Genomic DNA, 288358 nt, shown 5'->3' with positions numbered 1-288358 from the left:
TTTCAGAGAATCTACACAGTCAGGGATGAACAGGCTTCCTGCTGAACAGTGAACCACCTCTGTCTGTATTGCACATCCACAAAGGCAGTCGAGGGAAAGGTTTGGCACAAGAACCAAACAGTGTGTCTCTCAAGAGTAGTGTTACACACCCCCAAATTCCTGGAGACGTGGCTGTCATCTGCAGGCTAGTTCATGTGTCATGTGAGTAGTCCTGGTTGTTCTGCCCCATCATTAGCTCCTGTCGTACAGAGAACTCGGCAAGTTCTCCGAAGTAGGGGAGGGCTTCATTGCTATGTGAGGTAGCACATTTCCTGTCACCCATCACTAAAACCAATCAGTGGTGGGAGGGGGCGGGGTAAAATTATTGAGGAATCCCTGTCCCCAGGCAGATGGACCTACAGCTTTGAACTGACCTTCACCACTTCTGCCACAGGGCAGTAACTCTTCCCCAAAGTCAGCCAGCACTCAGGTAATTTCAGAGAGGGCAAAGGAGCAGAATTATAGGTTGTCTGGGAAGGGTTGAAAGATTAGAGCTCTGGAGAGAAAAAGTCAAATAAATCATGTCAAGGAGTAACTACCTCTTAAGGTCAAAGTGTAAATGTCTGTAACCAGTGTTTTTCTTTGACTTGCTGCTGGGATAATTAATGCTTTTGGGCCTTGGATTAATTGATAATAAAGAACAGCATACATAACAGATGAAATCATTTCAAGAAACAAAAAGACATTCATTAAAAACTCCACCTATCAGTGACTGAAAAGATCCATAAACCACACATGAGCTAACTTTCCTTTCATAAAATACCTTCTTTTGTATTTTTTCATCTAACAGAGAGGATGGATTTGTTTGAGGACAAGAGTGGTGCACTGAGTTATGGAAATAAATTTGTACCCAGCAAAAGGGACAGGACCAGGACAGTGGAGTTATGCTGTGGCAGAGCTGTGGCTTCTGTGTCTTCTCTGCTGGCAGCTTCATCTGTATACTCTAATGCTTTCATCTGAGGTCCTCTGAGAGATTCAGGAGAAACAAGATACTTCTGATCCCACTGTCCAAGACAGTGGCTGTAGTTGCCCTGGAGGCCACTGGGTAGAAACAAATGTCTGGAGCTATATTTTGCACACACGGACAATTTGGGGTGGGAGTTAAGATCATTTTCTTTTTTAGTAGCGAAAATATTCTGGCTGTGTTCTTAACAGTCCACTTGGACCTGATATTAAATCTGTCAGTTTTTCTAGAAACATTAAAACAAAGTCTGATGATAAGGCTATAAATATTTCGTCAGATCAGAAAAGAGAATATTTTCTTCATTCCCCCATCCATTTGGGTTTTTAGATCTTTATAATCTGATTGAAAAGATAGAAGTTAACACTGATACTTGGTAACAGGAAACTAAAATCTCAAATCTTGTTGATATTACATGAAGAATTATGAAAATATCAGTTTGAGCCTGTATAAATAAAGAGCACAATCCAGAAATGAATTTGAAATCCATGACATAAAAAGTTGGTGAGCCCTTGAGCAACCCAAGCACTGTTCATTATTTTGAAGAGCTTACTATATATCAATTTAGCTGAAAACCAGTGAATTGTTGGTATGTGTCTAGTTTCAGGCTGGTTTACCAACCGGATCTTCCTCTTCACATAATAGCCACGATGACCTCATCAGTTTCACTAGATGTAGATAATGAATTCTTTAACTGATTTAGAGTCTGCATTGAGGATCTTCTCATAGTGGTTTTGCTGTTTAGTGGCATGTGGAAAAATGCGGTGGGACTGAGTCTTCTGTTAACATGACTCTCTCTGCTGCTGCTTTGGCTGTTTTGTTTGTTTATTTTAAGCACAAATGGAGCAATGTATGACTTGGCCATGGTCAGGCAAACTGATGCTTCACCAGTCTTGGGTTCTAAAGCTATCCCTCTGGGGTTTGGGAGGGGTCTGGTGGCTCTTCTACTATAACCAACAGCAGACAGATGGAGCTGAAAGAAATTATTCAGATAAAACTAAAGGAACACCACAGCAAAACTAATAAACTCCCTAGACCAAAATACTGACTGTAAGTAAAAGAACACAACCCGCCCCGCCCCCCAAACAAGCAGCATAAACCATACCCTTTCTCCACAAATAATGTCATCAGATATTTTGAGGGAAAATAGCTTACATTTTTAATTTCTACATTTTGAAATATATTTTATTTTATTTATTACTTTTTACTTATTCTCTTTATATCCCACTCACTGCCTTTCCCAGTCAGCCCTTCCAACAATACTTATCCCACATCCCCCTCCACTTCTCCTCTGAGAAAGTGGGGACTCCCTAGGTATCCTCCCAACTCTGGTCTCTGTGAGGCTAGGCACATCCTCTCTCACTGAGGGTCACACAAGGCAGCCCAGCTAGAAGAACATATCCCACATAAAGGCCACAACTTTTGGAATAGTCCCTGTTCCAGTTGTTTGGATCCATGTGAAGACCAAACTGCTCACCTGCTGCATATGTCTGGGGGGGCCTAGGTGCAGCTCATGTATGTTCTTTGGTTGGTGGTTCAGTCTTTGAGAGCCCCAAGGGTGCAGGTTATTTGACTCTGTTGGTCTTCGGGTAGAGTTCCTATCCCCTTAGGGGCCCTTCAATCCTTCCTTCTATTCTTCCATAAGAGTCCCCAAGCTCCATCTACTGCTTGGCTGTAGGTCTGTGTATCTGTTTCAGCTACTGGGTGGAGCCTCTCAGAGGTCAGTCATGCTAGACTCCTGTCTACAAGCATAACTAGAGTATTACTAATAGTGTCAGGGATTGGTGCTTGCCCATGGGATGGGTCTCAAGTTGGGCTGGTTATTTGGTTGGCCATTCCCCCACTCTCTGCACCATCCTCAATCCCTGCATTTCTTGTAGACAGGCAGTTCTTTGCATTCCTCATACCCATAGTCCAATAAACCTGGCCTCTCAGTATCTTCATATTAAGGGCTGGTGGCCAAAGCAGTATTTACTGGAAGCTGAGTAGTAGAGCCCCTATCTTCTTGTGAGAAGGTCCTCTCTGGGGAAAAATGCTGCACAGCCATCCCACCCAGCTAGAGTGAAGCAGCCAGATGATTACAGTGGTCTCAGTCCACCTCGGGTTCAAATCATGTGTGCATTTGTTCATTTGGCAGAAGCTGGGAGCATAGTTGTCTATTAGGCTCCACATGAGTTTGTCGTTTTGTTCCAAACTTTGTTTCATCTTCTAATCATCTTCCGTGAATCTAGCACATCTCTGGCTCTGGGAGAGTTGATGAACTCACAAGTTAGCAACTCACAAGTTGGAAGCTCCAAGAGTTAAGCTCTCTATGCTTATTAGAGTCGAGTGCCCACGGATACCTTCAGTGTGTGCTGCCTGAAGCCTCGTGCCAGGCAGAGTGGTGTTTAAATAAATCATTCGATAACATGATTATTAAAGATTAAAAAGTAATTAAAATGACTGCCATGACAATCACTGCATTAACAACAGGGGACAAAGCCTGCTTCTTAAAGGCATAGAATTGTGGGCAAGGACTTGCAACCACCTGGTGTTTTGAGGTTCGGGAGAGTGGGTAAGCCCTCACTCCTCCCAGGGTGGGGGATAATCTCATTTGGCTGCATGTGGGTCTTTAATTACAGCGAGGCCGTTCGATATACTCAACAGCCTCACCCCCTGCTCATTCCCATTAATTTTGAAGTTGTAACCCAAGTCTGGAGCTGTTTCAATGCAACCCTGGGGTGACTTGAGTTTCCCATTTGTGTTTCAGTAAATAATTGTGATTAGTAATTTCCCTCTGGAACCCTTAGAGTATGGCAATTACATGAAGTTGGCTCTTTCAGGCTTGCTCAAAGTTAGAAATAAGCACACACGGTATCAAGAGTGACTATTTCCAAGACATGTCTGTGCCCATCAACAGCTCGGTGCTCTCTCTGTGCCTTGTCAATATTCCCAATGCACACACTTGGAGGGTATTAGTGCACACTTCTCAGCTCCAGAGGAGAGATTCTTTTAGGGTGTCCTACTAAGATGGAGACAGGCATGTTTCTATGAGTATAAAAGCTGATGCCTAATATAATAGTTTATTGTTTGCCTTTTTTTGATTAAAAAATATGTTGTTTCTGAGGGGAGCTATGCTGCATTTGCTAAGAGACAAGCTACATTTTGGGAATAAGTTAAATAAAGTGTTTTGTCCAAGTACCCATTTGGAAGAGTATTCACATTCACAACAGCTTTCGGGAAGGGCAATCATAATCGATAATGATGTACTGTTTGGTTCTCCTAAAACCAAGCCCTCTGTGAGAGGAAAACACAGTTTTCTGAGAAATCAATGGACATTAATTTTACAGAAAAGACAAGTCAAACATTACAAGTGGAAAGAAATAAAAATCTTCATATATCATCCTCACAGAAGCAGGGTAAGTGTTTAATTATGTAGCCTATTTTACTACCACAGAAAAATTCTAGAAGGTTCTGTGTGTTTTTTTTTTAAAATACAAATAGCAGTATAGAGACTTGTGATGACTACACCATAAAGTGGTGTTATAAACACTGATATTTTAAGAAATAGCAAAACATGATAGAGTGGATTAAATAGGCAATAAAGGAAGAAGGGGCTAAATTTGCTAATAAAAAAAAACCCTGTCAAATCTTCATTGTAGAAGTTAATAAACGTGAGACCCTGAGCAAGTCTTTTAATAGCCATGAACTTCAATTTCCTGATTTATCAAATAGAGTTCCTCACATTTTACCAAGGTCACGAGGTTCCTGTTAGGAAGATGAAATATTTACGGTCGTGCATACAGCTCTGACAACAAATATAGCTTCTTCTTTCACACGTTACGTCCCATCACCCATTTTCTGTGAATATTAGTTATTCTGACCAACTGTCTGAGGCTGGCAGAGTGAATGCTATCACCTACAACTAGGAATCATGGGTTATCATTAATTATGTAAATCTCATTTCAAAATACACACTAACCATCAGAGGACAGCTAAGGGGTTTTGTTTGTTTGACTGATCGGTTGGTTGGTTTTTGTTGTTGTTGTTGTTGTTGTTATTAGTATCTTTTCCCCCCATCTCTTACACCCTAAAAGTTGCCCAGAGTTGAAGCTCTCTGAAACTAAGTTGCTTATATTGAGACACTCTGACTAGTTTACTCCTCTCTGAGAGCCACACTGCAGCCCTTTGTTTCGGGCTTTTGTTTTCTGCCCATGGTCTGTCCTCCATTTATTTATACATACTGTGAGTGAAGTGTCTGCCCTGCTCACTATGGAGCCCCAGTGTTTGGCCTAGGGCTTCATTCATCACAGCCTTCCAGGACTGTTATTGAGAAGAAAAAAGTATTGTAAATATAGTACAGCTTTGAAAATTTCTGGGATAATGAGACCTATTTAATGTGCTAGTTCAGTGTTTCTTAAGTGAATTTAAACAAAGGGAACTTGCCCCTCGTTGCCACATCATGTAGTCCCCATCTGGAATACATCATGGGAAATGCTATAGTAGCCAAGAAAAGACCGAGAAGCATAAGTTAGGATTTTTATCTTGATGTGGGTGGTGGCTGCAAGGGTCATTAACTGGCTAGCTTCCCCAGGCTCTCTTCTCCTCTCCTCCAACCTGAGTGCTGTAGGTGCCTTTATACTGGTTTCCGGTTGCATTTGGAGAAGGTGAGGTAATGCCTTTGCTTCTCCCTCTGCTTTGGCACCTACAGTCCTCTAGCTTGGCTGTATGATTCCATGCTGACTGTTTTTCTCTTATAACACATCTCCACTCATCTAGTGCTCTCAACAGCATGGCCTTTCCCTCCGCCCTATCCGATCTTAGGGTGATAATCACTCCCTCTGACATGGTCCTGGGAACTCAACTTTTTCTGAATGTTTCTTTGGCCATACCAAAGCCTCTACAAAGCCGCCTTCTATTTCACCCTCTCCAGACCCCCATGGAAACAGGCCTTCTGTAAGCGAGTGTTCTGACTGCCTTATGCACGAACTTCTCAACACTGGACGAGATGTGCACTCATCAGGAAGTGCCGTCAGAGCCTCACATTGGGGTTTTATTCTTCCATTAAAGTTTTATGATTTCCTCGAATTTCAGCCACATCTACGCCTGTTAGTAAGCAAAAGTCGACCTTTAACACCATGCAAACATTCTTGTGGGCATGCACTTTTCTGGTTCACAATTGAGAAGCAATCTGTGTACTAGATAGTTTTAATTTGTGTCTCATACAAGATATAGGGAGTCAAAGAAATAGGGATTTATCCCCCAGAGCCATCAATCCACATCTTAATGTAGTTCTGGACATCGTGAACACTCATTGCACATTAATTCAATTCCTGTATTCATTTAGGTGATGGCCACAGCTGCCGAGGGAAGATGAAGTAGAGGCACCCAGCCATTAGCGGCTGGCTAAAGAATACCATTTAGCATCTCTGTGAAGAAATATAATGAAGGATACATTTATGAAGAGAAAGGGCCAATCCCCAGGTGTAATGCTTAGCTTCTTCTTGTGGTCTAAAAATCAGACTAATATATTTAGTATTTACAGTTACAAACCTAGCAACTGTTAGGATCTTTGTAGTGGTGCAAAATAAGGTCTAATATTGCACCACCACACATGTCCTGTGGGGTGACTAAGGTACTGTGTGGGGAAGTAATGTTTTAACCAGCTTTAGTGGTTTCTCTGCCTCAGAAACTAGTGCACACAGAGAAAATTACGTTGTAAAGTAAAATTCTCTAAGATGTATGCATAGAAACATTTTCTGTTTTGATGCAGTTAAAGACATTGACATAGAGGGTCCCAGGAATGTCCTGAGCAATAGAAAGGCAACATCAAGGGGACAAAAATCATAAGCTTGACCTTAAAAGCAAGTCCCCAAGCTGATCAGGCAAATGATGGGGCTAGACTCACCTCAGGGAGCATTCAATCGCATCAATACAAATCCCTGTGTATGGGTTAGGGTTGGTCTTTCCCATCAAAGATTTTGAGGAGGAGAGACAATCTTTCGCTTTGGACTTTTGTTCGTTAATTTATTCCATTTCTCCTTGGCATCGGCTCAGAAAGTATTTTGAGGGATAAATCTGTTGCTTTTTAGTTGGGTGGGTCTTTGCTATGTTCTACCTCTGTGGAACTTGTTCATAGGATTTTAGGCTAAACCTGTTCAGGCAGCTGAACTTGTGATGAAATAATAACAGCCCCAGCTCTCTTGGCCTGTCTTATAATTATTTCTTTTTAATAATCATTTGTTTATGTGATTATCCTCTCACAGTATTGATGCCTTGAAAGCTCTTCTCTAATCTTTTTCTTGTCCTAGGTTTTGATGCTTTTCTTGATGCCTGAGAGTGGACATGACTCAGGGAAAGCCGTGACCTGTTATCTCCCGAGGAAATGAGATTTCGGAGTATGAGTAGCATTTCCAACACCGAAGTGACTCAGCTTAAACACTATCTCTAGGACACAGGTTAAGCTGTACCCAGCCTGGTCCACAGTGCTCACAGGTACATTCTCCCAGCAAGTTTAGGATAGTGGTTAACACCACCCTCACTTTACCCTGTGCACACCCAGTCCCTTTATCTATTCAGCATCCACTGCTTCAGCCTAGGGAACATCTGGGAACGCTGGTCAATTAGAGTCAAAGAATCTGAATGTTCTTATTTCTAGCAATGATATCTGTGCTTTGTGCACGTCAATGGTTAATTTCGCATAGCAGGCTGAGAGGTGGAGGGAGGGAGCTGAAGGTAAACTTGCTTTTCATCTCTATTGTGATCTTAAAGATTCTTTGAATAAGCTTTGAAAACAGTATAGAATCAGGGTACCCTTGTGCTTTCTATACTGGTTTATGTGTTTAACACAGCAACCTTGTTGTTGGGGGGAAAGTGAGGTTTATTGTGGCAAATTACAGTGGACAACCATAAACCCACATAAATATCAGCGTTAATCACAGCAGCTGTGCTGGATACACTGTCTTTATTAGAACATACCAACACAGCTACTTAAATACAGGCTCTAGAATGTGCATATGCCTTTCTGGCTACACCAGAAAGTAGGTTCAAAACCAGTTTCCCTTCACCTGATGGACTGCTGTATCTAATCAAAGTCTTGGCCCCAGTGCTATGTTATTGTGTGGCGCAAGATAATCCTAAGGACTGTTGTTATCGTGGTCTTGTACAGAACATCATATTAAACTACTGCAGCCACATTGTCTCCTCACCCCACTCTTCCCTGTACTGCTGATCTGAGATGAGGCAGCAAGCAGACATCCCAGCCTGGAGCTCCTGATGTGCAAATGGCAGGGAGGCACCCACAGAGTAAACTGCTGGACTATTGAAGGGAAGACTGTTTCAAACACAGAGTCAAATGTATTCTAGGCTTCATGCTTGTTCCTTGAAGTGAGGAACCTATTTCCAGCTGGTGTGGAGAGAGTGGGTAGGAAAACACCAGATGTCAGCTCAGGAATTCTAGTCTCAAAAACGGAAGGAATGAATACTTTCTCCTCGCCGCTCTTTCCTTTTCTATAAACCATCGGAAACAGGTTTCCGAAGCCTAAAACCAATTCAGGTTTTGGATTCCCTGCGGTAGAAAGTGTTGAAGCAAATTCTATGCCTCCGAGCTTTTGTGTCTTATGTTCTGCGTGGATCATAATATTTAATAGGAAGGAGACAATATTCTCTAGTTACCATTCTAGTTTATGTTCTCTTGGGGAATCTTATTTTTATAGCACCAGGGACTGTCGACATTCCAGACCTGGGATTTCCCAGCCCTCATCAGAGTAAGTCATCTTTAATGTTTCTTAAATATAGTGTTGGAGTATTTAATTACATTACACAAAATTGGTAAACAGCCATTTCCAGACATGGGGGTGATTAAGACGGACCCACAAGGTGTGGTGTTTATTAGTGCATTTTCAGAATCAAGTGAGATAGTATGCCAGCTCTTGCATTTGAAGGATGAACAAACAGCACCCAGAAGATGATGACACAGATGATGACTGGTGTTTAAGCCTCAAAGATGGTTTCTTGTGAAATTGACTGGTTCCCCGAGGGACTGGCTGAAAGATAAACCCCTAAAACAAACTGTCTTTTTTCTCTTCCCATCTCTTACCCAATCTCCTGTGTGCTGGGCTCTTTATCTAGGTCAGTGGGTTATGATCCCCCTGCAGGTCGAACGACCCTTACACAGGGGTCGCATATCAGATATCCTCATCTCACATATTTACATTATGATACATAACTATCAAAATTGCAACTATGAAGTAGCAACGGAAATAATTTTATGCTTAGTGGTCACTGCAACATGAGAGAACTGTATTGAAGGGTTGCAGCATTTGGGAAACTGAGAACCACTGATCTAGATGGCTTGCTCTTTCTTTATTATTTTAAAAATGTTAGATGTCTTGTCTGTCAGAAGAGGAGCAGAAAGGAGAGGAACCCAGCACAAGGCAGGTGGTCTAGGACAAGTAGCTGTATTTAAAGGGAAAGCTGAAAGTTAGGCACTGTTCTTCTATGGTGCCACTGTTGTGTGTCAGAAAGAGATTCCTGGCTATTTTGTGCCTTACATAGTTTAATATAAGCTACTATCCTCGGTTGTGTAGGGGTGCCAAAAAATAAAAGCTGCCAGATATCAGGTATTCTAGAATTCTCCTCTCATTCCCTTTTCTGTTTGTGTATTCTTCCTTATCAGTGTGTCCTTACCTATTCTTAAAAAGCTTTGAAAGTGAGGACACCCATATATGCTTGGAGCCAGACAGCTTATGAAATCTGCCCATTACAGATACTTATCTTCAGCAAGAAAGTCATCGATCCAGAGGCTTCTTGGCAGAGACTCAGCTGGAACCAGTTAAACCCATTTGTAGTTCGAGTGTATCTTGAGGTCTTTTTCTCCATGTTTAGCTACTGTGGGTATTGCATTCAAGGCTTCCATATGTTTGATCATATGCATATGATTTCAAGTCATCCCTGGGAAATTTGAAAGTGGATACTGCTGTCTGAGAACTCTAGTGCCATTTCTAAAATGGAATCCTCTACCTAGAAATTTAACTTATAGAAACTATAAGAGGGTAAACATACGTTTAAGTGATTTCTTAGGAATGCTTTTGCCTTTTGTATCTCTTCTGCTAATGTGACTAGCCCTCTTCCTCTTCTTTTTGTTGATGAAAGGGAATGGCGTTGCCTTGGGTTTGATATCCTAAGGTTTTAGTATTCAGAGTCAGAGACTACACACACACACACACACACACACACACACACACTTTGTTCTTCGACAACTTCATACACATGGATAGTTCATTCTGATTTCTGTTCCCTTTGCCTGCTGCATTTCCCTCTTACCCATGATCCTTGCTATAACTAACTTTCCCACATTTGCATCATTGTGTTTGTATGACTCCCTGAGTTTAACTAGGCATGCCTGTGTGACGGTGGGTAGGGAACTGTCTATTGGAGCATGGTGGGTTCATCAGGAGGTATACAACTGAAGAGTATCTGACCTTTCCCCAGAATCCATCAGTAGTCCATAGTTCATCAGGGATGGGTAGGTAATGAGGGCCCCTCCCTAATCTGTATTAACTACTGACAGGCCCAGTCTTGTGCACACCTAATGCATGTAGGCACTACAGCTAAGAGATAATGCTTGCATTAGCTGAGTCATGGAAAGAAGATGGTATTTCATAGCCCGTCTCTCTCTCTCTTCCAGCTCTTACATTCTTGCCACCTCTTCTGCATTGTTATCTAGCCTTAGATGGGATGCTACTAATGTTTTGTTCAGGGATGAGTGAGCATTGGACTGTCTTTTATTCTTAGCATCTAGAACAGTCGTATATGTCTGCTCTCACGACAAGTCATTGCAAAGAAAAATTGCTGAGTTTAAGACTGACAGTCATACTCATTTGTCCATGGGTATAAACATTAAGTATTTGGAAGGCAGTTTGGCATTGTGTTAATTTAGCTAGCCAGTAATATTAGGTTGTCTCTTTTGCATATAAGCCCTTCAATCAGCGTTTTGTAAACAGGTTTAATTTGTAGCAAATTTGTACAAAATCTCCTCTTGTAGAGTGGCCCTCAGAAGGAGTAAGAGAGCCTTTGGTTATTCCCCATAACAGACATGCCAGTATTGTATAGATGGAAGCATATTACCTTGTAGGTTTGTAGTTCACGGGGTTCTCAGCTGAGCAAGAGTGATCCCCCTGCTCTAGCAGACTACACTGAACTTTTCAGCACTATGAAAACTGACCAACATGGAGGACACTTAAAGCTCAGTTCCTGTTTGCTTTCTCTTTATTTTTTACCCTGGTTTGTGGTTTCTTCAGTTAAAGGGGTTTATCTTCTAATTCCAGTAGACAACCAAGAGACTATGTAGTACTTGGAATCCTTGGTACCAAGATACTTGTTTAATAAGCCTTTGGCTATTATTGGGCAAAGCACTATTGAGCCAGGTAAGTTATTATTTTATAACTAAATATTTTTTAGGTGGCTCACCAAGAAGTAGGATTTCCTATGGCTTTTTCATGTGTTCTTCATCTTAGTTAACCCTTCTTCCCCATTCATCTCTTCCATCTCCCTAACCCCATCCCTGACTAAACTACCCCCAGTATTTTTCCTCTCTGTTTCCTACCACTGATAACTGCTGCTCCCCACTCCTTGAAGTATTCCCCCCAATTATCTTTTTCTGGTAAAAGAATCCCTGGGCCTGAGTTACCTCGCTTAGTTTAATATTTTCTGGCTCCATCCATTTACGTTCAAACTTTAAATTTTCACTTTTCCTTACAACTGAATAAAATCTGTTGGTGCCCATCTAGGCTGACTCCACCTCTAGCTTTTGTGAATAAAGTAGCAACGAATATTGCTGAGCAAGTATCTCTGTAGCAGGATATACCACATTGGGGTTAAGCATGGGGACTGTCAATCATCTGCTAACTCTCCTTTTGAGGAGTTCCCACACTGACTTCTTTGGTGGGATTGACTATATTGAATGTACAGGTTAATTTTAGTAGAATAGGTATTTTTTACCACGTCAATTCTATCCACCCATGAACATGGTGGGTCTTTTCATTGTCTTTTTTCTTCAGTATCTTAAAATTTTCATTGTAGAAATCTCTTCTGTGCTTAAAATTTATTCCAAGGTGTCTTTCTTTTCCATTTTTTCCTTTGCTTTTCACTATTATTAACAGGCTTATTTCTTTAATTTCTTTATAACTATGTTTGTCATTTGGCATATAGAAAGGCTTTGTGCACTCATTTTGTATTCTGCCACTTTATAGAAAGCCTTTATCAACTCTTTGAGGTTTTGTGGGCCTATGTGTAGATTTACATCATCTTCAAATATCAATAGTTTACTTCTTTCTTTTCTGTTTGTATTTCTTGTGACCTCTGTTGTCTTAACACCATGAATAATCCTTATCTTGTTCCTGATTTAGTAGAAACTCTTCTATTTTTTGTTCATGTAGGAAGATACTGGCTGTAGATTGGTTATATAGAGAATTTTTAATGTTAAGATAAGTTCCTTGTATTTCTTGTTTCTCCAGGGTTCTATCATGAAGGGCATAGTTGTTTTTTTTTGCTTTGTATTTGTTTTGTTTTGCCACAGGCCTTTTCTGCATCTATTGAGATGAGTCTGTGATTTCTGTCATTGAAGCTATTCATCCCAACTGTCTTGGGTATGCCTATTCATCTTAGGACTAGTAGGACTTTATTTGCTATATCATGAAGTACGACCAGTAACAAAGTCCCCCCCAGATAAATCAGAGGCAGGGAGAGAGGAAACCTGTCACTTTTCCTGGGGAGATACGAACAAAGGTCTATTAACCCCTAAATAGGGCATCATGGAGACCAGAGAAATAACTTTACTTAAGGCTAGTTTGGTGAATCAATGACGTCATTGGGATTACTTTTGGTAGCATTGGCGAGGGGTTACTCACAAGGACATGGGTGTTTCAAAAGCACATGCATTGTTGAAAGTTCCCCTCCAGAATGGGTGACAACTCACTAGAGCTGCATCTTCGAGTTCCATGCCCAACTTGTAGAGAATCCCATCAGAAAGTCTCCCCCTCTTTGCCTCACCTGGCAGGGCTTCCTGCTTTTATGTAACCTTGGGGGATGGCTCTTGAGTTTTGTAGCTTTCTCCTGAGTCTTGTGAACCTTCCTCTTCTGTCCAGTAGGGAATGTTTCAACTTGGAGGTAATAGCTATACAAGAGAATACTGGAGCAAGCATGGGCTTGGGATGAATATTGAGTCCTTGAACTATTGATACCCAAGCTTTTAAAGTATGGGAGCCTTTGCAAGTATGAGAGGGACTGAGTTTTCTTTCTATCTGCTTCAAAATTTGAAAGACCCAAACGCTAACACAGAATGCCAATTATATGCATCATGAATGCTTCCTTAAACACGAACACATCCTACCAACCAGTGAGTTAACGTGTAATGTCACAGATATTAAAGGATTCTATATGAGAGAAACTAGATTCTGGTCATATGGGAGATGGGGACAAGAAAGCAAGATGTCTTCAGCTACCTCTTGTCTGGCAGGATGCTCTCTCATAGCTCCCTAAAGAATTCCCCAGGCAATCTTTGCTCCTGGCCATGAAGGCACACCACTCCTGCCACTTTGTATAGAGTTCTTTTGTTGCTCCAAGACCTGGCACTACTCCCAAGCTGCCTTGTGAGATGGGGCCAGGCTTGCATTGTGCTTTATCATTTCTTCCCTAAATTTAGACACTACAACTGGAATCAAAGTATAATTTAACAGTGTGTTTAGTTGGATATATCCTTAACCTTAAAGACCAGACCCTTCTGGCTTAGCCCCTGACAAGCCTGACCAAGGGGCAGAGGCCAGGCTAACCACCTCAGCTTCTTCAGGCATGTCTGTCCCTCTGAGCCAAGGCCTAGGGAAGAGTTGCAATTTCTACTTTCGATCATTTGATATTCATCTCTTCAAACATTATTTCCTACCCCAAAGCAACTTTTTCTCAAATGAGAAAACAGATGTGTCTTCTTTGTGTGGTGAGATTCTGTGCATGGGAATGTTGGCTTTCTTCTTCACCCAAACAGGATGACTCAACATGGTAGCCAAAAGTGTATCCAGCCCTTCAATAATGCCTCAAGTGAGATATGCCCAGTGCATTCCTGTTGGATTTCTCATGTCAATGCCTCTTCCAGCAAGACTTGAAGATTACGCTTCCTCAATATATCAGGTAGTTAACACACACTTCTGAATCCTACCTAGAAGTCAGTTCAAATTCTGGCTCTGCTCTCTGTTGCTAAGGGGCTGTGTGGCCTTTTGAAATTACCCTTTTCACTTGCAGCTTTGTTCTTTTGTTTTTTTTGTTTTTTGTTTTTTGTTTTTTGTTGTTCCAGTGTAAAACACAGATAGACACACATTCATCTCATGCAGGACAAAAGAGGAAGTGAGACAGAACATGTGAAGTGCTTGGCCCAGCACCTGGCTTTTATGGTTTTCATAATGTTTTCTTCTGCTCTGGGCTTATGCATTTTCGTGGCCACTTTTGTAATAAAAGAATATATCCAGACCTTCTGAAAAACAACCAGTTACATTCAAAATATGGTATACAGCCTGCCTGATAAAACCTAGGGTTCCGAAGCCATAAGAGGGAGAGAGTGCTCATCTCTGTTAGGACAAGTCTCTCATTAGGATCAATGGTCCAGCATTCCTAGAACAGTTAGCATACAGGCTAAAACTTGTGTGTTTAGGTCAAAGAGGGCTTCAGAGTTCACCCAGAGGAACTGTGGTAGGCACTTGCTTTACATGAGAGTAAAGGGTTCTTTTAACAAGGCTTCCAAATCAAGAGGACTACCACCTCCAAAGATTATAGCAATTTTCTACCTCTCTAGAAACCTATTCTTTCTTGCAATTTTAAGGCACTGTTCTTATCTCTGTCCATCTCAGTTTCAAGTTCTGGCTAAGTGTTTATATTGTATCATACTCAAATCCTTGCTAGTGTGAAAGAAACAGGCTTTGTTGTTGTTGTTGTTGTTGGCAGAGTGGAGAGAGCTTTATGGATGAGCACATTTATCTTTGACGGACTCAGTTACCTGTGAGTTGCTAGGCTGGAAGTTCACAGGGACAAAGCAGGTGGCACTTTGCACTCCCAAGGCTTCCAGTCTAGGGAACAGGCAAGTGCTGAGTCTGAGCATAGGAAGTGCTTTGAAAACAAATGTGGATTGCTCACAGAGGAAAGGGTGGGGGTGGGGTGGGGGTGGGGGTGGGGTTGGGATGAAGTCTCAATGTGAAGGTCAAAGGTTCCTTGAGGAGGATGCAGCTCAGTTGATCCCTAAAAGATTAGAAAGAGACAATAAGGTACATTGCCTTCTCAGGTGTGGAGGAGACTCAGTGGTTTTGAGCACCTTGAAAGCACATCAGGTGGAGAGACAGGGAGGGGCAGGGGAGACTGGGAAGAGGGGAGGCCTGGTTGAGTCACCTACCTGTGGATAATGCCACTTTACTCCAAGTGCAGTCAGCCATTTCACATAGTTCTGCTATTCCACCAGAATAAGCTCCAATGACTGCTGTCGATTCTGTATGGAGAAAAGGTTGCAGGAAGAACATCTGTCTTGAAGGGAGAAGAAGGAAGAAGCTTTTATGAAGAGTCAAGTGAAGAAGGCAGGATCTTGGCTGCGGTGAGATACACAGTGTGTGATCTGTCTGGGAGACAAGAGAAACGGATCGTGTGGATGAATATGATGTAGGGACTGGGGGGAGGGGCGAGGAATGGCTCCTAAGTCCCTGACTTAGGCTGCTGGGTGGGTGGTCTTCTTGTCCTGTCCGCTGAGCAGGAAAAGACCTGGCAAGGAGATGTTTCTGGAGAAGGTTGTTAAAATCAGATTTCAGTTTTAAACATAACAACGTTGAGACCCATCCAAGACCTTCCCATACAAATACCACCTAAGTAAGTGAATGTTCCAGAAAGGAATTCAGGGCCTGGAGACATGTGTGGGAAACACCAGCACGTTAGTGAGTGATATTTCACCCTAGACAATTGGATGAAACTACTTAAAGACAAGGCAGAGAAGAAACTTGAGATTAAACTGTGGAAAACCAAAATAATTAGAGAAGCAAAGGACACTGTGGTGAAGAAGGAAAATGTCCAGAAAGACCAGAGAGAGAGAGAGAGAGAGAGAGAGAGAGAGAGAGAGAGAGAGAGAGAGAGAGAGAGTGAGAGAGCACTTGGCTCTGAGGAACCTAGAAGAAAGTCAGAAAAGCAAGCCTTGGGTTTTGCTGCAAATGTTTTCCTCATCTACTTCTTTGTTTATATCTGAGACTCCGATAACAAAATCCAGATTAAACAGTTGAGCACACGATGCCTTGATTCTGTTGTCTACTGCAGGCGTATGTTCTGAGTGCTTACTTCCCACCCCATGGCATGATTTTGAGGCAGAAGAATCGTTAGGAGGTGTAGCCTAAGCTAGTTGCTAGAGATGGGCCTTTCAATGTTGCAGTTGCTGGCTCTGGCCTTGCTCTCTACATCCTTCCTACAATGAAGTGGAGACTCTCTGCCATTCACCCCTCTTCTGTGAACTCTGCTATATCCTACCCCTTGCCACGAGAGACTGAAACTCAGAGCCCAAATAAATCTTTCTCCCTGAGGTTGCTCTGCAAGGCATTATGGTCACAGGGATGGATATGTAAATGATACAGAAACCATGCATATGTAATTTTGTATAACACAAATGCCTTCACAAATAAAGATCCAATGGGAAAAAAAAAAGGAAAATCCTTTGAGTGCTAGGCTCAATGAATGAAGTGTGATGGCCATGCAGAAAGATGGATACCTGGGCAGAAAGAGTCTGATGCAATCAATGGTGATACGCCTGGAGGGAAATCAGAAAGGTGGACTTGTTCTGACCCTTCTTTGTGTTCCTTCCATTAGAGAGAAGGAGTTGGTTAATAAAGGTCTTACAGCTTACTTCAGGGGAGAAGAGAAGGAGAATGTCAGAGCGATCTTGCTTCTGTGGGGCTCTCAGAGTCCTTCAAGTGAAAGTATTCCCTGTGCTAAGGTACCCGATGTTGGGGTACCTTAGCTTGTTCTAAAGCTTGTTCTGAATTGCCTTGTAAGGATGAAAGTGTTTGGTTGGATTCTGAGTGGATGGGAGAGGAGAAGGGAATGCATGTATGGAATTGTTTCATGAACGTGGAAAGGAGAAGTCAGAAAGAGTTCTCATTGGATAGTGGTATGAGCCTTGTCCTGTTTGGCTTTTCTCAGATAGGAAGTACCTGACGGTATTGACTTACTGATAGGACTGAACTGTTGTATCAGTGGGGGAAAATGATAACTCAAGAGAATGAGGAGACAGGAGAGTCTCAAGGAGAAATAGTCAAGAGTATTTTTAGCTTGTGTGTGTATGTGTATGCGCATGCGTGTGTGTGTGTGTGTGTGTGTGTGTGTGTGTGTGTGTGTGTGTGTGCTCGCGAGTGCGCGTCTGTATGTATGTAAGCACGCACCCATGTACATGTACAAGGCTCAGTGGTACAACATTTGCCCTGCATCTGAGAATCCCTGTGTTGGGCCTCCAGCACTACAACAAACAAAAGCAAATCAATTGATAACTACAAGATACACGTAACCCTTACCCTCCCCCACAGCCGGGAGCTTGTGACCTCATGTGACCTCACAGATTCTGATTCTGTGCTTATCGGATGGTCTCTGAGAGTCTCCTTTTCTAGTATTTTCCCCAGGTTCTGCTGGGCCACAGAGCATTTTGAGTAAGGGAGGCTTGCAAACAATATATTTTCCCAGTTTCCAGAGGCTAGGAGACAGAGAATGGGCAGCTGCTGATCAAGACAACTCAAGTACACTGTAGGGGTGGGGTAAGAAGGAATTAAGAAGGGAATTAGAGAAGCACATGTGATGGAGTGGGTTAAAGAAAATTAGATTTGGGGCAGAGCTGAGGACCCACTGGAGATACACAACAGTGTCCCAGCAGGAAATCAGTCTGTAGCAGCCTCGGTGCCCATAGGGGGAAGGGGATGGCTGGATTTCTCTATTACTGAGGTTTCCACAGAAACAGTGAGGCTTAGTGAGGAGAAGCCTGGGTAAGGACTGCAGTGATGACTAAGGTCTCTAAGCTAAGCAGGAATGCAGGTAGACTTATTATTTCTGTTAAATGGATGTCGGTTAGGATAGGAACAATTGTTTCTGTGCAGAGACATGTAAAGGTCACTGTGGAAGAAAAAAAAAACATAGCTTATTATACGAGACATGCTATTATCTTCAAAAAACCTGCGATTCTAATCGAGAAGATGAGACGGGTGGAATGGCTGTGGTTATTCTGTGATCCAGGTGTGTTAAGTAAGAACACATTTTGCTAGAAGAGCAGATTACTCAATAAATATTATTTTAAATGGCAGCTAACATAACCAGAACTCTGGAGATAAAACTATTGCTATCATCCCTTTAACTGCTTATTAATGCCATCTTGGCCACAATCTTTTCCATCCTTTTGGTCCTAATAGTTACTGCCTCCTCCTTACAAGATGCTGCGGCTCCAGTTAGCTTCTTTCGATTAAAGTGAAGATGAAAGGAGCGGAGGGTGATGCTAACCGTGATTGCCACCCCTCCCCACTCCAAAGCCAGAGAAAATCAAAAGGTCTTTCAGAAACCACCAAAAGCATTCTGCTTACATGTCACTAGCTGAAAGCTCATCAGATCTCCACACTGCAAGGGAGGACATGACATGTATTCTTTCCCACTCTCGATGATCCAGATAGACAAGAGAAACCAAGACTGGGAAGGGATATAGGTCAGCTCACTCCTAAGATGTCTTGTCTAGTAGTCCCTCGGGAGCCCAAGCATCCCTTTAAAGCCATCAGTCCACGAGCAATATCTTTTTACAATAAATATACTATAATCCATATTAAGACCTGTCTCCCTTCTTTGCTGATGGGTTCTTCTCTCAGGCAGTGCACAAAGGTCTGAGTTTGAAAGGGCAAATGGAAAAGACTGACATTGAAGTGATTCTCTTACTTGATTCATGCTCCCAGTCCAAGTTAGTCGTTGTTTAAGAGAGAGAGAGAGGATGTGCCATGATACCCACACTTTATTCAGGGAGGGCAGTCAGTTCTCTCCATAGAGTTTTAGAGTTTGGTCAATTAGTCCCTGCAGAGTATCCACACTGAGAGGTGGGAGTTGCTCCCCTCAGCTAAGTCTTCGGCTTTCTCTCTTAAGAATATTACATGGAGATTCTAAGCAAAACGTGGAGAAAGTTCTGATACCTCACAACTAAGCAGTGGAAGCACTGTGTTCCACAATTCAGAGGCAGGAAAAACCTTTAATCAAGGCCACAAATTCTGAAGAAATCACTAGAAAAGCCCCAAACATCACCCAGTGGCATTAGCTATCTTTGGGATAAAGGATAGTCTCTGACACATAGCTATGAGACTCCATGAGACTAGGCTTCTGAGCTCTCTCGGCTGTAGCTATCTGCTCTGATTCTTGGGCTTGGTTGTTTTATATCTGTTTTGCATATATACTATGCCTAGGATGATGTATCATGCAAGGTCTCAGTGGGGAAGCAGATGGAGCACCCAGAAAAATGATTGGACACAGTTACCTGAAGGGACTCCTTCAGGGGTTCGAGTAGGAATAATGAAGCCAAGAAGAGAAGGTCCTCTTCTCTTCTCTTCTCTCCCTCTCCCTCTCCCTCCCCCTCCCCCTCTCCCTCTGTTCTTTGACCTGCTGGTATCTCCACTAAGTAATGCAATACGGTGGAGAACAAAGGAGGAAGTGGTCCATATCAACACAACTGCTTGGATGCACAGGGGAGGCAAGCAGCCTGGAGATGCTGCTGGGCATTTCTGTGGGGCTCTACAGCTCAGGTCCATCACCCAGGGACTGCTCAGGTGCTCAAGGAAACTTGATATCACCACTAAGATTCACGCAGGTTGTTTACTAATAAACCCTCCTCGGCCTCTCTGTCCTTTTCTCTGTATCTATCTATCTGTATCTATCTTCACCTCCGCTGTACTGTGCTTCACTCACCACTGTACTGTGCGGGGTCTGCTCTTTTGAGGTCAGTGCTTCCACTAAGCTGAGAGAGCCCTGAGGCTACCTCCGGTTTGGTTTTGTGAATGCATTTGTTTGTGTGTGTGTGTTTTAACCTTGACTTAGTGCTTCTAACAAGTGCTTGCTGAACTTGGAAAGACAAGAGGAAAAACAAACAAAAGGAAAAGGTCCAGAGACATCTGTTTCAAGCATCGCTCTGTGAGTTCTCTTCGAAATAATAGAATTTTTACATCCATCAGCTCCAATATTATCTGAGTTGTTTGTTAGTTCCAGGCTTTCCACAGTGACATGAGTCATGTGTCATGGTTGTAGCTACAGCTAGAATCTCTATCTCCCAAGGCCTCAGCTAGCCCAAGTGCTTGAAAGCTGGCACTCTCTGTGCCTTTCCTGGACTAAATTTGGTAAAAACAATTTTTAAAGTCAGGCATAGTGGTGAGTGTTTTAATGTCAGCACTGGGGAAACAGACAGTAGGATGCCTAGGACTGGCTGGCCAACTCACATAGCCTACTTGGCAAGTGCCAAAAAATAAAAATGAGAATGCACACAGACACAGACACAGACACAGACACACACACACACACACACACACACACACACACACACACACACACACACAGAGAGAGAGAGAGAGAGAGAGAGAGAAGTAGTATAGTTCAACCTCACACTCTTCTACTACTGACCCCTCACACTCAGCCCAGACAAGATCCTTAGTGGCAGTGGCATCTGGTAGCATTACAGCTTCTAAAGCCCACACATGTAATGGTAAGGATCTTCTCTGTCGGCAGAGTAGGCTACAGCCAGACCTGCCACCTCTGCAGCGATGAATACGTGGGGCTGCAAGCAATTCCTTATATGGTAATAGGATGGCACCTGGACATACATTGGTCCTTTCTCGAGCATGCATATGTCTACAGAGTCTTGGCTCTAGTGGTAACTCATCACTTTGTGTTCCAATCTCATCTGTGCTATTTGCTGCCTTGGTAGAAAATGGAAGTTCAAACCATCTTAGAGACAGAGTTGTCACTCTTACCCATGCTCCAAACTAGCTCAAGTGTCCTGATCCAACTGCCCATGTCCCATTAGCTTCTGTTAAATCATCAAAGCCATGTGCTGCATGTTGATGAATGAAGGAAATGTAAATATTCAATGTCTGGATATTGGCAAGTAGGCAAGAGCTCTGGGTTCTGCAAGAAGCAGGTGAATACCACAGGACTTAGAATGGCTGAGTCCCCAAACTTGTTCTGCACTGTTTTTATGACCCATGGACTAGGCAGGGGGGAATCTTCCCCCTTTCCCCACTTCAGGTCAATAAGGGAAAGGCTATGCTTTGTAAAATTGGGAAACAGGGTGAGAGGAGAAAGTGGAAGAAAGAGAGATGTGCTATTAATAGTGTTAATTAGAGGCATTACTGAGCAAGTGTAGCCACTTTGAAATCTTGGCAGAGACTGACATTACTGGGGAATATTAAAGAAATGGCCATGGCATTGAGATCACTGTGGGTCAGAATCCATGAAGGGAGGAGAATGGCCAGAGAATGGTTCAGTGGTTAAGAGCACTGGCTAATCTCCCTGAGGACATGGGTTTGTTCCCCAGCATCCACATGGCAGCTCACAATTGTCTATAATGCCAGTTTCAGAGGATTCAGTACTATTTTTGGCCTCTGTGGATTCTAAGCACATACACAATGCACATGCCTATATAATGGCAACACACTAATACATATAAAATAATGTCGAATAAAATAACCCATCATAGATACTTCTTCATTAAAGCAAACTAACAAGTTTCTTAAATATTCAGCTTTTTCAATGACAAAAAAAAAATTGTTCACCCCAGAAGATTATTGATGTCATACAATTCCCGACAAAGAACCAGTAATTGGTGAACAATTTTGTAGGGAAAGGCAGAAGCAGCTGCATTTGTCACAAATGTTTGAGCCATAGTCCTTTATGAAGGATGCAGAGCTTAAAAGACACTTCTCTTTGGCATCATAGACAGGAAATGAAAGTACTGACGGGTTCCAAAGACAATGTAGGTGGAGTGGAGGTTGGAGAGTTGTGCTGTCCACATCCAAAGCTCAGCTCGGCTGCTTCTGGGTATAGAACTGTGCGAACCACATCACTCCCCTGCTCCTGTTTCCTCCTCTGCCAATTATGAGTGATGGTCATCCCTTTCCTGGAGTGTGATTAACTTGAGCGAACAGCAAAATCCATGTGTAGTGATTTGAGCAGCATCGGGCACTTAGTAAATGGTATGTAATGGTGTGTCTGGGTTCTCTTCTATTCTCATAGGTACCGCTGTTACTATTATCACATGCATTTAAAGTTAAATTTGTCCCTTGACACCCTCCCCCGGTTTTTGTGCGTGTGCGTGTGTGTGTGTGTGTGTGTGTGTGTGTGTGAGTGTGTGTGTATGTTTCAATTCCAGCTAGTGCCTTGGATATAAGAACTGTTCAATATCCTTCTGTTAAGCTATCCTTTGAAGGAAGAAAGATGAAAAGATCTAGATGGTAGGTGGTAAGACTGGTGGCATTTATTATTTTTGTATGCATCAATCTTCTTTTATTTTTAAAAATTTTTTAAAATTTTGGATATTTTCTTCATTTATATTTCAAATGTTTTCTCCTTTCCAGGTCTCCCTTTGGTAACTCCCTATTCCATCCTTCCTCTCTCTGCCTTTATGAGGGTGCTCCCCACCCACCCACTCCTGTCCTCCCACCCTGGCATTCCCCTACATTGGGGCATCAAACCCCCTCAGGTCCAAGGGCCTCTCCTCGCACTGATGTTCAACAAGGCCATCCTCTGCCACTTATGCGGCCAGCGCCATGGGTCCCTCCATGTGTAGTCTTTGGTTGGTGGTCCAGTCTCTGGGAACTCTGGGAGCTCTGGCCTGTTGACACTGTTGCTCCTTCTATGGGGCTACAAAACCCCTCAGCTCTTCAGTCCCTTCTCCAACTCCTCCATTAGGGACCCTGAGCTCAGTCCAGTGGTTGGCTGCAAGCATCAGTCTCTGTATTTGTGAGGCTCTGGCAGAGACAGATATGTCTCTAACAGGAGGCAGCCATATCAGGCTTCCATCAGCAAGTATTTCCTGTCATTCACAATAGCGTCCAGGGTGGTGGGTGTATATGGGATGGATCCCCAAGTGGGCCAGTCTTTGGATGGCCTTTCCTTCGGTCTCTGCTCCACATTTTGTCTCTATATTTCCTATGAGTAGTTTGTTCACCCTTCTAAGAATGACCGAATTATCCACACTTTGGTCTTCCTTCTTAGGCTTCATATTGGTCTGTGAATTGAATCTTGACTATTCCGAGCTTTTGGGCTAATATCCACTTGTCAGTGAGTACATACCATGTGTGTCCTTTTATGACTGAGTTACCTCACTCAGGATGACATTTTCAAGGTCCATCCATTTGCCTGCGAATTTCATGAAGTCATTGTTTTTAATAGCTGATTAAATTGATTTTAATAGCTAATTCCATTGTGTAAATGTAGCACATTTTCTATATCCATCCTTCTGTTGAGGGATATCTGGGTTGTTTCCAGCTTCTGGCTTGTATAAATATGGCTGCTATGAACATAGTGGAGCATGTGTCCTTATTACATGTTGGAATCTCTTTTGGGTATATATGCCCAGGAGTCATATAGCTGGGTCCGACTGATGGCATTTACTGTAAATAATGTTATCCCCCACCTTTGAGAAACTAGAGTGAATTGGAAGATGGCGTGTCCACACATTGGGAGAGGCTGAGATGTATGCTTGATCTCTAACTTAGGTCATGGCTCTTGGCAATCAGAGAAGTGAAACTCTTGTGTTCATGGAAATCCTCCAGAGGTGCTGTGCTGCCTCTGAGCTGACAGCCCCCTGGAGGCCCTGGTGGGCTGTTCCTGGGGGAAGAAGAGGCCCTATTGTTGAGGTCTGTACCTCAGAAAGTGCAGCACCACTTTCGGCTACTTTTTGTATAATGTTTATGCTGCGTTAAAAGGTTTTTAAAAACCACTGTGCTACACACAACAAAGAGAATAACAACAAGCCTTTTAGGAATTTAGTTCGGCTGACCTGGATTCACCATATCCTGCCATTTGCTAGGAGCAGCAGGTACAGTGATGTGTGAAATGCCCTCGGATGTGAAAACCAAGCAGACAACAGCCTTGTCTAGGAAGCTTTCTTCCATCCCTCTCCCCATTTTCATTTCTTACTGTCCTTTTGTGTACCACTGACGCTATGCATTTTCTTCTTATGCCTTTATGGCTGCCGAAGTTACTTTCTCAGGGATACCATAAGACAGCAGGGAAATTAATGCACCGAGGGACTTCAAGCAGAAAAATCCATCTAACCTGGTGACAGTTGGTAAGCATTAGAGAAAATCTCATTTACTTGAGAACCATAACTTTGGCCATTTCATTTCAGCTTACTTCACCGCCCTTCCCAAAGCTGCCGTTCAATCAGAGACAGGAAGAGAAAGGAACTTCGCTGAATTTGGCCAGAGAGAGGACTTTGAAGTGCCTATAAGGCTGTCCAGAGCAAAAGACCTGTTAAGAAAAATCTCATTGTTGTTGGTCCAGATCTGACTTTCTGACACTCTATTCCACTTTAGTGAAAATGAAGTGCAGACGATGAAATCAGGGTATGCTCTGTAAGACCACACAGATACTACCTCCTCCTCCTCCTCCTCTTCCTTCTCTTCTTCCTCCTCCTTCTCTTCCTCCTCTTCCTCCTCCTCCTTCCCCCCTCTTCTCCCTCCTCCTCCTCTCCTCTTCCTCCTCTTCCTCCTCCTCCTCCTTCTCCCCCTCTTCTCCCTCCTCCTCCTCTCCTCTTCCTCCTCCTCCTTCTCCCCCTCTTCTCCCTCCTCCTCCCCCTCTTCTCCTTCCTCCTCCTCTCCTCTTCCTCCTCCTCCTCCTCCTCCTCTTCCTCCTCCTCCTCCCCCTCCCCCTTCTTCTTTTTAGATGCCTTATCTCAGTCACTTCTGTTTATCATGAATGCTGTCCCCCAGCCCATCCTGAAGTGGAATGTGCTCATTTTAATGGGCAGGCTGAGAAAGAATGTCTGAAGAGAGAAAGAAGTGGTATTGTCAGTGATGCCTACCAGACAGGAAGGGGAAGCTGGACACTCACAAAGAGATAGTCAGCTGGTGAAAGGTGAGCCAGACAGCTTCGCTCAGCAGCTGGGGCCATCAGCCTGCGCTTCCATGATCTTGTCTCTAATCTCAGGGCAGAGTGACCCACATGTGCTTTGAAGATTGTGGTGGACCAATGCTAACAGTTTTATCAGTAGCCATGAAGCCTCTCCCATGGAAGACCTTTGTTCTGGGTCTTGTTCTTTTTTATTTTTAGTCTTCTACAAGCCCCAAATCGAGCTCTTCCAAATAAGCCTGGAAGCATGCTTCTAGCCTTCTTAATGTGATTTAATTTAGGACTCATAGGATTCAAGTTGAAATGAAATCAACTACATGGCTGAAAGGCCACTTCTGCTTCAAACTCTTTGGCATCACCAACACTTTAAGGCATTGCACTTTTCTTATCAGTCTATATTTGCCTGCTTTATGTTATTATAATTAAATTCTGAAGGGTTATAGCACATTATGAAGATTATCTGTTTTAAGAAATCACAATTCAATGCTGAAAGTCCAAGGGCCCACATCTGGGCTGAGCCTCATGTAGTTATTAGTGTGTCGATCAGTTTTTGAGTTACTATGATGAAATACTTGAGGCAGATAACTTTTTAGGAGAAGACATTTATATTTCTCTCACAGTTCTGTTGGCTGAAAGTCCAAATAGATGCTGGTCTAGCTCTGGCAGGGACCTCATGGGAGATGGGAGATGGAGCCCATACTGAGGAAAGATCTCAAGATGGAGAGACAAGGTGGAAAAGAAAGGGACAGTCTTGTTTCTTTTATAATGATATCCATTGTGTCTCCTTTAATAGAACTACCTTCTATTGTCCTTTAATAGAACAATAGAGCTACCTTCTGATAGTATGTCCCTCATGAACTATAGACTTCCCATCAAACCTTATCTCATAGAGTCTTACCATCATGGTGACCAATTCTACTCATCACAGAGAACTCTTAGAGTCAAGTGGATCACATTCAAATTGTAGCACATGGAAAGGCACAGAGAGTACATATGTATGCTTTCTATTTGTGCTTTCTCTCTCATAAAATCATCGTATTCAAACATAAGGGCTCAACTGCAGTGACTTCCTTTAGTCCTAGAGTACCCTTCAAAGCCACACCATACCTCTACACAACAGTGTTGAACCAAGTTTTCATCCTTTTAGAACCTCACAGTGAAGATTCAATTCTAACACCCAAACCACATCAGCTCAAATGCCTTTTAGAAGAAGAAAAAGAAATCAAGATTTTTATAACGAATAATCTAATATTTTGAAGTATCTCTGAGCCAATGTCTAATTTGTATGTGTACATGGGAGGTGAGTGACCGGACATATCTTTGATGTGAGGACATTCCTTTGATGTGAGGCTTAAACCTGTTGGTTACATAGCTCTCCAGTTATTAGGTACTTAGGCTTATTTTAGTTATTATGGTGTGCCAAAGAGTTCTAATACTCTTTGTCCACCAGAAGTATAAAATTGTGTTGGAGAAACAAAATAATCTCAAACAGCAATTAGTGAGAAGACAATGTGATAATTAAGTATGTTTTTACAGTGACAAAATGTGCTGAAGAGTCGAGTGCAGAGAAAAGACTGTGTTGGACTGAGGTGTTAATTGTGTGGGATACACTGGTCAGGAAGGAGCACTTCCAGATCCGCCTCTGACGCATCCGTGTAGGGAAACGACCTGGGAGAGAGTCTTAAATAGCATTAAAACCCTGTGTTTGATTGTGTTACATCCCTCTGGCTGTGGTTGGTGAGTTTTGGTATCGTAGTCTATTCGTTAGCTTAGTATCTGAGGAAAAAAGGATTATAGCAAGAGTGATGGATTTAGGAGTTTAATTCAACTTAGCTAACTTAGGACTAATATAGTGTTCAAAGAGCTAGGTTTCAGAGTAACTAAAGACCTTCCTGACCCCTAGGAAGTTACAAGGAGTTAAGGAACCCCGCATCTGAATCATTGACAAAGACTCAATGTTAATACAAAGGATGCTCTTAGCATCTGTGGTGGTTTGAATATGCATGGATCATGGGAGTGATATTACTAGGTGGTAAGGTCTGGTCGTAGGTGTGGCCTTGTTAAAGGAAGTGTGACACCGAGGGCAGGTGTTTGGACTTCACATGCTCAAGTCAGGCCTAGTATGACTTTCTCTTCCTGCTGCCTGTCAATTCAGATGTAGAACTCTCAGCTGAATTGAACTTCTTCTTCTCCAACACTATGTCTGCCTGTGCACTAGCATTCTTCCTATCATGAATATTATGGACTAAATCTCTGGAATGTGAGACAGCCCCAGTGAGATGTTTTTGTTTATAAGAGTTGTTGTGGAAATAGTGTCTCTTCACAGCAATAGAAACACTAACTGAGACAAGCCAGCATCCCTCAACTATCTGTTAGCCTATCCAGGGTTGCCACAGTGCAACAAACCATCTTCTTAACCCCTGGAAAATTACAAGAATTTAAGGTGCCCAGTGCTAAGAATCATTGTGAAAGATTAAATAATAATACCAAGGATGTTCTAGCATCCTTATCACTTAGAAAACTGAGGTTTTTACAAGCCCCATGTTGGGAACCAAGAGCTTATATTTTCCATTATGTTACTGGGTCTGACGTGCCATTGGTTTTCTTGAAACTAGGTAAAAGAGAGGGGTGTTGACAATACATATTTCAAGAGAGGGTAGAATGTCAGGTAGGAATGATTTTAGTGAGAGGAAGCAAGTAGTGTAGACTCAAGGGTCCTAGGATCCCCTTGGGTATAGAAGATAGCTTGAGGAGCTGTCAGTTTGTAATGGGTGCTTTGTATATACATAAGCATCCACGAAATAAAGAAAAACACCATCCCAGAGGGGTTATTCTCTCTTTCCTTTTATATCAACATTGAGATCGTGTAAGCTCCAAGAGTAATTATGGCATGCCAGTAACTTACCGTTATTCTAGTGAAACTAGGTTGAAAGAAGACGTATTTTCCTTAGAAAATTTAGGGAACGCAATGCTGTAACCTTCTAGACAGTGGGCATTTCTGATTTTTTGAAAATCTTCTGTAGAAGATGACAGAGAGACAGAGGAATGAATATTCCTCCGGTTTGATTACAGAATGTCCTGAACAGGCAATGACAATTTATCAAACAAAAGTACACAACAGACAAGAATTCCAAATAATATTAGGAGAAATAAAGAAAAGAAAAATCTTATCCAGATATCTATCCATTGGAATTTATACTGTTCCTGAACAAAAGGCACTAAGAGGACTCAAAATATGTCTCTGGAGTTTCAGTAACAACATGAGGCATTTTCATGGCCACAGTGACTCTGTGCAGGTGTGTTTGTGAACACTCTTGTCACATCATGTCAACTATATGAAAATGAACTGACAACCCACCCTTAAGTAATCAAATAAATCTAACAATATAAGAGCTAAGTTGCAGTTACAGGCTCCCACATTGTACTTTCAGAAATAAAACTTTTAGGACAGAGAATAGTGGCATATGCCAGGGATCCCAGCACTCAGAAAGCTGAGGAAGGAAAATCATGGGTTCGAAGTCAGCCTGGGCTACACATGGGATTTCAGGGCTGTGTGTGCTATGTAGTAAGATGTTACCTCAAAACATTTTATTTTTAGTTTTTAATGTCTGGATGCAATTAGTTTTTGTTTTCGCTTTTTCACATCTCAAAACATTTTCACAGGTCTTCGGAAATCCTCATGGACAAATCAAGTCCTCAGTCAATTATATCCATGGTGCCCAGTGGATTAAACATGTCCAGTGGAACACTTTCTATGGCAGCCGACTTGTCCTCCTGTTCCTCATAAGTTTAGCAGAGTTTACAGAAGGAGATGACCTCAGGACAGTGTCTGATTCTATCACTGACATGAGGCAAACCTTTTCCTTTCCAGATGAACTGCAAATTAATTTAATTTTAGTGGAAGAAATGCGAGTAATTTTCTCCCTAAAATATCTGTAAAGAGATTGAGTATTTTTATCATGTCACAACCTAATTGAACTGGAGTCTGTTTTTATGCATTCAATGCAAAGACATTATCATTTGATTGAGTGTATCTTATTCCATATTCTTTATCTTATTAAGAGTGTGGAATCCACCTCACACCAGTCAGAATGGCTAAGATCAAAAATTCAGGTGACAGCAGATGCTGGCGAGGATGTGGAGAAAGAGGAACACTCCTCCATTGTTGGTGGGATTGCAAGCTTGTACAACCACTCTGGAAATCAGTCTGGCGGTTCCTCAGAAAATTGGACATAGTACTACCGGAGGATCCAGCAATACCTCTCCTGGGCATATATCCAGAAGATGTCCCAACCAGTAAAAAGGACACATGCTCCACTATGTTCATAGCAGCCCTATTTATAATAGCCAGAAGCTGGAAAGAACCCAGATGTCCCTCAACAGAGGAATGGATACAGAAATTATGGTACATTTACACAATGGAGTACTACTCAGCTATTAAAAAGAATGAATTTATGAAATTCCTAGCCAAATGGATGGACCTGGAGGGCATCATCTTGAGTGAAGTAACACAATCACAAAAGAACTCACACAATATGTATTCACTGATAAGTGGATATTAGCCCAAAACTTAGGATACCCAAGATATAAGATACAATTTGCTAAACGCATGAAACTCAAGAAGAATGAAGACCAAAGTGTGGACACTGTGCACCTTCTTAGAATTGGGAACAAAACACCCAGGGAAGGAGTTACAGAGACAAAGTTTGTAGCTGTGATGAAAGGATGGACCATTTAGAGACTGCCATATCCAGGGATCCATCCCATAATCAGCTTCTAAACGCTGACACCATTGCATACACTAGCAAGATTTTGCTGAAAGGACCCAAATATAGCTGTCTCTTGTGAGACGATGCCGGGGCCTAGCAAACACAGGAGTGGATGTTCACAGTCAGCTATTGGATGTATCACAGGGCTCCCAATGGAGAAGCTAGAGAAAGTACCCAAGGAGCTAAAGGGATCTGCAACCCTATAGTTGGAACAACATGATGAACTAACCGGAACCCCGGAGCTCTTGTCTCTAGCGGCATATGTATCGAAAGATGACCTAGTTGGCCATCACTGGAAAGAGAGGCCCATTGGACTTGCAAACTTTATATGCCCCAATATAGGGGAATGCCAGGGCCAAAAGAATGGGAATGGGTGGGTAGGGAAGTGGGGGGCGCTATGGGGGACTTTTGGGATAGCATTGGAAATGTAATTGAGGAAAATATGTAATAAAAATATTAAAAATTAAAAAAAAATTATAAAAAAAAAGAGTGTGGAATCTGTCCTTTTTAATTGGCAGACCTAAAGTAGTTTAAAAAGAGTGAGATATTGGCGAGCACACTGCTCACAGCGAGAGAAGAGATGACTTTGCTGCAGCCGTTTCACTAAGGAATTGTGTGGGTGTCACTCATCTCTTGTCCTGCTTGAGATTTGGTTTCTTCCCTTGAATAATGAATGACTTTGAATAGTCAGTAAGTTTTAGTTAATGGCCTGTGATATTTGAGAAGAGGCAAGTCTATTTTCAGACAGAGTTTCCAAATGTAACATAGGAAATAAGAATTCCAAAGAGTCTGGGAAGTTCCCAAAGTCGAGAAGGTGGGATTGGTGGTCAGGATGCTAAAGTGTTGGGTACAAAAGAGCTGTCCAATGAAAAACTCAAGATATGAAGAGGATTTTTCTCAGTTTATAGCTGAGTATCACTCGATGTATAAAGACTGCTTGCCACTGGAGTGTATTCTCTAAGAGGTCATGATTTACCAACTGCATCCCCGAATCCATGTACTTTTGGTGCCTGTGGAGTGTCAGAGATATTTTGAGTTATATGAGATCATATCCCTATGTAACATTCATGGATTTATGGAAAGTGAAAGCGAGGTCTAGCCTCACACACGTGCCTTGTCTCATCATGTGATACCTCTTGCTGTGTTGTAATGCAGCAAGAAGGCCTTCCCTAGACACCAGGAAAACATGTGGTTTTGAACATTTTCCTGAACTTTCCAGTCTTCAGAACTGTAAAACAAATTAGTTTTAATAAACTACTTGGGTTTGGGTAATTTGTTACAGACACAGAACATGGCCTAAAATACAACCAAAAGGCTGAGGGGAAAAAAAAAATCACCTGAAAGTATTGGAAGTCTGGGAAAAATGACTATTGCCACCAACTCAACCTCATCACCAATGGTACTCATGATGAGATTATGTTAATAGTAGGGGGAAATTAGCCCCAGACCAAATTCTGCTTTAGTCTTACCGTACAAAAGCTCTACTTGAAAGTAAGACCTAGCAGATCTTAATTTGTTCCAAGAAATTTCACTATATCTCAGGTCAATTGTCTAAAATATTTATTTAAAAGTTCCTAATATCCAGTGCCCCAGCATTCACCTCTATTCCCCTAAACCTGCACCTATAATACTGCAGGATGTCAAGGTCCTCTACTTCCTCCTCTCCAGGCTGTTTGACTGTACCTGGCTTCATCTTATGCTGATTTCACTGCAGGGTAGGGTAGACCCACATACCTCCTACACTAACAAGGACCACTAGGCAGGATTTCTAGGGTGTGCCAGCCTAGAATATTATACCAGAAACCGCCCCCCCCCCACAAACTGAATGGACTCAGCTTTATTCTTGGCTCTACCTCCCCTGTCCTGGAACCTACTCAGTTAGCCTGCTCTTGCAGACTACCCTTGAAAGATAACTGACCTCCTTGGCTCACAGTATTAGGACCCCGCATGACCCCTACTCTCCCAAGACCTCTTGGCCTAGGACCCATACAACTGTTTAAGAGAATAGGATCCCTCAGTTCTATCCATTTAAGACCCCCTTCCCCCCACCTAATGCTTCAGAGCAATGCCCTGCCTAGAAATGCCGGCCTGATAAACTAAAAACCCATATTAAAAACCAGCAACTTAACTCCAGATGCTCAGTTTCTGTCGTAAGAATGTATGCAATAGAAGAAACCAAGATGACGTGTCGTCTTCAAATATCATCAAACACCATAATAATTGTTTCTAATAAGAATGGCTTAGCTGAAACTCAAGACACAGAACTTAAAAATAACAATTATAAACATGCTCACTAGTTCAAGATAGTCAAAGAGGACATGAATAAAGACTGGAATGAATTTAAAGAGGACAAAAATAAACTGAAATCCAAGAGTACAATTTAGGATATTAAAACTGAGTGTGACAAAGAGATAGAAATAATAAAGATGAACCTAAACAGAAGTGAAGCTGGAAATGAAAATTTCAATAAGTCTGATAAAAAGCTCATTGGAGAGCTTCATCAATGGAAGTGGCCACGTAGAAGACAGAATATCAGGACTTGAAGATAAGGTAGAGGTATCAGATCATTCAATCAAAGAAAGTGATAAATTTCAAACAGCTTGTTATAGGATATGTAGAAACTCTGGAATACTATTAAAAAAATCAATCTAAAATTATGGGTACAGAAGAAAGAGAGTTCCAGGTCAAAGGCATACAAGACACCTTCAGTAAAATCACAGAAGAACATTTCCCAATTCTAGGGGGAAAAAAAAGCTGCTCTTCTACATACCAGAGGCACACAGAACATTTAATAGATAGGACCATAAACAAACTCCCCAGGCCAGATTGCAGTTAAAATACCAAATATGCAACAAAGAACAGGTTTTGGAGGCTGCAACAGAGAAGGACGTATAAAAGGCAGTTCCACCAGAGTATTAACTACTTCTCGATGGAGGATCTAACACCAGAGGAGCCTGGAGCAATATCTAACACCAGAGGGGCCTGGAGCAATGGGCTCAATCAAGTCCTGGAAGAGCAGAGACGCTGCAGCTTCACTGCAGACAAAAACGATCCATCATAATTAAAGGAGAAAGGAAACTCTCCATGTTAGAAAAATGAAAAGAGAATTTATGATTACCAGACCAGCCCTTCATAAAAGAATGGAAGGAATCATTAGGACTGAAGAAAAGGATGAGCACAATCAAGAAGTGGTGAGGAAAAATAAGTGATGTCAGGGCACGAGGTATGCAAAGTAGGACTGAGAAGACAAACCACAAAAATCCTCAAAAATGGAAGTGGTTAGGACACACCTGTCAATCACAACTCTCACAATAAGGGCTTTAGTATGTTAGTCAACACACACAGGGTGGCTGCTACCATTGAAAAAATAGGATCCATTGTTTTCTTGTCTAAAAGCAACACACCTCACCTTCAACGATAAACATGGTTTTAGAAGAATGGAAAAAAGTTTTCAAGGAAAATTGGAGCCAGAAAACAAACAGGCATCATTGCTCTACTGTCTATAAAATAGATTATAAGCCAAAATGAATCAGAAGACTAGACAATGGCATGCTATTCTTATCAAGGAATCAACCCACCAGGTAGACATGAAATTCTAAACACATTACCCAGCACCCAAGAAAAGTAAAATTAGAATTTCTGATAATGGGTAAAGAAATCACCAGCTATACCATGAAGAGAAAATTTAATGAGGCAAAGCTGATCCAAAACTGAACAAGCTATGGCATTGACTTGCCAAAAAAGGCATTAATTCAGTTATAACTATATTTTACATCATAAAATGGCAGGGGAAAGAGTGTTAGAAAGATGAGAGGTGAAGAGGGTGGAAATCAAACCTCTAGACACAAAGACACAAACTTGTGCTATAAATACTGCATGCCCCATCAGTGCCATTTCAGACATTACGAGGCAAAAGATAGATGAGCCAAAGACATGAAATAGAAGTTATCTGAAGCAAAACCCAGATGCAAAAGCAATTCAAACAGTGAACAGATTCAGAGAACTGTGGGAAAGTTTCATGCTGCTAAAGGGTCAGGAGAGGACACAAAATGGATTTGAAAGGACAGTGACTATGATATGTTTAAATTACACGAAAACCATAAGGTTGCAGGTATCAGAAGTGGAAAGACTTCAAAGCACGAGACCCAGAAAGGCAACTGGGCCAAGGTACATAATAATCAAAGTGTTTCATGCTAGTGATGAAAGTAAAATTGTAGATTGGCTAGGGAAGGGCCAGAGAAACAGCACAGACAGTAAAGCGCTTGCTTCTTAAGTATGATGGTCTGAGCTTGATCCCCAGGAAGCTGAGAGAAGAAACAAGGCACAGTGACTTTCATCTGTAATCTCAGCATTTAGTAGAGACAAATGGATCTCAGAGGCTCATTGGCCAACCAGTCTGAAAAATGGTAAGTTCTAAGTTCATTGAGAGACTCTCATTTTTTGTTCGTTTGCGTGTTTGTTTGTTTGTTTGTTTTTCGAGACAGGGTTTCTCTGTGTAGTCCTGGCTGTCCTGAAAGTCACTCTGCAGACCAGGCTGGCCTCGAACTCAGAAGAAATCTGCCTACCTCTGCCTCCCAAGTGCTGGGATTAAAGGCATGCGCCACCACTGCCTGACATGAGAGACTCTTTCAAAACAAAAACAAAACCTAAGATGGGGACTGGTAAAGGTAGACAAGCAATATCAATCTCTGGTCATGTATGCACATATGCACATACAAATAGATAAATAAAAAGCAAGGAGGTGATGACTGAGAAACACCACCTGAAGGTGACTTCTTGCCTCTACATATATGTACACAGGTAAGTGGTGAAATCACTAACTCTCTGTAACTCAAACTATGTGTGTAACTATGTAGCTCAGCCATCATTGGAACCAGAGGGGGCTTGGATCCATCCTACAGCATTAAACGAGCCTCCTAGGTTGATTATCCCTCATAGGTATGGGGTAGACTCTGACTGTGACCTTAGTTTGGCTTCCAGAGATTCTAGCAATGTGGGAATGGAGGGTGTGATTCAATTTGCTCATTTGCATTTCATTCTGCCTTTTTCTGTCCAATAATTTATTTCTCTAATGCACAAATGGCTTTATCTGTGCCTTTAAACACCCTAACAAATTTATGTTGGTGTCTTTTCATACTGTTCTCTGAAATAAATTCATTTGAAGTGAATTACTGTAGTAAGTCTTTTGTTTCTTGCTGTCCTTTGAGAGCTTAGAATTTGTTTGTTTTGGAATTTTCGTTTGCAGGCTCATTTTGAGTACAAGAGTCCTAGTTTTCCCCCCACAGACATGAAAGTTTTCCTTTACAGCAACAGCCCTCCTGCTCCTAAGCTAGGAAGAGGCTCATAATTGAACTGGGGATATGTGGCCCCTGGAAGACACTGGAAGCAATGACAAACCCATCATGGACCCCATAGGCTATCTCAGTTCCTGAAAAATCTCTTTTTCTTTTAGTTCTTCACCCATCATGGGCTCCACAGGCTATGTCATTTCCTGAAAATCTCTTTTTCTTTTAGTTCTTTTTCTCTCCACTCTCATTCCTTTCTCTAAAGCCCTAACCAAAATACTGTAGAGGCCCTGACCACCATTGAAAACCTATGGTAACCTATTCATTGGGCTTTATTGCAGGTCTCACCTCATTTAGAATTCCTGGTCACACAGAGCCCAAGTTCTTGGTCACTACTGCCTATCTTCAGAGTTCAAACAACACACAATTTATGTTTTCCTTTTGTCTCTTGTCCACAGAAATGTTTCTCTTATCCAGAAGAGGCTAGCTTGATCTTTCTTCTCTCTCTCTCTCTCTCTCTCTCTCTCTCTCTCTCTCTCTCTGTCTTTCTCTGTCTCTCTCTCTCTGAGTCTCTGTCTCTCTCTCTCATCTATCTATCATCTACCTAGCCTTCTCTCATATATTACATTCCAACCACGGTTTTCCCTCCCACCACCCCTCTTCCTTTTCCCTTCCTAAAAGAGCAGGCTTACCAGGAATATTAACTGAACACAACCTAACAAGCTACAATAAAAGTAGCACAAACCCTTATATCAAGGGTCCTAAAAGCAGGCAAAAGAGTCTGAGACAGCCTCACTCACACTGTTACTAGTCCCACAAGAGCACAAAACTTCATAAACATATCATATCCTTGTTGCTTTGATCTCTGTGAGTCCCTATGAGCCCTGGTTAGTTGATTCTGTGGGTCGTGTTCTTGTGGTGTCCTTGACCTCTCTGGCTTCACAATCCTTCCTCCCCAATTTCCTGGGATTCCCTGAACTTCCCCTGAAGTTTGGCTGTGGGTCTCTCTCTGCATCTGTCCCTATCGGTTGCAGGACAAAGCTTCTCTGATAATTAGGCTAGGCACTGATCTGTGAGTACAGCAGAATATCATTAGGAATTATTTCATTAATGTTTGTTTATTTATGCCACTGATCGTTGGCTTTACCTAGGTCTTTGGGCTATCCAGTTTTGGTTCCTGGCCTGGCAGTTTCAGGTGTGGGTTTCCTCTTATGATGTGGGCCTCAAGTTGGACCAATTGATCTTTGGTTGGCCACTCCCACAAGTTCTGTGCCACCTTTGCCATAGCACATCTTGTAGACAGGAGAAATTGTGGGTCAAAAGTTTTGTGGCTGGGTTGATGCCCGATGTCTACCACTGGAAGGCTTGCCTGGTTACAGAAGATGGCCAACTCAGGCTCTGCATCCCCATTACTACCATTTTCTTGGGTCACTGTCATAGATTCCAAGGAGTTTTTATTGCTCTAGACTTTCATATCACCCCAAATTCCCTCCAATTTCAGGCATCTCTCCCAGTCCTCTCTCACCATTTCTCGATTCTTGCTGCTCGCATTTCCATCTACCACAGTCCACCCAAGAAATTCTATTTCCTCTTCCCAGTGAGAACCATGCATCTCCCTTTGAACCCTCCTTGTTACTTAGCCTTTCTAGGTCTGTGTTTTGTAGGATGGTTATCCTTTACTTTATGCCTAATATCCACTTATGAATACATACCATGTTTGTCTTTCTGGGTCCAGTTAACCTCACTCAGGATGATTCTCTCTAGTTTCATCCATTTGCCTGCAAATTATATGATGTCATTTTTACCAGCTGAGTAATATTCCATTGTATAAACGTACCACATTTTAAAAATGCATTCTTCCACTGAATGACATCTAGGTTGTTTCCAGTTTCTAGCTATTATGAATAAAGCGTCTATGAACATAGTTGAGCAAGTGACCTTGTGCTAGGATGAAGTGTCCTTTGGTTATATGCCTAGGAGTGGTATAGCTGGGTCTTGTGGTAGATCGATATCCAATTTTCTGAGGAACCACTATATTCATTTCCATAGTGGCTGTACAAGCTTGCATTCCCACCAGCAATGGAAGAGCACTCTCCTTTGCTCTACATTCTCACTGGGATGAGCTATCACTTGTGCTTTTTATGACATGTGTAAGACAAAAATTTCAAAGTTGTTTTGATTTGCATTTCCTTAATAGCTAAGGATGTTGAATATTTCTTAAAGTGTTTCTAAGCCATTTGATATTCCTTTATTGAGAATTCTGTACCCCATTTTTAAATTGGGTTATTTGGTTGTTTATGTATAGTTTCTTGAGTTCTTTATATATTTTGGATATTGGCCCTCTGTTGGCTATGAGGTTGGTGAAATCTTTTCTCATTCTGTAGACTGACATTTTGTCCTATTGACAATGTCCTTTGCCTTATAGAAGCTTTTCAGTTGCATGAGGTAACATTTATTAACTGTTGATCTTAGTGCCTGTGCTATTGGTGTTCTGTACAGGAAGTTGTCTCCTGTGTCAATGACTCAAGGCTATTCCCTACTTTCTTTTCTGTCAGTATTAGTGTGTCTGTTTTAATGTTGATTTTTTTTATTTACTTGGACTTGAATTTTGTACAAGGCAATATGGGTTTATTTGAATTCTTCTAGTTAAACCATCACCATTTGTTGAAGATGTTTTCCATTGTATATTTCAGGCTTCTTTATTAAAAAAATCAAGTATGTGGATTTACATCTGGTTCTTTGATTGGATTTCATTGATTAACCTGACTGTTTTTACAGCAATACTATGTTTTTTATTACTATAGCTCTGTAGTATGGCTTGAAACGAGAAATGGTGATACTTCCAGAATCTTTTTATTGTTCAGGATTAGTTTAGTTATCCTGCTTTTGTTTGGTTTTGGTTTGCATTTCCATATGGAGTTGAGTATTATTTTTTCAATGTCTGTAAAGAATTCTTAAGTTTACAAAAAATTTTTTCTATGATTTTTTTGAAGATATTTTCTGGGCCTTTGATCTGGGAATCTTCTTTGATTTGCATCGTTCTTATGTTTGGTCTTTTCATAGTGTCCCATAATTTCTGAATGTATTGTGTCAGGGCTTTTTTTTTTTTTTTTTTTTTTTAGATTTAGCATTGTTTTTGACTGATGTATTTATTTCTCCTATTATATGTTCAACACCTGAGATTCTCTTTTCATCTCTTGCACTCTCTTGGTGATGCTTGCATCTGTAGTTGCTGTTTGCTTACCTAGATTTTCCATTTCCTGAATTCCCTCAGCTTGTGTATTCTTTATTGCTTCAATTTCCATTGTCAGGTCTTGAACAGTTTTATTTGTTTCCTTTAAGTGTTTGTTTGCTTGTTTCTTGGCTTTCTTGATGTTCTTTAAAGGATTTATTGATTTCCTTCAATTTTTGATTGTCCTTTTCTCAATTTCTTTGAGGGATTTGTCCATTTCCTCTTTGAGGACCTCTACTGTCTTTATAAAGTTGGCTTTAAGGTTGTTTTCTGGTGGTTCAGCTGTGTTGGACATTTCAGGGCTTTCTGGATTCCAGTGGAGACATATTGTCCTGACTGTCCCTGATTGTGTTCTTATGCTGTCATCTAGGCATTTGGATTTGGAGTGGTTCTAGGTCTAGGTTAGGGTTTCTGAATTTGTCTTTGTTGGTAGATGTTTTGTTTCTTGGTTTCTGTTTCCTTTCTGGTCTTCTGGTTATTTTGGCCTGGAATTCTGGCAGCCAGTAGTGAGTCTTTTTCTGAGTTGGGGACTTGATTTCTGGTGGCTAGTGTAGCCTTTGGTTCAGCAAGGGATCTTTTCCAGAGTTGGGGGGAGGGGTGTGTGTGAGACATAGTGACGAGGAAGGGAGGGACAGTTGGGGATAGTGGAGGGGCACTGAGAAAGTTGAGCTGAGAAAACCCCTGGGTGGGTCACCTATCTGTAGTTCTGGTGCCTGCATCTGTTCATCTGACAAGCATAGCCTTCTCTGAGAGAGTGGGGATGTTCTGCAAGCAGATGGGCAACCTATCTGTTGTTCTGGCTGGTGTTTCCTGCACCTGCGCAGCACATATCTGCCGGAGGTAAGCACTTAAAAATTATATCTATTTGTCAATGCAAAAAAAAAAATAGCTCTCATCTTAAAGGGAATAAAAGGTAGTTTCTGGAGTCATTCTGTGTGACCATGGCCTGGGAACACAGATTTGGGTCACTCCAAATTCCATGTTCCAAGTGGAAGCAATTACATGAAGCTTTTATAATTTTATAGACAAAGAAAATAAGAAATCAAGGTGAGTTTAAAATGCATTGGTGGCTATGCCAGAGAGGGCCGGTGAGGGGACCTATTCTATAGGCCCCAAATGCTATCTGATGACATTCTTAGATTTTTGGATTGGAGTAAGCTAGTGGTCTTATAAGTTAATAGATTCTAAAAGATGTTTTAGTAGTCACAGGATGCTAATTCTGATACCTAAGTGGACAAGGGCTTGAACTAACCAAAGATAAAGTAGTCTTTTAGACCAGCAACATTTCAATTTCTCCATAGTATGGAAATTCTAATCAGCCAATTGGTCACTATAGACGCAGGCTCCCTGCAGGAGGTTTCACACAAACATCATTTCCACATGTGTAGATCAGTAAGGTAAACTTACTGCCATATGGTCATTCTACAAGTCTTGGAAAAGGAAAATGAATGACACTGCCCAAGATCGATGTGCCCTACAAGGGCATGCAGGCTCCTTTTATAATCCCTACAGTGACTCTTACTTCTCTCTCTTCTCACTGATGCCTGAGCAGGAAAGTCTTCCATTAATACTCATGATGTTTTTCACAGTTTGGTGCCTGTCAGCTCATTCGACTATGTGTGCATGTTCCATTGTGTAAATAGTCTGTTGACTGCTCCAACCCAGGGACCAGAGCTTGTCATTAAAGTGTGACTCAAATGATATATTCTTTAACGGCAGTGAGGCTCATTAAGAATATCAATTATCAGACCAATTTATCCTAGATTTCCTTAACTTCTTTAACTCTATATTTGTAACACCCTGCATTTCCTTAATCATTCAAATACTCTGTACTGATTAATAAAATATTTGAATCTTCAAAGGTAACAAAGTACGAGTGAGCACCTATATACAACATACAGATGTGTACACTTTTAGGGTTTATTTTTCATTTCTTTGTGCTCTGGGAACAAGTACTGAATGCCCTTAAGACATTGTATGGCTGTCTACAGTTCATTTTTCTGTCGATATGCTGAGACAAAAATTCCCCCCTGAAAGGGGCCTCTAGCCCTGCCCATCAGGAAGTCAGTTACCTGTGACCAGAAGGCCTGAGTAAATTCTTGCTAGAAGCAGGTGTTAACTCACCTTAGTTTGTTAAGAGCCTATAGGGCCTCAACCTTTGGGAAATAAAAAGGCAGCCTGTGTGGGGTCCTGTCTCCCTGTCTCCTCCCCCACAAAGCCATTTGTTGCTGGAGATACACCCCCTCCAGGAATCTTTCAACGCTTTTCAAATTGTGGGCATACACAATGCACCTGACCTTGTTCAAAGACTGGGGCTGCACTGCCCCAGGCAAAGAGTAAAGAAATACAGAAGAAAAAAAAAATCGACATCTCTTTCCAGGCCCTTTCACTGTGTTGTATGGAAAGGCTCCCCCGTCTGTCAACCAAAACACTTATTAGTTCTCCTTCTTTTTCCTTTGCTCCAGTAAATTAACTAATGCACACCATCAGTTTTTCCTGACATAGCAATAGGAATCCCGCCTTTGATAAGATGCAAGCGATGGGAAAAATGCAAAACTTTGCAACCCCTACGTTTTAAGTCATTTGTTTACCCTGGAGGAGAAAGTTCTTTGTGTCCTTCATTGAATAAGGCACGGACTTAGTGCAAAGCATGCTTTATTTCATAGTAAGGCTAAAACCCATTGCCGGGTGGCATTTGCTCAAAAGGAACAGATGTCTGTAGGGTGTTCTCATCACGGTGGGGGTTGCTGATGACAAGGTGTGACATTTGCAGAAGAAATACAAGCAAGCATTTAGCCAGACCACTGCTTACTGAAAAAAAAGAAAAAAAAAACAAAAAGAGGAAATCTTGCTTTCTCTGGAAGACATGGGACTCCCCCTACCTGACAATACCTACATTTTAATTATAGAAGGACAAAGGGGAGGCAAACGCACGTGAGATCACCACATACTTACCCTCACGTGCAATTCCCATCTTAGAGTAGCCAAGACTTCTATCAAAGGAACATATGGCATCCATGTGTCTATGTGAGAAAGCAAGGCATACGGAACTAAAACGAACTTTGGGGAGTGATTGAAAGTTATCCCTGTGCTCGGGTTTTCCTTTCAAGTCTCAGCTTAGGCACACAAAAGACAGACTAGGGAGCTTCTTCATTCCATAGCCCTCTGAGATGGACTTAAGCACACAGATTTAGAAGAACATCAGAATCAGGGGTAGAGCATGAGGAAAGGCTTTAATGCCCCTCACAGACCTCAAGTGTGGCCTCAAGAGCAAAGAGCTTTAATGAACGAGGATGAGAGCACTCAGTTTGGTTGAGTATATGTGCTGAAACACTTGATTCTTAAAAATAGGACATTGCGAATGGCAAAGGGCTGGGGACTATGGGAGTTGGGGGTATTTAGTGAAGTCTCTGCTCCTAGGATGGGGGACAGATAAGAGGGGGATATACAGAACAGATTGAATTGTGCTCCCCTCAAACATAAGTTGAAGTCTTAGCTTTTGATATTTCAGAGTGTGATGTCACTTGAAGACAGTTCACCATTGGTTAGGATGAGGCATACTGGTTTAAGCTGGGGCAAATGTGTGTTAGGCTTCTGATAACTAATTTAGAATACAGATTTTTTTTTTCAGTTAGCTAGCTGCCTGTAATTAAATGTTAACCCTTTGGAAAAACTGTATGAGGAGTATCTGGGGCAGAGGGAGGCTGTCATATTAGCACAAGAATGTGGTTTTTACAAAGAGCCACATTTATAAATGTATTTAGACAATCAGGGTAATTGCGTTCAGTTACCCTGACAGGAACAGGGGCCAGGAAATCAGAAGACAAAGGACTCTTAGTAATGAAAACAGGTCAACAGAAACTTTCAAATCGTTTTCATGATTGGAAAATTAATCGAAGAAAGTATGTACAACTGAAAATGCAGAGGTAGATGGAAAATGGAAAAGGCGAGAAAATTAAGGAAAGTATAATCATTCTAAAATTTGAGCAGGCATCCCTGACCGAATGTAGATGACAAGAAAATTTGAAACTAGCCACCAAGCTGAAACGTATTCATTGTTTTAAGAACAAATCATAATGAATGTAAAGAGTAGATAATAAATACCATTTCTGCATGATTTTAAGATGTATTCTCATTTTTTGACATCTCTATGAAAAGATGGGATATAGTAATTTTCCTTGAACGAGTTAGTTCAGGTAGTGGTGACAGTAGGTGACAGGTGTGCTGGATCACAAATGGCAGTGTGCCTGAGGTCTTCTGCCTTCTCCTCCTCCCCTTAGGATGCTCTTCTACTGTACAGGGAGGCTTAACCATGGTAGCGACAGCTTTACTCACCAACCTAAGGACCACGGCTCACACCTTTACACAAATGGTGGACAACAAGAGAAGAGCATGGCACATTTGTTTAATGAAAGTGTTTTTGGCCACAGAGCCCTCAGAATGATGGTTCAAAGACCCAGGGAAACCTGTCTACTTTTATGCTTAGATTTAGTAAAGAACAAACAGCTGCACTTAACTAAAGGGTAGACCCAGAGGGGAGCTGGCCAGGCCTGGCCGGCTGGATTCTGCTTGGCTTCCTGGTGTGAAGCAGGCCCCTTCTAGAGTGAGAGGCGATAGCCAGTCTTCTGACACAGGGGTAGAGAAAGTTATAGTACTGTCTTTCATGGGTTTTATGGCTTGCTTGGGGGGACAGTGCTGGAGTTTATAATGCTTGCCTTACAAAGGAGAATTACAGCTTTGTGGTTTGGTTTGTGAGAAAATGAGGGGCAGGATGAGGTCAGACCAACATTAGTTCTTAGGCCTTCCAGTGCCCTTTAAGACAAGCCTCACAGAGCTCACAGGTTGTAGGTCGCAGCAGACAGCGGTGCCCTCTTATCCTCTGAATGATGACAGTTCATCCTCTAGCCCTCCACTCAGACGCCTTAGCAAAAGCCAACAGAAGCAGAGACAATCCATCACCATTTAGCCTTGTTCAGTCATGTGTTCATTTCTGTATACATTGCCAGGGGAGTAACTCCTAAACAGGTGGGGACTGGGGACAGGAGTTGACCTATAAAGCCTCTTTGCCTGCTACATTGTATTTGTCGTTTGTTCTGAATTTTGTTTCTCTGGCAGGAAGGCCAGATTTTGTCAATACCCCCAATTTTCCCTCACTCACATCTGATCCATAGCCCCTTCCCCAAAACCATCACACAGGTCCTGTGGAGGAACACTCAGTACTCTTAACTGGTGAGCCATCTCTCTAGCCCCATGGCATACATTATTTATATCTCTCTGACAAAATTCTCCCAGTTGACATAGGATCTTTAACCGTGAATACTATTTCAACAGGTCAGCTTGTAGAATTTTGTCATATTCAGTCTCGGCGTCCACATGATGGCTCTGCACTGAAACTCCAGTTTCGGGGAATTGAGATGTCCTCTTCTGGCCTTTGTGGGCACAGGCACACACATGGCACATACACATACATGTAGGCAAGACATCCATACACATAAAATAAAACAACATAAGATAAAAATAAAAGTAAATAAATGATGTGTGGACACTAGGAAATATAGTCATAAGTTTACAGTAGATGGTTTATACTTTATGAGCCAGTTTTATTCCCACCAACCCTATCCTGATGTATTTTTATTATTAAATTGCAGACACCACTGTTGCTCTTACTATTACTCCTTGGGCTATATTAAAAAATATATTGTTTCCTTACTAATGAGTTGAAGAAGACCTTTGACATATATGCATTTTGTGTTTGAAGAAGGTCATGCTTTTCAACCTTTTGAGAATGACAGCCTCCCAAGAACTTTCAGGGACTGAGTCAGTCAGTGATGGAAGGATTCTAGTCATCGGAAGGTCACGTGTTGTAGAAATGGTAATCCCATCCTGGAGTGTCTACTCTGCCTTGACCATTTAGTTCCCAGATAAAGCACACTCACAACTTTACAGTTACAAAAGCCTTAAACAATACAAGAGCTGGGCAGAAACCTACCCTCTATGCTCTGAATCTATTTTCCTATCAATAAACCCGAATTATTACTTAATATGTTTCATCTGGACTGCTTCTAACTTTGGCCAGCCCTCAAGGCCACGCTTTTATGGTTTACCTAACCCATGGCTGTTTCTTTTGCACTTTCTTCTTTCTCTTCATGATTCTACTCAGACCTCAAGGCCAAGAAACCTAAAGCTCACCTATGTCTCTTCTGCCCAGCTATTGGCTGTTGTCATCTTTACTTACCAATCAGAAATAACCTGGGGGCAGGGTCACTTTGCTAGCATCTACCTAAGTCTTGGAGGCCCAATATTAGCATTAGAATACAAGCAGTATCAGGCTAACCCAGTACAGTCAAGATCCTCAAGTTTGTTGGGTGTGCCAAAGGTTTTGTAAACTGAACTTTGTCCTCCTTTGGAAGTCCAGGGAAAAAGTGGTATTAACGGGAGAAAGAAAGAAGACATCTGCAGGGGTGGCTTTACTTTAAAAGGCCCCACCCTAACATACCTACATAAATGAGACAAGAGATCTAGTTCATGCCCTCCTCTTGTTCAAGTGAGTTCTATAGAATTTCTCTCTTTCCCCATATTTGCAGTTTTTGTTTCTCACAGTGAGAAATCCAACAGGAACATTGTTTAATATTTTCTGTCCATCAGAATTATGTCTTTTGAAGTCTGATCTTCAGTGTCTTACAAATATTGTCTGGCTTTTAGTAGGTTTAGTTCAAGGGGTAAATTTGATCCCAGCAACTCCATCTTCTCTGGAAGCAGAGCTCCACTAGGGCCCATCTAATGAATTGCTTAATGGGTTGTTATAAATACCTTTTGCATGAGTGTATTCTATGGTAAAGTAACTTAGGTATTTAATCTCCTGAGCACACCTTCTGAGAACTTCCAAATTCCCCATGTTAACACTCTCATATTTCATGTTTACTTGTTAGAATTTTTGATCAATGATTTTGCCCCTCACTAGGCTGAAAACTTTACAAGGCATGATGATATCAGCTGGGTTTTTCTTTTGCTCATTATTTTTCAAGTGTGTACTATATAAATTTGGTTTGATTTATAGTTAATAAATGAACCTGTGATGTCAGCAAAACTTGCTGCTAGTCACACAGAATTTCAGGAATCTTTATTACTTCCAGATTTGATTATTCTGTTTATTTTCATAGCATCCATCCTCTCTACTGGTCAGAGAAAACAAGGGCAAAGAGACACTTTTGTGTTAGATTGATAGGATTTTGCCTATGGCCAATGACAAAAGAAGAATGACTTGCTGCTGGGGTCCTGGAAGCTGGACTCTAGAAACCTGTGACATCCAAGACCTTTCCAAAGCAGGTGATCGATGCCCTGCATAGAAAGTACCAAGAAGCAACACAGTGCTGGAGAGCTATAGAAGCCTATAGAAGCACCCTGTAATCTCTCAGTGGGAAAAGGAGGAAGAAACAGTTGGTTATGACCAGATAAAGTATTAGATGTGGATAATATATTGTTGTGTACTCTAATGACCACCAGAAAAAATCTATGAACAAGTAAACACCTATTGGTTCTGTCATGTTTAACACGGGAGAGAAAAGCATGACCCTAGAATTGATTAATACAAGGGTATGGAATTATGTCGGCTTCAACTCGTAGCATTGGGATGTATGTTTGGTAGAACCGCGCTCTCTAAAATTCCTCCCCTGAGAAACATCAAGTTCAGCAGACTTGCCTGCACAAGAAACCTATGAACAAGAAATGTTGAACTGAATAGGTGAGCTGCAATGTGAACAACATCTGCTGGACACGATTTCAGCCTCAACATCTTCAAATTGGGAAACTGAAGAAGAATACAAGCAGATGTGCATACAAATAGACAAGGATCAGCCCAACTCAGGGAAACAGTCCTCAGACAACTCCCTTCACCTTTCTCTAGACTTTCCAACTCTGGCTATAACACGGAAAATTAACCATGCCTGCAGACCTAATCATGTAGATATGCCGTCTACTTCTCCTAGCATCTCTATGGCAACAGAATGACTTCATCAGAACACATCCAAAGCCTACCCCACTGGCCATTTTTAAACCATAAAGCTTTACACAAATGTTGGTAGCTGACTTTCCTGTGCTTACAAACACTGAATATATAGCCACTGTTCTCTTTTGGGTTCTTGTCATAGATCTCCACAAAGTACTTATAAGTATTTTAGAACCAAGACTTGGTTGTTTCAAGGCAGGTTTTGTAAAGCAGGAACTGGCTGGAATGGGTAGCTAAGTTGCTTAGGTGTGTTTTTCATTTGTTTGTGTGTTTTGTTTTATTGTTGTTGTTTTGTTTTCTGTCGCCTTGGTATAAGCTATAATCCTCTGAGAAGAGGGAACCTCAATTGAGAAGATGCCTCCATTGGATTGACCCAAGGATAAGTAAGTCTATTCAATTCACAATTGACATAGGAGGACTCAGGCCAGCAGTGGGTGGTGATACCCCTGGACAGGTGGTATGTAAGAAAGAAAACTGAATAAGCTACGGAGAACAAGCCAGTAAGAACATTGCTGCACAGACTCTGGACTCTGCTTCAGTTCCTGCTCCAGGTTCCTGCCAGGACTTCTCTTCCTGATAGACTGCAGGGTGCAAACTGAAATAAACCATTTCATGTCCCAGGTGCTTTTGGTCAGTGTTTTATAACAGCAATAGCAGGTGAACTAGAATGGTAGCTTGTTACATTTCTCATAGATTAGAAAGCACCACAAGATGAAACTTTAAAGCATCCCTGAAAAGCAAGCAGTCTTGTTTCTAGAGGGTGTATTTTATCCAGCAAAGTTCTGGTCACTTGGTTTCCATCATATTTAACCCAGTAGAGAAAAGCACTATTGGTCCCAGAATTACTTTATCCAAGGACGTGGAGTAGTGTGAGTTTCAGCTCTTGGGATGGATGTCTGGTGGGAAAGAGTCCTCTAAAGTCCCTCCCCATAGTAATATCAACTTAAACACAGAATTACTTTCACGAGAGCTAAAGAAACCATGTGAGTGAAGGTGGTACTAGAATGTAGTAAGTCTTAGATTTGATGAGGAGAAAAAAGTTCATTTTGAGTCCATTTTGATTTTTTTCCCCTTTCTTCAACCTACCCAGACATCATAGTCACTTGAATGATTCTGTAATTATCACAGCTTCTGTTTTTAAAAAAATAATTTCATGCCTGAATACAAAATGTGGGTTTTTTTTTAAATTCTGTACATGTATTTAAAGATTTCAGATTCACTCCTCTTTAACTCTCTTGTGTTCCCTTTCATCTCCTGATGAAACCCTTCTTTTATCCAACTAGCCTCCATCCCTACTTTCAAGTCTTTTGTTTTAGGGCCCAGAGTTTAACCAGAGTTGCTGACATAAGCAGAGATACAGGGTTATTTAGTTTGGGCAATGTATTGGTGGCTATCCCACTGAGGAAAATGACTCCCACTCTCCTGGTAATCCATTAACTATCAATAGCACTTCAAGCAGGCGAAGGTTATTATGAGTCTGTCCACCACCCAAGGTGGGCTGATGTAGGCCTGTTCTTGTGTAGGTTTTTTTGTATGTAAACACAGCTGCTGTGAGATCCTAACAGATATATCCTATCTAGAAGATGTCATTGCCCAGTACTGTTTTCCATCCTCTGGGTCTTATATTCTTTCTAGCCTCTCCACCATATCCCACAGATCTTGAAAAGGGTGATATAGATATTTCATTTAAGGCTGAGTAGTCAGGAGTAACTTGTTCTTAGCTCTTTGATCAGACCTGAGTCTCTGTGGTAGCCACTAGCCACTTGCCAAGGCTGAGAGCATTCTAGTCTATCATTATAAACACAAATATTTAGAAGGCATTTTCAAAACATGTCAGTTTAAAGAAACATCTATAGTAGATTCCCTGTGCCTCCACAACAGTGGTCTTTTGGCCAGGCTTATATCCTGAGCATGAGTTCTTCCTGCTGAAACAGGCTTCAACTCTGATCAGAAAGAAACTGGTTGCCCCCATAACAGTTATGCCACTATTGAATCAATGAGCATATTGCATCTGGCTGTCAGTATTACAGCAGGCAGAGTATACAAACCGGTGACATTATTTGGTGACTTTCCCCACAGCAAGTGGTACAGAATCTTTTGGCACTATGAATGCTTAATTTCTGTGATTTAAAAAAATATTCAAAAAATTATTTTACTTATGCTTATGTGTTTGTATCTGTGTGAGTGAATGCTACATATATTTAGGTGCCCATTTAGTCCAGGAGGAATATTGGGTCACCTGGAATAAGTTATAAGCAACTGGGAACCCACTGACAGTTTCTAGAAACTGAACTGAGTCCTATGGAAGACAAGCAAACATCCTTAACCCTTGAGCCATCTTTCCAGCATAAACCCAAACATATATGGGGTTAGAATACAACCCACGGGATCTCTCTCTCTCTCTCTCTCTCTCTCTCTCTCTCTCTCTTTTTCTCCTTCCCTCCCTCCCTCCCTCCCTCCTTCCTTCCCTCCCTCCCCCATTCTGGCTTCTGATAACCCAGGTCATCAGGCTTGGTGGTAAGTGCCTTTATTCACTGGGTCATCTCATTGCTCCAGCTTCTGTCTTATACTCATTCACAGAGTACTAAGCTTGCTATTCCTATAATTTATGCTGAAAATTTATGGTCATTTCTTGTTCTGTTTGTTGGTGGTATTTGAAAAAGTCATATACCAAGAAGGGGCTGAGACCAAGACCTGATTACTTTACAATGTCTACCATGAACACACGTAAAGAGGAGTAAAACTTTATACATAAGTCTCAAAAACAATCTTACTTGAGACTTGAACTCACCTAACCATCTCCATACTGGACGATCCCACCTTGGCATTCTATAGCCAGCAGCGTGTCCCAGTCAATCTTAGCTGATGTCAACAGCTAAGATGAATTGCCAGCCCAGATACTTGGTCTTATGCTGTTTAATGCATTTATAGTAAACTATCTGAGACTAAGTAAAAAGAACAGAGATTTATTTCTTAAAGTTTTAGGGGCTAGGAAGTCCAAGATGGAGAGGTTGGCATCTGGTGGAGGTCTTCATGCTATGCCATCCCTTGCGAGTGTGACAAAGGCAGAAAGGCTAGTAGAGGGAGTAAGAGAGGGGGCAAGATGGTCTCCCTTTATAACAGATTCATTCTATGAGGCTTAGAGCACAGGTGGTCTGGCCACCTTCTGAAGAACCCCGATTCTTAGAAATTAAGAATGAGTTCTGTTTATCACATACTTTGTATGTGAGGGGCATATTCGAGCCACACTCCCATCTCTGTCGTCTGATCAAGGATATCTGTTCTGGTGGAATTGTATGCAACAGTGACGGGATTAATGGCATCTAATGTCATGAAATTGTACCTATCTTATCCTCCTTGGTTTTGAGTAAAAGGGAAAGGGGAAGGGGTAATTCAACCAGTCCTTCATTATCTCAGGTACAGAGAAAACTTGGGAAAAAAAAAAGATAGTCTTGCTTTTAGACTTCTCTGTAGTCTTTCTTTGCAATACCTTGTTTATTTTACATATTTCTGGACAAATCTTTCCACTTTTCCCCCTTCCTCCCAAATATTTTTATTGTCAATGTTGACTAGGAAACATGTATTTATGTGAAGAATTACAATGGAAAGCACTTGTAGGAAGGAATCTATGTGCCCCAGTTTGTTTTCTGTTGCTGTGATAAAACATAGACTAAAAAGCAGCATGGGCATAAAAGGGTTAATTTCAGCTTACAACTTACAGGCCACCTTGGGGGGAAGTCAAGGCAGGAGCTCAAGTCAGGAATATGACAGGAACTGAAAGCAAGACCATGGAGAAATCTTGCTCACTGGCTTGCTTCTCTTAGCTTATTCAATCTGCTTCCTTTAAAACACACACACACACACACACACACACACAGTCTTCAGGCACACCAGAAAGGGCATCAGATCCCATTACAGATGGCTGTGAACCACCATGTGGTTGTTGAGAATTGAACCCAGGACCTCTGGAAGAACAGCCAGTGCTCTTAACCACTGAGCCATCTCTTCATATCCAGGTGTGCAGTGTGCTTTCTAATATAACTGAGGATCATCTGCCCAGGGGTGGCACTGCCCACAGTGGGCTGGGTCCTTTCTTATCAATCATTAATCAAGAAATGCTCTTGTAGACTTCCTTCCTGCCTATCTAATGGAATTATTTCTCAGTTGAGGTCCTGCTTCCAAGATGACTGCACCTTGTGTAAAGTTGACATAAAACTAACCAGCACATTATTCGTATGCAAAAAAAACTGTTCTCTGAGAGAAACAAAATATAAAAATGAGGCCTTAAAGACTCTGAGGTGGGTCCCTGCCTGCAGCCAGGATCACTGTTTCCCAGTAGAAAACTGGTGGAGAAAATTGAGTCTCTGTAATAAATTGCACTGCAGCAGCTTGGCTGTAAATGATTTTTTAAAAGTTACTTGACTGTGCAAACTGGCTAGAGCAGAAATATTTTAATGATATTTCAAGAGCTTAATGTCAACCATCAGTGTCCAATAAAGGAAAATTACTTTTACTGATACATCTGGAAATAAGATGATTTTTTTTTTGGCCGAGCCCAAATCTCTCAAGCTTTGCATAAAATCTGGCGTTTTTCTTCGTACTCTGTTTCTGTCACATAAACTTCTTATATTTGATAGAGATAAAGAAGAGACATTAGACATGACTTGTTGCATAGGAAAGATGAGCAAAATGTTAACACACATGAGATTTATTGTTTGCCTTTTGAGGGAAAAGGGAAAACAAATAATTTATTTAAGGGAAACGACTTCCCTTAAAGAAAGGGCGATATTTTAATAAGCAGAAAGGGACCTGGGGATGTGTTCTTGAGACGGAAGCAGCATCTCTGAGATGAAAGATGTGGCATGCCAACGCAGCTACTTTGAAGGGGACACACTGACTCTGAATGTAACATTTTGTTCTGTTCCTGTAAAATCCTAACTCTTGTCTTCATTTGTATCTGTTTATGCATCTAACTGATATTTATTGCATATCTACTCTGTGAGCCAGTAGCCCAGGAGGCGCTGGTCGTATTTCTGTGAATAAGATAAGCATAGACTGAATGGAATTTCCAAGCAATTAATTCATGCATTCATATATTAGGTAAAATGAAGTTTAACCCTGTGCCAGTGGCATGAAACCCATCACAACAGTTGCCTCGTGTAACCTTAGGTTATCGGCCCCCAGAATGCCTCCATCAGCAGGAGACATTTTGAGACCTCTATTTTGCTTCTCTGCTATTCTCCCTCTCCCACCACTCCCTCCCTCCTTCCCCCTTCTCTCTTTCTCTCTCTGTCTCTCTCTCTCTCAGAGAAAACAATATTTTCATTTACAAGTGACAACTCTTACAAAGGAAAACATTTAATTGGGATGGACTTACAGGCTCTGAGGTTTAGTCCATTATCATCATGGGAAGAAGCAGACAGGCACAGACCTGGAGAAGGAACAAAGAGTTCTACATCTGGATAGTCAGGCATCAGGAAGAATGAGTGAGCCACTGGGCCTGGCTTGACCTTCTAAAACCTCAAAGCTCAGCCCCAGTGACACACTTCCTCCAGCAAGGTCACACCTGCTTCAATAAGGTCATATTGAATATTATTAAAATAATGTCATTCTCTATTAGTCTATGGGGGCTGTTCTCATTCAAACTACCAGACAGAGTTCATGTGTGAGCCAGCCCTATTAGGTCTAGAAGGCCTTGGTTTATTGGTATCCTCCATCCTCTCTGTCTCTTACACTCCTTTCTCCTCTTCTTTTGAAGAGTTCTCTGAACCCTGAGGGGAGGGATTGGATGAAGACTTTTAGGGCCGATTGTGCCAATATCTCTCAATCTCTGCATATTGTCTGGCTGTGGATCTCCGTGTTTCTTCTCCTCTGCTGAAGGAGGAAGCTTCTCTGATGATGACTGAGTAAGGCATTGATGATAGAATGTTGTTAGGAGTCAGTTCATTGCCATGTCCTTTAGCTAGGTTAATTTATTTGGTTTTATCCTACATCCCTAGCATATTTAGTTCTTTGCCACCCAATCAGTGTTGGGTATGGGTTCTATCTCATGAAGCAGGCTTTAACCTAAATCAAATATATTGATTGGTTGCATCTGCAAACTTTGTGTCACTATTGAACCAGTGAGTCTTCCAGGCAGGTCACTCTTGTATATGGAAGGGTTTGTAGATGAGCTGGTGTTTACTTTTATCCTTTGGTATTATACAGAGTACCTTCTAGTACCATGAATACTAAACTGTAGTGCCGACAGGGCTCGGTAGTCTTCTTCATGTTCAATGAGTTGTATAGATGCTTTCTTCAACAATAGGAGCCTACTGTCAGTTTTGGGAGAGACACCAATAGAAATCATGGCATTTTGCAATCATACTAGGACCATGGATGCCGTCACTCATCAACACTTGGCATTGTTGGTTGTTAGGTTTTCCTGTCTTTCTTACATTTATGCTGACAAAGGTGTAGAGTATCTCATGTGGTTTTAGTTAGCATTTCACTAATGATATTGAGACTACTTTGCTGTTCCTCTTAGCATTTGTATATTTCTTGTCCATTTACTATAATTGCTTGCTTAATTTCTTATTGTTGAGTCCTTAGAGCTCTTTGCATATTGGCTACCAATCCAATGTCAGGGGTAACTTGCAAAGAGTTTCTCCCATCTATATTTGCATTTTCATTCTCTTAATGCGGTGATGTTTATACAGAAAAAATGGCTTGAGATGAACAAAGTTCAATTAATTTTTGGATTATGCTTCTTATTTGTTCTTCAAATTTCAGATTTCAAACCTTGGATTTTTATGCTGAAAGTAAAATTTGTTTTGAAAAACAAAAACAAAAGAAAAAAAAGAACAAATTCCTTTAGACTACCTACACATAATATATTAGGTCTGTCTCCTAAATAAGAGTCAAATAGGAAGATATGAGAGAGTTTATGCAGGGAGAGTTAAGAGTGTAGAAACACATGGCAAGGCTCTGATCATAGTAGTCACAACATAGAATGAGGTCCATGGGTGCTAATGTGTTAGCACATGTGATATAGTGCACCTGGGGTATGTATTTAAGCTTTATTTCCCCCACTGATTTATTTTAACATTTTTTCTGACCACCTACTATGAGCCAAGCCCTATTGTCTACATGGATGTACATAGAAGCATATGGCAAAAGACAGAAGTGTCAGTAAATAAAGAAATAGACTAACACAACTAGTTATGCACTGTGATAGACACGTGTCCAGAACAAACTTTCTCTGCAGATGTAGTGAGTGGCTTCATCATCCTTATCTGTGAAATTATTTGTTTGTGTGAATACTTGATTTAAAGTCTGTCTCTCTCTTGGTGTGCTCCAGGAGAATAAATACGATATATGTTTCCTTCATTGTGCCTGGCACATAGCAGGATCTGGATTAACAATCACTGAATAAATAAAGTGCTTGAGCTGAAAGCAGATTGAGGAGGAGGGGGGAGGGGAGGGGAAGGGGAAGGAGGGGGAGGTACTAATTCTGCTCCTGGTCATTTTTTGATTAAGGGGGTGACATTAGAAAGAAATCTTGAAGCAGAGGTAGGAGCTTGCTGTCAGGGAGGAAGAGAAGAGGACACTTCCCATGCTTCCGTGATATCTTAGACATAGGTAGGTGACTGCCCATTCTGCCTCAGGGAATGTGGGCCTGTGGGTGGTCAGCATAAGAGCCTGGCTCACACAGGGCAAGTATGACAGAGGTGGTAAGAGATGGTAGCAGGGTGGCCCACTAGGTTGAATGGGTTAAAGCTGTTGTAGAGTTCTGATCAGACAAGTTAAGGGTATCAGTGGCAGTTGGGGTGTCAAGAAAAGACTGTTCATATAATTATTCTACAAACAGGATTATGGGCCTTGATGGTCAGATATAAAGCATAGAATAGAAGGATTTAGAATGTTTAGCTTCTCTGATGTCTGAGGAGTAATGGATGTTGGTAGTTGGTGTATCAGCTTTTCCCCCCAATGCTATATTTAAATTAAAAATACAATAAAATATAAAGGATGAAACAAAAACCATCCATTATTCCAATACAGAAAAGATAATCTGCTGTTTTACATACATACATGTAAGTCCTTGATATGTTCTAAAATACATTTAAAAATTAGCCAGTGGATTTCATTTCTACCCTTCTGGCTTTATGAACTGCTGCAATATACCTGAACGACAATGGTAACTTCTCCTTTTCCTCTTCCTCTTGCCTTTGTTTGTTTGGTTTAGTTTTGAGATAGCATCTTCTTATGTAGCCTGGCTGGTCTAGAACTCACCAAGTTCATCAAGTTGGCTTTGAACTCATAATGATCTTCCTATCTCTGACTTTTGAATGGTAGGGTTAAGGCATGAGCTACCAGGTCTAGTCTGGACATTATTTAGAAACCAAATATTAAGGTTTTACCTCATGTATACTCTATACTAAATTAATTGATTAATTTTTGTGGTAATGTGGATTAAACCAAGCTTGTTATATGCCAGGGGAGGGTTCTATTATTAACTAAAACCCCAGCCTTGAATAATTTTTTTTCCCAATCAGGTGAACTAGGTTTATAGTAGTGAACGTCCAAAACTGGAAGGTTTTGTTCCAGCAGGTATCGATACCCCGACACACTGACATTAAATGCATATCCTAACCTGCAGGTATAACCTGCCCACATACTAAGAGCAACAGGCAGGTTCACGTTGATTAGTTCATAAAACACACATTCCAAATGCCGAGCCCTGTGGGAAGCCCAAGACAGCAGCATCTCCTTGTCTGCCAAAAGATCACATAAGGGCACACACTATTTCCATGGACTTGAACCCCAAGCTTGTGTAAGTTTGTGCAAGGTTTGCATGAACATAAACTGAGAAAGAAAGAAGCGAGGCCCTAAAGCTGATGATCAAAAACACCAAAAGGTGCTGTTGGGGGCAAGACGGCGAGATGCTAAATAAAAAGTATGTTTTTATGTTGGGAGAAGAACAGAGGAAGGGGAATTCGGAGGAGGACTAAAATAGTTCCAGAAACAGAGAGCTCAAGAGGACAAAGGAAGACAGAGGATGGGCCCAAGCTGTCAGTGTCACACTGCCTTCTTGGAGGCAGCTCTACAGGCCAGGCACAGACAGACCAGGCAGAGGCTAGGTGAGGCTGGCCCAGAGTGGACCCATAGAATCTTTCTTGGTCATCCCATGTTCCCATTGTCTCTTGGAACTGTCCTGATGAGGAGTAGCAATAGTTCCCAGGTTGAGAAATCCAGGAGTTATTAACACAAAACTCAAGGATGAGAAAGGAGGGAGGGAAATGGAGAGAGGGGGAGATAGAGGGAGGGAAGGGTGGGGGAGGAGGGAGGGAGGGAGGGAGGGAAGGGAGGGAGAGAGAGAGAGAGAGAGAGAGAGAGAGAGAGAGAGAGAGAGAGAGAGAGAGAATAGGAATATTGCACAAGCCCAGTTGAGGTGTTTGCCTGGGGAGTTTCTTAGAGAAAGAGTTTGACAAGGTAGCATTTTGCTCGGGGGTTTCCTCAAATCCCCCAACATTTCCCGTGTCCAACGCAAGTCCTGCCGGGGCCCGTTTTCCACCTTCTAGACCGGCCCCAGTGTTCTTGTAAAAGTCAAGTGGCCTCTAGTTTGGAGCCTGGCTTTAACATCCAGTGAGTTTCATCCCAGAGAAGTGCTGGGAATGAGATTTGGTCTGGGCGTTGTCGCTCAGCAGTGCTTGGCGGGCGTGAGCTGCTCTGCTAGTGGTGGGCAGGGGGTCGCTCACAGGAAGGGACCTGCAACCTGAGCAAACAGATCGCCACGGATGCTCCGTGGGAACCGGCTTCCCGTACAGGTCCCGAGTCCCCTCTTTTCCGCCACCTGTGTGCGGTGGACCTCCGCCTGAGTTTTGCAGACTTGGCCTCGAGTCCGGGTCCGGGAGAGTTAGGCGGCGCGGGCCAGGCCAATGAACGCATCCTGCAGAGGGCTCGGCTCCTCCTGCACGCGCTGATTGGCCCTGCGACCCTCGAGGCCGGGCGCGAGTGGGAGTGGCGCGCGCCCCCCACCGCCCCGCGCGTCCCTCCCGCCGCGCTCGCGCCCTCCTCCTCCTACTGCGCTCCCGGCACGGGCCGCGCGCAGGCGGCGCTCCGCATTGCACACGCGGGGGGCGCCGCAGTGTTCGTGGGATGGGGCAGCGGGCTGCCTCTGGCGGCAGGGACACGAGCATCCCGGGTGAGTAGGGGGGCAGCCTGGGATGGGGGGAGATACAAAAGGAGGCTCTGGGTGCGGGCGACCCAGGCGTACCATCCGGGCCAGGACTGTCCTGTCGGGCGGGAGTCGTGGCCACTGCGTTCCATACAAGGCGATTAGCTGAGCGCAGCGGGCGGGTCGGTAGTACGCTCAGAGCGCGCTGTGGAGGAATGGAGATGTCAGGAGCTGCAAGTTCAAGGCTGGCGAAAGCTTCCCTGGCTGCGGGCCGCCCAGCGGGCGAGCACAAGGAACTCCCGCTGGAGTGAGTTCCCAGGCGGCAGAGTGGCCGCGCCCCACGTGTTGCTGCCGGATTTTGCCCACCCGAGGCGGTAGTAGGAGGCGCGGTGTGCTAGGGCACCGCCCTGCTGTTGTACCCTGCGACCACCCACCCCGGCGACCCCGGGCTGGGAACTGCAAACAGAGTGTGGACTTCACTTAAGACTTGATTTTTGCCCTCTTCTCAGGTTACAGTAGTTACAGTCGAGTAGGCATTTAATTTCAACAGAAAGCGCTCTATTTGTTGGTCTGTATGACTCATTTGGAATCCTCCAAGGACTCCCGTTTCTGTCACTTGCCTAGTCCTATGGTTCAAAACTTGATGCTTGGGTATAGTTTTATACACGGTGGTCACAAGTATCTTTAGGATGAAAACTTGCTACCCTTGGGAACAACAAAGTTGTTACCCTTGTTTTAACTTGGGGAAGGTGAAGCTTTTTTTTTGTGTTAGAGATTTGGTGAACAGAGTTGACCTGCCAGAACACAGGACAAAAAGAATAGTATTCTTGGCTCTTTGGTAAGCTACCCAAGGCTTGACTTCCAAAATTCAGTTTTCTTTGTGGGAAGAGGGAGACTTCAGATTCTCCAGCAGAAAGCTCATTTCTTGTTAAATTGACTCATGGTTTGTACTCTGCTCCGGACAGCCATCATAGGTACCAGAGCAACTTACTTAAAGCTATTGCATTTTCTCCCAAGTGCCAGGGACTCCATGTAGCTGTTTAAAAAAATTGAACCTGTGCCGATTTCTGTAGACAACTGTATATGTGCTCACGTGTACCAAGTTTGCGAAAGGTATTTGTGCAGTCATCCATGCAGCCGTTTAATGAACATTGATGTTAAACCTATTTAAATGTAAAACATCTATGCCCTTTCAGTTTTAGTTTGTACCTCATCCAAAGGCAGCTGACTGAAGGAGGACTTAAAAGAGCCTTCCTTGTTTAAACAATGGTTTGTAGTACTCATCCTATGAGCACACAGTAGCTTCCCAAGCTTATAGGCATACCAAGCCTGTTGTGAGTTGTATTGTACGAGGCTACAATATCAAAAAATGTTTCCAGACCCACCCAAAAGGGGCAGACATGGGTCAAACGGGCTATAGTTTGAAGCTGTTGATAAGCTTTGTAAGGTGAATGTTTATAGTGTGAAGTGCATGAATGCAACTGACTCTAGGTTATGACAGATGAAAATGACGTGTATTGTATAGTTTCTGTGATGCAGTGATGTATCTGTGAGGAAGTAATACTTTATCACCCCCATTCTCTGCATGGAACAATTGAGGCTTTCAGATTAATTCCCCCCCCCCCCGCAGTTGAATGATAGTGCTCAAATTAGTTTCTGAATTCTTCCTTTGCCTCATCATGTTTTGTCTTTCCTCCTGTTGAAACATTCCCACCTTCATGATTTATGTTGTTGCTGCTTGCTGATCTATGACTTTTGTACCACATTTGGTTATTTAACCCGCTTCCCGATATGTCGCTGCTGAAAGGCTTTGTTGTCCACTAATGCTTCCACTCAAGTTTGGCTGATATGAGTTGAGGAGAAAGCAAAAGATGGCTTTAAGGAGCCACTGTGTGCACTAGCTGGTGGCTAGAGATACGAGCAGTCCAAGTCTGAGGAGTGGCCTGCTCCCTGCAGTGTGTCAACCCAGGATTACTATAGGGAAAAAACTATCCAGCAGGGAAAAGTCCAGGAGAGCAGAAGCTACTGATGAAAGAGAAGTCACGCGTTTACCTGCATGGCTAGCTGACAGAATTCTGCCTCTGTGATTATTTCTTAAGGACCCGTCATTTATAGATCTTTTCTTGGAAAAATTATGGCTCAGTATATTTACTTGGGGTATGGTTGTATCTATTGAGATTTATGAAGTTAATTTTGTTTGCATGAATGCAAGTGCATATTGACTTTACAAGTGTTAAGTCTTAATTCATTGCGTGAGCTTTGGATTCAAGACTTGGCATCACATACTGTGAGACTTCAGAAAGTGTTCACTCTATCTTTGAATTTTCTTGCAATGTTGAAAAATGAACTTCATGCAGTTTTTCAGTTTGTTCATGAAGTATTTATTGATGTTCTAGTTGTAGCAGCTCCACTCTAGGTGCTGCCAAAGGTTACAGTCTGGCACCTGAGCACAATGTCGAATGTATGTCAAGCCTTCAGCATGTGATGTGGTACCTAGGAACAGCCCCATGGCTGGTAGCTGATGCTACCATCCCTTCATTCGGCAGCTGGTCACTTAGTGGTTAATACAGATTATAGTATGTAATGAAGAGTAGTTTAGTTCAGCCTGGGGGAGAGCACGCCAAAGAAAGAGGTCAAATACACAATCATTTTGTAAAAAGGAATTCAGTGAGTGCCGATACAGTGGGGGAAAATAAAGGAAATACTTGGAAATCAAATGACTCTTAAGAAAATGAGGGATTTTTGTAAATTACTGTATAGGTACCCAAATGTAGTCAGAAAAATAAAGGTCTTAGACCCAAGTGATCTAAAACACTAAGTATGCAGGGGAAAAGTGAAGAAGAGAATGCCTAAATACATTTAATGAAATGGACTATTTGAAGGGCTGACTTATTAAGTTACTATTATAATAGGTCACCACAAAGGGTGATACATTGTATGTACATCAGATGTGAGATATCCAGAGGTGAATTTGAAAAGTCTGAAACAGTTTTGAAACACAGTTGCTGCACAGCGAGGGACTGGTGGACTTTCATATGCCAAACATGTATTCAGTGGCCAAGAGAGAGGAAATAGAATTCTTCGCCTCTGTTTCTGCTGAGTAAGATAGCTGCACTCAGGCTCTCTCAAGCAGTTCCCACAGTGGAGGTAATAGATCATGCAGCAGCACATGCCCAGGAGACTCTAGACCTGACCACTGGACTAGATACAGATAAATCACCAGGGCCAGCTGGCCTTCCTCCAAGTGCATGTGTGAGACGCGGCTCATAAGACAGCTCCTCAGAGTATTAGTGGGGCATTAGCTGGTGCCCTGCAGGGCGCTTGTTAGGACAGGGTCAACAGGAAACAACCTTGGCCCATCACATCAGACCATGTCCTTGGGACAGGGCCATTAGTATTAAGAGCAAGCAGATGATAACAAAAATAATGACTTAGTTTGAAAAAAAAAGGAGTTAGGATTAGAGATTGGGGAAAATAGGTCGTAATAATTCCTGTTATAAGTCCCAGTTTCTTGTCTATTCAGAGTCTTTTGTTAGGAATGGGAAGTGAGCCAAAAAACGAGCATAGCGGAGCTCTATAGACACTTCTGAGTGGACAAATAGGCTCTTCCAGGAAGTAGTTCACACGTGTGGCCACCTTTAACACGGTTGCAGATGTGAACAGATAGGAAGCCATGTTCATAGTAAGGGCACCCTGCTCACGTGACTCTGTGGGAACAGCCTGAATGGGAAGAAAAGAAATAGGATTAAAGTCAGAACCGAAGATTGAAGATAAGTGTACTTGGAGAAGCAGTTCCTAGTATGCTTATGGGGTGTGGTTTTAAAGTCCGTCCCTAGCAGCTGACAGCACAACTGGGTGGGATCACTTAGCTCTCTGTTTTAGTAAATGCTCAAGTCAATGTGAAGAGAAAAGACGCTTATAAAAATGCATTGGTGTGTTACTATTTTTAAGAGTATGTAATTGAATGAGCTTATATAAATTTTCTCTATCTGTTCACTTATCAATGTAGAGAAAAACTTTCGAAATATTAGCAATGACTGTCTCTGAGTATTGCAGATTTTCTAGAATTTTTCCTGTCTTTTAAATTTTCAGTATTATTATCTGTGTGTGCACATGTGTGTCTGCATATTCAAGTGCATGTCCTATGCATGCATGCAGAGGGCAGAGAAGGACGGAGGGTGTCTTCCTCTCTCACTCTTTGCCTTATTGCTTTAAGATAGGGTCTCTCTCTCCCTGAACTGGAAGCTTGCTCTGTAAGCTAAGCATGATCTGCCTGCATTTCCTCTGCAAGTGCTGGGCTTACAGGCATGCACTGTCATTCCTGACTTTTTACAGGAATGCCAGCGAACCAGACTCAGGTTCTTGCAGAGCAGATGTTCTTATCCACTGAGCCAGGTCCCTAACCCTTGATCAAAAATTCCTCCAGTACTTATGATACCTTGCTCTTATGAAGAACCATATTGTGGGGGAAAAGTTACACTGTTGTAACTGTTGCTTGTACGCAGTCTTGTTACAAAGAAAGACTTGTTTGTGTGTATCCTTTCTTTTTCCTCTTCTGAACCTTTGTGGATGGGAGATTGGCTGCCCACCTGCTCTGGATTCTTTCTGTCTAAAGGGCAATATGTTGAAATGAGAGTTTCTTCCTCAGCTTTGATTGGCAGTGGTGCTTCTATAGATAGTCACAGCTGGCCAGAACCTAGTGGGATTCTGTTTGCCATGGCTCTTAGGATACGAAGAACCAAGAATGTAAGCCACATGAAAACAGGAGCTAACCTATTTCTTACTTCCTAAAGGAATTAGCACTTGCCTTAGGACAGGACATAGAGAAATTTCCCAGGAATAAATACTACTGAGTGTTCTGAACTGAACGAAGGGGCTGAAAGACTCAGATTCGTAGCCATGAGAATAAGGAGTTCAGAGGGCTGCTTACCCTCTGGCATAGTGTGAGTCACTGGTCTTGATTTAGTCTCCTGTCTGGTTATTCTCCTGGCTTTTCTTTTATCTTGAAAGTGACAGTTGTTTATCATTATAGACTCTCTACTGTAAAGTTGACTTCTGATCTCTCTCCGGCCATTTGTACCCTTCTCTTCTTTCAAGTTTCCATGACTGAGGACTGGTACTTTCTTTGCTCTGGATTTTGTCTGTTCCCCAGTCCTTGGTTTGTGGTCGCCTCATCCATTTCCACACTGTGGATCCGGTTGTACACCTGTCCAGTTAGCCTTGGCTGTTTGGGTAAACTCAAGCTTTTGTGAAGGAGCACTTTATATTGGAACCATTAACTATTATTGATTTTTGATGGTCTGAATCTTGGTACCCTTCCCGATCCAGGTGTTAGAAGTGGGACCTTTAGTGCCCAGCCCCATGAATTGGTACCTTCACAAAAGAAACTGAAGAGAGTGTCTTGCCCTGCAGCTCTGTGAAGATAAACATCCTAGAAGCAGAGAATGAATCTTCCCCAGGGAGCAAATATGCTGGTTCCTTCACCTTGGATTTCCCAGTCTCTAGACTGCTAAGCAATAAATTCTACTTGTTTGTAAAGTAACTGTCTAAGGCATTTTGTTATGGCAATGTGGGCGGTTTAAGACAAATATTTATAATTAATCCATTCAAGGGGTTCAGGAGTCTTTAGATATTGTTTTCTAGCATCAACTTAATGAGAGATTGTGGTGAAAATAATATTACATATATTGTCAGAAAGATTCTTTGTAGAAGAAATAAATAGCTTCATCTTGTTCTTGTGTATAATCTGTTGTCTAGGCTGTGCCTCTCTTTCTGTCATTTCTGAAAGCTGGGTGACAAAGAGTCAGATAAGAGCAAACAGATGTTGAGTGCCCAGGATTGTGGGTAGGGTTTGGATGAAGTAGTTACTAACTGGTGATGTAATGTGCAGAACCCTGTCTGGAAGGGATAATGCTCTCGGATAGACACTCCTTTTAGGGAGTTCTTGGAATGGTCCACACAGTACAGCTTGGGGGTGAGGTTATAGCTGCCACATTGGATTGGCTTGGGAAAAGATCAGCTGACCTAGGAGCCTCATCCTTCTAGATACCAACATCGCTATAACAGCTCCAGAGAGAAGTCTCCCAGCTTCCCGGCCCCAGTGGGAGTGCCTAGTTTACTCCTGGCTTTCAGAGAATGCCCAATGTGATGCCCCATCAGCACCTTCAGTTTTATCCCAGGCTAGTCTGTCATTTTGACCCTTCATGGGGTTTTATAGAAGATCTAGGTAGATGTCTGAAGTCTAATTCTAACTCAGTATACATAGTTACAAGTAGAATAAATCTGGGTCATTTCTCATGGTGAAAAAAAAAGGTATTAGAACATATCCATTGCTATTTGCAACCAAGGGACTTAGATAAAATGTCAAGCTTAAATGTAATGTAATCCCATGTCTCCTGCCCTGCATCCCCATCTGCTTATCCGTGTTCTCCTTTGATAAGAGAATACAGAGAATAACTTAGGTTGGAAAGCTTTTTAGTGTATTTATCAATAGTTCCCACACAAAATGGGTTGTTAGTCAAATGAATATTGGGTATAAAATCCTGATGTGCTGCAGGCTTTTTGTAAATCTTACAAAGAAGAGTTCTTATCTATAGGATTATCCAGTTACTGTGCTTGGGTTTTGATTTCCTTTTCCCTGCGCTCAGGATGAATCCAAAGCCTCTATGTTATATTCCCATTTCTGCTTCCCTTTTAAAATAACTGTTTTCTGCCGACAGGAGTATCTTCAAATATTCCAAATCATTAAATAACAACTCACTTAATGCATTTGAAGGGGAGGATTTGGGGTGACCATTAGGATATATCTTTTACTATTTTCTACTGTTTTTGAGATTATGACTTAACTACACAATTTCCACTTTTCTTTCCTCCCTCCAAACCTCCCCCCTTCATCCCCCCTTTCTCCTTCATGGCCTCTTTTCACTAATGGTGGTTACATATTATATGCATATATGTATATATTTCTAATATGTTCTGCTCAGTCTATATGATGTTACTTGTATGTTTTCAGAGCTGATCTTTGATATTAGATAGCCAATTGGTGTGGTCTTCCCTGTAGAAGACCAGATCTCATTCAGGGCAGTGGTAGGGTACTTCTCCCCCTCTTTTTTATTGGATATTTTCTTTATTTACATTTCAAATATTTTCCTCTTTCCAGGTCTCCCCTTCAGAAACCCCCATCCTATCTCCCTGCCTCTAGGAGGATGCTCCCCCTCCACCTACTCCCACCTTCCCACCCTGGTATTCCCCTATACTGGGCCATTGAACACCCTCAGGCTCAAGGGCTGCACCTCCCCCTGATGTCCAATAAGGCCATCCTCTGCCACATATGCTGCCGGAGCCATGGGACCCTGCATGTATACATTTTGGTTAGTGGTCCAGTTCCAGGGAGCTCTGGGGGGTCTGGCCAGTTGACACTGTTGCTCTCCCCATGGGGCTGCAAACCCCCTAAGCTCCTTCAGTTCCTTCTCTAACTCTTCTGTTGGGGACCCTGCACTCAGTCCAATGGTTGGCACATCTTTAATTTCAGTATTTGAGAGGCAGAGGCAGGCAGATCTCTTGAGTTTGAGGCCAGCTTGATCTATAGGGCGAGTTTCAGGATGGCCAGGACTACACAGAGAAACAACCCTGTTTTAAAACCACACAATAACAAACAAACACCTCACCCCTTAGAGAGAGAGAGAGAGAGAGAGAGAGAGAGAGAGAGAGAGAGAGAGAGAGAGAGAGAGAGAGAGAACCAAGCGCCCCCACTCTCAGCTTTCTTCAATTGTCTATAGCTCTTTCAATAGGGTTGAGGCTCCGTGGGCTTTTGCTCATCTGTTAGATGTCTTTGTTCAGCTCATGATTAGGCAGTCAGATTGGTGGGACTTTATGGTTGTAGGTTGTGACATTACTAGGACACAGTACCACAGCAAACTCCCTCATCTTCTGACTGTTAAAATCTTTTCTTCTCTTCTGCAGTCTTCCCTAAAGCTTAGAGGTGGGAGTTGTTTTTAGATGTATTCCTTGGGACTAAGCTCCACAGGTCTACATTTTGGTTGGTTGTGGTTTTCTATACTGGCCTTCAGCCATTGCAAAGAGACCTTTCCTTGAAGAGGGTGAAAACAATGTTTAATTTGTGCATGTAACAACAAAGTGTGTTTGGAGCCAATCAGAGAGCAGTTGGGTGCTATCAAGGCACGGGCACCACTGTTACATCCCCGGGGCTGTTGTGCTATGCTGGGTTCTGTGGCTCAGAAGCACCCTAGCTGGGTAGAACTATAGGTTAACTCCCTCCTTTGGAAGCTTGAATAGCACTTCCTGGTACTGTGCAAGCTAGTCCTCAGGGAAGGGGTCCTATAATTACCTTCATCCCAGGGACCTCTGGGCCTTGCACCTGAAGTACATAGTGTCCTCAGTTTTCTTAACACTTTTTAATGCTCTAAGAAGCAGAAGAAAAGATTACAACCTTCTTCTTCTTCTTCTTCTTCTTCTTCTTCTTCTTCTTCTTCTTCTTCTTCTTCTTCTTCCTCCTCTTCCTCCTCTTCCTCCTCTTCCTCCTCTTCCTCCTCTTCCTCCTCTTCCTCCTCTTCCTCTTCTTCTTCCTTTGCTTTTTCCATCCCAAGTATCTAACATTAGCAGTTGTACATGATATTTAAATTTTTTCTCAGGACATCTAGAAATTCCCGTTCCTGTGTACAGAGAGTCAGATAATGTGTCCGCTTCCTTCACTTTCCAGTGCTTATGAACCCTTCACTTTCTGTCTCTGAAATTCTCCATCTGCAGCATTGTACCTTGTAAGCACCAGTGTTAATCTCCCATGGCAAATGGACTGTGTGCAGGTTTGGGGGTCAGTGCTTGCTTGTGCTCGTGGCTCATGGCTCATTGGCCCTAGCAGTCACCTTCTTCTGTCGCCTGCAACAAGTCCTTTCCCTTCAGTTTTACTGGCTGGCTGACATTTAGTGAGTTGGTCACCCACTGTCTGGACTTCATTGCCTCAAACAGAAAGTCAAGGGGCTCTGCAGTTAAACTTTAAAGTCCCACACGAGCAGGAAACAACACACTGTCTTATGACATTTAAAACTTCCCATTTCTGCTGATCTAATGACATAGTTCTGATGGACTGGAAGTGAATTGGGTATACAGTCCAAATGGAGTTCTGTGTACAGGAATTCCTGACTTACAAGAGCATAGATCTACAATAAATAATTGAAGGTCTTGTACATATTTTTGGAATTTTTATCTTGACTTGATTATCCATATGGAATACATTGAATTTCTTAGGATGTTTCTATCTTGGAGATTTAAAAAAATCTACTTTCAATTATTCTGAAATATTGCCATCTAAAATACTGACTTGAATAGAAGTAATATTTGGCATTTATGTAGTGACTTTCTGTAGACCAAAGGACTGTATTAGAAATACATGCTTTTTCTTTCATGTAGAACTTCACAGAAACATTTTCTTTTTATCAAATTCTTTTAATGCAGAATTCCAATCACCCAACTGGGGAATTCACAGCCCTGTTTTGCAGCATTTCTGATTTGTTCGTTCAGGTGTACTGCTTGGTCCGGACTGGCTTTCCATCATTTCCCGGTAGAGAAGCCTTTCTATCCTTTAAGGCCCAGCCCAGTGCATCCCCAAAGAAGCCTTTTGTCCTGATTCCCCCAATAGTGAAGGTTTAAACTCTTCCACAGGTCACCATGTTTTACATCACTGTAACTTGTTTGCATCCTATCTAATGATTTACATGGTGACTTATTTCTCTTGGATGCCAGCTTGAGCATATTGTCGAGCACAGACAAAGCTCTGCTGAAGTCACCGACCTGGATGATAACTCTCACAGAGGATAACCATAAAGGTCCAGGAGGCATCAGACAGGATGGGAAAGGTAGGTAGGTTTTGTATAGTATGATAACTGTCATCTAACTTTGGCTTCTGGATGTCCAGGGCAACAGATGGATGTCACAAACTCTGCAGATCTTCCACAGGACCTTCTCTGCCTCTGTGTCCTAGGGATACCCTCCAGGTATACAGGATGCATGGAAATAGACTTAAAGTTTCGAGTCTCCTGCAGTCAGGGCTTTGGAAAATCACAGCTGACATCTTCACAGATAAAAATAAAACTGGGCTGGATTGTACTCTTTACCAAAGCACGCTAAGCTGGGTAAGCAGTTTCTATTAAAAGTTCAAGGAAGACAATAATGACCCTCTTTTCTATCCACTTTATTCTTCTTGTGTAATTTCTTTACTGCTTCTTCACTGTTACCTGTTAACACACAGGCTTCTGTGTTATAAATACAGAGTGTGTCAGATATTTGATCCTAGATAAAATAGAGGGCGCTAAAGCAAGGTTGATCTATATAGAGGTACAATTGTTCTATGCTTTTGAATACCTCGTCTAAGAACCAGCTCTCATGAAGCTCCCCCGCACCACCCCCATGTCAGAGGGAATAACACACATGGCAAAGGTGCTTCTCTTCCCTTCCCTTCCCTTCCCTTCCCTTCCCTTCCCTTCCCTTCCCTTCCCTTCCCTTCCCTTCCCTTCCCTTCCCTTCCCTTCCCTTCCCTTCCCTTCCCTTCCCTTCCCTTCCCTTCCCTCCCCTCCCCTCCCCTCCCCTCCCCTCCCCTCCCCTCCCCTCCCCTCCCCTCCCCTCCCCTCCCCTTCCCTTTTCTTTCTTCCCTCCCTCCCTCCCTTTGTTCGTTCGTTCGTTCTTTTTGGCTTTTCGAGACAGGGTTTCTCTGTGTAGCCCTGGCTGTCCTGGAACTCACTCTGTAGACCAGGCTGACCTCGAACTCAGAAATCCTCCTGCCTTTGCCTCCCGAGTGCTAGGATTAAAGGTGTGTGCTACCCATTGCCCAGTGACAAAGGTGCTTCTTAAAACAGAGGCCTAGACAGGACTAGATCTGTTTAATCTCTCTCGGCCAGACTTCTTCATGCCCGCTGACATAGACTGGAACTGCGGTCAACTGAAGTGTTTTAGGAAGCATCTCGTGGCACGTGGCTGATCAGTTCTGAGGAATGATGCAGAATTCAGTCCCTCTCTTTGTTAGCTCTCTTAGTTTTCAATGTAGGTGAGATGAGTGAACACATCATGATGTGTGATTGAACTCCCCAGACGTAGGGGGACCCATCTCATAAAGTGGAATAGCATTTTAAAAGGCTGTCAAAGTGGAGTGCTTCTTTTTTGGTTTCGGAGCTGAGCTAGAGAGACCTTTGCTAGAGGGGACAATTTTCAGCTAGGCCATGCACATTCAACGAATGTAGTATACTACAGCATCTGTAAGGCAATTGTAGGCAAAGTCGTTTTCTGTAGCTTGTGGGCTGTTCTGACATTGCATGTGGGTTTGGATCTGTCCTGGACTGGCAGAGAACCCAGTATGATTTGACACAAAGTGGAAAGGAGATACTGTAGAGAGGGAGCTGATAGACAGGTGATGGTGACAAGTGTCACCTGCTTTATAGTCAGTTTAATGACACTTTCTGTTCTGATGATATCAAGGGAAGTCCTAGAAACAAACAAATAAGCCAGAGGAGAACTCCCCAAACCAATCCGTCTTAAATAATTCATCTCTCTGATCTTCTGCTCCCATAGTAAAACCACCCTCAACTCCTGAGTCTGGATTAGTGGGAAAGGCTTCCCTGAGGGAGGAACATGCTCACTAGTGGATGGATCTAAGCTGGAAAACAGGGATCTAGCATGAAAGCGAAGGTCGAGGTACTTCGAGTCCAAGCAAGAGAAATGAGAAGGACACAGGAGGCCACCCTTTTCTGTGAGAGGCCGTGGAAAGGGAGGATATTGAGATTTTCACTCATTTCTTACTCCCACGCTGATTGGTCACTACTGAGCAGGTGAAGGAGTGTGGCTAAGCCTACTAACTTCCTGGAACTTCAGTTTCTTGTTTGTAAAATGGACAAGATCGGTGTTTCCAGAGCCGGCCCTGCACGCATGTCTCCAGGTTTTGTGTTGTGTTGCAGGAAGTAGGAAAGTCTGGTGGCTCTGCTCCCTTAGCATGACCAATGATCTAGCAGCCATCAAAGACAAGCATAGCTGGGAAAGAGTAAGTTAAAACACCCCCATGTGCGGGGGGGGGGAAGCTTTTTGGTTTGTTTATTTTTAGTTGCAGGACGTTTAGTAACTGGATGCAGCTATTAAATATCATTAAATATCTGCAAGCGGCATGCTGTGGCACAGAGACAACCCCCACCCCTCAGTGGTCCTCATTATGTGTGCTTGTCCTTGTGGTCAGTGATTTGTGCAACACAAAATATAAAACTCTCTCATGTCCGTGGTCTTTCTTGTTTCAAAATTCTGTGAATCCACAGCAAGATAATTCATTTCTTCCCATTTCTTTTGCAGCTAGACCTTTTGCCTAGAAGAGTGTGTTGTCTGTGAACCTTTTGATCAGAAATTCAGTTAGAAAAATCCCTATTACTACTTTAAAATAAACCCAGATTGAGGAGAGAAAACCACTGCAAGCTGTGTATTTCCCTTATTTTTACACTGTAGACTGAATTAAGTCACAGACAGTTGAAGTACAAATAATGAGTTATCCACGTGCACGCGCGCGCGCACACACACACACCCTTAACAAAACATTGAAACATTTATGTTAATAGGATACTCCAGAAAAAAGGCAATGAATAGAAGACTTGAGTTTTATTCTGACAGCATTTCTTAGCAAAGCAGCACAGTTGATCATAGAGCTGTAGCATGAAGATGCAAAGATGAATACTGAGTATGTACAGAGCTCGCACCATCCTTCCCTGTGGCATCCTGATTATGGAACATATTTAGCTTCCCGCTCTATCACCCTTGGACTTTGTATTGACTTTTGTAAAATGTGCTCTTTAAAAAAAAACCAGATTTTAAAATCTATCCCTTGACAATGTCATACATGTATGCAGTGTATCTATATCATGTTCAACACAAATCCCTATCCTGTTACCCACCAGGTGTCCTCAGGACTTACCTTTCACCTTTAGGCCTTCTTTTTTTTTTTTTTTTTTTTTTAATATTTTTATTACATAATTTCCTCAATTACATTTCCAATACTATCCCAAAAGTCCCCCATAGCGCCCCCCACTTCCCTACCCACCCATTCCCATTCTTTTGGCCCTGGCATTCCCCTATATTGGGGCATATAAAGTTTGCAAGTCCAATGGGCCTCTCTTTCCATTGATGGCCGACTAGGCCATCTTTCGATACATATGCAGCTAGAGACAAGAGCTCCAGGGTTCCGGTTAGTACATCATGTTGTTCCAACAATAGGGTTGCAGATCCCTTTAGCTCCTTGGGTACTTTCTCTAGCTTCTCCATTGGGAGCCCTGTGATACATCCAATAGCTGACTGTGAACATCCACTCCTGTGTTTGCTAGGCCCCGGCATCGTCTCACAAGAGACAGCTATATTTGGGTCCTTTCAGCAAGATCTTGCTAGTGTATGCAATGGTGTCAGCGTTTAGAAGCTGATTATGGGACGGATCCCTGGATACAGCAGTCTCTAAATGGTCCATCCTTTCATCACAGCTACGAACTTTGTCTCTGTAGCTCCTTCCCTGGGTGTTTTGTTCCCAATTCTAAGAAGGTGCACAGTGTCCACACTTTGGTCTTCATTCTTCTTGAGTTTCATGCGTTTATCAAATTGTATCTTATATCTTGGGTATCCTAAGTTTTGGGCTAATATCCACTTATCAATGAATACATATTGTGTGAGTTCTTTTGTGATTGTGTTACTTCACTCAAGATGATGCCCTCCAGGTCCATCCATTTGGCTAGGAATTTCATAAATTCATTCTTTTTAATAGCTGAGTAGTACTCCATTGTGTAAATGTACCATAATTTCTGTATCCATTCCTCTGTTGAGGGACATCTGGGTTCTTTCCAGCTTCTGGCTATTATAAATAGGGCTGCTATGAACATAGTGGAGCATGTGTCCTTTTTACCGGTTGGGACATCTTCTGGATATATGCCCAGGAGAGGTATTGCTGGATCCTCCGGTAGTACTATGTCCAATTTTCTGAGGAACCGCCAGACTGATTTCCAGAGTGGTTGTACAAGCTTGCAATCCCACCAACAATGGAGGAGTGTTCCTCTTTCTCCACATCCTCGCCAGCATCTGCTGTCACCTGAATTTTTGATCTTAGCCATTCTGACTGGTGTGAGGTGGAATCTCAGGGTTGTTTTGATTTGCATTTCCCTGATGATTAAGGATGTTGAACATTTTTTCAGGTGCTTCTCTGCCATTCGGTATTCCTCAGGTGAGAATTCTTTGTTCAGTTCTGAGCCCCATTTTTTAATGGGGTTATTTGACTTTCTGGAGTCCACCTTCTTGAGTTCTTTATATATATTGGATATTAGTCCCTTATCTGATTTAGGATAGGTGAAGATCCTTTCCCAATCTGTTGGTGGTTTTTTTGTCTTATTGATGGTGTCTTTAGCCTTGCAGAAGCTTTGTAGTTTCATGAGGTCCCACTTGTCAATTCTCGATCTTACAGCACAAGCCATTACTGTTCTATTCAGGAATTTTTCCCCTGTGCCCATATCTTCAAGGCTTTTCCCCACTTTCTCCTCTATAAGTTTCAGTGTCTCTGGTTTTATGTGAAGTTCCTTGATCCACTTAGACTTGACCTTAGTACAAGGAGATAGGAATGGATCGATTCCCATTCTTCTACATGTTAACAACCAGTTGTGCCAGCACCATTTGTTGAAAATGCTGTCTTTCTTCCACTGGATGTTTTTAGCTCCCTTGTCGAAGATCAAGTGACCATAGGTGTGTGGGTTCATTTCTGGGTCTTCAATTCTGTTCCATTGGTCTATTTGTCTGTCACTATACCAGTACCATGCAGTTTTTATCACAATTGCTCTGTAGTAGAGCTTTAGGTCCGGCATGGTGATTCCACCAGAGGTTCTTTTATCCTTGAGAAGAGTTTTTGCTATCCTAGGTTTTTTGTTATTCCAGATGAATTTGCAGATTGCACTTTCTAATTCGTTGAAGAATTGATTTGGAATTTTGATGGGGATTGCATTGAATCTGTAGATTGCTTTTGGCAAGATAGCCATTTTTACAATGTTGATCCTGCCAATCCATGAGCATGGGAGATCTTTCCATCTTCTGAGATCTTCTATAATTTCTTTCTTCAGAGACTTGAAGTTTTTATTATACAGATCTTTCACTTCCTTAGTTAGAGTCACGCCAAGATATTTTATATTATTTGTGACTATTGAGAAGGGTGTTGTTTCCCTAATTTCTTTCTCAGCCTGTTTATTCTTTGTGTAGAGAAAGGCCATTGATTTGTTTGAGTTAATTTTATATCCAGCTACTTCACCGAAGCTGTTTATCAGGCTTAGGAGTTCTCTGGTGGAATTTTTAGGGTCACTTATATATACTATCATATCATCTGCAAAAAGTGATATTTTGACTTCATCTTTTCCAATTTGTATCCCTTTGATCTCCTTTTGTTGTCGAATTGCTCTGGCTAGGACTTCAAGTACAATGTTGAATAGGTATGGAGAAAGTGGACAGCCTTGTCTAGTCCCTGATTTTAGAGGGATTGCTTCAAGCTTCTCACCATTTACTTTGATGTTGGCTACTGGTTTGCTGTAGATTGCTTTTATCATGTTTAGGTATGGGCCTTGAATTCCTGATCTTTCCAAGACTTTTATCATGAATGGGTGTTGGATCTTGTCAAATGCTTTTTCCGCATCTAACGAGATGACCATGTGGTTTTTGTCTTTGAGTTTGTTTATATACTGGATTACGTTGATGGATTTCCGTATATTGAACCATCCCTGCATCCCTGGGATGAAACCTACTTGGTCAGGATGGATGATTGTTTTGATGTGTTCTTGGATTCAGTTAGCAAGAACTTTATTGAGGATTTTTGCATCAATATTCATAAGGGATATCGGTCTGAAGTTTTCTATCTTTGTTGGGTCTTTTTGTGGTTTAGGTATCAGAGTAATTGTGGCTTCATAGAATGAGTTGGGTAGAGTACCTTCTGTTTCTATTTTGTGGAATAGTTTGTGAAGAACTGGGATTAGATCTTCTTTGAAGGTCTGATAGAACTCTGCACTAAACCCATCTGGTCCTGGGCTTTTTTTAGTTGGGAGACTATTAATGACTGCTTCTATTTCTTTGGGGGATATAGGGCTGTTTAGATCATTAACCTGATCTTGATTCAACTTTGGTACCTGGTATCTGTCTAGGAACTTCTCCATTTCATCCAGGTTCTCCAGTTTTGTTGAGTATAGCCTTTGGTAGAAGGATCTGATGGTGTTTTGGATGTCTTCAGGATCTGTTGTTATGTCTCCTTTTTCATTTCTGATTTTGTTAATTAGGATGCTTTCCCTGTGCCCTCTAGTGAGTCTGGCTAAGGGTTTATCTATCTTGTTGATTTTCTCAAAGAACCAGCTCCTTGATTGGTTGATTCTTTGAATAGTTTTTCTTGTTTCCACTTGGTTGATTTCACCCCTGAGTTTGATTATTTCCTGCCGTCTACTCCTCTTGGGTGAATTTGCTTCCTTTTGTTCTAGTGCTTTTAGGTGTGCTGTCAAGCTGCTAATGTGTGCTCTCTCTAGTTTCCTTTTGGAGGCACTCAGAGCTATGAGTTTTCCTCTTAAAAATGCTTTCATTGCGTCCCATAAGTTTGGGTATGTTGTGGCTTCATTTTCATTGAACTCTAAAAAGTCCTTAATTTCTTTCTTTATTCCTTCCTTGACCAAGGTATCATTGAGAAGAGTGTTGTTCAGTTTCCACGTGAAGGTTGGCTTTCTATTATTTATTTTGTTATTGAAGATCAGCCTTAGTCCATGGTGATCTGATAGGATGCATGGGACAATTTCAATATTTTTATATCTGTTGAGGCCTGTTTTGTGACCAATTATGTGGTCAATTTTGGAGAAGGTACCATGAGGTGCTGAGAAGAAGGTATATCCTTTTGTTTTAGGATAGAATGTTCTGTAGATATCTGCCAGATCCATTTGATTCATAATTTCTCTTAGTTTCACTGTGTCCCTGTTTAGTTTCTGTTTCCATGATCTGTCCATTGGTGAAAGTGGTGTGTTGAAGTCTCCCACTATTATTGTATGAGGTGCAATGTGTGTTTTGAGATTTACTAAAGTTTCTTTAATGAATGTGGCTGCCTTTGTATTTGGAGCATAGATATTCAGGATTGATAGTTCCTCTTGGAGGATTTTACCTTTGATGAGTATGAAGTGTCCCTCCCTGTCTTTTTTAATGACTTTGGGTTGGAAGTCAATCTTATCAGATATTAGAATGGCTACTCCAGCTTGTTTCTTCATGCCATTTGCTTGGAGAATTGTTTTCCAGCCTTTCATTCTGAGGTAGTGTCTATCCTTTTCTCTGAGATGAGTTTCCTGTAAGCAGCAAAATGTTGGGTCTTGTTTGTGTAGCCAGTTTGTTAGTCTATGTCTTTTTATCGGGGAGTTGAGTCCATTGATATTAAGAGATATTAAGGAAAAGAAATTGGTGTTTCCTGTTATTTTTGATGTTAAAGTTGGCATTTTGTTCTTGTGGCTGTCTTCTTTTAGGTTTGTTGAGGGATTACCTTCTTGTTGTTTCTAGGGCGTGGTTCCTGTCCTTGTATTGGTTTTTTTCTGTTATTATCCTTTGAAGGGCTGGATTCGTGGAGAGATAATGTGTGAATTTGGTTTTGTCATGGAATACTTTGGTTTCTCCATCTATGTTAATTGAGAGTTTGGCTGGGTATAGTAGCCTGGGCTGGAATTTGTGTTCTTTTAGTGTCTGTATAACATCTGTCCAGGATCTTCTGGCTTTCATAGTCTCTGGTGAAAAATCTGGTGTAATTCTGATAGGCTTGCCTTTATATGTTACTTGGCCTTTTTCTCTTACTGCTTTTAGTATTCTATCTTTATTTAGAGCATTTGTTGCTCTGATTATTATGTGTCGGGAGGTATTTCTTTTCTGATCCAGTCTATTTGGAGTTCTGTAGGCTTCTTGTATGTTCATGGGCATCTCTTTCTTTAGATTTGGGAAGTTTTCTTCTATAATTTTGTTGAAGATGTTTGCTGGTCCTTTGAGTTGAAAATCTTCATTCTCATCCACTCCTATTATCCGTAGGTTTGGTCTTCTCATTATGTCCTGTATTTCTTGGATGTTTTGAGTTAGGATCTTTTTGCATTTTACATTTTCCTTGATTGTTGTGCCGATGTTCTCTATGGAATCTTCTGCACCTGAGATTCTCTCTTCCATCTCTTGTATTCTGTTGCTGATGCTGGTATCTATGGTTCCAGATTTCTTTCCTAGGGTTTCTATCTCCAGTGTTGCCTCATTTTGGGTTTTCTTTATTGTGTCTACTTCCCTTTTTAGGTCTAGTATGGTTTTGTTCATTTCCATCATCTGTTTGGATGTGTTTTCCTGTTTTTCTGTAAGGACTTCTACCTGTTTGATTATGTTATCATGTTTTTCTTTAAGGATTTGTAACTCTTTAGCAGTGTTCTCCTGCAATTCTTTAAGGGATTTTTGTGCTTCCTCTTTATTGTCTTCTTCCTTTTTAGCAGTGTTCTCCTGCATTTCTTTAAGTGTGTTATTAACGTCCTTCTTGAAGTCCTCTATCATCATCAGGAGATATGCTTTTAAATCCGTGTCTAGCTTTTCCGGTGTGTTGGGGTGCCCTGGACTGGGTGTAGTGGGGGTGCTGGGTTCTGATGATGGTGAGTGGTCTTGGTTTCTGTTAGTAAGATTATTACGTTTACCTTTCGCCATCTGGTAATCTCTGGGGTTAGTTGTTATCGTTGTCACTATTTAAAGATTGGAGCAGAAGCTGTGTTCCACTCACCAGCAGTCTCTAAATCCTGCGGCGGGGGTCGTGGGTAGCTGATGGTACCCCGGTGCTGGTCCAGCCGGAAGAGGCCTGTGGTCCTACTCAGGCCGTTTTTCTGCTTCCCTAACTAATGCAGTCTCAGGTCCCGCGCAATTGGATTGGAGCAGAAGCTGTGCTCCACTCACCAGAAGTCTTAAGATCCTGTGGCGGGTGTTGTGGGCAGTTGGCGAGTGTCAGCAGACCCTGCGCCCCAGCTGCTCAGGTGCTTTTCTGACCGGAAGAGGGTTGTGGCCCTATGTAGGCCGGATTTCTCTCTCCCCAACCAGAGCAGTCTCAGGTCCCGCGTGATTGGACTGGAGCAGAAGCTGTGTTCCACTCACCAGCAGTCCCAAAATCCTGCGGCGGGGGTCGTGGGTAGCTGGCGGGTGTCAGGCAACCCTGCGCTCCCGCTACCCTGGCGCTGATCCGGCCGGGTGAGGCCTGTGGCCCTACTCAGGCCAGTTTCTGCTTCCCTAACTAATGCAGTCTCAGGTCCCGCGCAATTGGATTGGAGCAGAAGCTGTGTTCCACTCAACAGCAGTCCCAAAATCCTGCGGCGGGGGTCGTGGGTAGCTGGCGGGTGTCAGGCAACCCTGCGCTCCCGCTACCCCGGCGCTGATCCAGCCGGATGAGGCCTGTGGTCCTACTCAGGCCTGTTTCTGCTTCCCTAACTAATGCAGTCTCAGGTCCCGCGCAATTGGATTGGAGCAGAAGCTGTGCTCCACTCACCAGAAGTCTTAAGATCCTGTGGCGGGTGTTGTGGGCAGTTGGCGAGTGTCAGCAGACCCTGCGCCCCAGCTGCTCAGGTGCTTTTCTGACCGGAAGAGGGTTGTGGCCCTATGTAGGCCGGATTTCTCTCTCCCCAACCAGAGCAGTCTCAGGTCCCGCGTGATTGGACTGGAGCAGAAGCTGTGTTCCACTCACCAGCAGTCCCAAAATCCTGCGGCGGGGGTCGTGGGTAGCTGGCGGGTGTCAGGCAACCCTGCGCTCCCGCTACCCTGGCGCTGATCCGGCCGGGTGAGGCCTGTGGCCCTACTCAGGCCGGTTTCTGCTTCCCTAACTAATGCAGTCTCAGGTCCCGCGCAATTGGATTGGAGCAGAAGCTGTGCTCCACTCACCAGAAGTCTTAAGATCCTGTGGCGGGTGTTGTGGGCAGTTGGCGAGTGTCAGCAGACCCTGCGCCCCAGCTGCTCAGGTGCTTTTCTGACCGGAAGAGGGTTGTGGCCCTATGTAGGCCGGATTTCTCTCTCCCCAACCAGAGCAGTCTCAGGTCCCGCGTGATTGGACTGGAGCAGAAGCTGTGTTCCACTCACCAGCAGTCCCAAAATCCTGCGGCGGGGGTCGTGGGTAGCTGGCGGGTGTCAGGCAACCCTGCGCTCCCGCTACCCTGGCGCTGATCCGGCCGGGTGAGGCCTGTGGCCCTACTCAGGCCAGTTTCTGCTTCCCTAACTAATGCAGTCTCAGGTCCCGCGCAATTGGATTGGAGCAGAAGCTGTGTTCCACTCAACAGCAGTCCCAAAATCCTGCGGCGGGGGTCGTGGGTAGCTGGCGGGTGTCAGGCAACCCTGCGCTCCCGCTACCCCGGCGCTGATCCAGCCGGATGAGGCCTGTGGTCCTACTCAGGCCTGTTTCTGCTTCCCTAACTAATGCAGTCTCAGGTCCCGCGCAATTGGATTGGAGCAGAAGCTGTGTTCCACTCTCCAGAAGTCTTAAGATCCTGTGGCGGGTGTTGTGGGCAGTTGGCGAGTGTCAGCAGACCCTGCGCCCCAGCTGCTCAGGTGCTTTTCTGACCGGAAGAGGGTTGTGGCCCTATGTAGGCCGGATTTCTCTCTCCCCAACCAGAGCAGTCTCAGGTCCCGCGTGATTGGACTGGAGCAGAAGCTGTGTTCCACTCACCAGCAGTCCCAAAATCCTGCGGCGGGGGTCGTGGGTAGCTGGCGGGTGTCAGGCAACCCTGCGCTCCCGCTACCCTGGCGCTGATCCGGCCGGGTGAGGCCTGTGGCCCTACTCAGGCCGGTTTCTGCTTCCCTAACTAATGCAGTCTCAGGTCCCGCGCAATTGGATTGGAGCAGAAGCTGTGTTCCACTCACCAGCAGTCCCAAAATCCTGCGGCGGGGGTCGTGGGTAGCTGGCGGGTGTCAGGCAACCCTGCGCTCCCGCTACCCTGGCGCTGATCCGGCCGGGTGAGGCCTGTGGCCCTACTCAGGCAGGTTTCTGCTTCCCTAACTAATGCAGTCTCAGGTCCCGCGCAATTGGATTGGAGCAGAAGCTGTGCTCCACTCACCAGAAGTCTTAAGATCCTGTGGCGGGTGTTGTGGGCAGTTGGCGAGTGTCAGCAGACCCTGCGCCCCAGCTGCTCAGGTGCTTTTCTGACCGGAAGAGGGTTGTCCCTTTAGGCCTTCTTTTCTGTATTATCATAGCACACTGTTCAGTGCCGCCAGCCTACACTCAAGTATAGGGTAGTCCTCTGGAGCTCATCACCACTGTCACCTGATAAGTCTGACTATATCTCCCTCAGCATTCACCAATCACCAATAGCAACTTATATAGCAGTGAAACCTCATGAGACCTTCTCCCATCCATTATAGAATGTTGACTGGCTTGCTTTTGTGTAGCTAGCTATAGTAGTACATCAGCCACATCATGTACAGTAGATAGGATTTCATAACACTCTTCCTTTACTGTCTCTTACATTTCTTCTACCCTCCCATCTGCAGTGGTCTCTGAGCTTTGCGTGGGGGTATTTATATGAAGGTCTAAGGTAGAGCTGAACACTCACTTTGAGCACCTTGACCAGTTAGGAGCCTCTTCTGACTACTGCAAAATAAAATAAGATAAAAATGCCTTTGAACAAGATCGAGAGCAAGACCAATATATGGATATAAGCAAAACCAGTCAGAAAGCAGCCGAACAGCATGTCCGTTTAGCAAAGCAACAGGGGCAAGTTCTCACCAAGGAGGTGAGACCCCTTTAGCTATGGACTGTGACCTGCTTTCCAGTAACAGGTATGAATTCCATCCTGTGGAGCAGGTCTTAAGTCCTATCAGAAAGCAGCTGGTTACTCCTGTGCATGTCACTGCCACTCTGCACCAGTGAATACGGCTTACCTGGCAGGCCAGTATTGTAGTGTGCTTGGTCTATGGCTAGCTAAGGCTAGTCATGACCATTCTTCCCCCAGCAGCCTGCATAGCATCTTCAAATACTTGCAAATGACTATGTCAGTTCCAGCGTGATTTCTCTATCAGACTCTGTGGTGTGGTGAAGAGCTGGTGAAAGATAAGAGATTGTGAGATGTGCGTGGAGAGGAGAATCAGGTAGGCAGCAGAAGGGGACTGTGTTCCAGACTGGGCATAGCTTGAGCATAGGAGACATCAAAGCCCATGGTGACACACTTCCTACAAGGTCCCTCCTCCTCTAACAAAGCCATATCTAATAGTGCCCCTCCCTACAGGCCAAACATTGAAATGCATGAGTCTGTGGGGGCCATTGCTATTCAAACCACCACACAGCCTTTCCTATCTTCCAAAACACTGGTAATTGTTAGTCACTCATCAGTAGCTTCATGCAAGTAGCAGATGCTAGGTAGGTATCCGATGAGAGACTCTCCCTTGGTGCTTGCTGAGTAAATGAACAGATTACTTAATGAGCATCACTTACTTTAATTTATTTTAATTGTCCCCACTTTCATGCCAGTACTGCAGCTATTACCTGGCATCCAACACTATTTTACTGAACAATTAAAAGTATATATTTTTTATAACTCACAAGCGTGATACTAATTAGTGTGCCGTGTTTATTTTCATGTTTTCTAAGATGCAGAGATAAGGTCAAAAGAACTGTACATAGAAACTTTGGCACAGGCCCCTCAAAGCTGAACCCTTGTGTCTGTGTGAACCACAGCAGCTCTTAAGCATTGGAAGAGACCCGAGTCTCCTCACACAGGACTCAGATGCCCCTCATGGGACTGAACATATGTGTCATAAAGCCACTTGGTAGGGTTTGGTTTGGTGTGTTTCAGCATTTGCCCTCTGGAGTTCTTAGCTGTTTTATGGATGATGGGTTTCCATAAAGTCTTCTAGAGAGTCTTCAAGTCATCTATGAAAAGGAGCCGAGTTTGCATTTGGCTGCATGTAATCTCTAAAATGTTATAGACAGCACTCAATGTGCGGATAACTTGGGGCTCCCCAGCTATTTGTCAGGTTTATGGATTTAGAAGGCTCCCTTACTAAAGACCAATTGTTGAGACAGGACACTGTATCTTAGGGTGGACATGTAGAAAAACTGTCACGGACTTAGTGCCTTAAATTACAGACATTCACCACTTACCACTCTGAAGGCTGAGGAGTCCAAATCTGGTGTGTGGTGAGGATGTCTCTTTGGGCTAAACATGGCCATCTCTTTATTGAACCATCATATGGCAGGACTAGAGAGAATAAGGAAAGAAGCAAATTCTTGATGTCTCTTCTAAAAAGACGAATCTGACCAGAGATAGCCCTATCCTGTGACCTAACTACAACAAAAAAGCCAACTCCAAATGCCATCACATGGAGATTTGGAGTTTTACTATATTGGCAGGGGCAATCAGTCTTTAGGGGAGATACACACTGTTCCTACTGTTCTTTTTGAAAAGGGGGTGAGGAGAAGAAAAGGTAATTTGTCTTTCTAATGCGTTTTTGTGATTTCCACAATTTGTTACTAATTTCACCATGTCCTCAGGAGCGTCGTTGCTTGGTAAAAGGGAGATGACTTGTAAAAGCACCTGTTGTTTTTTATTAATCAACCTAATGACTAAGCAACTGAAATTTCTTGTTTTGGGACATCAAAGTATTTTATTTGCTATAATATAACCCCACAAAGTGACAAGATTGGATTTTTTTTGACATCTGTTTTTGAGAAGGTATTGTGTCATTTTTGCTAGGACTTAAGAATTTTCTCTCTCTTTTTGATCAATACTTATTTTTATTTCATGTGAATGAGTGTTTGCCTGTATGTATGTGTGTGTATGTATGTATGTATGTATGTGCACTATATGCATGCTTGGTACCTGAGGACAGAAGAGGGTGTCAGATCCTTTGGAAAGATTGTGAGTTGCTGTGTGGATCCTCTACAAGAGACGCAAGTGCTCTTAACTGCTGAGCCATCTCTGCTGTCCCAAGAAATTTTCTTGTACTTGTGATTTGGGGAATTTTCACATGTAAATTGAGATTAAACTTTAATTTAAAAACCTTTGATTTCTTTTTCTTTTTTAATTTTGAGGAAGAGTCTCATGAGTCTAGACTGTCCTTGAACTTGCTGTATAGCTAAGAATGACATTGAACCCCTGGCCAGTTTTCTGTGGTGCTTGAAGTTGGAGTCAGAACTTCTTGCATGCTAGGCGAGCATTTTACCAACTGAGCTACATTCCAGCCTTTGAAATCTTTCAAAGATGATTACATCCTTTAATGCTTACAGTTTAGAAAGCAAAGAACAAGGAGACAGGAGACTGACTAGCAGATGGGGAGGAGTGCTGTGGGGAGTCAGGGGGAGGAAGAGGGCACGGAAGTGTTGGGCAGACATCAGGAAGCTAGAATCATTAAATATGATGGCTGTGAAAAGCTACTGGAAAAGTGTTGCCTGAGAACCTGGAACAGCTAAGAGTGGCCTGTAGACCCCGTGGGAGGAGCCAGAAATGTCTTCTGGTTTACTTTGGATCCAGAGCACTGCCTCCCACCAAGTGGGTCACGACCCCACTGGGGGTTGAGTGACTCTTTCACAGGGATCAATTAAAACCATCTGAAAACACAAATATTTACATTACTATTCATAGTAGCAAAATTATAGTTATGAAGTCGTCACGAAAATGATTGGGGAGGGGGGTCACCACTAGGAAGTTGAGAACCACTGGGCCAGAGTGTTCTCCAAGACCCACTAAACTCAAAACGCCTCACCCTCAGACTGACACTGTTGAGAGTTGGTGGAACCTTTAGCCGATGAAACCTGAAGGGAAGACTTAAGTTATTGAGAATGTGCCTCTGAGGAGCTCACAGTCTCTTTCTGCACCGGGCCTTGAGGTGCACAAACTTCTACCATGTGTTCTCACTATGATATGTGTCACCATGGGTCTAAAGCATGGGCTTAGGTGCTTGTTGACTGAAATCATATAAACTATGAGCACAATTAACCTTTCATGTTCAATTCTATTGTCTTAGATATTGGTTATGCACATCATCTAGATAGAAATATATAGGGACAGCATACCTAGCTTGCTGTCTGAGTAGAACAGGGTGGAAGTCAGATGAGCCAGAGGGAAAGATCTCAAAACTCTAAGACATATTGAGTAGGCTGCAGACCCTGGAGGTGATCATGTTACACATTAGGATTTGTACAGAGGAATGACCCGATTAAACACACGATTTAAGAAATCCCAAGTTTCTGTGAGAATCAATGAGAGGTGTGGGAGTTTGCAAGGAGCGAGCCTGAGGCTACCGAAATAATTCAGGCCATGTGGCTTAGCTGTGGGTGGTTTTGGAGCAGTTGGTGAACAAGCATTCACTGGCTCTTTGGAAGGTGTGGAATAAGATTTCCTGGTGACTAAGACATGGGGTATGAATGAATAAGTAGAATCAAGAAAGGTCCAAGGTTTGGGGTCTGATCCCAGGAAAGGTGAGCTGTAAAGAGAACGGGATTGGAGGGGATTCAGATGGCCCTTGACACCATAGACTTGTGGTGTCTGTTAACTTCCCAACAGAGATTTGGAGTGGATGGCTGGGAAAGTAGATTGAGTTTGGGAGAGATATGTGAGCTGCAGACACAATTTTTTGGACTATTTCAGTCTGTAAAAGCCACAAAATGGAGGTAAATCCACAAGAGCAGAGAATCCAGATCTTTCTGTCACAAACACAGTGGGGACAGCAAAGTTATATGGTTCCTTCTTAGGTACAGAGAGAAATAGGAGCCAGTAGACACAGAGTAGACAAAAAGATCTCCTTGTAAAGTGTGAGTTTTACAAGGTTCTTGCTGATGGCTAGGATCTGGAGGGTTACACATAATTAGAGAGGAAGGCATTTTGGTTAAAGGATACCAGAATTAAACACACAACAGTGCTTCGTGGAAGAGTGGCCGGGAAAGCTTGCCTAGGTGACAGTGTATGCCATGGAATCCCTGCTTGGCCTGCATCCTGGATCATGGTTTGTAAACAGGAGGGGGACTGGGGCTCAGTCAAGTCTTCAGTCTCGCCCGACGGAACACCCTGGGAACAGCTTTCCTTCTTATCTTTGCAGCTGGTATGCCTTGCCTTGTAGTGACTTGAAACTGACGCACGGGGAGTTTTAAGCACATATTTAACAGAACAGATGTTTCACAGGCTTTATAGAGCATTTATTGGGAGGTCATCTTATCTCTCAGAAAGTAGCCTGGAATCTGAATTTAGTGTCTCTCAATAGTTTCACATTCTCCAAAGTAACTGTCTAAAAACTTTACTAGCAACGTTCTCTTTTGGTCTTAGGTTTTAGAGGCATGACAATTTAACTATAACTTTAAAAAATTCTGTGCTCTGATACCCAGGGGCAGATTTGCTTGTGTGGTGATTAACCCAAAGCTTCCAAGCATTTTGGCATTTTTTTCTGGAACTTTGGAGTCATATTTCTTTTTACTGATAAAAATACTCTGCATTTTTTTTGATGCAACATGATAATTAAAGCTAGGATGAGCCTCATAAAACACTACAAAAGATTCCAACCCCAGAACAAATGGTTGGAGAAAGTTTCCCTCTGCCCGCCCCCCCCCTTTGATGTTTATTTTTGTTAAAGGGGGAAAAAGTGGACATGACAATCATGACAATCCAGTCTTGTTGCCTTCTGTGTGACAGTCCCTTGTGACCGTGTGAAAACAGGGGACCTTGGCAGGGAACCCTGACTGATGACGGAACAAACTAGAGGTTTCATCACCCATTTTTCCTGATAGATACTTCAAAAATGAAGCAGAGCCACAATAAAACAACAAACCAGACACGCCAGTGTGGTGGTGTTTTGAATGACCAGGGTATCATTTCACATCCCTGTCTGCCCTCTGGGGAGATACAGAGTGTAATACCAGCAGGACCTGTTGAAAAGCGTTTGCATCAGTTGAGTACTGTAAGGGGCTGGCTGGAGGGTATGAAGATGGATGAAGAACCCATGGACTGACCCACTAACCCTATCCAAAAGAACTTCCCATTCTGTTCTATGGTAACATGTTCTACATATGTACCAGCCAGTGTGACAGGCTAGCTGTCTGTGGCCACTGAGCATCGGATTATGGCTAGTGGAGAAACTGGACTGTAAATTGACTTCACTTTAAGTGATGTAATTTAAGTAGCTACACATGGCTGGTGTGTGCTCTCTGGACATGCTAGTTCACATGACAGTGTGGCCTAACTTGAGAACTCAACTTAGGCTGGTGGGTGGCTGCCCACCTCGCCTCTATCTTACTGAGTCCCGCAGCTGAGCTTCTGGTTACTTTCAGTGAGTGTTTATCATGCACGAGGTTCCATCCTTCTGAAATACACCTGCTTCATCTCAACCCAGTGAGTCTTGGAGGTGTTGCCTGGACCATGCCAACCAGTGATCAAGTGATGGGGAAACAACAGGAAAAAGCAGGATGATACAAAAGGAGATTATGTCATTCTGACAGTCTTAAGGACCCTCTTTCTAGTGCAGATATTACAAACTAGCCTACTTCAGTGCTTTCCTACTGTTTGAGCAAGAGAATAAAATTCCAGCAAGTAGATCTTAGAATAACAAGAGCTGCCATTTTGCTAGTGTTCTGAATACAAAACTTCTGTGAAAGACTTAGGTCCATAACATGAGGACATTTGCAGGTTCTTAAGCATATTCTTGAGGTGCTTGTTAGTTTTTAAAACATAAAGGTAAATAATTGAAGCTCTTCCATGTGCCTTTACAGAAATACAGTTCTTGTATGTATTGAGATGGGGCTATGGAAGAGAATGATAAATAACACAAGATATTAAAATGGCCAGGATTGGGTTCCAGCAATTCAACCAAGAGTCAAGTAGGTGACCAAAATACACAAGGCCCAACCTCAGAATCCCTGCATGGAACGTTGAAATGTGTGTGTAACAATAAACACTGTATTCCGAGGTCACCTCGGATGGCAAAGGATGGAAGAGGTTGGCCTCTGTGCCAGGTCTTACCACTTTTTACCTCCCCTGTCTGAGCATCACAATAGAATTTGCTGAATTAAGTGTTTAAAGGTATTTTTGATGTATATTCTGTGGTCTTTCTCTTATACTCATTCATAAGACTAAATAGACCCAATGTGCCCGGAGCTATGCGTGCCCCATGCGCCTCACTTTGGACAGTATGTGTCAGCCAAATCCATCTGGCTGCTGACACGTGTCAGCAAAGTTTTATTAGAATGCAGCCAGGCCCATTCCTTTCAAGGTCACACATGGTAGCTATTGCCCTACCGTAGCTGAGGTCAGTAGCCATGACAGACATTGCATCACAAAGCCTAAAATATTTATTGATTTGCCTTTATAGAAAGAGTCCTATAAAGGATTGGGACCTACCATATGTGGAATCCTTTCAACTTCTTTGAAAGGTATTGAGAGGTAAAGGAAGTCTATACGTATGTGGAAATGTCTGGATAAGGCTTCTTGTGGGGTTGGGCTTCCATTTCCATTCAATCTTGAAGGAAACATACGGGTTCTAACCAAGGAGGCCATTCTACAGGGATGCTTGGGCACCCCGCTCTTCAGTAGGATTAAGCCACTGTCCTTGCATGCCATGGAGAGGCTGATCCCAACTGTCAATCATGCATGCATTTATTGTGCTTCCAGGACATTTCCAAACCATTTCTCTGCCTGCTTTTGATAAAGAAAGCACAAGCTTTGCCACTAGCTGTTGGCATTTTGGTGATAGCTGTGTACTGTGGAGGTGCTCGTTAGGTTGAATGTTTATAATTGGGCTTTATGGAGTTATTTTAAGTATAATCATCTCACCTAGACACAACTCGAATTTATTCACGTGTTCTGCTTAATTGTAGGATAGAAGAAATTATTGTTCCAGAATGGAAACCTCACTGTATTTCAGGAGATGTCACTTGCAGAGTGCAGGATAGGGTGCCCATTACTATTCATGCTTTTTTAATTGATTAGCCTTTAAGGCTTCTGAAAGCCTTTAAAAGTTGTTTTGTCAACATTAGACCAGCTGCTGTGTAATTATGGGAGCTCTTCTTGCAGTTAAATTCTTTTAATAACACGTTCAATCTGCCGGTGCCAAAGTGCTTTGAACCTGTGATATATACTAGAGCTAGCCAGTGTTTTTACTTACAGATGGTTGGTGCCATTTTCTGGGCAGCTCTGTAGGATTTTCACAGAGATTTTAAAGATGAATTACTTCAAAATGAGAGGCAAATGCATTTGAACATCCGGCTACTCCTCCCTCTGTGAAAATTGCTCATATGTGACTAGAATTTTGAACTCGACTCCCACAATGTAAATATACCCATTTAAAAATTACATTTAAAGGCTCCTTTCTCTGGCTCTTCAGCATGGAAATCTAAAACTGGGGATCTCCACAGATGGTGGTCACAGTGTTAGGGCTTGAGACTAGATTTGCTGCTATGATGAAAAGCCATATGGGGTATCTCCCCCTTCTACAGAGAAGCTTACCTGAGAAAAGCTCATTTGAATTTTGTGCTGTATTTTGTTTCCTTTTAAAAAACATTTATTTTCTTTTATGTATATAAATGTGTGGCCTGCATGTGCTTCCTTTGTACATTTGTTGCCTGTGAAGTTCAGAGGAATGGATCAGATCTTCCCTAGAACTGAAGTTACAGATGGTTATGAACCACTGTGTGGGTGATGGGAACTGAACCCAGGTCTTCTGCAAGAGCAACAAGTGCCCTTAACCTTGGAGCCATTCTCCAGCCCTTTTGGTTTCTTTTAAGTGAGTTCTATTCTAAAGTCAGGCATGAAAGAGTATAACTAGGAAAAAGGACTCAGTTAGTTAAAGAGATATAAACAAAGGCCCATGTGTCTCTTGTCCAGATAACCCTACACAACCATGTTGAAGTATCTATTACCTGATGTAATTGTTATCTCAGAGGCTTACTGCCTCCATCTGCTAACCTATGCCTAGTCCTGGAAGCTTCTAACCCCCTTACAATCTTATCTAGGCCTAGAAAGTTTTCAGTGTTTGAGATTTGCTATTGAATAAATTCACACTTTGTTGTTCTTTCTGGGAGCTGGCTGTCTGGCTGGTTCAACTTAGCTGTTCTGGCTCAAACTCCTCTCCAAGATGATTGATTCAATCTTGCTTCCTTCTTGGTTTCCAGTTATTTGACTTCCAACTAACTCTGGCAATCTGTTCTATTCTTTTGGTACCTTCTCATTCTCTGGCTCATTCTGTCTTCACCTGTGTCAGCTTGTTCTCTCTTCAACCTGTCTCTGTACAACTTTCCTGGTAAGTCTGCCTCTTTTCACTTCTGTCTCTGCCCTGCACCTCAAATAGCTTCCCTTTCTTCTCTCTTCTTGTGAGAGTTGGGCATATCTTTCTCTCATTTGTCAGTTTGTCTGCCACTCAATTAGACATTCCTTTCAAACATGGCTGCTTCCTCCTACAAGCTAACTTTACCTTCATTGTTGGGGTTTAAGGTGTACTAAGGGTGTGTCTATATTCCAGCCAGAAGGATTAAATGTATGTGCTAAGGGCTGAGCAGCCTCACAACCAGAAACAAATTCCAACACGATCTCGGAGGTCACAGTGTGATCAAATGCCCCGCAATACCACCAGCGCTCACTTCATGAACATTGCACTAGTGTCCAAAGCAGGCAAACAGGGGCGTGTAATGATGGTGGCTGAGACAGTTTCCACTGATAGTTCACACCAAATCTGTGGCTTCATTGTAGCATTTGAAGAAGCAAACTATTTGATGCTGAGGATCAGAGAGCCCATGATAGTGAAACAAGAGACTAGGACTAGAGTGATGTCCTATGGTACAGTAATCGAATTTGCCTGATGGAGTGTGTCTGTGTTGATTGAAACACCCCAAGGTCAGGCCGATCCCCTCCACTACCCACGCTCACCCTGTCCCTCTTTGCAGTGTAAGGGGTTTGAGAATACAGATGACCTAGTGCTTTTTGAAAATGGCAATCTCCTTCAAGCTTGAAGTTCAAGAGTATTAATGGCCCGCAAACCTGGTGATGCTAACCTCAGAGGGATTGCTTATATAATGGTAGGACAAGCTGGAAATTGATCTTCCTGTACCCACTCAATGGTACATAGCTGTGTTTGCCTTGGCCCTGCAAATTGGAGCATACAGGGGGTTTGAGGAACCACACACGTGTGAGTCCAAAGTACTTAGGTGTTCTGAAGTACTTGTTGAGGCATTGTTATCAAGAACATTAGAATTTATTTAATTAAAACTTTCCTGTTATCTACATTTTCATCCTGTGGGACAAAATTTGCTTCTGGTAAATGGCTTAATCTTTTCAAAGATATGTTTAATGTTAATTCAGAGTGTTCTAAATATTCTAGGCCAGTAGAACAATCGACTATCAGTCTATTACCAGGAAAGCTTCTATGATTATGACAGTGGTTAATATTGTGATACTTGTTTGGTAACATTGCCTTTTGCTAAAATATATTGTTTACATGGGTGTGGTAGGAATTAAATGTCAGTGTTAATTTCAATTGATTGCATAAGACATAGTCTTCTAATTATTATCAAATAAATCTTAATGCAAGCATTTAATATGGCTTATGAAAGTCTTAATGTAAGCATTCCATAAGTCTTACGTATAGTTTTAGAAGATGACAGACAATTATTTTTGGTGGTGTTACAGTTTCATTTCTGTTGGCATGACAAAGTAATTTGACCAGAGCAAGTTAGTGGAGAGAGAGTTTATTGTATCTCACAGTTCCAGGCTACAGTTTTTCAGTGTGGGGGAGTCACAGTGGCAGGAGCTGGAGACAGGTGGTGACACTGCATCCGCAGTCAAGAGCAGGGAGAGAACGAATGAATGTGTGCACACTTATTTGCTTGCTCTCATTGCCCTGATTTCTCCCCTCCAACACAGTTCAGGATTCTCTGCTTAGGGACTGGTGAATCCCATAATGGACAGGGTCCTCTATATCAGTTAACAAGTTCCACAGATTTGCCAGAGCACTTGCAGGGAGAAACAGATAGCGAAATAGATACAGTTAGTGTTAGAAATAGATACAAAGTTATATCTAGATATAATAGTTAGAAATAGTAATAGTGTTAGAGTGGGGCTATATCTGGGCCTCTCCAGCAGAGACAAGCATCTATAGCTGTCCTATGTTGTCTCTCTGCCTGCTTGTTTCATATATTTAATTGTAGACCATGCAAGCAATGTGGGAATTGTGTGATCAGATGCCCCTGCAATGGGTAACTCTCATGATTTATGCCACTATGGAAGACTAACTTGTGGTCTGACCAACCTCAATCATTGCCACAGTTGGCATCAGGCACTGGTGTGCACCAGTCAGTGTTCCTGTCGTGGGTGGTCCCTTTTCTGTGTATTACAGAGGAATCTCTGTCTATGGAACATGACACCCATGAGTTTCCTTCCCATTCATGCATACTTGCCCCCTTCCCTCCCAGCCGTGACTGCCTGGCCTCTTCGGATCTGTCCTGGATGCCACTTCCCCTGCCATGGTTAGGTGAGCCATGTCCTGTGTGGAAGAAAAGGGGCGGGTTGGTGAGTTAGGGTAACTCTTCCCTGATCTTTTTCCCTCGTCTCCACTGGCCTCACCCTCCTTTTTGTAAAGCTGAGGGAGGTGGCGGCCGAGAAGGAGGCAGAAGAAAAGGCCAAGCAGCATGGTTTGCCATCCGCTTCTGGTCCAGGAGATGATGCGCTAAAATGCTTTCTCAAGATGAATAGCCCAGTCACGAGCCCAAGTTTCCTGACTTCCTTCAGAGATGTTATCTTTTACATAGGTAGAGCATGTAATAGCTGTGCTTGCGAGTTTTGTTTCCTGGTTTGTTTGCTTTAAGTCAGGTTCATTTGCAGAGACTTGAGCCTGAGACAGTTTTCCCAAGCCGTTTAACTTTCAGCTCTTAAACAAGCTAGCCAGATTCTCTGTAGGGTAATCAAGAGCCATTCTCCTCTGTCCTCCTTCTAAATTAAGGGTCTGAAGTCACTTGTGGTCTGCTTCTGACAGCCATTCAGTGATGATGCATTCCTGAAGGATTTGAGTGGATTTCTAAATCTCATGTTCTCAGCTCATGCCTGGTTCTCCTGCCCTGATTGGCATTTAACCCTTGACTTAGAGCACCTCGCTAGAGCGAGCTTTAGGAGAGTTAACTTCAAGAGCCTGTGCCTCTCTCTGTCTGATGTGTTTGCATTGCGATCCACACACAGAGGAAGCACTTTTGCAGAGAAGGCCCATTGTCTTTCAGGCTGGAGAGAGAACTCAGTGCCTACTTATCTGACAGTCTTGCCCAGGTTGCTGTCTAATAGATGCACATGTCAGAGACAGCCTCACCAACACGTAACATGCTTACTTTATTCTTGCCGTCAGTGGGGAGCATGCTAGCTGGGAGTTGCTTCTCTGGCCTTGTTGACTGATATAGCCATTAAATATCCCCAGAGCATAAAACTGCACTTGCTTCAGCACAGATGGAACAGAAAGAAATAATCTATCATCTTAGTGTTCCATGTAGAAATCCCACTACTAAATGAAACTTAAGGTAGGGATAATTCAATTCCTATTCGTCCCTCCACCCCGGTCTTTGTTTTGAAACAATAGCAGAACAAGTAAAGCCAAAAAAAGGTCAATTTTCATAATATTTATTTTTAGTGTGTGTGTGTGTGTGTGTGTGCTGTACAGGCCTGAGTATGTGTATCACATGTGTGCCAAAATAAATCAGTTTTTACTGACATGTTGTATATATGATTTATTCTTTGCTCCCTAAATCATGTATTGTATTTAAAAGGAATCACCATCTTAAAAAGTTCTTAATTATTGATAGCAAGTAAACACAATAGGATTTTGGAAATGTAAATGGATTTGGTGAGACCAAATAATATACTTGTTATTTCATGTAGTATATCATTCATTCATTTAACCAAACCTCAATTATTATTTCTCAGTGTGGGGAGATAAATGTGTAACAAACCTACAATTATAAAGATATGGAAATGGTGGCCTCAAGTAGAGTGTAAGTATCACTTTGATATGGTATCAAAGCAGGGTGTTGACTGGGGAGAAGACACCTGTTTGACTGTGGCTAGGATGGGAGTTGGTAGTTCAAAGCAGGGAATAAAAAAGATAGAAGACAACCCAACTGGAGAAACAGATGCATCAGGCTGGAATATAAATTTTATTCTAAATAGTAATATTTCCTGTTATGTTGCTATATATCCTCAATCTATGATCGCAGATATATAGCCTATGATTGTTAACATGGGGAGGTATAAGAATCTTATAGTGGGTAAAAGAAAAATGATACATTAGTAATCTTCAAAATTTCCAAATGGCTGTGATGAACACCTACCTTTATTCCATTGAGAACCTTTGCCTGTAGTCTATAGAAGCCACTAGAGAATTTTAAGTTGTGGCTGATACAGCCTTCAATGTCACTGACCTCATTAGGGCATTATGTCATGTATAGTTCTTTATCTGAAATAAGTTTAGAATCTACGTATTTGCCTCTTCTATCTCTCTCTAGGCTCCTGTAATGCCCATGCCCCCTGCCTCCCTAACCCCCATAGATTTTCAAAGAAACCTAATTTGTTATTCTGGTAGCATGAACACATCTTAAAGACTAAAGGGAAAGTTGTATTTGAGGACATAAAAATAGAGGACAAAAGTACACGTATTCTTGGAGGCGACCAACAGCGCTTTAATTGGACTTTAAAAGCCCATTCAACAAGGGGGAAAGCATGCCTGGAACTTGAAGCCTAGCCCAGTGCTGGTGGAGTCATGGTTATTGAAAGAGAATCTGCATCCACTAGTTTAGTAAAATAGCACAATCAACAGCCTTATTGCATAAAGTACCTCTGGGTTGATGTGGCCCTTCACAATAAGGCCTTCATGTTCCTCACTAATATTTTCTGGATGTTTGTCTTCTCACTGTTTTCTAGGTCCTAATCCTACGGGCCCATCAGTATTTCTAACGCTTTTGTGCCCTTTCCCAAAATGTCTTTTGCTTTTTGCTTTTTGTTTTCATCATAAATGAAGAACATGCTAGTGGCCAGGGTAGCACAGGGTAGGGGAATAAGGTTCCTTCTGCCTTGTCTAATTCTAAACTGGGATAGCTTCCAGTACTGAAAAGGACAGATTAACAAGGAAAAACCCAACAGAAGTTTGCTATGTGTACGCCTCATACATACATGGGAAAGACCCAAAGAAAGAAGCAGTTCTTAGAAACATAGCTTTGATTCAGGCCTAAGGCACATCTTCAAGTGAGTCACAGAAGGAAGAGCACTGGTGGTGGTATTATGGGCCAAGAAAAACACAACGTAGGGCAAGATTTGCTGTGCTGGTTTAATCCAGAGCCTTCCCCTTTGATGAGAGTTTGTGGTGACTTGGAGACCCCCTTCTCATCCTGGTTGAGAGAACAAAAGGAGGAAGCAAACACAAAAAGCTTTTTATAGCTTCATGTTCTTGACTTCCACTGTCCTAGTCTTCTCTGGAGTCGGTAGGAGAGACTTCCTTTAGAGATATAAAATCTCCTCAGTGAAGAAATTCCTGTTCCAGAGCCTCTCCCAGGCCTGCAGCTTTTCAGGTAATCTATATGTTAAAGAGAAAAAACACTCTTTAAAATGACATGGCTTGGCACTCTAGTTGTATTATTGCGTGGCACTTTGTGAGATTCCTCTTCCTTGCTTAGTTGAGATAAATGTCCCACCTCTGTGACCACCCTCCCCTCAGCACTTTGTCCTCTCTCCAGGCCTCAAGGGACAGGCTAGGATTGCTAATCTTTTTTTTTTTTTAATATTTTTTATTACGTATTTTCCTCAATTACATTTCCAATGCTATCCCAAAAGCCCCCCATACCCTCCCCCCTCCGACTCCCCTACCCACCCATTCCCACTTTTTGTCCCTGGCGTTCCCCTGTACTGGGGCATATAAAGTTTGCATGTCCAATGGGCCTCTCTTTCCAGTGATGGCCGACTAGGCCATCTTTTGATACATATGCAGCCAGAGTCAAGAGCTCTGGGATACGCTAATCTTTTTAAATGTCTGTTTTAGTTCATAGTTTGTGAATTCTTTCTGTACACACCTGGGATACCATAGGCTGTTTGGGGACAAGGATACAAGGTCTGAGGATCAGATCCAAGGTATTCAAATATCTATCCCCCTAAGCTCCTTGCTTCTGTTGTATACTGGTAGATCAATCAGGATTCTCCCAAAGATGTCCACTTCTCAATCTTTGGAATGTGTGTGAGGTTATGTTACCTCAGAAGAAGGTTCAGCAGATAGGATGATAAGGATCCTGAGATGGGGCAGCATATTAATCAGGGTTCTCTAGAGTAACAGAACTTAGAGAATGAATCTCTGTCTACATCTAGAAAGGGGGATTTATTAGAATGATTTATGGTCTGTGTTCTATCTAATCCAATGGTGTCTGCCTTATAAATGGAAGGTCCAATAATTCAGTGGTTGTTCCGTCCACACGGCTGGATATCTTAGCTGGTCTTCAGTAGGATTCTGAAGAAGTGGGTGTTAATGCTAGTGAAGGAATGGACTTTGTAGTGAGGGCAAGAACAAGCAGGCAAAGAGAGAGATTCCATCTTCTGTTTCCTTTATATAGACTTCCAGCAGAAGGTGTGGTCAAGATTAGAGGTGGGTCTTCCCACCTTGAAATATCTCCATTAAAAGTGTGCCCTCCCACCTCACAGAACTCGGTTTGAAATGAATCTTCCCCATTCAAATGATTAAGCAGAAACCCTTCACAGGTGTTCCCAGTGTTTGTTTGTTTGTTTTTTGGTGGGGGTGGTTTAGTGAATTCTAGATGTAATCAAGTTGACAGCCAAGAACAGTCATCACAGGTAGGTATCAGTTTCATCATGTGCTCATTGAAAGAGGGAGGCACTAGGCTCAGGGAGGGGGACTGATGAGGGAAGCAGGAAGAGGAGGGAGCTAAAGAAGCCAAGGTTGGAATGGGTTGCTTCAGGACAGAAGAAGGAGCCAGGAGCCAAGAACAGAGAAGCTTGGAAGTGCGGCCAGAGGACTCTTACAAACTCCAGAAAGAAGGTAATGATGTCAACACTTGATTTCAGCCCAGCTGGACCCTGTTAGACCTCTGATCTTGTGATGGTGTGTATATGCTTGGCTCAGGAAGTGGAACTATTAGGAGGTGTGAACTTGTTGGGGTAGGTTGTAGCCTTATTGGAATAGGTGCATCACTGTGGGTGTTTAAGATTCTGTGACTTTAAGATTCTAGTCCTAGCTGTCTGGAAGTCTGTCTTCTTCTAGCTGCCTTCAGATGAAAATATAGAACTCTCTGCTCCTCCAGCACCATGCCTGTCTGGACACTGTCATGCTCTGCCTTGATGATAATGGACTGAACCTCTGAACCTGTAAGCCAGCCTCAATTAATGTTGTCTTTACAAGAGTTGTCTTGGTGATGGTGTCTGTTCACATCAGTAAAACCCTAAACAAGACAGATCTCTAGAACAGTAAGATGATGTCTGTGCCATTTTGGAGCCTCTAAGCTATGGCGATTTGTTGCAACCACAATAGGAAACTCATGTAGTATAGGGAAGGAAACTTTTCCCCTGTCCACCTGTGGCTGAGGTGCTCCTGACAAGAGACTGATAAGATAAAAATGCCCATATTTTATGTAATAGTTTTTGTAGAAATAAAGACACAAAGCAATACCTAAAACTGTTTTTATGCTAAGCTTGATGAAGAGTGGAAAGTCATGGAGAAAGATGACTAGGGAACTGGAGATTTAATGGTGTTAACTGGAGGGGACTGAGGGAGAACTACCTAACCACTCTATGACCTGCATCTTCAGGGGAATGCCTCCCTTCTTCGTATAGTGAAGGCAGGGCTCACAGAAGGGTCTCACGACCCCCATGAAGGTCAGCGGAATCCTTCTGAAGTGTTTACAGCCATGCTTCAGAGGAGCAGGTGCAGGAGGGGATGGGAGAAAGCAGGAGAGATTACTGCATTTGCGGCATTCTCAAAGTACTTAGGATGCCAAGGAGCTACATTCAGGGGTAGTATGTATGCTCTGATCGTCATATTCAGGGGTAGTATTATGTTCTGAGCATTATATTCAGGGGTAGTATGTATGTTCTGAGTGCCATATTCAGGGGTAGTATGTATTTTCTGAGCATCATATGCAGGGGTAGTTATGTTCAGAGCACCCCTACCATGCACTTGGCACATAGCCAGCAAATTTTATTTGCTTCTCATCTGGAAAAAATCAGAGACATTCTCCTGACCCTCAATCAGTATCCTTCATGGTGACCAGAGCTCACTTTTTGAGCATCTCACTCTGTGCCAGGCACTATGGTCAGAGTCTTATTCCTGATCCTCATGCTAACCCTGTGCCTCGGTTCCATCATCATCCGTATGAGGCAAGTGAAGAAACTGATGCACATTGTAACTTAATAATCTCTACCTCACCTTCCCCAAGAAGAGGTGGAAATGCTCAGAAGTGAGGAGGGTTGGCCTGTGGCTTGTGACCTGTGGCCTGCGACTACAGACTCAGCTTAATCTGTTCCTCACATCAATTGCGTAGAATTAATGTGTTGCCATCCCAGAATGCTATAAGGTGTGAAGAAACTGGAAGAGGCACATTTAAACATCGGTATTTTAAGTAACTTTGTGTAAGTCAGCTGGTCTAGAATTCCATGGCTGTCTTTTTGTCAAGTCTTCCCTTTCCTGTTTGACTTATGGGGTTGGTAGAGGATCAGATGATAAGTCACATGAGAATACACTTCAAGATATTGGCCACTATGTGTGTGCTGGGTACCATTATCTATTTGGTAGCTTGTACATCTCCACAGATCCTTCTATGCGCAATGATTACCTATGATGGCTGACTTACTGGCTAAGCCAAGGCTACTGATACTTGATAAATACATTCGATAAGTGTCTTTTTCCTTCTGGTTATCATTCTTGTAGTTTAAATCAATGATCACTAACAGTGTGGGAGCCCAGAAGTTAGTCTACTGCATAGCGACTCCTTCCTCTCCCTTTTAAAACAAGCACTTCATAGAGCATCCTTGAGAACATTTCTCTTGATGCCCACAGGAAGGCAGGCTTTCAATGATTTTTGGCAGCTTTTCAGTGGGGTCTTAATAGAACAATTAATCTCTTGAGGATTGACATCCTTTGAGGTGGAAAACCCTAGGCCAATGATGAACTGCAAATCCTGGGTGTTCTGACTTGAGGAGATAGAGAGCTTAAAAGAAGGTAGCAGGGTGTGTGTGTGTGTGTGTGTGTGTGTGTGTGTGTGTGTGTGAGAGAGAGAGAGAGAGAGAGAGAGAGAGAGAGAGAGAGAGAGAGAGAGAGAGAGTGTTAGTCTTCTTCCCCCTCCAGGCTGTTCCTCAGCTGTAGTTACTGGTTCCTTCCATACTGTTTCCTGCTGTTTGATTCTGAGATTAGCTGAGATCACCAGGATAAAGGAAGGAGGAGTCTGGCCTGCCTAGTTCTGAGCCATTTGGCAGGGTCTCATTTTTTTTTAAAAAGAAAAACCAAATGATTTTTGGTTGAGAACCCTCCTTTTTTTTGTAGCATCTAGTTTGATTTACTGTTTCTTTTTCTGGTCAGATATTCCACTTGTAGCATAGGTCTGTAGAGTGTAAGTGTCTTAGGAATGCTTGTGTTCAAAGGGGGTCTACTCACCTGAATGGTGTCCCATCTGGTCATAAAGCAAGGCTGGTGGGTATGCATGTCTCTTCCTTTTGTTGACTGTTTCCTTGGGACGGAGTCTCAGATGTGGGATTACCCAACAAGAACCCTGAACACTAAACATTAAACTGAAGGAAACAAAAATTTGGATTCCTATTCATAGACTGTTCCCCCCAAAGACTGTACTAATTCATTCTCCGCCCACGGAACATGAGATTGCACAGCTCGAAGCAGAGAGAGCTGTGTATTCTGTAAACATTGCGGAGTGAGCCAGGGAGTGTGGATTCTGTAAACATTTATGGAGTTTGCACAGTCTTCCAGGCTCAAACCCCAGGTGATTCTGGGTGTAGGCTTAACCAATATGAGAATGTTAGAGAAAAAAGAAAAATTACCCCATAGTGACTCTGTTTCCCTTAAGCATCTCTCTTATTGGGCCACTCCTCTTATATTCTATGCAGGATATGCTGTTTCTGATGAGCAGTCTCTATCTACGGACCTGGAGACTGGAGACTTGGCTCTGAACACCATCTTAAAGCAAATTCTCAGTAGCATCAGTTCCAGGGATGGTAATATGTACACTGGCCCATGTGGAACCCTTAATGATTGCCAGATGATGTACCTTAGGCAGTGTCGGGCACCATCCTTCCCCTCTCCTCCCTCTCTTTTTCCTCTCTCCCTCCACATCTTCTCCTTTTTTCTTCTTCTTTCTCCTTCCTTTTGAAACAGATAGATTCTGATCCTCCTGCCTCTTCCTCTGAAGTTCTGGGATTACAAGTGTGTTCCAGCACACCTGGTAATCTAGACAATGTCTGCTTGTTGGCAAAGTTCCTCATTAATACGACCACTCCTTCAGTAGTACAGTGTCCTTGTGAACCAGACATTTTCATTCTCTTATTACAGGAAGAGAAAGAGATCTATTCATGAGTAGCTATTCTCTGAGGATGTATGGCTACTAGCTGTATGCTAGGGGCTGGCCCATCTATCTCCTGACCTCATGTTCAGAGTTCCCAGTGCTGCCTTTTGGGGTCCCTGCTTCTGCTCCTGTCTTTATACATGAGAGGATTCAACAATTAGCTCTTATAGGGAGATTTTTCTTAGTGCCTGAAGGGTCTCAGTGTGTCCTTCTAGTGCTCACTTTTTTCCACACCGAGGCTCATCCAGAATGCCAAGCATCTAAGGGAGTGTCTCTCAGCTTCTTTTATTTTTTCATTATTGCCTCTTCTTCCCCAGAAAAAATAAATATATTAAATTTAAATTCCTCCTAATATGAGAATTTAAATGCTAGGGATTAAATCTTATAGGAAGAGTTGAGCTTTAGAAGACCACAAAATATTAGCATATCTAAGGTTTTTTTTTACCATTTCCCACCTTGATTTCTCCTATTAGCTAGTGTCCTGTTACTATAACGCAATACCTTAGACTGGTAACTTTATAGAGAGAAAAAGTTCAGGTAGCCCTTAATTCTGGCAGTTAAATTATATGGCATTGGCACTGACTTTCCTTTGCTTAGTTAAAATATCTTTTCTTGGTCAAAATCATAGGATCAGGTTTATAGTAAGAGTAAGAGATCATGTTAATAGATAGAAAGCCAGAACTAAGAGGAGGAGGATGAAGAGGCAGAGGAGGAGGGAGAAAAAGAGACAAAAGAGGAAGAGCAGGGGAAAAGGGAGATGGAGGAGGGGAAAGAGGAAGAGGAGAAGGAGAAGAAGGAGGAAGAAGAAGAGGAGGAGGAGGAGGAAGAGGCGGAAGAGATTGATAAGCCTCAATTTGAATGTAATTGTGGGGTCAAACCTGTTGTTAGTGTGCAGACCAATTTCAATGACCCTCATCCTGTTATCAGGTGAGTTTTTGCCTCACAGATGGTACAGGCATAAGTATGTAGCTGACAGAGCTGCTGTTTGATATATGAAACTGAATTTACTCTTAGCTGAAGGCTGGTAACAGGCTCCACACTAACTGCTTTTACAGAACATGTACTGTACAGTGAGCTGTTCCTTGAGTTGCCTTCTGGGTGACTAACACACAAAGCATCTCACTGGCCTTTCTTTTCTACATTCCATAGGTTACATATGCCCCCACACCTATACCCTCTTTGTGAGCTTTGTGGGCTCTGGCGTCCTCGCTGTCAAAGTTCTTGGTTGAACTCTCAGACTTCATTTTCAATGCTTGAGGTTTGTACAGGAACATGTATTTCTATCTGCAATTTTAGAGAAATGCATGCTGACTTGTTCCAAGGCAGGAAAACGCTGTGCGGGTAGATAAGGCATGCTGTGCTGAGCCTGACCCACTGACACCTGCTCTGACAGCCCTGACCCTTGGCAAGGAGGAATGTAAATGAGGGAACATAAAGAGGCCTCCGGCAGCTTCTGTTTGCTTTCACAAGGAAGCCAGATCTGAACTACATTAGAGGATGCCAGGTCTAATCACCCAGCCAGAGCAGGGAAACCAGCACGGTGGGGAGGGTGTAGGGACTGACTGGGAAGGGCCCTTTTCGGGGTGTGGAGGCTGGCTTTGAAAGCAGACTTCCATTTATTTCTATGGGTAGAGTTTTAAGATTAGCATGCTAATTCCTTTATTGGAGTCAAGCAGGATTTTCAGTCATTTATCAGGGCTCACAGGGCGCTTGCGTGTAGAAGTCAGAATAAAAGTAAATGAACCATGAACGCTAACATGCATCCAGCAAATTCAACAAGATTTAGAAGTTAAATAAAGCAGCAGCGCTTGCTCATTTTCTCCAGGGCCTCTCTAAAGATTCAACTTTCCTTCCCTTTCCCCCTTCTTTTACTGCTATGACTTGTGTGTGTGTGTGTGTGTGTGTGTGTGTGTGTGTGTTTTGCAATAGTTTTAGCATGAGACTGCTCTGCTGTTGGCCAAGCAGTTGAAGATGAGGTCCTGTCAATCTGCTAGCACTAAAACATAGACTTTTTTTTCCTTTTTCTTTTTCTTTTCTCCAGTTGCTAGGCCTCCAGTGGGCTTAAAGGGGAATGGAATTAGTTATTCTTGCTAAGCAAGCTGCTGTAATAAAATGAAATGCTTCTTTTCTGGAGCTCTCTGTCAGGCACACTGTGGCTGGGTCTGCTCTGGGAGTCCAGGAAGGCCCCAATCAGTTGTTCTAAGGCAGAAGTCTTATCCACAGCTCAGCCAGAGAAGGTCTACATCCAGGATTATGTGGCTGCTCCACCGTTCAGTTTCTCATTGGCCCTGGGCTCAAGGGCTTCAGTTCCTGGTTGCTTAGGAGGAGGCCCTCAGAGCCTTGTTACCTGGGCTTCGCAATAGTACAGTTGACCTGGTCAACGCTAGGCAGTCAGCTGGCGGGACACCCCTTCACCTTCACTATATACCCCTGGTCACCAGAACCTCCATTAAAAGCTCAGGAGATAACACAAGAATATTAGTGTCTACCTGGGGATCACCTCAGAATTCCTGAGAAGGAGCTCTAGGATGCCTTGCCATTAACCCTTAACACCATGGGTTTGGTCAGAGCCAATACCTTGTGTTTCTTCTGAGTTACGATACCTATGGAGACTTGACTAGGTGGTAGCCAGCACCTTTCCTAGAATTCTAAAGTTCTGAGTCAGCCCATGCAAATACAGACTCTTAGCGATGAGCCTCCTTGAGAAGACTCATGCAAGAGTAAGAATGGTCACAAAGCTCTAACCACCAATGCCAGAAAATACCTAGCTTCCTATTTTCAGTGTGGTAGCAGAAAAAAAAAAGGTTGTGCTGGTTTGAAAGTTTTTTCAGTGTTTTCTTTCACTAATTCCCTGTAGATGGTTCAGTATGATGCATCCAAAAGCCCTTTTCACCCCACTGGCAGGCATTGGGAATATAAATACAGTCACACAGCACATAGTGACGTCTTAGTCAATGACAAGCAACATCTATAGCAGTGGTCTCATAAAATTTTATTGCCTAGTAGCATCATAGCTGCCTTAGTTTGTGTAAACATACCTGTGGTGCGGTCCCACAAGATCACCTCATAATGGACTTCTCAGAACATAGCCCTGCCACTAAACATTGTATGGTTACACTAGAGAGTTAGCATCCTTTCTCCCTAAGCCTTTGGTCATGCAGAGGAGACACAAGTGAGTAATGACCAACTGCCATCAGAATGCCATAGAAGGGTTATGTGAGAGGAATGTGGAGGCACAGAAACTTAACCCTAATCTTACTTAGGGTTGGTTGATAGATGGCACCTAGCGATGGCTACCTGAAATATGGGCAGCTGAGCTGAGTCAGTTGGAGATGACCTGTGAAGATGGGTGAGTAGGCCTCTAGGGAGGGGCAGTTATGAGATGTGAAGTCAGGGTAAGTTTGGTGCCTCAGGAAAGTTGTTCAGTCTGGACAGATTTCAGCGATTACATAGGAAATGGTAAAATATGACACTGGAAAAAAATCGGTAGGGATGAAGTTATGAAATCAACAGGCGATTGCTCTGAGCAGCTTGATCTGCATCCAGCTAGGTCAGACTGAGGTTTAGGAAGAGAGGATCGAAGTGTTAGGAGATGCAGAAGCCACGTAGGATGCTGATGAAATGAGCAGAGAGGGTGCGATCACGATGCACGCAGAGGTACCATAGAGACGGGTTGTTCTGGCTGTGGCGAGAGGAAGACGGATGGAGAAGTGAAGCTGGGCTCGGACCTCACATGTAGTGACTGGTGGTTTGATTCTACAAAGTATCAATGAACCTATAGCTTTGAGTTCATTGTAGGGTTTAGGAGACACGTGGGTAAAGAACAGCAGTACTTGAAGTTGGGAGCCTGTAGATTAGGTGTGGCCAGGTTCCTTAGTTATGGTCTTCTCTGTCGCACATTGTAGTTAAGAATATAGAGATAACTAATTCTGCAATCCTTGTCCCTAGGGGGAGAAGAGATGGTAGAGCACAGGAGAAGGGAGTGCTGGGGTACTCAAGGACTTTGGGTTTCATGCTATGGGAGCTCAGACAGGCTAGCTCAGGAAAATACTTGGAGGGAAGTTATGGGGGCAAGAGTAATAGGATGGTGAGGTGCCCAGGGTACTAGAACTAGTAACCTAAAATTCTCTAAGTGCACAAGCTCCTCATGTCTTAAGCAAAGAACCGTCCTTTTCCAGTCTAAGCATCCTCTCCCTCTGATATTTTACCTGCAGTAAATGTGTCACTCTCCATTGAGATCACTATCCTGTTAGCTTCCTCTGAGCCCCAAATTTAATTTCTAATTTCTTGTGATTGATAATCCAGTGACTTTTTTTTTTTAATTTTTGGAAGGTAGCTATGGGACCATAGGGTGCAAATATGGCTATTTAAGAGACACTTGGGCTAGAATCAGCTCTAAACAAAGGGGAATATCTTATGATCATGTCTGCTGTGAGCTACTGAAAAGACAGACCCACCTCCCCCTACTCTCTGTGTATGTGTTTGTGTTTGTGTATGTGCGCGTGCATGTGTGTGTGTGTGTGTGTGTGTGTGTGTGTGTGTGTATGGTGTGGGCCAGCTGAAAGAATTTCAAGGTGTAAGAAGTGGCTACTGTGTGAAATGCTGCTGACTCCACAGGAAGGTCCAGGTGGAAGAAGAGGAGGACTCTGTGTTGATGCATTTGAATAGCTGTGAGCATAAGAGGGAAATTACTGCTCTTTACTTAGACAGGAATGATGAGAGTATGTTTCTGTGTGATGGAGGAATTTGAAATGCCTGTAAGCTGGAACTGTAGTTGAAAGGAGGCATGATGGATAAATAAGACTCCTGAGGAGGTGAGATCAACAGGCAGGAAGGGGCCATGGCTCTTGGGAAGGTGCCTGGAGGGGGAAGGGGGCGAGGCCTCTGACTTTGGTGGTGAGGGAAGGGGTGGAGTTAAAGTCCAGGTTCTGTTATCAGTAATTATTTACTTTTTTACAAAACCCAAGGTCCTTCTCTAGCTCCTTAAATATGCTGAGCAAATGTTAAAAGTCGCAGATTGTGTAACTTTTGTAGCACAGGGGTTAGATATGAATTGGTGCGGTTAGTTTCAGGTAGAGGCCTCTTCCTGGGGGCTCCCAGTTGGACCCAGGCTCTTTGTCTGATTAAAAAAACCCTGCATCCACGCTGTGGTCTGAACGCATTCCTCATGAACTTAATCACCAACCCGATAGCAGTAAAGTCGTAAGAACTGGAGCCTTTAAAAGGAGATTAAATCAATGGAGTTAATGACCCTACCAAGTTAGTGCAGGGGAGCTGTCTGTCCTCATGCCTCTTGGTCCCTTTTGTCTCCACAGCCCTTCTACTGTATAAGGATGCAGTGACAAGAAGCCATTGTGGAAGCAGAGATCAGCCCTCTTGCAATACTGAATTTTCTGTTGCCTTGATCCTAGACTTTCCAGTCCCTGGAACTACAAACAATAATTTCCTTTTGTTTAAAAGCAATCTAACCTGTGCTATTTTGTTATAGCTATACAGACAAGTGCAATTCCCCAGCAAGCCTGAGAGCATTCTGTGAGGAGAAATATGAGTTCATGAAAAAGTGGTAGGGGACAGGAAGCAGCTGACAAACTCTTGTCCTGTCTGTCTGCCATCATTTCTCTTCTCTATGAGGCTGCCTCTTGGAGCACATGTATGGTAGAGTTGGGATTCTGAGATGACAGGATCCTCCCAACTTCCATTGTCACTAGGGAAGAGAGAATAGAGGGGAAGCTGTCTCTAATGGCTGGCATTCTAGTTTGCTTCTGTTGCTATGATAAACGCCATGACAAGACGCAACTTGGGGGCGGGGGGGGGGGATGGATTTGTTTCAGCTTAAAATTCCAGCTCACAGTCTACCACTGAGGAAAGTAAGCAAGTGGGCGCTGACATTGAAGCAGAAACCATGGAGGAACTTTGCTTATTGGCTTGTTCCCAGGCTGATGCTCAACTTTCTTTGTTCTACAGCTCCGACCCATCTGCCTAGGGATGGTGCCACCCACAGTGGGCTGGACCCTCCCACATCAGTCATCAATCAAGAAAATCTCACAGACATAGCCACAACGCAATCTAACTTGGGCATTTCCTTACTTTAAGTGATCTCTTTCCAGATGACTCTAGATTATAGCAAGTTGAGAATAAAAACTAACATAGCTGGACTCACTCTCCCCCACCCCCATCAGAGGATCTGGGAGTTTCTTTGTATTATTGACAGGGTAAATGAGATTTACTAGCGTGAGATTTACTAGCAAGAATTTCAAGAGAATTTTAGTTATAGTAAGGAAGAGAAGGCACACTCAGAGGTGGTTAGTTCTTCTGAAGGTATAACATTTTTCCCCCTTCAAGTCATCTGATTTAGTTCATCAAAAAGAATTTGAGATGGTGCTTATTTTCCTCAGATTTCTTATCCCTTCGTTTCTTACAACTTTCCCAACCCCCTCCCACCCCCCCTCATAGCAGAATGAAGAAAAAAAAAAACAGGCATTTTTCTCTCTGCTTGTTCATCAAGCAACATCTGTGATTTGTGGGGATTCCTTCATGATAACAGTTTTCAATTATTTTAGTGCCTGATGAAAGCCAAGCATCATGTCAAAAAGCTAACTCCTGGCTTCAGCAGGTGTGGGGAGGCCAGTGCAGCTGATGTGCTCAGCAGCTGTCTGCTATGGTAACTGGTGAGGACAGGGCACTGCAGTGTTTGCTGTTTCTTTCCGTGTTTCAAGACTAAGACTGAAACATCTAGAATATTCCCAGTCAAATGGAATTTTAGGCCAAGGGTTTCTTTTTCTGTCTTAGGTAGGGTTAATGAGACCCGATGAGCACAAAAGAAGTTCCTGTGGCCTCGGCTGTCTGTCTGCACAAGCTCTAGGAATGCCACATGATGGGGGGAAAGTCTCTTTGGCTGTCAAGTGACAGAATAAGCTCTCAGGAGGGCCAGGCCTTCCAGGGGCATGCCTTCCCTGGGTTGTTCGTTGGAACTGACCCTCATTCTAGTTAGACAAATTATAGGTTATTTTTGGAATGTAGATATGACAGCTGTCCTCCAGGAGTGTCATGGTGCCGAGTCAGTAAAGAGAGGCTTTGGCCAGTTTTCGGCTGCCTTGCCATAATCCATCCTGTTGATCCCTAACCTTTGTAATAACAGTGCTCCTGGTGAGACATACCCAAAGAGGAGACCTTCTCTGCTGGGGCCTTATGCTAGGTGCTTTGCTCAAACTGACTAGATCGCTATAGCAGATGGTTGAAAGCCCTGGAGGAGAGCCTCTATGTCATCTTAATACCAAGGGGCAGGTCAAAGGAATAGCTGAACCTGGAGGGCTGTGTGCATTTCCTTTTCACTAGAACTGAATACCTGGGTTCTGGTGACTTCAGAAGGTTCTCTATCTTAAAGCTGGCCTAATCATCATGAACTTGCAGGAAGATGTGAATAACTTGCTTTAGTTATAATATATTCTTAATCTTTATGAGATAACCCATATGGTGGTCAAGAGCAGGTAAAACTAATCTAAAAGCCACAATAGAATAATCTGTGAAGAGGGTGTGGCAGGTGCAGGAGCTCTATAGAATGCTGGGAATAATTATGTGTTGCTCTAGGTTGGTGTTATACAGGGTGTCTTCATTCCTTTTGTGCTATGACAGAGTATCACAGACTGGCTAATTTGTAATGAATAGAAAAAAAATTACATTTATTTATCTATCCTTTGTGTGTGTGCATGTGTTTGTATATGTGTGTGCATGCATGCACAAACACACATGAATAGGTATGTAACAGAATACGTGTAGAGGTCAGAAGACAACTTGAAGGAGTCTGTTCTCTCACTGTATAGGTTCAATATGAGTGGATTTAGCTATCAGGCTTTGTGGCGAATGCCTTTATCTGCTGATCCGTCTTGCTAGCTCACAAACAAAAATGTATTGATTCATAGCTCTGGAGTGTGAGTAATTCAACCTCAAGGAGCTGGCATCTGGTGAGAGCCTTCAATCATCTCACCACAAAAGGACAGAGAGGGTTAGAGAGACAAACTGCAACTTGAACTTGACTTCTGTGAAGAACCCAGCCCCATGCTAATGAGCCATCTCCCAAAGGACAGATCAGAAGTCTGCTTTCAATACTGTTACATTGTCAGTCAAATTCCAACATAGGTTTGGGAGGTGACAGATATCCAAACCATCCCAAAGAGCATATGGATATATCATTTCATAAGCCGTGCTGTATTCTGAATGAAAATGGCCCACATTGGCTTATAGGGAGTGGCATTATTTTTGAAAGGATTAGGACATGTGGCCTTGTTGGAATAGGTATGGCCTAACTGTAGGAAATATGTGACTGGGGCTGGACTTGGAGATTTCAGAGGCCCAGGACAGGCCCAGTGGCTTACTCTCTCTCTCCTGCTGCCTGCAGATCTGGATGTAAAACTTTTGGCTCCTTCTCCAGTACTTTGTCTGTCTGTTCACTGCCATGCTCCTCGCTGTGATGATGATGGACTAAACCTCTGAACTGTAAGCCAGCCCCACTTAAATGTTTTTCATTGTAAGAGTTGCTGTGGTCATGGTGTCTCTTCCCAGCAATAGAAACCCTAACTAAGACAACACATAAGTGAAAAAGAGCAAGTCGCATTCAGGAGCTTATGCCTTACTTCTTAGACTATGAGCTCTGTTACAGTTCCTCAGTGTAAACTTCTGGGTTTAAAATCTCACAGGGGGCTATACACTCTCACTTGCGCTTTGAGGAATCCTGTCTGGTTGTTGTTGGTGGGGGAGAGATGAAGTGGCTGTGGAGCTGACTCAGTGGTCCACTGAGAGCTAGCAGAGTGGGGACAGACATGGGGGGAGGAATGAGTGGAGGAGTTGGGAAAGGAAGTGTTAAAAGTTAGTCTTTGTGTCTCCCAGCAGTGTAGAGTGGGTGGAAAGACCATCGCCTAGAGATGGAGATTTCAGCTACAGACCCACTTTTTGGGTGCCCGTGAGCCATCCTTAAGGACATAATGCATAATGTTCTTATGCATAATATGACAAGTGGATAATTAAATATATAAATCTGAATTCACAAAATAGGTCTGGGGCTAAACTCATAAAATTGAGTGTTGCTGGCTTGGTTTTTAAAGCCAAGGGAATGCATGAGATTATTTTGAGAGAAAGACTAGGACAGAAAGAAAGGGACTCTGGGGAAAGGCCTTAGGAATTGCTATAGTCAGAGAGGTCAGGCTGGGAAGGAGGCTGACAAGCAGAGGGGTCAAAAGGCAAGGCGTGGGAAGCATCCAAGGAGAGCACTGCAGAAGTGGAAGCGGTCAACCGTGGATGGCTAGTTGAGGACTGACATCCTTAGTGGCTTCAGAGCCATTGGCCACCTCAGCAGAATGGCCACCTCAGCAGAATGGCCACCTCAGCAGAATGGCTTCTGTGGAAGTGTGGTAGTAGAAGCCACATAGGGCAAGGCAAGACCTATTTCTCCTGAGGTAGAGCCATGTTTTCAAAACACCAGTCCTTCACGTAGTATCAAGTGTGTACCGTTTAAATTGGAGTTTCATTGTACAGTGCAATGCAAAGGGGACTAACTAGGCGTCTTATTTCTCTCGCTATTTTAGTGAAAGAAATTGAATTTAGAAAGTGCTATGGGAAATTCAGGCCATGCATTTATTTACTCAGTAGGATTCGATAGAGGGCATTTCACCTGCCATTCATAACCATGAAGAAATGGAGTTTGTAGCACTCTGTTTATGAGTCTCAAGGGGCTAAAGCACTGAGGGAATTTCTGGGGTTCTGAATTTCTCCGACTTGTATTAAAGCTGAGTATCTCTTGGGCCAAATGAATAGTGTCTTTTTCATAAACCCATTGCAGAAATTCTGAATTTGGAGTGTGTCCAGGGCAGGGATTTTCATGCCACATTCCAGAAGTTAAGGCTACTGTTTGGGCTGATTTAAAAACAAATAAGCAAACAAGCAAGTATTGCAACCCACAACAAAGAAGCATAGAGTGAGTGGGAAATACGGTCTCACAGTTATGCTCAGGTGTTGAGGCTGGAAAGTGTGATTGGCACCTGTCAATAAGCACTCAGGGTCAACAAAAGTACAGGTGGACTGTGGTGCTTATATACTGAGCTGCCATGGCATCCAACACACATCCTATCTGAAGAACAATGACAGTGATTGGGGTCTTACCTAAATACAGCCTAGCAAGGGGTGTGCCTGTGTGGTACTAAACACTAAGTAATGTTACAGAGGAAGTATCCATCTCTAACCATCTTCTTTGTTCTATGGGTTTATGGGCTCCATGTTATGGGCTTATGGGCCCTGGTATTGAGTCGCAGTTCCCAGGGACCATTGAGCTATTGGCTCAGGAGAACTTGACTCTTCAAAAGTCTGCAGAGGTACTTGGTGATGACCGTCCAAGAGCAGGGTCTACTTCGGTTAGATCGGAAGACTTCTTGAACATCTTTCTTAGCTGGCAATGGGACTGTGTGCAGATTTACTTTGGGGTGTCCAAATCAGGGCTTACTCTGGTTTCTGGAGGATATTCCATTCCATTAGAGTATAGGAATTCTCTAATATGTGCCCCTTTGTGTACCTGGGTGTCTATGTAGGGAGTGGGGGTGGGCAGGGGGTAGACGACTTTGTAGCCTTTGATATTTGGATGGTGTCAAGCTACATGGATTTGTGTCCTGGAGCTTTGGAGGTAGATGGGGAGAAAGTTGGATGAGACATCTGTTTTCTTCTAAGGGTTAGCTGGTTAGAATGATATTGTTTGTTGCTCACTGTTTGCACACCAGGAAACGAAACGCAGAAAATATGTATTCTTCGACCTCACTCCCCATGCTGTGTGTGCAGCAAAATTTAGAGAGCATCTTTTCCAGCTATAATGAGGCTCCTCTTGTGTGCTCTGTGTAGTCCTGCACTTTCTTACCTCTCACTGTTTCCTTGTAGGCCATCTCTGCACTGACGCCAAGGCATTTAGCAATTCGTTTGCAGTGCTACGGACCACGTAGCTACTATTACTGCTGCTTATTCTTATCTTTCCTCCTATTCGTATTGTTGCAGAGAAGCAAGGAAGCCAGTTTGAGAGGGAGCGCTCGGGGCTGAAGGGAAGCTGTAGAACTGAGACGTGGGGCAAGTTAGACAGGATATGACTAAAGATAACCGTGCTGTAAACACAAGAAGCATGAAGCACACAGACTTGGGCGTCTGGATCCAGAAAGTGCTACCACTGCAAAATCCCAGCAGCCCAGCAGCGGCGTTTTCTCAGTTCAGAAGCCAAATGTTATTTTAGCCTCAGAGGAGGCAGCTGAACTGGAGATACTGAGTGCACCTAAACAAATGCCGGCTGGGAACGGAACTGCAAAAACACAAAAGGGCCGTGTGCTGGCATGGAAACCGCCTGGGAGTGGAAAACAGAAGCTAGGTTGGGTAACTTTGGGCTGGAATGTATAGCTTATAGCCTGGGTCTAGATTTTGTAGGCCTTGGGAAAACAGCCCTATCTATATGGTCTCCATATTTGCAGCCTAAACTAGCACCGAAGGGCTTTGCTCTCTAATGTGGCGATATTGAGGGGCTTCTGGCTGGTGTATCTGTCTATACACCTTGCACTTTCATTTGAGTACTGTGAAAATAAACAGAGGCAGTAGCCCCTCATACGTCCAATATGCACTCTTTCCTCTGTGGCCCCCTGACCTTCTAGGCAGGAGAGTCCCTCCTAGTCTGTAGGAACCACCTTTGTTGGGTGTTCGTGGGGAGGGACTATAGAATAAAGACACGAGTCAGGTATACTAATCCTTTACCTGTAAGATTTTACTAGTAACATTTCCTTTATGGGGTTATTACCATAACTGAATACAAGTACTTGTCTTATTACAATGTGAAAATGCTTTTATTATTAGGTAGCACACAGGCCTGAATGGCCTAAAGTTGCATTAACGTGTATTTACCGCGCCCTTACACTGCTGGCTATACAGACAGTATCTCATTAGGACAAGCTAGTAACATGCTTTAAGGCCCCCAAAGCAAAGCTCAGGAGCAGAATGGGGATTTGAACTTAGAACTGACAGCAGAGTCCTTGTGTAACCATTGCTGCTGTTCTGGCTTGTGCTGTCTGGTACCCGATTGCAGCAGTGATGCCTTCATTCATTAAGTACAGAGCAGCTCAAAGCTTGTGTGATCTTCTGTCTTGATTTTATACCAGCCGTCCACACTGCAGTCCCCAATCACCATCCTTTCTCATCTCCTCTTTCACACCAGCAGTGGGAGATGACATTAAATCAAACTTCTACTGTTCCTGGTGGTGCACGGAGAAGCCACCTCACCACAGGACTCCAGTCTTGACAAGGTTTTAGACCATTGCTGCTGAGAAAATTGATGGCCCCCGGTTTAGTACTTTGTCTAACAGGAAAGATGCAGGGTCTACTCTGCTGTGAATCACACCAGTGGTTTTTCTGTGGACAACTAAGTTTTATCCTTCCTTTTTTTCTTTTTTTTTCCTTTTCTTCTTTTTATGGAAATGTACTGAATAATGGATTTTCTGTGGCCTGTTGGCAGGTTTTGGAGCAAGGAGCTGATACAGGAACCTGCCTGCTTTGCTTAATGACTTGAGAAAACCACAGTTGCTGATCAAGTCTTGGGTTGAAGTGGGCAAGGGAGCTGCTTATCAGACCTGAAAAGATGCTGCAGGAGACTGAGTGCTCCCAGGTGTGGCTTTAACTGGGGCACAAGTGGGTCTCACAGGGCCAACATGCTGTGATAGAGCAAAGCAAAGGAAGCTGTGTCAGGGTCCTCTGATCCTCCAGTCTGTCAGCATCTTTGTCACTGGCTTGGCCACTGCTCTTTAGCTCTCTCACACACACCTTCACTGTCTCCCACGTGACAGGCTCCTGCAGAGCCCACAGTGGACATCCTTCTCAGCCACGTTTTGTGCTTCTTTTTTCTATGTACTCCCTGAGGCTGGATTTGCCCAGCTTGCCCCATCCTTGCAAATGGTGCTCCTAGTTGTATCCAACTCATGGGCAGAGCTAGGAAGCCCATATGATATGGCTTTTAAGAGCACCAGTCATCCCACCATTTCATTTGAATTGCTTTGTTTTTAAGTGGTAAGTTTAGCAGCAGAATTTTACCTTATTTGAGCAGCCCTTAACTTAATAACAAATATTTTTGTATGCTTGTTATCCATGGGAGGTGATGCATATCATTTTATTTATTTATTTATTTATTTATTTATTTATTTATATGTGTGAGGGTGTGAGTCTGTGTGTGTGTGTGTTTTGTATGTGTTTATGAGTATGTGTGTAGTAGTGTGTGTGTGTGTGTATGTGTGTGTATGTATACATGAGCTCAGCACACAACGTGAGAGTTGGTTGGTTTTGTTTGTTTGTTTCCACCATGTGGGTCTAGGTTGAACTTAGGTTTCCTGACTTGGTGGCTGACACCTTTACCCGCTGAGCCATCACACAGACTCCACTGTGATATTTTAATCATATTCATAATTCGTTTCCCTTTTGCACCTCCCTCTTATTTCCCCTTTTCTTCTATTCCTCTATTTTCATTCCATCTCTATTCCTAGATGTTACATACAACAATGTTTCCTGAATCTGATTTGTTCTATTTCCATGGTGATCTCCAGTTTCATCCATTTTCCCAGAAATAACATGATGTCATTCTTTTTTATGCGTAAGTGATACTGCACCATCTTGTTTCATGTTTTCCTTATCCATTCATTCACTTCAGGCACTGAGGCTGATTTTGTGACTTGGTTTTGTGAATATCGCTGTGATATGCGTGCAGGTTATCTGTGGTATGCTGACTTGTTTCTTAAGGTATTTGGAGGCGTGGCATAGCTGGCCTGCCATCTGGTAGGTCTTGGTTGTTTGAGAGTCTACTACACTAATTTCTGTAAGGGTGTCACTGATATATATTCCTACCAACAATGTGTGCAGGGTGCTCTTTACTCATATCCTTGCCAGCATGGTGGCACAGCTGGGCATGGTGGCGCACACCTTTAATCCCAGCACTCGGGAAGCAGAGTCAGGCGGATTTCTGAGTTTGAGGCCAGCCTGGTCTACAAAGTGAGTTCCAGGACAGCCAGGGCTATACAGAGAAACTCTGTCTCGAAAAAACCAAAAAAAAAAAAAAAAACTTTATTTATTTATCTATTTTTATATTCTTGATGATAACTCTTCTGATTGGGAGGGGATGGGAGTCCCCTCGTGGATGAAGATTGACCTAGTTTGCTTTCTGTTGTAATAAAACACTGACCAAAAGCAACTTGGGGGAGGAAAGAATTTATTTGGCTTACAGATTATAGTTCATTATAGAAGGAAGCCAAGGCAGAAACTCAAGTCAAAAAACTGGAGGCAGGAGCTGAAGCAGAGGCCACTGAGGAAGGCTGCTTACTGGCTTGCCATTCCTGCTTGCTCAGCTAGGCCCACCTTCCTAAGGATGGGACCACTATTACCAGGCTGGGCCTTCCTATATCAATTAGCAACCAAGAAAATGACTCACAGACACTCCCACAGGCCAATCTGATGGAGTCAGTTCTTCATTTGAGGCTCCCTCTTCCCAGGTGACTCTGGATTGTATTGGGTTGGGAGCTGGAGTTAACTGTGACAAAGATGTAGTAAATTATTTATTCTGTTGGTGTTATATGTTTTTATTCTATGCTAGGTTTTAGACCTAGACCTTTAAGCCTTCTAGACAGGCTTCCTACCACTGAGCTCTAACCCCAGTCCAGGGGTTAGCTTTTCCAGCACTTTATAGATTCAGGATATTAACCTGCTGCCCATGAACACTCGGAAGAGATCTCCCATCCTTTTCAGTCTGATGATCACTTCCTTTGCTGCACAGAAGCTCTTCAGTGTAGTGTGGCCCCAGGGCTGTCCTGCCAGTCCGATGAGCAGCCTACAGGACTCAGGTCTGGCTGTAAGAGGAAGGTGGTGATGAAGCAGAGACTGCCCAGGGTTATGGAGGTAGGAGCTGTATCTGCTGCAGCTCGTTGTATGTACAGCACTAGTAAGCCACTGTTCAATGGTCCAAATTTGAGACTTTAAAAACAATGTTTACCAAAGGGTATCTGAGTCTGGGATAGAATGCACCTTCATTTTAAAAATTATTTGGGGTGTGTTGTGTGTGTGTTGGGGGGAAGAGTCCTCATTAACTTGCATTAGATTCAACCCAAATGATCAGGTGGAGAATTTAGACTCAGGATCGCACTAATATTTGGGCCAGGTGAGAATCATCAAGCAGTGAGTGGGGTCAGAGAGCTGGGTACAAAGACTCCAGGGGCTTAGGCTATTAAGTGTGTTGGAAGACTGCAATATGCCTCTGTATTTTACAGTGAATGAGAAGGTTCAATGTAAAGGAAGAACATTAATTGGTGCATTTTTTTCCCCAGAGGACTACTCTGCCCAAGATATCTCAAAGACACTGTAAGAGAAACCAAGGGTGGAACAGGAAGCCAGGTTAAAGACTAGTGTAGCATTCTAGAGACATGTTTCTGGAAGCAGAGAAATGAGAGGAAACAGCCAGATTCTGGGTAGTTTGGGGGAATTTGAACATGGAGGAAAGGTGGGTGTATGATGGTATGTGGTGTCAAGCATCCCAGTTTGGTCTGAGTAATTCTACGAGATAGTTTTCATACAGCAATGAAAACATCTGAAGGAAGGCAGGGCTTATTTTGACTTCTTGATTGTGTGTGTGGTGGTGAGAATAGTCATAGCTGTGATGGCAGCACTGTGAGCTGTCTGGTCACCTTGCATCCAGGAAGGAGAGAGAGAGAGAGGGAGGGGTAGGGGTAAGAGGGAGAGGGGGAAGGGGAGTGGGGAGGGGAGGGAGAGGGAAAGGTAGGTTGGTGCTCAGCTTGCTTTCCTCTTTCCCCTTTGTATTCAGCCTGGAGCCTGTAGAATGATGGCCAAGGTCACAGAGGGTCCACACACTTGCTAAGCCCCTGGAAACACCCTCTTCCAGAAGTGTTTATGCTAAGAGAGTATAAATTCAACCATGATGACAATATTAACCATGGCAAACTCAGGTTTGTCACTTACAAAGCAAGAGGCCCTATTAGTACAACAGGTGTTTTGGGACAGTCATCAACTCTCCTTTGGAAGGCATTTCAAGTTCTCTGTGTGCATTAGACTCTCCCAAGAGGAACTGCTGAGTTGAGTTGATGCTGGTTACAAAAATATGCAACGCAGTGCAGATATGTGGGAGGGAACTATGTACTGTATCAAGAGCCATGAGTTGGTGTTTAGACCCATCATCCTGGAATGAATGAGGAAAAAAAAAGTTGTATTAACCTATTTTCCATTGCTATAACATAACAACCCAAAGCAAGGTGACTTATGAAGAAAGATATTTATTGCACTCACAGTTTGAAAGACTGCAAGTCCAAACAGCATGGCACACACTCTATCCCATATCCTTGATGGATGGTTAACTATAGAGATATACCAAGGAAGCCATCACCTGCTGAGATAGGAGACTGGAGAGACAGGACCAGTTTTGTTCTCTTATAACAACCCACTCTGGTGAAAACTAACTCAGAGTTCCATAAAATCTATATTAATCCCCTGTGAGGACAATATCCATAGTGGCCTGCCACTAGACTCTACCTCTTCAAGAGTCCACCATCTCTCACATTGACACACTAGGGACGAAACTTCCAACACATGAGCCTCAGGAAAACACATCTAAACCATAGCAAAACTCATGGGGAAGAGGCTTTGGGGCTGACTTTTGGAGTTTGGATGAGAGGTGGAGATTGCAATGGAAAGTGAGGAAAGACTGTTGGCAAAGAAGAAAAGCTAGGACATGGGCATCCTGGAAACCAAATGATGGGTATAGAAAGATGGCATCAGCTGTGCAGAGTTCAAGCAAGCTGTCAGCAGGGGCAGTCCTTTGAGCTCAGCATCCTGGAGTCATGAGTGGCTGAGAATTTTCTGGGTGGGGTGGTCGGCCTGCTTGAGACAAACTGAAAGAACAGGTATTGTATGGGTACAAACTTTAAGAGTTATGCTGTGCCGGGCATGGTGGTGCACATCTTTAATCCCCGCACTTGGGAGGCAGAGGCAGGCGGATTTCTGAGTTCGAGGCCAGCCTGGTCTACAAAGTGAGTTCCAGGACAGCCAGAGCTATACAGAGAAACCCTGTCTCGAAACAAACAAACAAACAAACAAACAAACAAACAAACAAAACAAAAAACAAAGCAACAACAACAAAAAAGAGTTATGCTGCAAAAGGAAGAACAAAATCACCCCGGGTCTTAAATGTTAGTCAGAAGGACACTTCTGCTGTCCCTTTGCTTAGTATGGTTTTGCTATAGGAGTTGATCTAATACAGTGAGGAGGTGACACAGAGGGAGATGTGTGGTAGAGTTGGCAGGAATGGGGTCTACTGGAGAGGTTCCTCTGTACCAGGAAACATATCTTCCAAAATGGAGGTGAAGTATGGACTGGAGTCTGACTGCAGGGTAGCATGGTAGTGAGAGGCCATGTGAGTCCTGTTGTCAGGGACTGCAGACTCATTTCCAGTGGTGGTCATGTCTACAAACATGCACATATCAGGGCTTTTCCATTCACCAAGTACTTTCTCATATTTTGATTGCCCCAATAGCTCTGTGGCTAGCAGAGTTGGACATTCTAACTTCACAGTCTTGAGGTTGGAGTGTGGTCTTCAAATCCCTGTCTTCTGAATTACAGCATAGAAGTTCTCTCCCTTACATTAATATTTTCCTCCCTTATATTAATTTTTTTGCAAATTAATCCTAATTACTGGCTATTTCCAGGTATGAAAGGAATCCTAGAACCTCTGTTTCCCTTCTTGGGTTTATCCCTTTGAGTAGTCTTGAAGGGGAAAAAATCAGATTTAATTTTCCCTGTCCATTACTATTAAGTGTTCAATCCCATCATTTTAAGTTATGGTCCAGGATATAGCAAGTTTAATGGTGAGAAAATTTGCCCAGAGTTTAAAATTGAGATCTGTTTAATAGGAAAAACATAGCCCTGTTAATGGAGGCTCTGGTTGCTTTCCAGACCATAAATACATTTTAGAGATTCTTCTGTTAGCATGAGAAGTTATAATTTCCTTAAGTGCAAAGTATTATAATAAACAGGGCTGAGGTGTGTAGAATTACTTCTCTCACTTTAGAGTCATGTCTCATGCTAATTCTGCCACATGCATAAGTAATATTGGGGCAAAATAGCTCTCATTTTCCTTTCAGTTTGATTAGAATTTCTAAGGTGGGATTAATTATCTTCCCTTTGTATTAAAAGTCGTTTAATCAATTCAGGTTTCTCCTCAAAATGCTAATTCTCCTATGTATTCATGCTCTGAATCTGCGAGTTTGTGTTCACCGTCCTTTAGACCTGAGTCTGTTTCTTTAGATTATGAGTTCACCCTGACATCAGTCAGGTTTGCTGGGTGACACTACTGCTATTCCATAAATCATGGAAGAGTCTAAACATTCAGGATTTGGTTGGATTTGGAGTCTGGATGACTTAACTATGTGAAAATTTTGTTCAGACATAAAATACTATAAGAACTCAAATAATTTCAGAATTTCTTTAAAAGTCATGGACACTCAAACTGAGAGCATCATAATTCTGTTAACTCGTTGATTTAGAAGGGACACATGAAGACCCTGCAAACTGTCTTCAAGGCTTCTTTAGGATAGACAGTTTTTTTGGTTTTTTTTTTGTTTTTTTTTTTTTGTTTTTTTTTGTTTTTGTTTTTTTTACAATGTCTATGTTTTGTATGTGATTTTGCCAGGATATAAAGTAATAGATGCTAACCAGGGTATTTTCCTCTTATATACTCTCATAGGAGATGGTAATAAGAACTTTCCATAAATGCCTGGTTTTCAAAGAAAATATTCCAACAAGACAGTTTTATGTTAAAAAATATGTAACTTGAAACCTACCATTTAACTTTTAATTTATAAAGCTGTACCACCCATAACTGCCATCTACTTCCAAAAATTTCCTATTACCTTAAGAACAACAAGTGCCTTTTAAATGATGTGGAAGTATAAGACGTTTTCTACACCAGCTGACTCATCTTCGATAATGCTTTGTGTTTTAACGGATCAGTGAATGGATTCAGGGTAAAAGCTATTCATCATGAGGATTTATTTTGTTGTACGTTCGTTTCTTGCTAGGTTGAGTGTAGCCATGCTGATGGCCTCATGGATTCTTGTTAAAGTTTGGGTTTCCAGGTGAAGAGGTTGCTTTCATGCATCTTCTCTCAATCCCTTCATCAAAGTACCTCAAAATTGAACTCGACACGTGTTGGTTTCAGATCAAAGAGAGCTGACGATCATGTGTGCTGCCACATGTACAGTCCAGAGATTAAAGTCAGTTCAATTTAAAGAGACCCCCAAATAACAGAGACTAAAGAGATCTAAAGGGACGTGAGTGAGAATGAAAGTCTTTCATCTTAGTGAGCCATTAGTGGTCCAAACCTTCTCTTCCAGTTGGGTAAGAATCACAGACAGGAACCAGTTTGGAAAATCTAAGAACTGAGGCTAGCAGGAGCAAACTTACAAACTTCCAGTGTAAAAGCATTTCCTTTTAAAAGACTGTGGTGATGGTTGCTAGTAGCTGGTAATGTAGACATATATATGCTATCATATCATACATATCATCCAACAATACAGCAGGGTTTTCCTGAGTATGAAGTGCCTTCCAATGCCCACTTTTCTACCATCCCTAAGGGATCTGAGTTGTGTTGTTTCTTATGCAGCCTTCATCGCATACAGCCATATAACCTTTTGTGGTCTAATAAGACTCTACAAAACCCTTATAAAAATTTCAGTTCTACCTACACTGAAAACTTCTTAAGGGTAAGAGCTATGTCTTTTTTTTCCCTCAGCATACCTCCTAGCACACAGTGGAACCCCATAAATACTGATTGGCTGATTTATTGAACATATTGAATGTATTCATCCAATATAAGCACTTATTTTGAATTTTTGTTTTTTGACAGTTTTTTACTTCCAAGGTGTTCATATTTTATTTAATAAGGCGATCAGCAATAGCATCTGCAGCCTGATTTTATATGAGAATACAATACCCTTCTTTGATGCTACTGAAGGGATCATGTACACACAAGCATTCTCCAGTGATCTTAGAAACTCAAGATGGTTCTAAAAGGCATTTGTAGATGTCTGTGTTGTTTGTCCCAAGAACTGAGAAGACATTACCGGGTTAACATGTCTGCTCCAGGTCCTCTAAGGCAGCTTGCAGAATCTTCACCATCCACATGTTCAGGTTCCCTGCTGGTCCTAAACACGGGCATTGTCAAGGGCAGAATTCCACTCTGTATGGCATTCACTACTGGGTGAAGGTGTTGGCACTTTGGCTGGTATCACAGAGAATGAGCATCTTATTCACATGTGTCACCCTATATCTGTGACCCACCAGAGGGACTGGTTGGTCCTCAGGCTCTGATTCTGTGTTCATCTATCCCTCTCCCCACAAACAGCTTCATGAAATTCCTCTTTCACTGTCTCCATTTCTCCACATCTCCACCCATTTCCATTGGATAAGTCCTTTACTACCAAGGAATGCTTGTGAAGTTTTAGGTGGTGAAACGGAATTGAGGAGGACGAGTATTCAGAAGCACCCTTTTGTGTACACACTCAGCCTTGCACACACCCAGCCTTGCACACACACAGCCTTGTACACACACAGCCTTGCACACACACAGCCTTGCACACACACAGCCTTGCTCTCTGTAGACCCTCTTCACTGCAGTTAGCATGCAGCACATGGAGCCTCACCTGGAACATGTATTCTTTCTGCCATGCCTCCACAAGGACATGCTAGATTTCTCTGTTAGCTGTATTAGCCAGAGGCTAACCACAATGTGCTGCAGAAATAGACAGTTTGGAGAACTCAAAACCAAGTCCTAACCTTAGTCATGCCTGTATGAGGCTATCTTTTTTATTTTTGTTAAGAATTCGGGCACTTAACTTGCCTTCTGAGCTGAGTGATTGGGCAGATTTATTTATTTTCTTAGAGGGAAATGACCAGAGAAGTAACTGAAAGAAATTAGACTGGCTTTTTGCAGGTACTAATATTCCTTCCCTGTCATCATAGAGAAATCAAGCCTTGCTTTTTCCAGAACAGACGAGCCCTGGCACTGGGAAATTCATGCACATCCAGGGAGGAAAAGAAAGAGAGGAACAGAAAAGGAGAGAGAGCGTGTATGCTGCCTAGTTTTATGTCAACTTAACACAAGCTAGAACAGTGGTTCCCAAACTTCCTAGCTGCTGGAGTCTTGGGATGGAACCCCAGTTGAGCAAATGCTCCCACCTGAATGGCCTGTCAGCAAACCTGTGGTGCAGGTGCTTGGTGAATGATGTGGGAGGAGGCATAGCTCACCATGGGCAGTGACACCCCAAGGCTGGTGGTCCTGGATGCTATAAGAAAGCAAGCTGAGCAAACCAGTGAGCAGCATTCCTCTGAAATGTTCCTGCTCTTGATGGACTATAAGCTGGAAGAGGAAATAAACCTTTCATGCCCTAGTTGCTTCTGGCCATGGTGTTTTATGGTAAGAATGGAACTGCTAATTACTTAAGACAAGAATGGGGGCGGGGAGAAAGAACACTGGGACACAACAGAACTGAAGAATGGCAGGCACCCATGCTGGCTGAGGCTTTCTTTCTAGGAACTGGCCAGTTTGGGAGCACCAAGCTGAAGAGGATGGCTGCTGCTTTCCATGGGTGGTAAATGGATCTATCTTGGCAAAAAGAGCAGAATTTGCCCTCAAACCTGTAATCACCCATGTAAGTGCCCATGTTTTCCAAAATGAAAAGGACCTTAAGACTTAAGCCATGTATTTTTGAGTATAAACAATAAAAGTAAATTAAGAGCATGGACTTGGGACCTTAGAAAAACCTGCCCAAAGCCTGCTAGTCTGTGGTGGGAGCTACCCACTCTTGAAGAGGGAAGCTAGCCCGATCTTGTTTTTAATAATAAGGGACCACGGATTCTTGGAAAGCAATGGCAGAGCGATAGCTGTGCTTCTTGCAGCCCTTAGCTGAGGATATTTTCGTTTCCATGGCAGCTGCCTGAGTGTTTCCTCTTCACTCGATGACTTCAGCTTGCTCAGCCACCACACGCTTCACATTTTAATGCTGTTATTGACATGGAAGGTCCTGATTGTTTCCTCGGTGGGATCGCATCCTCTTACCTTCAGCTGTTGGGAACCGTTCTGACTGAAAGGAGTCTGATTGCAGCCCCAGCTCTCAGCAGTGAGGGCAGAAATGGGCCCTTGATTATCAGTCTCAGAAGGGGACCCATTACCTGCTTCCCAGATGGAAACTGTGAGAGCCTGGCTTATAGATGTATTACCAGCTGCTACAAATATGGCAGAGACTGTGGGGTGATGCGGGCTGTAAAAAGCCATGATGTCTTCAGAAGAGCACCCCAGAGATGAGCATTTTAGACCAAACTTGAAGGCTGATGGAATTTCTAAAGAGTGAGAGTTGGAACAAAGGTGTGCCGTAGATAATACCCAGTGGAAGCCCGTGATTGGTCACTGTTTCCTTCCTGTGTGCCAGCCTGTAGCCAGGCAGCAGACAGCTGCAGTAGAACCTTGTGTTCTCTAGCTTTTGAGTATAAGCAATAAAAGTAAATTAAGAACATGAACTTGGGATGTCCTTCCAATCTTCTCTGCATCTTATGCACAAGTCAGGGCATAGCCCCAGCATCCTGGCTTTGTGGTAATGAAGACTCCTGGAATTCTACCCCATCCCATCCTACCAGGCATTGTGGTTTCTAGCTGTTGGGGACTGCAGTGGCAATATATAAACAGTAGGTAACAAAAGACCCAATGTACTCAGGATGTCATGGTCCCTCCATTGGCACTGAGGTATGATTTTCTAGGATAGATAGCTCCTTCCCGAGTAGAGGGGCTCTTCGTTTCTATATGAGCATGGGAAAAATGTTTCTCTCAAATGAATAGAATCAAGAAAGCAGTGTGGGAGAGAGGGCAGACAGTGGGATGGGGAAGAAAACACTTTGATGATTCTGGTTCTAAGACTTAGTCCTCGGATGCTTTTCTCCCAGGCCATGTCCTCTTGAGTGGCAGAGAAGCAAGCTAACATCTCATTCTTACCTTTTTATTTTATGAAAGCATCGCCAACTAGTGTAAGCTAATTTCCCCAATTTATTCTCTGATTTATTCAGTACACATTCATATGAAGATTTACTGCAAAAGTGGTATTGCTGGAGATGTGACAGTAAGCAGGACAGATGCAGGTTGGAGCAGCTCCTGCTCTGATGGGAGGCAAGAGTTGGGTGTGTCAGGATGCTGTACCTCTGCTGAGAGTTGTTAAAGGAGTTGGCTACAAGGTAGGAAAGGATTAGATAATACATGTCCATATTTTCATTTTGGAAAGTGTATTGTGGCCATTAAGAGTGAACACAAATTGTTGAGTTCTAATGGAGGTTGAAGGTTGCCTATTGATAAACAGTGTGCATGGGTCACTTTGAGCAGGTCAGACAATAGGGGGAAAGTCAGAGAAAACAGAGAGCCAGAACTAGGGACAATGGGACAAACTGAGTGAATAGCATCTTCCTTCAGCGTTACATAGAGTGTCTTGAACCAAGTGTCATCCAGCGTTCACCTGTGACCCTTGGAAAGGGAGCTTTAGACTTCATACGATCTAGGTTCTCTACTTAGAAGTTTTCATTCCTTCTAAAAAATTTTTGAAAGGAAGCATTGAAGGATTTGATTTTAGATATTACATGTTCATACTTTCATTTTGGAAAGTGTAGTGTGACTATTAGAAATGAATACAAATCAATGTGTGCGAAGAATCTTTTTATTCACATAGCTGGCAGGTCTTGAGAGTGGTCTTCCTTCAGAGAAAGTGGAATCCAGGAGCTAAACAGGGTCATGAGAATTCTCTTTTCTTCTTCATGTCAGTCTCTCTCCAAATATGTGTATCTCTTTCTATCTGGGTTGTTTGTTTGTTTGTTTGTTGTTTTAAGTATCCTTCTGTCTTTGCCTTAGCACCCTTTCTATGAGTTGACCTAATTCTTAGAAGGACATCTCCGGCATTAAAAGGGGACATGGATTTCTTCAGATCTGGATCTCACATGGCAGCAATATAGGGAGAAGGATCTTCTCACCTGCTCTAGGGTACAGGGACAAGTCGTGCACGCTGGTTGGCTGTGCATACCCATTTCTGATCAATCTTCATAGTTGAGAAGGTGGGTATTTCTTCCAGGCCAGCCAAAAACATCAGTCTTTTCACTGGCTTGGAGGATTAAACACTATAATTGCTTGGTATAAAAATTTCACTAGCACAGGGTTCTATAAAGAAAACAAAGATTCTAGTTACCTTGGTCCATGATATATAGACTAGAGAATAAAATCAAGGAGAGGAAAGATGGAAGGAAAGAAAAGTTGAAATCTTTCTTCCACCTGGATGTTTCCAAGTAAAGATTTACATTTTATTTAAACAGTTAAATGTCACTCCCCCAACCCTATTTTTTCTTTTAACATGTGTCTTCAATTACAGAGTTAAAACTTTGAGGGAATTCCTACAGAAACTGAGGCTTGTGTAAAATGATGCTCCCAGGGGCCTAGAGGTCTACCAGGGCCCGGCACGCTGAACTGTGCTGAGGAATTCAGAAATGTGTAGATTGTACAGAAAGTATATAGCTGTTAAGAAAATGCTAGTTCTTAAGAAAGCCAACATGTTCTACCAAGGTTAATTCTCCTTTGTGCTCTCTGTCCTGACTCTTTTCCCTCTCCGGTGGGAACGTACTCTGTTTTGCAGTTGAGGGTAGCTGAAGAGAGGGAATGAGAAATATTGGAACCCCTAATCAAGAAAAGCCACATGATGAAGCAAGCCTGTGTGAAACACTGATCTGTCAGGAGGTCCCACCTAGAGGTGTATTAATGCCCACAGGACTCTCCCAGCTCAATGGGAATGAAGGCTTGGGGAATCTGGGGTGTGGCAGGTGAGAGAGAGTCCTGAAATTATCTTTCAATGCTTGGCTTCCCTTTACAAGATGTAAAAACCTGTTCCTTACATGTTCTTGACATCACTGAAGTTGGAATGCCTTTCCCCCTTGGCTGGGGTAATATTTTATGGAGCAGTCAAAAAGAAAGAAAGAAAGAAAGAAAGAAAGAAAGAAAGAAAGAAAGAAAGAAAGACCCGAAAACCTGTTTTCAGTAACATTCAAATTAATGATAATATGACTTTCAAAGAAAGATTAAAATAGTCAACAGCTTGGTGAATGTCACCCTCTCTAATACTGCCATATTATTTCACTTCTTCCCTGGAAGGATAAGGCAAGTTCCAGAAAGTTCCTTGGGCAACAGAATGCTAGTACTGTACTTAACACTTTGTTAAATTGCACAGTGGGCTTTATCAGGTCACAGTAGAGTACGGTATTTAAAGGCCAATTATGCCACGGTTTCCAGAAGGGAGAGAAATGAACAGGTTTTTAAAAAATTACCCTAAACCTTCTATTTTAAAGATGGATGAAATTATAGCCCCTTTGTGGCTTTCTATGAGGTACTTTTCTCAATTTCCGTTCTGATAACAGCCACCCTGATCTTTCCTAAGCAAGCTCTTTAGCCACAGAAATAGTGTCCCACTCCTGCTTGTGGGCGTCAGGGCCAGTCACACAGGGCAAAGGAGTCAAAGGTTGGACAAAGCGCTTCCTCAGCAGCACCGGCCAGTGTCGAAAGTTTCTCAAAATGTCTTTGAGTTTTCTCTTATTCTGCTCTCTCTCCCACTTGCTGTTGCATACCTCCCTTTCAGTTACGAAGAGAGCTATTGCTGGAAGAAAGGAGCTTTTTGAAAGCAATGTATCAACTAGAAGGAAATGTGGTTCAGTGTCCTAGGGAAGAACAGCTGAAGAGCCCTCTGTGGGATGAATGGTTTGGTTGCCTGGTGCCAGGAATGGGAGCAGCAGGGGTCCATGGAAGGCAGATGTCTTAGTAAGCCCAGGCTGCCATGACAAATGCACACAGACTGGGTTTTCTGAACACTGGGCATTTATTATAGCATAGTTTGGGAGGCTGGAGCAATGTGCCAGCCAATCTGGTCTTTGTGAAACCTCAGCCTGGGCTTATAGGTGTCCATACTCACAGGACAGTAGAGAGAAACTCCTGCTCTGGTCCCTGCCTATCAGGTGAGTCTCTTCCTTTTGAACACACCTAAGCTGGTTACCTCTCAAAGTCCCACCACCGCATGCTGTCTCCCTGGAGCTGGGGCCTCGCCCTGTGAACTGGACAGGGACAGCAGAGCTCAGTTTGTAGCATGGTCTATGGTACAGGGGTCAGAACGATTGAGCAAGCCTGTGGACATACAAATACAGGTTTGCAAAGCACCATTCATATGCTTGTAGAAAACAATCCCTTAGTGGCTATTTGAATTTGGAGTAAAGAGGGCAGAATTTGTGAACACTTGGCAGAGCTTTTCCCTCAACTCTATAAAATTCAGAGTACTCTTGAGTTGTCCTGAGGGACAGGGATGCTGTGATCACACTGTGGGAGTTATTGTCATTCCCATAAGCCGGATGCTGCAATACAGCGATGCTATGTTTTTTTGATGTTATTTATTTATTAGGGGCTTTACAAAGGTGCTGAATGTATTTTTTTTTCAAAATTCTTTAGGATCAGATTTGAGACTCTAGGAAAGTTCTGTGTCGATTACCAGGTTATGGCTTTCTGCAGGAGCACAGTACAAGTCCTTGCACCTTGGCTGAGGTGCGGGATGGGAAATGCACAGTATGGTCTTGCATTCTCTCACCACATCCACTCGACAGTGCAGAGCCCTGAGTAAGTCTTTACCCCCTCCCAGAGTTGAAATGATTCAGTGATAGCTACGAGCCCTTTTTCGTGGTAATTATAATCAGTCATCTGAATACATTTATGCATCCAGAGCTTTTCAGTTTCACACATAAATAGCTGCCATCAGAAGGGTTTTTGAGGGCTGATTGGGCTGGAAAAGATGCCATTTAAAATGCATTCTGTGTTTCTAGCCTTTCCAGCAGGATGACAGGTGAAGTCAGTCTGGTCAAAACTAGTGGCGAGCTTGTTAATTCAGAGCTCTTAGCTGTGTAAAAGTAACTGCGTTATTTTTAACACACAACTACAGAAGCATACACTTTGAAAGAAAAAAAGCCTCGGGCTTGCTCTTTCAGGGTATTAGAAGATGTTAAATTGCCAGTTCATCAAGCATCAAGGCTGACTGAGTCCATGGAGGCTGGATGAAGACAGCAGGGTAGCTTCTGCAAGAAGGTGGATGTTTCTTGCACTCCTGCCTGCTGCGTACAAGGATCTGCCCCAGAGGCCTGGCTGAGCCCAGGAGCTGCTTTGTTTGACATGATAGCACTTGAGTAGCAGAGTGTATCGTGCACAGGTCTGAAGAGCAAGCAAGCTGAGCAGCCATGTACTGTGAGAAAAGATGAGACTAGCTTTCCCCAGCCAACAAGAATAAATAGGGTTTAAGTGGCATCTGAACGGAGGGTTTTCTACGTTTTAGCATTGATTTAGCTCCTGGGGTTTGAACATACAGACCTCCACAGGCTGTGTCAGTATCATGGACACTTGCTCTCTCTTTTAAAAAAAATATTTGATTATTTTATGTGAATGGGTGTTTTGCCTGCATGCATGTAAGTACACCTTGTGTATGCCTGATGCCTACTGAGGTCAGAAGACAGTATTAGATGCCCTAGAAGAGCAATTACAGATGTTTGTGAATGACCATGTGAGTGCAGGAAATTAGACCCAGGTCCTCTCTAAGAGCAATAAGTGTCCTTGACCACCAAGCCAGCTCTCTCAACTCCTCTGTGGTATTGCTTTTGGTTTGCACTAAATGTGATGGGAAGATATGCTTAGAGCAGACAGAGGAGGTATGGAGATAATATGCAAAGCTTGTCTGTGACTTGGGAGGATTCATGGTCCCAAACACAAAATGCAACTTTCCAGCAGCTGGCAAGTAGACTTGGGGCCTGTTCTTTCCACTGAATCCACAACTCCTTTACAGCCTCTCAGAAAAGAGCAGGCCTAAGACCAGACACACTCTCTCATCAAGGCTGGACAAGGCAACCCAGTAGGAGGCAAAGAGTCAACCCAAAGGCAGACAAAAGAGTCAGAGACAGCCTCTGCTTCACAGTGGATGCTGGGTTAGGAATCCCACAAGAACCCCAAGCTGCACAACCATAGCATATATGCAGAGGACTTGGATCAGACACATACAGGTTCTCCGATCTCTTTGAGCCCCTTTGAGTCCCAGTCAGTAGATTCTAGGGGCCCTGTTCTTGTGGTGTCATTGATCCCTATGGCTCCTCCAATCCTTCCTCCTCCCCTTCCTCCTCTTCTTCCTCCATACCCTCCTCCTCCTCTTCCTCCTTCACAGGATTTCCCAAGCTCTGCCTAATATTTGGCTGTGGGACTCTACATCTGTCCCCATCAGATGGTAGATAAAGTCTCTCTGATTATGCTAGGCTCTGGTCCCAGCACATCCTATAGGCCTGACAAACTAGATGGGAGGTTTTCTGGCTGGGTTTGAGTCTCACTTCAGTCCCTCCTGTTTAAATCCCTGTCTTAGTCAGGGTTTCTATTCCTGCACAAACATCATGACCAAGAAGCAAGTTGGGGAGGAAAGGGTTTATTCAGCTTACACTTCCATGCTGCTGTTCATCACCAAAGGAAGTCAGGACTGGAACTCAAACAGGTCAGGGAGCAGGAGCTGATGCAGAGGCCATGGAGGGATGTTCTTTACTGGCTTGTCTCCTCTGGCTTGCTCAGCCTACTCTCTTATAGAACCCAAGACTACCAGTCCAGGGATGGTCCCACCCACAAGGGGCCTTTCCCCCTTGATCACTAATTAAGGAAATGCCTTACAGTTGGATCTCATGGAGGCATTTCCTCAACTGAAGCTCCTTTCTCTGTGATAACTCCAGCTGTGTCAAGTTGACACAAAAATAGCCAGTACAATCCCTACCTGCCCCCAGTCAACCCTTGAAATCTATTCTATTTCTCCTTTCCAGGAAAACCCTTGCATCCCCTTTAAGCTGTCCTTGTTACTTGGCCCCTCTGGGTCTATGAATTGTAACAGGGTAATTCTTTAACGTATAGCTAATATCTACTTATAAATGAGTAGGTACCATGCCTGTCGTTATGGGTCTGGGTTACCTCACTCAGGATGATTAGTTCTAGTTCCATCTATTTTCCTGCTAACTTCATGATGTCATTTTTTTTAACAGGTGAGTAATACTCCATTGTGTAAATGTACCTCTTTTTTTTTTTTAAATCCATTCTTTGGTTGATTGTTTCCAGTTTCTGCTGTTCTGAGTAAAGGTTCTGTCAACATAGTTGAGCAAATTTCCCTGGGCTAGGATGAAGTGTCCTTTCCTTATAAGGTCAGGAGTCATATGGCTGCGTCTTGAGGTAGACTGATTCCCAGTTTTCTGAGGAACCACCATATTGATCCCCATAGTAGCTGTACAAGTTTGTACAAGTGACAGGGGAGGGTTCCCCTTGCTCCACATCCTCGCTAGCATAAGCTGTCACTTGTGGTTTTGATCTTAGCCGTGTTAGCAGGTGCATGGAACCTCAAAGTTGCTTTGATTTGCATTTCCCTGATGACTAAGGATGCCAAACATTAAGTGTTTCTCAGCCATTTGAGTTTCTTCTGTTGAGAATTCTCTGTTTAGACCTGTACTTCATTTTAAAATTGTTTAAAGATTATCAGATTATTAGATAATCTAATTATCAGGTTACTTAGTTTGTTGATGTCTAGTTTCTTGAATTCTTTATATATTTCGGATATTACCTCTCTGACAGAAGTGGAGTTGGTAAAACATCTTTTCCCATTCTGTAGGCTTCCATTTTGCCCTATTGATGATGGTTTTTGTCTTACAGAAGCTTTTTTGTTTTCATGAGATCCCATTTATTAATTGTTCATCTTAGTGCTTGTGTAATTGGCATTCTGTTCAAAACGTTATCTGCTGTGCCACCACACTCAAGGCTATTCCCCACTCTCTCTTCTATTAGATTCAGTATTTTGGGTTTTATGTTGAGGTCTTGATCCACTTAGACTTGAGTTTTGTGCATCGTGATAAATATGGATCAATTTGCATTCTTCTACAAGCACACATCCAGTTAGTCTTGCACCATTTGTTGAAGATACTTTCTTTTTTCCATTGCATATTTATGAATTATTTTTTAAAAAAAAATCAGGTGTCTATAGGTGTGTCAATTTACATCTGAATCTTTGGTTTGATTTCATTGATCAGTTTCTGTGCCAGTGCCATGTAATTTTATCACTATATCCCTGTTTTATGGCTTGAAATCAGGGATGGCCCTACCTCCTGAAGTTATTTTATTGTTCAGGATTGTTTTAGTTATCCTGGTTTTGGGTTTTTTTTTGTTTTTGTTTGTTTTCATGTGAAGCTGAGTATTATCATTTCAAGATACATAAATATTGTGTTGGAATTTTGATGGGGATTGTGTTGAAACTTAAGATTGCTTTTGGAAAGGTGGCCATTTTTATCATGTTGTGTCTATGGATCCAATTGCATGGAAGGTCTTTCCGTCTTCTGATATCTTCTTCAGTTTCCTTCTTCAAAGACTTGAAGTTATTATCATATAGGTCTTTCACTTTCTTGGTTACCCTAAGAGTTTTTATATTTGTGGATATTGTGAAGGGTGTTCTCTGATTTCTTTCTCAGCCCGTTGCTCATTTGTATGTGTCTTAGTTTGAGTTTTATTGCTATGAAGAGACACCATGACTACGACTACTCTTTTAATTGGGGGCTGGCTTACAGTTTTAGACGTTTAGTCTATTATCATCATGGGAGGAAGCATGGCAATGTGCAGGTAGACATGGAACTGTGGGAGCAGAGAGTTCTACATCTTGATCCATAGGCAGCAGAATGAGACTGCCCCACGGGGCGTGATTGAGAATAGTAGAACTCAAAGCTCAGCTCCACAGTGACACACTTTCTCCAACAAGGCCACATCTGCTAAACAAGGCTGTCACACCTCCTAATAGTGCTACTCCCTATGGGCCTATGGGGGGCGGGGGGGGGGCTGGCAATTACATTCAAACTACCACAGTATATAACAGGGCCACTGATTTTCTTTTTTTGAGTTAATCTTGTTTCCAACCAATCCGATGAAGGTGTTTATCTGTTGCAGAAGTTCCCATGGTAGAACATTTGGTGATATATATATATAAAATCAAATTATCTGAAAACAGGGATACTTTGACTTCTTTCTTCCCAATTTGTACCCCCTTGGCCTCCTTTAGTTGTTTTATTGCCCTAGCTAGAACTTCAATTACTGTATTGACTAGATAAGGAGAGAGTGGGCAGCCTTATGTTGTTTATGACTTTAGTGGAATTGCTTTGAGTTTCTCTCAATTTAATTTGAAGTTGGCTATAGGCTTGCTGTGAATTGCTTTTATTATAATTAGTTATGTTCTTTTTATCCCTGATCTCTATAAGACTTTTCATGAAGGGGGGTTGGGTTTTGTCAAAGACTTTCTCAACCTCTTATGACATGATCTTATTTTTTCTTTCAGTTTGTTTATATGATGCATTATATTAAAATATTTTCATATGTTGAACCATCCCTGCTTCTCTGAGGTGAAGCCTACTTTTGGTGTGCTCTTGAGTTCAGTTTGCAAGTATTTTATTGACTAATTTTTCATCAATGTTCATGAGAAATTGTCATTTCTCTTTCTGCAATTTCTGTCTATAATTCTCTTTCTTTGTTGAGTCTTTGTATGGTTTGGGTATTAGGGTGACTGGCCTTTTAAAATGAATTTGACAGTGTTCCCTCTGTTTCTGTTTTGTAGAATAGTTTGAAGAGTATTGGTTTTTACCTCTTCTTTGAAAGTTTGGTATCATTCTGCACTAAAACCATCTGACCCTGAGCTATTTTTTGGCTGGGAGTCTTTTAATGACTGTTTCTATTTTCTCAGAGGTTATAGTTCTATTTATTATTATTTTTTTAATCTTGATTTGGTAAGTGGTAGCTATCGAAAATGTTTTAGATTTTCCAATTTTGTTGAGTACAGGTTTTTGAAGTATGACCTAATGATTCTTTGGATTTCCTTGGTGTCTGTTGTTATGTCCCTCTTTTTGCTTCTGCTTTTGTTAGTTTGGATATTCTTCTCTTTCTTTTACTTAGTTTGGATAATAATTTGTTTATCTTGTTGCTTTTCTCCAAGAACCAACTCTTTGGTTTATTGATTCTTTGTATTGTTCTTTGTTTCTATTTTATTGATTTCATCCCTCAGTTTTATTATTTCCTGCCTTTTACTCCTCTTGGGTGTGTTTACTTCTTTTTGTTCTAGAACTTTCAGGTGTGCTGTTAAGTTGCTAATAGGATATCTCTCCACTTTATGTAGGTACTTACTGCTATGAACTTTCCTCTTAGCACTATTGTGCTCCATATGTTTGGGTATGCTGTGCATTCATTTTACTTGAATGTTAGGAAGTCTTTAATCTTCTTCTTTATTTCTGCCTTGACCCAGTAGTCATTCAGTAGAGAGTTGTTCAGTTTCATTGACTTTGTAGGCTTCCTATTGTTTCTGTTGTTGTTGAAGTCCAGTGATGTGGAGAAGTCTGTGATGGTCTGATTAGATGCAGGGTGTTATTTTAAATGAGACTGCTTTGTGACCAAGTATAAGGTCTGTTTTTGAGAATGTTTTCCTGAAGTGCAGAGAATAAGGTATATTCCTTAATGTTTGGGTGAAATGTTCTGTAGATATCTGTTAGATCCAATACTTCTCTGTTTTGTTTATGTCTGGATGAGAGTGGGGCATTGAAGTCTCCCACTATCAATGAGTGAGGTTCGATGTGTGATTTAAGCTTTAATAATGTTTCTTTTACAAATATGGGTGTCCTTGCATTTATCACATAGATGTTCAGAATTGAGATGTCCTCCTGGTGGAGTTTTCCTTTGTTGAGTATGGTGTCCTTCCCCTTCTCTTTTGATTAATTGAAGTCTGTTTTGTTAGATAGTAGAATGTCTACATCAGCTTGCTTCTTGGGGCCATTTGCTTGGTAACTGCTTTTCTAACTTTTTTACTCTGAGATAATGTCTATTTTTGATGCTGACATGTGTTTCCTGTGTGCAGCAGAAGGAAGGATCTTGTTTTTATATACATTCTGTTAGTCATTATCTTTTTATTAGGGACTCCTATTGATATTGAGGGATATCAATGAACAATGACTGTTAATTCTTGTTATTTTGTTATAGTTGGTTGTAGTGTGTGTATGTGTATGGTGTGTGCACATGTGCATACACGTATTTCCCTTCCTTTTGTTTTGTTTTTCTGGTGTGTGATTATTTATAGCCTATGTTTTTGAGGGAATAGTTAACCTCCTTGGGTTGGAGTGTTTCTTCTAGTATCTGAAGGGCTGGCTTTGTGGGTAGATATTGTTTAAATTTGATTTTATCGTGGGATATCTTGTTTTTCCCATGTATTGTAATAGAACATTTGCTGGGAACAGTAGTCTGGGTTGGCATCTGTGGTCTCTTTTTTTTAAATATATTTTATTACGTATTTTCCTCAATTACATTTCCAATGCTATCCTAAAAGTCCCCCATACCCTCCCCCCTCTCCCCTATTTCCCTACCCACCCATTCCCATTTTTTTTTTTTTTTTTTGGCCCTGGCATTCCCCTGTACTGGGGCATATAAAGTTTGTGTGTCCAATGGGCCTCTCTTTCCAGTGATGGCCGACTAGGCCATCTTTTGATACATATACAGCTAGAGTCAAGAGCTCCGGGGTACTGGTTAGTTCATCATGTTGTACCACCTATAGGGTTGCAGATCCCTTTAGCTCCTTGGGTATTTTCTCCAGCTCCTCCATTGGGAGCCCTGTGATCCATCCACTAGCTGACTGTGAGCATCCACTTCTGTGTTTGCTAGGCCCCGGCATAGTCTCACAAGAGACAGCTATATCAGGATCCTTTCAGCAAAATCTTGCTAGTGTATGCAATGGTGTCAGCATTTGGAAGCTGATTATGGGATGGATCCCTGGATACGGCAGTCTCTAGATGGTCCATCCTTTCCTCTCAGCTCCAATCTTTGTTTCTGTAACTCCTTCCATGGATGTTTTGTTCCCAATTCTAAAAAGGGGTACAATGACCCCACTTTGGTCTTCATTCTTCTTGAGTTTCATGTGCTTAGCAGATAGTATTATATATCTTGGGTATCCTAAGTTTTGGGCTAATATCCACTTATCAGTGAATACATATTGTGTGAGTTCCTTTGTGATTGTGTTACCTCACTCAGGATGATGCCCTCCAGGTCTATCCATTTGCCTAGGAATTTCATAAATCCATTCTTTTTAATAGCTGAGTAGTACTCCATTGTGTAAATGTACCACATTTTCTGTATCCATTCCTCTGTTGAGGGGCATCTGGGTTCTTTCCAGCTTCTGGCTATTATAAATAAGGCTGCTATGAACATAGTGGAGCATGTGTCCTTCTTACCGGTTGGAACATCTTCTGGATATATGCCCAGGAGAGGTATTGCTGGATCCTCCAGTAGTTCTATGTCCAATTTTCTAAGGAACCGCCAGACTGATTTCCAGAGTGGTTGTACAAGCTTGCAATCCCACCAACAATGGAGGAGTGTTCCTCTTTCTCCACATCCTCGCCAGCATCTGCTGTCACCTGAATTTTTGAACTTAGCCATTCTGGCTGGTGTGAGGTGGAATCTCAGGGTTGTTTTGATTTTCATTTCCCTAATGATTAAGGATGTTGAACATTTTTTTCAGGTGCTTCTCAGCCATTCGGTATTCCTCAGGTGAGAATTGCTGTGGTCTCTTAAAGTCTGCAGCATATCTCTTTAGGTCCTTCTGGCTTTTAGTGTCTACACTGAGAAGTGGAGTGTAAGTCCAGTAGTTCTACCTTTAAATGTTACTTGGCCCTTTTCTCTTGCAGCTTTTCATATTCTTACTTTGCTCTGCATGTTTAGTGTTCTTGCTATTTTGTGTCAAGGGGACTTTCTTTCCTGGTCAGATCTATTTGGTGTTCTGTATGCTTCTTGTACTTTTATAGGCATGTTGTTTCTTAGGTTAGGAAATTTTTCTTCAATGATTTTGTTAAGAATATTTTCTGGCTCTTTGAGCTGTGAATCTTTTTCTGTTCCTATTATTCTTAGCTTTGGTCTTTTCATAGTGTCCCAGATTTTCTGAATGTTTATATAAGGAATTTTTTAGATTTAACATTTCCTTTAAATGATATATCTATTCCTTCTATCTTGTCTTCAATGCCTGAGATTTTCTCTTCCATCTCTTGTATTCTGTTGGTGATGCTCGCATCTATGGCTCCTGATTGCTTACCTAGATTGTTCCATTTCCAGAATCCCTCAGTTCTGTTGCCTTGATTACTATTTCCAGTTCTTGAACACTTTTGTTTGTTTCCTCCTCCTGTTTGTTGACTTTTGTGACATTCTTTAAGAGATTTGTTGATTTCCTCTCATGTTTTGATTGTCTTTTCCTTGATGGCTTTGAGGGATTTGTTCATTTCTTCTTTAAGGACCTCTAACATCTTCATAAGGTTGGTTTTATGGTCATTTTCTTTTGCTTCAGCTATGTTGTAATATCAGGTCTTGCGTAGTGGGATGACTGGGCTCTGGTGATAACATATTGTTCCATCTGCTATTGGTAGTATTCTTACACTGACGTTTAGGCATCTGGATTTGGAGAGATTATAGTTCTAGGTATATATTTCTGTGTTTGTCTTTGTTGGGTAAGTGTTTTCTTCCTAGGTTTCTTTTTTTCTGCATGGTCATCTGGCCTGTGGGTAGGAGGGTTCTGCCCAAATTGGGGGCTGGCCTTCTAATTACCTGGGCGGCCTCTGGTCCAGCAGGGGGTTGCCACTCAAGTTGGGTGCTAGAGATTTGTCAATATGTGTGGCCTCTGATCAGCTCGGGGTCCTCTGGGGTTCCAGATGCTGGTCTGGCTTCTGTTCGGATGGGAGGCTTCTGCCTGGTTTTCAGCGAGCTGTGCTGGTCTCTAGGATTCAGGATGCTGGCCTGGGCCCCTGCTGGAATAGGAGACTTTCACTGGAGGTGCTGGCCAGGATGTGGTAACAAGGAGAGGAGGAGGGATGATTGGGGTCATGCTAGCCAACATAGGCAAGGTGGCGGAGGGCAGTCTCTCCTTGAATTCAGGTGCTGGCCTGATTTCTGGCGAGATAGGAGAATTCTGCCTGAGGTGTGGGTTGGTTTATGGTCTACAATTGATTTTTTTAATGGTTAGCTATTTTCATGTTTAAAGACTTCGTTCTTCTTCTTATCTTGAACTAAGTTTTATTTTAAATGGATACTTAGCTTCACCAAATGTCTTTGGCTAGACTCTGTTGGCATAGCCCACTGCTTTCTGTTCACATGTGTGGCTGTTATGTTGATGGTAATGGTCTTATGGAAACTGCCCACTGCAATGATTTTTCCTACCACCCCCCCCCATGGTTGGCCACATTCATTAGGATTCTACTTAAGAATGTTTGTAAGTGTTCACCCACGGAAGCACCTCCACTTCCTTGACACTTACCTTCACTAGTTTTCATTTTAAGTCTCAATGACTCCCCTAAGATGGTGGGCTTTGAGGGTTTTCCCTGAGATTCTATCATCTTGAATCATTAATTTTAGTGATTTCTGTTCTGTATAAGACACATGCAATCCACTATGAAATTACCCATTTCTGTTCTCCTTTTTAATGATACAAATTCAGCCGCTTTCCCAATCTCTTCTTTAGTAATTGGCCTACTCAGCTTCCCACTTCTAAAGTCAGTTATATTAATTTCTATCAGTGGCAGTTCATACTGAGAGTTTAGGGATGTTATGTCCCTGTCTCCCCCCCCACACACACACACACTCCCTGCCTGCTTTCAGCCCTGCTTCTTCCTGACATCTTTTTTTCTTCCATTCTTGTCTATTATGACAAAATATTCTGGGTTCATTTCTTACTGCAGGAATCTCTAACTTTTAACTGACATGTTCCTAGTCATGGTGTATTATCCTCTTAGATTTAATGCTAGACCCGCAGTAACTGCTTTCCCTTCTCTTGCCTTGAATACATGGATTTAGAAGTGTGGCTGGCATGCATGGAGAGTGGGGGAGGCAGGAACAGTAGCCACATCTGCAGATGACCTGCACAGTAAGTGAAATGTGTAGAATAGACACGGTCATGAAGTGGCACCTGCTAGTCCAGCCTCACCAGTGGAGTTGTATCTTCCCTATACATTTTCTGTTGGTCTACAAGTCATGTGACACCTTGATTAGATACAGAAGTCCTGGAGTCAGTTCTTTGCTGGGTCCTGCACAAGCAGAATCCATGCCAATCTGATCATTTTCCTTTGCCGGTAACTTGCTATGCTTTTGACCGTCTTTCTTTTATATTTTGAGAATGTAGTCCCATGACTGGCCTGGAAAACTCTGCATTGACCAAGTTGGCCTTGAACTTGCCATGATTATTTTGCCTGTCTCTTCTGATTGCTGGGATTATAGACATGAGCCACCAGGCCCGACAGCTTGTGATTTTCATAAAGAGGCACTCTCGATGTTTAACTAAAATCAAAAATGAGATAGCTAAAGCACTTAGAACACGAGACATGAAAAGGAAGTAGGTACTTGAAAACAAAAGGTACAATTTCCTTCTGTTGCTGTTGATTATCATTAGCAAGACCATGCAAGTCTATTTCTAAACAAAAAGTTAGTATGGAGTGCAAAGTGAAGGCACTCTTCTCTGTTGCTTTCAGTCACTCTCTCCCCTTCTTTGATTCCCATGTTTTGTACTGTGTGCACACATGCCCCTGTTATTTGTGTGACTTCGAGGTGACACTGCTTGATCTGGGACCATCTGCTCTACTATTAAGAACTTCAGTCTTTCTTCCTGGCTTCACCCTGGAGACTATTCACTAGGATGTAATGGGGCTGGCTGAGATTGGCTGCCTCTGTGCTGTCTCATTCTATCTCATAGCTATTTAGTCAAGTCAGGGTGGTGTTGGCCTCCTGCCTCCAGTTTCTTGCCACTCTCCTATACTGCCCAAGAGTCTAGAACTGTGATGAAGGACAGCAATCCTGTGTTCTCCCCAGCGCTTGCTGCTACAGTAGGCTTGTTACAGTTCCAGTGCTCCAGAAGTTGGCTCTGAACCCTGGGTGTGGTTGTTGAGGTACAGCAGTGACAACCTAACGATGCTTATGACCTAATGGTGCTTCTGTGACAGAAGGAAAATTTACTGACACACTGCTGTGTAGACAGCAGTGCCATGTATCCTTTCAGCATTTGGGGTTTCTTATTGCATCTGGCTGGAAACCCATCCCAACCTTCCCATTGAAGAAAAGAAAAAAAAAGAATTTAGAAGTCTGGCATTGTTTCTTGCTGCCTGTTTGGGCTAAGATGACAGATGGCTGTTTTTGGGGCAAGAGGAAAGGCTAACATCAGAGCTTGAGATGTGTGATGGCATGTAAGGAGATGATAAATGGTCATGCATGCATACACACATTGGCGTGTTCATAGCTCGGTGATTTTATTATGGGGTGAAGAGCAAATGTTAAAATAAATCTTTACTCTCTGGGGTTATGCATTGGTACGAAATATTTTTTGGAGGAAACTATAAACTAAACGGTGCTAACCATTGTTATCATGTTATTTCATGGCAGTCCCTCCCTGGTATAACTCATGGTGTAACTCGTGGTCTAACGTGGTTGGGCTTGATGATCTTCCAATTACAGCTTCCCAAGTCCTGGGGTTGGAGGTTGGTGCCACCACATCCAAGCTTATTATCTTTTATGACAAGAAGAAAACTAAGTGGTGGTTCTTGCTCAGCACCATCTATGTGTATAAGATAGTCCTCTGTTTGTATGCCTCCTCAGGCCAAGGCAGTAACTAAATCAGAATTTACTGTTCTCAATGATCCAAATCCTGGATGTGGGCAGTCCTGGGAAGGTGTGGTAGTTCCTGTGTTTCTGCCCATCTCTCTGAACTTCAGTCTCCTTGTAAAAAGGCAGCCACACTTTAAGACTTCTTGTCTGTATTATAAGCATCTAATAGGGTGAAGGAAAAGACAGGAAAACAAAAGTTGAAACAGAGGCGACTCCAGGAGCCTGTTACTTCTTCCACTTGTATTGAACAGGAACTGCCATAATCACTTCTGAAAGGAATTCTGGGAAGTGGATTTGGGGCCAGCACTTGCCCTGTTGGACACAGTTCTTCAGTGTGTAATATGGAAGGGGCGAGTAACTTCTGTACATGCAACCTTTAGTGCCTGGTTCAGGGTCATTCACCATTCTGTCTTTGTTTCCACTAGCTATAGCTCCTCTTAATGGTGTCTATGAGGTCATGCCTTCCACGGAACCCCTGTGAGCCCTGGAAGTTGACTGTGTCCATCCCTTGGGCACAGCTGATATTCCATAATCATATATCCAGCACCCACTTTACCTGTATCACGTGAAGACCTCTGCTTTTCCATGGTAATAATTACAGTCAGAAGAGCCAGGGTCCGTGTGCTTATTCCTCTATATCAGCAAATAAGTGTATCTGCTTGATTTGTTTCCAGTTGATGCTCCCAGGCCAAGGGCAGGGCAGATCAGGATCTGTCCTCAAACTCATGATTTTTCTTCTTTAGCCTCCTAACTGCTTAGACTGCAGGCTTGTGCCACCGTGCCTGGCTATTTGGGGGTGTTTTTTTAATTTTATAAATCAGACCTATTGTAAATGTGAGTGTTGGTGTGTTTGTGGGTTTTTTTTTTCTGTGTTCGTATCTGGGTGCAGTTGTTAAATGTATTCATTGTATCTTGAGGCTCTGAGTGCTTTTAACAGGTATGAGCTAAGCAGAATTTAGGGACAAGTGGCCTCAGGTGTGGACTTGAATGCTGTGACTCAGGTGCCTGGTACTCAGGGATACTGGAAGGCAAATGATGCTGTTTATATTGAAAATAACTACTCTGTCTTCTCTGGGGAAAGCATCTATGTTAATTCTTAAAACAGCCCATCTTCCTTTCCAGTGTCCACAGAAAAGAAATAAACAAGAGTGCAGATTTTCTAAAGGCACATCAGTTTTGTGTGTGCTCTTGCAAGTCAAAAGATGGCATTCCATGCTGATTCCTTCTTTCCACCATGTGTGTTCTGAGGGGGATTAAGCTCATGCAGCGAGCCTTGGTGGCAGGCGGCTTTACCCACTGAGCTGGCCCAAGATCACTGAGTCTTGATTTAGGAACTGAGTTATAATGTGTTTCAGATGCTGGCCAGAAAGCAACTTTCTGGGTGAAATTGGGGCTGTTGTTAATGAATCAGCCCTTTAAAAGTTGTATATATATCGTCTGTCTAGCTACTGTTGGATCTGAGGTGCTGTAACATGTTTGCATGTTTGTGTTAGGAAGGGTCATACACAGGACCATCTTCAAGTTCTAGTTTTATTTTCCAGTTAGATCATTTGAAGAACATGTTTGGCACCTTAGCATCAGAGATCCTTCTCCTGGGTTATTTTTCCATGTTTTAACTGAAATGCAGGCTGTGTTAAGGATTCCTCCAGGGCATCAGCAGAACCACTTGATGGAACCATCTAGATATTCTTATTGCTGTGATAAAACACCATGACCAAAAGAAACTTGGGGAAGAAAAGTGGGGTTGTCTGTTTTGTTTTGTTTCCATCTTACACCTTTCAGGCCACGCTCCATCACTGGAGAAGGCAGGGCAGGAACTCCTGGAAAAAAATGGAATCAGAAAGCACAGAGAAATGCTGCATACCTGCTTGTTCCCTTGTGGCTTGCTCAGCCTGCTTTCTTACACAATTCAGACCCACATCCCCAGGGCTGATACTGCCCACACTGCCTGGCCTGATCCCTCCCAAATCAGTCATTAATCAAGGCTCTACAGGTTTGCCTAGAGGCCATCTGATAGAGGCATTTTCTTTTTCTTTTAAAAAATTTTTTATGAAATGTATTTTCACTTTACATCCCAATATTAGGGCCCCTCTCCTCCCAATGTCCCCTTACGCACATCCTCCCCCCATTCCTGTCTCCTTTGAGAAGGGGAAGCTCCCCTCTAGGTATCACCCATCCCCAATATCCCCTCCCCCGACCCTGGCACATCAACTCACTGCAGGATTAGGTTAATCCTCTTCCACTGAGGCCAGTCCGGCAGCCCAGCTAGGGGAATGGGATCCAACAGATCCAGGAACATCCCCCACTCCTGTGCTTGGGGGGCCCACATGAAGATCAAGATGCTCATCTGCTCTGCTACATATCTTACATATAGGTAGAGAGCCTGTGCTTGCTCTTTGGTTGGTGGTTCAGTCTGTGGGAACCCCCAAGGGTTCAGGTTAGTTGACTCTGTTGGTCTTCCTGTGGAATCCTTGTCCTCTTCAAGTCCTCTAATCCTCTCTCTTACATATGATTCCCCAGTGGAGCCTTTCAGAGGATGCTAGGCTCCTGTCTACAAGCAAAATAGAGTATTATTAATAGTGTCAGGAACTGGTTCTTGCCCATGGGATGGGTCTCAATTTGGGACGATCATTGGTTGGTCATTCCCCCAGTCTCTACTCCATCTTTGTCCCTGCACATCTTGTAGGCAGGATACATTTTAGGTCAAAGGTTTTGTGGGTGGGTTTCTGTCCTTATCCCTGTATTGGGAGTCCTGCCTGACTACAGGAAGTGGCCACTTTAGAATCGATATCCCCCCACTGCTAGGAGTATCAGCTAGAATCATCCCATAGCTCCCTTGGAGCCTCCCCCACCCCAGGTCTCTGGCACATTCTAGAGATTGCCACCCCCATCTGCCCATTTCTGTTCTCTCCCTACATCTGATCCCCACCCCCATCCCCATTCCCATCCCCTCTCCTACCCAGTTCTCTCCCACCATCCAGCTCCGATAGCTATTTTATTTCCCCTTCTAAGAAAGATTCTACCAGACTCTCTTGGGCCCTCCTTGTTACTTGGCTTCTTTGAGTCTATTGATTATAGCATAGTTATCCTGCACTTTATGGCTAATATCCACTTATCAGTGAACATATACCCTGCCTGTCCCTTTGGGTCTGGGTTACCTCAATCATGATGATATTTTCTACTTCCATCCATTTGGGAGGCATTTTCTTAATGAGGGTTTTCTTATGAGGTTCCTTCTCCCCATGAGTTTAGCTTGTGTCAAGTTGGGGGAAAGCCAGAACAGAACCATTATTATCAGTCCTCTGGGATAGGTAGTCTTAGGTCCTAAGGTGTCAGGGTGGTCTCACAGTAACAGCATCGGGGAGTCTGTCAGAAATGCAGAGCTTCAGACCCTAACCCCCAGACGTCTGGGTCAGAATTTCTAAGAACACGACTCAGCCAACTGTAATAAGCTTTCTCCTTCAGGGTCAGATTTGAGAACCAGTGTTTAGGCTTACGGCTGTAAAATCAAAATGTTCCCAAAGTCCCTGACAGACTGTCTCTGAGAATTCAGCACCTGGTAAAAATGTCTCCTTTGACAAACTGGCATAAAATCTTTTTTGCAGACAACAAGAATGATAACCCCCATCATGCTTCCATGCCTGCCTTTTCTGTGGGGAACTTGGATCTGTGCTCCTTGCTCAATCGCGGTCAATACCATGCCTGGGCCTTTCATCTCCCTTTCCTTTCCATGCATTTGATTTGCTTGTTTTATTTAACAGCCTTACTATGAATCTTTTATTATAGGCCTTCTCAAATCCATTTTGCTAGTAAGTGGGTTGGCAGTGTGGGGTGGGATATAATTTGAAATAAATTGACTTGCTCACAGAGTGATAGCCAGTAGAAGTGTTTGACCAAGAAACGGACTAGATAGTAGGGGAAGCTGGCCTGGAATTAAACATATCCCGCAGAAAACATTTCCAATGTCTTTGAATCCTTGTTCGTGGTTAAGAAAATGCAAACCGCATAGACTGATAAGAAGTGTGCTCCCAGGCTCAACCTCGTTTCCTTTCTCTGCCGTAACACTGGGTACATTTTTACTGTCTAGTTATTACACCTACATACGAGAAAACAAATGAACAGAATAAAGCTGCCTACATTTTATCTGCATGAAGAAAATGGAAAATGTGGGGAAGGGGAGGCAGTAGGAGAGAGAGAATTATTTCCCATGCTGGTACAGACTTAGCCCACTGGTTTCTACTGCTCTGGACTCTTCCAGCTCCTGCTCCCTCTGCCTCTTTATTCTCTTTCTCACCTTGGTTCTCTGAGATTTGCACTTTCCATTTGCTCTTGAAATCAGTTAACGGTTAATCTATTCCCTGGCATTAGCTCTTCCCCTGGGGATTTACCCATTGATTGGCCTTTTAATCCAGTTGTTAAAATTCTCCCAATACTCACTGACATGAAGCGGTTTCAATTTGGGTGTTTTAAAGTGCTGGCCAGGGTCGTTAGGAATGTGAAGTTCACATATCTACTCTGTAGAGCCCAGACATTGCCTGGGAATCGATTTGCTTGGTGAAGGTGGCCTCCGGGGGTTGGAACCAGTGCCAAGTCCACCCTCATCCTGAGCGCAGTGCACACAGCACACTGGATAGCAACTGAGAACATCCTGTGTAACCTTGGCAGGGCACTACATGTGTAAATAAGTTATGGACAGAGCCTCATGCTGGCCAGCTGCACCTTTATGATGCATAGCCAGGTCCTCAGCACTCTCAGTCTGTGAGCAGTTCCCTAGGAATGGATGCTGTTGCATTTGTGGATTGTTTTTTATTTTATTTTATTTTATTTTATTTTACTTTATTTTAAAATAGCCCCCAAGTCACTAGAAATGGGATAAGAAGCAGGATTGTGCTTCAGATTCTTTCTTCCCTGCGTATATCTTACAGCACGGTGAGAACAAGAAAGTCAGTATGGCGAGAGAAGCTACGATTTTGAAGGTTGATGCACTTACGGGGGAATTTATTAAATGCTTGCTACTATTATTTTTTACAGATTTAGTTATACATTTCATGTATATGAAAGCATGTATGCCTGCACCCAGAAGACGATATCAGATCCCTTTATAGATAGTTGTGAGATAGCATGTGGGGACTGGGAATTGAACTCAGACCTCTGGAAGTGCTCTTCCAGCCAGGGCTCTCAAACACTGAGCCCTTTCTCCATCCCCCACCATGACTATTTATGGAAGGCTCAGTATTCCCATATCTTCAATTCCTACCTATCTTCTATAATTTGTGTGTGTTAGTGTGTGCACAGGAGCATGAGAAGGTCAGGGGACAACCTCGGCTCCTGTTCATCTGGTGCTGCCCACTTCTTCTTGAGTGTGTCTTTCACTGGCATGGAACTCACCAAGTAGACTAAGTTGGCCGGCCTGCAAGCCCCAGGAATGTGCTCGTGCCCTTTCCCAGTGCAGGGGAAACAAGCATGCCACCATACCGGATTCTTGATGGGGGTTCAGACAACAAACTCAGCTCTGCCTGCTTGCAAGTCAGGCACTTTCCTGACTAAATAGCACCCGAGCCCCTACATGCTATAGTTTTATAAGGACAAGAGCTCACCTGTTGACATCCTGAAAACAAACAAGTGGCTTACAAGACTTTCCTGAAACAGCATCTTTGCTAATGTCATATTTTTGCTTGTTTGAAATATTGGAAAAATCAAGGTGTTTGCTTTTAGCAGAAAATAAATACCTTAATGAAATCTACTCAAAATAATACAGAATTGTACCATTTTTGTGTTATTCTTTCCTAGTCAATTATTATTTTTCTGGAAGTAAAGGGATGGTTTTTAATCAAATCTAGATGTTCAGTACTTGGTGCAGGACTTAGTCTGTGTTAGGTTCTTTTGTTGAGTAAGAAAGCCAGCACTCAGTTGCCTTCTTGGTGAGCTGAATGCAGTCTATGGTAGGATGAGGTGGGAAGCATCCTGTGAACTTAAAAACTTCGTATCTTCCAGTTGCCCATCAGTCTAGCCTCTTAGGGTACCTTCCTTGAGCTCCTGGTTGTGACTTTGGAAGTGGTTTAGAGTGATAGGTACCGGCAGTCATACTGGGCTAACAGTCCATTCGTTCAACTTGCTTTGTCATCAAGTTGACTTTCTTTTTAATTTTGAGTGAGTGAGCGTGTAACATTTAAAATTCAGGGTCTCTCTCTCTCTCTCTCTCTCTCTCTCTGTCTCTGTCTCTGTCTCTGTCTCATGCATGTCATCATTTTCTGATTTTATTAAGACCTCAGTAGAATTCTCCTTACCAGACCTCTCAGCAGCATTTATGTCATGAAGCATGTTTCCTGAGTACTGGCTGGGTGAGCGTTGCTCTTGATTTTTCTCTGTCTAAAGGGAAAGGAGCTTTGTGTGGATACACACCTGTGCAACATATGGAACCCTGAAACGTGATGTAAGGAGTTGTCCCGGCAAGCCATGCATAACCAGAAATAGGAGAGCAAGCCAGCCCCCAAGGCCACTGCTTGACTAGTTTAGATACCTCAGGTTGACTAGAGAAGAGAGGGAGGGCTTCTTCATAAGAGGTATGGCAGACATTTCCCCAGACCAGGCAGCAGAAAGCTTTTGGGCCAAGAGTGTGGTGACTGTGGGCTAAGAAGTAGAGAGAATGCCCCTAGAGATGGTAGAGATGGAGGAGGGAGGACCCTGCTCAGGTCGGGTTAGCCCTGAAACAGTCTGATTAGGATAAGCATCTTTGAAGGGTATGGGATAGAGCTGGGGGAACTGTCATATTGCAGTATGAGAAAAGGGGGAAGGAGGAAGAGAATCAGGGAAGACAAGAAGGATCTGATGTTAAACTGTAATCTTAAGAATCCTTGAGCTAGCAATGCCTGTCAGAGGAGTCCTATTTCACTCCAAATGGACAGGAAATCCAAGATGTTCTTGCTCCCGGCTGCTGAAGTCCATTGCTTTTCTACATTCACACTTATGGAGCATCCCCATCCCTGTCTCCAGTGGGCTGCTGCTCTCAGCTGAGCGGGAGAAACCACCCCTCTCTAATTGCAGTTAACTTTGGGCCTCACACTGTCCTTTCTGAGCTCATCACCTTGGCAGATCTTAATGGCAGGCCTGCCATATCCTTTGCCTGGGCTCTGAAGTCTTGTGGCTGTGCCGTTCTTGGGCTAGGATTGTTCCACACTGACTGTTCCTGGTTGCAGTTGGTTTCAATGGAAGCAGCTAAGCCTCTTCCTGCTAATTTGGGTCAGTTATTCCCACGATGTGGTGTTCTGTAGATCCCCAGGCACAGAGAATTCAAGCTGCTGTTGTGGTATCTATAGCTTTTCCACTGGAATCCCAGTGGCATGGGCTCTTGCAGCTTTCCAGAGCAGAAGTTTGTGGATAGAAAGTGAGATAACTCTCATGGAACAATGGGAGTGTCCAAAGAGAAGCCACTCCGCTCCCATGCTTTGGTTTAGGGCGCATAGGTTCTTTTTTCTCAGGGCAGTGTGTTATTTAGAGGCCTCAGTCACATTTTCTAAAGGACAACACCTGATCCCTTCTGAGGGATGATAGCTTTTAAGCCAAGATAGTTAGAAGGCTGGTCCAAGGTTCTATGATGCCAGCTATTGGCAGTATGGAATCCAGAATGAATGACACAGATTTGGTCCTAATCCTGATCTCTCCATTATGAAGTGGGCCTTGTGGGGATGGCGTGGTGTCATGCCTCCTTAGGAGGTAGTCTTTAAACCATAGGTATCACTAGCTAAGCCCACTGGGTTTGAATTCCCTGACATGCTACTGAGCCTTTTTAAAAATAGTATCGGTATCGTACAATCAAGTGTCCCCCCCCTTCACCCCAACAGGATTCAGGAGCAGAGGTTTGCCAGAAATTAGCTCTTCAAAGGGGTGCACTTCTTTACCTAGGATAGCATGACTGCTCCAGAGTCCCAGCCACATGGTTTATGATTCTCCTGGGGCTTGCTTAAGCTCCATCTTTCCAGGTGATGACAGTGAAGAATTTAAACTATACCCTGGAAGCAGTCGGACCCCAAGGTGGTTTCCAACTGTAAAACTTCATTAGTAGATTTCTGTTTTAGAAGTCTATAATATCAGAAGATAGGACAGAGGAGAAGCCAGAGGCTGGGAAAGCAGTCTAGAAGTTTCCACAGCCTAAGCAAAAGTGAAGGACGAGAGCAAAGAGCTAGCCACAGGAATGAGGAAGCGAGGACGCTTTGGAAAAGCATTTAGAAAGTAGCAGTGGTAAAATTGTAGTGTGTCTGGAGGGAACGCCTGTCTAGCACAGCCGTGGGATTTTGAGATCTGCCAGGTAATCTGAAAGAAATCCATCTGTTATGGTTTTTGCTCTTGTATTTTAAAGTGTAACCAGCAATCATGGCTGGAGAAGACATGTGAGCTGCGCTGAGCCAAAAATGTTAATAAGCCATATTTAATCAATTGGCCCTTGAGCTGAAAGCTATTATTAATTTTATTGAACCAATTTTTTTTTCCTTCCAAAAATTCAGAGCTTGGGTAAGTCACAAATAGATTGAAGTACAATATCAGATAATGCTTTTATCTTTTGTGTTTCCTATGTAGCCCTAGCACTTAGAACAGGGTCTAATACTTATTAGAATATATCGTGATTAAAGGAATGAGCATTGCTATTTTTGTTTTGTTTTGTTTGACTAACAATGAACCTGGAAGTTTTGTCTATGGGCGTTGAGCTGCTGCTGAGGGACACTGGGTTTCCAGGGTTGCAAACAGTCCAAGAGGAACACCTGTCCACAAGCTTTTTTTTTTTTTTTTTAAGATTATTCATGTGTTTTGTATATGGGTGGTCTGCCTTCATCACACCAGAAGAGGCAATTAGATCTCATTACAGATGGTTGTGAGCCACCATGTGATTGCTGGGAATCTAATTCAGAAACTCTGGAAGGCCAGTCAAGTGCTTTTAACCACTGAGCCATCTCTCCAGCCCCACAAGTCTTACAGTAAGCAGAGACCAACTCTATTAAGTATGGGTAACACAGATGCTACTGGATTCTACCTTTTGGCTTCATGAAAACTTACAATAAGAAAGGATGGATCTGTAGTCTCTCCCTTCTCTTGATTGCAAGCAGGGAAATCAAATATCCTGGACTATAATAGCACTATGTGACACATTCCAGGGAAAGGGGAACAACCTTTGGTTAGCACTCTTAACAATGGAGCTCATGCAAACCAGTGCCCTGTTAGTTACTCCACCGTTACCATTTTAGGAATTTAAGAAAATGGTAGGAAACAGACCATGCAGTAAAATAGCAAGGATGCTTCCCGGCATTCTTTCAGACCATAAAAATGTGAAGCTGTCTGAAAAAGTTAGTGGTTCGGGATTGACCCAGGCTTAGCTCTGTAAAATCACCTACAGTTTGATTTATGAAGATACAATTTTGTACCCAAGATATGTTAGCCCAAGATCAACTTCCTACATATAATGAAGTACTACTTTCCTCTGCATCTTTCAACTTTGAGTATCTTACAGCCCTGTCCACCATCATCCCCTGATCTCAGTGACTTGAGAAAGATGTGGAAGCTGAGTGATGGTCTGGGAAAACAAACTAGTAGACTGAGACTCCAGAGCACCAAGTTTCACTTTGCCCTGTCTCCTCATCCTTTTGTTGGTATCCAGTGTTCAGATGCCTTTGCTTCACTAACTAGAGATCAAAGAGCCAGCTTCCTGTTGGTGCAGTTTCAATGCCTCCTGCCAAACTCATGTTGAATTGTCATTGCCACCATACTGCATTGGAAATCTACAGGTGAGTATATCAGGGCGTCTACACTTGTGTCCTGGCTAGAGGGGAAGGAATATCAATTGAGAAAATGCCTCCATAAGATCAGACTGTAGACAATTTTCTTAATCATAGTGGTTGATGTAAGAGGACCCAGCCCATTGTGGAGGGGCATCCCTGGGTTCTATAAGAAAGCAGGCTGAACAAGCCATGATAGCAAGCTAGTAAGCAGCACCCCTCCTCAGCCTCTGCATCAGCTCTGCCTCCAGATCCCCACCCTGATTGAGATCCTGCTCTGATTTTCTTCCACGATGAACAGTGATGCGGAAGTGTAAATAAATAAACCCTTTTCCTCCCACAAGTTGCTTTTGGTCATGGTGTTTCATCTCAGCAATAGAAACTCTACCTAAGACAACCTGTGTGGGTGGACTGGTGCTGAGCCATGAAGGTGGCTTGCCCTTTCTTTGCATGCGCTCATTTGCCTTTTCAATCTCTTCTGGGTCGTGATGTGATTTCAAAATCCACCTCAGAACCTATCACCACACCCCGGGACATCCCAGCTTCCAGCAGGGTGATCTAAATAGATGTCTCTTACAAAGTCCCCAACCTTTGGTATTGTGTTATATCAACAAGAAGACATGGGCGTACAACCCTGCAATGATACAGTCTTAGTACATCCAGGAAACCCTGAGCAGGATGTTATCCTTCATTCCAGTTGACTGAAGACTAGGATGGAAATGCCATGTGGATTCAGGCTGCCTGAGTCCGCACTTTGACTCTACCACTTTGTACCTGGGTAACAACTAGCCTGTCCCTTCTGTCCCTTAGTGTATTCATCTGTTAAACTTAGAGTTAAACAATAACTTTCCTGATAAGATAATTAATAGAATCATATGTATAGATTTTAGCCATGGACTGAGGATGACACACAGTGGTTTTGGTGGCACTTTTCAAATGCTGACCTATAGGTGGTCTCTTTACCTCCCTTCAACCCCAGGCCAGAAAAAAATCAGACTTAGAGAAATACCCATAGGAACAGCTGTGCAGTATTTCTGATTTAATTAATGTCCGTGTGTAAGTACTTAGCTAGGTAATAACTGTTCTTCTTCACCTTCGTCCTAATTGATTGTGAAGTCACAAGTTTTAAGTGACTTCCTCGTTTATTATTAATTCAAGGCACTATTATTGAATACTCTCGCCATTGGCCACATGTGGCTTTTATTTTCCACATGTGGCTTTTTAGCTTAAACTACAATTAAGTAGAATTAAATTAAACTCTCCAGTGAACAAATCAGATGCTCAATAGTCATGTGGGCTAGTAGCCCTACGGTGGCCTCATGGGAGAACATGCCTGTCCTCAAAGATAGCCTTGCTACACAGTGCTGATTCTGCTGTGGCTGTGGACACAGGCCCATTTGTTGCCCCTGACAACCATGTGCCTGTGTACACCCAGGCCAACTGAGTACTTGAGAGCTCTGTGCACACCCAGGCTGCTGGGTACTTCGAAGCTCGCTGAGCATGCACAGACTGGCGTGGTACTTAAGGGCTATAGCAGTGAACAGCAAGATCTGCAGTGAGTCATACCAAACCCAGGTCCTTTCAGGACCTGTAACCTAGTTCCTTTGCCTTTTTGCTGTAATGCTCTGCATCACACACTCAGGTGGGGCATCTCCTTCTACTCATGAGAGCAAGGCCTTGCAGAATCCTATGTAGCTCCATAGACTGTCTGCTATGGTTTGGGGAGTAGGTTGCCCCAACTTTACAGAGTGAACTCAAGAAGATTGCATGGGGATCCTTCCTTCCTCTCTGTGACCACACTACTGTGTGTTCCTTTTCACTCAGCCCAGCCCAGCCCTGGTTTTTCTTCTGTGAATAATATCAGAGAAAGTGATAAGAAAGTCAAATAAGATAAACCTACTAAGGTTTAAGCATCCACCAAGATTTAACCCTCGGTCATCCTTACTCCTGGCGTGGAGTCACTGAGAAGGTCACTGTGAGCAGAAAGGATGGCAATTTGTGTTGCACTGGATCTGGAACTGAATCCCAGGGGACTTTGGTTGCTCAAGTTCATGTGGCTTTCTGCAGCAGCACATGAATTCAAGCTTGTTCTGTAGCTCTCAGAGGCCATCTCTTCCCATCACTCCAACCCTCTCCGTGCTTCCTTCTTAGTAACTTACCCACCTCTCTGGCAATCTTTGGAGAGTGTGTTGGTCTCTAGAGAAGATCCTGGGGCCCTTAGAAACAACATGCTCTGCTTGGTTGTCATAAAATCAAAGTGCAAGGTCAGTCAGGAAAAGAGCATTTCACTTAAGGATAGCTCAAGGCCAGAATGGGACGGTCGGATTCTAGATGGTGAAGGCAGTTAGAGAAATGATCTCCAGGGAAACGAAGAGAATTCTGTTCATTTAAGGGCAGAGCATCAGAAACAAGGGGATCTGCTGTGGTGGTTATATAGGTCAGGGCCTTCCCATTTCCTTCCCACAAAGACTGGGAGAAGCCACTGGAAAAATGGATGGAGGAGACCATGTGGAATAAAGGGCTTTCTGCTTACACTGGATGGCTTAATAGTCCCTTAATTGAGTGGAACTGGGAACTGGGAACTGGGTGTTGTTTGCCAGGGCCAGTGAAAGAACAAAAGGCCTTTGGGGCTATTTCCTCTCACTAATAACTTGAGAAACACCCTTAAAGTGTCCTAAACTTGATGGTAATCTGAACTTCCGGAGTGCACTTTCAGAGGTGATTCCCACTTGCTAACTCTTAGCACCAGGAATGCAAAGAATGCTAATACTGTGTGACAGTTGCATGCCCAGCTGAAATCATATGTCAATATGCTGAAATCTTGGAATCACTTGACAGTGCTTCTATTTCATTCTCCTTCCTAACGCCCTTTCCTCATATTCTCTTATTTTCTCTTCACCAGAGACTTAACTGGTGTTCTCTACCTGCCCCATCCCATTTTTCCAGTGAGAACCACTCAAGTCTCTCTCTTCAGCCCAACTCCAGCAAAACCCGAGGTCAAGATTATGGTCAGTGGTGTCCTCCCTGCAGCAGGAGGTGTGATGGAGTTCTTCAGGCCCTTCTAGCTCCCCCTGACTGCCAGAAACATTGTGCAATCCCCACCCTTCCTCCATCACCTGGAATACTTTATTTCCTGCGTGGATGAGCTTACTGAAGACCTGTCACTTACCCTTGGACCACCCCTTTAGGGGTATGAACATTTTTGGTGCTCCATTGTATTCATTTGTGAAGTAGGGTTATAATAAGGCAAGTCTATGAGGGTGTGGTGGGGTTTAAAGACATCACTTGCCAGGGTGCTTTGCAGTTGATGAGTTGAGTGAAATTGCCATTTTTTTTTTTTTTGTAAATAAAATAAAAAAATAATGCTGGCACAGTGACTGATCAGTTAGCCCTCTAACTCCTCAGTAAACGTGTCATTCCTATTTTTCTTTGTATTTTATCTGAATTTATTGTTTTTTTTCTTGTTTGGTTATTTTCATTTAGCTTTAAGGTTAGATATGGGGTTTATGCATTAAAGAGCATATAGGGTTTTCTGTGCATGTATAGAGTTTTAATTAGTATTAGTCAGTTAACGTTGATGGTAGGACAGTTTGTGTCTCTGAGACCCTCTCCCCTCAAGGAAAAGGCATTTTCAAATTTGGAAAATTCTCCCTAGACTTTCTTGAGTCTGCCTTATTCTACCTGCTCTGTATTTTTATCTTCAATAAAGGACACAGCTCTTAGCCCAGAGCAAGAGAGAAAATCTGGTAGAAACGGCTTCTGCCCCTATTGGCTTCTTTCCATTGAAATGGGTGCTTCTTAATACCTCTGTGAAGCCTGTCACAGGTCGCTTCCAGAGTGGAAAGCCAACCGTTCCAGCAGGGCGTTGACCCACATGGATAACCAGGTGCCTTCCTCAACAGCCCAAGGCGGCTTTGAGAATTCCATTATCTGGAGAGCATGAGTCAGGCCTTGATCCAAATCTGTTCGGTTTCTTACGTCTGCTAATCCTATGAGAGCCATAGCAGCTTTGGGTTATAATTGCTCTCTTCTCTAAAGGATGAGACTGAGGCACAGGGTGGGTTAGGAAACCTACCCAAGCTTACAGAGGTGTAGCAAAGTGTAGCCTGGGTTGGATGGCTCCACAGCGCCAGCTCTGGGGCTTGCACTATCTGCCTGCCACACACTGTTCATCCTATCCTCATGATAACCATAAAGCTGAGGAAAGTCCCTGGGTCACCGCAAGTTATTCCTGACAGCCTGGCTTCTGGGTAGCGTTGGTGTCCTTCAGGAACCCCCTATCCAGCTCCAGGATAAAGGGAGGAAGAGGTTGCCTAGTCCCAGACCACAGGGCCAGCTAGTGGAATGAGATGTTTCCCAGTGCTTTCTTCAGATGGTAGACAGACAAGCTATCTCCAGCAAGGCCATCTCTGGTCTGTTGGCTGAGAAGTCTCAGCTCTGTCCCTTCAAGTGATCCTGGGTGGTTTCCCACCAGGCATCCCAGGAGGAATCTTCCAGAAGAAGTCTTTTTGTGTGGTTGGTGGTTTTCGTTGCCCCTTTTCCACTCCCCTGGATTTGAGGCTGCCTTTTGTCAGCATGCTATCTTTCTTTCCTTAAAAATTCCGATTTGTAAAAGGAGAGTTTATTAACCTATCCCTCTGTAAGTAAAGCAAGCTAATTGTAGAAATCCCTGGTCAGGGTCTCCTGACTCAGGTGTTCGAAGTGAAGCCTTCCTTAAGGACAGAAGGAGACTTGCAGCCATAGGAAGGGGATCTGGGCTTCAGAGGTGTCAGTGTCCTTAGGAACATCAAAGGCTGAGCTTCACTCGCTCCAGCATCTCTGAGCCTCTGGCCATGGTACTTCACTTCTCAAAGTTTTCCATATTATTTATTTGCTGAATACTCATTCATTTTTACGACTATGATACATGATGTGATCTTTTAGGACGGGTATACACTGCGAACTAATTAAACCAAGCTGATGGCTATACCCATTACCCCACATACCTTATTGGGATGTGTGTTGAGATATTTAAGCTGGACTTTCTAAGCAGATTTCAAGTATTAACTATTATTAGCTGTAGTCATCATGCTGAACAGTAAGTTCCCCTTGTCTAACTGGAACTCTGCACTCTGACCAGCATCTACCAGTTCACACCCATCTACCAACAGCCTCTGGCAACCAGCACTCCACTCTGTTTCTCACACTGTTTTAGATTATGCCTATCCTCAGATCATGCAGCATTTTGTCTTGCTGAGCCAGGCTTATTTCTCTGGGTTCATTCATGGCGCAATGGAATTTTAGCATCTTTTCCCTTCCCTCTCATTTCCCATGTCTTAGTGCTAGTAGACTTCCTTAGTCATTGGAAGGATAACAGGGATTTTGCCTGTGTCTTTATAAAGTGTAATGAATCCTAGGTTGTTTGGCTGTTGCTGAGACACATCAGCAGGAAGGACCACCCAGTGCAGCAGGGAAAGGGAATCAAGGCAGCTGGAGGAGCACATGGATTGGCTGGCTAGCCTCTTCTTTCCTTGTCAGCATCACTGGTGCATCGCAGATGGCACAGGACATGGAAGTTAGGCAACTGGGTTAACCTGGAGCCTTTCATAAAGAGAGGTCATCTCTATGGGCACTGTGCTGGTCTCTCAACCCCAGAGATGAATCCCAAGACGTATACTGAGATTACAGATAGCAAGGAACCCTGTGCTTGGTCGATGTCTTTTCCATCTTGACTAAGAACTCTCTCCTTGGACATAGCATTCATACTCAGCTATGATAGTAATACTCACACAGTTCTCTTTTCCTTCTTCACAGTGTCGTTGATAGAAGACTCATTTTTACCCCTGTGGCTCTTGAGACCTCTCGATATGATATTTTTCTTTGCTTCTTGAAAACTTTGACCAACTCACTTTAAATAAATACCTTGTGACTGCTCTGTGGCATGTTTGAATTGTCAAAATTATTGGCTTGTACTTTAGGGTCTTTATTAAGGAAAAGAAAGGTTACTCAAGGGTTACACAAGCCCTGTGATACTATGACAGTGCATATATTATCAAAATGGCTGCTGTGCAGATAGTTTTCCTTGTTATTTTGCCTGGGTTAAGAGTTACCTAGAAGATTGGTTTATTTTCTTTTGGTTTTGTTGCTGTATACACATGCATGTGGAGACCAAAGGACAACATCACCTGATAACTGTATCATCCAACTTATTTGTGAAATAGGGTCTCTTGTTAGCCTAGAGTTTGCCATATAGGCTTAAGCTTGTCCACCAAGGTCCAAGAATTTGCCTGTTTCTACCTCCCCAGTACTGCGATTATAAGAAGCACATGCCACCATCTTCATTTTTGTACATGCATTCTGGGTATTGAACCCAGACTTCATGCCTGCAAGGCCAGCTATCATTTTAGCACCATACTGTCCCTAAAAGATATCACTCTTTTCGTGTAAGTTTTTCTCTTCTCTCCAAAGAACCCCAAATCAAACCTTCCTTAGAATTTTTGTAGCATATCATTCATATGCATACAATATGTATCAGAAAGCACACAATTCATTCTAATCTTATAGATGGTAGTTACTATATTGTCTATACATTGTCACTCTGATGAGTATGTTATGGTCTATACAGAATCAATTCATTCAACAAACCTGCTTTCAGATATAACCTACCTACTTCATTCTGGGGAAATAAAGAGGTGTCAAATGTTATACAAAAATTGATGCCTTTAAGGAGATCATAGTCAGTCATGAAAGACAATGTTGTTAATAATCATAATGTGAGTTTCTATAGCAATAATTAAAGAAAGCTATCCATAATAATTTAATCACATTCATGTTAAGGTAGAAGATATCCCTTTTGAAAGATAAAGAAATGAAAAGTTGCATATCCAAGGCCATAGTCCTAACCAGTGGAGAGCTAAAATTTGAACCCAAATATGTCAAAAAAAATCCAAAACAGAATAAAGTAAACAAAGCCAGCTTCCCTTACTGTCTTACCACTGTGAAATAAGCCTCTAACTATAAATAGGGAAAAGCAATAGAAGGAATGGAGAAGGTGCTGACCTTGTTTTACCCACAAGACTGGGCTTTCCAAAGGAGACATGTGACTTCATCCATAAGCAGAGAATGGAGGTGTAACAAGATAGACATCTAAGTGTGGACACTGTGCACCTTCTCAGAATTGGGAACAAAACACCCAGGGAAGGAGTTACAGAGACAAAGTTCGTAGCGGTGATGAAAGGATGGACCATTTAGAGACTGCCGTACCCAGGGATCCATCCCATAATCAACTTCTAAACGCTGACACCATTGCATACACTAGCAAGATTTTGCTGAAAGGACCCAAATATAGCTGTCTCTTGTGAGACGATGCTGGGGCCTAGCAAACACAGGAGTGGATGTTCACAGTCAGCTATTGGATGTATCACAGGGCTCCCAATGGAGAAGCTAGAGTAAGTACCCAAGGAGCTAAAGGGATCTGCAACCCTATTGTTGGAACAACATGATGTACTAACTAGAACCCCGGATCTCTTGTCTCTAGCTGCATATGTATCGAAAGATGGCCTAGTCAGCCATCAATGGAAAGAGAGGCCCATTGGACTTGCAAACTTTATATGCCCCAATATAGGGGAATGCCAGGGCCAAAAGAATGGGAATGGGTGGATAGGGAAGTGGGGGGGCGCTACGGGGGACTTTTGGGATAGCATTGGAAACGTAATTGAGGAAAATATGTAATAAAAATATTAAAAAAAAAAAAAGATAGACATCTAAAAGGCAAGGCATTGAGTAAGAAACAGCTTGGTACCCTGAACATCTGAGGAACTTCTGTCATATGAATATGGTGGGTCCAGGGAGAAGTAGCAGGTAGGAAGCAGATTAAGGGGAGCCTTGTCGACTTCCCATTTGGCCAGATCTAACAGTTCCCAATGCCATTGGAACACCTATTTCAGTCTCTTCCTCTGATCCCTACTCAGAGACAGTGTTGGGACCTTACGGTTTTTCAGAGGCTAGATTTTGTTCTCCGTTGTTCAGTGTAATCACTGTGAATCTGAGTCCTAGGGCCTTCCATAGGCACAACCTGTCCCTCAGGATTTTGACATCTCTGTTTATCTCTATGCTACCTTCTAAGTCAGAGAAGACTTAGCACGATGAGTGTTTGACAAGGCTTGTGATTTGCATCCCAGAGGATATGGAAAAGGTTAGTGTGGTCCTAGTCTATGGTTCCACCATCTGGTATGTACCTCTTACCTAGCACTAACGTCAAACCACGTCATTGTATCATTGTTTTCTTGGTCATCTTCCTCCACCTCCCCTTCTACCACTGCCTTCCCCCATCTCATTCTCTATTTTGGGACAGAGTCTTAGAAAGTTTCCCAGAGAGCCCTATAACTCACTCCCCTTTGCTTTAGTCTCCCTTCCTGATGGGAATCACAAGCACAAGCCCTCACATTCAGAGTTCATATTCATTCTTGGCTAAATAAACCACAGAGGCCCTCAATATTCTTTTTTAATATTATTGAATATTGAATGGATATGGACATTCCCTTTCGTGTTCTTAGCAATTCTGCTTTTGTGGGCACTTTTTAAAAAAAAGAATGAAATGAATAGTTTTTCAAACAGAGTTAAAGAATTTGGGAGTTAAGCTGGAAATATTAACCACATACATGATCAGTACCTGGTTCATGGAGGATGCTGAACTGATGAATGAACGGATGAGTGATGTAGCAAACCAGGAAGACAGCTAAGGTCTAGGTAGAAAAACACAGAAGTCTGGAGAAGACTATAGGACTAGCACTTGGCCCCTTCCACGTGGACTGTTGTGTTCAGTTTGGATGGCTGCATTTCCTCAGCCACAAAGGCTAATCAGTATTTTACCCTAAGAAATGAATTGGTTTATCTATAAAAAACAAAACAAAATGTTTTATTTTCAAGAACAGCCTTCTTCTATTAATAACCCCTATAGCTTTTCTGCTTGAATGGATACTATGTAAAATCTTATTATATCCTCCTTGGCTACAATAATAAACTTTAATAGCTGTTATTTACAGAGACTTGCAAATGAAGATGGTCTATGTTCAAGGAAGGATTACACCCTGGATGATAGAGACTTGCAGTTCATTGACTCCATTTGTCTTCATGCTCAGGGTGATGAAATCCTTCCTTCCTTTAAGTATCTGTGTTAAAGTGATAAAATGTACTTTAAAAACAATCAAATTATCAGTTAAGAAACCCTTTCTAAACCAATTCCAAAACAATGAGACTAACTAACATTGAGCATCATGATGTATGTACCTCAAGGTTCCAGAGAGCCGAAGGGCAGGTGCTAGGGCAGTCCACTTCTTAAACATGGCCTTTATCAAGTGAGAAACATGCTTAGGATTTAGAAATTAGCTGCTGAAGAATCCAGTGATTTGAAAACAGTTCTTTAGCCATGAGTCATGATGTAAGCCATTTTCAAAAGCTTGTTGCCACTGTGACACATACCTGTGAAAAACACATGACTGGAATCGTGATTTCCGTTGCCTCATGGTTTCTGAGTTCTCGTGGTCACTGACTCCTTTGTGTCTGAGCTGGTGGTGAGGCAGTGCAGGTCTGGGGAAGCCTGTGGTTTTGCAGAACTGTTCACTTCATGGTGACTGGGAAGCACAGAGGTGACCATGAAGTCTGTCTCCCCAGCAGGCCCCTAGTGACATGTTTCCTTCAACAGTGCCCCACCTACCCAAAAATCCATGAATTCAGCCAGAGCCCTTAGGATACAATCACTTTCCTGAGGCCCATCTGTTGTCAACCAAGCCTTTCAACATACTCCTTTGGTGGCACTTTATATCCAAGCTATAATATTGATTGTACCTTGTTCTTTCCCATGAGAAGAACTTCAGGGCTGGAGAGATGGCTCAGAGGTTAAGAGAACCGACTGCTCTTCCAGAGGACCTGAGTTCAGTTCCCAGCAACCACATGGTAGCTCACAACCATCTGTAATGGCATCTGATGCCTTCTTCTGGTATGACTGAAGACAACTACAGAGTACTCATCTCATATATATATATATATATATATATATATATATATATATATATATGAAATAAATAAAAGAAAATCTAAAAATTTCCAGAGGGTCTCCTCATACACATGAAACTTACAAGTTCAGTTCATTCTTGAATTTGAACTGTCTCAGAGACAAAGAAACAATAATTTTTACAAGAGCTTGGTCGGGATTCCCAGAACCATGGGTAAAACCCAGCTCCATGAAAGGCAGGGGGTGAAGACTCAGCATGGACCGATTTTCAATCCTGGCCAAGACCTAAGGTTCTAAGAGTCTACTGGGTAGAGATTAGGTTTCGTCATGCTTTTCACTTTACTGTGACAGCTGTAAGAGCAGAAGGTTTGGCTTTTGAGGAGAGGAAGAGACTATGTGAAGAGACATATGACATGTAACGTATTCGAGGAAAGGAATGCCATCTGGATCAAGTGTCCAGGGTTCCTGAAGCTTACAAGGATAAGTACACTGAACTGTAGCTAGCCCCCATTGGGAGATGAGTTTTAGTTACCAAGAAGGACAGAAGGAATCTTTTCTGAAGAGGATCAGTGTTCCCCCAGATGGGGGTTGAACATGTCAACTTGAACTTTGGACACTCAGCACTGGTAAGGGGCAGTGCAGAAGGTTCTGGGAGAATGACAGGGAAGGACTACCACACCCCAGTCTTTGAACAGAGTCTTTCTAGCTCTCTAAAGCAAGAAATAAAAAGGTGGCCTCAAATACCATGCGGATGTATCACAGGGCTCCCAATGGAGAAGCTAGAGAAAGTACCCAAGGAGCTAAAGGGATCTGCAACCCTATTGTTGGAACAACATGATGTACTAACCAGAACCCCGGAGCTCTTGTCTCTAGCTGCATATGTATCGAAAGATGGCCTAGTCGGCCATCAATGGAAAGAGAGGCCCATTGAACTTGCAAACTTTATATGCCCCAATATAGGGGAATACCAGGGCCAAAAGAATGGGAATGGGTGGGTAGGGAAGTGAGGGGCACTATGGGGGACTTTTGGGATAGCATTGGAAATGTAATTGAGGAAAATATGTAATAAAAATATTAAAAATAAAAAATAAAAAAATAAAAAAAAGGAAGGTACCTCCCCCCCCACCTCCAGCTTTAAAAAAAAAAAAAAAAAAAAAAGATACTCCCTAACAATGAAAGTTGATTCAAATTGTGTAGCTCTTCGTGGATCCAAGAGAAGGCGCTGATTTGGAGCCCATGACTAATAACACTCTTCATGTTGGCGAAGCTTCAGAGCATTTAAAATTAGTGGGAGAAGGAAGAATGTGTCATTCTAAATATAGAGTAGATTCCCTTGATTGAGGGCCATCTCCTTGTGGTCAGGAGATGGAAGTGTATGTCTCATTATGATGCTGGGTTTGGAGGGTTGGAGACATAACTCAGCAATAAAGAGTAGGAACTGTTCTCTGAGAGGACTGGGGTTCAATTTCCAGTGCCCACACAATGGCTTACATCCAGTTATAATTCCAGTTCCAGCAGGCCTAATGCCCTCTTCTGACTTATTCTGACCTCTATCATCACAAGAACCATGAGTGGTACTCAGGCATGCATTCATTCACCCAAAATAAAGTGAAATATAAACTGTTGGGTTTGTAATGGGGGCTATTTTGAACATAAGAGTATATCTTGTTCTGAATTAACTTACTGATACCTTCATACTGCTTTCTGAGCACCATCTGATATATCTATATATTTCAAAGCTCTCCAGGATAAAAATTCCATAAAAAATAAGATGAAACTCTTTTAAACATAATAGAAAAGGACTAAGAAAAGACACTGAAAGAAAAAAAATTCCCCTAATTTCACGTAGCTTAAAAAAACGATAGCAGGCTGAAGTTCAGCCAGTGCCTTTGTGGGGACTATAATCCATTACTACCCTATTGCTTAGACTTGAAAATGCAAACTCTTCAGTTCTCAAAAGTATTCAAGTCAGTAGGACCACGAGCAAGTGAGATGTCCGTCTCCTAGGACAAACTCAGCATCTTTTAATGTGAAACTACGTTGCCCGGCATAATTCCCAGGCATCATTTGTCTTTCAGGAACTCAAGCTTTTCTGACACAATTGTCTATTAAATGGGTTTGTGATGGAGGAGAAGGGCAGCGTTTTCCTATAACTCTAGCTTTGCCCGACGGCTCCAGAAAAAGAAATGCACTTTTTTTTTTAAAGCATTGACTTTTGTGCAAATGAATCTTCAGTTCAGATCAGGAATGTGAGCGTTTTTCTCCCCATAAATTGGGAATGAAACATCATTGTCTGTAAACTCCTAAGGGAGTCATCTCTGCCTAGTTCTCCATAGTGGGCATTTTTGAAAACCTCTGTTCTAACCTTTAGCTGACTAAGCTTAAAGCTGTACTACATTAAACAAACAAACAGTTGTTACACAGGAAAAATCTATGTTGGTAGATGGACCCTTTAGGAAGACTCAAGTTAAAGCTTTTGGTGACAAGGGACAGGAAATACCTCTCAGACTAACCTAAACACCAGTGGCATCTGATGGATGGAAAGTGAAGGTACTTACTGCACTCTGAGGGAAAAATGACAAACTGTCCCAAAGTCAAACTCTGAACATGGGCAGAATTCTTCTCATTTTCTCCTTGTCTCTCTAAGCCAGCAAGCCACATTGTCCTCTTCCAAATGGAGAGGAATGTGGCATTCGCGTATTCCTGGGTTTTATCTGTTAGTCTTTTACTCCAGAGAGGAAGGCTACGTGTCATTTTTCTAAAAGAAAACTATCCAAGAACACTAATTTGCCTGCTTGGTTCATATGTCCAGGGCCGAACCCAGCAAGAGTTGCCAATAACATGGTCTACATGTGATTAACCGTGCTTCCTGGTGACAGTCTACAATTGGCATTAGTGTAAACCCACTCAGGTAAGAAGAGGCACTTTGTAGGATGGCTTGTCAGACTGTCATCGTTGCTGTTTTATGTGGAGAAGATCACACGGGAAGATATTATTTCCACTTTCCTGGCATTTGCAGAAATATTTATTTCAGATTAAAGCATTATTCAAGGACAATATTGTACATCAGAGTGGACACATGTAGGAATTTGCCATCCCAGCATTCAGGCCCAGTACCTTGGTTTCCTTTCAGAAAGCAATTTCTCCCTACTCTGAATTTGATGGATTTCACACTGTGCTTTTGTTCCAGCGATAAAGGACTTCTGATTGGAATGCCAAGTTACCCTGAGCCCTTAGGGATCCACGATGTCCCTCCCTGCTTTGTTAAGCCTTTGGGACAGTTGGGGCAGATGCTCTCAGGATGCTGTTACAGGGGCCACACTTTGGAAAAATCAGATTAAGAAAAAAAGGCACAAGCAGCCTCAGAGCAGAGTAGGAGGGGTGGAATTCCTGAAAGCAAGATGAACAGACTGGTGTATCTGGTTCCCCACAATGACAGATAGAGGACAGTGTTTCTCGTTACTGACTATTCTTAGCTGTGGTCAGAGCCTGCTGGATCTGGATAGGTGAACTTTATAACAATGGGAACGATAGCTCAATTTTAAATTCCTAGTTAGCCCTTTCGCTGTTTCCTGCTTACCAAAATCACCACAAAACATGAGTCACAATCATTACTGTTCATGAGTTAGTCGGCTAGGAATTAGAATGGGCTACCTTTGGTCTGAATATTATATTTAAGTGGCTCAGTTTTTAAAGTATATGCTTTCAGTTTATACAGGTGGCAGTAGAATGAACTCTTCTGGGTAATTACACTATCATCAAATCTGTTCATATTAAAATGAAATCAAGACCTATCGTGATCTTTCAGGCCTCACAACTTCATTTTGTATTCCTACAAGGCATCTCAAATTGAAATGATGTGACTTCCAAATGCCTTCCAATTTGCTTTAGATCTGTACTTCACAGTTGCCCTGGTTCTCACTTGGTACCGAGTTCTTGTCCTGCAGAACTTGAGTTTTGAGTCAGCATAACTTATAGAAGTACCAGAGTTTCTTTTGGTGACTGATTTATAGAGTGGGAGGAGCTTACGTATGGACGCTATATAAAATAGAAATTAGGGGAGTATAGATTTGTAAAACTTGACCAGGGTTAGGACTTTATTCCTTCACATCTGTGACTAGTGTAGAAATTCTCTATTAGATTGTCTGGTACCATTCATGCCAAATTCAGCTTTTCTCGATTGTCTCCCGAGTGGGGGAAGTCTGATAGATCCCAAAGTACTTGTTTTTGCCTCTGTTCCAGAATGTAGCAAGTAATCTACTGGAATAAAACCAGCAGTTGAGTAACTCATGCAAAGGTAATTTAGAGCACAAATTAAATCTGTCAGAGTGGTATTAGATTTTGCAAAAGCTCATAAATAACAAATGAAAGGTCACAGAGCTGTAAAGTGAGTGTGTGCACTTCTTTATAAAGTGCTGTGTTGTGCAGGGATGGGGCCCACAGTTCATATTCAAATGGCAGCATCATAAAATGGAGATACAATGCCTTTTCTAAATGTGTAGAACAGTCTGAAGGCACAGTGAACTCAGGAAATCACCAGAGTCCTAGAAAAGACCTGTCATATTAATATCTGCGTACTTATGCCATTGGGGATTAAGGTTCCATCTGGTCCTGAGACTCTCCAGGCCCCTCAGTAGAACCCATATTTCAGTCATGTTAGACGAATAGTGAATGCTTGTCAAATGTCTCATTTTTTCATTCCTAGAAAATAGTAATAGGGTGCTTGGTCTCTATGATTGATGGAGGGATGTCAGCATTAGGGCTATTAATAACTGGCCCAGCCCATCCTGTTTTTCTCATGAAAAGGAACGTGGAAAATATAGCTTTGATCACTACAAAGTAGACAAGTTCTTTTACTGCACATTGTATAAGGCCTTTCTAGTGCTGAACTGAACTAGACTATTTACAAGGGAACAGAGTCTATATTTTTAAAACCAATGCATAGATTGGATCATAATTAAATCTTCTGTACATTAAGAGATTTTCTCAAGGAAGTGAATAAATTCTAGGTGTGTCAGCTTTTGCCTTTAGCTTTAGCAATGGAGCAGTGGTTAGTGGGTCTCTGAGAGAGGACAGCCTGGTCTACTTAGGGAGGATCAGGCCAGCCAAGGTCATATCATTAGACCCTTTTTTAAAAAGCAGAAAAAGATACAAAGAGTATGAGAAAATATTTGATGATACTGTTGCACCTGAAAATGTCTAGAATCTAGATATAAGAATTCTCACATCTTGACAATAGAGAATCAATAGTCCAGTTTAAAATTGGGTAAATGATATGACTAGCCAGAGAAGATGTACTAGTGGCAGAGGAGCACATGAAAATATGTTCAAACCCATTGCTTTCCTGAAGTGAAAATAAATGCAAGAAAATCCAGTAGATAATAAAACATGGTGAACATTTGAAATATAAATAAAGAAAATATCCAATAAAAAAAGGGAGCGAGAGAAAAAAACATAGTGAGGCACATGTCACCTGCACTGGGTGGGCTCTAATTGTGTGTTTTGAGAAGGAAAGGAAGAAATAATGCTGGTGAGGATGTAGAGAAAACTCAGGTATCTTTCATTGGAAAATATAAGATGGTACAACTGCTCTGGGACCCTGGCAGCTCACTTGGGGTTAGACCCTTGGTACTAATGAGACCAAGTCCTGGGTAAATAAGCAAACACGAATATGTATGTTTGGCCTCAAGAAATGTACATGGATGTTAAAAAAACAACTTTATTCATAATATCCACGAGTGGAAATTATTCAAATAGACATTGTCTGATGAATAAACAAATGTATTATATTTCTTCAATGAGATATCTAGCCATAAAAAGGAATATTATCAATCCTATAATGTAGATAAACCTTGAAAACATTATGACGGCCTGAGGGACTAGGAAACCAAGGGCCGAGTACGGTACCATTCCACTCACATGAAATCCACAGAGATGAGAATTATCTTAGTGGTTGTCAGAATATGGGGGTGGAAGGCACTGGGAGTGACGGTGTTTATTGAGTATAGGATTTTTAAATGGAATGAAATGGTCTAAAGTAGCTAATAATGATTCTGCAATGTTAAGAAAAGTATATCAAGTATTGCTGGGTTATAACGTGGTAAGATTTATGCTATATTAATTTTATCTCAGTAAAAAAATCTTAAAGAATAATTGTACATAACAGTGAATTTTCATTGTCAGACTTTTAAGAACAGTTTCATGCTGTGACAGTGACAGTGTACAAAGTAATATTAAGCTTCCAGAACTTTCCATAGCTTTGGTGTCTCCCCATTTAGTCTGTTTTTCCTAATCATTCTTAAACGTAGGAAAGGCCTCATTTTCCTAAGAAGGATCAGTGTCACAAACTGTTGGGAGAATTAAGTTTCAACTACTTAAGACTTTAGAAGGTTTCCACTTAATACCTTAAAACTCATGGCTAAGAAAGGGTTGGAACTCTGCAAATTTGGAAGTTTTTTTCATGAACAAATTGGGTCAGAGGACTCCAGCTTGCCCTTTCCTGTGTAAAATGGTGGTTCTTATTGTATTTTGGGCAAGTCTATCTCAAGGACCATGTACTGACAGCTTGACTGACAGCCTGTGGCACAACTGGAAGTGGTTGAAGCTTTGGAATTGGTGTCTAGTGGGAAGAAGTGAAGTCACTATGTGTTTGATGAGGATGTGTGACTGCCCTCCCCCTGGCTGCATTCAAGTAAGCAGCTTTACAGTCCTCTGCCATGGTGGTCAGTCCTATAGGCTTCAAACAACAGAGTCAGCTAAACACATAAATAACCATTTCCTTTCTGTAAGGTACTTACCTCATCTATGTTGTTACAGTATGGAAAGGTGATTGCCACATCTCTTGGGGTGAGCAGAATAGTTGCTTTAACGTCGTCTATGATAGTCCACCATGATGAGTGTGGATTCATACCAAGGATAGGTGTGGAGGAAGGGCAATGAAGGCTGTGCTTGCTGCTTCCATTGACACCACATGTATAAGTGAAGTGTGCTTAAAGCAATGTGTAAATATCATGCAACACAGACCATTATAGGGAGAATTGTAAGGGCAGCACTCAGCTTCCTTGGTGAGGATTGGCAGAAAGTCACAAGGTCTGCAGGAACCTCGGCTGCCACACTTTCTCCATTTTCCTACTGGCTTTGTGCCAACCTTGGTAACCACGGGGGCAGATGTTGAGGAGGAAGAAACATGGATCCTTATGTGTCTTACTTGGGCAGTTTGAGATGTTTGAATATTTTTCCTTTTTTCTGACTTAGGAATGTGAATTGAATGCTGAACAAAGTAAATCTCACTTTATTTACTTTCAATTGCAAACCACACTGGCTGATTCTGAACAAAACATATAATAGGAAAGACACTAGGAGATACCATATTTTTTACTGTGTAACATTTGTAATCTTCATAAAGTCTTGAGGTGGGAAGGAAGCTCCTTCTGCAAGCGAGGAAATGGAGGCATAGCGTAGTTGAGTACCTAGGCTCAAGACTTGTTTTCAAACCTAAAACACTGACTCTTAAACCCTGCTTTTTCTGTACTTCATTTCTCTCCTTTATAATATTTTGGTGATTATTTAGGTTCCACTCCACCCCCACCCCCCACCCCCACACATAGGAGAACTTAAAAATGTGAACAATTAAAATAATCTTGTTGAATATTTATGTTAAGTCTATAAACAGAATGTCCAAATTGCTGATGTTTAATTGTGTTGAAGCAAGTGAATACCTAACTTTGACTCCCATTAATGAGCAAGAGACTATGGAATTTGGAAACACAGAATGGGAGACCCAGACTTTCTGCACAACTAAGGATATGGTGGAGGAGTCATTTGTGAAGAAATAGTCCCAGCATTCTGAGAGCATTGGACAGTCTACCCAGGGCTTCACTGTTCTCAGTTTCGAGTGAACAAGAGTCAGAGTGGAGGACAGTAGATGACTGCTTAGTGCTAGGTAGCAACTCAAGCTCCTATCACCCACGTGTCAGCAGAGTACAGCATTTGCTGGTGTTTGAGATGCAGAACTGAAAACTACACTGTGAGTAGAAGCCAGCTCTGCCCTTCCGTGCTTGGGCCCGTTCTCTGCAAATGGGGTCATTGGAGTGGCAACCTCATAGGGCTATTAGAATAGACTGATATTTGCAAATGCCTTCCACAGTACTCACCAATAAAGGCTGGTTATGTTAAGGAGATTTTGTGTTACTGAGATGGTCTGGGGTTTGGAAGAGGTCATCTTACCCGTATTTCCTTCCAAATCTGAGTCTAGCTCCTACAGTTTGGTATGGTGGCTAGCACTCAGAAAGGATGCTGACCTGGACCATTGTTAAGGAAAAGCTTTTGGAGCCTTGCACATGACTTATTTATTGTTGCTCTCTGGCACATGTCCCCTGGCCTCCCGGCAAAAAAAAAATAGCTGGATTTCATTAAAATTCAATCTCTCTTGATACTATCTCTGCTGGATATTAGGAAGGATTGTTACCAGTAGGAGCAGCCTGATTAAGCATAGATTCAGGCTGGAATGTTCTGAGTGCTCTAAAATTACCATTTATACGGTTCTCCCTTTTGGCACCTGTTTCCTCCAGCTCAGCATGCTGTCCCTCCCCTGCTCAACTCACCTACCTGAGATCAGCCACGCTGCCTTCGCTGTCTCCTGTTGGATACTGAGATGAGTCTGCGTTTATATTTCAGGTGCCAGTTCTCTTCCACCGTCTCAAGTGCCCACTCTGAGGCCCTCTGTATGAGTGACACGCCAGTCTGCCATGGAACCTAGCCCTGCCCTGGCCTGGCTCCTACTGCTGAGCCTGGTGGCTGATTGTCTGAAGGCTGCTCAGTCCCGAGACTTCACAGTGAAAGACATAATCTACCTCCACCCTTCAAGTAAGACTATTTTCTGCTTGTTCTCTTGTCTGGAAAAAAAATGTTGCTTCATTTCTGATGAGAAAGGAATTGAAGCATGTCTATAGTTAATGCAGGGGCGGGGAGAGGTGGACATCAGGTGATTTAGTTAGGGGTGTAATAAAGGTCGCCTTGTGTCTTACTATCACCTTTCCACAGAAGGTTTGGTTTGTATCTTACACTATATGATGAGGCTTGTTTCCTCTGTTCCTAACACATCCCGCTGACTTCATACACCCCTCCCTTTTGCTGTGTTGTTCTCAGCCAGCTATCAAAGGGAACCGGCCCATCCCAGGAGGTGGGCTGTTCCCAAGGGGATTAGACCTTTATAGCTTGATTAATGGCTGGTCTTTCTCGCTGGCATCTGAGCCTCAGTTAAAACACCACTGCCTTCCACACCTTCCTACTTCCTGGGTTTTCCCATGGTTTCGAACTGTCCAGGGAGCCCACAGCATTGCAGGTCCCAGCAGCAGTTCCCAGCCCTCTGGTTTCTGCTCTGCATATATCAGGGCTCTTACTTGTGCTTCCTGCTTGCAGCAAGCATTCTGGGGTTTTCTGGTACAGATTTCCCCGGAGATTACACTTTGGAAAACAGTAGTGTGGCTTCCTGGGTCTTCACTGCTGCTCCTGTGTTCTCTTGGTTTTGGTTTTGTTTTTGTTTTGTTTGGTTTGTTTTTGTTATGGTTTTGGTTTTGATTTTGGTTTCTGGGTTTGTTTTGGTTCCAGTCATCTTGCCCTTCTGGTGGTGAGGGCCGAGAATATTGTGTGTATCCGGGGCTTTAGCTGTTCCCCAAAGCAGATTGTTCTTTTGAAATGTCTGTTGCATGACAAACATGGTGATAGGCGTGAAGACTTGACAGGCAGCTAAACTAATGGTTCTTTCTCTGGGCGATCATACAGTATGCAAAGAGGAGGCTGCTTGGACTTTCTCAGCCCCTCAGTACTAGAATGGTGAATTCTGATAGCTTGGGAAATGGCATGTGGCCCACCTAGGGGCCTAGGTCAGCTGTTGCCTAGCTTCCTGACTTGAAACAAATCCCCTGCCTTTGTGACTATTGTGTAATGTAATGCATAGGAAATTTTGTACTGAGTATAAGCTGTGGCACGTTCTCAGGTACGTTGTCAGTTTATTTCTAACCCAGTAAACTTATATAAACGCTATAGCATCATTTTATAGACCAGGAATAATACCTGTGGAGAAGCAGACCTGTCCCTGATAGACAGTAGTTTTTTTGCTGTTGTAGTTTTTAGACAGCCAGTCATAGTGTTTTACACCTGTGCTCTCACTGGTGGGGTCTTCCTACTACACCTGTGCCTTTACTGATGAGGTCTGCCTACTGCACCTGTGCCCTCACTGGTGGGGTCTGCCTACTGCACCTGTGCCCTCACTGGTGGCTCCTGCCTACTGCACCTGTGCCCTCACTGGTGGGGTCTGCCTACTGCACCTGTGCCCTCACTGGTGGCTCCTGCCTACTGCACCTGTGCCCTCATTGGTGGCTCCTGCCCACTGCACCTGTGCCCTCACTGGTGGGGTCTGCCTCCTGCACCTGTGCCCTCACTGGTGGCTTCTGCCTAGTGCACCTGTGCCCTCAATGGTGGGGTCTGCCTACTGCACCTGTGCCCTCACTGGTGGGGTCTGCCTACTGCACCTGTGCCTTTACTGATGAGGTCTGCCTACTGCACCTGTGCCCTCACTGGTGGGGTCTGCCTCCTGCACCTGTGCCCTCACTGGTGGCTCCTGCCTCCTGCACCTGTGCCCTCACTGGTGGGGTCTGCCTACTGCACCTGTGCCCTCACTGGTGGGGTCTGCCTACTCCACCTGTGCCCTTACTGGTGGCTCCTGCCTCCTGCACCTGTGCCCTCACTGGTGGCTCCTGCCTCCTGCACCTGTGCCCTCACTGGTGGGGTCTGCCTACTGCACCTGTACCCTCACTGGTGGCTCCTGCCTACTGCACCTGTGCCCTCACTGGTGGCTCCTGCCTACTGCACCTGTACCCTCACTGGTGGCTCCTGCCTACTGCACCTGTGCCATCACTGGTGGGGTCTGCCTACTGCACCTGTGCCCTCACTGGTGGCTCCTGCCTACTGCACCTGTGCCCTCACTGGTGGGGTCTGCCTACTGCACCTGTGCCCTCACTGGTGGCTCCTGCCTACTACACCTGTGCCCTCACTGGTGGGGTCTGCCTACTGATTACTTGCATGGGAAATTTATCTGGTTGCTCAATTTTGCGGGAGTTTTTGTCTCTGTTTTAAAATTTTATGTGAAAAGAAGATACTGATACTTGCTCTGCTCACTAGATTACATTTTGTTCTTTGCCCCAAAGATGGTAAGACAAAGAGCCTGGTTTCAGTCCTTCAGGAGTGAGTGCCAGAGTGCTCGAATCAGTGAGAGACTCAGATCACAAACTCATCCATCCAAGGCCATTTCTAAGGCTATATACAGGGTAGACATTGAAAATTGAAGTGAATGGGTTTATGTAAACCAGGTCAAGCTATACTACTTTTTTCTCAGTGGGGTAGCCAGTTAGTGCCTGGGGTGAGTGCATTCTTATTTGAAAAGTTGATACCAGTGTTGACTCTGAGAGAAGAACTTTGACAGGCCACGAGGAGTTACTTCTGCTCTTTAGGAGTCAAGGGAAGCTAGGTGTGGTAGCACATGGCAATAGTCCTGGCACTGAAGAGGCTGAAGCAGGAGAATTTGAGGGCCCCTTGAGCTACTTAATGAGTTCCAGGCCAGCATGGGCTGCATAGCAACATCTTCTCCCGAATAAAATAAAATAAAATAAATAAGGTAATTGGCAAATCTCACTCATGTGATTTATGTTAACTAAATAGGTAAGAAGCAAGGGATTTTCTGACATGATTTTGAAGCCTGAAAAGGGTTGAAGAAGTGGATTCTAACTCGCCCGTAAGCAGATCACTCGCCGGCAGGTCTCGCGGGTCACAGGCACTGAGCCTCTTTGTTGGGCTGTAAAGCTTTGCTATTCTGCCCACGCTGGATTAGAGTTAACTTCACAGTGCTCCAAACTACTTGGGAAGGGAGCTGCGGGTGTTTGTTTTCACGGCTGCTTTGTAAACAGCCATGGTTCCCTGCCCTTGAGCCCTTGGTTGTGCTTAGATGGAGTATTCTTTCTACTGTCAAGCAACTTTCTGTTGAACATTGGCCATAAAAAATACATGAGGGGAACCCGGGATTAGTTTGATTTTGAATTATTTATACAATTGCCTCACTTTGTAGGTGGAGGTACAAGCTGCTTTCTCTGGGTCAGTGAGTGAGCCAGATTCTATTAATGTATATGGCAAAGCACAGCATCTGTCCACGGAAGAACATGGGGGAAGAGGGGGGACAAGAAGCTTGAGAACACACACACACACACACACACACACACACACGTATGTTTCCTGTGCCAAACAAACTCATTGTTCTGAGGTCCAGACAGCATCCCTGATGATAACTGGGCCTGAGGAAATCAGCCTCTCCTCATTAATCTACTGTGCTCTCTGGTTTCCAAATCTTGGAAGTTTCCAAGTATTATAAGAAATAAACTTATGGATTTCAGGTTTATCTTCCAGAACATCCTGTTCAATAATTAGTATGTACTTCGGCCTCTGCCTCCTCCTCCTTCTCTTCCTCCTCTTCTTCATCATTATCATCATCATGGGAGAAGTTCTGCTTTCTCTTTCTCTTCTCTGGTTAAATCACCCAAATCTAATTACAATTCCCCAAGCAAAAGTTAATATTGAGAGAAATGGGACTATTTATTCAGATGTCAGAAATCACACAAGAAAATTTAATAAAATGACTGTGCCCTGCTCTTGGCCTTCGTTTCTTTCTGTAGAATAGAAAACACTCCTGGAAAACAATCCAATTTCCTTTCGCATGTGTGTTCTGAGCCCTTCTTAATCTTGTGAATTAAAGAGCTATGCCCTTGCAGGGGCTTGCTTATGACCCACACAGGGAACCAAGGATATTTATGCACAGTCCTACACTTCATTAAATCCTACAGAGAAAGAGTTCTTCTAGATAGGTATGAGGAAGCACATTCTATTAGAAATACGTTCATGTAAAAGAATATCAGCAACATTTTGTTGCTTAGTGGACCAAGACAAAAGATAATATTAGAGTTTTAGAATTTTTATATTTGTATCTATTTTCTAAAAACAGTGGGAACTGAGTTGGCAAGAGCAGACACACTGCACATAAGCATACATTGGGAAGCATCTGTTTTCACCACATTTCCACTAACTGAAGGTCTTTGTCCAGGCAAAAGTTCCAGGAGACGGAAACAAAGGGTAAATCTTTCCCGAAGCCTTACAGATGAATTATGGAAGCTTGAACTATGGCTGACCAGGAGAGTTAATGGACAGATTATCTTACAGGAAGTAACTGGGCACTCCACTGTTTCTTTTTCATCTTTTTTCTTCTTCTTTACAATCTGCTTCTCTTGAGGGACCAAGGCCTTATGCCCTGAAATGCAGGCTACTAAGCTTATTAGCTCTGTGATCAAGAGCCAAATTAGATTCATTCACAGCTGGGGCCACCAGGATCTGAAGTCCGCTCGCTCCATAAGGCTTTGAAGTAATAAAGAAGAAAATAGCACATCTTAGGAACCTCTTTCACTGTCTCTTAAAAGAAAAACAAACTCTTTATCAGATGAAGTATCAATTAACAAGATACTGGCGAGAGTTGTTCATCCATTGACCTTATTTCAAGTTAAATATTTCCACAGGGAAGAACTTAATCATTTATTTGGTATTGTGCTACAGTCACTTCAAGTCAAATAGGTTTGCAACGATTTGCCAGGAATCAGTGCTATCCATTGTTCTCCAGGCAAGATGTCAACAAAAATTCTCACAAATGGATACTAAGCTACAGTGCTTGAGGATGGAAACAGATATGGATTTGTAGGTTTTAAAATCAGACCAACAAGGGCCTACAGAGATAGCTCAGTGGTTCAGGACACAGGCTATTCTCCCATAGGACCCAGGTTCAGGTCCCAGCACCCACAGAAGCATCTGTAACTCATCAGAACCATCTGTGACTCCAGTTGCAGGAGATCTGACACCCTCTGCTGGCCTCCACAGATCCTAGGCTTTTACAGAGTGCACACAGCCATGGCAGCAGACAAAAGCCTCATACACATGAAACTTTGAAAATAAATGAAAGAAATAATAATTTAAAAAATGACTGACCACAGTGGAGAGGGTTTGTCCAGTCACCAGGGACATATACTGATAAGCTTGTTTAGATAGGAATGGTTTGAAGGAAAGCTGTCTTTAGCTGCATAGTGTTCTGGCTCATACTTCTCAAGTTCCAATGTCTTTGGGTTAATTTCAGAGTGAGGGTTTAGGTATGTAAGAAGTTACAGTGTTCACTATGTCATCAGTCTCATAAAAGATCATTTTGAGAAGCTGATTAAATAGCCCAAGTTTGGGAACACAGCAAGTTATTTGTGCTTGGTTCTCGATAACTTTATTCTTGGAGCAGTTGGGTGGTCATTATTCAAAGTTTTCAATTTATCACTTTGATGGGAAAGTTTCCAGGAATAACTAAACCAGCAAGCCAGCCAAAAAATTGTTTTGGCTACAGTGGCAGACTGATAAAATTGGAATATCCTAGTGAATTAATCATATGGACTGAAATGGTACAGCTAGCTTACAGTCACAAACCTCGGTGTATGTGATCATTGTTTGAAAAATGATGGGGTTTTTTTTTGTCAAATATTTTATATTTGATTTATGTGCTAAATAATCTAAAGTTAATAGCGAGACTATTTTTAATGTATCAAATCAATATAATTTCCTAGAATGGTTGTGTAAGTTTTCTCACAATGATATTTGTAGAATACAAGCCTATTAAATGTCCATAAGACATTGAACGGCTTTGGGATTTGAGACTTTGCTTTTTTTATTCCCCTTAATTCTTCCAGCTTGTGTTCACCAACAACAGTTAAAATATGACAGACTTGGCTAGGTGCTAGAAGGGGGAGCTATACTAATTACCTGTGTATGCTCCACACAAATATTTTCTTCTCCTTCTTGAAGTGATGTGATGGAGCGTTTTCCTGGGGAGCAGTTCCCTCCTGAGACTAAAGCATCTCTAGTCTGTCCCATCACTTTAAGAGATGATCTACACCCTTACTTTTAACCTATTTGTAAATGTGGGTTACTGTCTGATGGGAGAAACACGAGACTCTCAAAAGGGCCCATGGAAAGGGCCAGTTAACTTGTCCTTGTTAGTGCTTCTGACCATATCCAGGTACTATCACCACAGTCTATTCTGTGAAATATTGCAGGCATGTATGCAAATAGGCAAGGTGACAAATCAAAGTTTTATCTGGACCATAATTCTGGCCTTAAGCTGCTGCCTCTTCCTGCATTTATTTTTGATAACACACTTAATTGGTTCCATGCGGCCATGCAATTTGCCCTGAGATGATTATTTCTACCGGTGGGATCCTCGGGCTCAGCCATCTGTAAGGCAGAGCTGTTGGCTCCTGCAGATGAACTGGATAAGTGTCTGCAGCTTCCAACTAGGCCAGGTAGTGCTGCTATACATTTTTAAAATGCTCAGGATCTGTTTGTGAAAGTCAGAGATCTAAATCTCAAGGCAAGCAAAGAATTCCAGGTAAGATGCAGCTTACCTGAGAGCTCATGGGCCAGGGAATGAGAAACCAGAAGGCCTGCCCATCCCCTGCCCCAAGGCCTGACATTGATTGTTGACCCCTTGCCTTGAGCTGACAGAACATTCTGGTGGAATAAGCACATCCAGAACGTGGTTCTCCTGGGACACCCTCACCTGTGCTTACGAACAGGACCAAGAAGAAGTGGTACCTGGATGGCAATGTCTTCTGAAGGCAGGAAGCACAAGCCAGGCATGGAGAGGGGATGGGAAAGATCAGAGAGCATTGCTGGAATTGTGGGATCCATAGTTCTTCTCCAAACACTGCCTGCACCTAGCAGAGTCACGCCCGGCAACCACTCACCTGCATGCAGCCCACTCCAAATTCTGTCATTTCAGAAGTTCTTCATAAATGGACCCATATGATCTGTGGGTGGGCAAGGTGGTTCTGCCATCACGCTTCATCACGTGGTTCTGGTTCCCAGGAAGCCACTTTGGTGAAAGGAGAGAACCAATTCCTGCACAGAGGTTGTCCTCTGTCTCCATATGCATGCTATGGTACATGGGCACACATACACACAATACATACTGTTGCGGCCCGCCTGCGGTCCACAACACGAACGGTTCACTGAGAATGGCAGTTCCCTGCAAAGAGAGGAATCTAGACGGGGCGGAAGAAACAATGGAGTCAAGACAAGACTCTGATCAAGACTCAATTTAATATTTCCAGACACTCAGTTTATAAAGGAAGGGGGAGGGAACCCAATTTCCCACCAAGTAACTCAGGGTCCAGTAGCAGGACGAACACGTGTGTGACTCCAGGCAGCAGAGGCAGGTTCCAGCAGTGGGCGTGGCAGGACGAATGAGCCGGTAGCTCCACCCTTGAGCAGGCAGGTTCCAGGCTGGGGGGAAGGGAGGCCACAACATACATACATTCATACATATATACACAATATGTATTCATACAGAAATATAAAGATGTAAAAATAATAAAGTAATAATATAAATATAACCATACACAATGAAACCTTTCTGATTGGCTTTTTTCCACTAAGAGTAATTCCAAGAAAATGTATTACAGCTGTTGAAAATATTAACAGTTTGTTCCTTTTTATTGGTACCTGTTACTCCATAGTATGGTTGTACCACAGTTTGTTTAACCCACTCACCTACTGATATATAGTTGAGTTGCTACAACTTGGGATCGTTTATATGGTAAATAGCCTGTATCCGAAGTTCATGGTACTTCAGGTGTTTGCTTTTGGATTTTGGGAATACCTGAATGTATGTAGTGAAATATCTTGGGATATACCTTGTAAATATCCTGGAAGAATTGTATACAGTCCCTGGAGGAATTGAATGGAGCCTTTTCAATTCTATAACTGGTCACATGACATCAGGTGTGGAATTTGGGGAGTATGTTGGTGCTCAAGAATTTCAGATTTGGAAGCAACTTAAATTTCATATTGTCTAATCAGGAGTGGGCAACTTGTTCAAATACAACCATTTGGATAGTTGTATGCAATTTTTTTGTGTGTGAATACAAGTATTCATGCCTCAGGAATAAACTGTCCATTGTAAAGTGAGTCATCAGATCACTTCACTGTTAAAAATTCGTGAAAACTCCTCTTTAAATGAATATACTTAACTTTATAGGACTCTTCACTCAGTCTAAAAATCGAATTTTTTTTCCTCTTGGTTTCTGTAGCCACTCCGTATCCTGGTGGGTTTAAGTGTTTCACCTGTGAGAAAGCAGCGGACAATTATGAATGCAACCGATGGGCTCCTGACATCTACTGTCCTCGAGGTAAAGTCTCAGAAAGTGGTTGGGTCCCCAGAGCTGCTCGAGAGTCCGCAGCCCTGAAGACCTGGTACATGCTCATAATCACAAGGGCTCCTCTTGTCTAAGTCTATTGGCAGATCTTTTAAGCATATGTATAACTCATCCTCAAAGGCTTTCAGACATAAAGGGACCCATGATTGCCCCCTCTCTCATGAAGCATCTCTGGATTTCCACAGGAGGTAACTGAGACTTCTCTGCCCTGGGGCGAGCCAAGTGTGGAACAGTAGAGAATGGGCAGCCTGTTTGCCACTCTTTGAAGCCTTCATCCATAGTCACTTCTTTCATGTGAAGGATGAATCGATGCTCATGTAAAGATTTCATTTATTGCCCATCTCGCCACAGACTTGCATTTTGAGACTGTGTGAAAGCTGGCATTCTAAATGCCATCGCTGCATAAATAAAAACCTTGAGCCTTTTAAACTGCTGAAGCTCTCTTTCAAGGTCGAGATGGACTGCAATTGAAGCTTGAAATTTTGACCAAAAAGGCTCATTTGAAAAAGAAGACATATCCTATTCACATCTCTCCATCTAGCAAGTGAAAACAGCGTTTCTGGCTGTGTGTGAGGTCATGGTTAATTGGCTGTTTTTAGTTTGGAGGGAAGTAGACTGGTTGAGTGGGCGGGGTGAGGAATATGGGGCAGGCCATAGTATGAAGAGTGAGTGCTTTTCACTGTTGATTTTATTCAGATGTGTTAAAAGGATGAACACACTCAATACAGTATTTTTCAACATAATGCAAGAGTTCTTATAACCCAGCCCAAAGAATGTCCCCCCTGCTTGTCATGTTAGACTAGAAATTGGGAGAGCTAAGACAGCACTAAATAAGAGACAGAGCAGCTCCTCAGGCTAACACCCTTGAACCTCAGATGCTCCTGCGGCTTTCCAGAAGTACACAGAGAACTTGTTGAACCTCTGTGCCCGGCATGCTCCAGTGCCTCTCAAAGTGCAGCACCACCACTGTGGCTTATCCCAGAACAGCTCCCTCACTCACCTACAGAACAGACCCATCAGGTCTGAAATGAGCCTGAGAACTTACCCTTCCAATGGGCACCACGGGAGCAGATGCCAAGTACCACATCTCTACACGAATTGAGCCAGCGTCAGAGGTTCGGGCCCTGCATCAGATGAACAGTCAAGCGTGAGAACTTTACCTCCTAGGAGGGAAACATCCCATTTCAAGAGTCTTCTGGATTTCATTTAGGTAGTGATGTCAGGGGGCCTTAAAAGATTACCAGGAGAAAGAAATAGATGAGGAGGGGAGAGCCTAGCTTAATCACAAGGTAAACCATGTTTACCTTAATCACAAGGTAAACCCAGCCACCTCGGTAAACCATGTCCTGTCTTGTTTCTTTCTGGGGGCATTGCCTTCATCCAAAACGAGTCAGTGTTTCATGTCCTGACATTAGCACTATAGGATTAACATTTGGATCGTTTGCTAAAGGGCCTGCTGCACAGCTGCCTCTCAAAAGCCACAAATCCACACATTGCAACCAGCTAATAAATGCTTGGACACACTGGTTACCAGAGACCCTCCCAGATGTCACTTTTTTACTAGCATGGGGTGGATTTGAGGACAGTGACTTTAAAAAAACAAAAACAAAAAAACAAAAAAAAAAAACCTCCCTGAGTGGCTCCAATATGCAGCAAAATTTGGCAGTTGTCAACACTGACTCTGGATAAATCTAGAAAGATCTGTTTTGGGGCTAGCTCCTTCTGGAACAGATCTGGCCAGCAGGCTTCTGACCTTGTTGCCACTTGCTAGAACATGCTGTCTGAATCTCGGAGATCTGAAAACAAGAGAAATTCATTTCCCACTGTTCTGAAGGCCGTAAAGCCCAACAGCAAGGCTCCAGGCCATTCAGTGTCTGGAGAGCCGTCTGCTACCATGCTTCCAACATGTCCCCTTCATATTGTGACCTCCGGAGGAGAGCACTGTTATGTATTCACAATGGGAGGCTAGGAGGCAAGGACCGAATACTCCTTACTAAGGCCTTTATAGGTGTCCCATGCCTGCCCACGAGGACTTTAGCTTTCTGACTTAACTGCCTCTTAAAGGTTCCACCCTTAATGCCATCCTCCGGATGAATTAGTTACAGCATAAGAATGTTGGAGGACCTATTCAGCCAGTAGCAGCATGTGACCTCTGAGAGTTGACAGAGCCCTTAGCCTTCAGATCCCTCAGCAGAGCTTATAGGGAGGAATGTTAGCTGGTATTCAGTCTTTGGCAGACAAATCCCTCCCTGTCACAGAGGACAAAACACAGGTGACCAGAAGCACTCTGCTGGAATGCCTCTCCAGGAAGAGAGAAAGCCCTATCCGGGTGCTTCCCTTTTAGATCGGAATCTGCCCCTTTCACGGTACAGCTCACTGAAAGTAACTGAGAGGTCTTTACACAAGGTCTGTACAAAAGTTACCCTTTCCCTCCTTTCCGCTCTGCTTTTATCTTTCTGTTCTTAACTTTATAGGGACAAATACAGTCGCACTCTGAGTCCATGACACAAAGCAGCCAGGCCAGGCCCCTGGGACAATTATGCAGCGGGAGATAGGAATCTAGTTTCTTCTTTCTAGGAGCAGACAGTTTACCCTGGGAGATAAGATCTGACCGGATCGGGTGTTAGGAACAGAGGGTGAAAGTTAAGAGCCAGATGAGCCAAGCCTTAAGTGCAGTGGGAGCTGAAGGGAAGAAGAGACTGGGGGCCGAGGGGCAGCGGCTCCTCAAGCGGCAGAGACCACAGCCACTCTCCAATGAGGAATGAATGGGTTTAGAGAATTTAAGAAGGTAACTCTTGCAGCAGGCGCTCAGGGCACAGATGACACCGTTCTCTTCATGTGCCCAGCAGATGCAGAGAGACCGGACTTGAGGGTAGAAGGAAGTTTGTCTGTATCAAAGACTATTTCACAGAAGCCCAGATTCTGGACCTGGGCTATTTTGAGTACTTTTGAGCCTCAGGTGAGGGGTGGGAATCAAAGCCGGACCCGAGGCGACGAGGTCAAAGTACAGGAGTCTTCTGTTGATGAGTCAGGGTTATGTGGACTTTTATCAATAGTGATTATAATCATGTTATTAAATTAAAATGCAGACTTTTTACTCAGCCTTTCTGTGTTTTCGTTGTCTGCTTACCTTAACCTAAAGCAGCTGTAGATGCTGCCGCTGCCGGGAAGCTTCCAGGAAAAGACACCATGGCCTCCGGTGGCATCTCTGGGCCATTATGTGTCTATCTTGTTACATGCTAAACTAGGTTTTAGTCATCACAGGGTGTGAAAATTACTTGTTGAGAGTGAACGAACTGATTCCATATGATCCTTTTTAAACTTGTCTGTATAGAATGAGGCCTCGCACCAAATTACTTAGGGGACGAATGAATCTCAAGTTTTCAAAAGCAGAACTCTATGAAGTGTGTGGGCTTTGAGATCTAGCATGCCATGACATCCATCTAAAATGGATGGAGTTGACACACTTGGCTGTGACCCACAGGGCATCCTGTGTGCTTCAAAGAAGGCTGGCCCTGGCTAGAATCTTCCCTAGAATAATGACAAGTCGGCTAGCTGCACACTCAGCCACTGCGGTCGAGCGAGAGAAACTAAGGGTTTCCTCCTCGATCACATCTCTGAGCCTTACAGATGCATGGTACTCTCTGTTCCCAAAAGGAGAGTCTAAGATGCACTCCGTCATTGATTCTACTTGCTGCAGGTTTTGCTGCAATTCCATCATACTTTTTCCAAACCTGGTCACTTTTTTCTTGATTTTGTAAACAGAAAGGATATTGAGATGGTATCATAAGAGAGAGGCCAACCAAAGGAACAGAAGATGCAAAATAGGAGCTGAGAGTCACGTGGTTAGATACATGTTACTTTGCCCGTGATGTCTCTGTGTTGATAGAGGATCTATATAAATCTTCATCAAGAGTCTGGGGTTTAAATGTCAGCTCAAAAGACCTAACCTGAGAATATTTGTCCCTTCATGAGGAAGTGGCATTGCCTCCCCCTAAGACAAAAATCTCCCTTTGAAGTCTTTCTGATAGAAAAGCAAAAGAAAACACAAAGATAGCAAACAAGCATCCTCTGCGCCTAGCTTCTCGGCTGCTCACCATTTTCTTGTGAAAAATGACTCACTGAAGATGTCCACTGGTGGCTCTTTCTGGATGCTCATCTGGTGGGGACATCGGTATAAGCAGGAAATAGAAATGAGATCTCTAGTTCAGCTGAGGAGAAGCCCTTCTAGGAAGGCTTCTTCTCTGACAGGCCAATCCCTGGATTACTTTTCTGATTTATTTAAAATAAGAGTGATATATACTTTTTTCTTTCTTTTAGGCAAGTTTACATTTAGGATTTAGATCCCTGCCCAAGGCTTCTACACTTTGCATCAAGATATCTCAAGTTCCATATTAACTCAAAGCTTTGAAATTTCTCAGAATAGGAAATCAAGATCTGACTCAGTGTGTGTCCTACAGATCTTTACCTTTTTGGAGAGTTCATTCCAGCACCTCGGGCTACTAAAAAATGAGACAATTTTTAGTTGCTCCCTCTTCTCATTATATTGCAGTACTAAATGGAGGTCTTAAATTGGCCCCCTTTTAAAGAATGTCAAAAGACAGACATAAGAAAAGTCATAAGTGGACACCTGATTATCCTTATCTAGTTAAGGTTCTGAATGTATACCATGTATGTGAAGTTATAAAACCCTATAGGTCTCTCAGTCATTACATCCCACCCCATAAAGGCAGGAACAATGTTACCACAGTCATTGTGTTCTGTGTAAATGCAGCTCTACGGGACATAGTCTTGCTTTCAAACAATATTGTGTATGAAATTACAGTGTTCTGTGAGCTGCAGTGTTAGTCTTCCTCACAGGTATTTAGTAGATCATTGTGTGAATACACTAAAAAATTCATCTGTTCTGCTATTGTGAGCATTTGGGCTCTGTCTGGTTTTGAAGAGCATAAGTGCTCGTCTCTGTGTCTTTTGGTACATGCACATGTGTATTCCTGACAGGCAGGTCTGTTCAGGAATAGTGGCTGCCAGGCACGAGAACATAAGCGTTGTCTTTACCAAATACTGCCGAATGCTCTGAGTTTTTAAAGTTCCTGTCCTCTCACCATCTGTTCACACAAACAGTTGCTACACAATGCTGCCCAAACTTACTATTGACAGAAACAATAGAAGCAGGAAGTCCATAGTATTTTTTAAACATTAAGTGTGAATAACTGGCAACCTTGACTTCCATTCTGAGCCTATCAGCTTCTTTTTCCTCCCAGTTAACCCAACTAACTCTGAACTGGGTTTGTGCATGCAACCCTGCTGAGATGGACTAAGACTCTCCCCTACTTCTCCGCCCCTGGGCTGCATGTTCTGCTTGGCTTCCCAGCCTCTGCATCTGTGTGTTCCTGCATTAGCAAATGCCCCAAGAAGAGCCCAGGAACAGCATGTCAGGCCCAACCAAGTGGGCTTTTTCTCTTCTCTGGTACCTTGCTCATCAAATCCTATGTATTCTGGAAGCTTTTCTGGGCTTTCACCACATTTGAGTAGCTTTAGCTCTGCTCTATTTTTTTTTTTTTTCATTTTATTCTTTGTATTGGTAAGATGATACAAGGATGGCTGTCTCAGCAAGTAAAAGTCTCGAAATTTTCTTTCATTATTTATTTATGCATATTTTATATAATGTATGTAATATTTAATATTATAATTAGATATCATATAGATAATAATACTAGATATTTCATCCAGATATTTTAAACCAAAAATTCTCTCATCTTAAATAAAATTATTATTTTTTATATTTAGTAGTAGTATTAGTTGTAGTAGTATACTGAGGACATGAAGCCTACTCCAATTCCCAATGGTTTTGTCTAGATATTTTCTATTACTTCGGTTTTATAGTTTGAGAGTGAAATGTTCCCCAGGCACTTGGTTGTTTAACCAGTTGCTCCCAGCTTTGGTACTGTTTTTGTAAGTTCTGGAACCTTTAGGAGGTGAGTCTCACTCCGAGGAAATAGCTGCTGCTGCTGGGCTTTGCAGGCTAGAGTGGACCCCGGTTCTGGCTGGGTCCTTGCACCCTTGTTCACTGAGAAGTGAGCAGTCTTACCTACACACTCCCAGTGCCACAAACTCATCCTTGCTGTCCCTACAGGGTTGAGGAACTTCCATCCAGCCATGAGCCAAAATGAAGTCCTCAAAGTCTCCTAGACTGAGTATTTTGTTACAGCAGTGAGAAGGGTATCCAGCTCAGGTGGGCAGCGTCCATTTCATGCTTTTGCCATCTTGCCTTTGTTTTAACCAGTCTGCTGCAGGAGTCTCACTAGTCCTCACTGCTGTGGACATACCTTCCCAGGCTGCACTTTGGCCCCTACCTTGAAATGAGCGCATGCCTTCTGAATGTCAGCGTTTGAAGGGAGAACTTCCTCATCACTGTGGATGTGTCACCTCTCACTGTGGATGTGTCACCTATCATTAGGAAGTGTAGATCATAGAGCCAAGGTTGCTGGAGTATGCCTGTGACTGCAGAACTTGAGAGGCAGAGGAAGGGAATGAGGGCTTCATGGGGAGTTCTAGGAAAACTCTCTCAAGAAATAAAAGATACCAATAAAAAAAAGTGTGGTTGTTGCTTTTGAAAATGACAGGGATGCGATTGTCTGGCAGTTTGCCCAAGAGGTATAAGAGAAAGGAGACGAGTGACCACTCCGTGGGGTTGATGAGTACCTGTTAACTGTTAATTGCTGTCTCAGGGACAAAAACCCATAGTGGCAAGTGGTCTCTGGAGATCCTTTGGTAGGAGTCCAAGAGCCAAGAAGAAAACCCAATGGCTGGACATCAGATGCTCTATGGTCCTGTTAGGATGAGCAGTAAGGAATGGGGCTCCCTGGCAGCTGCATCTGCAGACATCCTTTCATGAGTTGCTTTCCTTTCATCATGAGTGCCTTTCTGTTACCGAGCTTGGAATTATGACAGGATAGGCTCTCAGGAAAGCAGTGTCACCTCTCTCACAAACGGAACACACGGTGGAGGTAGAACCACTTTAAGAAGTAACCATTTCCGGAAGCTCAGAAGCCTCCCTTGTGCCTATTTCTGCCCTTTCCCCACAGACAAGGGGCACTGTTATTGAATGAAGCACATCCCCTCACCCCTATATTGAAAGTCTCACCCCTCAGCCCTAAGAATGTGACTATTTTGAGACAGAGTATTTAAAGCAGAGATTAAGATTAGGTGACATCATTGGCTGAATGCTGATCCCCTATGACTGGTGTCCTTGTGAGAGGAAATTGGAACCTAGACAGAATTGCGGAAAGATGATGCAAATACGTGGTGAGAAGAAGCCATCAATGAGCCAAGGAAAGCAGCCTGAGAAGAAAGCTGGACTCCAGAATTGTAGACTCCAAAACTTAAGAAAAACCTTGGTGGAAGTCTGTTTCTTTGGTAGATTTTATAGCAGTCCTAACAAACTAAAATGCCACCATCCTGATTTCTAACAATATAGATAGACATCATTGTCTTATATCGGCTTCTCAGTTCTTCTTCTGATTCCTTTTGTTCAGTGTTATATGAGATACTTGCCTTACTAAATCTCTTTCATTTGTTCTTCCTGTTATGTGAATAGAGGCCCTGATTTATCTATTTTGATGCCAGTGGGCATTTTTATAGTCCCCAGTTTTCAGCTGTACAAATAGTATGCTAGAATTTCCATTTCCTTTTACCATTGTGTGTGTGTGTGTGTGTGTGAGAGAGAGAGAGGGGGGGGGGGAGGGAGAGAGAGAGGAGAGAGAGAGAGAGAGAATGAGAGCATGTGTGAGTTAGTGGATGACTTACACTGATAGAATATACTCTTTATAGATCTTAGCAAATAATTTTTCCAAGTGGCTACACTATACAAAAAATATAGTTCTCACTGAGCTGCTAAATAAATCTTATGTATGTATGTATGTATGTATGTATGTATTTGACATATACAGGTACACTGTTGCTCTCTTCAGACACCGCAGAAGAGGGCATCAGATCGCATTACAGATGGTTGTGAGCCACCATGTGGTTGCTGAGAATTGAACTCAGGGCCTCTGAAAGAGCAGTCAGTGGTCTTAACCACTGAGCCATCTCTTCAGCCCAAGATGATAAATAAATTAGATGAGCTCATTCACAGTCCAGACCTGGTAGAGATGTCATAAGTATCACAGATATAAATTAAAGTGTTTTAATTTGATTAAGCTTTGAGCAGAAGAACATGGAAGATGTGTCCTTCCCAGAGCTACATTGATCATAATAAATTAAGGACCTGTATGTTGTGTAAGGCTATGTTACATATTATAGGAATATAGGCACCAACAAGCATGGACATTCTTCTTCATAATCTAAAACAGTAGATCAGAACCAGTATTCCTCCTACCACAGGAGATGTTTGGGGGCATCCAGTCTGAAGAGGTCATATGGATGGCTGAACATCCTGCAGTGCACAAACCATTATCCTAAGCAGAACTATCTAGCCTGATGCCAGAGATGCTAAAGGCTTTCACTGCTAGGGAGATGCCACTGATGCTCTCGTCTGTGTCCCTTACTCAGTGCCAGTAAAATCCTGACCATTGTGTACCATCCAAAAAGAAAGAGAAACTCTGAAAGATGAAGACCAGTGCAAGCCAGCTATGACCTTCAAGACCAAAAAAAAAAAAAAAAAAAAAAAACCAAAACAAAACAGTAGCACTATGGTGTCTTCCAAGTATTCTTTCTCAACTTGGAACTAAGAATAAGCTGACTAACACCAGTGCAATAAACCCTAACAAAAGCTTCCTTTCTCCAGGCAACCGCCTGGGAAGGTCAGCTAGAAGGGCAGGAAACATTAATATAAAGAAAGCCATTACTCTCAGCAACCATCACAGACAAAGTTGTAACTCCACCTCCACCAGCAAAAGGGAACAGAGAGACCATCCTTTAGTTCATGGCTGGCTGTACTCTGCTGTTCTGCTCTACCTGTTAGGATGGTTATGGAGAAGGACAAAGAATGTGGACCTCATTCCCTCTGGGTAGTTATGAGGTCTCCTGATATTACTAGCAGATTGCAGGGTGCTGGATATTAGATCCCTGAGTCCACCAACAGTCTCCACCCCATGTGCTGTAAAAAACCATGTCGGTGGGGAGTCCGAACTTTGCCTCCTACCACCCATCGACAATAAGCCCCACCTCATACTCTGAACAGCATCTGTAAAATCTGGGTGTGGAGGACTATCAGACAGCCCTAGCATTCTCAAGCCAGGAGATTTTATATGATATAGAATGCTAGAGCATCATATGAAAAGGTCCAGATTCCAGTTAAAAAAACCATTCACCGTACCAGAGAGCTCTCAAACTGAATGGAAAGCATAGCGCATGCCTGACATAACAAACTGTTCAAGGAAGAAACTTTATTGTGGCTCACAATTGTGAAGACGTGAATGATAGTTGAGTTTAGGCCTTCAGCTATGCAGCACATAATGAGCTGTGGTAGAGCAAGCTGTTCACCTGACAGTGGTGGCTGTGGGTGGGGACAGTTGGAGAGATAGACATCCTTGAAGGCCTAACTCCCTCATAATGAGGTCAGAAGTGACCTCATTCACTTCTGAAAGCCTCTACTACTTCCTAGTAATGCCAGAAGCTGGTGATCAAGTCTGTAGCACACAGGCCTTTGAGGGACACTACAAACCCCAATGCTTATAAAATGAATACCACACTGAGGGAGAGATGGAGAACTGCCTAAAGAAAAGTTTAAATCGGTGCCAATAAAAAAAAAATGCTTCAGTAATCATAATTACACTAAAAGTAGCAAATATATGGAAAATATGAGAGGAGCCAAATGAAAATTTCTGAATATGAAAAAAAAAAAAATGACTGTACTTGAAATACAAATGTTCAGCGGCTATCCCAACAGAGTTGAGGCAACCAAGGAAAGATGCAGTGATTTGAAAGCAGAACTGTAGAAAATGCTCAGTCTGAAGAAGATAAAAAGGATTGGAGGGCAGGGGAGAGAACTGGGCCTCAGGGATCCAGAGAGCTTAACAGCTGTGCCAGCAAGGATAGCCCAGACCAGCGGTTCTCAAGCTGCTGGTTGCAACCTCTTTGGGGGTCAATGGACCCTTTCACGGGTATTGCTGAAGACCGCCAGAAAACACAGATATATACCATATGATTGATAATAGTAGTAAAATTACAAGGCCAGCACAGCATGAGGAACTGTGTTAAGAGGGTCACAGCATTAGGAAGGTTGAGAGACACTGTCCCAGACATTTGCCATCTGTCAGTTCTCTGCCCTCTTCAACTCCTGTTCTTGGCTTTCTTGTCTAGAAACATCCACACATCCAGCATTTCCCACTCTTTTGACAATTGAAACAGTTCCACGTTGCCTGACATTCAATGTGTAAGGGAGGCCTTGTCGTACAACATTTCTGCCAAGTTTTAATGAGATTTTTTTTAGTAATGGCTGGAGTATTTAGGCATGTGGGTAGATTATGGAACTTCATCTGTACATTCATAGCAACAATAAAGCCAGTGTCCCCAAGCTCTTTAAGTGCACATAAATATTCATTACTCAAAAGTGAATTCAAACTGTACACGCCTGTCAACTTTCTTGAATGTTATTCAGACCCAAACCAGGAAGTGACGAAGTCTTGCAATAGGAAATGTATCATGGAGACATTTCAGAGAGTTTAGAGATTCAGATTTGGAGCATTTCTGGTTCACATTTTCTGGAAGCATAGAGGTGTCACATTCCAGGTGGTGCCTTCCTGGGTTTGACACGTGGCGATAACTGGGGGGGGGGGGTTCATTGCAGACATGTGAAGGGTGATCTGGCATTGGCAGTTTCTGGGAGATAGATGAAGGAAGACTGAAGATGTAGAATCTGAGATTTTGACGAGGTCACTTGGGAGAAAAGTGGTTTAAGGACAGCTGTGGAGAATGCCGATAGTCTGGTTAAAACAAGCATTGGGAGAGAAAACAGAGAAGACGCATCTCTGGAGTCTAGGTGGAAAATCCCATAGAGGTGATCAAGCAGCCGAGTAGGAATGCAGAGACCCTGAACCCCCAGCCTCAGGGGAGTGGTGGCTGCCTGAGCAGCCACACAGACTCTGGAGTCAGCAGGCAGATACTGAGTGCTGAGAAGCTAAGGGGGAAGGATGGGCCACTACACTAGCTCCTTGATTCCCAGTATAATGTGTAATGTGGCTGTTACAGTGCTTTCCTTCCCATTCACTTTCTTGCATGTTTCCTAGCAGTGCTTTAAACATTATACATCTTTATGTAAAACCCACACTAGCATAGCCACAGAGAATAACAGGCAGTGGGGAAGTACTCTCCTCTGACACAGGCATAGGTAGTTTCTTATTTTGATTATTATTATTATTAATCACTTTATTCATTTACCTTTCAGATGATATCCCCCTAATTGAAGTAATCTCATGTATAGTTTGCTGAAGCCGTTTCTTTTGTTGGGAACCATAATGGTAGGCTCGTGAAAGCTCATTTTAGATGTGAACTGGTTTTAAATTTCTGAACTTTGCTAAGGAGAGAGAGAGAGAGAGGTGAAAATTATACTTTTTGCTTTCTAGCTATTGATTAAGTTGTCTTTCCTATTTCTGACTTTACCGTGAGTTAAAGAGTTTGGCTTCTCAACCTCTGGGAATACCATGCAGTCACAGAATATGAGATTTTAGAGGCTGAAACTAACCTGGTAGAAATTCAAATCCATCTTTTATCTTCTAGATAAAAGCCTTTGAAATCCTTTTAGTGTGAAGTTATCAGCAGGCTTGATTCTCATATAACCTCATTACCAACCCCAGGATTACTCAGAATGCATGGAGAGCCGTGCTCTGTGGCTAAAACCCAGTTTTGATCAGGGCTCCAGCTCAGTGATAAGCCACACGAGGTTCACCTGGTTCTGCTTGGGAAATTCCATCTGCTCTCGGCAGCACACACCCTTGGAGATCACAGATCCCGGTTCATATGGAAGGCGCTCCTAATGTGTGCACCAGTGAAACCACTTCCGCTTTATTTGAGCATTGCAAAACCATATTCAACTGCAGACCCTTTTTCTGCATAAACATTTCACTCCTGATTCACCTAGGGCCTTTGCAAGTTAGGAAGTGGAGCAGATGCCCCGAGGAACTGATGTATAGAGTTAAGTAAGGTTCTATACTGTGAGAGGTGACAGCGGTTCTCAACATGCCTTTGTTTTATCGGTTACACATGATGGTGTTTAAGAGAAAATTCTTTCCCAGGATTTTCAGTCATCTCCTCTCACCACAGAATAGCAAAAATTAACTTATCAGATGATAGGGTTTTGCACATTTTCCTGAAAGAAAAGAAAAGATATTTCAACCTGTTGCTGCAACCACTCAAGTCTGGAGGAATAAACTCCCCACTAGTAAATTAAAGAGAAAAATATGAAGAAAACGTAGTTGTATCCAGTTCACCAGTTGTTTTCTTAAGGCCCATTTCAGACAAGATCATTCATTACTTGAGGGACAAACCTAGTTTCCCCAGCCTGAAGTCTATAATGATTTACTTATTCCATCTGGGTGTGATGTCAACTGTGCACATTTGCATTCCGAGCTCCTCAGCCTCTGGCAGCAGCTCAAATTGCCTGAGCGATGCAGAAACAGGAGATAAGAACAGTCTTGCTTTTATTGCTTTTTACAGCATTTGAAGTGGGAGTGGGAGTGGGAAAGGTGTACCCATCACAGCCATAAATGTCCTTCGTCTGAGGCCAAAGTAAGCTCTTTGGCCTCTGGTCTTTGTTTATTAAAGCCTGTCAAACCGAGGCAGATGAGAAACCTTCCTCCCCCTCATCCAATAGCCAATCACCTCCACCTTAAATTAGAGGCTAGAGCTTAGGGATGACGGGCACAGAATGGGGGTGGTGGGTTGCCAGGTGTTCACCCCCAGATGACCTCACTTAGCCTAATCCCAAAGAACTTCACAGGACCCTGAGCAGATTGGAGACTGCCTCAGTAGGACTCCAGGAAACAGAATTCCAGGCAGGGTGCATTGTGGGAACAGCACCCCAGAGAGGGAATAAACACAACAGTGTCACCCTGGGAAAGGAGGTGCTCTTGGTCAGACTCAGAGGTGATTCTGCATTCCTGTATGGTAAACATGTCTAGGAAGACATTTAACCCCCCCACCCCAAGTCTGCATTTTTTTATCCAGATGTTTCAATGGGGTCTGTATTAGCTCATTCTTGGGATGTAATATCTTAAGCTTTCTTCTTTGAACATTGGCTCTTTGGCTAAAAGATGCCAAAATCATGACAGCATCTGATGGGGGCATTTTTATGGCTTCATAAATAATAACATAGAAGATCATAATTCCATATTAGCAACTAAGTACCCCAAATGTATAAAGCCTGCAGAGTTAGAGCCAAGATATGGATGAAAAACAGCTCAGTGACACTCCCCAAGAATTATTCATCCTCTTGGGATAGGGAGGTGGCGCTTTGCTGTGTGCTGCCTGCAGGCCGTAAATAATTACATGGGCAATGCCATTTTACTTACTTCTTAAATTCTCTCTGGAATTCTGGAAGAAACCATAAGCTTTCTCCTCAAGATAAAGAAGGATTATAGACTTCCATAGTGGCCATCATCTACCAGAGAGGCGTGGGAATCAGAGTAGGAGAAAGGAGGTGCCCCCCACCGGATTGGTCAGTCTCTGAACATTCTAGATCTGGCTATTATCGTGGTCAAGTTTGTTCTTCTGTGGAGAACCATCTTTACCAAACAAAATGTATCTATTTCTAATTCCTCTGCTATTATATGAGAATAACAGCACACACGCATACCGGCTATAATCTTCCATCGTCTGAAAGCCTGTTGTTACCCACTCGCAACTTTTCTTTTCTCACTCTTCCAAATCTGTTTGGAAATAATCCCTATGGCCCTCACGACCGGAGACAGCCATCCTCTGAAGTACTCACCCCCTAAAGATAAAAATAAGATCAATGGCAAAGTGTGTGCAATAGCAGTTATGCCATTGTGTCCTGGTTTGGGGGATTATGATGGGCAGAGAGACCAGTGTTCTGCAGAAAGCCATTGTTCTGCTATGGACCTTCCTGGGAATCACCTTGGTAGAGCATGGCAGACTCTAGGGGGCATTCGTCTGAGAGCAGGAAACAAGTTATTTTGATAACTTTCTGAAAAGTGAAAGCTGATCTCATTATTGGGGTCCTGGGTTAGGAAACGTCTTTATTGGTGTCTGAGCCTTTTGATGATTTGGTCCCTGTCAACATTGTCTGGTGTTTGTACTTAGGACATTCGTGTAAAATTAATTTCAGGGGCATCCAGGAAAACAGCCTGCTGTGTTCTTTTCAGTCAGACCAGGCTTGCATTACCCATCTCATTTAAGGGTTATTTTCTCTTGACAGACACCAGATACTGCTACACTCAGCACACGATGGAAGTCACAGGGAACAGCATCTCTGTCACCAAACGCTGTGTCCCGCTGGAGGAGTGCTTATCCACAGGCTGCCGAGACTCGGAGCATGAAGGCTACAAGGTCTGGGAAAACATTAGCTCTCCCTGTCCTTACGGGATTCTTCAGTGTTCATGTGCAGATCACTTAGGCTGCCCCACTGCCTTTACATGGCCTTGGGAATGTGGCTGGTTTCCTGTTTGCTCTAGAAGAATACCAGTGTATAGCAGAGCAAAGGACGCATGGGTGGAGTGTCTAAGCATGTGCAAAGAGGATGCTGGGGATTATCATAAACCTCTCTTCACTCAGAAGAGCCCTGAATGGAGAGAGTCAGGGACCACTCCTACACATCTTGGTAGAGCATGGCAGACACTCCAGGTCATCCACTCAAGGAAGCAGGCAGCAGTATATTCTGATAACTTTCTGCAGAGAGAGGGTACACGTCATTATTGGGGGCCCAGTTTAGGGAAGTTCTCCACTGACACCTGAGTCACACAATAGGTGATACAAAAGCCATTGTCTTGTGGATTTGTCCACCTTAAACTTTAGCTGGTGCCTGTACACAGAGCATCCTATGTAAAATAAGCTTTGGTGACATCTAGGAAGGAGAATATAGAGACGCCAGCATTGTGTATCTCTGGAGTCCTGCTCTTCCAGCAGTGGGTCAGCACTGACTGGATGGTCTTGTCACACTTTGGCCTTTATGTGACATCTGCCCACTTGTCCTAGGGTTGGGTGAAACTCCCTCTCTCAATACCCTGGAATAGCACTGTCACCCGGGGCCGCTTCAATTTTTAAGCTGCAGAAACAAATTTTAAGCGACTTCTCAAGTTCACTAAGAATTAAAATTTAAAATGTCATCTGCCTACTTGTTACTACTTTGAAGAAAGGCCAAATCAAGGTTGTTAGCTAACCCTTCCAGCAGCCGGTCTCGGCTCTCAAGCATTAGTGTGATTTAAAAAAAAAAAAACAAAAACAAAACAAAAAAAAACAAAAAAACAAAAAAACAAGAGAAGCACTGAAAATCCATAGCTGTCTCAATTGCTTGTGTCAGTACAGCTAGTAGGAGAGAGAGAGAATGAGAGAGTGGAAGTCAAACTCACTTTTGACCCCTTGGGTCTCATCTCAGTGTTATGCTATTTTGGGACGCATGTTGATTGTGGCTAAAGGTTTAAATCTGTCCTAACTAGTAACTGGATTGGATAATAACCACCTTATGAATCTTATTCATTGGAGATCTTGTTAAAATTCAGATTCTAGTTCCCCAAGTGCTGGGTAAGGTGTGAGATTCTGCATTTCTAACAAGCCCCAGCTGTTTTTGAGGCTGCTGGTCAATACAGTGTTTAGCCATGGCCCAAAATAACGTCTGTCAATAAACCACTAGGTTCACTTCTGTTACACGGTTCAAGAGTGAAGCAGTAGAAAGCAAAGCCCTTTCAAAGAATAAATGAAAACTGTTCAAATGTTTCCCATGTAGGAGAATGGAGTTAACCATAGCCATTGTCCTAATCCTAATGAAGGTGAGCATTCAGGGTCACAAGACCCAAGGCATTGCCATGTCACCCTCACTGTGAAAATCTCAAAGGGCAAGTTTTACCCTCTCAACAGTGACTTCCTGCTATTAGGAAGAGCCTCTATGAGGAAAGAAACAAGTTTCACGATTCCTATCAGAGGTAGAATCACTGGTCTCTCAGAGGACTGTGAAACCTAGCCACAGGTGAGGTGCCGTGAAATTTGGGCTGGACCTTTCCATTTTAAGCATGTTGCTTCCAGATGGGATATTACTCTTGTCTTCATGAACGTCAGACAGCATTTCTTTTCTAGAGCAAACTGTTCTCATTTGCTAAGAGGGAGAGTGTTCCTTCCAGTGTCCCGCCTCCTCACCCTTTGTTTTCTTTCTTCCTTTCAGATCTGCACCTCCTGCTGTGAAGGAAATATCTGCAATCTACCGCTCCCTCGAAATGAAACTGATGCCACATTTGCCACCACATCACCTATAAACCAGACGAATGGGCACCCACACTGTGTGTCAGTGATCGTGTCCTGCTTGTGGGTGTGGCTGGGACTCACCTTATAACAACCCTCCCTCTCTACCAAATGTACATGAGCTCTGTGGGTTTCCCCATGGCCCATAGTCATGCATGAAGTCATTGGCTTGGCAGTAGTGACACAACACAATCACAGAAACCCCAGACATCATCGCAGCCACCCATTAATTGCCATTAACCATGAAGAACAAGCATTGCTTCCATGCTGTCATTTCCAGCCTAGCCACAACCCCATCATAGTCAGCCTGTCCCCCCAATAGATACAGACCCTGATTTCTATACCACAAACCTGTGATTTCACTCCAAGAAAGAGTTCTGCATTTACTAATGTCTGGAGTTTTTGCTTCAGAATCCATGCGTGAACTGCAGGAGGCCCTGGACCCTCTGAGGAATAAGCTATGGATGCAGGACGTATTCGTTCTTTTCAGGAAAAGAGTAAAGAACCATTGGCTTAATTGCAATCACACCTGCACCTATAGCTTTAGAAGTTTAAAACTTTAAATCCAAAATAAATGGAATAGTTTCTTTGAGATTCTGATGGAGTCCCCGAAAGAGTTGAAAGAACTTTGCTCAATTTAATTTCCCCAGTCTCCTTATCTTAACATTGGGAAATGTGTTCCTTCTTCTCTTTGTAGGAGATTTTTTTAAAAGGCAATTATGAAAGTTTGTTGTATTTGTAGGAGTGAAAAGAGACAGAGTTCCTTCAACTTGGTGAAATTAGCATCCACAAGATGACGTTATCCCTTCTTATAACTGGGCAGATTGGCCTGGACTCAGTTGCTGATTATGCTTCCTGAGTGCCAGGATTCCAGCTGGACCAGCAGGATTGTTTTCTCCAGGTGTTGCATTCTAGTCAGATATAGCTGATGTAGTCAGAGAGAGGACTTCAGAATAAAAGGAAGCTTTCTGGGGGTTAGTCCTAGCTCATCTGGAAGGCTCCGAAATGGCTAAGCAAAATTCTTTCTCTTTCCACAGTATTTACTGGCACAGAGCTGTCTCCGTCCACAGCCACAGTGACTTTAAAGAGAAAGCTCTGGGTTAACTTCTCAGTAGATCAGTAAGATAAGAGCATGCTTGTGCTAGGGTGAGAAAAGGATGGATTGTAAGTAGTATGGTGGCCTGCGGAGTACATTTTGTTTCTCTCTGCTACTGTTTTTGAAGGAGAAGAAAAGGCTTTCACTGTCTTTCATGTATTTTTTTTAACCTAAAAAATTGTGTTTATCTTCTTCTCCTATGTAAATTCTTTAAATGACATTTATTTTTGTATGGTATAAACTGAAAACTATATTTCAAAAAAAATCTTTCTTTTTGTTTTTCTGAACAAAATATCAGTTAGAATGCTTGCTTTCAACAGCGGTAGGGATGCTGACCATGGTAGGATTCCTGACCATGGGACAATATCTGTGATCCTCGTACTGATGCTGAAAACGTTACTGTGCTATGAACAAGAGTTGTGCATTTGCCTCAACGGTTTGACTCATTTTCTTCCCAGAAATGTTGCCCAAGAAAGATTCAGGTAGAGGCCATCACTGGTGTGACTGTCTTTGCAGGGCTGTGGGGTGTGTCCACAGGGAACTTGGCAGAGCTATGTCTTGAAGAGGTCAATGATGTTAAAATATATCTGTCCTGCACAGGGAACTTTAGCTCAAATTAGAACCCCGCTCAGGGACCAAATCTGAACCGACAGCAGAAACTCTGATGTGAGTCATTGAAGTTTCATCACACAGCCTTAATGAAGAGTTTGGCAGGCTTATATCAATTTCTTGCTTATAACTGTGGATGGGAGAGCAGGAGAGAAAGACCTGTAATAAGCACCTCTTATGTGCCCAGCACTTTGCTAAGCACTTTACATAGTTAGGCCATATAACCGTACATCAATTCTGTAAGAACAGAACGTATTGATGTGTACAAATGAAGATCCCAAGGCTCAAAGAAGTTTGATAAATGAAGCCTTTTCCTTCAGATTTAGTTTATGTGGGATGTGACATGTTTGAAATAAAAAAAAAAAAAACGGGGGGGGGGACGACGGAATTTCTCAGCTAGGAAAACCTCTAGGCCTGACTTCATGGGAATTTCCCCATCTTATCATGTAGAACATATCCTGCTTCTCAGGATGACATTTGCATGTGTCCCCTTGTCACTTTTTCTTTGGGGAATAAAGTTATAGCTTCCTTATTTATCCTCTGGTAAAGAGAGGAGATAGTTGACCTTGCATCTAAAGATGCTATAAGACAATGAGAATTTGATGTTGTACATGTCTACAAGTACCGTTTTTATGCATGGTCACATTCTGCTGACATTTGCCAAGTCTGCATGCAATCTGAACAAGAGACAAGGGACTGACCACATGAGAGCCTCCCTGGCTGGTTTTCAGGGATTGGGTTCTCAAAGGTACGGGCTGTCCTCACCTGGGGAGTAGTGCCAGCCACAGTACACATGTGCTGCGCACATCCATAATGCCTTTCAAAGTATCTTTTTAATTCTCTTGAAAGAATATGGATTTGCTCACCACCCCCAGCCTCAAGAAGCCAAGGAGGGACCATTCCTGTAGAAGGTCCAGGACTAGTTACCCATGTGACTATTGTCACTTTAAACTTCCCATTAAACCTCACCATTGGTGATGGCTTAAAATGCAAAGAGCCATGATGTGTATATTAACCTATGTTCTACATATTTATTTTTAGACTTTCTCCAACATCCATGTTAGTATGGGATTAATGCCTAAATGTAAATATTGTACACTTTGTAAATCAATGAATAAAAATTTTAAGTGTGTTTCATTAGGCTTCTTCCTGCAAGTGTGTATGTCAATGATTAATATGTCAGGTTATGCCAAAGTATAGTGGGTTTCTTTGCATCACTTACTTTCGAATATGTCAAGGAATAAATAACACATGAGAGATACTCATGCCATATGATTCATACAGATAAGTGCTCCTAAAATCAAGGGAAAGAGTGCCAAACTTTTCAATAGGGTCTATAGTTTCCCGTGAACATTTTATTGTTAAATTAAAAACCATGGATGTGGTGTGTGTGTGTGTGTGTTTGGTATTTTATTAACTTTATTTTAAAATAAATATATATAATGAATAATAATTTTAATAGAAAAGTTTGCCTCTGTTGGTTTCTTTTGGAATGGGAAGAAATCCTGGAATTATATATACATATATAACATATATATGTATAATATATCTATTATATCATTCTTAGTAAGATAATAGACTGAAAGAAAGCTTGAAAATCTTCAGCCTGACTGTATCACCTGTTTCTTTAAAATGGTGTACGTTGTGACTTCCAAGAAAATTAATCTTTTTATTGGAGTTAGAGGTGATCTTGCTGTTAGGTGCTCCTTACAAGCACACAGGGGAGATAGCACTTAATCCTCAGCTCCCGTGTATCGAATGTAAGTGATACAAAAGACAGACTATGTATCCTGAGGTCAGGATTTTAAAAGGATCCTGTCAAATGTAAATATAATAGAATTAAATTTCATAGTTTATCTCTAACAGATTCAGAAGATCTTTCTTATACATGTCATAAAATTTAGGGATGCCAGTATGTCAATGCAGTGGGCTTGTTTTGTCTGCCCTATAGAGTCTTTGATATAAAATCATTAAAAAACATTCACAAATGTTTTGACTGAATTTCCTTGACTTTATCTTCTAGAATGAAATACAGAGAAATGTTTAGGCATCTCTCACTGATTCCAGTCTCAGCATCATTGAGAAAATACAACCTTGGAGGCTGAGTTCCTATTACAGCTATACAGCCTCTTGGGACAGGACTATGGCATAGATGAAAAACTTGATGATTTTAAAGTGGAATACCCCCAGGATCTAATGAAAAAAATACATAGTTTGGTTTGGCTTTGTCATGTTTTGGTTTTGGGTTTTTCTGAGACAGGATTTCTCTATGCAGTCCTGGCTGTCCTGGAACTCACTCTGTAGACCAGGCTGGCCTCAAACTCAGAAATCTGCCTTCCTCTGCCTCTGCTGGGATTAAAGGCGTGTGCCACTACTGCCTGGCTATTTTTTTTTTTTTAAGTATAAAAGTTTCTAATCAAAACCGACATGACAAATGAATAAGAATTTTCAAAATGTCCTTTCTTTTTATTTTTAATTTTAATCTAAAAATTATTATTCTGTTTGTTTCAGTTGTGTGTGTGTGTGTGTGTGTGTGTGTGTGTGTGTGTGTGTGGTTGTGTTGGTGCTTGCATATCCTGGCTTGTGTATGGAGGTGAGAGGATAATTTTGGAGAGTTGGTTCTTTCCTTCCAATAGAGATCAAAGGACACATTTCAGGAGCTCTGTCCTTCCACAATTGGTTCAAATTTGTGAAGCGTGAGATGTTTCCCACTGAGCAATCCTGCCAGCTCCCAAAATGTGCTTCATTCTCATCAGTTACTCATGACCTCCTCTGTTAGCAAATTCCTATCTTACCTTTTGTAAATTGCAGGTGTTGGAATTAGCTGAGCATAAATTTATGTAGTGATAATTCAAGTTGAAATTTAAAATTCAGGGTCTGAGAAATTACTTCTTTAGGGCCCTCCTTTTGGTTCTCCTAATGGCAGTACTGACTGTTGTGTAGGTTTTTAGTCTTCAATGCACTTTGAAATGCTCTGTGCATTGCTTCCATTGATCAACATGAACACATTTACTACTTGAAAGCTACAGCTTTGCTGTGTCCACAGAAGGTCACACTGGCAGTTCCACTTACAAGACTGATTCCTCTTAGCTCCGCACATGTCACTAGGATGACAGGCATGATGTCTCCTCCTTTCTCCAGCAGTTTTACTAGGAAGCTACTGTTCAGGTTGCTGAGTTGAAAGTGGAAGGACCTTAAGAAAACATCTGGTCTACCTGCTTTGTTTTCTGTGAGTGCAAAAAGAACCCCAGAGAACACAGACCATTTGTCACTTGAGACACTGCATGACTGTGTTAAGGATTACATTCTTTCAAGCATCTCTTTTGCAATGCCTGGAATAATTAAGCCCAGAAACAGGAAGCAGTTTAGCAGTGCCCTTTCACTTGGGCTGTAGGTTGGTAGGTGCCGTAGGTATCACCAAGGCAGGAAATGGCATGGGAACATGGAAAACTTCCAATAAGAAACCTAGGAACCCTGCACCTGACAAATACAGATGCAGATACTCACAGTCAACCATTGCACTGAGCCCAGCAACCCCAATGGAAGAGCTAGGGAAAGGACTTAAGGAGCTGAAGGGGATTGCAACCCTATAGGAAGAACAATATCAACTAACAGGACTATCCAGAGCTCCCAGAGACTAAACCATCAACCAAAGAGTATATATGGAGGGATCCAGGACTCCATATGTAGCAGAGGATGGGCTTATTTGACATCAATGGGAGGGGAGGCCCTTGGTCCTGTGGAGGCTTGATTCCTCAACGTAGGGGGATGCTAGAGTGATGAGGTAGGAATGGATAGTCAGGAAAAAGAGCACCCTCATAGAGGCAAAAGGGAGGGGGAGAAAGGGGATGGGATGGAGGGTTTGTGGAGGGATAACCAGGAAGAAGGAATATTTTAAATGTAAACAAATAAAATGATTAATAAAAGAGGAACATGAAATACTAAGAGAATTAATCACTTTCAGACTCATGAACTAAAAAAAGAAGGGCAAAATGGGGAAATTAGACACTATCATTTAATAGGATATAGTTTTCTCAGGGTTACTGTATATCATGAATTATAAACTCGCCTTCCCAAACCATGTGTTATCTCTGCATCTATATTTTGACCCTTCACTGACATCTCCCCTCGAAAAGATACCAGGAATTGTGTTGTCAAATCATGGAAAGTGCGTCCATAAAGAAGTCTATTGAATGTAGGCATGAGGGGCAAAGCACCCCCAGAGTCAGCCAGGAGGCAAACGGAAAAGCTAAAAATAAGTCACAACCTCAGTAAACCCATTCATATTTGAGGAGAATTCAAAATCAATGCATTGTGTGGGTCCTACTTTATCTACAGAGATGCCTGACTGTAGGGGCAGAGTTTGTGCCAGAGTCCAAACACATCTGTCTTTTCAGCTGTGTTTCCAGGGTAACAGCCTCTCAGCTGACTAGGCTTGGCACCCACCCAACTTCTCCTAGCAGTAAGGCAGGATGGAACATCTTGGGGCCTGAACATGATGTGTGCAGAGATGATGCTCAAGGAGAGAGATCACATTCAAGTGTTTTGTGCTGGGATTCTTTGGTGAGATGTGCTGAGTGGACCATTGTGGAGGAGCACATTTGGACTTCCTCATGAATCAGCTTGATTCAGCTTGGCTCTCTGGTGCATGTCAGTAGCAGGCTGAACTGTAGCTTATATCTGACCTTCGATTGTTCCGCTAATGACTCTGACTGTTTTGCCACTGACCTAAATACCAGGGGTCCTGGGTAGGATCATAACCTTGATGTTAGATTGGCCAAGACTACCATGAAATTCAAAATCATATGTCCCACCAACAAAACAAAACAATCCACACAACAACAGCAACAACAAATATGGAAATTATATTTGGAATTAATTATTTAGTAGACTGGTATGATGTGTCCAGCCTAGGCTATAGTTGAAGTTGCTAATAGCAGCCAGAATTGAGACACCAGCTTCATTTTGGAAGTTTAAGAACACTCTCCTATTCTCAAATGATATCAACTCCAAAAGAAAGCTCTGTTAAGTATAAGAGCTAACTAGTAGAATAGGCGTTGAAACATAGATGCTGTACTCTAGTACAGCTATGAGGTCAATCTTGGGACAAGATGATAGTTAACTATAGATAAATATAACTTGACAATGATTCTGGACTGTTCTTCACCAAGGCTGTTCTATGGTTATGATCAATCATCCCTGATGGTTATTTAGCCCTTCATGCCTAATGGCTTACAGCTGCCCATCAGCATCCATTAGGGCCCATCATTGCCTGATGCTTAAAGCTCCCTAGAGCAAGTCATCTAGCTGACTCAGAGGTACCGCAGTGTAACTTGTAGCATCATTTATAACTCAAGAAAGTGGGATACTGAGAGCTCTCACCTCAATAACACTGGTGCACTAAAGCAATAGGAATCTACTTTGTACCAGTCTCCAGATCTCTTGTTCAGTGGCTGTGTCCCAAACTGTCAGGTTGTTATTGTATTCACTCAATGGAAAGCTGCTGTTGCGTGTGACTCAGGGTGTGTTCTCTTTAAGACTCTTCAGCCTGGTAGCCAGGATGCTGTATCCGTGGTACTTACATAAGCAAATGATGATGTTGAATGGACAAGACAAGCTGTGAGAGCAGGCTGCAGGAAAGATTATTGATCGTTGTAGGCAGCAGTCAAAGGCCAACTTAGAGACATTTGGGAGAGTATCCTCAGGCACTGATACCTTCTAGGAGGCGCTGCCCACTGCTGACCCTGCTGAAGCATAGCTTATAGGGCCTCTGTAGGGAAGGAAAACCTGTGCCTGGAGCTGGGATAGGCCAAAGTCAGTTAGGTTGATGGAAAAGTCACAAAAAGGAAGGCTAAGGGACCATCTAAATTCTCACACATTTGAGAATAATTCCCAGACAAGGCAAAGCAGGCATGCCTGGTGGTACTTTTTCGAGAGGCCACAGTGGAAGGGAGCAGACGTTCCTTTAATCCCACATCACATCATCATTCTGGAACATGATGTGAGAGTATCTAGAGACCAAACTACAGAACACCCATGCCCTCTGGTGTCTCCCAGTGGGTCACAAAGCCAGAATCAACTGTGATGCAGTTAACAGAGGCAACCAAGCTCAACGTCTAGACTGAGGTGGTCTGGGCTGCTTTAAATCAATAGGAAGTTTTAAGGTTCCCCAACTCCTATCCATTCTGATGTGCCATCATTAGCCAGCAAACACAAAGGGCTGAACAGCCTTTGGGATAAAAAACTAGGATCACAGAAACATCCTTGATGAAGACCAATCTAAAAAAAATAAGCCATGGGCTGCTCCTCTAGTGCCCAACTTTCAGGCTACCTCCATGTCCCCTGAAAACGGTGCTTGGAACACAGTAGGTGAATAGAAAGAATGTATCATTCAATTCACAAAACAGTGAAAAAAGATGGTGCTTTCTCTGAGTATCATAGCTGGTCAATAACATAGTTAAAACCAAGATTACCCTTCTACTGATTCTGGCCTTCTTAGATACATTTTCACATGTTAAATTTGTACACCCCTTCGCCCCCCCCCCCACACACGTGAAAAATATTCTAGTGCCAAATGCTGTGAAGCTTGCAGCTCTTGCTGGGTGTAGCATAAATTGTTAAAGCTTTGATGAGAAGCCATGTGGCTAAATGTATTGAGGGCTTTGTGAATAGGCATATCCCGACCTAATAAGCCAACCTCTGTCATTTGTCTAAAATATAGAAACACAGCTCTGATCAAATATGGACCTTGAAGCACCATTTGTAACTCAAGAAAACAGTTGAGATAAACTAAGTGGGCAGGAGTGAGAGTGGTTAAGTCAATAACAACTGTACATGCCCTTGGTGCAGCATCGTAAACTGTGATTGCCCTGAAGATGTTTTCAATGTCAGATGAACACAGCAGCACTATCATGTTCTGTTCAATGTGTCATACTTTTCAAGAAGCAACGACACAGTAAAAAGCACTTTAGGAAAATGAACTAAAGTACTCCAATTACTCAAGTTATCATAACAACTTCCTGTTTTTCTGTTTCAAAAAATTTTTTTTGCATACTGTGGTTATAATACTTTCATAATGAAAAGCACAGATAAAATGGTTAATCCTATACATTTTGGCTAATGGTTTTGGCAGTTTAGGAGGCTCCTCTTTAGTGTAGCTGGTAACCCAGAGTAGGACTCTGACTCCTGCTTGAACCACATGCTCAGACTGGCAGTTCACAGTAGGCCCTTGGGAGCCTTAAAACCTACCAATGCTGGATCTGCCCCCAGACAGTTACATTATATTGATCTTGGATGCAAATATCTGAAGAGCAAAACGTCAGAACCCACAATTTCAAAGACTTATAAAAGCCTACAAAGACTCATTGATCTTTAAATAGTGCCACAACTTATCATTCTCTGTATCCCCAATAGTATAATTATGAGTGAACTTTAGGAAAAAAAATTTTTTGATTCTTTGTGAGTTTCACACCGTATACCCTAGTCTTTCTCATCTCCTCATGCCCTTTATCTACCCATAACCCCTGAAACCTCCCCCCCAAAACAAACAAAAACAAACACAGCATAGAATACATCTCATCGTGGGAGCAATAGTATGTCACAGTGTGTCTGCCCCACAGTATATCCTGTAGAGAAAATCTCTCGTGTTCTATGGAAGCATCACCTGTTAATAAAAAGCTGATGGCAGAAAGTAGGAGGTGGGACTTCCTATTAGGAAGAGAGGAGATAAAGTCAGGCATGGCAGGAGATTTGCCCTGAACTCTGAGGAGACAGACACACAAAACAGACGGGAAGTAGTAGTTATGCGGCACTCATAGAGTAAAATCATTGGGTTATTAAGTTAGAAGCTAGTCGGGAGAACAAACCCAAGCTTATGCTCTAGGCATTTATTCATAAAATTAAGCCTCAGAGTCATTATTTTTGGAACTGGAGTGTAGGTGGAAAAGCCTGTGATTATAATATTTCTCTATCCATTAATGCAAGTGTGCATTGAAATGAGTCACTGGTCTAGTTCAAGATCTCTGCCATTTGTGACAGCATCAAAATTGAATCCTCCCTGGGCTTCCTTCTAATTATCCTGTTGTTGTCCCTTGTCATGGAGATCCTGCTGCTTTAGAACAGCAGGACTGGCCCTTTCACACATCCCAGTCATTCAGGCCAACTCAGAGCCCTGAATCTGGACCTGGGTGGTAACTGAGCTGGTCAGCATGCTAGTTCTCCCTTATCTCTTATCCACACTGCCAGGGAGAGCTCTCCATCACTGCTCCAGCTCAGGCACCCAATGCTGCCATTGGCAGGAGACAGGGTGGGCTGTCCTGCTGTCAATGACCTTGGGGCCCGCTCATCAGTACCCAGGCCTTCATAGCCAGCTCCACTGTGCTTCCTAGGCGAAGCTTGGACCCCACTCTCCCAAATGCTGCTGCCTGTGAGGGACTGGACCAGCCCTCCTGCTCTCACACTCTCGGGGCTGTGTGAGATCACCTGTGCCTTTGCCATCAGGGCCAGGTCAACTGTGTTTACCAGGTGAAGTGTAACAACTGTTCTTCTGAGTGTTACAGCCAGTGAAGAGGCAGGGCTAGCTCTCCCGTGCTCATGACCTTGGGGCCAGCTCTTTCAACTACTGCAGATGGAGAAGGAGGAGACCATCACCTAAGCACCCATGCCACCTCACAGCAGACCACTGTGCCCCTCAAACAGGGCCAGCCCTACTGTGCTGCCCAGGTGAGGTGTAGGGCCCACTCTTCTGAGTGCAATGGCAGATGAAGGGCAGGGCCAGCTCATCCGTTTTTGTGATACCAGGTTCCCAAAAGCAAGCTTAATCCATTAAATCTGTATTGTGCCTGGATCCATTCCTGTTGCTTATCACCCAAGTCTCTGCTGCCTCAGAGTACTTGGGTCATCATTATTAAACACCTGGGTCCTTTATGAGGTTCTTTAGGCCTTATTGGTTGTCCCCTCCTTTTCTTTTTAGGACATAAAGTTCCGCAATTCTGATACCAGTAGAAGATTAGTGACATTTCTGCCTATAGATCACATCTAACAAGGGCTTCAGGGGTGAACCCTTCAGGAAAGCCATGGCCATACCTCTGAGTAAGCTATCAGCAGCCTGCAAGCCTGCTTCTCCCAGCAGCTGAGAAAGCTACAGCCAGGGACTTGCTACAGATGCAGGCCTTTAAAGTTACTGGCTGGGAGTCCAGGAGGGGGTTTCAAGCATGGACCTGCAATGGACTCCCTTTGGGGTTTAGTGAAGAAAGTAGTGTCTCTGAGCCCAGCAACCCCACTGGCTCCCAGGCAGCCTGTCAGAACTGCTTTGTCTGGCATTCTGCACTTGGGCGTTCAGGTGCAGGGTTCATGCATCCCTGTGATGAAGGGGTGCAGACAGGGGACTTCTGTCTCAGCATGTCTACTCAGCTCCAGGCTGCATGTTTCCCCAGAGGAAGGCATGCATTTCATTCCTTTCTGCCTCACACCCAACAACCCATGTTGTTTGACTCTGAGACTGTTGGATTAAGAAGAAAGGGAGATTTAATCCTCCTACTGAATGTTAGGACATTTCTCTCTCCCTTCTTCCTTGTGACTTTTCCTTCTCTTCAGTTTCTGTATCAGAACTAAAATGATTCCAAAGACTCATTCAATAAGAAGATAGCTAGACTCAAATTCTATGAAGAGAATATAGTCAAGGAGATGAATGTTTGATATTTATAGCTGGTTAAAACAAAGTGCGTTGTAGGTTGGCCTGATGGCATAGGTCTATAGTCCCAGGTACTAGGGAACAGGAGGACCCCAAGTTCAATGACTGCCTGGCTAATTTAGCAAGCTCTTGTCTCAAAATAGAAAGTAGAAAACAAGCCCCTAAGAGATAGGCTGTAGCTCAGCAGATCATATGCCCTTCCTAGCATGTGAGGCCCTAGGTGCAATTCCTAATAATGAAAAACAAGAGACAGAATGCTCCCTCCATAAGAGAGTGGTAAGTATATGGTAGGCATATTGATCAGCCCACCTGTTAAACAATTATCAAACCATAAATTTGTATTCCATGAATATATATCTCAAGTAAAATAAATTAAAAAAATTTTAAAGAACAGACCTTGGGTGTGAACTCTGCAGCCAGTCCCACAACACCCAGAGGAAGCTCTACTCCCAGGCACTCTAATACACCCAGGATCATAGCATTAGAGGTGGAGGATACAACATCTGTCCCAACACTGGAAGTAACTGAGGCCAGCAGGACCCAGGTACCCAGGAAATCTGCCCAACCAGTGGCATTGTTTCCTTCTGGTCTGGGCCAGTGCCCTGAGCACACTTCAGGGGTGTAGGACCGCAGGCAGTCCTACAACACCCAGAGGAAGCTCCACTCCCAGGCACTCTAACATGCCCAGGATCACAGGATCACAGAAGTCCAGGATCACAGGAGCTTGGCCACACCAGGATCTCAGGGTCCCAGAGGCAGCTTGACTCCCAGGAGCTTGGACACACCCAGGATCTCAGGATCACAGAGACAGCTGGACTCTGAGGAGTTCTGATACAGCCAAGATCACAGGAAGGGCAGGCTCCAGTCAGATATATCAAGAGCAAGTAGCACTAGAGATAACCAGATGGCAGGAGGCAAGTGTAAGACCATAAGCAACTGAAACAAGGTTACTTTGCATCATCAGAACCCAATTCTCCCACCATAGCAAGTCCTGGATACACCATCAAACCAGAAAAGCAAGATTCAGATCTAAAATCACATATCATCATGATGATAGAGGACTTTAAGAAGGACATAAATAACTCCTTTAAAGAAATACAGGAGAACACAGGGAAACAGCTAAAAGCCCTTAAAGAGGAAACACAAAAATCCCTTAAAGAATTACAGGAAAACACAATCAAACAGGCAAAGGAAATGAACAAAACCATCAAAGATCTAAAAATGGAAATAGAAACAATAAATAAATCACCAACGGAGACAACCCTGGAGATAGAAAACCTAGGAAAGAGATCAGGAGTCATAGATGCAAGCATCATTAACAGAATACAAGAGATAGAAAAGAGAATCTTGGGTGCAGAAGATACCATAGAAAACATTGACACAACAGTCAAAGAAAATGCAAAAAGCACATAACCCAAAACATCCAGAAAATCCAGGACACAATGAGAAGACAAAAACCTAAAGATAATAGGTATAGAAAAGAGTGAAGATTCCCAACTTAAAGGGCCAGTAAATATCTTTAACAAAATTATAGAAAGCTTCCCTAACCTAAAAATGAGATGCCCATGTGCATACAAGAAGCATACAGAACTTCAAATAGACTGGACCAGAAAAGAAATTCCTCCCATCACATAGTAATCAAAACACCAAATGCACTAAACAAAGAAAGAATATTAACAACTTCCGGGTGCCAGGCATGGGGAAATAAAGGGGTGGGAGAGACCCGTGTCCTGCCAGAGCTCAGAGATACTAGATGGGCAGACTCCGGAGACTGCTGCAGGACCCCACGGAACCTCTGTGGGATGGGCATTAGGGCAAGTTCGGCCTCCAGGCACAGTCTCAGCTCCGAGTCTCCAGCACCACAGACCACTGGGTACCATGGAAGAGCCGGCTCTGGGGTCTCTGGACCTCATGGAGGCCAGAGATGACAGGTTCTCAGTCTCAGACATCCCAGTGGATGTTACAGAAGAACTGAGAACAAAGTGGGTGCTCCAGGGGTGGCTCAGTCAGTCCCGGGGCTAAAGGGTGAAAGGGGGAAAGGGGTAGGGGGGAAAGGACATTGGGTGGTTCCCACACAGGGTAGAGTCTTTGGACCTGTCTGGTGGCTGGAAACACTAAAAGAGAGAGAGAGAGAGAGAGAGAGAGAGAGAGAGAGAGAGAGAGAGAGAGAGAGAGAGAGAGAGAGAGAATTTCATCCTAAAGCAAAAGAATATACAATCTTCTCAGCACCTCATGGTATGTTCTCCAAAGCTGACCATATAATTGGTCACAAAAACAGATACAAGAAGATTGAAATAATCCCATGCACTTTATCAGATTACCATAGACTAAGGCTGGTCTTAAATACCAACAAAAACAATGGAAAACACACATAAACATGGAAAGTGAACAACGCTTAACACAGTGATAACTTGGTCAAGAAAAAAATAAGGAAAGAAATTAAAGACTTTTTAGAATTTAATGAAAATGAAGACACGTCATACCAATACTTATGGGACACAATGAAAACAGTGGTAAGAGGAAAACTCATAGTTTTAAGTAGCTTCAAAAAGAAACTGGAGAGAGTTTACACACCAGCTTGACAGCACACCTGAAACCTCTAGAAGAAAAAGAAGCAAAACACCCAAGAGAAGTAGACAGTAGGAAATAATCAAACTCAGGCCTGAAATCAACCAAATAGAAAAAAAGAGAACTATACAAAGAATCAACAAAACCAGGAGCTGGTTCTTTGAGAAAATCAGTAAGATAGATAAGCCTAAGGGATGGACTAACCAGAGGGTACAGAGACAGTATCCAAATTAATAAAATCAGAAATGAAAAGGGAGATAAAACAACAGAAACTGTGGAAATTCAAAAAAATCATAAGATCCTACTACAAAAGCTTATACTCAACAAAATTGGAAAATCTGGATAAAATGGACAATTTTCTAGACACATACCAGGTGCCAAAGTTAAAACAGGATCAGATAAACCATCTAAAAAATTCCATAACCCCGAAAGAAATAGAAGCAGTCATTAATAGTCTCCCAAACAAAAAGAACACAGAACCAGAAGGGTTTAGTGAAGAACTCTATCAGACCTTCAAAGAAGACCTAATACCAATTATCTTCAAACTATTCCACAAAATTGAAACAGAAGGAATACTAACCAATTCGCTCTATGAAGCCACAATTAATAATTATGCTTATATCTAAATCACACGAAGATCCAACAAAGAAAGAGAACTTCAGACCAATTTCCCTTATAAACATCGATGCAAAAATACTCAATAGAATTCTTGCCAACCAAATTCAAGATCCCATCAAAATGTTCATTCACCATAATCAAGTAGACTTCATCCCAGGGATGCAGAGATGGTTCAATACACAGAAATCCATCAACATAATCCACTACATAAACTCAAAAACAACAACAACAACAAAAAAAACCCAGAAAAACAAAAAAACCAAAACACATGACCATTTCATTAGATGCTGAAAAAGCATTTGACAAAATTCAGCATATCTTCATGTTAAAAGTCTTAGAAAAAATCAGGAATTCAAGGCCCAAAGCTAAACATAATAAAAGCAATATACAGCAAGTCAGTAGCCAACATCAAACTAAATGGAGAGAAACTTGAAGCAATCCCACTAAAATCAGGAACTAGACAAGGCTGCCCACTCTCGCCCCATCTATTCAATATCGTACGTGAAGTTCTAGCTAAAGGAATTAGACAACAAAAGGAGGTCAAATGGATATGAATTGGAAAGAAAGAAGTCAAAATATCATTATTTGCAGATGATAGTATACTTAAGTGACCTCAAAAATTCCATCAGAGAACTCCTAAAACTGATAAACTTTGGCTGGATATAAAACTAACTTAAACAAATCAGTAGCCTTCCTTTACTCAAAGGATAAACAGGCTGAAGAAGAAATTAGGGAAACGACACCATTCACAATAGTCACAAATAATATAAAATACCTTGGTGTGACTCTAACCAAGCAAATGAAAGATCTGTAGGATAAGAACTTCAAGTCTCTGAAGAAAGAAATTGAAGAAGATCTCAAATGATGGAAAGATCTCCCATGCTCATGGATTGGCAGGGTTAATATAGTAAAAATGACCATTTTGCAGAAAGCAATCTACAGATTCAATGCAATCCCCATCAAAATTCCAAATCAATTCTTCATAGAGTTAGAAGGAACAATTTGCAAATTCATTTGGAATAACAAAAAACCCAGGATAGTGAAAACTACTCTTGATAATAAAAGAAGTTCTGTGGGAATCACCATCCCTGACCTCAAGCTGTATTACAGAGCAATAGTGATAAAACAAAAACAAAAACGAAAACAAAAAACTATGTGGTATTTGTACAGAGAGAGGCAGGAAGATCAATGAAATAGAACTGAAGACCCAGAAATGAACCCACACACCCAGGGTCACTTGATATTTGACAAAGGAGCTAAAAGCATCCAGTGGAAAAGAGACAGCATTTTTAACAAAAGTTGATAGTTCAACTGGTGGTCAACATGTAGAAAAATGCAAATCGACACATTCTTATCTCCTTGTAAAAAGCTCAAGTAAAGTGGATCAAGGACCTCCACATAAAACCAGAGACACTGAAACTTATAGAGAAGAAAGTGGGGAAGAGCCTCAAACATATGGGCATAAGGGAAAAGTTCTTGAATAGAACACCTATGGCTTATGCTCTAAGATCAAGAATTGACAAATGGGACCTCATAAAATTGCAAAGCTTCTGTAAGGACACTGTCAATAAAACAAAATGGCAACCAACAGATTGAGAAAAGATCTTTATCAATCCTACATCCAATAGAGGGCTAATATCCAATATATACAAAGAACTCAAGAAGGTAGACTCCAAAGAATCAAATAACCTTATTAAAATGGGGTACAGAGCTAAACAACGAATTTTCAACTGAGGAATATTGAATGGCCCAGAAGCACCTAAAGAAATGTTCAACATCCTTAGTCATCAGGGTAATGCAAATCAAAACAACCCTGAGATTCCACCTCACACCAGTCAGAATGGCTAAGGTCGACGACAGCAGATTCTGGCAAGGTCTTGGAGAAAGAGGAACACTCCTCCATTGTTGGTGGGATTGCAAGCTGGTACAACTACTTTGGAAATCAGTCTGGCAGTTCCTTAGAAATTGGACTTAGTATTACCTGAGGACCCAGCTATATCACTCCTGCACATATACCCAAAATTCTCCAACACATAACAAGGACACATGCTCCACTATATTCATAGCAGCCTTATTTATAATAGCCAGAAGCTGGAAAGAACACAGATGTCCCTCAACAGAGGAACGGATACAGAAAATGTGGTACATTTACACAATGGAGTACTACTCAACTATTAAAAACAATGAATTCATGAAATTCTTAGGCAAATGGATGGAACTAGAAAATATCCTGAGTGAGGTAACCCAATCCCAAAATAACACGTGGTATGCAATCACTGATAAGTGGATATTAATCTTAAAGCTCCGAATACCCAAGATACAATTCACAGACCACATAAGCTCAAGAAGAAGGAAGACCAAAGTGTAGGTGCTTCAGACCTTCTTAGAAAGTGGAACAAAATACTCACGGAAGCAAATATGGAGACAAAGTGTAGAGCAGAAACTGAAAAACAGGCCATCCAGAGACTGCCCCACCTGGGAACTCATCCCATATACAATCATCAAACCTAGACACTATTTTTGATGCCACATTCTTTCTTAAAGGAGCCTGATATAGCCGTCTCCTGAGAGGCCCTGCCAGAGCCTTACAAATACAGAGGCAGATGCTCGAAACCAACCATTGGACTGAGCACGGGGTCCCTAATGAAGTTAGAGAAAGGACTGAAGGTGCTGAAGGGATTTGCAACCCCGTAGGAAGAACAACAATATCAACCAACCAGACCTCCTAGAGCTCCCAGGGACTAAGCCATCAACCAAGGAGTACACATGGCTCCAGCTGCATATGTAGCAGAGGATGGCCTTGTCAGGCTTCAATGGGAGGAGAGGTCCTTGGTCCTATGAAGGCTCAATAGATGCCCCAGTATAGGAGAATCAAGGGCAGGGAGGTGGGAGTGGGTGAGTGGGTGGAGGAAGCAGTGGGAAGGGGGATGGAATACTGGGAAAGATGATAACACTTGAAATGTAAATAAAGAAAATTTCCAATAAAATCTTTAAAGAACACATTTCTCCCTGCATGTTAGTAAACTAATGGTACGTCTTAGAAGCATCACAAGTAAATCACATACAAAGCATGTTACAGTGAAGGAAACAGAATGAGATCAGCTTTAGATCAATAAACACAACGTAATGGAGTACAGTCACTGTTCAAAAGCGAAGTGACCCCAAACATCTTCAGTGTGTGCTGAGGCTCTGAGAATTCAATGGGGAGACCTTGGAATTGACCTGTCACACAGTGAGAACACTACACACGCTGTTAGCTCTCTAGGATGGCCATCGAGGACAGGTTATCCTGTATGCCTTCTGTATATAGCATGTATCTGGCACATTATAACTGCTTATCACATTTTCATTGGTTTGAACTATATTAACTTGTAGTAGTATGTGATTTAGGGTGGACAAGACAGACTTAGTTAAAATAGCAGAAAATGGATTAGAATAGATGTGGACCTAACCTGACTCTTGATATGGCCTGATCATTCGAACATGTAACCTTCTAAAAAATAACTGTTCAGTTGTCAATTTGATGGAGCTGATAAGTGTTTAGTGCATTTAAGAATTGTCAGGATGCCAGCATTTCATCCAGAGGGTAATCTATTTTCAGACTATATTAGAAGTCTGAAATGCCTTCCAATGGGTACAGAGATAAAAATTCAGCAGAAATATCACAGACAGCAGTGAAATATCAAACATCCAGCCTCAATAGACCCAGAGTTACCACACAACCCTTGTTCAGACCTTCTGGTGTCCCCAGGTCTTCTTACAAACTAAATGGGCCAAGGCTTCCATTCCCATTTAAAATGGACCTTCAGTTAAGCAATGGATATTCTAGTTCAGTTCAACCCCAGTGAAATCAGAGCAAATTGGGAGTGTGAGAAGCACATCTAACCTAAACCGATCGCAGTGAGAAAATGAGTGATCTCTGTGGAAGCGGTTATGAGCTGTGAAAAGGTATGCCACTCTGACCTCTGACCTTGTCTCAGGACATCTTTAGCTCTGTCCATGGCCAGATCATATACTGTCTGATCACACACACACACACACAGACACACACACAGACACACACACAGAGAGACAGACAGAGACAGAGACAGAGAGATAGAGACAGAGAGACAGAGAGATAGAGACAGAGAGAGACAGAGACAGAGGCAGAGACAGAGAGAGACAGAGAGGGACAGAGAGAGGGAGAGGGCAGAGGATTAGGAGAGACAGAAACAGACACAGAGAAGGAAAGGAAGAGGGACAGAGAGGGAGAGGGAATGAGGGAGACAGACAGACAGACAGACAGTCAGACAGACAGATAGATGGAGAGAGATGGGGTAGAGGGAGAGAAGGAGGTGGAGAGAGAGGGAGAGGGGAGAGTGAGTGAGAGGTAGAGAGGGAGAGACGGGGAGTAAGAGAGGGAGAGGGGGTAAAATTCAGCTATCAAATATAATCTAATACACTTTTCAGCCTTATCCTAGTTCAGGGTCAAGACATCTTTTTCTGGAACATTCAGCCAGGATTTGGACTATGGATTCAGGATGTTGGAAATCAGATCTCTAAGAGAGTACTTTGGGCACAGCAACAAGCATCCAAATGTCTCACAGCACAGATGATCATAGTTAAGAGATAAGGAAAGAGGAAATGCTTGCCCTTAAACTATGCTCTAGTAGGGAGGACATCCCTACACTCGTGAGGAGAAAAGCTTATTCCAACTCCAATGAATTGCACCAGCACACCAAGAGAAAGCTATGGTCTTTACTCACTAAAAGCAGTAGGAGAAGAAATAGAAATGGAAAATTCACTCAGTTGAAGCACATAGGCAACTTTCTTGTTTAAGCCACATATTGATGTTAACTGTGTACAACTAAAGCAAGCTTTAATGTTGGGGTGGAACCACCCTGAGAACTTGCAAGGCAGTGATACTGGGTGACCTATAAATGCTCCCACCCCAACAAACAGCTATGCTGTGACTCACAGGCCTCTCGAGACCTGCAGATCCCTCGGGACTTGGAACCATTCTAAGTGCCCATCAGTGAACATGGGCTCCTCACTCTTCATGCATGCAGCCCACTCTGTTTATGGGCCTCTGAGGCAGTGACCTTGTCCTCTGCAGGTCAGAAGCTCATCCTGTATTGACAATGCAAGGAGATCTGAGAGGCCTCTGTAGTTTTGTATGTTTCATCTTTTCAAATCATTCCACGACAACTTTATTCTCCTAATAGACTATTCAAATATTCGCTCCATTTACAAAGAATGCAAGTGACTACAACAGTAGTTTCTGCATGCAAAGGCATTAGAGGTTTTATACGTTGGGTTGGTTGGCTTAGACAGGGTCTCAGTATCTGGCTTCAAACTTCCGGTATAGACCAGGGTGGCCTTGAACTCACAGAGACTCATCATCTGTATGAGGCTTCAGATTAAAGCATGTGCCAGCACATTGGACCAGCATTAGAGTCTTAAAAAAAAAACCAAATTTAAGGGTCCCCTGGTGATAGAGATAGAATCAGAGCTTTTATAACGTTCCTAGCAGTCACTTTATACTAATATTTTTCAGGGTGACTTAAGGGAAATGTTTGTGCATATATAAAAATATTAACTGTTATGTTACTCATCTCCCCGCTCCTGCATTTAAATCCATTTCTCTTTCTAAGGAGCCCCTTGTCCATTTTCCCTATGAGCTCGCTTGTGTTCTGCTGTTCCCCACTATTGCTCCCAGTTCTGGAAATGGTCTCATTTTACTGTCCTGGTTTCAGGCAACATCATGGAAGAGGGGTCTGAAAGGTTGTAAGAGCCAGAGGATCACAGAGTTTGCTGTGAGCTTGTGTTCTGCTTCCATGACGTTCTTGGGGGGGGGTGGTCCTCTCCTCACACTCTCGCTCTATTTTGTAAAGTGCTTTTTAAATTTAGCAATACATCACCAGCATATTTTTGTCAGCAAATAGGGTGCTAGGAGATCATTTTTAATGGTTGGCTGGGATTATGTTTGGTGCTTGTGCTATAGTTTATTTCACCATTTCCTTCCATTTTTATGTGTTTATTGTTTTGTACCTTGCTGGGCAAGTGCTCACTGCCTAGTAACTCCAACCCCCCTTTGAAAGATTGTCTATAAAAGTGATGCATGTGCACCGAAATACAAAGTAATTAAGTAGAAAAAGAGAAAATCTTTTCACTCCCACCTATCACCATTCTTCAGCAACCGTCATTATTAATAATATATTGAATGTGCTTTTATACTCTGTTCTCAATGCACACAAAACCAAATAGATACGTTTATATAGCTATGAGACTGAATTCAAATATACATGCTGAAAAGTTCTGGAATAGGCCTTTAAGATTTTTATTTTTGGCACTCCCACATCTAAGGTTCAGGGAACATTGTAGAAGAGAATGGCAGAGAGATTTTAAGAGCTACAGTTTGTTACTAAGACTGTGTCTCTTAGTAGCATCAGGATCTAGACCCATAATGTCTCACCAACATAACTGTAGGAGCAATGGCCTTAAAGAGCAGGACAGTAATGGACAAACCAAAGTGGGTGGGGAACAGCCCCCAAAGCATCACCTCAGCTCTACACAAAGAACTACAGGCAACTGAGAAAAGCTGGAAGCTAAAAGATGTGGTCTTCCTCAAGGAAGAGCACACCAATTGGTTATCCAGGGTCAAATAGTCAGCCTTGAAAACATACACACAAGCAACATTATATGGATTCAACGTTACATTTAGGAATATACATATAACATATATAATGAAAATAGACCATAAATTTGAAGGAGAGAGAAGAGTGGTATATGGGAGGGTTTGAAGCGAAGGGAAAATGTTATAATTATATTTTAATCTAAAAAAATTGAAAAATCATGTTTGGGGCCTTTTATTGTTCAACACTAATAGGTGACTCAATTCTCTAAGTGAGTCTGTCCACTCCATTGTAACAATACACAGCTAACTTATTTAGTCTAGTCCTCCCCTGATTCAAATGCAGCATAACCTAATTAAAGTGGTGTCTAGATCTGTCTACCACATTCTGCTGTGAGCACCTGTGCACCCTCCAGAGCCAAAGTGAGGAACACGCAGAGAAGAACAATGATTTCGTGCATGTTCAGGTTTGTGCTTCATTGCCAAGTTTCCCTCTGGAGCAGGTGTTAATTTAGGATTTTAACAAGAGCACATGAGACTCTATCTGGACCTTCTCTCTTTCATCAATGTCTTATCTTTGCGATCTCTCACTTTCTCTCTTGGAAATATTAACGGGCACATTGGCATCACCCTGGTCAAGGGACGTAGGGGTGCAGATGACACAGGTCAGCCTTTGCCCGGCCTGGTGGTTCGTTCTTTCTTTCTTTCTTTCTTTCTTTCTTTCTTTCTTTCTTTCTTTCTTTCTTTCTTTCTTTCTTTCTTTTATGAGGGAAGCAGCTCACAGACAGACAAGTCATGTTTCTTTCCAGGAGAGATTTGATGCTGGCTTTTTCTGTTCTTCCTGCCAAACACAATTTGTTCTAAATGCTTGAGATGCCCATGTATGTCAGATCATGAATCAAATGGCACACAGTAGTACTGATGGCCCTTTCTCAGCTCGGCCAATGGTCCCTGTCCATTCTGATATGACTGATCTTCTCTTCTTCCCTCTATTACGCCAGCTGAAAACATTACCACTTCTGTTGTCTAGGACCCTGGGAGGGTAGGGGAAATCAATACATCTGCTATGTTCAGAGCCAACAAGGGACTTATCCTCTTTGGCAACTGTTGCCATCTTCAGGTAGAATAACAGCCCGAAGAGTATCACCTTAGGTCTACTTCTAGATTAGAGAAAATGCCTAATTTCAAAGCCCAAATATCAGAAATAAATACAAAAACAATTGGCAAACTGTTGCAAGGCAACTACAGTCTATTCAAATAACCAACAATGTATGCTAAAGGAGGAACAGCCACACAATTGTGAAATTGCTGTGAGTGGCCTTAGATGTAATTAAAGCGAGCATTCTCTGCTTTCTAGATGAGGATGGAAACACAGACAGGTCAGTTAATTTATCCTAGGTCACACAGTCTTTTGGCAGCATTCTTACAAGCAACAGTAAACCGCAAATAAGACTGACATGGCCGATCCTCCCTGTCCTGTGCACATTTGACATTGAAGAGGAATTATTTCAGGTATAGAATGTTTCTATTGTGCAAGATAAAACGATGCACTAAATTCACCGATTTAAATAGATGAGGGTCGTTTCTGAACATTGCTGTTATCTGTCCAGTCTGGTGTCTGTTCCCTCCCAATACTATTCCTGCTGAGCAAAGTGTTCTACAAAGCGCTGGGTTTTTTCATTTGAAAAATTATTTCCCTGTAACTATGGAACCCTTACCTTGCTTGTGTTAAAAAGATGAGCACGGGTGGGCTCTGGGCTCCGCCCAGGTTCAAGGAATATTAGATGAAAGTCCTTGTAACTGCATGGAACAGCTGCTATTTTCACTAATGGTAAGATCAATAGAAAAATGGCTTTAATTTGAGTCATTCTAGTACCTTTGTCACAAAGGGTTGAGGATTTTTTTTTTTTTACTCAAATGAAAATTGCAAAAAAAGGCTCCCTTAATGTCATAGCTCGAGCCTTGGCTGTAAGAGGCTTCTAAGTAACCCTTTCAAAGCCAGAGGATGACGGTTCTCAGCCTTGAGAACAGAGCTGCAGTTCTAGGCTTTCAAAGCCTCTAGTTCTGGTGAGCCAGTGCTGACCACCTGTAGCAGCTCAGATCTTTGGGTACCGGGCCTTCAGTTCCTAGCTCCTCCATGTGACTGAATGAATGGCTTTCTAGCACACTCTCGGCAACCAGGGCACATAGCTCCTCCAGGAGCTCAATGCCCATTGCTTTGTTTTTTATTCTCAGCTCTTCCCAGCATCGTCCTCTCTCTGAAACTTTCTTGCTATGCCTTAACTACTCTAAGTATCTGAGGCACACTTTGCCTGCTCTTCATATAACCAGTGTATCTCATTAAACCTATGATAAAAATCTATAAGTAGGAGAATGACCAATGGAGGAAGCTTTATTGGGACCTGTGCTACAGTAAGGAGACAGTGCACAGGAGGGATGTCTTTTCTCATGCTAGAATAAGGTGACTGCTTACACAGGCAACCCCATGTGCACATTAGCTAGCAAAGGCTTGGGAGGAGTGCCTTCTTCACTTGGTTGAGCAACAGAAGGTGGGGTTACTAGGAGTGATTGATAGAGGGTCACCTAAGGGTACCTGAAGCTGCTATGTCTATGAAGAGCCTCTAGAGACGAGGTAGACACTGGGGTAATCGCTGTGGTAGCTCGATAACAGAGAGGAAGTCTGGGAGTAGCTGCAGCTGAAATCTTTTCCAGATGTTGGGGGTTGAATGAAAGCCATTGAGGTTTTTAAACAGTCATTGTTGGTACAACAGATGGGACAACTACCAAGATATCAGCTGCTTGATTGACATGTACCTAAAAATAATGGACTCAGTTGCTACCAGTAGGGTAAGGCAGAGCAGCTGACTTCTCCAGGGACAAGAAGCTCTGCGAGCCACAAAGAGGCAAGCAGAACATGGAAATGGACAGGCAACATCCAGGCAACTGAATGTACAACCAACCATTTAGGCTTAGATTCAGCTGTGTGAGGGTTATAAACATATGGTTCTTCAAAAATCAGTTAGGCCTTTTGACATATCCTGACTCACTGTTCTTAAGCCAAGGGGCCAGGAAGCTTTTTGGTCTTTATCAGCTACCCTCCACAAGTTGATGGTAAGACATTATTAATAATGACACCATGTAAGTGTGTCATAGAACATGGAGAGATATAGCTGATATTCAACTGGAAGCTTCACCTCACTAACTAGCATTCACAGTTCTGGAAGGTGCTATGCATGTCAGTAGAAGAAGAAAGAAATCATTAATCCCATGCATCTATAAACCTTGAAGGCTATAATTATGACCTGCCTGCAACATATGCCCACTGGTGCAATCACGACAGGGATGTTATAGAAGTTACCAACTAGCTGGGTGGTGGTGGCGCACACCTATAATCCCAACACTTGGGAGGCAGAGACAGGCAGATTTCTGAGCTCGAGACCAGCCTGGTCTACAAAGTGAGTTCCAGGACAGCCAGGGCTACACAGAGAAACCTTGTCTCAAAAAAAAAAAAAAAACCAAACCAAACAAAAACAAAAGAAGAACTTACCAACTACTTTTTAAGATTGGATTTAAGGTCTGTTCCACGGGATGGAATCCAAGGCTGGCACTGTCACTGAGGCCAAGAACCTGAGGCAAACTAGGTCATGGACCCTAGGGGAAATCCTTTTATTATTCTGATAAATACAAAAGCAATAAAATGATTCCAAATGGCATGTTACTATACCCATAAATCGGTGCATGCATCAGTGCTCATCAGGGAAGATTCTACTTTCAGTAGAAAGTAACTAACAAGACAACCCACCGCTTGTCAGCGCTCAGAGAATAAGACACTTTGGAATGCTCAACCCTAAACAGGTTGCCTCTGTCACACCCATCCCCTTGAGGCTCAGAGATCTATGCAGAAGAAGGATTTGAAAGATTTTCACATCCAGGGGTGGTGATGGCTTGAAGAAAACAGACTTTTCCAGACACCAAGGGCAGATGCCTGTATGAACTCACAGAGGTTGTGACGTCATACACAAGACTTACACAAGCTCAAGCAAGACAGAATCCCAGCATGGAGGAGGAGTGGCCATAAAGACCCACCTCTAGCCAAGGAGCTATTGGCAACTTACAGCTGTTGGGGGAAGGAAGATCAGCTTTCTCTAGTGGCGTGACACTGGGAACATCAGTCACGCTCCAGGGTGGGCGAATGCTCAGAAGCAGTCAGCCAACAAAAATTGGACTCTAGGCATTTGTTTTTGTTTTTGAAGAGGAACAGAAACATGAAGTTAGATAGGTGGGAAGGATTTGAGAAGAGTTGGGGGAGGGAAAGGAATATGACCAAATATATTATATAAAATTCTCAAAGAATAAATGAAAGTATTGTTTAAAAAAGAAACTACACATGGTTAAGGTCAAATTTAATGGGGTGTAGCTTGCCCTCTGGGAAACACCTTATTCCTACCCACGTTTCCTCCATCACTTCTACAAAAGGTTAGTATGTTTCCTTTGTTTTTAATAACTGGACTTGGCTTTCTTATACACAGAAGGGTGTTAAATGGGGCAACTGAGGCAACAGGCTGTAAAAGAGAATATGATTTGCAATAATTTCAAAGATAACTTGACCTATTTATGTGTTTAGATGAACCAGAGAGGAAAGAAAAGCCTGTAACTGCTTTTTTAAAAATTCAAGCAATTGTGCTTTTTTTTGTTGGTTATGAACATCAGCTTCAGATAATAACGCTTCCAGCTCCAGTGAAAAGCTTTCAGGATGTGGTTTGTTTCGATTGTTTTCTACTGGAACCTTCAGGCGTTTATGTGCAATTCTGCCTTCTGTTAGTAAGGATCCTACTGTGATACACTGGCCCATAATCTACTGTATTCAGCAAAAAGGCAGGCCATATGTAGTGAGGACTAGGAACGACATCAGCTGGAGTTACAAGGACAGATTTCCGCAGCCCTACCCCAAGGATCCCACAATCCCACAGGAAGGACATGCATGGAGACCAGGAATTATTCCAGCAACCTTGATGCTACAAGGTTGCGGGTCACACCCAGCTCTTCCAGCACAAAGGAAGGGGTACAATTTACTTTTCCAAATGAGGAGAGCCATGTCAGAGAGTCTGTGACATGTATACTACGAAATGAAGGGTGGAGTGGCACCCGTAGGGGCTCGAAAACAGGAGGTTCACTCTGGGACTCAGCTTGCAGACCCCCACTCTCATGTCCTGATAATGATTATAATGGTGTATCCCATTTAACGGATTTTAAAAGTTCATCTCATGTCTAGATTTTGCTTTTCAAACTATTTATAAGCTTTTATAATTTAATGTTTACCTTGCAAAAATCATGTAAGTACCCAAAATGGTTTTCCATGGTTTGATAACTAACTGAGTATCTATCACCTGGAGTTACCTACTATGAGTACATGCCATATTTTAGCCAGCCTTTTAACTAATAAACTACTACCCAATTGTTCCAAGTTCCTGGTAACTTTTTTCCTGATCACATTTTCCTTTGTTCTCTCCTCAAAGTTAACTGTCGACATGCATTTTTGTGGTGGTGGGTTTTGTTTTTATACTTGTCTATTAATAAACAACATTGTGACACGTACACATATACATATGCAGAGTGTATGTGAGCAAGTTACTGTACATAATATTTTGCAAACACAGTGTTTCTTCTCAATGTTAAGCTTTAAATGCCATAGTTTCACTTACATGATTCATCATAGCCATGTGTAAGATTAATTAGGCTGCTCAATGGCTCTTGACAATATGCCTGGGTATGGAATAGTTGTTCTTACTGGAATTGGAATGAAAGTCTTTACATGAGGCCATTTATCTATGTATTTATGTCTACACATTCAATGAGGGCATTACCTGAAGATGGAATGGTTGCTCACTAAGAACACAGTTTTGTTAAGCATTACTCTCTCATCATAAGTTATTAGTTTCTATTTATTTTCTTCTTTTCAGTGATTACCCAGGGGCCCATAATAGTTATTTTAATTTGTCCTTTCTCATGGGAGGGGAGAGCTATGTGATATGCCCTTTGTTTAACTCCCGGTCTTGTTCTTCCGCATCACATGCACTGTCATCCTCATTCTCACGATGCCCGTAAATCCATGCCTTTAGCTCCAAAGCTCTCTTCCCTGTGCATGCTCTTAGTGAATGCCTTCACCAAGAGAATATGACCAGATAAGCTTCCTTTATATTTACCAACACACTTCTTTGGCCCCCACTTGCCTTTAGACCAGTCACAGATGAGAGCTTTAGGACCAGGGCTCCTACATGTTCAACCAAACCCTCTCTTTTCGTATCTGCAAGCTTACTGTTAGCCCAGTTCCACATGTTTACAGGAGACAGGACCTCTTTTCTGGTAAAGGGCCATATTGTAGGTATGATAGGCTTTGGGAGTCTTGGAATATCTGTAACTATGTTCCAATAAAAAATTAAGAGAGATTTGACCTCTGCCCTTCATCTCGGTAACTGCGCTAGCTTTACCAGTTGTACTGTGCCCACCATGACTGTCCTGTCACCTAATCAAGCACCACTTCCAAAACTCACTGTGGGTTCTGCTCTGAGCTCACCAGAAGCCCCAGTGAGGTAAAGTGGAAAGGGCATTGGAAGAGCAACAAGGGGACATGATTCTCAGCTTTTGATAGAGAAAGAGAGGAAATACAGGCCCGTACTGAAAGCACTGACTGTCTTACCCAATAGCTCTACTCCCTTTGCAATGCCATTCCTTCCTGCAGCAGGGTCTGCTTTACGTTACCCACTTCCCTTCCTGTTCTGTCTTGAACCAATTCCCATGAGTTATTGGTCCTTTCCAAGTTCTGTGGCTTCCAGTAAGTCAACTCCAGAGCCAGCATCCAGCGTCCATCTTCACTTCTCACTCTCCACTGCCTTCTGCTCAGGCTCTTCTCATCCCTTGGGATCTGTTCTGTTTCCTCTCTGGCTGACTTCTCTTCCACATCCCCCTTTATGCTCTCTGGGATCTCAGTTCAAATTCCAGTCCTACACTGATGGCACCCAAATCCATATATCTGAATTACTCCCTTAAGAACTCCCTTTTCACACACACAGAAAAGACACACACACAAAGACAGACACACACAAAGACAGACAAACAGACAGACAGAAAAACTGGATAGCCCCAAATGCACACATCCCAAACAGAATATACAAACTGTAACTTTCTTGCTTTCTAAACTGCTTGGGTCTCAGATCTTTCCAAAGCAATTAGAACCACTGTTAACCTGAGTGTTCTGGTTCCTAACCAAGAAGTCATCTATAATCCTAGCCTTTCTCTCACACATATGTCCAGTTGTCCTACACATCTTATCTCCCAAGCCTTCACACCCTCCACTGAATGTCACCCATAACATTCATACTGATGATACCAGATTCACAGCAGCCCAGTCTAAGCTGGATTCATAAGAGTTCCTGATTCCATTTCTGCCCATGGAGAAGCCAGATGGATTGTTAAAGTGTGCAGTCAATCCTGATCATGCCATTCCTTCCCCAGAACCTTCCACATTAGAGTTAGAATAAGCTCTAACCTGTTCCTGGCAATTTGCCTCCCCTCCCCTCCCCTCCCCTCCCCTCCCCTCCCCTCCCCTCCCCTCCCCTCCCCTCCCCTCCCCTCCCCTCCCCTCCCCTCCTCTCCTCTCCTCTCCCCTCCCCTCCTCTCCTCTTCCCTCCTCTGTCTCTGGCTGTCCTGCCTCACTCGTGAAGACTCTAAGTCTCTGACTTCAGATCTTTTATAGTGATGTTCTCCCCAGACTTCATCTTGGCCTCTTTCTGCATCTCTTTGAAGATGTTCCTCAGATGTCAGCTTTCTGTGCCTAATCTCCACTCCCTCATGCATATTTAATTTTCTTCATCACATTGAATGTTAAATAATGTTACATTAGAATCCCTCCCTCTTCAATAGAAGTTTCCAGGAGGCATGTCATGCACATGGTAGCCACTCAAGAATCCTTGGCGGAATGGATGCTTCTATCAGTGAAGGAAGGGGAGGTTGAGTTCAGCTCCAAAACTAGCTCCTCTCCCCACACCATGTTACCATCCTGAGGCTCTGCTAGAGGGCAGAAAGGCATCTTGACCTTCAGAATATCTGCAACCCATGCAGCCTATCCGCTTCTAATCTGAGTTGTGGTTAGGGCTACTCCTGCTGGTAGTCACTACCACTGGTAGTCACCCTTTATGATTGGCTCACGCCTTACCTGCTGGCTTGTGACAGCTGTGTGGGTGATCTAGGGCTTCCATACATCCTGGCTTTGACAGAAATGAAGGATTGGAAGGTCACAAAATGTGCACCTCTAGCCATTCCTGATATCTGTAGAGTTCCTGAAAATTCTTCCTGGGTTTTGGCAGTAGCCTAACAGTTGGCACCTGTTCTCATCAGGGTTAAACACCCACTCATATTTCCAGGGTTTCTGGAACTGTAGTGGGGAACTATGAGAGAAAGCCTCAGGGAATTTGAGCTACGTTCTACTGCCAGTCACAGCCACATCCACAGCTTTCTTTCTCTCTCCGTTTTAGGATGTGTGCTCTCCACTATGAGCGGACTACCTTGTTCTCCTCTCTATTCTTCTCATTTCTAGAAACTGGAGGCTGAAGAGACTGAAGAATGAGGACAGATTCACTTTAAAACAAGAGTTTGGTCCACTCATTTTCTAGATGCTATTTTCAGTCGTGTGAAGTTTTCACGAAAAGAAAGTTAGTTCTGTAGGTCACATTTTCTTAATTCTTCACTAGATATGAAGACACTGACGTGGAAGGATAGAGCATGGCAGGAGGCACCATCTGGGAGATGGGCTGTGTTTCCCCTGTATGTCCCTTTCTACCCTCACTTCAACTATGACCCCAGTAGCTCTCTTCTGTTCATGTTTGTGACAAGCAGAGGCACGGCCCCTTCCAGGGCTTGACCCTGCATCTTGCGGGGGGACTCAGCTAAGGGACAGGCAGCTCAGTGAAGGGGAACAGCAAATTCTCCTACTGTAATGGGTACCGAGTGCCAACCTGGGAACTGTCAGTGAGCTTCTCTGTCCTCTGTGCTGACAGGCTGAGCTTGCTCCATGGCATTCACGCTGTAGAGACATGACCTGGAACTGATGTGTTCTGACAGAAACAAGCTGTGAGATTTCAGACTCCCTTTCTCCTTCTCTCTTTTCTTTCTTCCCTGATGCAGCAGAACCTTTGAGTGGGGACGAAAGCTTGTAGCTGTCAGAAGGCAGCCCGAGACCCACATCGTAGCCAGTCTGAAAGCCATGTTCTGTGACCACTGAGCCCCTTGGAGGCTGCTTCTGGGACCCTCGGAGATGCTGTTGTTGTCTGCTTATGAATTTTTAATGTGCGGAATAAACAAACAAAAAATAAAATCAACCTTTTAGAGCATGAGTAAATAAGATAACTAAGATAGAAAGAAAGTAAGATAGGAAAATACAGTATTTACTGGATTAGTTTATTCAGTTAAGGAGACTCAACTGTCTTTGGGCATAGAAAATAAATGTTCTATAAAGTTAAGTTTGAATCCATGTTTTGATGAAGTTGGACTCTCTGTGTGAAGCTTTACGTTTTCTTCCATGGAGAAGAGAGAAAAAAAAATTTGTTTTTAGAAAAGTTATACCGAAATGATCCAAGTATTATTTAATCAAATAATTCAACAATTGTGTAAAGACTAGTCACAGACCTGAGAGTACAGTCCTATGAAGCAGAATAGTCCCCTGAGGTCGTCTCTGTCAGGCATTAGTCCTTACAAAACTTAGGTACACAAATAGAAAAATCAAGAACGCTGATAGACAGATGGAGGGCAGAAATGAAGGACCTAGGAAGACAATATGAATGAAGAATAGAGGAATTCCCCAGATGATATAGAATAGCAGGTTCAAGGAGAGAGAACAAGATGCTAACATGGGAATATTGAAGGAGCCCTGTAACTTTAATTTTGTTCAAATCCTAATTTTTAATGACGGTTCTTAAATGCTTAAGCAGCCCTTGTAGCCCGTTGCTCACTAGAGGTAGTGGAAAAGAAGGGATATGGGTGAAGTGGACCTGTTTAGAAAGGTTCTTTGGAGCAAATCCCATCTGTGTTGTCTGGAAATTGACAGTTCAGTTCACAGGTTAGCAGGCAGAGGCAGCTTGATCCACTCGCAAACACTTCACAGATACAGCAGCATTCTAGTTCAATAGAGTCAGGTAGTGACAGCAGTGACATGATCTAGCAGAGACAGCTAGGCCTCAGCAGGAGGGACCAACACTAACACCAGAAGTTCTCAGCTGTGCCTCTCTCAGGGCGAAGATAAACAAAGACTTGAGACCCACAAGCATTGCCCAGCTAGCTGTACCAGCAAGCCAAGCTCTGTCTCTGTCACTCCGAGGAGTCCTAGTCATACCCTCCAAATATCACATGTCGTGCACATGCCTTGCCCCGGCATGTGTCTTGCTTCAGCATGTTCCTTCAGTTAGCCTGAGTCCTTGGAAGCGGCAACAAACTGCAGTACACCCTCAGAAGTCTCTTGGTGCATTTCTCTCTATGGAATCCTGTCAAATGCAGCTCATCTATGCAATGTATTAAAGACCAATACATGTGTGTCATTAGCAAAGAATCCTTCATCACGAGTCCTTTCATGTGCTTGCTTTAGCAGAACATCCTGTCTTGTGCCTGCCTTCGTCTTTCACACCTGTATCCACTTCAACAGAACGTTCCTTCACGTGTTTGCCCAAGCAAAATACCATCCAACTGACTTTTCAAAGAACGCTTAAGTTTCTACTTCCAAGCCCTTCAGGCAAGGGAAGAACCAGGGAAGAGTAGGGCTCCCTCAGGGATGGAAAGAATCATTCTGGAATAAAGGTGAAGATGGAGGAGAAGAGGTGAAGACATTCACAGTCAACAGCAAGAAATGGAGATTTTGTACCAAGATAGCTAGTGAAGAGTTTCTTTCTTTCTTTCCTTTTTTTTTTTTTTTTTTTTTTTTTTTTTCCAGACAGGGTTTCTCTGTGTAGTCCTGGCTGTCCTGGAACTCACTCTGTAGACCAGGTTGGCCTCGAACTCAGAAATCTGCCTGCCTCTGCCTCCCAAGTGCTGGGATTAAAGACGTGCACCACCATCACCTGGCCAGTGAGGAGTTTCTTATAGAAAAGTGACATGTTCAACACTCCACCCTACCCCCACCCCCATCCCCACCCCTACAAATACATATACACACGCCTTTATTTTAGAAAAAAAAAAAAAGAAGAAGAAGAAGAAAAACCCTCAAAGTACAGTTTTTCTCTCGGAAGCATTTGGGATTAAATACAATGCAGTGTCCTATATGAGTTATTTCCTTGCAACAAATTACCCCCAACTTAGCATCACATTATCTCAAACGTGTCTGTGTGCCTGAGTGAGTCTGGCTGTTCTGGAACTGGGTTTTATCTTAGCAACTCTCACAAGACTATACGGACAAGGTGTTGGCTGGGGCTGTGACCTTGTCTGGATACTCCACTGTAGGAGGAGTCTCTCCTAAGCTCTCTCCAGTGGCTGCAGGTAGAATCTAGGTACTTACAGGCTACTGAACCAAGCAATGCCTTCAGTTATTTGTTAGGGGTTCAGTTTGTCTCAAGAATCTAAGTGGTAAGTCACTCTCAGTTTCCCGATATTTAGTCCTCTCCGCTGAATGGCTTGAAACATGGCGGCTAGCTTGTGGCAAGAGACTGAACAAGAGTAGGTGGTAGAGCTCAAGATACAAGCCACAGTCATTTTGTAACTCTGTCTCCTCCCACTCTGGATAAACTTACTTTCTTCAGACTTTGAAAGTCATATTGACTGATCATCATCTCAACCTCTGTCTGTGCAGATGTCTGTTTTGGTTAATATTACAGCCCCCAGTTAGGACATCTCTCTACATATTTGCCTACCTCAGTCTGATGTGGGTTTGGATCCTCCAGTTCCAGGTCCTTATGGGCAATTCCCTACAACATCAATATGTGGACTAGCATTGGAGTCACTAGTGCTCTTGAATAACAGGATCCAGATGAATAGACTGGGCTGGGAAGAAGTTCACCTGTGGCAGATGAAATGGACAAAGAAAGAGATTTGAGATACAGAATGGGCTGAGAGATGAGTCTTTCTGAGAGGTCTTCTCAGAGAATGGGCTGCATCTAGAACAGCATTTAGGCCAAGAATCGGTCATTCAGAGTATGTGAGACAAGTGATTTCAGACGAAGACAGTGCTAAGGCAAAGACTACTTGAGGGAAATGGAACTGTGTCGCAGGGTCAGTGAAGGATTGTGCTTCATGTCACTGATGTTGAAGGTAGCCAGAAAAAGAAAATATTGTGAATAAACAGATATATTTTAGTGAAGCACATCAGGCATTTAGAAGACTTTCCTGATTTTTTTTTATCCCCTTTTCTATCATAAGGGTATTGGGATTTTGTTGTTGTTCTTTTGTTGATGATGATGATGATGATTTTTTGTTTTTGTTTTTGTTTTTCCTGACTGACCTCCTACTCTACAGCTCAATAACAAATACTGCCCTGGGTAAGAAATGGAGGACAGGGCTTTTGCTAAAACACAAATAATAGAAGAGAAGAAGGTGACATAGCAGGGTTCTTATAAGGCAGTCATGGGAAATATGAAGGGGAGAGAAGGTGGAGAAGAGAGAAAGTTCCAAAGAAAAAATCAGCTACATGAGTCCTTTTGAGGTCTAACCTGCAGCAGTGAATTAGTCAAACTGCTTTGGCTCCTGACAGGTTGCACTCTCTTGAGCTGCATCTGCCCAGGAGCTCTCTGGATTAGCGAATCTCTCTCTTTCTCTCTCTCTCTCTCTCTCTCTCTCTCTCTCTCTCTCTCTCTCTCTCTCACACACACACACACACACACACACACACACACACACACACAAACACACACACGAGTTAATTTTGATATGCTTTGACTAGCTCAGTGGCTGGGCATTTCTAATCCTCCCCGCATCTAGTATATACTCTCCCCTCCACCTTTCCTGAGTTAATTTGCTAAATCAACATTTCATCTCTGCTACCTTAGACCCAATGGGGAAGTGGCCTCAAGGGCCACTTTCCTGGATTCTTACATGTCTGTGGGCCTTTAAGTTTCTCCTTCCCCATCAGGACAATTCTCTCCCTCCCCTCCCCTCCCCTCCCCTCCCCTCCCCTCCCCTCCCCTCCCCTCCCCTCCCCTCCCCTCCCCTCCCCTCCCCTCCCCCCTCCCCTCCCCCCTCCCTTCCCCTCCCCTCCCCTCCTCCCCCAAACCCCACCCACCTCTGCCTCTCTCTTTGTCTCTTGGCAATGCAATCTCAATGTCCTGCCCTGTCTCTCTGCCCAGACAACGCCTGTACTGTAAGTCTTTACTATCAATCAAAGCCAGCTGGGGGAAGGTATCCAAAAAGTGTGGCCTTTTGGGAGCCAAATAAGATAAATCTTTAAAACCAATTCCCAACACTAAACTGTTACCATGTTGTATTGGATGTTCCCAATAGATGCAGAGACAGCTAGCTCTGACATTCCTGAGTGATACCTTGTGGTATCAGAATGCCTGATACCAAGTTAGCCTGACATTGGACTTGGCATCACACCCAACAAGGAGGAAAATCAGAGAAAACTAAAGATGAGATGAGATGCGCAAGAACTGTCTCACAGAGGCTATCCTCCAACACCAAACCACTCTCGCCGGCATGAGATGCTTCTAGATCTCTGCAGGATGGAAGTGCTGACAGGATCAGAGGCTTAGTCAAAGCTTCAGGTTGGAGTGAAGAGTTTGTGATGTGATAAAAGACCAGAGCACCTTCTGCAAACAATGTAAAGCAGACGGGAGGTGATCAGAACAAACCATAAGCTACATGGACCTAAAGGGTCAAAGGCTAACAAGTGAACCAGACAGCTGTCCATGGGCTTCCCCTGTGTCTGGATGCCACATAAGGAGAAGAGAAACAGGGCATTAGAGAGAAATCACCTGGGTTGGTTAAACAATTGTTTCAAGAGAGTATTTTTGACACCAATACATGTTTATTGGCATGAAGATAAGGGAGCTTGCAGCCAATGCCTTCCAGTCACTCACAAACTATGAGTGAGTTCCAGGTGGCAGAAGACTTAAGGAAGCAGAGTGAGGATCTGAGAAGAAGGTACACAGTTTTTATGTCAAGCAGTTAAAAGGCACATTAGTATCCTAAACTCTCAGGGAAATCCTGGATTATTTCAAATGTCTGAACAGGCTGGGACAGATTCAAGCTTGGTAGATCCCAAGGTTTGTACAACTTAATGTCTGTCTTTAAGGAAAGGAATAAAACATCATGAAAGTAAAATTATGTACACATGACAAGAAGAGACCTATGATGATCAGGAGCCCTAAACGTTTAGCTTCATCAACCTAGTACTACACTCAGGTCTGACTATACACTAAACACATTTGCTCATGGCTAGACTTTTTCTTCCCCACATCCGCTAATACCTCCTTGACTGACATCACTCTGGGATACACTGTTGCCACAGGCTTCAGTGACTTCTCACTAGTCTCCACTCTATCCTTCCTTTCATCATGACCACTGCATCCCTTGGCAGCTCACTGCTTTCCTCTGCTGCCAGTCACGTCATCAGACTACATCTACATCTGTACAGCTGAGCTTCTAGCTGATCTAATCGGTGTCTTCCAAACTTGACCACAATTAAAAAAAATTATGATCATCTCTGTCTTTTCCTCTTTTTAAAATTATTTTTACTTATTTACTTTACATCCCACTCACTGCCTCCCTCCTGGTCATTCCCTCCTACAATCCTCCCCTGTTCCCTTCTCCTCTGAGAGAATGGGGGCTCCCTGGGGGTTCCCCCCACCCATCCTGACACATCAAGCCTCCCTGAGCCTAGGTGTTTCCTCTCCCTCTGAGGCCAGACAAGGCAGCTCAGAGAGAAGAACATATCCGACATACAGGCAACAGCTTTTGGAATAGACACCTCTGTTCCAGTTGTTCAGGACCCACATGAAGACCAAGCTGCACATCTGCTACATATGTACAGGGACCTAGGTCCAGCCTGGTGTATGTTCTTTAGTTGGTGGTTAAGTCTCTGAGAGCCCCAAGGATCCAGGTTTGTTGACTCTGTTGGTCTTCCAGTTGAGTTCCTAACCCTTTGAGGATCTGCTATCCATCCTCCTTTTCTTAATTTTAGATGTATAGTACAAATCTTTATGCTCTGATATGATACCTATGCACATTATTTCTAACATTTCACATAGTGAATGTTAATTTTTATTGGATTTTTAATTTATTTACACTTCAAATGTTATCTCTTTTCCCAGTTTCCCCTTTGCAAAATCCCTATCCTATCCCTGTCCCCCCTGCTTCTATGAGAGTGTTCCCCCACCCACTCACCCACTCCCGTCTCATCACTCTAGCATCCCACTTCGCTGGGGCATCAGCCTTCACAGGAAAACGGGCCTCTCCTCCCATTGATGCCAGATAAGTCCGTCCTCTGCTACATATGCAGCTGGAGCCATGGGTCTCTCCATGTATACTCTTTGGTTGGTGGTTTAGTCCCTGAGAGCTTGGGGGTGGGGGTGGGGGTTGGTTGGTTGATATTGATCAATTTGAAACACCTTCAACTCCTTCAGTCCTTTCCCTAAATTCACCATTATAAAAGACAATTATATCAGGCTCCTGTCAGCAAGCACATCTTAGCATCTGCAATAGTGTCTGGCTTTGGTGTCTGTATATGGGGTGGATCCGCAGGTGGGGCAGTCTCTGGACGGCCTTTCCTTCAGTCTCTGCTCCACACTTTGTCCCCCTATTTCCTTTAGATGGGAGCAATTCTAGGTTAAAAATTTGGAGATGCGTGGGTGGCCCCATCCAACTGGGGGCCTTGCCTAACCTCAGGATATGGTCTCTACAGGATCTCCCTCCCCTTTGTTGGGCTAATGTTCTCCCTGTTGGGTCCTGGGAGCCTCTTGATTTCCTGGCATTTGGGACTTTCTGGTGGCTACCCCCATTTCCCTATTCCCCCATTGCTATACCCCTCTGTTCAATTTCCTGATCCTCTGTATATCATCCCCATCTCCTCCCATACCTAATCCTGCCCCCTTTCCCCTCCCCTTCCTTTTTTTCCTCCCAAGTCCCTCCTATTCTCTACTTCTTGTGAGTATTTTGTTCCCCCTTCTAAGGACTGAAGCATCCACTCTTTGGTTTTCCTTCTTCTTGAGCTTCATGTAGTCTGTGAGTTGTATTGTGAGTATTCTGAGCTTTTTGCCCAATATCCACGTATCAGTGAGTACATACCATGTGTGTTCTTTGGTGACTGGGCTACTCACTTGGGATATTTTCTAGTTCCATCCATTTGTCTGTGAATTTCATGAAGTCATTTGAAAAAAAAGATAGTTGAGTAGAACTCCATTGTGTACCACATTTTCTGTATCCATTCCTCTGTTGAGGGACATCTTGTTTTTTTCCAGCTTCTGGCTATTATAAATAAGGCTGCTATGAACACAGTGGAGCATATGTCCTTGTTATATGTTGGAGCATCTTTTGTGTATATACTCAGGGGTGATATATCAGGGTCCTCAGGTAGTACTATGTCGAATTTTCTGAAGAACCACCAGATTGATTTCCAGAGTTGTTGTAACAGCTTGCTATCCCTGAACCCAGAACTGGATTCTGATAATGCCAAGTAGCCTTGGTTTCTGTTGCTTAGAGTCTTGTGCTTACCTCTCACTATCTGGTTATCTCTGGTGTTAGCTGGTCTTGCTGTCTCTGACTGGAGCTTGTCCCTCCTATGAGCCTATGAGCTTGTGCTCTTAGGTGTGTCAGAACTCCTGGGAGACCAGTTCTTTCTGGGTGGAATTTGGGCATGGAGAGCTGTGGCATAAGGTTAGCTCTCAGGAGCAGATGGAAACCAGAAGGATCCTGTCCCCTGTCTGCTCGGAGGCTCCTGTGCCCTCTGGGCTCCTGGCAGATCCTTCTTGGACCAGGTATTGGAGCAATAGTGGTGATCTCACCTGTGGCTCCAGGTGTGTCAGCACTCTTGGGAGACCAGCTCTCTCCAGGTGGGATTGTTAATTTTTTTTTTTCTGTGCAAAGTATTGTAGTACTGCCTAGCTGATACATTCCATATATAAGAATAATTCTAATCAACCCACATGAGAACAATTGTTCTAGCAATTGGCGGGTCAAGAAACATTATTGTCAGTATGCATACCTCACATGTTTTAAATGCTAGCAGTCTCTGCCTGGGGCCTCCATCACCTGACCACTGTTCACCTCTGCCATCATTCCAAAAATTCTTTCCATCTCTCCCTTCTCAGCGAAACTTCTACCTTTAATATAAAACCATTAATTGGATCTGCTCACGTTCTTAATTCATATCACCCTGGGAAATAGTTTTTTCTGCTTTTGATCAAATAGTTTATTATATAAAATTCAGTTTCTTATACTTCACTGCAAAGCAAAGTGTAGAGTCAAGTTTGACTATAACAGGGTCATTTGCAGGAAGCTTTCACCTAATAGGTGGCAAATTTAGAAGAAAAGAGGAAATAAGAGTGACTCACAAGGTTCTCATTAGGATTCAATGAAGTAATACATTTAACAAGAAGGATATAAGTAATGTTTATTCTGCTTTGTTCTGAGAGTCCACATGAAAGGGAGCTGGGGCACAAGACAAGCCCTATAGCAATAGCAACCAAGTTATTTTATCTCAGTTCAGTGCTTAGCTCAGAGGAAACACTCAGTAACTGAGTATTATTATGACCACTTAACAAAAGAGTGTTGAATCAAAGCTGGATGAATGGATTTGGTGGAGACGTAGATTATCTGCAATAGCCTTTGGGCCTAGGGAGAGTCCCATTCATCATTCTGCTATTAGTTTTCTAGTTAATCTGCTGTTTTATTTTTCTGTGAGAGTGGCTGAGACTCTATGATTAAAAATCACCAGATCAGGAAAATGAATTTAGAGTCCTTGGTAGTTTTAACAGCCACATCAGATTAACTGCAAGACTGATTCAACTATGCACAAATTAGATATTAAGATAGATGAAAAGAATCCCATTGGACAAAAAAAAAATGATTTTGAGACTGCATTGATCAAACTAATTTTCTGTCTTTGTGCAATTCAGTTCAATTCAAGCCTTCAAATATATGGAGCACGCACTGCAGGAGATGATGAGAAAAATGTCCCTGTTGCTAAGGAGTTTATAATCAAGTGTATCTTAGGGTGGGATGAAGGGAATGTGCTGTCTGTACAAAAAAAAAAAAAAATAGAAGTCACTGTAAATCTATTTCTGAGGTTTCATGGGTTCTGAGGTTCTGTAGAAGAATGGGATGTGTCCCTAGCAAGGAAATGATGGAGTAGAGAAAGGTGAAAAGACCTCTGGTTGGCCAGTGGAACTCTAGGTCTCAAATGATGACAGTAGGGTGTTCACTCTGCAGAGCAGTGAGAAGTTTATAGATCTCAGGAGATTTAGGGACTGCTATTAACAGGATGGCGGAGACACTTTGTGAAAGAAGGACTCTGTCATTAAATGCACAGAAGCACGTGGTGCAGTGGAAACTTTTGTTCCCTACAAATTCATGCAGACACCGATTCTCTGGTGCAAGGGTGAGAGGAGCTGTGGCTCTCAGGAGTGATGGAGACAAGTGGGCTCCACCCTCAAGAATGGGATGAAGCCCTCATAAAAGGGCTTGGTGGAGGGAGTTCGCTCCCCTTTCCTTTCTGCCAACTTAAGACACAGTAGGTCTTCGTGTTCAACATGCCATCTTGGACAAAGACCTCATCCCTGACTAGGTTCTAGTATCTTGCTCTTGAATGTCATAGTCAGAAATAAAATTCTTGTATATATTACCCATGAGGTATTGTTTCTGGGCCACAAAATAGACTAAGGCAAAATCATACCAAACCAATCTTTTTTTGGAAGCTCTGTGATTATTAAATTGGTACAAATGAGAAATGAAATATATATAAAGCATCCATATTTCAGCAGAGCCTTAGGGACAAAGTAGAAGAAAAATGAGGTACATTTAAATTGATGAATTAAACAGTTGTATCCAAAGGATACTGATTAATAGATAAATGTTACTCTGCTTGATTTATATTTAGGAGAAACCTCTGTAAAGATATAGAAGACATGCTCACTAATCTTCAAATAAACAAGCTGAGAAGAATGGCCATAACCAAATATTGCTGAAATCAGACTATCCCATGATCTTCACTATCTTGATATTATGGTTCAAATATACTATTAAGTCTAATCATCCTACTTTTGGTCAAAAAGGCATCTGTGGGGCTGGAGAGATGGCTCAATAACCAAGAGTGAGTGTTGCTCTTGCAGAGGACCCAGGTTTTGTTCTCAACATCCACATAGTGGCTGCCTCTCATGGGTGCTATGCGTGTACACACAGACATATGCAGTCCTAAATTCAGGCAGAATATTGATGTAGTGGCTATTCCTGGCTGTCAACTTGACTATATTTGGAGTGAACTACAATCCAGAATTGGAAGGCTCACCAGTGACCCTTATCTAGAGGCTTGGAGATAGAAGTTTCTGATCTGGATCTTGATATGGAGATCTTGAGGCATAGTGGCTATGGATTCCAGAAGATTAAATCTCCGAGTTCAAGGTCACCCAGGATTAAAGGTGTGATGGAACACACCTTTAATCTGGGCTACACCTTCTGCTGGAGACAATATAAGGACATTGGAAGAAGGGAGTCTTGCTCTTGCTCCTTTGCCTGCTTGCTGTGTGAGACTGAGTAACTGCTAGATCCTTGGATCCTAGATTCACAGCTACTACTGAACCATTGTTGGGAACTGGGCTGCAGACTGTAAGTCATCAATACATTCCTTTACTATATAGAGACTATCCATAAGTTCTGTAACTCTAGAGAACCCTGACTAATACAATTGATATACAGAATATAAGATAAATCAAATATAAAAATTTAAAAGCAAGCACCTGCAACAAAAAGCCAGCTGTACCTGGAAGAGATGGTGGAGGTGTGACCAAGTGAAACAAACTTCTAGTTATAATTAGTTGGTGGTGATGAGTAAAAAGCATTGCATAGTCAGTGAACTGATCACTACCATCACCACCTCCACAACAACTTAATAAGCATTTTGCCATGTTTACAGAAAGACCGTGTCTGGAGAGGCTGGAGTGGCTCTACAAGTCACAACACACCGAGAGCACACTGTGCAGTTCTGTGTGTGACATGCAAAACCCAAAGACTATCCAGGGGGAATATAATTATGTGTGTGAAGTAACTGCCAAGGTATTCCATTCAGAACAAGCAAAGGCCCCCGAAGTTCACGAATCTGGATTAGAGGCATCCTCGCAGAAATACGTGAGAATGTCTCCAGTGACCCAAGGGCTGTCATATAAGGAAAGCAATTTAATTTCTTTCACAGAGCTTCAAAAGGCAGAACTAGACTAGCAACCCTAATGAAAAGAACACGGAATTCAGCTTATTAGGGAGTTTTCTCAAAGCAAGAGTTGTTTGACAGAGCAAAGCACGGCTCCTGCTGCCAAGTTTCCTATCAACTGGGACAGCGTTGGGGGGAGTTTGAATTTGTTGTTTCTTTTTCTTTTCTTCTTAAGCACTCCTCTTGATTTCATGGCTGAGCAATGACAGGAAAAAAATGAAAGGATGGAAGAAATCTACAAGAACGTTGTAGACTTGTGTGTGTGTGGTTTTTCTTTGGGGGAGGGGTGCTGTTGACTTGAATGCCTGCTAGGCAGATACTCCATTCTCTAAGTTACACCCTGCTCCTGACTTCACTATTTCTTCTTCTTACATTGACCTCGCTTAGCATGAAGAGGACCTTCAGGCTTAGAAAAGAGGGTTATGTGAGGTTGATCAAGTTAGATGGTCAACTCCAAGGAGGAAAAGTCCCCTAACCAAGGAGGGTAGGAAATAGAACAATAATACGGAGCTGGCTCTGGGGGATTTGCTGGTGATGGGTATGGGGTGATAGAATTTGAAGGAGTGACTCTGCTAATGGAATTGGTCTCTGTTAGGGAGAAGAAAGACAAAGGCAGGCTTTAGTGAAAGGTATTGCCCAGAACAGTGTAATAAGCAGGTGATGGTTTGCAATGGGTTGAAGTTTCAAGAAGCACGGGAGGGATGTGGAAGGGTGAGAAGTGGGAGGAGAGTGGATACAATGGCAGAGGTGCTGGAACTGAGGTGGCCACCACAGATAATGAAAATCAAGGAAGCCAGGGTGGAAGGGCCAACATGAGTAGCAGGTATCCAAGAAAAGAAGAGGTGCTGAGATGCAGGATGTAGTTGATCAAGACACCTCCCAGTTCCCCTTTATTCTCCAACTCCCATTCTGTTTCCATTATAGTATAAATGCCAGCCTACCATCTATTTGGTACCAGTTGCTGCTTGTTCTGAACTCTTGGTCCAAATAACAGTGGAACAAAAACCAGGTTTCATAATTCCATAATCCTTCCCCTTTCTCTTTCATAATTCATTCTGCTTTTACAATATCTTGTGTGTGTGTGTGTGTGTGTGTGTGTGTGTGTGTGTGGCAGGGGAACTAAATATTGAAACAATCCCAAGAGTCTGACTTTCTGGCAACTGAATAGAACATACTATAGACACAGGAACACAAAGGAGGGGACAGGAAGTAGCCCTGTCACAGAAGCAGACAGGTGAAGTGCATATTCTCAGAGCTGTGTAAAAATGTACACTGGAACCCTTTGGGACTGCAGCTTTCTGTGGCTCCAGAATGGAAAACACTGTCATCCCCTTAACTGGACCTTGACCAGTGTTGCTTGGCTCATAAAGGCTGGATAAACAACTATACATGGTGATTGTGATAGGTAATTCTGACTTGACAGGCTCTAGAATCCCCGAGGAGATAAACCTCTCAGCATACCTTCAAGAAATTCTTAAGCACATCGAATAGGGAAGATCTACTGTAAATAGAAGGGTTCCAAGCATAAAAAGAAAACTACCTAGGTACAAGAACTGGCCATTTTCTGCTTCCTGACAGTCAGCATACCATGACAAGCTGGTCTTCAGGTCTTGCCACCATGACCAACACCCCCCCCCACACACACACACACACGATGCCATGATGGACTGGGTCCTCTTGGAACTGTAAGCCAAATGGAACTTTCTTTCCTTGCATTGCTTCTGTCAGGGTGTTTTTATCATAGCAATAAGTAAAGTAACTCGGACGATGCCCGAAGCAGATCTGTGTCTGCCTGTCTCCACTGTATCCCTTTCCTGTTCTGTTTCCTAGAGACTCTATAATCTGAGTGCTGAACCTAAAACAACTTTTCCATTTCTGAAGTGAGAATTTTGACAGGGTAAGTCACGAGTAAATAGGATTTGTTTCCCTTTGCGACTCATGAGAAATTCTGTCCTGGAGATGGCTGTATTTAGTGGCAAGTGGAGAATATTTATAAGGACATCTTTCTTGGGAGTGTTTCTGAACAATTTAACATATAAGTGATCTTCAGAAAGTCCTTGTGCAGTGTGACTGTGTAAAATGGCTGAAGGCATGCTAACAACCATCTGGTGATGGCACTTAAAAGGAAGTTAAAATGTTCTCTCACATTTCATTTGGACTTCAATTCTTCTTAGCCATAGGGTGAAATTTGCCTTCTCTGTTAAACAGCCATATTTTGCTTGTCATGGAATCTGGAATAACACCCTGTGTGTCTTAGATTTCACATACTTTTCTTTACGCTTAGTTTTTTCAGATTGTTGCCATCCTTCCTAGTGCCCCTGTGATGGTTTGTATATCCTTGGACCAGGGAGTGGCACCATCTGAAGGTGTGGCCTTGTTGAAATAGGTGTGACCTGGTTAGAATGGGTGTGTCACTGTGGGTGTGGGCTTAAGACTCTCACCCTAGTTGCCTGGAAGTCAGTCTTCTACTAGCAGCCTTTGGATGAAGACAGAACTGTCAGCTCCTCCTGCACCATGCCTGCCTGGATACTGCCATGCTCCCACCTTGATGATAATGGACTGAACCTCTGAACCTGTTAACCAGTCCCAATTAAATGTTGTTTTTTTATAAGACTTGCCTTGGTCATGGTGTCTGTTCACAGCAGTAAAACCCTAACTAAGACAGCCCCCAAGTAGGCAAGTTTTAAAGAAAGTAGAGGGAAGGTTTTGTTTTGTTCTGTTTTGTTTTCTGAATACCTTAAAAATTCAACTTCATCTTGAAAAGCAGCTTAAGGGCCAGCAAGATGCCTCACTGTGTAAAGGCCTAGTGACCTGAGTTTAATACTCAAAAACCATGTGGTAAAGTGAGAGAACAGACTGCCTCCAGTCCTCTGACTCCCACCCCTACTCACACACCACCACCACCTCTACCACCAGTGGCATAAATAAATAAAGGTAGAAACTATTAATAATTTTTACAGACTGAACAGGCATCAATCACTGGACTTACATGGTCTTTAGGGGGGAGATTTTCTTAATGTTACCTTATCGAGTAACACTGAGACTGCAAAAGCTTACTTTCTGTCTCTCTTCACCTGTGCACTTTACAACAAAGGAGATTATTTTATTTCCTGTGTTGAGGCCATGAATATGCCAGGAGCTGCCTGAATGTCTCAGCACGAAGTTCCCCACCACTCTCTCCAGCAGTCTATGCTGACTGGCTGGACCTGTGGTTGATATATAGTAGGTTTGGGTGATGTTTATCTATGTGGAAGGACTCCTTCTTGGGTTCTATTCTAGAGAGCTTTCTTAATTAGTCAGGAAACTACTTTCCATAACAGAATGCATTAAAATCAAGCTTCTCCTTAGGATTAAATGCATGAGAGAGCAAATCTGTCTTCCTTCTCATTCAGAGAGCTCTGACTTAGAAGAAATCTAGTAAATCCTGTCCTAAAGAAAGAGGCTTTGTTGGCAGTTACTTTGAATCATCTTGTGGCCACGAGGAACCACTAAGCCTCACATGTAGAAGGGTCTTAGAAAGATGGATTGCGAAGGGGCAGAAAATCTGATTATACAGGTGACCCATCCTAATCAGAATCAAATGCCAGTTGAACATGGCCATTCTACTCCCAGCTGACTGCAGGAAATTCTTCCCCAGGTGCCTTTTCTTCCCCACTTAGCTCTGTACATTCCTCCCACCACCACCCCCATCTCTCTTTAATATCCTGGTCTTAAATTTCTAACAAGCTAGGTCTGTGATAATTGAGATTTTGTTACAAGATGTAAATACAATCCTGGCTGTGTGGCAAGGCTAAAAAAAGGCATCTGTGTAAATACAATTGTGTTTGTAATCTCATCCCTACTCCAGTCTACAGCCTTTGATAGGATTAACTGAAGTCTAGCGCTCAGGTAAATTGGCACTGACTGAAATCCATCTGCGGTCCTGAGGGTGGGGTGGCATGGTGTTATTCAGACTATTGTAATCAGGTTCCCAAGCATGAGAGACATGCTTGTTGTCAGGCATGATTGGGTGGGCATTCTTTCTTTTGGAGCCAGGTAGCAGTGACCACATGAGAACATCATGTCTTTCGTCACTGTGTCATTTTCTGAAATGGACCACATGCAAGATGGTTTAGCAAGGCTGGAAATCAAGTTAACTCATGGCTAGACCATCCCTAGGAACGGGGAACTGTTTAGCTTCTGGGTAAATGCAGGGAGCTCTAACATAGGCAAACTGTTGAGAAGTCTCCTCTCAGAGTTAGGAGGGACAGGCTGCCAACATAGGCCTGTGTCTATGTGTGTGTATGTGAACCAAGTACTTATGTAACCTATGGAGGAGAACAAATAGCTGGATGTTGCATTTCCTAAAGATAGAAAATATTTGGGTCATAAACCTATTGTAATGATGTACCAGGCCTCTGTCAACATCCAGCAAGTAGGGACGAAAATCAGTGGCAACATCTGAATATACAGTGACACCAAATGTCTGTTCACTGCGATATCAATGAACTGAGTAAGCCAAGAGGATGAGAGCTTGAGTTACCTGGGCAACTCATTGTTGTGTGCTGGCTACAGGTGTGCACTTTGTCCTGCCTTCTCAGCATCTAGCATATGTTCACAATTAACTACAAGAATATTCCCAGCACCCTTAATCATACTATGCCAAAGGTACACTGCAGGGGTTTTACCAATTTGAAATTGGGCATCAGCAACATTGTCCATCAGAGGATAATTAAATGAAGATTTTCAACTTAAGGGGCCAGTAAATATCTTCAACAAAATTATAGAAGAAAACTTCCCAAATCTAAAGAAAGAGATGCCCATGAACATACAAGAAGCCTACAGAACTCCAAATAGACTGGACCAGAAAAGAAATTCCTCCCAACACATAATAATCAGAAAAAGTGCACTAAATAAAGATAGAATATTAAAAGCAGTAAGGGAAAAATGTCAAGTAACATATAAAGGCAGACTTATTAGAATTACACCAGACTTCTCACCAGAGACTATGAAAGCCAGAAGAGCCTGGCCAGATGTTATACAGACCCTAAGAGAACACAATGCCAACCCAGGCTACTATACCCAGCAAAACTCTCAATTATCATAGGTGGAGAAACCAAAGTATTCCATGACAAAACCAAATTCACACAATATCTTTTCACGAATCCAGCCCTTCAAAAGATAATAAAGGGAAAACTCCCAACACAAGGAGAGAAATTATGCTCCAGAAAAAGCAAGAAAGTAATCCTTCAACAAACCTAAAAGAAGATAGCCGCAAGAACAGAATCCCAACTCTAACAACAAAAATAACAGAAAACAACAATTACTTTTCCTTAATATCTCTTGATACCAATGGACTCAATTCCCCAATAAAAAGACATAGACTAACAGACTGGCTTACATAAACAGGACCCAACATTTTGCTGCATACAGGAAACACCTCAGGGACAAAGACAGACACTACCTCAGAGTAAAAGGCTGGAAAACAATTTTCCAAGCAAACGGTCCAAAGAAACAAGCTAGAGTAGTCATTCTAATATAAAATAAAATCGACTTCCAACTCAAAGTTATCAAAAAAGACAAGAAAGGGCACTTCATACTCATCAAAGGTAAAATCTTCCAAGATAAACTCTCAATTCTGAATATCTAGCTCCAAATGCAAGAGTATTCACATTCATTAAGGAAACTCTAGTAAAGTTCAAAGCACACATTGCACCACATACAGTAATAGTGGGAGACTTTAACACCCCACTCTCATCAATGGACAGATCCTGGAAACAGAAACTGAACAGAGACACATTGAAACTAACAGAAGTTATGAAACAAATGGATTTGACAGATATCTACACAACATTTTGTCCTAAAACAAAAGGACATACCTTCTTCTCAGCACCTCATGGTATCTTCTCCAAAACTGACCATATAATTGGTCACAACCCAGGACTCAACAGATACAAAAATATTGAAATTATCCCATGCATCCTATTAGATCACCATGGACTAAGATTGATCCTCAATAACAACATAAATAATAGAAAGCAAACATTCACATGGAAGCTGAACAACACTCTACTCAATGATAACTTGGTCAAGGAAGAAATAAAAAAAGAGATTAAATAACTATACAAAGAATCAACCATACCAGGAGCTGGTTCTTTGAGAAAATCAACAAGATAGATAAACCCTTAGCCAGATTAACTAGAGGGCACAAGAACAGTATCCTAATCAACAAAATCAGAAATGAAAAGGAGACATAACAACAGAACCTGAGGAAATCCAAAACATCATCAGATCCTACGACAAAAGGCTATACTCAACAAAACTTGAAAACCTGGATGAAGTGGACAATTTCCTAGACAGATACCAGGTACCAAAGTTAAATCAGAATCAGAATAACGATCTAAACAGTCCCATTTCCCCTAAAGAAATAGAAGTGGTCATTAATCATCTCCTAACCAAAAAAAAAAAAAAAAGCCCAGGACCAGATGGGTTTAGTGCAGAGTTCTATCAGATCTTTAAAGAAGACCTAATTCCAATTCTCCTCAAACTACTCCACAAAATAGAAGCAGAAGGTACTCTAACCATTTCATTCTATGAAGCCACAATTACTCTGATACCTAAACCACACAAAGACCCAACAAAGAAAGAGAATTCAGACCAATTTCCCTTATGAATATCTATGCAAAAAATACGCATTAAAATTGGAAATGTAAATGAAGAAAATACCTAATAAATAAAAAAAATTAAAAAAAATTCTTGCAAACCAAATCCAAGAACACATAAAAAACGATCATCCATGATGATCAAGTAGGCTTCATCCCAAGGATGCAGGGATAGTTTAATATACATAAATCCATCAATGTAATCCATTCTATAAACAAACTCAAAGACAAAAACCACATGATTATCTCATTAGATGCTGAGAAAGCATCTGACAAAATCCAACACCCATTCATGATAAAAGTCTTAGAAAGATCAGGAATTCAAGGCCCATAGCTAAACATAATAAAAAGCTATATACAGCAAACCAGTAGCCAACATCATACTAAATGGAGAGAAACTTGAAGCAATCCCACTAAAATCAGGGACTAGACAAGGATGCCCACTTTCTGCTTATCTATTTAATATAGTACTTGAAGTCCTAGCCAGAACAATTAGACAACAAAAGGAGATCAAGGGGATACAAATTGGAAAGGAAGAAGTCAAATATCACTAGTTGCAGATGATATGATAGTATATATAAGTGACCCTAAAAATTTCACTAGAGAACTCCTAAGCCTGATAAACAGCTTCAGTGCAGTAACTGGATATAAAATTAACTCAAACAAATCAGTGGCCTTTCTCTACACAAAGGATAAACAGGCTGAGAAAGAAATTAGGGAAACAACACCCTTCACAATAGTCACAAATAATATAATATACCTTCGTGTGACTCTAACTAAGGAAGTGAAAGATCTGTATGATAAGAACTTCAAGTCTCTGAAGAAAGAAATTGAAGATATCAGAAGATGGAAAGATCTCCCATGCTCATGGATTGGCAGGATTGATATAGTAAAAATAGCTATCTTGCTGAAAGCAATCTACAGATTCATGCAATCCCCATCAAAATTCCAACTCAATTCTTCACTGAGTTAGAAAGGGCAATTTGCAAATTCATCTGGAATAACAAAAAACCTAAGATAACAAATATTATTCTCAACAACAAAAGAACCTTGAGTGGAATCACCATGCCTGACCTCAAGCTGTACTACAGAGCAATTGTGATAAAAACAAACAAACAAACAAACAAAAAACAAAACTGCATGGTACTGGTACAGTGACAGACAGATAGATAAATGGAATAGAATTGAAGACCCAGAAGTGAACCCACACACCTATGGTCACTTGATCTTTGATTAGGGAGCTAATGCCCTCCAGTGGAAAAAAAGACAACATTTTCAACAAATGGTGCTGGCTCAACTGGTGGTTAGCATGTAGAAGAATGCAAAACGATCCATTCTTATCTCTTTGTACAAAGCTCAAGTCTAAGTGGATCAAGGAACTCCACATAAAACCAGAGTCACTAAAATTTATAGAGGAGAAAGGGGGAAAAAGCCTCGAAGATATGTGCATAGGGGGAAAATTCCTGAACAGAACAGCAATGGCTTGTGCTGTAAGATCAAGAATTGACAAATGGGACCTCATAAAATTTCAATGCTTGTGCAAGGCAAAAGACACGGTCAATAGGACAAAAAGGCCACCAACAGATTGGGAAAGGATCTTTACCAATTGTAAATCCAATAGGGGACTAATATCCAATATATACAAAGAGCTCAAGAAGCTGGACTCCAGAAAATCAAATAACCCCATTAAAAATGGGGTACAGAGCTAAACAAAGAATTCTCAACTGAGGAATACCAAATGGCTCAGAAGCACCTGAAAAAATGTTCAACATCCTTAACCATCAGGGAAATGCAATTCAAATCAACCCTGAGATTCCACCTCACACCAGTCAGAATGGCTAAGATCAAAAATTCAGGTGACAGCAGATGTGGTGAAAGAGGAACGCTCCTCCATTATTGGTGGGATTGCAAGCTTATACAATCACTCTGGAAATCAGTCTGGCAGTTCCTCAGAAAATTGAACATAGTGTGACCAGAGGATCCAGCAATATGCCCAGAGGTATCTCCTCGGCATATACCCAAAAGATGTTCCAACTGGTAATAAGAACACATGCTCCACTATGTTCATAGCAGCCTTATTTATAATAGCCAGAAGCTGGAAAGAACCCAGATGTCCCTCAAGAGAGGAATGGATACAGAAAGTGTGGTACATTTACAAGATGGGGTACTACTCCGGTATTAAAAACAATAAATTATGAAATTCTTAGGCAAATGGATGGATCTGGAGGATATCATCCTGAGTAAGGTAACCCAATCACAAAAGAACACATATGATATGCACTCACTGGTAGGTGGATATTAGCCCAGAAACTTAAAATACCCAAGATACAATTTGCAAAACATGAAACTCAACATGAAGGAAGACCAATGTGTGGATACTTTGTTCCTCCTTAGAATGGGGAATAAAATACCCATGGAAGGAGTTACAGAGACAAAGTTTGGAGCTGAGATGGAAGTAAGGACCATCCAGAGACTGCCCCACCTGGGGATCCATCCTATAAACAGCCAGCAAACTCAGACACTATTGCATATGCCAGCAAGATTTTGCTGACAGGACCCTGATATAGCTATCTCTTGTGAGGCTATGCCAGTGCCTGGCAAATACAGAAGTGGATGCTCATAGTCATCTATTGGATGGAATACAGGCCCCCAGTGGAGGAGCTAGAGAACGTACCCAAGGAGTTGAAGGGGTCTGCAACCCTATAGGTGGAACAACAATATGAACTAACCGGTACCCCCAGAGCTCGTGTCTCTAGCCGCATATGTAGCAGAGGATGGCCTAGTAGGCCATCATGAGGAGGAGAGGCCCCTGGTATTGTGAAGATCATATACCCCAGGGGAATGCCAGGACCAGGAAGCAGGAGTGAGTGGCTTGGGAAGCAGGGTGGTGGAAGGGTATAGGGGACTTTCAGGATAGCATTTTAAATGTAAATAAAGAAAATATCTAATAAAAAATAATTTTTAAAAAAGAACAAAATGATCATAGTTGTAAAATGAGATTAGAAAGCTCCTAGCTCCAAGTCTTCAGGTATGAGTCCTCACCATTCATCTTTATGTCTTTGTAACAGATGAACAAGGTCATAGAAAACCATGACCTGTCAAAATTCAGAGCTGTGGAGTCAAATCCCAGTGGGTATATCTACAATCCCATTCTGAAGCCTCTGGGAACAATTCACAAGAGATTGTGGAAAGATTGTAAAAGACAGGGAATGAGGGCTTTTGCTTGAGATTGTGTCTCCTTGTAATGTCAGAAACTACATCCCTAAAGCCTTACCAACATGACTGCCTAGACGCAAGCTAAGCAAGGACAACAACAATAACAATCATAGTCAAGCCAACATGGACAGGCAAAATGTAAAAATGCAAATTCATTTGAGAAGAGTGTCTGGAAGAGTTCCAAGAATATAGAGCCTCCAGAGCACTCTGCTGAAACAGAAATGTTCAAGGAATTGTTTTGTCAAGCTCATTCATCCAGGTCACCTGATGCTATTGCACCCAAGATCCTAAGAAGCCAGTTTCCATCTTGAGCAGTCAGTAGAGCTTGGTTTTTTTCACGTTGAGCTGATACTGCAGGCATGCAGGATGCAAGAGTGTTATTTTCATGGAGGCTTGCACCAAGGTTCTAGGAAACTACTAATTCTAGGCAACATAAAAGAGGGTCAGATTCTCTGCACTGAGCTACAAAGTGGACAAAATAAAGCCATGAAAGAAAAGCTTAAGTTTTAGAGTATTGGATATCTGCTAGGGAAAGCTGCAGGAGCAAGATGTATTATAGGCCCAGTACATCCAAGGCTATACAGAGAAACCCTGTTCAAAAAAAAAAAAAAAAAAAGGTATACTATAGGCAACAGAGATGTAGCAGTAGGTGACAAAGCCTGTTGGAATGCCAGCATTGCCATCACTAGGCCCAGATGCTGAACAAGGAGCTTTGGGATTTGGTGTTTGTGGTGCTGAATTTCAATGTTGCTTTGGTTTGATCTCTCTTCATTACTCTCCATGTCTTCCCTTTTGGAATAGAAATGTTTATTCCCTGCTATTATATATTAGAAATTTGTTACTTTATTAACTGATAAGGGATCATAGCAAAAACAAAAAAAAACTTGTCTTTGAGCCTCAGAATAATGTTGGACATGCTAAAATTACAGGCACTTTTAATAACACACATTCAGAGTTGTGCATAAGATGTCCATGAGAGGGAAGGAGGAATTTGTGACTTAGAAGATATGAAATCTCCCCCACAATATTATGTGTTTAATACTTTGTCCCCAGCTGTTGGCACAATTTCTGGAACACTGTAGAACTTTAGGGGCACAAAGTCTATCTTGAAGATGTGGAATCAAAAGAGTAGGACAAGAAGGTGATAACTTTTCTCTAGTTTTGCTTCCTGATGACCACTTTGATTGTCTTAGCATTTTTAATGCTGTGAAGAAACAACAGGACTACGGCAACTCTTATAAAGGAAAACTTTTCAGTTGAAGCTGGCTTATAGATTCAGAGGTTCTATCCATTATAGTCATGGCAGGAAACATGGTGGCAGGCAAGCAGACATGGTGCTGGAGAACTAGCTAAAAGTTCTACATCTATAGGCATCAGGAAGAGAAGGTGTGCCACACTGGATATAGCTTGAACACATATGACCTCAAAGCCTGCCTCCACAGTGTTATACTTCTTCTAAGAAGGCCACACCTACTCCAACAAGGCCACACCTCCTAAAAGTGTCACTCCATTTGGGGTAAGCATTCAAACACATGAGTCTATGGAGGCCAAACCTATTTAAACAGTCATATACTTCATCTAACCATTCTCCTCACATTCCACTGCCACATCTGCCCACTTCTGTTGCCATAACTTTATGCCACTTTGGGCAGTATCCTCTGAAATGGGAAGCACAATGGGTTCTTCTTCTGCTACACTGTTATAGATAGGTTCATGCTCTCCCTCTGAGGTCAGACAAGGCAGCCCAGGGAGAACAACATATCCCACATAAAAGGAACAGCTTTTAGGATAGCCCCCACCCCACTCCAGTCTTTGGAACCCATATGAAGACCAAGCTTCACATCTAGTACATATGTGCAGGGAAGCCTAGATCAAGCCTGTGTATACTCTTTAGTTGATGGTTCAGTCTTGAAGGGCCCCAAGGGTCCAGATTAGTTAACTCTGTTGGTCTTCCTGTGTGTTCCTATCCCCTTCAGGCCACAATCCTTCCTCTCATTCTTCCATAAGTGTCCCCAAACTCTATCTACTTTTTGGCTGTGGGTATCTACATGTGCCTGAGTCAGCTGTTGGGAGAACAGCCATGTTAGGGTCCTTTCTGCAAGCATAACAGACTATCACTAATAGAGTTAGGGATTGGTGTTTGCCCATGGGATGGGTCTCAAATCGGGCTGGTTATTGATTGGCCATACCCTTAGTCTCTGTTCCAACCTCCATGCTATATTTCTTATAGGCAGGATAAATTTTGGGTTAAAAGTTTTGTGAGTGAGTTGGTGTCTTTATCACTCCACTGGGGTTCCTGCCTGGCTACAGGAGGTAGCCTCTTCAGATTCCATAGCTCCAATACTGTGAGTCACAGCTAAGGTTGCCCCCATTGATTCTCACTTACCTCCCTTATTCCTGGTCTCTGCCCAGGCCTGGAGATGCCACCTACCTCTCTATCCCTGTCAGTTGCAGATTAATATCCATACTCATGGCCATCTGGCCATATCTCCTGTCCTTCCCCACACCTGATTCCAAACCCCTCCATTCCTCTCTCTCTCTCTCTCTCTCTCTCTCTCTCTCTCTCTCTCTCTCTCTCTCTCTCTCTCTCTCTCCCCTCTCTCTCTCTCTCTCCCCCTCTCAGTTCCCTCCCTCCATCTGCCTCTTATGACTATTCTTCCTTCTAAGTGAGATTCAAGCTTCATCCCTTAGGCCTTCCTTCTTGTTTAGCTTCTTTGGGTCTGTGGGATATAGCATGGATATCCTGTGCTTATGGCTAATATCAATTCAGTGAGTACATACCATGCATGTCCTTTGGGGACAGAGCTAACTCACTGTGATGGTTTGTATATCCTTGGACAAGGGAGTGGCACCATTTGAAGGTGTGGCCTTGTTGGAGGAATAGGTGTGACCTGGTTGGAATGGGTGTGTCACTGTGGGTGTGGGTATAAGATCCTCACCCTAGTTGCCTGGAAGTCAGTCTTACACTAGCAGCCTTTGGATGAAGACATAGAACCCTCAGCTCCTCCTACTCCATGCCTGCCTGGATACTGCCATGCTCCCTCTTTGATGATAATGGACTGAACCTCTGAACCTGTAAGCCAGCCCCAATTAAATGTTGTTTTTTATAAGACTTGCCTTGGTCATGGTGTCTGTTGACAGCGGTAAAACCCTAACTAAGACACTCATTCAGGATGATTTTCTCAAGTTCCATCCCTTCCGCAAGTACTCTTCACCACTATCTAGTCTCCAGGACAAGGACTTTACATTTTCCTTTTAAAGATAAACATGCATTAGTATACAACTCATAAATCCTAGTTTTGTTACTGTATTTCACTTGTTAAATGGCTAACAAGTGATACAAGACCCATTTTACATGAAAATACACATGTGAATATTGAGCATGGGTTTCTTCATAAATCCCCAAATCTAATGGTAATCCTGTGCTCCTTCACTGTATGTATGGGGGAGGAAGCCATGCCATGGCAAACCAATATAATGAAATACATACCAGCAGTTAAAAAGAGACATAATCCATATGTCTGCAACATATGGATTAAGTGCTCCATGTTAATGAAACTATGCTCCAAAGGCTGTATGAAAATGATTTCACTTATATGACATTTTTCAGAAAATAGGTTAGTGACTGCTAAGTAGGCCACCAAGGGTATGGGAAAAACGTTGAGGTTTACAAAAATGTTCTCTGTCTTTATTGTGACTTCTGAGTCTGCTCACTTGTGAGAACACAGAACACTATGGCTTTACCTAAGAAGGTTTCTACTAAACCCGCAGGTGCTGCACACATTGTAGCTGTTTCTCAGGGGAACCAGTCTGGGGATAAGAATCAATACATGAGACTGGACATTTTCACTACATGACTTGTCCCTGTCATCCTCATGAAACTAACTCTTCATCTCTTAACATCACAGGCCCCATGGGTTGGCAATAGTCAGGAGCATCCTTCTCTTTCTAGACATTTGCCTCAGGCCTTAGCCTGGGCATCTGTTTATTAGATCGTAGAAATCATTTCTATTGGTATGGAGAGGCCCAATTACAAGGGACAGAAGACTTTAACCAGCCAAGTGACACCAAGTAAGGATAAGACATTACAGATTGAATAGATCAATGTGATGGGTGCTAGCTAAGGCTTAGATCTGTATCCTCCATCACCATAGCCAGAAAGGAGGCCAAAAATTGAGGAATGAAAAACATTCTCATGAGCAACTGTCTCTCTTTATGCTCTGAAGTCTGTTAAAGTGACACGTAACACTTTGGTTTTTCACCTGGGTGACTGCCCATGTCTCTGCTATTAGACCCATGGCACTTTTCTATTCACAAACTCTAGATAGACAAATTCGGAAGGATGTAGAGGAAGTTCAGGTAGAAGGGGCCTTGTAATTCTGAATGAGGCATATGAGATATTTGTGGTTTAGTGCCACAGCTCTCCTTGTTTACTGTGACCATAGATAATCAATAGAGGTTGAACAGTTACTGATGCAACAGGACTATTATTTGACATAATACACAGAAGGCAAATCATCAACTGTTATGTGTAGGTACTTATGAATTCACTTGAATGTAAGGGGCACGATAGGATGAAACCTTTAAATAAGAAGATACTGAACAATGAGACCTTTCTAGGTGTTACATGGAAAATAAGCTCACTTTTCTTAGCTCTTTCTGAACTCTAGGTGGCTGGTTCAACTCAGGTATTCTGGCTCAAACTCCTCTCCAAGCTGACTGATTCAATCTGGCTTCTCTCAGTTTCTGACTGAATTGTTCTGTTTGGCCTGAGACTAACTGTAGAAATCTGTTCTAATCTTCTGGCTCCTTCTCATTCTCTGGCTTCAACTCCCTCTGCTGCCCTGCATTGAACTGCATGAACTTAGGAAGGAACACAACACCACTGCAGTCACCGCACCGACTCTCAACTGAATCCCAACTAACTCCATCACTGAAATGCCCTGAACTGCACTCACTGAGCACAACTGACCGAACAGAACTACCTTCAACACAACTCAATTGAATAGACTGACTAAAACTCAGAGATCTGCATGCCTCTGTCTCATCAGTGCTGGGATGAAAGGCCTGTCAGTTTTCCAGCTGGATTAGAAAGGCCTAGAAAGTCTTTGGATGTGACCCCTTTCTAGAGCAGCCATGTTGCTAGATTTAAATTTCTCTACAGTTATGAGTGAATTTGAAAATGGTAAAGCAATGACCTTGTAGGGAAGTCATTCTAGTGAGTACTAGCCCTAAGTATCAGTTGTTGCTCATTGGATATTCTATTAGGAACTACAGAGAGTGTATTGTGGAAAGGGATGGTTGAAACCACATAAAGCATGTCATCATTAGAAGCAGTAAAGGGAACCAAAGAGAGTGGGATCCTGTCATTGCATCAAAACTACTGGGTAGAAGAGGGGCCTACCAGTTGAGTTCCTGTGAACAGTCTTGAGTGTGAGATAGTGGGGACAAGTAGGTGAGCTCAGAGATCAGAATGGAGATCTGTGAGATGCTCTATATCTACACACAGTAAGTGTCTCTTAAATATGCCAACCACTAAAGACCCTATTCTGGACAGAACATGGATTTGATCACCAATGATGGAAGTTAGTGGTAAAATGATAAAAATAGCATACTCACAAGAAAAAATAGAAAAACTTTATACCATACAGTAAGCCTACATCACATGTTTTCCCTAATGAAATTAGTGGGATTAAACTGTATATAAACAAATTTACAGACAACATTTCATGAGTTGGCTCTTAAGGGATGTTTGGGGATTATCTTTTTGAGATTGCTGTTAACATGCTCTGTAACTTGAGAAAATTTTCTCTATAAATTAATCCCTGGGCATCAGGAAGGGACCAGTGAGGTAAACACTGTACAGTGGGCTGCATGTGTTTGCTCTTTTATAAAATCAAGCTTTCCAGCCAAAAAGACAGGCATCTGTCCCTCTACTCAGCATCCTTAGGCTGAGCCATCAGGCCCTGAAATGCTGGGGAGTACTCTGTGGTGGGTGGAATGCTTCTAAATCCACATCCTTAACCACAAAGTAGTGAAGCTATTTGTGCCACCAGACACAGTCTCAGGAATTATTGGGATGGAGTTTCTTCAGCTTGAAAGGATGAAGGTGGCTATTAATTAATACCCAATTAGGCTGAAAATAAAAATCCCAGCTATTTTTGGCTTCTATGTCTGCCTCGAATAGAGGGCTGAGTGGCCAAAGAAGCAAGAGCTGGACAGAAAAGAATGGCAGGGGCGTGAGGAGCCACCCTTTGGACACTAAGCTTTTGTGCTAGACAGCAAGCCGCCCACCCATCTCTAGTTTCCTGCCAACAGAAAAGGTCCTCAGCCCACAGCAGTCCCAAGACCCACATGCCGGATGATTATAGCCCAAGGAAGCCTGCATGCCATCCCGGAAAAGCCAGAGTGGGAACGAGATAAGAAAGGAATTACCCAGACTTCTATGTGCATCTCTGGTGACATCCTTTGAAATCTGGTTTCCTCTCTGAGATTTTTCTCTTTGATCTCCCAGTCAAAAAGTCTAGACCCTGTGAAAAGCAAATCCCTTCTGCTGGGATATCTTACTATTGATCCAGTCCCTCTACTGAAGAGCTTATTTCAGAACAAAGGACTCAGAGTGACTCTCATCAGGATGACTGCTGGTCTTCCTGGCACAAGCTGTGTTTCTGTCCTTTGGCCATGGCATTGCTTGTGAGGATGGGGAGATTTCTGAACAGGGCAAGCATCCCCCCACCCCCTGCCATTGCTCTTTGTTGTGATTTCTCCCTTCTGTCTACATCTGTCTCTCTTTCTCTTCTTCCCTTTCTGCCCTTCTCTCTCTCTCCTACCCAACACATTTTTTTTCAGTCAACAAAATATGACAACGTATTTTTTTCTCCCCTGGATAACTGCACAGACAATCAAGAAAATGCATTTCAGTAAGATGGAGTGTCACACACATTGAATGGAGAGCAAAATAAATTACTCGACAAAGTAAGAAAAATGTTTCACTACTGCGGAGTCCAGGAAGATTTGAAGGTAACAATTTACTTCAATTAACAGTTATTTGAGAAAAGAAGACATTTCCCATGAGTCAGAACATGCTGTTTATTCAGGTCTTTGGCTTTTGGTGGGTGATTTTTCATCCAGACATTTGGAATAGTGGACAGGCTGCCATTTCTGTTGGATTGCTCATCCTTTATGCCAGGGCTGTATGTGACTCTGGGCCTGGCTAAGGGCCTACTGGGCTCACTGGATTCTCATTATATAGATGCACAGTTTGAGTTTTCATTTAGCACAGTTTTGGGGGGACTGTCATTTCGTATGCTTGTACCTCTCACTCTGTTGCCAGATTTTTGAGAGTAAGAAGGGGCCAGATGACTGAATGCGCTATCCTGAGTACTTAGCACAGGGTTTCCACCATGGCAGATCACTAACACATGAGTGGAGGGTGAATGACCGATTACAAGACATTGACTCATCTCTGCAAGAACTACAAAGCCAGTGTCTGGATCCATGGCAACTTCCCGTGGGTTCAAATTGAGTTGTCTCTTGTCTCTCACATCTATAGGATGTTTTCTGACCACCTGCTGACAAATCCACACCACCCTGCATCAGCTTTTTCTAACTCACCCTTCACTTTCTTCTGTAGCTCTGATAACCTTCCAACGCATTTTAAAAATTGCTTTCTGTTCATTATTTTCTGGTTTTTTTTTTAGAATACAAACTAGGTGGTTAATGAAAGTATATTGAGTGACTGCTTACTACTTCGAAACATTAACAAGGCGCTATAAACTGCAGACTGGGGGATTTTTTTCTTTAAGTGTACAGGGTACCTATTCCAATTATTTTGTCTACAACACAACCCATGCATGCAAGCCTCGTGGAATATCACAGAAGAGGGTGGGAAGATTGTAGGACACAGAGGACCAGGATGTTTACTGTGACATTTTGTCTTCCTGTACATCAGGCCAGCTGCACACCTGAAATCTCAGTCCCAGTAATGTGGTAACCCAAACAAGACCTGAACAATGACGATATCAGCAGACACATCATCATGTATGAAAGAAATATCCCAAGGCTCTAGTCCCGCATGAAGAGCTACAGGCAATCAATGACTGCTGTGAGAAGGAAAAATCAGTCTGTCCCAGAGATGAGGTTCCTAACTGGTTATTTAATACCAAGTGGTTCTCCCTCTCCCCCTCTCCCTCCCCCTCCCCCCCTCCCTCTGCTCTCTCTTTTCAGAAATAGGTCAGAAAAAGTCCTATAGATGAGAGAGACAAGAGACAACTCAATGATTTGAACCCACGGGAAGTTGCCATGGATCCAGACACTGGCTTTGTAGTTCTTGCAGAAATGAGTCAAAGTGTTGCAATCGCTCATTCACCCTACACTCATGTGTTAGTGATCTGCTATGGTGGAAACCCTGTGCCAAGTACTCAGTATGGTGTGTGTGTGTGTGTGTGTGTGTGAATGTGTGTGTGTGAGTGTGTGAGTGTGTGTGTATGTGTGTGTGTGTGTGAACTGGACAAAATTTAGGGGATCCACTTTATGTACTGAAGCTGTAGAAAATATTTCTCCTGAAAGGTATTCTACTATTTTAATAAAGCATGCTTAAAATGTGCTGTTGTGTGGTCTAGCAGGACCTGCACGTTGTCCTGGAGTGAAAAGGGCCTTTATGTGTTACTCATAGTAACATAGTAACATAGTTTTAAAGCATTTAGAAGGTTTTAAAGATGTGGTTTTTGTGTGTGTGTGTGTGTGTGTGTGTGTGTGTGTGTGTGTGAGAGTGAGAGAGAGTGTGTGTGTGTGTGTGTGTGTCAGTATGTATATGCCACATGTCTGTGGGGGCTTCAGAGGCCAGACAAAGGTGTTGGATTTCCTATTCCCTGGTGCTGGAGTTACAGACCTTCTGGAAACTCTCTTAACTGCTGAGCTATCTTTGTAACTCCCATACTCGGGATCTTATGTCAATGTGGAAATGGCATTGGTCTAATGCACACCAAGGTCTGGATTTCCCAAGATTTTTCTACCCAATTCTGTGTCTGCACTGCCCTGCTGTGATGTAGAATCATTGTGTGGGAACTTATTAGATTCACAGGCTCTAAGTCACTACCCTGGCCCTTTGAGTCAGAAACTGCCAATGGAGACACACTCCCGCTGTTGTGAAGTCACCTCTTTGCCGTTGTACTCTCTGCTTTACTAATATGCTGCAAACCCATGGAGAAGCTAAATTTCACATGCAAGTAGTCCTTGGTTCTGTGTTCAACTGTTGACAGTTTGTGTGGACTACCCCACCCTCTCCCACTGAGATGATTACACTCAAACAGCTGACTAGAGACCCAGCACAGGCTTATGTGGCTAAGAACACATACAGAGCACAAGTAATTGAAGTACACTACTGCCTTGATCTTCATTTGAGCCAACATTTTCAATGCCCTCCTGTTAAAAAACATTTGCCATTGCCTCTAGCAAGAGGTTAAATAAATGGATGAAATTGCAGCTCAAAAATGGACAGGAGAGATAGAAGAGGAAGCAGATGAATATGAGGAGGATAAAGAGAAAGATGAGGAAAAGGAAAAAGAGGAGGGAAAGGAGGAAGAGGAGGAGGAAGAGGAGTCAAAGTATTACAACCAAGCTGTGGCCTTTGAAAGCAACAGTTACTAATGGTGCGTGAAGTGAGATATGCACGCACTGTGAAAGGCAAGCTTTGCTAATTGGCTTTGGGAAAAGAGGTTCCACAAGGCAGTCTAGCTTTTGCCCACAGTAACGCTTTAGGATATATGAAGCCAGTCAGAAAGATACTAGAATGTTTTTTGAGCAACTACAAGAGAAGTTACCTTTCAGTTCTGCTTTACCTCTGCAGTAACTTTGGGCCGTGGTCCCGATGAATGCTTCATCTCCCTATAAGACTTTGGTCATAACACTTGGCAGTGCTGTAGGAGGACACTGGTGTGGTTTAGCTCAGGAACTATCCATTAAGAGATGAATAAAAAGTCAACAACATCATACATATCATTAGTTTGTGTAATAAAAAGTGATTAAATACAGCTAGCTTTCAAATGCATGTAAAATAGACCTAGCTGATAGTATAAATTTTCATAATGTTTATGTTCCAAATGGATTGAATATCCTTAAATAACAAAACCAGCCATCTTACCTCACTGATAGCCATCGACATTGAAGTCATTATTGGATTTTGACAATTTCGCGTGGCCGCTGATGCAAATTACATGACTAGAGTTGTTATGTTTCTAATTTATATCCCCCAATTATGTTTTCAGTGAAAAGGAACGATGTACATGCCTTTGACATTTTTGTCAAAATCTATGTAGCTGTAGCTGTGTTTGTCTGGGTCCTTCTATTCTATCTGAGACCTCTGTGGGGTTTTTTTCTGCAAATACCATACTATTTTTATTGCTGTGATTATAGTGTAACTGAAATCAGGTATGGTGGGAATGCCAACAGAGCTATTTTTGTTCAGGATTGCTTTGGTTATCTTTGACCACCTGTTCTTTTCTTCCATGCTCATTTTAAGATTGTTTTTCCTATATCTATATAAATTCTTGGTTTGGACTATATTGAATCTCTGGATTGCTTTTGGCAGGGTGGCCATTTTCACAATGTTAATTCTTCTGTTACATTTTCACAGGAGGTTTTTACATCTTCCAATGGCTTCCTTAATTTCTTCCGCCAGCATTTTAAAGGGTGGATGTCATTCATCTCCTTATTTAGGTTTCTTCCTAAATTGTGTGTGTGTGTGTGTGTGTGAGAGAGAGAGAGAGAGAGACTGTGAATAAGACTTATCCCCTAATATTTTTTCACAGTGTGTGTGTATATATATATAATATTTTATTCATATACTGTGCATATATCTATATATTAAAAACTATATATATATATACATATATATATATTTAATCAGTCAGTAAGTCTATAACAGTACTATAACAGTACTTCTCAACCTGTGGATTGTGACCCCTTTAGCAAACTTTTATTTACATTATAATTCCTAATAGTAGCAACATTAGTTATGGAGTAATAACAAAATAATTTAATTTTATGGCTGGTGGTCACCACAATGTGAGGAACTGTATTAAAATGTCACAGCATTAGGAAGATGGAGAACCACTGAACTGACATACAGGAATGTTAATTTTATATTCTGCTGTTTTGCTGAAAGCATTCTCTCTAAGAGATCTTTGGCCAAATCATTAGAGTCTCCTATGTATAGGATCATGTCATCTCAAATAGGGCTCTTTGTCTTCCTTTCTTATATTTTTGGTTGTGAGCCTAACCTTTAACGGCTGAGCCATCTCTCCAGCTCTTGTCTTCCTTTCTTATTTGCGTCAGTTTTCTATTCTTGTCTTATTGCTGTAGCTAAGACTTCAGACACAATATTGAATGTAAGTGTAGAGCACCCTTGTCATTTCTGTACTTAATTAAAATGCTTTGTTTTCCTCTCTATTTAACATGATTCTGACTATAAGTTTTTGTCATATATAACCTTTATTATGTTGAGATATATGTGCACTGTGACACTAGATTCTTCTGAACTTTTACAGTTAGGAGATGTTTGTATTTTTGGAATCTATTGAGATGAGTCTATGATTTCTGTCTTTAAAGTCATGTATGTGATGAATCACATTTATTGATTTACATAGCTGAGCTTTCCTTACATCTCTAGAATGAGGCCAATTTGATCATGATGTGTGGGTTTTGGTTTTTTGTTTTTCTATGTGATTGTGAATTTAGTTTGAAAGTATTTTTGTTGACTACATTGAGTCTCTGGATTTCACCTATATGAACCAAGGAGATCAGTCTACAATTTTCCTTTTTACATTCTTTTATACATTTCATCTATGAGTATGTTATATTTACGTCATTTCCACCTGTATTTCTCCTCCCATGTCCCCTACCTCCCTCTCAAATTTATAATTTCTTTATCTGTCTGAGTCCAAGAGTCACTGGACTTAGGTTTGGTAAACCTTTCGGGCTTTCATCTCTAAAGAAAAACGGAATCTCCGTCCCTCAGAAGCCACTGACTGCTGTAGCTCTTGATACAGGCGTGGAATCTGCTGAACTTCCCTCCATCCGTATTGTAAACCGATCGGTGCGGTCTTATGTAAACAACCATAGAGTTCCAAGTTCAAGAATGAGTGTATCTCACACCCTGAAGGAATTCTTTCAGCAGCTGTCTTGGCCCTCCATCTGGCCCTTACTATAGTTCTGTCGCCTCTTCCGTGATGTAATCAAGTCTTTGCTGTAAGAATTGTGTACACCTATGGGTATCTGTTTTACGAAACTGGGTGTGACCATGATCAGTGCATATATGTTTAGAATTGTAATATCCCCGTGATGAATCATTTCCTTAATGAGTATGATATTATTTCTTTTGACTTTGTTGGTTTGTTTGTCTGAAGTCTATTTTGTTAAGATCAGAATAGCTACATCTGCTCGTTTCCTACTTCCATTTGCTTGGAATAACTTTCCAACCTTTTAGCCTAAGGTAGAGCCTAATTTTGATGGTGAAGTGTGTTTCTTGGAAACCTCAAAAAGTTGGGGCCCATTTTGTAACCCAACCTGCTACTCTGTATTTTTTTTAATTGGGGGAATTGAAACCATTAACAGTTGGAGACGATTAATATTTTAAAAAGATATGTATTAATTGTTGTTGATTTTTGAGGTGCTTTCTCAAATCTCTTTTTATCTCTCCTTATGATTTCTTGGGTGTGTTTACTCCTCTTTTTAGTCTGAAGAATTAGTTTCTTTCAATATCTTCTATATTCTCTATATAGAGCTGGCTTAGTGGTCATATATTCTCTTAGTCTATATTTGTCAGGGAAAGTTTTCCGTTCCTTTTTTACTATGTCATATAGCTTTGCTGGGCATAGTCTGGGAGGCATCTGTATGGCGTCAGGACTTAATCCCATTGCTCCAAGATCCCCTGGCTTTTAAAGTTTCCATTGAGAAAGCAGCTGTTATTCTGATGTCTATATGTTTTCTCTCTTATGGCTTTCAATATCCTTTCTTTGTTCTGCTAACTTGGTGTTTTAATTATTCTGTGGCATGAAGAGTTTCTTTTCTGGTCATGTTTGATGTTCTGTGTCCCTGTTGTAACTCAGTAAGCATCTTTCCCTAGGTTTGGCAAATTTGCCTCTATGATTTCATTGAAAAGATGTATCATTCTTGCGGTCTTTTTTTTGTGTGTGTGTGTGTGTGAGTGTGTGTCTATAATTCATAGATTTGGTCTTTTCATAGTGTTTCAAATGTCCTGCATATTTAGCTCATGATTTTAATTTTTAAACATTCATTTAGCTATTGATCGTGTGGGGGTAAGGGGTTGGGATGCACATGCCACAGTATACCTGTGCAGGTCAGAGGCTAACTTATGGGAGTCAATTCTTTCCTTTCACCATGTGAGTTTCAATAATCAGACTCAGATTCCCCGGCTTGGTGGCACGAGCCTCTACCCACCGAGCCATTTTACTGCTTCTATGTATTTTTTAGAAAATGTATCATTTTCATTGAATGAGCAATCCATCTTCTGTACTTTTTCTTCAAGCCCTGTTTGTCTTTTGCATGATCCATTCTGCTGGCAAGGCTTTCTACTGTGCTTTTTTATTAGACTTATTGAATTTTTCATATCCTGCTTCATTTCATTGTGCTTTTTTTCCCACTTCTAGTTCTTTATCAAATTCAACTCTCATATTCTAAATTGTTCCTATCTCACATAACCATTTGTTTGTGCTTTCTTGGGCTTCAATCAGTTTATTCTCATCCTTTGCAAGTTCACTCAGGTCTTTGCATTCCCTCTGAATTCTTTGAAATTCATATTTATAACTGTTCTCTCCATTTTACGAATTAAATTTTGTTTAAATTGATTTCTTTGTGGACCATTGTTAGAGGATTGGTGATCATTTAGTGGGGCATATTTTCTTGATTTTTTCATATTGTTCTGGTTTTTATGATGAGAACTGGGATTCTAGAGTTAGGATGCTGGCTGCCTTTTTATATGAGTTGTTACTCCTTTGGGCTAGAATCCCAAAGTTGGATACTACACTGGGTGGTTTGGGGAAGGGGTGAAGTGGGAGGGTGGAGAGAATTCTATTTCTTACTGTATCTGGGCTGCAGTGACTGACTGTGGTAACCTAAAGTGCCTGGCTCCAGGGACAGAAGCTCAACATATTTGAGTCTTTTTTTTTTTTTCTTTAAAATAGTTTACTTTTTATATATGATTAAGATACTCGAGGAACCATTTAAGTTTACAAATTACAAATAATATTTTAGTGCCATTCTTCATGAGATAGAAAGGTAACATTTCACAGATGCAACTCTATCACATTCACCCCTCTGACAATCCCTTTCCCCTTCCCTACTCCTCCTGCTTCTACTCTTGGGTATTTTTTTTTAATATTTTTATTACATATTTTCCTCAATTACATTTCCAATACTATCCCAAAAGTCCCCCATAGCGCCCCCCACTTCCCTACCCACCCATTCCCATTCTTTTGGCCCTGGCATTCCCCTATATTGGGGCATATAAAGTTTGCAAGTCCAATGGGCCTCTCTTTCCATTGATGGCCGACTAGGCCATCTTTCGATACATATGCAGCTAGAGACAAGAGCTCCAGGGTTCTGGTTAGTACATCATGTTGTTCCAACAATAGGGTTGCAGATCCCTTTAGCTCCTTGGGTACTTTCTCTAGCTTCTCCATTGGGAGCCCTGTGATACATCCAATAGCTGACTGTGAACATCCACTCCTGTGTTTGCTAGGCCCCGGCATCGTCTCACAAGAGACAGCTATATTTGAGTCTTAATTATGTAACACAATCACTGACAGATACTAATTTTTCAGTAAGCACTTGTTGAATATTTATTAATGGATACATGAATGAATTGAAGCCAAATTGCTCTGTTTCTTGGGGTTATTCCCTGAACTAACTCACTGGCTTGCCTTTTAGGATATTTTCTCATCAGGAATGCCATGATCTTTTTCTTTCACAAACCCATCAAAGAATGACTCCACAATCACTTTACTATTGTCTGTCTCACAGCAATTCTCATCATACTTTCCTACTCTGACATCTTTGCACTCTTCTTTTTTTTAAATTTAATTTTATTTTTAGTTTATTTTTTTATACTCCATATTCCATTCCCCTACCCCCATCCACCCTCCGTCTGCTCCACATCCCACACCTCCTCCCCACCCCACCCCATCTCCACCAGGATGCCCCCACTCCCCACCCCACCTGACCTCTAAACTCCCTGTCTCTTGAAGGTTAGGTACATCATCTCTGAATGAACACAGACTCGGAAGTCCTCTGTTGTATGTGTGTTGGGGGCCTCATGTCAGCTGGTGTATGCTGTCTGTTTGGTGGTCGGTCCAGTGTTTGAGAGATCTCAGGGGTCCAGATTAATTGAGACTGCTGGTCCTCCTATAGGATCGCCCTTCTCTTCAGCTTCTTTCAGCCTTCTTTAATTCAACAACAGGGATCAGCAGCTTCTGTTCATTAGTTGGATGCAAATATCTTCATCTGACTCTTTCAGCTGCTTGTTGGGTCTTTTGGAGGGCAGTCATGATAGATCCCTTTTTGTGAGCGCTGCATAGCCTCAGTAATAGTGTCAGGCCTTGGGACCTCCCCTTGAGCTGGATCTCACTATGGGCCTATCACTGGACCTTCTTTTCCTCAGACTCCTCTCCATTTCCATCCCTGTAATTCTTTCAGACAGGAACAATTATGGGTCAGAGATGTGACTGTGGGATGGCAACCCCATCCCTCATTTGATGTCCTGTCTTACTGCTTGAGGTGGGCTCTATAAGTTCCCTCTTCCTACTGTCAGGCCTTTCATTCAAGGTGCCTCCCTTTGAGTCCTGGGAGTTTCTCACCTCCCAGGTCTCTGGTGCATTTTGGGGGGTGGGGTTCCCCCAACCTCCTGTTTCCTGAGGTTGCCTGTTTACATTCTTTCTGTTGGCCCTCAGGGCTTCAGTCCTTTTCCCTCACCCAGTACCAAATCAGGTTCCCACACCCCCTCTCCACCCTGTCCACTTTTCCTTCCAGGTCCTTCTCTCCCTCCCCATTGTGATAGCTTTTTTTCCCCTCCCAAGTGGGACTGAGGTGTCCTCACTTAGGCAATTCAGCTTGTTGAGCTTTTTGAGTTCTGTGGATTGTGGACTGTATCTTGGGTATTCTGTAGGTTTTTTTTTTCATTCTAATATCTACTTATTGCACTCTTATTAGCCAATACATTACCACTTAGACCTTCCCTCAATTATAAGCTACATAAAAGGAGGGAATATATGTTATCAATCATAGAACGATGCTTTGGCATAAGAAGATACCCAAGGACTGAATGAAGAAATAACATAGTGCGGTCTAATTGCTATTTTGAGCTTAACAGGCATGGTTGAATTCTTGCTTTTCACTCCCTTGATATTTCACATCTCAGTACATGGTACCATTCAGCCACATCTGCTGGTGTTGCATCCCTTTTTTTCCTTCTAAGCACATATCTGGCCTATCAACAAATTGTATTGTTTATAACTCCAGGCAGATGCTGTACCCACCTGTTTTTCCTTCTCATATTGCCTGCCATGCTCATCCAAATTGCTATCATCTACCACTTCAACCACTACAATCACTTGCAGCCAGGGTCTCTTTCCGTTCTCTTTTGTATATCTCTATAGGATTAAAGTGGTATATTCATATTATTCCAGTTGTGTTAAATTTCTTCATTGGAGCACACAGTGGATTTATAGCTTCTGTACTTGCTGGTTTTCTATCAATTTGACACAAGGTAGAGTCATCACAGAGAAAGGAGCCTCCGTTGAGGAAATGCTTCCATGAGATCCAGATGTAAGGCATTTTCTCAATTAGTGATGAATGGGGGAGGCCCATCCCATTGTAGGTGGTGCCATCCCTGGGCTGGTGATCCTGGGTTCTGTAAGAAAGCAGGCTGAGCCATGGGGAGCAAGTCAGTAAGCTGCACCCTCCATGGCCTCTGCATGAGCTTCTGCCACCAGTCTCCATCCCTGTTTGAGTTCCTGTCCTGACTTCCTCCAAGGGTAGATGATGACATGAAAGTATAAGCCAAATAACCCCCTTCCTCCCCAGCTTGGTTTTTGGTAGTGGTGATTTATCACAGTAATAGAGACCCCAGCTAAGACAGCTCCCTCTTGCGTTCACATCAAACCCACATGCCCATGTGTGGTAGCTCCCTCTTCGTCCATCTGCCCCAATTATCTCTTTTTGCCTGCAAGTTATCCAAGCCCTGATGACCAGGTAGCAGTTATATTTTGCTCACCACTTTGCTACTAAGAACTGAGTGATTTGGGGACAGTTTCTTAATGTCTGGATCTTAATCACTTAACTCTAAAATGAATGGAGTAGACCATGATGGCCATCAATGCCCTCTTCAATCTGGGTTGTTTTCCAAGCTCCTGAAGTCAGTGAATAGCCATGGTGGCTTATTTGTTGGAATCCTGTTTTAAAACTACCAATCAACTCATACTCAGGTATGAGGGTGTAGCATGCATCTTTAGCTACTCTGCTTTATGCTCCCGCCCAGGGAATCCGTGGACCCACAAATGAAAGGCACACACCCACACATACAAGATCACGAAAAAAAAAATGCTGGTAACACTCTGTAGTAATTCTCAAAAGAAACAACTCCTGAGACCAGGAATATTCAAGAGGATGCTTTGTAAAGTATACAAATGGTTAAATTAGTCTGTTGGCTTTTTAATAAAGGAAGGTTTCACCATCCCTAAAATGATGGCTACTTGCTCCTATGTGCCAAGTTGGTGTATTATCTTTACAAATTGCTCTACTGGAAAAACTTCATAGGTTTTATGATTCTATTTTGTTTGGTGGGGTTGTGTTAGTGTCCCATTGCTGCTGTAACAAGAGACATTGGTTGTGCTATTTTTCCTGGGAAGATACACAGAAGCACCTCCACATTCCAGACAGGGTTTAGTCAGAGCAAAGATTAATTGTATCCTCTTCATCTAATTGATACACTGATTAATTTATTGGGCTAGTTGTTACAGGTGACTCAGGCAGCCACATCATTGAAAAGCCCACTGCTGCTTGGTGATGACTCAAGAAAGCTGATCACTCAAGTCCTGCAGTCTCTTTCTCACTGACAATTGTTATCACCATGTGTACTTTTTTGGTGGGGAGGGGTCTCGTGAGCTTTTATAAATGTGTAAGTTGAAACTCAGGTATGAGGGTGTAGCATGCAGGGAATCCGTGGACCCACAAATGAAAGGCACACACACACACACACACACACACACACACACACACACACACACACTAGTTTATTTTAAATATGCTGTCTAGCTCAATGGCTGGGCACTTCTAATCCTCTGCCTGTTACCCTAGGCCGAATTGGCAAAGTGGCCAGTGGGCACTTACCTGAAATCTCACATGGTTGGTTGGCTTTAACTCCTGCAGCTCCTATGTCCATCCATATTCCACCATTTCATGGTGATTTCTCCTTCTCATGTCCTCTGCACAACTCTAAGAGTCCCTCTTCATCTCCCTTTGCCTAGCCATTGGCAGTTGGCATCTTTATTATTGATCGATCAAACCCCAACTGGGGACAAGGACCTTTAGCATTTGGACATGCAGGTTCCTGACTTCATCAAAGCAGTAGAACCAATCTCCAACATGAGGGGTCTAGAACTGAAATCAAAGTTTGCTATCTTTTAACCCAGAGTTCTTGGCAATATAGCTCCCCACCAAAGGCAGCTACTAGCCAACATTCATCAATTAAAGTCTATATGTTTTCTCATTAAAATCTTAGGTTTCGTGTATGCTATCCATGTCTTAAGAAGTCGTGTTCATTTATCCACTCACATATATTATAAACCTTTGCTTTATTGATAAACAAATCAACCAACGCAAAGGTAAAACCTTTCCTAGTCATTGGACATGCTCTAGCATATACAGGTGTGAAACAGTGATAGGTAGAACTCATTTGCACATCTTGATAAGCATAGATATACTCTCCACATCTCTGACGTTCAAGGCTCCTGGCCTTTTGGGGAACATGAAGCAAAACTGATCCAAGGCAGTTAGGACAACTGCAAGACAAAACGAAGCAGCCAAATGTTGAGACTAAAGATAAGGCAGAGAAGGTCACTGTGCACTGCTTTGGAGGTAGTGGTTTGTGAACTGGGTCTTTCTTGTTGGAAAATATATGGACATGAACTACGGGAGGACAAGCTGTTCTAGAAGATGATGTGGTAGGAGAAGGGGCTTGGAAGAACTCCCCAGTGCTTTCTGTGAGCAGAGATCAGCCCTGAGTCAGGGAATTTGGGGGAACAAGTTGGGAACTGGACAATTAGTAGGGAGATTTTAAATTTATAAAAATCAGCATCAAGAAGTGCCCCCCCTTTTTAACCACTTTCTTAGATTCATTTTTAAAGTGTGTGTGTGTGTGTGTGTGTGTGTGTGTGTGTGTGTGTGTGTGTGTGTGTAGGTATGTATACATGAATGCCAGGGTCCAGAGAGGCCAGAAGAGGGCATTGAATTACTGGAAATGTAGTTACAGATGGTTGTGAAGTGCAATGCTGGGAACTGAACCTGGATCCACTGGAACAGCATCCAGTGGTCTTAACTGCTGAGCATCTCGCCAGCCCCACATGGTAACTGTGGGCTTTCCACCCATGCTGCAGTTCCGAAATAACGATTCAGAGGCTTATTATTATGAATTGCCTAGGCCTTAGCTAGGCTTATTTCCCAACTGGCTCATAACTCAATAGTTTATGCTATTCTATGTCTGCCACATGGCTAGTTCCTTCCTCTCCTCAGTTTCACACAGTGAACTTCCTCACAGTCTGGATGGCAAACCTTCCTGTGCTTGAATCTTTCTCAGAGTTCCTCTCTCTCTCTGCCAGAAGTCCTACCTCCTAATCTTGCCTCAGCTTATTGCCTGTCAGATTTTTATTGACAGGTGATGCTTCCACACAATACCCAAGAGATTATCCTTATACCACAGCATACACTCGGTGCTGAACCATCCCTCTAGTCTATTTTGCCATTTTTTGAAATGCTGTTTCATATTTCAGTGTTACTTGGGGTTTCCAGTTGCTGTGATAAAACACCATGACCCAAAGCAACTTGGGAAAGAAAGAGTTTATTTTAGCATACAGTTCCATATCACAGTCTATCACCCATGGAAGCCAGGGCAGGAACTCAAACAGCAGGAACCTGGTGGAAGAATCTGATGCAGAGGCCGTGAAGACTGCTGTTAACTGGTTTGCTCCTCCTTGCTTGCTCTGTGTTTCGTTATTTTGTTTGTTTTTTGTTTTCTGAGTTTTTGTTTTGTTTTGTTTTTATATACATGCCAGGATGACCTCTGGAGGCTAGCACCACACCACAATGAGCTTTCCTACAAGCCAATCTGGTAGGGGCACTTTCTCAATTGAGGTTCCCTCTTCTCAAAGGACTCTAGCTTGTGATAAGTTGACCAAAAACCATCTCGCACACCTAAAAAAGAAAATATCTTAATATCATGGATACAGTTTCAGCCAGCCCCTTGGTTTTGGCAAAATTACACTGAGGCATGAAACTGTGTGCCAGCAAAAGAACAACAGAATTAAAACTATCGACTAACTGTACCTTTGAGCAGCTACAGCATGGCTATGTGGGAGGAAACGATCAAGGGTCCTGTGTATTTGGCATGTCTCCCAATTCATAGAAGCCACAGTTCTGCAACCTTTCTTAATATCAAGTACTGTCACAAGAGGAAGTGATGATTTGTGAATTAGCTGGATAAGGAAGGAGGGGTGTTCCATGTGAAGGGGAGTAGACATGCCATGGGAAAAGTGAGCCAAGAGTAATTAAATCAGGGACAACTGTAGGCAGGGTGATCTACACGCTACCTGAGGTAAGACTGAAAAGGTCCATAGGCAGCTGATGGTAAAGAGCCTTGTATGCCGCTGATCACTCTGGATGTCAACATTTAGCGTGGTTATTCCTAACAGGCTCTATGGAACGTTGGCAGTTCCCCTTCAGAGAGCTAACAAATGGAAGGATTTTAGTTGTTTATACTGGTTGAGATAGTAAACCTTGAGGCAAAAGACATCGGCAGAAAGGTTTTGAAATCAGATGCAATGTGGGAAGTTGTTCTCAATCCCAAATAGTTGTGGACAGGCACATGGTGTGGACCAGTTACTGTCTATTGAGCCCACTATGTGCTGAGTCTTCTGACAATGGGAGAGATTTCTCAGAAATGCGTTTGCATGAGAATTATGAGGCAGTTTTCTGATTACATTTTTATAATTAGAGGAATTTAGGGACTATTAGAAGGCAAAGGTAAAGCAAGACCCATTGCACTCAGAGGGTTAGGGGGCTCCCGGCGGCTGTCATAGCACCTTCCCAGACCTGCGCAGCAGCAGCCCTCAGTCTGCCCCCCCCACCCAACCCCCCCCCAGCCCGCTCTTCTGCTCCTCAAGACTCTCTTGTAAACTCTGGCTTTTCTATTTGAAAATGAACTGGTTGCTGTTTCTCTAATCTTCTAACACCTCCCCCCCACCCCAACACTTATAGTTATTTCTCTTCCTAGCTTCTCCTGGGTCTCAGAAGGCTGTCATTACATTCTTCCTGTGGTATTGGTAGCTTTTCTGCTATAGTTTGTATCAAAATGATACGTGCATGTACCTGACTACCCACCACCTTCACTAGATCATTTTAGAATTTCTATTTCTATTTTAATCTCTCCATATAAAATGGTTTGTTATGAACATTTTCCATTACGTGAATAGTGCAAGAACAATTATACATAACATAAATAAAACAGCGTCCGTGTAAGGAGGTGCGTTCAATTACTTTCTTCTCACAAACATTCAGAGTTTTAAAAGCTAGGACCCTACCAATACAAAAATGGCCTTGGGAGAAGAACAACTCCGAAGCTGGAGAGCAGAAGAGAGACTGTTAAAGGAGTGGTCCTGCTGGGAATTTACAGGACCTGCTGTAAGGCAGGGGCAGTCCTGGTTTAAACTCTATTTGGGATGCAAAGTAAATAGGACTCAGCATTGAGGGACCACAGGAGAGTGAGAAAGAAGGGCACATCAAAGATGACTCCAGGCTTTGCAGCTCAGGTTCCACCCACAAATCAAAGTGACTAGGTGCCTCACACTTTTCATCTATACTTACCTAGCACTATGCAAAGACATTTGTCCACCAAAGCCAAGTAGATTTGTTGTGAATGGCCCTGGTGCTGTTGTATTTTGATGTTAATTCCGCTTTCCTAGGAGGGGTTGTCTGGAATGAGGAATGAGAGTCAGGAACTCAGGTGACTTCTTGTGAACCATCCCCTAATGCATAAAGGAATCAATCACTGGGTGAGTAGGTGGGACTTCCAGGTTGGACGGAGGAAGAGAGGAAGCAGGGGAGAGTTAGGGGCTTTTTGGACAGGGATAGTAACAGGACAAGATGTAGCTACTATTATCTTCTAGATTAGATGGCGAATCCTTGTGGATTCGCCACCACCACCAGAGGATTTAGACTTGATATAATTTACACGCTCAGGATTCTGGTTGTTGCACCCAGAGATTGGGTTACCATTGTTTCTGAACTAAGTTTATATGGTGTTTTTCTTCACACAGCAGCACGATTGGGTCCTTGAGAGAAAGGTATGTGGGAGAAATGGGGGGAGCAAAGCAAGGGTTTGTCTCATGTGCCCCACAGAAGGCTGTGGGGGTTTTGAAGCCTGGGACGGTATGGGAACTTAGTGAGCTAGTTGGCGAGATTTTGGAGCTCTGAGTCAGAGAGTCTCTATGAGATAAGAACTGGCTGGTGAGAGTACTGAGAGTAGCTGGGTCAAGCTCAGGATCTTGCTGATTGTTTTTAATATTTCCCCCAACACGGATTTATCTCAGGAAGGTCGGAGTATAGAATATCAGGAAAACTGTTAGTTTTATCTTAGAAGACATTTAAGAGAAACCACGATTGTGGAGGATCTAGTTAACCATCACTTACATCTTAGGCTCTTTGTTGCCCTGTACAGAGCAGCTATGAGGAGGTGATGTATGGGCATTGATGAATGCTTGTCAAAACAAAACCAAAACAAACAAACAAACAAAACAAAAAACAAAAACAAAAAAAAAACAACCCCAAACTGTGAGATTAGTGTTGTGTCTCTGTTGGGATGTCTTCTAAGAGCATGCAGTATTCCTTCTGTGGTAGTTTGAATGAGAGGGCCTCCAGAGGCTTCTATATTTGAATGTTTGGTCCCTAGTTGGCAGAGCTGTTTGGGAAGGATTGAGAGTTGTGGCTTTGTCTGAGGAGGTGCTGAGGCCTTGTTGTGTCATTCCCAGGTAGCTCTATCTTATCTCTCTGTTTTCTGTCTGTGGGTCAGTCAAGATTTAAGCTCTCAGCTCCTACTCCAGCGCCATGCCTGTCTGCCTGCTGCCATGCTCCTCACACACTACCACAGAAGGAACACTGCATGCTCTTAGAAGATATCCACAAAGTGACACAACAATAATCTCACTTTGGGGTTTTGGGTTGTTGTTGTTTTGTTTTTGTTTGTTTCAAATTGTATAAAGCAGGAACTGGCCTCCATGCTGAGAATTGTAATATTAAGACATCATTCATTCATTCATTCATTCATTCAATTCATTCTTCTGGTGCTTGGGACTGAACCCAGGAAATTGCATGTATCAGATAAGTGCCCTACAATTGATGTACAGCTAGAGTTTAATCTCATTTAAACTTCATTAATATGTCTAAAAGTACTTTTTATTTATTTTAAAATCAGGACTCAAGGCCCTTGAACTTTGAATTTCTGAAATAAGTACAACATGCCAAGACCTCCACCACATAGGCTTGTAGTAGCAAGTCTCTTCTCATGGCTTCCAGGACACTGAAAAAAAAATCATTTATTAAAATCAGTTTAGATCACATCTTTTGAAATCATCAACCCCCTCCTAATGAAATAACCCAAAGGCTATTTCCTGCAGTGAGAAGCTTCATCAGTGGTTTTCTGGGGCAGTATTGAATGAATGTGACTTTCACATTAAAAAAAAAATGAGTTTAGATTCCTGCTTCATTACTCAAAGGCCTGTGACCTCAAGCAATTTACTGTTTTCTGAGTTTCAACTTCCTCTTCTATAGCTGCAGATGCTATAACTTGTTCCATGCTGTTTTTTTTTCAAATATTAAATGAGATATTTATGTAAATACCACAGATAATGTGTTTGCAAAATCATTACTTTTGAATTTCCTACTGACTTACAAACAGTCATCATAACAGATATGAATAATAGTTTGACCTTTATAGAGTCCTAGGAAATTCTCTGTAGATGGAAATATTTTGCATCTGGCAGGACATTTTTCATAACTGGACCATACAGACAGATGGCTCCTGTCTTTATAACTATTGATACTTTCAAAAGCTTTATTTCTCTCACACTACATGTATTCTAAATAGAGGATAGGGGGTTGTCCAGTCTAGGGTTTGTGTGTTGAGTATTAATGTAATTCCCACCTTACCAATAGGAAACTATTTCAAATGTCAATAAAAAATGTTTTGGAAAGCATCTCTGGCATGAAAAGAGTGAACAAAACTGACGCAGAGAACCCCATAGTTTCCTAGCAGCGCACTATCTGTGTGTGAACAGCTAATGGGAGTGTACCTTTCCCTTGTTTTTCAGTGCGATGAACTATTTGGGTTGGTGGTATATTTCCCCCCTTCAAAGCTGTGCTTAGATGAAGAACTAAGATGTTTTGGTGAGCTTATCTCTTGAAGGTTTTGTGTTGTATTCTTAGAGAAATGAATACCTTGTGGTAATTCTTCTCTTTAGAGCACTACAGAATTTGTACATATTCAGTGATCTAATAGTCTGACTTCTTCCGCAAGCATTGCAATAAATAGCATGTGAGTTTCACTGTCCGGTAAACCTCCTACAAGGTGGGTTATAGAAAGACGCTTCCTTAGGGTTAGAAAAATGGCAAACCACAAAGCAGAGAGCCAAGCCCATTTTTCCTGAAACCAGCCTCTTGCCCATGATGCTATATAGTTCTATAATTTTCACAAGTCCGAGTATCTGAACTCATCAAAATATTCCACAGTATGCTCCTATGTTGAGAATTTCAGATTCTAAAACAGTTTGAAACAAGCGTGAAACACTCCAAGCCACCTGATTTTCTTGAATCAAATGGAAATTAGTACAGCACAGGAGGAAATAAATATTTACTACAAAGGAACACAAGAGTAAATTGTAAACTAAATGGTTTGGTGACATCTGTCAACATTCTTTCTGATGGGTCTGAAAACCTGGTTTTGAGCATGCCTCCCCTAGCACTTCTCTATGAAACACCGAAGTGTGAGAGCAGGACCGAGGGGGGCCGGGGGGGGGGTGGAGGTGATAGAATCACATGACAAATCCCGGGACTCTAACTCTGGAGACTAACACCAGGGTGCAGATCCGAGTTTATTGCCCAGAACATAATTATATGCAGTGTTTGAGTCAATCCCAAGCTCCTAAGTCCCTGGCCAATCATATCTCAGCACACTATCTCTGTGCCCCAAGGAAAGCCCTGCCTGATGAGGTAACTCAGAAGAAGCAGAGGAGGTGGTGGGAAGGGCAGCATCGACACCTCTTAGCCACTTTCCTGGCCTCGGTTCCTTTTGCTGTCTCACCAGTGTTCCAGAAGTCATTTTAAATCTAATGCTGTGTTTGGGGATCTTAGATCTAATGCCATGTACAGTGCCTTACTCTCCATCCCATTTTTTTCCTTCACAAAGTTGACATCCACATCCCCCACACCAATGTTTTAATTTCCAGGCTCAAATTCAGTAATGCAATGTTTTATAATTTCAGGTTAAACATGGCATCCAGGTCCATATCCCCAGTCCTATTCTCTAAATTCTAGAGTCCTGTCTCTAACTACTGGTTGCATATTCTTAAATTTTCTACATTAGCATCAAGAAGAAGAGTCTATGTGTCACATGAACTTGTGTTGATAAGACCACCAAAGGAGCTACCAGTCCTGGCTCTGCCATTCATTTCCCGTGTGGGACTAGCAATGTTTGTTTTGTAGGATCATGGCAAAGATTAAACAATACGGAGTGAGTAGTCACAGCCAGGGAAATACCAATTATTGAACTATTAACTATTTTTAGTTCCTTAATTATCTAGGGTGAAAACTGTATTCTGTTTGGGTTGCAGGAAGTAGCAGTCAGGTATTTGGGGTGTGGAGGTAAGAATTCACATGCTTCATATTTTCTCTTAGAATACACAATTTCCTTCTTTACCCCCAACCCAATTTAGTATCCTTGAGTTCCCCCATTACAACAGCAGTCTTCTAGTTACTTTTCTTCCACAGGGTAGGTCTGTCTTTTAATTTGAAAACTTTCCAAGGCATTAATTCTTCATCCTGGAACTACAAATCCCTTTAGTCCAGGCTCAGCCTACCTTTCCGCTTCACTTCTCACTTCCTCATCTGTCCACACTCCATGCCGAGTAAGCCAGTCTACTTCCGTCTTTGTGCTCTAAACATGACCCCTAAGGTCTGCTATATGCTTTCTCCCTCTTCAAGCCCTACCTCTCCCTTATTTTTCTCTTCCCAGTGCCTCTAGACATGCACAGGTTCCATCCTAGAGCAGAAATAAAGGACAGCAGACAAAAGAGGAATTCAGTAACTCTGGATGGTCTAAAGTAAAAAAAAAGCAGAGGTGTGGAGTTAAGGAGATTCTGAGCTAAAATGTCTTAAGCTGCTCAGTTCATTTCAAACTCACACCTTGACCAGTAGTGCTATGATGAAGTACTTCACACTTGACATTAATAAATAAGACTTCTGCCCTCCCTGCTCCGTAGTTCTGATGGTTGGGAAGTTCAACATCAAGGTGCAAGTTCTGTGTTTGGAAAGGTTCTCTGCTTCCAAGTCTGAGTGGAGGAACAAGTTGTCCTCCTGTGGCTGAAAAGGACAAAACAGATGGGGCCAGGGATACTGCCTGCTGCTTCTTTAAAAAGGGTTCATTTCAATCCCTCATGAATTTACTACTCCTCCAAAGGCTCTTCCTCTTCCTCCCATCCTCTTGGGTTTCAAGTTTTAAGGTATTCATTTTGGGATGCATCCATCAAACCACAGCATACAGTACTAGCAAGTTAAGGGCTGGAGGAAGTAGAACAGGGTTTGCTGTTGCCAACTTTAGTAAGTATTGTGAACAACACAATGCTTGGGATATTTGCTTAAGATAAAATAGCCTTATCACGTTGGTGGTTTCTGTTTCTTAAGAAATCTTGCATGATCCAAAACAACAAGAAAATAATAAAGGTAGGAGTCAAAATGGGAATTTCATATTTGTAACACTGTTTCTGAATGAATTTTTATAACAAAGGCATTTTCTTTTGGCCATAAATGTATAACTATATACATGTAAACATTACTGAGCCCAGCCAATAATTTATCACTGCAAACGTATTGGCCTTCTGTCTGTAGTAGGACTTGAACCACCCTTGGACAGAAGCTCAAAACATGGTTAATATACAAGTTAAACCTCTATAATAAAACCTAAATGTTGGTGTGACACAGAGGCAGAACTGCTCAAGTGAAGCAGGAATGGGCGATCTTCCTTACAGGGTCTGGAGTTTGCTAATTAAGACTGTTTTCCAGATTCATGACTGTACAATGCAAATAGATGACACTGTAACAGCCATGCTGGACTTGGGAAGTCTTTTGGCAGTGAGTGGGTTGTATAAGAGCTGGAGTTTTGTTGTGGAATCTTTACCTAGCATGTGTACCAGCTTGGAATCGATCTCTAGCACAACAGAAGTCTGGGTTAGAGTTGGAGGGAAATGGCTCAGTTGGTTAAAGTGTTTGCTGTGTAAACATAAAGATTTAATTTAAATTCTCTGAACTCATGTAAACAGGAGGACATGTTTTGTGTGCGTGCGTGTGTGTCTGTATGTGTGAGTGTGCACATGTGTGGCATCTGAAGTTCCAATGCTGTTACCAAGAGATGGGAGGTGGAGATAGAAAAATCCCCAAGAGTTGCAGACCAGCTTGTCCGGTTCACACAATGGAAAACAAGATAATGTCTCAAGCAAGAAAGGCAAAGGCGCCCAAGGTTGTCTTTTGACCACTACACACACACACACACACACATCCTCTGTCTCTCTCTCTCTCTCTCTCTCTCTCTCTCTCTCTCTCTCTCTCTCACACACACACACACACACACACTCTGTCTCTCACTCTCTGTCTGTCTCTCTCACTCTCACTCTCTCTCTGTCTCTGTCTCTCTCTCTGTCTCACACACACATAAATACATGAGGGGGCAGAGAGGGAAGGAGCTGGGAACTACTTGAGTGTTAGTTCTGTTACTTATATTGATCTTGAGTTTAGAAATTACATATACCTACATGCCTTGTTTTTAAAAATGTAAGTCTTAGAAGATTGGCTTCTGACACATCCTGTCATAACTTGTAGCATTCTGTTCCTTTTGATGCATTTCTCTAATTTTATACTTAGGCTTGATGATTCTGTAAAATCATGATATTGACAACACTTCTGAAACTCAATGGTTTCACCCTTAACTCCCTCTTTATATTTCAAAGATAGTTTCTTTTTAAAATGGGGTAGGAAGGACTAAGCAGCTGTTTAACAACTGTGAATTAATTTAAATGTGAGAATTTGTCAGATCTCTTGAAAGTAAACACAGTGCTCTCTGCCTGGCAGATCTAGAACGTCTTGCTGGTGAAGGAAGACCACATCACGCCAGTTTCCATTTCCACGCCATTTTCCCGTTTTTATTAGCCAGGAATTTGGTGTTGTGATGAACATTCTTTTCCAGGAACTCACACTATACAGAAGAAATATGATGTGCAAATATTGAACAGTAGGAGTTACTGTGAGAAGTGCATTTTCTTCAAGGAACTGCCAGGTCTGTTCTCAGGGCTGCTGAAGATAACAGCATCTAAAATAATGACCAACAACATCAGGGAAAAGCAAAGAAGTCACTGCCAACGCTAGGAGTCTGTCTTTCTAAACAAAATAGTGTAAATCTCAAATGTGCGACTCATAAAGCTGCCTACTAGATACAAAATTAGGTGGCCTCTAATACTAGGAATAGGAACTCAGAAGAATTTCTAAGTAATTACATGGTGACACCTACTGGTCCAATACACCAAGTGTCTATCTTTGTAAACATCTAAGAGAAGCGTTAAAACAACAAAAACCTCCCCCAACTTCCAGGTCAAACTTAGAATTCCTTTTTGATTTGAGATGTTCACACCTGAGACTAGTCTTTAACGTAACCTACTGAGCTAGGCAACACACGCGACTGCTATTTTGCTGTTAGTATTAAGGGTGCTCAGCATTGGCCTCAGGCTACTTTTTACCAAGACTTGGAAGGCCATGCTAGGAAGGCTGAGAACCAATGGCAGTTCTGGACTCAAAACATCAAGTACTCTGAGGACCTAGTATCTGAAATGATGATCACAAGACTGGTATTTTCATGCCGATTTGGGGAATTATCATCAGTTCTTGCAACTCAGTGTCAGAAGAGTGGCTATCAACTGAAGCTTGTGTAGAGCCTTCAGTGTGTTTTCTAAGTGGACCTGAAATGCAGGAGAAAGGACTGAGAAGGAGGCCAGGATGTCTCATACCCTGAGTGCTATTTTATTTCATTGTCTCATCTCTAATTTGCTAGAAGGAACCTGGTATATATTAGTAGTCTTATCAAAATTTGTTTTCTAATATGCTACAAGGATTTTTGCCACGTGGAGACATTGTCTGAATCAATGTTGAGTTTGGGTGTCTGCATAATATTACACTGTGGGTTGATGTTCACTTGGTTCTAAGGACACAGAGAATAGAGAACAGTTTAAAAGCCAAGTGGTCATCTGCTTAAGATTAATTGCCTCTTCCAGGTCACTAATTCCTGCTCCAGTGTCCCAGGAGAGTGAATTTATTTCTCATGAGTTACCACTTGACTCTGAGAGGGCGTTTTAACTTACCCAGGCTTAATGTGGGACAAATCTTATTACTCCAACTTAGTTATCGAGCAATAAACATAGTTTCCCTTCTCTTCTCCAGCTCGTTTACTCAGGGCTGGACCCATGTCTCCTTTTTGTGACCCTACAAGTAATTTAACTCCGTTTGAATCCCAATGAACCTTCAATTTTCAATTAAGACAGTGTGACATTTGAGTTTATAATTTTGAAAAAAAAAGCATTTAAACAAGGATAAGCAAAAGCATATCCCTGTGACAAATGGATCTCCTGCCCTTTGCAGTCAAACAGGAATGTAGAGAACAACACCTCTTCTAAAAATATTGCTGATTTTAATCTTGAGGCTCTTAGTCACAGGAGAGATGCAAGCAGTCAATGGACAGGAACAAAGTACACCCAAGGGTAAAATCCTGAGCCACACTCTCGCAGAGCCAGGGAGGTGATCTTTATGCTCCGAGCACCTGGTTTCCATGTTGCTCGATCCTGATGCGCCTTTCAGTTTCCCTGAGCATTGCTGTTTGAAAACACTCAGTACCTCCAAGTTTTTCATGATCTTATTATCGAATGTAACCACTGTTTGAATAGTGACTGTTGTCATTCATATAAGGTCAACAGAGTTAGCATGATAGAAGAGAGTAGAATAATTCTACATTCCAGAACAAAAAGAACTTTTTAATATAAGTAGGTACCACATTTAGGATCCAGGCAGCATATTTCATGAGATACCATATTTTAACCTTGTTGAAAAAAACAAAACAAAACAACAAACCCCAATGCAACAATTATAACCTATTGTCAGAGCTGACCTGAGGCTAAAGGGAGATCTCCCTACACCTAGCTCTTAGATCACTATGATTCCGGACAAAGCTCCAGTTTGAACCCCACTTAATCTCAAGTTATGACTCTGAACCATCCTTAAGTTTACTAAACATGTATGTGGCATGAATTCTGTCAACCATTCTTCCAGTGACAAAACTGGACCTTAAATGTACTTTCTCAAATGTGTGTAACGAATGATGGCTTTATGTCACTCAAGACCACTCAAGCTACAGTTGTAGCAAAATGGCCTATACAGTTACAAAATGGGGCAGAGATCTAAAGTAGAGTCTAACAAGCTTAATGACAATTTTTGCATTGATAAAGGGTCACAAAATCTTTCTACACAATGTAAACAGTAACTTAAATGTATGTAACCCTGTATAAAGCTAAATTAAAGTGGTTAGAACACTTTATACTGAACAAAGAGATCAGAGCAGACCCAACACCACGATCTTACACTCTATCACTACATCACTTTTCTTAACATTATTACGGTAAAATCCATACTATAAAATGGATTTTACTGCACAGAAGAACAAATTATTTTTTATTATTATTACTTTATATGGACACAGTAAAAGTAAGAGTGTAAACATGTCCAGCGTTCACAGAGTTAAAAGAATAGAAGGAACTGCCAGGTCTGTTCCCAGGGGAATGCACAGGGATAGCAGCCTTGGGGATCCTGTCAGAGAATAAGTTAACTATCTAAGGGAGGAGATAGGGAATCTTGGGAATTCCCAAGGAGGGTCTTGGGAATCTTGTAAAATATTTACAAGCATTAGTCATGTTTTAGACAAAAATTAAAGCATGTACAATACATATTGCAAGTAACATTTAAATGTTTTACAAATTTGATATTGTGATAGCTTCAATGTATAAAAGAAACTCCTAATTTGATTTCAGAATTCTATGAGTTAATTGCAAGTCTTTTGAAGAAGTCGATTATTTAAGTTCCTTTGCTGGAACTAGAATTTTTAAAACGTTTCTATCACTGTTTAATGAACAGATTTGGATGCACTTTAAACCCCTTTTAATTACACCATGTATATAAAAAAAAGTGCATGTAAGTTTGCACAATTAAATCAGTTAAGCAGATGCCCAACTTCAGAGAAGAGAACATTTCCAACATTCCATAATCCTTTGTCTTTTAAGCTAGTTTTGCTTATGGAAAGCATCAGCAGCACACTGGGCAATGTCAAGGAGGAAAGGTTCACCTGGGCAGTGTCAGCCAGCCTAGCTGGCCCATATGTCCTCAGCCTTTAGCAGTACTGTCTACCATGGGATCAAGTGACAGAGGGAGTTCACTTTTTCATGTGGCCAGAGGCAAAGAGATGAAGGGGCCATGCCCCCCATGACTTGTTTTCCTCTAGGACTTGCCTCTGAAAGGTTCTACCACCTGCAGTAAACCTTTAAATTTAACATGAGTCTTTGCAGTATATTCCAGATCCAACAGCACTGCCTCCCCTTCCCGGGTAATCCCCTGACTCAGCACCAGCAGCTACTTTGAAATTCTTTCATGCCTTTTCTTCCCTTTGGTTGCTGGCGATCATAAACATTTTTGCATTGTTTAAACGTGGTGTTTCTGTGAGTTGGCCATGCTGACACATTCAGTACAGTGTTGATGGGCATTTGGCGGTTTCTTACTTCAGCAGCTATATGACTGCTGTAGACTTACATAATCAAAGCATCAACACAGAGCTGTTAGAGTCCATGCAGTTAGTTCTGCTGGGGGCATGCCTTGCGCCAGAGTGTAACTCTGTCAGTATTTGGAATAATTTTTCATCTTAGCCATTCTGGAGTGCATGTAGTAAAACAGCACTGTAGATTTAATTGTATTTCTGATGATTTATGGAACAGAACACATATTTATTGGCCATTTGGCTAGTTTTCTTTGCAAATTTTTTACTTATTTTTTATTACCAATTTTAGGGCTTCTTAATTATGAACATGAGTCCTTTGTTTTCTATGTACATTGCTCAATTTGTGTGTGTATGTGTGTGTAATCTCCAACTCTTGGTTGGTTTTTGATCAAAGCCTAATTTTAATACAAATTTATCAACTTTCATTATATTGTTTCATAGGTTTTTTGTTTTTTTGTTTTTTTTTTTTTTTGCTTATTTTTAAGTTCACAAAAGTAATTTTTTTAGCTGAAAGCTGTGGGGCAGTGGGCTGAGCAGAGACAGCCTGGTCTCCAGTCGAGCATAGATCTTGAGGTCTTGAATCATGGAAAACCCAATGGGACAGAAGGTATTCGATCATGTCTCCTGGACCCCTGGCTCCTGTCGAAGTTACCAGCCTCACAGCCCCCCACCTCCCCCAGCAGGAGAGGTGTGTAACTATCAGTCATGAAATGTCCCAGGCTCCTGGCATTCTGGCTAGACTCCACCCCCACAGATACCTGACTATAGACATGTATGTTCTTCCCCACAGTTACCTGATAGCCCAACCCACTATAAAAGGGGCTGCTAGGCTCCTCCTCCATCTCTTTAAACTTTTACCTTTCTTACTCTCACCTCTAGCCCTCCTTCTTTCTCTCCCTTCCCCACTCTCTCCACGTTGCCATGGCCGGCCTCTTTCTTTCTACCTTCTCTCCTCCCTGCCTTTCTACAATAAAGTTCTAAGACCATAGACTGTCTCTGCTCATCAAGGCCTGCTGTGCTTGAACGATCGATCGGATAGGCTTTCTCCTAACTGAGCTACGTCTAACTGCCTTTCGGCACTCCAGTCATGGACCAGACCAAGGACTCTCACCCATGTTGAAACCACACAGTGCCTCTCTCTCTGCCTGCCCTCTCCTCCCTTTGGCCCCTGGGGCTCCCATTTCTGTTCTCAGCTCTTCTTCATTGTCCAGCGATGTCTGGGATGCCCCAGGCTGAGAACCTGGTACCTAGGACTGCCCCTTGTCCACCACCCCCCGAGCTGGGATTCAAAAGCTTCCCACAGCCAGACACCTAACCGGGGCTATGTGGAAAGCGTGCAGCATTCCGCATCTGCCCGCTCAGAATGCCAGAACTCTGGCTGGACTTGGGTTTTCTCCCACTCCCTCTTTCCCCCACATCCACTGCCCCGCAGAAAGCCTTAATTGTTCACATGTAGACCTACAATGTATTTGTAAGTAATTTGTGTGCATGGTGGAAGGTACGTGTAACAACCCATTCCTTCCCTCTATCTGCTAGCTCACAGCAGGTCCTGGAAAGACCATTCCTTTTCTCCATCTGTACTGGCTGGTTTTGTGTGTCAACGTGACACAAGCTGGAGTGATCACAGAGAAAGGAGCTTCAGGTGAGGAAATGCCTCCATGAGATCCATCTGTAAGGCATTTTCTCAATTAGTGACCAAGGGGGTAGGGCCCTTGTGGGTGGTGCCATCCCTGGGCTGGTAATCTTGGGTTCTATAAGAGAGTAGGCTGAACAAGTCAGGGGAAGCAAGCCAGTAAAGAACATCCCTCTATGTCCTCTGCATCAGCTCCTGCTTCCTGACCTGCTTGAGTTCCAGTCCTGACTTCTTTTGGTGATGAACAGCCATGTGGGAAGTGTAAGCCGAATAAACCCTTTCCTCCCCAACTTGCTTCTTGGTCATGTTTGTGCAGGAATAGAAACCCTAAGACATCATCCTACTCCCTTAGCCACCAAGGAACCATGCACTTCATGTGCTCACTGAGGGAGTGGCCATCTGATAGGATATGGTTCTAACCTCTTGAGCAAATGCTTGAAATTTGGAGCAAAATGATTGAAGCCTTATTTTAAGTCCTTGTAACCTGTATAACTTACTACTGACACAAAGTAGGGAGACAGATAACTTATTAAAGTTTAAAAAGTCCAACCGTGAGGGAAGGGAATTTAGTACTGTTTTAGTACAAAATTGAGTTTTATTTCCCAGATATGAGAAGTAAAATTTAACACCAACCAAAACCTCAAAAAATTGTTTTTTGTATAGAGCAAAATTATATGGTGTTAATCAAGGACTATGCATTATAAAAAAAAAAAAGATAAAGTTCAAAGTAGTGTGCAGTTAACCAATTACTATCCAATACAGGGGAAGAGAAAAGATCAAAGGCTCACTATTACAGAAGTCCTTGAACTGATTTGGATGTGATAAGGTCATTCATAATGTACACTCCTAGAACTCTCATTTTGTATTTGTCTTTAATAGTCAATCCATAGCATTCTCCTCTTACTTCCTTAAATACCTCTTTTACCCACTATTGCTGTATTTTAGAACACAGTAATGGTTCAACCCTCATGCCCAGAAAGCTGAAACAAAACACTGATGCTCACCCCCTTGAGTTAACGAGATTAATCTGTGACTGTGGAGGCAAATTATGTAATACTATCTTAGGGTAACCCAACTCTATAGCGGGAGTTGTGGGATAAAGTTCTCAAGTGCATGCAGAGGCGTTAGATAAATATGTTACGTTTGGCTATATCTGACTTCAAAAAGGAAAGCTGTCCCTTAATATATTATAATCAGAGGCCAGGGTGATGCTAAACAAACCATACACTGTATTGAATAGGCCCCCAAATAAAGTCTTATCCCTTCAAAGTGTAAGCAGTTCAGTGGTGGGTACACTTTACTTGAAGCAATAATAGAACCAGCCCTAAAAGAAAAGTACTTCTGTGTAAGTATGAGAATTCTGTTGGTGTTCAAAGTGATGGAAGGCCAAGAAAGCCAAACATGCTTTAAACTTGAAGTGAGAACTTCTGTTTGAAGTGTAGCATTCTACAGTTGAATTGTCAGTTATGTATTAATTACAATTTTAAAGATATATATTTCAGTAAACTTTAAAAGGAATTTGAAGCATGTGGAGTACAATTCCTGTTTATTAAATGTAGCACTAGAATTAGTTAACCCTAAAGTTCTTTCAACATAATTTTGCAACCCTTCGGATGCTTAGTAGACCTCTTGTTTGCCATTAAGAGTGAACAAACATCTATAAATAAAAGAATCACAGCTGTGTTCCTGTGCTGGGTCTTACATTTAGCCAGATAATATTAAACATTTCATGTTCATGTGGCCATGTGTAAGATGAAATGGATACCTGAAGCATTTTCCTGGATTGCAGTACCTGATAACCAACCGCTTCCTACTGTTCCTATCAACAGGTCATTTATTGGCAGAAGCCTCAATGACAAAAGATGATTCATTTAGACTATAACAGTGTAATAAGCTCTGCAGGGCAAGAGAATGAGACCCTCTGGAGGGATGGAGTTAGGGATGTGAAGAGCTGAGGCACCAGGTCATCTGAAAACAAATTATGTTTAACTGACTCAACTACAGGGGGAAGAATGAATTGTCAGTTATGTATTAATTACAATTTTAAAGATATATATTTCAGTAAACTTTAAAAGGAATTTGAAGCATGTGGAGTACAATTCCTGTTTATTAAATGTAGCACTAGAATTAGTTAACCCTAAAGTTCTTTCAACATAATTTTGCAACCCTTCGGATGCTTAGTAGACCTCTTGTTTGCCATTAAGAGTGAACAAACATCTATAAATAAAAGAATCACAGCTGTGTTCCTGTGCTGGGTCTTACATTTAGCCAGATAATATTAAACATTTCATGTTCATGTGGCCTTGTGTAAGATGAAATGGATACCTGAAGCATTTTCCTGGATTGCAGTACCTGATAACCAACTGCTTCCTACTGTTCCTATCAACAGGTCATTTATTGGCAGAAGCCTCAATGACAAAAGATGATTCATTTAGACTATAACAGTGTAATAAGCTCTGCAGGGCAAGAGAATGAGACTCTCTGGAGGGATGGAGTTAGGGATGTGAAGAGCTGAGGCACCAGGTCATCTGAAAACAAATTATGTTTAACTGACTCAACTACAGGGGGAAGAATGATTTACAGTCTAAGACTGAAACTGATAACACTTTATACATAAAAGATATACTACTTTTAATATTATTGTTTCCTGATAACATTGTTTCAAAATAATAAACTAGGGCTAGTTTGATCAGCAGTTAAAAAATATTAGAAGAGTGTCTTAGTTAGGGTTTTACTGCTGTGAACAGACACCATGACCGAGGCAAGTCTTATAAAAAAAACCATTTACTTGTGGCTGGTTTACAGGTTCGGAGGTTCAGTCCATTATCATCAAGGTGGGAGCATGGCAGCATCTAGGCTGTCATGGCACAGGCAGAGCTGAGAGTTCTACGTCTTCATCCAAAGGCTGCTAGTGGAAGACTGACTTCTAGGTAACTGGGGTGAGAGTCTTAAGCCCATGCCCACAGTGACACACCTACTCCAACCAGGTCACACCTATTCCAACAAGGCCACACCTCCAAATGGTGCCACTCCCTGGTCCAAGAATATACAAACCATGACAAAGAGTAAAGTCTTCAGTGAATCTAGAATTATCTATTGCACTAAAAACAACTTAGTTTAATGTTATAGTTTCTTTAATATGCTAAATAGCTGTAGTATTTAAGCTATTGCAATAAAAAACACAAGCCTTCATAGACAAATGTATGATTTATTTTTGGAAAAAATAATTAAAGTTTTCCCAATAAAGGGGAGAATCAACCCTAAGAGAACACACATACCCTGGTTACAAGCTGATGACCTCACTTTGCAGAATATGGATGTGTTCAGCATGCACTCCAGAATAGGAACTAGCATTTGCAATTCTGAAACCCCAAGTCACCTGTCCATGTAAACCCATAAGTGATACAATAAATACCTAGAAACAAGAATCCTCTAGAAGCTGCTGTCCATGACAGTGTTTATATAGAGCAATCCATGACAGAAAAACAGCGCTGCAGTTATCACAGTGCCACTTGCTAGTTTCCACTGAGCTTCCTCATGATACTGCTGTCTGCTGTTGCGTTAGTGAAGATACTTCCTACAACCACATGAGTACCCCAGAGACTATGACGGATCACTTTACAGCAGCCAAGGTCATCAACTGAGAATCCTAAATGCCGGTACCGTTCATCTGTTTCAAAAAGTGTGTTGTTGGTATATGGTCCAAAAAACTGGAGGAAAGAAGAAATGAAGTAATATTGTCATTAGAAAGTTCTTATGCATGCTGGAAATGGAAAATGAATCGTTTAGTACATTTCAAGCTACCTAGAGTTGAAGGCATAGCATTATACACACTTTAAAGAGGAATGAAACCTAAGAGAATTAATTATGTATGACTCATCTCCATCTCTTCTACAAAAGGGGATTAAAGGAAGATAAAGTTTTCTAGTCTATATGACACTGTACTTGACTGAGAAGCAGAAAGTATGTATTTCTATCTTAAAATTAAAAAATGATTTTACTACTTCTTATGATTGATGTGGCCACAACTATATAAAAACTTCCAAAAAGTTACTTCTCTAATTTTTTGCACTTTATTATTTTCTTAACTTCAAAATACGTTGGCCTTTTAAGAAACTAGACTAGACCACAGAACTTTCTAAGCTTTAGCTTACAAAGAGTAAATATATATATTGTCATTAACAAAAACAGTGCTGTATGTGCCTCCTAGAGTAGTGAAACCAATGGACTTACAATAATAATAATCCTACTTCTTTGGATAATATTTTGTGTCATGAAAAAGTCTAAATGGACTTTTTTTGTTTTGTTTTTTTGGCCAACAGGACAGTTATAATTTTATAAACAGAACTGTATCTATTCCATATAATATAGCTTTCAAAATATATTTACTTACTGCCACACCAGATGATGGGTCAATGAAGTCAGCCCAGTATCCTTCAGCCCGAAGAGCATAGCAAATCTCCTTAGCACCATTGATGAACTACAGGAGGAAAAGGTGAAGTCAGTGCTCATCCCAGCAGCCCTTAGAGTGGTTTATAGTTCTTAAAATAAAATGACAAATGACTATCTTTTGCTTAAAAAAAAAAAAGCTATCAGATTAATAAAAAAAGACAAATTAAGACTGTCTACAGTCAGATTTTCATGACTTCAAAACATGGTTAATATACAAGTTTAACCTCTATAATAAAACCTAAATTTACTTTTCTTCAAATTTCTTTTATTTCTTTACAAAGTATATCTAAATCAGCTCTGTACTACTAACACATATGTCCTAAATTTCAAAATATCAGTTTTTTTTTTATAAAGAACATCACAATAGATAAGCAAAAAGAAAAAAACAAAAACAAAAAAAAACAAACAAAAAAACCAAAAGCTCACCTATCTACTGGTTAATAGTGGTTGTGAAACAGGGCTAGAGAGACGGTCCTGTGGTTAAGGACTGCTCTTTCAGAAGACCTGGATTTGATTCTTAGCTCCTGCAGGTCAGCTTACAAATGACAAACATGTCAGTTCTAGCAAATCTGACTTCCTCTTTTGGCTTCTATGGGCACCAGGCAGATATAACTGTAGCCAAAACACCCATAAATAAATGAAGTTGTAAAGCTTCAATTATTGTGTGTCCTTCAAATGTATCTATCCACCCATATAGCCACAAAATATTTCCGAAAAGGCAATTAAAAATCAATTAAAATAGGACTGTGACATAGTTCAACCACAGAGCTTACCCAAGGCCCTAGAATGAATCAGTAGCATATTACATAAAACAAAACAACAAAATCTGAAGACACAGGTAGTTGGAGCAGAGGAATGAACTTATAGATGTTGTGTAGACATGTGAATACCCCATGTACAAATCAGGAATTTGATCTTACCTTCTTGATTTCTATGGTGTACTTGCCAACCAGAACTGTAAGTAGTAAAAAGCTGGAAGTCTAGACTATCCTACTGACAGAAAGCACAAAGGATGTCTAAAACCCAAGGGCATGTCTTTAAACCCCAGTCAAAACTCTATCTATATCCTGTTGAAAGCTATGAACTGATCAAAATATGCAAGGCAACTATTCTTATGCTTCAAAAGTCCCGGTCTTTGAGAAAATGAGAGCAAATGTCTACCTTCATCGCTAGAAACATATTTTATGAACATAGCAGTTTTGGTCAACTTGACACACACAAGGGTCTTCTGGGAGGGTGAGAAAATGTCTCTATCAGATTAGCCTGTAGGTAAGTTTGTGGGGCATTTTCTTGATTAATGATATACATGGGAGGACCCAGCTTATTATGGATGGTGCCACCCCTACACAGCTGGTCTTGGGTTATATAAGCAGGCTGCACAAGACTTGGAAAGCAAGCCAGTAAGCAGTGTTTCTCCATGGGGTCTGCTTCAGTTCCTGCCTCCAGGTTCCTGCTTTAAATCCCTGCCCTGACTTCCCTCAGTGATCCCCTGTGATCAGGACATGCAAACCAATTAAACTCTTCTCCCCAAGCTGGGTTTGGTGTTAATTGCAGCAACAGAAAGTAAACTATGACAGAGTGGAATCCAAAGTGATGATGTCACTGAGTTTAGAAGGAAAAAAAAAAAAAAGAATTCTGGATTGCTGAAACACCTGCAATTTGTCTGGCAGACTAGTGCAAAGAGGTAGGGACACGACAGGCTCCTGAGAGGTGCTCTGGTTGTTTAGCAAAAAGCTCAGCTGAGTAAGCAAGAGGCAAGATTATTCTAACAGGCCTAGCAAATACCCATTTGAAACTTGAGAACTGAAGGTAATTTACAGGGATCACACAGGCTGGGGAACATGGATTTCTGGTCCATCAAGAGTGAAGAGACACAGCACTTCTGGCATTTTAGCTGACACTGACTCTAATGGCCAAGACTCAGGAATGCAGAATATATTCTATATCAAACACTAGCAAATTATAGTCCCAGAGCAAGTCAAGCTCACTGCCTGTTTGGATAAGTCATTTTACTGACACAGCCACATCTGTTCATTTATTTAATGTCTATGGCTGTTTTAACAGTATAAGGCAGAGTTTATAGCTGAGATGGATTGTCCAAGATGCCTATAATACACAAGTCCCCCATCTAAGGATTTATTTTCTATGTTTTTTATCTGTGGTCAACTGCCCTTAAAACACACTAATCTAGAAATTTTAGAAATGATTAAATATTTTGTAGGTTTTAAATGTCAAGCTATGCTGAGTAGTGACCTGGCCAGTCTGCCTGGGATTTGAACCATCTCTTGGTCCACTGCATCATACAGATGCTAGTTACCTGTTCGACACTTAGTCACTGTCCTGATTATCAACTTGACTGTGGAGGTAGTCCAGTAACTATGAACACTAACCATTATTTTCCTTAATAATGACCCCACTGTGAAACACCAGTGATGCTTGCAATCAGCACACATCAAAGAAAAAACTTCCTTTAAGCAAAAGGCAAAAGTATAAAAAAATGTTTTGAAAGAGACCATATTCACATAACTTTGTTTATAATAACTGTTATTCTGGAGTATTAGTGATAACTGATAAATGTGCTGCTGATATAAACTCTATCATAGGCTTATAAATACACTCTAATCAAAGTTATGGTCTTGCTCTTATCATCAGTGGATAAAGAGGACAACTGGAACCTGTTAAAATTTATAGGAGGCCACCATGTTGGCACTAATGAGGCAGACCAGATCAAGAATGGAATTATTCACACTACTGTCATATAATTAGTAATCAAACTGAATCTACAACAGCACAGTTTTCAAAAACAGCCAGAAGGCTGACAGCAGTCAATAAGAAGGGGCCTTGTATACCTGAGCCAGCACGATAACAAAATCCTCCCTATTCTGACCCTGTTAAGAGGTAACTCTGAGCTAGTCTGCTCCTTGGTCTGCTTCCACCGTCTTCAGCCCCTCTCTCTACACTGCCAAAGTCTTCTGCTGAGCTTTCAAACAGCACTTCATCTGCATTAGAGACTAAGAAAGGCAGTTGCGTAAAGAACCTGGACTTTGACTTGCTTTCCTATTTTGACTCTCAATTTAACATACTGCAAACTTAAGAGCCAGCCTCACTTAGGAGTACATTTTATAACACAAAGCTGGGTACCATTCACTCACAGGCTGCCAACTGATCACTGCATGCTCAGTAAGGCAAACTTAGAGCTACCATCATAGCGTTGTCTGCTTTCTGTCTATAAATGCTGCCTGAGAAGATGGCTGGGGGAGGTCTCTAACTTCCTCTTCTGAGGGCTGTGCTGTTGGTAAGTCACTTTACTCAAACTGTAAGTTTACTTGCCACAAAGTTTTTCTTTTTTCAGAATTACATTTATTATCATTTTTTTTTCATGTTTTACAAAAAAATTGAGTGACTCCTACACAGGCATAGCACTTACACTAATTTTTCTCTCCACATTCACTTGTAATCTGGTGATATATATTAAAAATGCTGTATTATCAGCCACACTCAACATTAATAGCGGTTGCTGTATTTCACTATCTTTGTATGTCTTAAACGTAAGTCATTATACCATATTCCAACTTAGTGAAAAAAGTCATTCCTAAAAACTAAACACTGACATCTGGTGGAAAAAATCAGAATTGGACATGGAGATTATGTTACAAGTGGTTCCAACAAACTCATTAACTTACTTTAATTAAAATGTTTTTCCACAGAAATTTAGCTTGTACAAGTCAAAGTCCACACTTGTCCCAGGAATCTGAACTATAATGGAGTCAATACCAAACTAGGTCAGAAGAATGAGCTCTGTGGCAGCTCACTATGTGACAACAACTATGCATTTATTAAGTTTTAACATGTAAATAAGATGTCTGTTAATATTGCCTACTTTAAATCTCTTAAATCTGAAAGTATGTCTGGTTTTAGATAAGGTCTCTCTCACTATGTTTTCCTGGCTATGCTAGAACTCACTATATAGACCAGGCTATCCCCAAACTCCCAGAGATCCACCTGACTCTGACTCCTGAGTGCTGGGATAAAAGGTGCTGGCTATCACACCAGCCTGAATGTTATATGCCTCTATATAACTCCATTTAAATTAGGATATAACAAATATGCTTATATCTGTTAAAACACTATGTCATGTATTAGTAAGCTCTATGTGGTACATCTGAGTAACATGTTATTACCATAAAATCGTGCTGATTATGTAAACTTTAATATACTATCACAAATGAAGAGAAGCCTCCAGTTAACCCTAATAAGTAATACAGTGCCTGACACTGTCTTGCATGGAAACCAGGAAGGGGATTTTTCAACTGGAGCAAGCTAAGGCACTCAAATGAGTCATTCTTAATCTAGCACACAGAGGAACTCTCTCTCTTGTCCTACAGAAAAATTCACATTACCCATCATCAATTTTAAGGTAATTACTACATAGTTTAAAATTATTAAATACATATGTACATAAGTAACTATCTGAACATTTTATCTGATTGACAAAAAGAATGTTAATGTAGAAGATAAGCTAGGTCATAGCATAAATATTGTTAATTTCTGGGGTAGGCATAACATAAGCCATCTATCAAAATGTAAAATGACAGTAATTCAGCCATCTTATACCTAGGAGTCTATGGAGATTAGTGTTCATAAAAATGGATGTAACAATGATTTCCACAGCTGTGCCAGTAACAGCAAAGTTGGATTTTCAATTTATAAATCACAAAAGAACTCTTAAAATAACCTCAAACTTTTAGTTTAATCATAATACAATGCATATTTTATAAGAAATAAAATATATCTACATATACTGGTATAAAAAGGTTAGGTTAAAAGCACAGGGCAGGACAAGCTGCATACACTGTGGTATCCTGTTATGCTGTTCAGTGTTACTACTTCTTTAGAGGTAACTGGGTTGCTTCTCAGTATTTACTTGATATGTTACAGAAGGTATAGGGGGATGCAGAAGAGGGACAGAGTGTTGGAGTAATATATTTTAGAAAAATTTAGAAAAGGAATAAATGGAACTAAATGCTTCAAGAATATTAAGAAAGGAGGCATTGGAAAAACATTATTTACTTAAGTCATGAGTATGGCTATTTTGCCTGTATGTATGTCTATGGGCAATATGCATATATGGTGCTTATGAAAGCCATAAGAGGCCAATGGATCCCCTGGAACTATAGTTACAAGTCACCATGTGGGTATTGGGTATCAAACCCCTGTCCTCTGGAAGAGCAGCAAGTGCTCTTGATTGCTGAGACATGTCTACAGCCCCTGAAAGTAGCATTTGTTTTCCTTGAAAAATGGTGCTATTTCCTCAGTGTTTGAAATACTTCACAGAAAAAAATACAGACCAGAAAAGACAATCTCTAATGCAAAAGGTAGCAGTTGCCTTGGCTAAATGCATTAGTGATAACTCAAGGATTCCCAGGATGTATTGGTGTTGGCTTAGGGGAAGGAAAGCAGACTTCCTCTTCGGGTCGTTTAACAGAGTCTGGATTTCAATTCTTTACTTGTCTCCCTGTAGCTTTTGGTTTCTGGCTTATCTATAAATTTGTCAGCTCCATGAGTCTGAATCTGTTCCTGCCTGAATTTTGTTATGTCTCATCTGTCCCCATGTTCATGTCCCCCACAAAGGGCTTTTGCTCTATATTTACTAAATGGACAGAAAAGCATCACATGGGGAAGGAATGAAGGACACGTTACAGAAACCTTTAGCAGAGTTTTGCTCCTACTGCCCCAGCATCAATCAGAAAAGCCAACATTCACTTATCAAATAATATCCATGCGCTGTTTCCAGCATTTTTGGTGGTTATTTATTATGTAAGGTTTCTTCTACACTGCTGGCTCCTTTCAGCACATGATTACCACAACACAAATATACACGTTTATTATTCTGGGTTAGGGCAGATTACAGCCACGCAGCAGTTTTGTTTGTGAAAGTTGATACATAGGAAATCCAAGTCAAGTAAGGTTGTTGCTATATTGTTCTCTTAAAGGCAGGATTAAGAAAAAAAAAAAAAAAACAAAGCAAAACCAACCAACCAACCAACCAACCAACCAAAACCACAGGCTGAAGGGGCTGGGGAGATGGCTCAGCAGTTAAGAGTACTGACTGCTCTTCCAGAGGTTCTGAGTTCAATTCCCAGCAACCACATGGTGTCTCACAACCATCTGTAATGGGGTCAGATGCACTCTTCTGGTGTGTCTGAAGAGAGCAACATAAAGTGTGTGTGTGTAAAATAAATAATTCTTAAATAAACAAACACAAAACCCCCTAACTCTACAGCAGTCTAAATCTAAAGTAACCTCAATGTATATTATTAATTCATATAAGAGGGATTTTCCTAATTCTGTGTCACCTCGACTGGTGTGGCATTTGAGTATGACAACATTACAAGGACACTGATGAGTTACCTTCTCCAAGAGCACCTCTCTCTCAACCTCCACCTCTTCACTCCAGACAGTCATGTCATTTTCAGTTCTCTGGGTTACAGTCAGGATCATCAGTTTGCTATTAGCCACTTCTGGAAAAAGTGACTCAAAATCTAAAAACAACAATAGAAATCCCAAGAAGAAAACAATTAGCTTTACACACAGAGCCACAGTCTCTAGAATAACTTCCTCAGATGAAATTAAGTCACATTCTGTAAGGCAGATTTACAAGCGCCTGGGTCACTGCTTTTGAACTGCGAGGCGAATGCAACTTTGCTGGATGAGCTGAGATAGGGATACAAACAACCTTGAGGGTTAAGCTACACCACACTGGTTTGCTTTTAACATCATGTTCAAATGAATTTATTATTAAGAGTTTTCTGACCACTGGCCAAAGTGCAGAGAATAAGTGACTGAATATACAGCCACCAATGGGCCATCTATACCATACCAGCTTCCAGAATTCAGGAAGGATGGCACACGATAGGACCTTCTGTTCTTATGAACTCAGAGAAGCTATGCAGAAGACTTGCACAAAATGAAGACTATTAACATTCCAGCATGAAGCAGAGGGAGGGTCACTGGTCCCTACCCCTAACTGAGGAGCTATGCACAGTTGACGGCATCTAGGGGAAGATGACCCAGTTTTCTTTAAGGATGTGGCTCCTAGTAGGCTGAGCATGATCTTGGCAGCACCAAATGGACTCCATAGTTTATCTTTTAAAAAGACAAAGATATGGAGTATGGTGGGCTGGGAATAGTTCAGCTAGGAGGTAGAAGATCCTCAAGAGCAGAGAGGAATGGAGATGAATATAATCAAAACTCACTGTATGAAATTCTCAAAGATTCTTCTTTGCATATTATATATAAACTTATAAATTATAAAGATCATAGTTACAAGAGTAGAAACGTGAAGTTTAAGGGAAAAGTTATAATAAATCCTATCATTCCTGTATTCCTGAGTGTGAGTTCAGATGTGAAAGATCAAGCAATCATTTCTATGCAGACATTAAATGTCAACACATGGCCTTTCAAGTACTCGGAGTCCCTCACTAAGCATATGAAGACGTCACTGCCATTATCTAATACACATTTTGCGTTTCAATATAAAAAGTACAATACCTCTCCGCAGCAGCTCTGGACATGTCTGGATTGCACACTCAACTCTGGCACTTTCAAAGTAAGTTTCTGCACTGTTAACTTCTTGTTCAACAGGTGCATCACTATCCTGTGGGAGCAAGGACAAGGATGAAAGGAAAAGTTTGACTAACATACCATATTTCTTAAGAATTTAACTTTATTTAAATTTTTATTTAAATATTAAATATTTCTCTGATATTCTGGCATTTGATAGGAACAGAATTTGACTAAGAAACAGGCTGAAATGCTGTAGCAAAAACGTTACAATGCTACCTCTTTTGTGATATTTAGGTGACATTGAATTATTGTAAAATTGGGATGCTGATAATTCAAAAAATAAGTTGAATCATACAGCTTTGGCTACAGAAAGCATTGTGGTAGCGACCCAGTTGAAGTTTAGCAATATGTTATAATTTATTAGGCCCTTTGAGAGGAGTAGACAGTACTTAAAAAATAAAATATATGTTAAATAAGTCCAGCTTTTACTCTCAAGTATAACAGACATAGCAGAAGCAAAGCAGCATTTATAAAAACTGCAGTTCAGCGTGAAGCTGCTACAGTAGTAAAGCTTCGAGGGATGGAGCATGGGAGGAAAAGCTGAAACAGCAGCACAGATGTGGGTGTTTAGGTAGAATACAGGTTAGGAGGAGGAAAACAGTATAACAAAACAGGAAGACTGCAAGTCCATTACTGCTGTTACTGCTTTCACTTTTCATATAAGGAAACAAAGGCTCAGAAAGATTAAATGACTTTTCAAAGTCTCAAACTAAGTGCTACAGCCAACACTAAAACCTAGATTTATTCTCTTTCGATAGTCCATTATGCTGTAATATAATGTCCCTAAAAATGCAAGTAAAAGAAACAGGTCTTTTTAAGTCTGACAAAGTTGAAAGGGCAGTAAGTTAGGATCAAATTCACAGAATGGAATCATGTGATTCTGACAGTATTTGTGGAGACATACTAGAAATGGGAGGCAAGGACAGTCTTATAATAAATAAAATACATATTAATATATAAATTATATATAATTTCACAAATATATTAATTGTATAATTAATTAGATATAAAGTTCTACTATAAGTTGTCTTATATTTATCTTAAGATAGAGGAAGGATGGCTATACTATTCACATGACTAGTTAGACAGGAATAAAGACAAACTAAGGGAATAAAAGGACCAAATCAGTATTAAGCACAAAATCTGGGACTTACCAGATATTCAAATAAAGATACCCACTGGGTAGAGATCAGAAATAATACTGACTTAGGAATTATAAATTTAGGAGTTGAAAATGCCAATGAACTAGTGACTAAAGAGTAACTTAAATGAGAAGATTAAGAACAGAATAAGATCAAGTATTTGGTAAGAAG

General features: G+C 42.3%; 2 protein-coding genes and 1 long non-coding RNA gene across 6 annotated transcripts in view; 1 reads left to right on the top strand and 2 right to left on the bottom strand.

The window, feature by feature from the left end:
• The first annotated feature begins 56495 nt into the window (after nt 1-56495).
• Nucleotides 56496-192529, top strand: Lypd6 (LY6/PLAUR domain containing 6). Its single transcript, XM_021156567.3, has 5 exons — nt 56496-56594; nt 164414-164602; nt 172951-173049; nt 187454-187584; nt 189410-192529. The coding sequence occupies exons 2-5, from the start codon at nt 164485-164487 to the stop codon at nt 189575-189577; spliced, it is 516 nt and encodes a 171-aa protein (XP_021012226.1). The 5' UTR covers nt 56496-56594; nt 164414-164484; the 3' UTR covers nt 189578-192529.
• Nucleotides 137611-140570, bottom strand: LOC147005925 (uncharacterized). Its single transcript, XR_015045344.1, has 3 exons — nt 140420-140570; nt 138199-138533; nt 137611-137802 (listed from the first exon to the last, which is right to left on the bottom strand). It is a non-coding gene; the product is annotated as an uncharacterized LOC147005925 (long non-coding RNA).
• An 85626-nt stretch (nt 192530-278155) lies between the features above and the next one.
• The window catches only part of Mmadhc (metabolism of cobalamin associated D), a 17626-nt gene continuing 7423 nt past the window's right edge, over nt 278156-288358 (bottom strand). For all 4 annotated transcript variants that reach the window (XM_085834918.1, XM_021150732.3, XM_021150717.3 and 1 more), the window contains 4 exons: nt 286971-287076; nt 285831-285961; nt 279361-279447; nt 278156-278677 (listed from right to left, as the gene is read on the bottom strand). In XM_085834918.1, coding sequence (XP_085691044.1) covers nt 278483-278677; nt 279361-279447; nt 285831-285961; nt 286971-287076 — 519 coding nt within the window. In that variant the 3' untranslated portion in view covers nt 278156-278482. The remainder of the gene's footprint in view (nt 278678-279360; nt 279448-285830; nt 285962-286970; nt 287077-288358) is intronic.

This window comes from Mus caroli, unplaced genomic scaffold (genome assembly GCF_978045245.1).
Source record: "Mus caroli unplaced genomic scaffold, Mus_caroli_1 scaffold_2, whole genome shotgun sequence".
Classification (NCBI taxonomy): Eukaryota; Metazoa; Chordata; class Mammalia; order Rodentia; family Muridae; genus Mus; species Mus caroli.
The sequence above is the reverse complement of the archived record's forward strand: the minus strand, read 5'-3'. Positions and strand labels throughout refer to the sequence as shown.

What these genes read in the sequence shown, in the direction of transcription:
- Lypd6 (XM_021156567.3), top strand. Translation starts at nt 164,485, where the DNA reads ATGGAACCTAGCCCTGCCCTGGCCTGGCTCCTACTGCTGAGCCTGGTG. An exon ending in AATCTACCTCCACCCTTCAA is followed by an intron (nt 164,603 to 172,950) that starts GTAAGACTATTT and finishes TGGTTTCTGTAG; the next exon opens with CCACTCCGTATCCTGGTGGG. An exon ending in CGGAGCATGAAGGCTACAAG is followed by an intron (nt 187,585 to 189,409) that starts GTCTGGGAAAAC and finishes TCTTCCTTTCAG; the next exon opens with ATCTGCACCTCCTGCTGTGA.